Source organism: Musa acuminata, chromosome BXJ1-4 (genome assembly GCF_036884655.1).
Source record: "Musa acuminata AAA Group cultivar baxijiao chromosome BXJ1-4, Cavendish_Baxijiao_AAA, whole genome shotgun sequence".
Lineage (NCBI taxonomy): Eukaryota > Viridiplantae > Streptophyta > Magnoliopsida > Zingiberales > Musaceae > Musa > Musa acuminata.
This window is the reverse complement of record NC_088330.1, coordinates 27,277,755-27,530,000: the sequence shown is the minus strand read 5'-3', so window position 1 is coordinate 27,530,000 and position 252,246 is coordinate 27,277,755. Positions and strand designations below refer to the sequence as shown.

Below are 252,246 nucleotides of genomic sequence, written 5' to 3'. Positions count from 1 at the left end.
AAGTATGAGAGGTCATTTAATACTTAGGGTATGGGAAAAGTCGAGGGTTAAATAAATTTACGAAAAAAAATTATAAAGGATGTTGGGCTGCCATTGTTGATCTCCTTATGCTAGACCTTGATCATTTCCACTCGACTACCTTCTTGCCTCTCTTGTCGTCATCTACCCATTCAGTTTTTATCCTTAAATGTCTAGCTTTTTTCGGTAATAATGATTATTACCTTCTCTTTATAACATCATTTATAAAATTTTGACAAAGTTGATTGCTAATAAAATGAAACAACTGCTTCCTAATTTTATCTCCAAGGAGCAATCCATCTTTCTTTCCTTTCCGATCGAAGCATTTGAAATAAAATCCTGATTGCTCAAAAGATTAATCGTTCAACGCATAAGTCTAAAGAAAAGAACCCCTTCCTTATCATTAAGATAGATACGGAGAAAGCTTATGATAGATTGTCTGGAACTACTCTGATTAATACTTTAAAAACTTTCAATTTCTTAGATAAGTTTATTTTGTGGATCTATACATGCATCTCTTCTCCTCAGTTTTCTTGTGTTATCAATAGTGAGCCTTCCCCTCTATTTAAAGGATAAAATAGAGATATCTGTCAAGGAGAACTCCTTTCTCGTTACCATTATACCTATTAAATCAAGTTTTAGAAAATAATATGTTAGTTTGGCAAGTCTCATGGTCCTACATCAGAAAAATCAGGCTTGTTATCTCCTATTGGAACTATAAATAAGGGTTTGAGTTTTGAAGTCAGAGGCACCACAAGAAAAACCTAAGTGTTTGCTTTGGGTTTAAGTCCACACTCAATTAAATAATTTGGGCTTATAATTTGGGTTTTTCTTGTTTAATATATTCGGGTGTTTTATGGCCTAGGAACATCTTCCTAAGGCATTTGTAATAGTCTCATTTTATAGTAGTGATTTGCTCCTCTTTCATCTGTGGATGTAGGTCAAGGTTAATTGACCGAACCACGTAAATCTGGTGTTCTTGTTGCTTTTATTCTTTCTGCTTTATTATCTTTGTTGGGTTGCCAAAATTACCCTTTGGTAAATTTTCTAGGGCTAGCTCTAACAAACTGGTATCAGAGCTTGGTTTCGGGATCTTTTGGCAACAATAACAATAACAAAGATCGTTATCGAGAAATTCGATAGAAATGTCAACTTCGGCATATGGCAACTCAAGATAGAGGTCATTCTGGTTCAAGATGGAGTTGATTTGGCACTATAGGGAGCTGAGAACATTCCAAGTGGTACGTCAAAAGAAGATCTTACGGGTATGGATAAGAAGGCCCGATCCAGCATTATTCTAAATCTCTCTAATGAGATTTTACAGGAGATAGCTACGGAGACTACGGCTAAGAGCATGTGGGACAAGCTTAAAGTCTTGTATATTAAGAGGACAATAGAGAATCGTCTCTACAACAGTAGAGAATCGTCTTTACTTAAAGCAGAGTTTGTATATGCTTCGGATGACTGAAGGTACATCTATACTCTCACATCTTGATAAATTTGATTCCTTGGTTATGGATTTAGAGAATATAGATGCAAAAAATTGATGATGAGGATAAGGCCCTGTTACTTTTGTGTTCTCTTCCCCAATCTTTTAAGCATTTCCGTGATACTATGATTTATGGAAAAGAAACAATTTCATATCAGGAGATTAAATCTGCACTAAAATCTAAGGAGCGGATAGATAGAGATATCACTGGGGAAAGTAGAGAGAATCAGGCTGAAGGTCTGGTTGTTTAGGGGAGAACAAATAAAAGGGAATTTGACAATAGTAGATCTAAATCTATATTTAAATCCAGACATAGAAATTTGGAATGCAGATATTGTCATAAAATGGGGCACATTAAGGCTGATTGCTTTAAATTGAAAAATAAATTAAAGCAAAATAAAAAAATTGTTGAGAAAACTACTGAGTCTGCTGAAGTTAGTGTAGCAGCTGATGAGAATGATGGAAATATTTTCTTTGCTACTGATGACAGGACGAGGTCTAAAAATGAATGGATTTTAGATTCTGGTTGTTCTTATCACATGTGTCCTAATAGAGATTTGTTTTCCACATGAATCTTGTAATGGTGGAATTGTTTTGATAGGCAATAATGCAGCATGTGATGTTGTTGGTAGAGGAACAATCCGAATTAAAATGCATGATGGTATTGTGAGGACGCTTAATAATGTTAGATATGTTCTTGATTTAAAAAAGAATCTCATTTCTTTAGGCACCCTAGAGGCCCTTGGGTGTAAATACACAACTGAAGGTGGAGTTATGAAAGTTTCTAGAAGTGCTCGGTTGTAGGTCTGGTAGCTTATATATTCTGCAGGAAACTATTGTCACAGGCTCGGTTGCAGTCTCGTCATCATCATTGTCTGATTCTGACATCACCAAATTGTGGCATATGCGTTTGGGTCATATGAGTGAAAAAGGTTTGAGCATATTGAGCAAAATGGGTCTATTTTGCGGACAAAGTACTAGGCCACTGGATTTTTGTGAACACTGCATTTTTGGAAAGCAGAAAAGAGTCAGCTTTAATTCTCCGACAATTCACAAAACAAAAGGTACTCTTGACTATATTCATTCAGACCTTTGGGGTCTAACTCATGTTCAGTCTAAGGGTGGTGCTAGGTATATGTTGACTTTCATTGATGATTATTCCAGGAAAGTTTGGGTTTATTTTTTGAAGCATAAAAATGATGTTTTTCTAACCTTTAAACAATGGAAGGCTTTGATTAAGAAGCAAACATGTAAATAGATTAAGCGGCTTCGAACAGATAATGGCATAGAATTTTATGAAGGTGACTTTGATTAAATTCTGCAAAAATGAAGGAATCGTTTGGCATCACACTGTTAGGATGACGCCTCAACAAAATGGTGTGGCTGAACGTATGAACAGAACACTCTTTGAGAGAGCAAGGTGTATGATCTCAAATGTAGGGTTGACAAAGGACTTTTGGGTAGAGGCGATTAATATGGCATGTTACGTTGTCAACCACGCTCCTTCTGCAGCACTTAACTTTAAAACTCTGGAGGAAGTTTGGTCAGGTACTTATGCTGATTACTCTAATTTAAAAAATTTTGGGTGTCAGCATACATGTATATAAATGAAGAAAAATTAGAGCCTCGAGCTAAAAAATGTATTTTCCTTGGGTATGCTTCTGGGGTGAAAGGATACAGATTATGGTGTTCTGATCCCAAATCCCCAAAATTTGTAATCAGTAGAGATGTTACTTTTGATGAATTGTCTATGTTATCTTCCAAAGAGGAATCTACTAGTTGTACAAATGATAGTGCGCAGAAGCAGGTGGAGCTTGAGATTGGTAGTTCTAATTCTTTTCAGTCTAACTCTTCTATTCAAAGAATGCTGGTAGATGGTCCCGAGCCTACTAACGAAGATGATCTAAAGGAAGAGCAATATTCCATAGCCAAGGATAGACCACGGAGTGATATTCGACCACCACAAAATATGCAAATTTGGTTGCATATGCTTTGTCTGTTGCAGAAGAAACAAGTGAAGTTGGTGAGTCTACTACCTACTCAGATGCAGTTTCTTGTGATAATTCCGCAAAGTGGTTGATCGCGATGAATGAAGAAATTGAATATCTCCATCGGAATAGAACTTGGGATCTTGTAAAACCGCCTTCGGGTAAGAAAATTGTTGGATGCAAATGGGATACTATTGCTGAGGGAAAGGTCCTTGTTCAGAAAATTCATACGAAGGACAATCCAACTGATATGCTTACGAAGCCTCTTCCGGTTTACAAGTTCAAGCAGTGCTTGGACTTGGTTGGTGTTCATTGTTGGTGATTGCCCGTTGAGGCTTTTATGAAGAAGGTGGAGCAAGTTTGTTGGGACACGCCAAGGTGGAGATTTGTTAGTTTGGCAAGTCCCATAGTCTCACATCAGGAAAATCAGGCTTGTTATCTCCTATTGGAACTATAAATAAGGGTCTAGGCTTTGAAGTCAGAGGCACAACAAGAAAAACTTAAGTGTTTGCTTTGGGTTTAAGTCCACACTCAGTTAAATAGTTTGAGCTTATAGTTTGGGTTTTTCTTGTTTATTATATTCGGGTGTTTTATGGCCTAGGAACATCTTCCTAAGGCATTTGTAATAGTCTCATTTTATAGTAGTGATTTGCTGCTCTTTCATCCGTGGATGTAGGTCAAGGTTAATTGACCGAACCACGTAAATCTGGTATTCTTGTCACATTTATTCTTTCCGTTTTATTGTCTTTGTTGGGTTACCAAAATTACCCTTCGGTAAATTTTCTAGGGCTAACTCTAACATAATATACTTTTCATTTTAAATAAAATCTTAGTGTTTTCCATCGATGATATTCTATTATGTTTCTAGGCTAACAAAAACACTAGTGATATTATCATGGAGGTTTTTGATACTTATGAAAGGATGACCAATAAAAAAATTAATAGTTTTAAATTTTTTCTACATGGTGTTTCTAGTGGGAGGAAAAAGAAAAATTGTCAAGCTTTAAAAGTTAAAAGAATGTGCCTTTCCTTTCAAATACTTAGGTACCATTTCTTCTGAGAGATTGCCTGAATTTAAGTTACACTAAATCAAGCAAGCAGAAGCTTGATAGTTGGCACACCTTTTATCCTTATCAGTTTCTTGGACTCCTATTTCTATTCTTAACTATATTACACAAATGATTTTGAGGTATTCATGTACTCAGTTGAGATTGATGACTCATGATATCTATTTTTTTAAACTTATCTTTTAGATCAAGAGGAGTGTGGTAGAATGAAGTGTAAAAATAAAAGTACACCGTTTGATATCGTGTCTATTTATACATGTAGAAAGAGAGAATTTTCCTTAACTGAGTAGCAAGATTTGAGTGATTCACTAGTAGAGAGGAGAGTTATAACCTCTTTAGCATCCTACATGTTTGTCTTTGATAATAAGTCTTGAATATACTTTCTTTGTGACAGGAGAAGACCTAAAGATGTAAATGTTGCTTTCACTCCCAAAAAATAACTCAAGGGTCCTAGATCTTTGACGGATAATTGATCGGCCAATTGCTTTAGAAATGCTGAATCTCTAAGGGACCATTGCCAATGACAATAATATCGTCCACATATACTAGAAGATATTATGTTTTCATTTTGTTATCATAGGAATAACAAGGTATTAGACTTGGAGTTGATGAATCCAATTGATATCAGAAACGAGCCAAGTTCGGTATACCAAGCTCTTGGAGTTTGATAGTGTCCATAAATGACTTTTTGTAGTTTGCAGACATGTCTCGGATACTGATGATGAACGAAGCCAAGGGGTTGCTGCATAAAAACATCTTCAGTTAGAGTCCTCTATAAAAAGACATTGTTAACGTCCAATTATTATAAGTGTCAGCCTTTCGAAATGGCTAAACTTAGATAAGCTGAATTGTTATGGGTTTAACAACGGGACTGAAAGTCTATAAAGTCAACTCTAGGTCGTTGATGAAACCATTTGTCTACTAGACATGCTTTATATCTTGCAATAGACCCGTCTAGGTTTTGCTTAATTCGAAAGACTCATTTACACCCGATGATATTTTGTGTCTGATGAATAAGTATAAGGGTCTATGTAGAGTTATGGAGGAAGGCATCATATTCTTCACACATGACTTTACACTAGTGTGGAGATTTTTGGGCTTAAGTAATTGTAGTAGGTTCACTAGTCTAAGGAGAGGATTTTGTGATACTATGTAGGTTGAGAACTTGATGTGGTTTAAAGATACCACTTTTGGAGCGTGTTGTCATTGGATGTCTAGGGGGCTGTAGGTTGTGTTATTGGTATGGGTGGTGGAGAGGCATTGACACGGGTCGGGATAAGCTGAGGTACATCAGTGTCACTAGGCCCAAAATAAGATAAAGAAGATGGATGTGTTTCCAAGGACATTACTTCAGTAGTAAGGAAAGCTTGTGAAGAAGGGAGAGGAGAAGCAATGGAGGGAGTGAGGAGCTGTTGAACCGAGAGAATAAGATAGTGTGAATCCTTAGGAAAAGGACTGGATGGTGTTGTGAGAGGCTCGTTTGAGGGGATCAACGATATACTCTAGTGATGTATATTTGTTGGAGTAGCTTGCATGACAAGAGACTCATGGTTTTAAAACGAAAAGGTGGATTCCACAAAAATAACATGATATGATATAAAGACTTTCTGAGTTTTGAGTTTATAATATTGAAAAGTATTATGTTCAAGAGAGTATCCTATAAAAATGCAAGACTTAGATCTTGGTATTATCTTGTGTGAGGCATAGGGACGTAGTTATGGATAACATAAACAACTAAATACTTTAAAATTTTGGATGTATGGAGATTTGTGAAATAGTTTTTCAAATGGTGACTAGTATTTTGAATCTCATATTTTGATGATGAAACCAATTGATAAGTGTTTTGATTTAATTTATGTTTTCAATGACGCAGGATGCTTCGATCAGGGAGAGACAATGAAAGCAGGATAAATCATATTGGGCCGGAGGAAAACATGTTAGAAGATTGGACGTCGGGCCGGAGGATCGGTCAACGTATCGACATAAGGCTTTGGGCCATGGATTCGAGCATCGGGCCAAGAAGAGCGGATATTACGCTAAAGATATCGGAGTTACGGAGGTCAACTGACCGATCGGGCAATAGGCTGCAAGAGAGGACGATGCGTCGAAGAATCGGACGAAGCGTCAATGGACCAATGACATGTTGGACAACATGATTCAAGTTTAGTAATAATTGTCTAGATCGAAATGTGTTTTTACATGTGCAGGATTAACTACGATAGCAAGACATAAAGCAAAATGAAGTCTCGGAGTCAAGAACACGATTTCGTTGGGAGTTCGAGAGTTCGTCGGAAGTCCGGATGTTCGTCGGAAGTTCTGCCGGAACCAACCGAGAAGTCCAAGAGCTTGCCAAAGAAGCTTGTTGGAACTTGCTAAGAAGATCATCGTGAAGTTCAGGAGCTTGCTGGGAGTCCGCTGGAATATTGCCGAGAGATCGTCGAAAGTTCGCTAGAAGATCGCCAGAAACTCGTCGGAAGAAACTAGACTTACGGACTTGTTTAGTTTAGGAAATATCTTAGAATTCGTAATTAACATGTAATTGGGATTGGAATTGGGCCAACCCAATTAGGGGTCAATTGGGCCCATGTAAGAACTGTGTTGGGCCCAATGAAAGGCCCAAACAATGACCCAAGAAGTGGCACCATCGTGGCGCAATCTCTGAGACTGTGTCAGGCGGTGGTACCACCTGTCTGGGCAGTGGAACCGCCCTTGGCAGGGTGCCAGGTGGTGGTACCACCTAGTGCAATGTCAGATTGACACTGGCGGTGGTACCGCCCGACACAAGCGGTGGTATCGCCCGAACCTAGGAAATCTATGATGAGATATTTTTAGGCTCTAAGTTTGAATTAACTTGAGGCCTATAAATACCCCTCTCATCCTTCGTTAAACAACACAAGCACAGAGAGTTTAAAAATGAAGAAATACTGTTGCAATCACTTAAGAAATCCCCTCCTCTAGTTTAAGTTTAGAATTATGTTTAGGAGGAGTGAGTGCTTGTAAAGGTTGTCTCCTAAACCTGTGAAAAGAAGAAGAGGGGTGTAAGAAGGAGGTTGATCTTCGCATATTAAAGAAAGATCGATAGTGGATGCCGATGGCCTCGACGGAAGAGGAATCAGTGGAGTGGATGTAGGTCACGACGACCGAACCACTATAAAATCGGTGTCTTCTTCAATGGTTTGTATTTCTATATTTGAGCAATTTACTTTATTGCAAACCTCCTAACTTACTTTACATTTACTATGCACTTTCGTATGCTTTCAAGCTATCTTTATGAAAACGCTTTCAAGTTAACCTCTCTCCGAAACGATTTTCGTCGGAAATAAATTTTATCGTACAAAAGTTTTCAGAACCGACATAATTTTTACCGCTGCACTAATTCACCCCCCCCCCCCCCCCCCCTCTTAGTGTCGATTCGTTCCTAATAGTTGGTATCAGAGCCTTGTTATTTCTCATTTGTTTTAACACCCAAGAGAAATGGCTCTTTTCGGCTTTCAAGAGGGTCACTCTCTTATTCGTCCTCCTTTGTTCAATGGGATGGACTACACATATTGCAAAACTCGAATGAGAGTTTTCTTGCTTTCGTTGGATTTAAATTTATGGAGTATTGTGGAAAATGGTTTTCGAATGTCTTCTCTTCCAATGAACCATTGGAATGATTTGGAAAAAAAGACTTTTTCTTTAAATGCAAAGGCTATGAATGCCTTATTTTGTGCCTTAGACAAAAACGAGTTTAATCGAATTTTTATGTGTAAAATGATTTTCGAAATTTGGTATACTCTTAAAATCACACATGAAGGCACTAGCAAAGTTAAAAATTCGAAAATTAACTTTTTAATGCATGATTTCGAGCTATTTCAAATGAAACCAAGCGAAACTATTGTTGACATGTACACCTGCTTTACGGATGTCGTCAATAGTTTAAAAGCTCTTGGTAAATGTTTTTTGAATCTTGAACTTGTGAATAAAGTTTTATGCTCACCTTGGATTCAAAAGTAACGGCTATTCAAGAATAAAAAAACTTGAACCATTTACCAATTGAAGAACTTATAGGGTCTTTGATGACCTATGAAATGACGTGCAATGCACGTGAAGAACTTGAGAACCACCTTCTAAATAACATGAAGGATTTCAGACTTAGAACAATTGAAGACCACTCGAGCATAACTTCAAGTGATGGTGAACTTGAACTCCTCATGAAATTTTTAAAACAAGAATCGAAAATTAAAAATAAACTTACAAAGAAGAAGAAGGCGACTTTGGGCGAATCAAGCTCATCCGAAGACAAGGAGAAAAACAAAGGTGAGGTGGCAAACTACGTCTTAACGGCTTTCTACAATGAGGTAAACAACTCAAACGAAACTCCCTTACTTTACTTTGAAATTACTTAATGTTCTTCGTGAGTTATTTTTAATTTAGTTTTTAAAAAATTATATAAATTTCTTTTTAAAAATTACATGGTTAATGATGTAATGAAAATGCAAAAATAAAATAGGATCATGCTAATCATGTTAGTAATTTTGAAAATGATAATGAAAATTACATGTTTTATGTTAAATGAATAAATTATTAGATTTAAATCTAATGATAATCATATGTATGTTTTTCAAGAAGAAATAATGTGTATCATGTTGATTTCCATATTATTTCTCGATTTTGATTGGAAATGCTTTATGATTTATGAAACCATGTTTGATGATAATGCTTAATAAGTTTATCTTTCGAAATTATGTATGATGATTCCTGCGATTTATAGATTATCAATTTTTACCATAATGAAAGTGGCTTTTTCGGCTTTAAATATTGATGTATATTTTTGTTTGACATAAAAAAGACAAAGCATGCTTGTATGAAATCAAATCACTTGGATTAAAACAAAAAGGGAGAATAAATATTTTTCTTGAAAATACCTCTAAAGATTTTCGATTTTTCGATAAGTGATTCTTAGTGATGAATTTATCTTATGTAATCTCTTGAAAATGATCTTGATTTGATGTTTTGAATTTAAATGAGCTTTATCTTGATTTTTCAAAATTTATAACTTGTGATTTCTTATGCACGAATTAAGATCTCCTATGTTTCTTTTATCCACATATAAAAGAAGAGATTTATTGAAATAAATCATGTCTTATGACATTCATGAAAAATTGAAACATTATGCATGAATCGAGTTCTCATGAGAATCTATTTACGTTGTCTTCATTGAATTTTTTTGAAAAGATTTTGATGATTTTGATTATTTAAATTTGAATAATTTTTTTCCAAATCATGATCTTGATTCCTTAATATTTATAAATCAAGATTTATTATGAATCGAGATCGTTTGTGTTCTCATGTAACTTTATTTGCTATAGGAAAATCTTTATCTATTTCATTGATCTTGACTTCTTAGAATCGAAACTTGATAATTTCTTTATATAAATCAATATCCCTCACTTTTATTCTTGAACGACTTCTTATATTTTATTAAAGAGAATACTTATAAAAAAGAATCATGTCTATCGATATTCATATGATATTTGATATTATCTTTCATGATATGATATGTAAATTCCTTTGTATTTGTGGTTGTAAACCTCATGTTATAAATAGAGCATTGATGTAAAAATTGTATTCTTCCACTCTACTTCTTCCTTGATTACAATAAAAGGGAGAAAGAAATTTACTAGTTTGAATGTTAAATTTAGCCAAATTGTAAAAAATGCATAAACTCTCCTTATACATTCTTTTTCGGATCATGATATTAATTTCTCGAATTTTGGACTTGAATCTTCTTTTTAAATCAAGATTATTTTTCCTATCATGCTTTCTTGTCAAAAATGATATATGATCTTTTGACATTCATTTTTGTTGTTTACCTTTGTCATGCTTTGAAAATTTTTATAAAGGGAAAAGAATTACAACATTGTATTCTTCCCTTCTTTTTGACATTGACAAAGGGGGAGAAATATCACTAGCTCATCTTGCAAAATTTAGAAACTTGCACTTTACAAAGGAAGCAAAATTGCTAGCTCAAACATTGCAAAGGAATCAAAATTTTACTAGCTTGCAAATTACATGGAGAAAGAAGTGCTATCTTGCTTATCTCAAGAAGCAAAACATGCTAACTTGCACATCTAGCAAAATTTACAAACTTGTATATTTCAAGAAGCAAGAGTTGCTTTCTTAAACATCTCAAAATTGCTAGCTTGCATGTTTTAAAATGTTATAAAATTATTGCTAGCTTGCATGATGATCTTGCGATGATAGTTGGAACTTCTCCTTTTTGTTGATGACAAAAGGGGAGAAGTATGATCATGTTATGCATGATGACGTGTTATAAATATTTATGATGAAATTTGCAATGACTTGAATTCAGCTTGAATTCAAGGTTCTATCAATAAGGCATATTGATAGGGGGAGTTAAGGTTAACTCCGTCATCAATTGATTGTCATCATTAAAAAGGGGAGATTATTGAATCTCATATTTTGATGATGAAACCAATTGATAAGTGTTTATGATTTGATCTACGTTTTTAGTGACGCAGGATGCTTCGATCAGGATGAGATAATTAAAGCATGAAGAATCATGTTGGGCCGATGGAACATGTCAGAAGATTGTACGTCGAGCTGGAGGATCGGTCGACGTATCGATAGAAGGCTTCGGGTCATGGATTCGGGCATCAGGCCAAGAAGAGCGGATATTACACCAAGGATATCAGAGTTACGGAGTCAACTAGCCGATTGAGCAATAAGCCGCAAGACAGGACGATGCGCCGAAGAAACGGACGAAACGTCAATGGACCAATGACATGCCAGACAACATGATTCAAGCTTAGTAATAATTATCTAAATCAAAGTGTGTTTTTACATGTGCAGGACTAACTATGATAGCAAGGCATAAAGCAAAATAAAGTCTCGGAGTCAAGAACGCGATTTTGTTGGGAGTTCGAGAGTTCGTTGGAAGTCCGGACGTTGACCGGAAGTTCTGCCGGAACCAACCGAGAAGTCCAGGAGCTTGCCAAATAAGCTTGTCGGAACTCGCCAAGAAGATCGTCGTGAAGTCCAGGAGCTTACCGGGAGTCCACTGGAACATTGCCGAGAGATCGTCGGAAGTTCGCTAGAAGATCACCAGAAGAAACTAGACTTACAGACTTGTTTAGATTAGGAAATGTCTTAGAATTCGTAGTTAGCACGTAATTGAGATTGAATTTGGGCCAACCCAATTAAGGGCTAGTTGGGCCCATGTACGGACTATGTTGGGCCCAATGAAAGGCCCAAACAATGACCCAAGAAGTAGCACCGTTGTGGCACAGTCTTCGAGATTGTGTCAGGCGGTGGTACCGCTAGTCTGGGCGGTGGTACCGCCCCTGATAGGGTGACAGGTGGTGGTACCGCCCAGTGGCCTAGTGCTAGGCAGTGGTACCACCCAGCGTAGTGTCATTGTCAGACTCACACTAGCTGTAGTATCGCCCGTACCTAGGAGACCCGGGATGAAATATTTTTAGGCTCCAAGTTTGAATCAACTTAAGACCTATAAATACCCTTCTCATCCTTGGTTAACTAATACAAGACTTGGAGTAAAAAAGGAAAGAAACGCTGTTGCAATATTGTGTGAACTCCTCTCCTTCTTCTAAGTGTTAGAATAGTTTAAGAGAGGAGTAAGTGGGGGTGTAAGGGTTATCTCCTAAACCCGATAAAAGGAGAAAGAGTTATAAAAGGTGATTGGTCTTCGCCTATTGAAGGAAGACCGATAGTGGATACCGGTGGCCTCGACAGAGGAGGAATAGGGAGTGGATGTAGGTTGCGACGACTGAACCACTATAAACTTGGTTTGCATTTACTTTGAGCAATTTACATTTACTGTAAACTGCCCTTCCTTACTCGTACTTGTATTACATCCACTACACGTTTTTATACGCTTTCAATTTCAAACTATCTTTCCGAACTCAATTTTAATCATACGAAGATTTTTAGAACCGACGTAATTTTTACCACTGCACTAATTCACCCCCCCCTCTTAGTGTTGATTCGTTCTTAACATAGTATTGGAGGACTGTAGTGAGTATATGATTAATAAGATAGACGACAATTTGAAAGACTACAAACAAAAAGGTTGATGGCATGGAGGCTTGATGTCGATGTGTGAGGTCAGTTTCAACTATATATCGATTTTTGCGTTCAGCAGAGCCAACTAGTTGAGTATATGGGGGGTATGTGGAGGTGACTTAAGGTGTTGTATACCACAAGCTGAGAAGTAAGATGTGAGGGCTTGATATTCACCTCCGCCATCAGAGTAAACTATTTTAATTATAGACTAAAAGAAGTTATCAACCAACTTTTTAAAGTTAGTGAAGATTGTTGAAACTTCATATTTATGATGGAGATAGTATATTCATGTGTACTTGGTGAAATAGTCAACAAAAATGATATAAAATTTAAACTTGTCAAAAGAAGTGATTGGGGCAGGGCCCCAAACACCAATATAAATAATTTTAAATGATTTAGAACAGGAAATGAAGGATATTCCAAAAGGGAGTGTATGACTTTTATTATTGAGATAAGCATTACAATGAGTTATAATGCTACTATTTTTAAGAGTATGAAGAGAATAACAAGAAAGTAGTTTATGCTGGATAGAGGACGAGAGATGACCAAGACGACGATGCCACACATCAATTGAAGTTGCAACTAAAGAGTAGACAGTGGGCTGGGATATTTGTGGAACTGATGGTCATTCATAAACATTATCCGTACTCTGGCCTCGGTCCAAGGATGCCCCCATGCTCAAATCTTTGATAAGAAAAGAGTTGGGAAAGAATTCAATTGAAGTATTATTTTGTTTGGAGAATTGAGAAATGAAAATAAGATTTCTTTTAATGTGAGGTATACATAGAACATCATTGAGTGTAAAAGGTGTGGAACCAGTACTAGTAATAAGGATTCCTTTACTGTCATCGATGATGATGTTATCATTTCCACTATAGTTGTTGTGGATGGACAAGTTCTGTAGATTAGAGGTGATGTGGTGAGATGCACTAGAGTCCACAATCTAATTATGATGACTAGTATTCGGAGTAGTCGTGAGATTTTCTTGAGGCCAATATGATTAAGAAGAAAGTTTGGGTCAAGATCGATAAACCTTTGTAGAGTGGCCGATTTTATCACACAGTTGACAAACAACTCTTTGTTGGTTTTTGTGGTCAAGCCGCTAGGACTGATGATGATTAAAGTAGCCACCTTGGTAGTTATGATTGAAATGTTGATGATATGGAGGGGGGATGGTTTGTTTGGAGCTCATAAGTTTAAGAGGCATCTTGGTCAAACCTTTGTTGATAGTCTTATTATACTGGTTGCTCCTCCTCTTGAATTTTTGACCGACTTGAGCTATGATTGATGGTCCTGGCAATTTGTCCAAATGACATTGGTGAGTCACTTGCCCGTATTGTTGTTGTCAGTTCCTTGTACTCGTCCCCTATACCGTTAAAGGTATAGACAATGACTTCTTTAGGGAATGACCTATCAAGACCAAGTTATCGATGTTAATTTTTTTATTTTGTAGATAATTGACAATAGTACTTACCTCTTATTTTGTTTTCATGAGACTGGATAGGAGATTGAGCCTGTGAGTACATAAATGATTTGCCAAGATGGTTTACAACTTGCACTAGGAGGTTGACGAGGAGGTTGGGGTGGCGCTGGAAGTAGCTATTGCCTATCTTCTCACGCTGATGATGGTGTATTTGATGTCTAGGGCGAAGAGTTTTCGGATGAGCTACTCTACCTTTTTTATGATGCTATTGTTGAAGCCGCCATAGAGGCGGCGATCGCTTGGAAGTCGTTTGGGCGAGCAGATTTGTTCAGCTGAATGTGCAACCTCTTTGTCAAGCAGTCAGGAAGAGGAAAAACGAGTTGATCGTTGAAGTAATGGAAGAGGTTACCGGCATATCCGCCAGTGATGGTTGGAGCATCGTGGTTGACGGTGCATGGAGGGGCCTTACTGCCTGCTTCGACCGCGAGTTCTCTAACACCTTTGAAGCAAGCCTCGTCCCCCTTGCTACGATAAGGATGAATTTGTCACAATTATTTCTACTCAATTTTCGATGCCCGCATAAGTATAATAGATGAGGCGTTCTGGGTATGGCTAAGTTTCACTTCACAGATTTCTCGTCGAGTAGCAGCAGAGTTAGTGAAGGTTTTGGAAACCACGCTGCTAGTACTAGGCCTAGCAATGATGTGGTCTGAAGACCACTTTGGAGAGAGCTACAGCAGTGCGATGTTGTTTGCAGTGTTGGAGAGAGCTACTGTACTGTTTGCAGAACTAGAGAGAGCTATAGTAGTGTAGCGTTATTTGTAATGCGGTAGAGAAGCTACAACACTGCGACGCTGTTTGCAGTGCGATAGAGAAGCTGCAACACTATTGGAGAGAAGGTGCAATGGATTGTAGCCGCCAGAGAAAGGTGCATATATGCTAGAGAGCGACTTTTCGTCGATGAAGAAGAAGGGCAAACTCTTGTGCGGATCAGATGACGATGAGAAGAGAGCGTCGTCCGCAGCACTCGCACTTGGACTCTCATAGGGAGTGGTTGCGTCACTACTCAGGTTTTGCATGAGCGGTGGTAGATTGCGAGTGGTGGCAGAGTGCAGTCCTGGCAGCAAAGAACACAGCGATGAGACAAGTGTTGCTCTAAGACAAAGGCTATGATACTATGATAGAATGAATTGTAAAAGCAAAAGCACACTACAATTAGTTTGATATAGTATTACATGGGAAAATCTCATCTACTATCAGGTTGATCATTATTTGTCCAGGTCAAATACCTCGCTACCCACCCTTGAAATATTTCAAGGGTCACTGATGCTTCTTGGGCTTGGCATCTCTTTCTTACTGCTAAGGATCATCTTAAGATGGGTTTTTGCCAGCTAATTGGGGATGCTAGAGTTGTTAATTTTTTTCATGGCAATTAGATTTTTGAATTCCTAATTCTCCCCAAACCTACTTTTGCTTACTTTGACTTGATAAATTTGGATGCTCTTGTTAGTTCCTTGATTTTCAATGGGTATTGGAATTTGGATGGATCGAATACTTTATTTTGCAATGATATTATCTCTTTGGTTTCTATGATGAATTTGATGATCCTCGACGATGATGTTTGGATTTGGAAACTTGACCCGAAAGGAAAATCGACCACGGGTTTTGCATATAAGTTTCTCATTTCTCAATTTCTACTCTCGGTTTTTTATGATCTGTCAATTAAATAAGATTTATCATGGACAGTGAAGGTTTCACATCGAGTTTTATATTTCTATTGCAAAATTATTTCATGCGAGAATTCCTACACCTGTTATGCTGATCGTTTTATTGGCCCTTCGATTTGCTGCTTATGTCGAAATAGTGAAGATTCTCATTAACATCTGCTTTTCCAAATGCACATTTATGCTGCAAGCTATATAATTGTTGGAAAACAAGTTATGTATTAAAATTTAATTTTTAAATAAGTGAAATATTGAAAAATGGCTCAAGGAAAGGGATGATTGTGCTTTTCTGATCATTGAGAGCTCTTATTGCATATATCTTTTGGATGATATGAAAAGTCTGGAATAATAAAATATTTAATGGTAACAAGATTACCCTTATGATGGAGATTTGGGTTTTCTCTTAAGAACTCATATTGAGCTGTTTGCAACCAAAGATGGGCTCGTCCAGATCAGAATGAAAGGCCTTCTAACAGTACGGTGGAGATGGATATGAAAACAACTATCAAGATTCTAGACAAGCAAATCTCTCCTCATTGGCAAGCTGCCACTCTTATTAAGGATATTATTTATGTTTTGATTAATTTCAATTAGATTAGGATCTCCCATGTAGATAGAGAGGATAATAATTATGTAAATTATTTGGTAAGTTATACCAGAACCAATACATCATCTTTCGTATGGCATGATGACTATCACTCTTTTTTTTATAGATTTTTTATGTACTTATATCATTAGCGTAGGTTGTAATCGTTTCTTGAGTTAATAGAATTAGTTTTTTTTTTTTTTAACACAGAAAATATTTAATTAATTTTGCCATTGAGTAACTGGCAATCCGACATCACGGGCGTGCACACCTCCTAAGCCAACCTTTTGCCTTATTGTAAATGAACCGAGAGAGACAATTCCACAAACACAAGCGCGACAACGCATCCTTGAGCCGACCTTCCCACTCGCTCGTTCGCTCGCTGCGTCCGCTCTCTTCCTTCCCCAATCCTCAACAAACCCTTTCGTCGCTACTCCCATCGGCTGCCGGAGAAGGGAAGAAGAGGTAGCGTGTGTGGAAGGAGGAAGGCTTCAACGGGACACAAGAAGAAGTAGAAGAAAGAGGAAGAGAAAGAGAGGGGAGAGGGCATGATGGCGTCGTCGGGTGCCGAGGTGGTGGCGGCGGGAGATGGGCCGGTGCTGAGCCTGATGAGCAAGCGCCTCCGAGCCCTGCGGAAGAAATACAACCGCATCCTCCAGATGGAGGAGAGCCTCGCCCAGGGCAAGCCCCTCAACAAGGAGCAGGAGGAGGTACTCCGCTCCAAGCCTGCCATCGCCGTCCTCATCGACGAGTATGAGAAGCTCCGCCAGCCCCTCGCCGTCGCCCTTCAGGAGGAGCTTGCCCGCACCGCCGCCTCCCCTCCTCCTTCCTTTCCTCCCCCCGCTGTCCAAGAAGAAACCCATGTCCCCGCTGCTGCCTCGGCCGTCAAGGAGGAGCCCGATCTGGCTGTTAGGGACATCTTGACGTTGCTATATTTCGGGTGCCTATTTGATGTCAAGCCGCAGAGCGAGTTCGCGGCCACGATGTTGACGAGGACCCATGAGCGTGGCTGCTGCTTGACCTACGACTACGTGACGGACGACGCCATTGAGCTGCTGGGGGAAAGGGACCTCGACGCGATCTCGGCGCTCGGCTCGCTTGTCACCTCCCGGCCGGTCTATTCGGGGGTCTCGCACAAGAACGCGCTTGAGGCCTGCCTCCAGCATGCGAAGCATTGGTTGTCAAGTGCTGATCAGCCTCTCCTTACGGGGACCTCTATCACTTGTTAGTGCTTATTTCTTAACGGATGCTGCGCTCTGCTTGTGGTTTTGACTTTTATGTGTATATTGCAGATGCTGAGTTGAGGGAGAAGCTGAACAAGATTTTGGCTTCGGATTATTTCACCACTACACCGGAGATGAAGGCTCCTGGGGATGTGGCTGCGGCAGTGGGAAAGTATGGTGTTGCTTGTCAAGTTCCGATCAGTGAATCTATGGTGGCGCCATCACCAGTGGTTCAAACAGAAGGCGCCCCCACTCCAGCTCCAGTCAGTTGTCAACATAAGGTCAAACATTCTGCTGCCTGATATGGGAGTAATTTTTCTTTAGCTACTCGCATTGTTTCCTGTGATCCTCTTGTCGTTTATACATATCTTTAGCTCTTTAATTTTCTGGTTCATATGACAGTCGTTTGGATATAAAGTTGCTACTGATTTACCTTCATTGTAGACATTATCATATGCCAACCCAACAGAAAAATGATCTGTTGTAGATTCACAAACATGCCAACTTGGTTTGTTTGAAATTATGGTTACTTTAGAGTTTTTATAAAGCTAGTGATTAGGAAAAGAAAAGAAATAAATCCTCAGGTTCGTTTCTACTTAAATTTTGAACCCAAATATCATTATACCAACTCTATTTACCAGTCTGACCAAGGATCAGTACCTGGATCATGTTGTCTGATGTTGAGTGGTATTACTTTTTCATTAATTTTTGGGGTGGTATCTGATGGTATGGGTCAGTATACCATCTGGTATACCAGTAGACTATGGAAACCTGTATTGGACAAACATTTAGATCCTTGACTTAAACTGGGTGGCTACTGAACTTTAGGACAGAAAAATATGTCAAAGTAGGTTCTACATCGATGTCTATTTAGAAATTTCCATAAGATAGATTTTTCAGCTTGTATCAGTCATGTTTTTTTATATGGGTCTAACAGCTAGATATAATGGCTCCTGCTGGAAGAAAGAGAGGACATCATCGTACTTCTAACAAAGAGAATGAAAAGTGAAATATCTTACTTCTAAGGTGATTAGACAAGAATCTTTTGTTCTTGGTTTAGAGGAAATATAGAGCAAATGTTTGCCCAAGCATATTATAGCTGATTCCTTCTTCAGAAAAAACACTCACAACCGAAGGCTCATTTCAAATTATCAGTTCTATGTTTTTAGTCAAACATAGGTTAATTTTAAAGCTGGAGCATCTATGCAAATTATTCTTCCATTTTGTGTTGTCCACGTGTCTCAGTGTTAATATTACATTTTTCTCGACATTCAAGAACCATGGCCACAAGTTTGTGTAAAAAAAAAGTAAGTTGAGTCAGTTGACTAAGTGATAGCTCAAGCAACACTTTAAGAGTGAAGTTCAGTAGTCTTAGTAGGGTCCTTAAATCTTTTTTATCCTAGAGCTTGTGTGAGTGAGCATAGCCCTATTTTAGCAAGTTATCTATGCCGGATTATATTAGAAAAAATGGGTGGGTAGACAAATCCAACAAGAATGAGCTAAGATGATTATGCTATTATTGTTTGATTAAACAAATTGATTCCTGGTAATTAAACCTGCAAACATCAGATAGTCCTCTGCCATCTGTATCCTCTTTTTTAACTTGCTGATATCTCTTAATTATTAGATTCAAAACATATTCATAAGTACAAAACTCTCTTTTTAATTCATAAGTTTTCATGCATTTGTCTACTACATGTGCTTGCTTCTAGTGGATGACTAATTCCTTAAGGGTATATCTAAAATGCTGTAATATATTAAATATGGAAGACACCCATGGTACTGGAAGCATAAACCAATAAAAGAAAGTTAACGTGGTCAGGCCAGGTGAGGTCATTGATCTGGTAATCCTAGGGCTTTGAGAAAATTAAGACATCCTAGCACCTGATTTATCCTAGCACTGGAGTTGACACCTTGAATTATTCAGTGTCAATTTTCTCTCGTCTCTGTTCTCTGCGCTCTCCTGTAGTACCTGATATTTAAATGATAAGATTCTGAGGCTTCCATTTGGAACCTAGTCAACTTCTCTTTATTTGCAAAATGTACTAATTAAACTTCCAGATCTTTCAATATCAGTTATATCTTTGTCGATGCAATTTGCAATTGAAACTAAGACCATGATGGCCTAGTCATATTTCTTCAAATTATTTATTCTTTATTCAATTATAATAAGAGCTCTTTGATATTCTTATCCAATTTATTATTTCTGAAATTTATCAGCTACCATCCTCATGGAATATTGGCTATCCTGTCTAATTAGATACCCTCTTTATCCCTAAAACTTAGTATCTGTAAGCTAGTTGTGGTTGCATTTTCTTTGTTGATAGGCTTTTGATAGGTCAAGGTTTAGAGAAGGTGAATTGAATTATCTCAACTTGCTTTGTAATTGGCCATTTGCCCTATGCTTGTTTCCGGATTTGAGGATGGTAGGTTGGGGAAGGAACACAGAACTAAAAGCACAGTCTTCTGTGGGCTTAGTATGGCACCTGTATGGTGTGCACTGTCTCTTGCTTGAAATACTGTCTGCCTGACTGTAATGGCCTTGGTCCAATTTTTGCCTAACCAAACAACTTGGTCTAGTTGAGTTTAACTCGGTCAGGTTTGCAAAAGTATCTAGTTGGGTTGCTCCAGGATTGATGATTGGGGCTGCTTGGTTGGCCTAATCTAGTTGGGCTATATTTGCTATGTTAAAATTGGTTAGTCATGGGATTAGCCTAACCTAAATCATTTTCTTCTAACTGACTTGCACAGTGACACCATTTTACATAATTACTTTAATCTGGTTAAAAGAAGAAACATAGCAATCCTAAGCAGAATAGATTTTGACAATCTTTTTTACTGTCTTACAATCCTAAAACATAGGATCTGTCTTACCTTAATTTACTGTTTTACAATCTTTTTTCATGCAAATTGTGTATATACCATCAGTATGTGTAATATTTATCTTATGCTGTTTCAACACTTGGGTTTTATAGCAGTGCATTAATCACATGGAAAATATCCCATTGCTTTACAAAGTTATAGCTTAAGTTTCATTCTTTACATAAAAGAAAATCTTAGGAACTGTAAATTTCCTTTAATTTGAAATTCAAAGGGGATAGAAAATGACAATGGAGCATTGGTTCAGTAAAAGGATTAGGGAATTTAGGTTGGCAATGCCCCTAAAAGATGGAAATTATAGAGAAGCAGGACTAAAGGCTTGGATTTTAACCATCCTTAATCTACTCTTGTGATTTTCTAGCTTGTGACTTCTCTAACACCCTTAAAAACTTCAATTGGCGTATTATGAAATCCTGTATGTTACTAAAAATAGAAGGATGAAAACAAGAGTAGTGATGCTTCAACTACTTGTAGTAGTTAATGTTTAAGATCTTTTAGATATAGATGGGCCCTAGGATTTTGAAGCCTTAGGCTATGAATATGATGTAATCTATTCAGATGTGGTGCTAATTTCAAGGAGATTTTAAAAATGTTAAAGAAAAACCCTGCTTGCTGTAAAAATGGAAGATGGACATGCTTGTTGTAGTTGTGTCTGACGATTTGTGGAGCACTCTTTGCTGGTATGCACCCAGGGCTAATGATGAAGTTTTTCCTTATAATTGCAATATTTAGATGTCTTTGGTCATGTAGTGTAGATCAAAGGCTTCTTGTAGTGCACAAGGCTAGTGATAAGCTTGCTCATGGTTACTTGGATTTTGAGTTATTTTGCGTCAAAAAATGTAGATCAAAGGCTAGAGATTTTTTGTTTTCTTTTACAAATAAGAATCTAAAGTTGATGATGCGGTTCGTTGATTTCTGACAAGGATCAAAGTTCTCAAGCATCATATGACAGTTCTCTTCTTTTGCTAAGATTAGCCAATTCATTCTCTAGTTTGCTAATTTGGAAAATTAGCATTTGTCAATATCCCTATTGCAAACTCGAAAATTTTAAATGCAGTGCTGAGTGAAATTACCTCCACTTTCATGATAATCACTTACATGGAAATTGTTATGAATTCAGTGGACTGTTATTATTAGGCAAATCATGTTAAGTAACATAAAATGATGATGTTTTATGATTGTGTTTTGACTTTTATACTTTGCATGTTCAAGTTTGTTGGTTGATAATTTTTATAGTTGTTTTTGAGAAAAGGAATATTTTCAGTTGAAGTTTTACCGAATAAGATTGTTGTTTTACCTACTCGGTCATTGACTTTGTGCTTTTTTTGTGACTAGTTTCTTTACAAAATTCATCTTATGCTTAATGCTGTTCTTGTTTTGCATTGTGCTAGAGTTTCACTAGAAGTATAATCTTGTTTTTGAATTTTGTATGCCAAAGACATTATATTCCCTTTCAAAGTGGTCGATAGCAAGTGAGATGGTGTAAATATCAAACCTATTTTTTTTTTGTAAATACCAAGTCCTACTGAATAACCATGGTAAATTACTATGAAAATGTTTATTTTTGGATAAAAATTGCATCCAAATGCCAAGAGTGAGCATAGGTGCCACAGCAAGCTTGCTTCTTCATGAACAATGTGCAAACGGAGCTCTGGTCATAGAAATAGTTTCCCTGTTCATAAAGGTAAGATTGTAAACATTGGTTAACCCTTTCCGAATTTAGTATTGGTAAATGCCTTCTGTGCCCTGTCGGAGTTTTGGTTATAAACGCTTATGATATATCAATAATACCTTATAGCTGATGGGTTGATACATGTCAACTGGTACTATATCCATGATGATTTTGGATTCTTTGTAAATGTTTTGCTAATAATATAAGCCATATGTTAAAATGTGTGAAATTTCATCTAATTTTTTTGTTTTTATTGTTGCAAGCATCCCATTTATTGTTCTCTGTATTAGTAAATGGGATACTTTTGTTTGTTATATTTTCTTATTTTAGATGGTCAAACCCTTCGACCAGAGTTATCTTTTGGAGAAATCATCCATATTTGAGTTCATATTTGGTGTTTGTACAACAAGCATAAGTCTGAGATTTATTTTCATTGCAGGTGGATGAGCAGCAAAACCAAATGGAGGAAGTTCATCCTGATCGTCTTGTTATTGATGAACCTCTGAAGATGGTAAACACTAAATAAATTAGATGCCCTCTTGCCTTTAATAAGATTATGCTCCATTGTTAGTTATATATATATATACATATATATATATTTGTCCTTGCAGGATGAACCAGACAAGGTAAGCTCCCTGGACGCCGCCTTTGATCAACAGGAGCAGCAAAAACAAGAAGCAGATGTGGAGGACCAAAACCAGAGGGACACAGAGCAAAAGGAACAACAATATATTTCCCAATCCTACCGCAATCAGAGAGGCGACATCCATGGTGGTGACAGAGGCAGCGGTGGCCGGAGGGGTTATTCAAACGGTAGTGGCGGCAGAGGTGATTACCAGAATGGACAGGGTCAGGGTCAGTACTATGACTCTGGCTTTTATCCTAAAAACTATTATACCACAAATGCCTAAATTATAGACCCATCTTTTTTGGCGAGTCTTTTGAAGTAGTAACTATTTTGCTCGAAGGGCACTGTTATATTTGATAACTAGCATCATGACACGTTCTTTACTTTAAACTACTCTATTATATCTGTGTTTTTAAAATCTTATGTGCTTTGCTTGGAGCTATCGATGATAACATGCATCTATAGTCTTGAAACAAATCATTATATCTTGTCTTGTGTGCATGGAAAAGTGGTTGAGTAAATAAATCTGTGGCTAGTTTGAGTTATTGTCCCAAAAAGAAATTTGGAGGTAGAAGTTGAGGTTGAGATCAAGTCTTAAATTTGAGGTTTGTAGTCAAAAGATCAAGTTAATTAATTCTTCTAGTTGATCATTAAGAAGTAAAGAGATACATGTAACTCCATTGATTACATGCCACGAATGCCACATTGGATTAGAGTGTTGAAATATGAGGAAATGGCATAAGGTGATGATATAGAAATAAATGTTTAGGTTCAACAAAAACGATTAGATGAAAACAACTGCTTGAATCTAATGAGAATACCAACGTGTTCTAATTTACTATTTACAATTATCCAAAATTGTTTTAAATTTTTATCCGAAAAGTGCTTGCTTTATTATATAATTTATATATATATTTGGGAGATATTCCTATAGTAAGTATAAACATATAAACCTGAAACATACCACATGCTCATGTCGCACATGAAGAGTTTTCTGCTTGCTCATAATTCACATGGGAGCGGCTGACCGTATTCCACGTGAGCTCTAATAAGAGAAAAGGTTATATATATATATCCCTTCAGCAATTTGTTGGAAAGGTATTTATTCTCCTCTTTGTTTGTATGAACTTTTATGACTTAATATAGTTTTACTTATGTAAGAAAAACATAAACAATAATATTGACTACAGCTTTTTGGATATAAATTAGATTCAAATACCTTTAATCACATTTTTGGAATCACTCGGATAAAAAAGATTTTTAAATCATTTAAAGAGTCGCTTTTATTTCTTTCCACGTGGAGTCCTTTATTGTAGCTCTCTTTGCGACACAATGATGCGTTTCACGTGATCAAGGTGCACATCAGTTTTCCTTTTACTCTTCTCCAACCTGCACACACGCACAATGATCACTCCAACCAGGACGTTCTTCTATCGCTAGTGGGACCCACGGGACTTGTGTTTGGGGTGAGGGCGTATCGTGTACCCTGCGCTTGAGGTTGCAGGGAATCCACCATCTTCTAAAGAATCCTTGTGAATCCTACTGGCCGCTCAACGCCTCCCGTTCCACGATTCACACTTCCTCCTTATCCGTATGTCCCAAGGAACCGACTTCTGGCACTTCCCATCTCTCTCAAGAAGCCTGTTGGGCCCGCACGATTTGACCAATCATAACCAAGGTGAAAAAGACGGGCGCAAAGAATACTGCGCGGTCGATGTCAAATCGTCTCTCCATCGGTCTGCTACGCGTCTTCGACGAGTCGCCAGAAGAAATTAAAACAAACCCCGGAAAAAATAAACTATAATTTCCGGTCAAAATTGGTTACCGCTGCCTCCTTCCTTCTTTAAAAGAGGACCCCTCGGTGTGCTTATTATGTCTAATTCTTTATGCGTTGTTTTCCTTTTATTCACCTCGATTCACACCAATCGCTTTCTGTTGCTGCCCTCTTCGGTTTCATGATAGTAAGGGCGACTATTTCCGAGCCGTCTCCTCTCGGAGGCGAATCGCCGTGAGCGAACCCGGAGTTCCAAGTTGGACCACCGGTGCGGGATATCACGTTCGAAGAGGAGGAAAGTGAGAGGTGGTGGGCAAGATCAAGATTGGCGTCCGCGTCAAGGTCCAATGCCATCAAGATTTGTTTCCTGCGTCTTGTTTATTTCGCCTTTTTATCCTATCTTTAGTGTCATGCTTTCTTTCGATGAGGAGGTTTAGTGGTGTTTTCTTAAAGTAATACTTTTGTGCGCTGATCTTGTGATCGTTTATGGGGTTGATGGCGACTCTAATGCAAATTGCAGTGAACGTCTGATTCATTTGTGGGAAATAAAGCGGTAAAAATCGTTCGTTCTTTGAGATACATACGAGATATCACGTCCAAGAAGAAGAAATCGAAAGATAGCGAACAAGAACCGGGAGAGCGAACATGATGGCGGGCAAGATCAAGATTGGCGTCTGCGTCATGGAAAAGAAGGTGAAATGCCGCCAAGATTTCTTTTCTCCCTCGTTTTTGTTATTTTCGCGTATTTTATCCAATCATTGTGGTATTCTCTTCCGTAGAGAACGTGATGTTGCTAGCCGAGCTTTTTTTGTGTGTTCTTTTATTCTGCTCGAAAGGTACTGTTTAGTTGTGATTCTTTCGAAGTGATCTTTTCTTTTATTCCGCTCGGTTATCTCTTTTTATCTTTTGGCTTGTCCGTTCCGTGTTTGTTTGATGGCGGGGATGGCGACTGTGGGGGAATAGTCAGCCCTCGGATTCAAATCCAAGCAAAGAGCAGGTCACGGAGTTAAAGCATTGGTCTCGATTATTTTTGGGGGAAACAAAGGGGTAGCAGGTCATTCCTTGGGATATTGTACAAGATATAACGTCCAAGAAGGAGAAGGTTGCAAGGCAGTGAACAAGAACCGCGAAGAGCCAACAGGAGCAAGAGTGATGATGGCGGACAAGATCAAGATTGGCGTCTGCGCTAGGGAAAAGAAAGTGAATTCCTCTCTTTTTTTGTTCGTCTCGCCTTTTTATCCTATCGTTTTTGCCGTGGCTTCTTTTGACGAGATGGTGATACAACACACGTTTGCTTTTCGTGTTTTCTTGGTTAAGAATTCTCTCTATTTCGATCTTTTTATTCATGTGGCCTTGTTATCTAATATTTCCTTGTAGCTTGGCTTCTTTCAATGATGTGCGATGACATACTGCTTCTTTTTCTTTCTACTTGGTTTTTTTGAAGTGACATCTTTTGTGGTTCTTTACTTGCTTGAAATTTTGACAAAAAAACCATCTGATACATCATTGCTGTTTGGTGCTATCTTGTTCTTGAGGCGATTATGATTGAGGTCCTTTTTTTAAAATGAAAATCTTGGTTGTAGTTCTCAATATGTTGGTTGCTGGTTCATAGGTGTCCTCTGCTCCTATGGGCCAAATCCTGGAGAGGCTGCAGGCATTTGGAGAATTTGAGGTGTGGTTTTTAGTTCTTGATTTGCAGTTTGGTACAGTTATACTAGGCTAATGTGTCCTCGTTAAAACAAGCAGAGGTTGTTGATTAAAGATGTTAGCAAATTTAAATTTCATCCTCCATGCTCTGTTTCCATCTGTATTAAGTTCGTTGTGATCAACTGCTTTTGAGCTGCCTTGCAAGATAACATTTCTATGTTCATGTAAGGGGCTGCCATGTGCTAAGAGATGTCAGTTCATCTGCTTGCTTGTGTGTCATCTCCAGGATGAATGCTCATTTCTAGATTAGAGAATGTTGCATATGGGCTTTACACATCACTTCTACTTTAAAAGGTTCTTTACTTTTAAAATTGGTGCATCCACTGATGTTAGTTATTTGTTGGCTGGAATATTGGAGTTACATTATCTATGATTAATGTGCTGAAAATGTTGTTTCATTATCTGCAAGCTTGTATGTAACATGCAGGATGATTGATTAATAACAGATTAGAGGATGATGCATGTTGCTTTTACCGAGTTCTTTTCCTTTAAAAGGTTCCCTGCATTTTAAATTTGTGCATCCATCCACATTGGTAATTTGTTGGTTGGCACATTGGACTAAACATTGTATATGCTCTAAATTCTTACCAAATAGTCATTATTTTTCAGTAGCATATTGGAATAATTGGTAAAGATGACATGATTATTAGTTATATTGATGTAAAGAACTAGTATGCTGTGGAAACTATTGATTGTAACTTGATGTTGAATATTTGAAGAAGCATACCAATTCTAATGTTCACAAAGTTCTGATTGGTGAGTTTGGGTTTTGCAGTAGTACATTATCTTTCCTTTTCATTTCATTTATTGAAACTGATTTGGTAGTATAAGTAGCTTTTTTGGGTAATGTTCATAATATGTGGAGAGGGATGTGATATTGATATTCCCTCCCATATGTTGCAGTCCATTATGGCCATGCCAAATTCATGCGCATGGGAGCTCTCAATCTAGTATATGCTTGTTTATATTTTATATTTTCAATAAAACCTAAAGTTGTTTTGGATCACAACTTTTCTAGGACTAACTAAAGCATGAATCAAATTTGATGTGTTGCAACAACAATCATTTTGGTGATATTGTTGTTTCCTTGTATCATTTCTTTCACAGCTTGCTCATCTTTTGCATAAACTGGTTTTTTTATACTTTTATTCCTTTAGAGGCCTTAAACTTTGCAACTGATTTAATAGTTTAATTCATTCTCATATCCCAAGCATATTATATGAACTATGTGCATTACTTCTTTTGTCTCTTACATATTTTTTGCATTTTGTTTCTTGTGGTCTCCTCATATGATTCTTGAGCAAACTTCAATTATATCAACCAATATTCTTCTGTTTCCTCCACTAGTTATACCCTTGTGTTTCTTCTCACATGCTTCTCAGTCAACCTACCCTATTGTTTTACCACATAAATGCTTGCGACCTACTATGCACATTTACGTTGAGAATGTGAATTCTGAATGCTGAATTATCAATTCCCATCTCTCATATTATCATTTATTTTTTTTTCAGAACAACCTTGACTCAATCTGACCCTAACTTTGTAGGACGATTTAACCTTTTCCTCATCCTATGCTGTAGTAAAATGTTAATAATCATAAGTTAACACATTAACAACTATATTGCTTAACAATCCAACTTGTGTGAGGCCTAAATTACATTTTCCTGACCGCTTGATTCCTATGTTAGCCCTTACCAACAGGTAATTTCTTTCAATTGTCATAATCTGCATCAGCAACTGGTAATATGTTTTCATTTTCTTCACAAACTTCAGTAATATTCACAAATTTTCTGGTTCTGCATATTTATGAAATCCTCCTTAGTTCATTTTCTTTGTTCCTGTTCCAACCAGCAAAAAAAAATTATCTACGTAAAAAAACCTAATGTTTTAGTATTCTTAGTATTATATATAATGAGTTCCTTTTGCTTTGGATGCAGATTATAATCTTTGGGGACAAGGTTATTCTTGAAGATCCGGTAGAGAGGCATGTCACGGTTTTCGGAATATTGAATTGTTAATGCTGTTATTTGGGGTCTTTTATATTTATTGACTTGTTACAAGGAATTTAATTGGTTACTTAATATGCTGAGAAATTTGTACTAACTACTACCTAGATCTATTCATCTTGTTGCATATATTTGACATTGTCAAACTTGTCTACATGTGTTTGTTGGTTGGAACAGGAACAAAGTGTAAAAATGACAGATCATAGTTGTATTAGAATCCTGTTTAACAATGCCAAGGGAACCAAAAAAGAAAACAATGTTATCTGTTGCACATTTTGTGTAGCCATGGGTTAAAGTTCCCTTAGTCTCCCGTAGGCGGTGCTGGTCACTGGCTGGTATAGAGGTGCCTTGTGCTGTCATGTGCCATTCATGCGTTAAGGGCTGTCAGGTGAACTAAGTAGGTTGCAAATCAGTTCTTATTCCAGTGCAGCAAGGACTGGCATTCTTTGTGCAGACACTTTTAGAAATGGTTAGAACTTCTTCTTTGGGAAGTTCCCTTATTTGGTTTTATTTTCAAGCCATAATAGATAGATCTGTTTTAGGATGTTTTGCACATTTTGTTTTTCTAAAGCTTATATGTATTTTCCTAATGTCAAATTACTCCTATGATGATGCCTATTTTGTGCCAGCCTTTTGAATGCACTGGTCTCTAGTTATTTTTTACTGATACTTTCTTTTTTGTTGCCCTTAAACATATCTTTCTTGACTAACCATGAGTTATCACATTTGTTAACATTTCAGCTGGCCAATTTGTGATTGCTTGATTGCATTTTATTCATCTGGTTATCCACTTCAAAAAGCTGAGATGTATGCGGTTTTGCGGAAGTGAGATTCTTTCTCTTTTGTATTCATGGATGCTATTTAGCTGATGTAAAGCAGAAAAGCTAACGTGTATGATCTTCCAATGCATCAGAATCCTGTTGGTGCGACTTTAATATGTGCTCATCTTTTCTGTAATCATTTTCTATTTTACCTGCTATTATTGAACATCATCATTTTCTGACAATAGTTCTTGTTCATAAACTGTATTTTCTACAGATTTTGTTGAAGTAAAAGAATCTTGTTAGTTTGTTGTTTGTCAAAATCTAGAATTTAACAATGTATTTGGAATAGGATCTAATAAGAATCACTAAAGCTTGAGAACATAAGACGATGGAATTTTAAACAACTAAGCTGCTAACTGTCACAGGATATCTAATTTATCATACCATATATACAACAACCTAAACTAATGATTCATCTTAGCAGTCATATATACTTGTATTGATCTTTGCTGGTTTTTTAGTGCTGTCTTCCTTCTTGCTTTACTACATAATTAGGGTTTTTTTTATCATAGATAATTATGATTTTATGTTGTAGATGCTTATTTAGGATTCATCATCCATCAATTTTGGATAATCTTTACATCTAGGTGGAGATGATTTTTCTCATTATTGAGATTACTTTATGTAATTTAGAGCATTTTGCTATTGATAAGATAAATGATTTGGGTCAAGGAACCAATTTTGGGCACCAGATCGGTATTACCGGTCTGGCAATGATAATTGGTTTCGATCAAGGAATTCAATTTTGGGAGCCTAACCCATGCCATTCCATGGTTGGACGAGTGTCTGGTTTGATTCGACATATATTAGCATACAATCAAGGATTGAAATACCGTACCGTATCGATATTTCGAGCTTGGCTCGGTATGGTACGGTATCGTGTATCGAGCGACACGTCAGGGCGTATCGAGCTGTACACCTAATTTAGGTGTAAAATCCTTCGAAAATACCTAAAAATAAAAAGGTTAGGGTAGGGTTTTTAAGTTAGAAATAAATATAGTAATTGTATAAGTTTGGCAAAATCAATGTAAATTAGGTAGAAATAGTATCACATATCTTTTTCGGGCTTTGAGGAATAGTCTTGTGCAAGGTTCGTATTTCAGACCGTTATGGATTGTCCTTCTGTAAATATTAAAATATTTATAGAAAAATCATTTGAATTGTTAGACTATTTTATTACCTTGTAAACTCTAAAATTCAAATGAATTAAATAATCACATATATAGATATATCTTATTGTTGATTCTACCACCAAAACGAACCATCGGCCTTCACTGGTGGTGGATCAGGATCCTTGATCCTATACATCTGCATATCAATATGATATGTTTGTGGACCAAATCATGAAATTGATCCTACGACATAGTGTATTGATACATCGTATGCCATTCATCATAAATCACATTTGTCCGAGGCAGCTCTTGAGACATGTATTAGTGAATGTCAGAGCTTCTACTTTCATTACTGATCGGCTGCTCTGTATCATACTGTTGCTCAGAGAAGGATGACCAACTATCACCGTACTGTTGTTGCCCGTATGATTCTCCATAATACGACGACTGTGAATTCGATGAGCTTCTTTCTGTGTCTACATCATGTTGGCTATATTGCATATGCTCAAATTCATCCATTGCCTTCCCAAATTAGCCTTAATTCAATACATAAATCGTTGTTTTGTAGAGTTTAAGAGAGCACAAATGTGAGAAAAAAAGAGTTTGAGATAGTTTAAGAGAGTATGAGAATGAAATGGAGTGAAATAGGGGAAAAGAAGAGTTTAAAAACCTATGGGAAAGGGCTCCAATAGTCAATTTGACCGTTGGATCACTATTACCGAGCAGTAATAGTCGATTTTGAGCGTTATCGAGATGTGTCGGGCGGTAACGGTCGAAATTTCGATCGTTACCACCCGATATAACCCCGTATCGTCCGATACAGGGTGCTTTTAAGCGTTCTGCCCTGTAGTGGGCGGTCCGCGTACGCTGTCGGACTGGTATGTACCGCCCGTACCGGGTGGTATCAGTCAAAACTGTATACCTTGCATACAATACTTTCGTACATATGACATACTAATTTGTGGAGGGAGGGAGAGGTGGGAGGAAGAAGAGGGGGGAGGAAAGAGGAAGCAGAGGGAGAGAAAGTTGTGTATTGAAGATGAGGGCGGCAACCGGTTGATATGTGGGCAGTGGAGAGGAGACAATTGTGATGGGTTGTAACTCATGAGCCCTAGTGTTGCAACATTTAAAAAGAACAAGAAAGAAAACCTAAGTTAATAAACCAGACCGGACTGCTCGAATTTAAGTGATCTGCATCTCGGTGACTGATTGATAAATACCATCCGAAGCATGCTGACCCAGGCGAGATTAGAAACCCTTATTTGAATTAGTTTCTTTTCTTGACAATATCTTCATTCAAACATATTTTTAATTATCTTCTGCATTAGCTTAGCTTCTTTCTCATTTTCTTAGATGGTCTTGGTAGGTGGAATAGAGTTCATAAGGCTATCATGTGGCAACTTATTAAATTTACAAAGAATCTAAAATATTAAAATTAATTCCAAAGATAAATCAAACAAAATACCTCCTTCTTCAATAGTGGATTCTTATTTTGTTCTTCCTAAGAGTATGAAGTCTAAAATCTATATTTGTTTGGAAGAAAGCAAAATGTGAATCCTAACTTGTGTTGAGGCATGGTATGGAATTTTACTAGAACTTAAAATGTGGCGATGTACATCGTTATATTATTAGTTTAAAAGAAGATTGGCAGTTAAAAAAAGTGGCATTTCTGGCAGTGATTTGAATCATTCCAGAGTGGCTATGATTGGTGGCACATGGAAGATGCATGCTTAATGGATTACCTTAGTAATCTATCCATAAAATATCGGAATCCTTCGCTTTAGAAGACTTCATGGATGGACAATCTTACATGTCACGTCTGGTTTCACCGTTGCACTGCATCTACATCACCTTGAAGCCTAAAAAAGAATATTAGCTTGGGATATTATATTGTCTTGAAGCAATCCATCGAATCACATTTGATTGTAATGGTAAATGGATGAGGATTCGTACACAATCTTGGATGTTGCAGGTGAAAAGATTGGTCCAATAACATATTATTGTATATAGGTATACTTCAGGAAATATTTGGAGTTAAACATGATGACCAGAAAAATCTATATTTCTTGCTTAAATGAATTAAACTGTGGTGGGGAAATTAAACCAGATATAAACTTTGTTACATAAGAGGAAAAACGTGGATATTCAAGGACCAGAAGTAAGATGATTGTCAAATTTTAGCATCTAAGCCGATGATATGTGCAACGTGTTCATTGAATTTCATCTTTATTTTTGTAATTTCTTTTGATGTTTGTCCACAGGTAACAGCTGATTCTTTTAGTATGTGAAACTTAAATGATCGTTATATGCAACCCATATTTTGCTAAATACCAAGTTATGATCAAGTAAAATTTGAGAGGTTTTCTTTTTGAAGTACTAGAATTAGAGAGTATATTATGTGACCAGTTGTCTCTAACCACTTACTGCATATTTTATTTGACTACCACTGGGACCATCGACCATCTCATGCAATTCTACAAGTTTGCCTATGCGATCTGAGTCTTTGTCTAATCTATATGGGTATTATTATCTACTTAGGCCTCTTTCATTCGGTAGTAATAGAATTATCACATCACTTTTTATCTTTATGTTATTGTATGCTGTTGCTTAATGCTGGACATCTGTTGATACATTGCGAAGAAAAAATAAAAGAAATTTCCAGCTCATAGGACTTATTTTTTATTTAAGGCATGTTTAGGCCTCTTTCATTAGGTAGTAATAGAATTATCACATCACTTTTTATCTTTTTTCTAATGTATGCCATCTGTTGATACATTGCGAAGAAAAAACAAAAAAAATTTCCAGCCCATAGGACTTATTTTTGATTTAAGGCATGTCTTGGCTGATTAAATCCAACATATTGGGAAGAGAAAAAAGTGTATGCTGTTGCTTAATGTTTGACATCTCTTGATACATTGTGAGGAAAAAAAGCAAAGGAAATTTCCAGCCTATAGGACTCATTAAATTCAACATATTGGGAAGAGAAAAATCCTACTGCTAGTTGAAGTTTCACTAGTAGAGGAAACAGATACATAAATGTTTGATGGGGGTGTCCATTCTCACTCTAAACAAAAGAGTGGGTGTGGTGAGTAGGGGATGCATAGCAAGTTTGTATCGTGATTGTTAAATGTCACTTCTCTCTAAAAGTGATCAGTAAAGATAGTCAATATTTATTCAAGAAGTTTCTTTTTTAAGTATTGTTTTCTCTCATTAGATATCGACCTAAGTAGATGTTCAAGATCCTGACTCATAGTAATCTTTGTTGTTTTTAGGCCATTTTTAGTCAATGAGTTGGAGCCGCAGCATCTTCTTCATGACAGGAGGAAGGTTTATGAGGTTGGACGTTCAAACTGGTTCCTGTTTCAAATTTGCTTTTGCAAAACTCTCTAATTTGATGCTATATCAATCAGACTAAGTAGATAGTGCTGATTTGCTATATGTGCTCTGTGTGACAACCGCTTCATATTTGTGCTAATTATCAATTAGACTAAGTAAATAGTTAACTGCTGTTTGCTTTAGAATGATTGTGGTGCATTCTCAGAAACAGTTTCCTTATTAGTTATTGCATTCTCATTTTCTGGTGATTTTACTATCTTTTTCTGGAATTTTCAATGGAAGTTTTCAAATGTTATAGTGAATCAAATTTCGAACAGTTAATGGAATGTATTTTATGACTCATAATATGAGAACATGAATTGATTTGACATATTGTTGGTTGTTTATAATTAACTATACCAGATTAGAAGTCATTTTAATTGTTATCTAGAGTTGGTATAGTGGTATTATTTGAATGGGAAAAACTATTAAAATTTGGATCTTGGACATTGTTGTCATTGATTTTTTCCTATTCTTTTTATGGTTTTGGTGACCTATCCTTCTTGTTGGTGTTGCTTAATTTTGGAACTAATCATTGTTGGTCATTATTTGTGAAGAGAAAACTACTCAAGTATGTTGTTGAACTTGATGAAATGGAAGAAATGTTTGGGGAGGTTTGATGCATGGTTTGATGTATGTTGGTCAATATTGTTTATTTTTATTTTTTATTATTTTATTTAATGATAGTGGGTGTTGTAGGTTGGTATACCGGTAGTGTATTGGTTCAGTAGGTTAAATCTTTATGAGATAAGTTGGTTGGTTATGCTGTTATGGTAGAAAAAGGTAGAGTTTTTTTTTTTTTCAGCTTGAAATTAAAATATGTAAGGATATATTGGGGATATAATTTCTTAATAATGCATTATTTGTGTTGGACTTGTCAATATGCTGATTGTAACGCATATTGGTAGTTGCCATGTACTATTTGGTTTTATATTTTTTTCTAGCACAAAACAAAGTAGAAAAAATAGTGAAAAAGGAAGTAGAAACTGTAGGGGTGAGAAATGGAGGCATAAGGAGTTCCTGCTTTTAGCCATGTCTTCTACCTTTCCTCTTCTCGTTTAATCAAGGTCCAAAACATTATGATTTGATAAGGATTAATCATGTGGAAAAAATAGGACCAGATCATACTTTAAGAAACCATTATGGAAAGAAAAGTTAAGAAAGGGAAACAAATAACAGACAAGACTTTTAGAAAAACAGGGTCCCTTACCATACTAATCAAGGTATCATGTTACTAATTTTTCCATTGGATCTGTCATAAAAAATTTACCAATTATCTAATTTTTCTTCTTCATTTCAATACAAAAGATTTATGATTGAAATAATTGTTTGGGATGCTGGACATACTTTTATTGACCTCTAGCTCTTGAGATTCAAAAGATATTTTTTTAAGAATTTAAAGTAATTTTTCACTTTTAAATGTATACCTTATATTTTAATGTTTGACTTGTATTATTTGAAACTATCTGTTTATATTTTTCAATTGCTATTTTAATGATGCTAGTTATAATTTATAAACTGTGTTTTTTATGTATATTGGTATTTTATTTTTTAATTTCATTAGAATTAGCTTTTTTTGGATTATTTTTTGATGAATTATTCTTCTCTATATCTACTGTATTATTTTGCACATTTTATTATATTGCTCACATGATATCTTTATTAAGTTCTGTTTACAAATTATTATCTATTACATATATGAACCTTTTGATTTTCTATTTTCTTTTTTTACTTATCCTTCATTACTATTTTTTTTTCCTTGACGGTGTGATTGCTGTACATGATTTTTGACCTCACTTTCATGATATATTGTTATTTTTATTTTTTATGTAAATTTTTTTATTGTATTGATTATTGTCATTTTTTTCGTGATACTCATTATTTTGTTCTATGTGCACGGTAGGATCCAATTAAAAAAAAAGATGAGTTTTAGAAAATCTAGGTTCCCTCACCATATTAATTAAGATCGTATGTTTCTAATTTTAACATTGGTTATATTATAATTTTAAAGACTTATGGTTTATCTGATTTATCTCCAAATTTTAATATATAAGATTAATGATTTGAAATAATGGTTTAGGATGATAGACACACTTTACTTGAATTTTATCTCTTCAAACTAAAAAATGTCTGTTTTAAGTTTTAAAATATAATATTTCACTTTTAAATGTATAAATAATATTTTTAACTTTTGACTTGTGATATTAAAGCTAACTAATTGCTGTTATGATGATATGATTAGATGTGCTTTATATAATATCATATATATATGTATATATATTTATAAAGCTATTTCTTGCTTTTATTAGAATAATAATTTTCTCTTTTCTAGTCAAAAGATGCTTGTTTTGAAATTTATAATTTGTTTTTTATATGAAATATATAACTAGTATTTTTAACTTTTGACTTGTAATATTTGAAGGTAACCATTTGTATTTTTTAGTTCTGATTTTGATGATATGCTTAGATGTGCTTTATAAAATGTTATTTCTTGATTTTATTAGAATTATAAGATTTTGGATTATTTTGTCATATTATTCTAATAAATTCATTTCGCTGTTGTTATTAGTTATTATTAATTTTTTGTTGTACTCAATATTTTGCTGATATGATTAGACCAGTATTTTTTTTTATTTTATTAAAATAATATTTCTTTGATTGTCTTCTTGTATCTTTATCCTTTATATATGCTATATTCTTTTAGATATTTTATTATCTATATATTTATATCATTAATAAGTTTTATTTGTACATTATTATTTATCACATATATGGATTTTTTTAATTTTCTAATCGTTTTTACTTCTTCATTACTATTGTTCTCTTATAATTATTGTTAAAAAATGACCTTATATTCAGGGTTGTACATTATGCTATTTATTTATTTATTTTTATGTTATTTATTTTCCATTGAGATTTTTATTAAGTTATACTCGCACATTATTATTTATGTCATTTATTAATATTTTGATTTTCTATTTTTTTACTTCTCCTTGGTTACTGTTTTCTTTTATTATAATTACCGGACAAAAAACTTGATCTCATATTCATGATTTTACATTATGCTATTATATATTCATTTTTTATGTTTGTTATGTTTCTTTGTTGTTATTGTTTATTGTGATTTTTTACAACACTTGTTATTGTTATGTTTGCTATATTATTTTACATATTTTATTATTTTAATATATACATAATATCTTTATTATTAGGTTTTGATTTTTCATTATTATATATCGCATATATGAATTTTTTGATTTTTATATTTGTTTACTTCATCATTATTTTCTTTTTGTTATTGCTGCACAAGATTTTGACCTTATATTCTTGATTTTACATTATACTACTATTTATTTATTTCTATTAAATTATGTATGGTTGTTATTATTTGTCATTGTTGACTTTTGTATTACCAATTATTTTTTTGTGCAAATTCATGAGGATCCATTTCCAAGAAGAATGAGTTTTAGAAAATATATGTTCGTTCACCATTTTAATTAGGACCGTGTTACTAATTTTTTCGCTAAACCTATTATAATTTTTTAAAAGATTTTGTCAATTATCTATTTTTCTTGTTAATTTCAATATATAATACTTATGATTTGAAACAATGGTTTACGATGTTAGGCATACGTATCTTAAACTTTTTTTGACTCCAATATATTTATTTTAAGATTTAAGATTTATGTATTTTCACTTTTAAGTGTATAACTAATGTAACTTTTGACTTGTAATATTTAAACTAATAATTTGTATTATGTAATTGATATTTTGATGATATGATTAGATGTGCTTTATAAAATGTTATATATATAAATTTATTTCTTGAATTTCTTTGAATTAATATTTTTTTTGGGAGTATTTTTGTTGTATTATTCTACATTATATATCTGATATTGTTTTTCGTATTCCCTTATACATCCACATGATATCTTTATTAAGTTTTGTTTATCCATTATTATCTGTCATATGCATAAAATTATTGGATGGTGTGATTACTCTACAAAATTCTTTAGTTCTGAATATGGTTTAACTATAATATACTTTGATCTATTCTTGGTGTTGCTGGTCATGAAAACATTGCTATTTTTGGATCGATGCGATTTAATGGTTCCATAAGTTAGTGGTTATATTTTTTAGTGTTTATTCATATGGATGCTTTAGGATATCAATAGTTAAACTTCATTATTAAGAAGATTAGTTGTTTTTCATAATCCTGAAGCCTTTTCTTATACATAATTTATTGTTCAAGCGTCTTGAAATGTTTGGAGTCCCAATTCCAAGTTATGCTCTGGTGAATAGAGAATATCCATATCAAGAGCTAGATTATTTCGTCGAGCAAGAAGATTTTGTCGAGGTTCATGGGAAGCGCTTTTGGAAGCCTTTTGTTGAGAAACCTATTGATGGTAAGCATGTTGCATATTTAGCTTATTAAAATTTGGTAATTTCACAAAACCTATTGATGGTGAGCATGTTGTTTTTTTAGCTGATGAAAGTTGGTAATGCCGTAGAACTGATTGCTTTGACTAATGAATCATAGAGCTTTAAGGACATCATGTGTTTGCTAGTGATTTAAAAAGCGCTAGGCGCTCGCCCAAACACTCGCCCGAGTGAAGCGAGGCGCTAAAATATAAAAATATATAATATAATTAATAAATATAATTATTTAAATAAAAAATAGGTTATTAGATTAAGAAAATCGGGTACAAAATCACAATGTCACATTAATAAAAAGTCTCAAAAATCAAAACAATAAAATTTTATTTCAAATTTATTGAGTTGCTCTGTATACTTGCTATTTATTCTGAAACCTAACAATAATTTTAAATAAATAAAAATTAATAATATTAAAATCAAAATAATATATTATTAATCTAATAAATAAAATTACTATTATTAGTGTACAATTAGCAGTATACTGTTAATAGTATAGTGAGAAGAGTGTGAGAAGACCGAGGCTGTTGAGGCAACGACAGCGGTAGCAGGCGACAGCGATAGTTGGAGCGGCGATCGACAGCGGGAGTGGGAGGGGGAGTTGCGAGCGGCGACAGTAGCGGCGAGTGACGACAACAGCGGCGAGCAACGATTGTGGCAGCGGCGAGTAGCGACAGTAGCGGCAAGCAGCGACAATGGAGAAGAAATCTCGGTGGCAAAATTGTGAGTGTTAGGGTTGGGGAAGTCGGGGAAATCGCGAGAGGAAGCCTGATATCGGTGATTTAGTTGGTTCGATTGAACCAATTAAAGCACCGGAGACCAACCAGACCTAAAAATCTGGTTCGGTCGCCTGGTTTAACCTAGGCGCTCGCCTGAAGCGCCCAGCGCTTGGGCTCGAGCGAGCACTCAGGCGGTGCCTCTTTGAAGCGTGCCGCTTGGAAATGAAGCGAGGCGCTCGGGTTAGGTGAGCGCCCTTACGCCTATTGTAATCACTGGTGCTTGCATCTGTCCAAGTCAATATTTTTCTCAAGGTTTGCAATTTCATATTGGTTCCCTTACTAGTCAATGGTTGGACAAGTATTAAGGTACTGTTTTGCTGGGGTCGGGAGGAGGAAGTAGGAAGGGGAAGAAGGGAGGAGGAAGGAAGAAGGGAGACGAAAGAAGAAGAAAAGGAGAAACAAAATATCGTAGATGAGGCAGCGGTGGATGGTAGGAGGCGAGCTGTAGGAGGTGGGTTGCAGGTGGCGGGTAGTGGGTGATGACCACACGATAGCATGGAGAGGGACAGTGAGAACTCGATGTTTAGGGCTTGCAACTCCTTGAGAGCCCTAAAAGGGCCTCGTCGGGTCCTTTTCTAGTTTGGTTCAGTTCTTTTAAAAGAAAGAAACCCAAGACCTCACATTAAAAATGAAAGGGACCGAATATCTTGGAATGGGGGCAGACCACATCTCAGTTTGGGGATTGGTAGATACCGATCAACACGAACTGAGCGCAAAATTAAATTTCTTGATTTTATTTTAGCCTTTTCATTACATTGAATTGGCTCACCCATCCTAATTTTTCAGTTGGTATAAACCTAATCGAGCGAACTTTAATTACTTGATTTTACTCCTATATTTTTTATTACATTGAATTGGTTCATCTTTCGACACTACACTTGACGTCTTATTTATGATTTGTGAATCATTAGGAGCAATCTTTAGTGTACTCAGCTTGAACCTTAAAAATGGGTGGCTTAGCGAACAAGTCTCCCCGTCAAAATGAGTCTTGGGATGGCTAATGTGCACAGCCATTTTCCTGCAGGTTGAGAATAGGTTTCTATGACTTATTATGGATACTCAGTTCACAATGGATCAACCTTCACATTATACCAATGCTTGGCTTCCATTGTACCTCTAATTATGAAACAAACTATTCCTAATTATTTTTGGTCACACCACAACTTCCTCTCATATTTCATCAAGTAAAATCTATACTTTCTACATGTTTCTAATGGTTAACACTTGTATGTGAAACATGGGTAGTTTTTATTGCCAAACAATTTTGCTATTGAAAAACACAACTAATGCAGTTGTGTTAATTGACATGTGTTGGCACTTTCCAAATGTGTTATGCCGAACGGGTATGAGCATGCACTATGCTAGGCTATGATGTATGTGTCAGCTTGACTAAGTTTTGGCTCATATTGGTCAACGCAAGTGCATGTCATCACATTGCAACTCAATATTTCGTTATTGTAGCAAGGAAGCATCTCTCTTATTATTTTACAAATGACAATCCTTTCAAATAGTATCCTTCAGTTTTAGTTGTGTTGGTCGCATCCCATGTTTGTTTTTATGTTCCTTTCAAGACCTTTGCTTTTGGTACATCTTAGTGTTGAATCTCATATTTCGATGATGAAACCACTTGATATATGTATATGATTTAATCTGCGTTTTGAGTGACGCAGGATGCTTCGATCAGGATGAGACAATTAAAAGCAGGAAAAATCATGTTGTGCCGGAGGAATATGTCAGAAGATTGGACGTCAGGCTGGTGGATCGGTCGACGTATCGAAAGAAGGCTTCGGGTCGTGGACTCGGGCATCGGGCCAAGAAGAGCGGGTATTGTGCCAAGGATATCGGAGTTGCGGAGTCAACTGGCCGATTAGGCAATAGGCCGCAGGAGAGGACGATGCGCCGAAGAATCGGACGAAGCGTCGAGGGACCAATGACATGCCGGACAACTTTGTTAATTGCTTAGGATTAATTGTCTCGATCGAAGTTTTGTTTTACATGTGCAGGATTAACTACGATGGAAGTAAGACATGCAACAGGAGTTGCATCGGAGTCAAGACTATGATCATGTTGGGAGTTCGAGAGTTCGACGGAAGTCCGGACGGTCGTCGGAGGTTCTGCGGGAACAAATCCGAGAAGTCCAGTAGCTTGCCAAAAGAAGCTCGTCGGAACTCGCCAAGTGGATCGTCGCAAGTCCAGGAGTTTGCCGGAAGTCCGCAGGAGCATTATCGAGGGTTCATCTGATGATCGACGGAAGCTTGTCGGAAGCTCGCCGGAAGAAGCGATTGACGCATCGGAGCAAGTTGTAGTAAATGTCTTAAGAAAAATCGTAGTTAGCACGATTATTAAGTTAGAAATGGGAGGTGATCCCATTAACTTAATCTTGGGACAATTGGGCCCTTGACATACCCAAATTGGGTCGAATGGATCAACCCATTCGGACTAGAATTCCTGTTAGGCGGTGGCACCGCCCAGGAGAGGGTCTCCCAGGAAAGCTGGGCGGTGCAACCGCCCCAGTCAGGCGGTGGCACCGCCAGGGCTCAGTCTCCGAGCAAGACTGGGCGGTGCAACCGCCCTTGTCAAGCGGTGGCACCGCCCAGAAGCTCAGTCTCCGTGCTGCCAAGCGGTTGTACCGCCCCAGTCAGGAGGTGGTACCGCTAGGACCCCGGAAATCCGGGAAAAGACATTTTTGAACTCCAAATTCAAACTAGTTTGGGGCCTATATATACCCCACCCTTTCCTGCATGAAAGAGCATCGAAAATCCAATCTTACTCTGTGATTTTTAGAGCTCAAAAGTGTTGTAAAGGCTAGAAGATCTCCTCCCTCTTTTTCCAAGTTTTGATCTTTCAAGAGAGGAGAGAAAAGTTTGTAAGGGTTGTCTCCTAAGCCCGTCAAAAGGAGTGAAACTGTAAAAGGGTGGTTGGCCTTCGCCTATTGAAGGAAGGCTTCTAGTGGACGTCGGTGACATCGTTGGTGGAGGAAGCCAAAAGTGGATGTAGGTCAAGATTGATCGAACCACTCTAAATCTCGGTTTGCATATACTTTGAGCATCTTATCTTTACTGCAAACCTCCTCAATAGCTTACTGCCTTCTGTTCATTTACGAACGTGTTTCATAGTTAAGTATTTTCCGAATCGGTGTTAAGACGAAAATCGGTTTTATTGTACGAACATCATATTTCAGTTTCCGCTTATATTCTAATTTCTATCTTAATTGCAAACTGCCTTCCTTACTTTACTTCAAATACGTTTCCGTAAGCTTTCAAAGTAATTATCTGCACGAAACGACTTTTACGTCGGAATCGGATTTCAACGTACGATGCAGTTTTAATCGTTGAAAGTTTTCCACTGCACTAATTCACCCCTCCCCTCTTAGTGCTCTTGATCCTAACACTTAGCCCTCTATATAGAGGTATTTTCATTTCTTGATTTTATTTTACTAGTCTTTTTTTTTCTTGATAACGTAGATACCATTGCTCTTTATAGTTATATATCAGAATCTCTATAACATGTCGAAAGTTGACAGCCATATAATGTTTTTGGCATGGATTTAGAAGGCATTATGGTTACCTCTTTAGCATTTATGGTTTTAATCTACACCAACATGTGCTGATAACACATGTTGATGTATATCATGCTAGAAATGCACTAGTACATATGACCAGCGCCAAGGTTGTCACTATATGGTTGCCAATTTCTATCTCATGTTGACCATCATAATTTCATGAATCTTGGAATTTATTAATACTTGCCCATGCCAATGTGTTATATAGTGCTCTTATTCCTACCTAAGAAGCATAGAAATAGGTCACAGATACGATGCGACAACATGCCATTTTAAAAAAAATTAGGACACAGACATAACGTGGACACATGTATTTTTTAATATATGTAAAATTCAATTAACATGAGTTTTATAGTATTTATACGTAAATTTTATGGACTCAACAATATGGACAAATAAATATCGTCATATAAGTCTAAATAATTAAAATTATCTAAATGTTAGTATTCAAACTAATGTTTCAGCATATTAAATAATATTTAATAACCACTAGGCTTATTCTCATCATCATTATCACCTTGATCCAGTGATTCATTGATATCATCAGTAAAAATGATTTTTCCAACTTGGTTCATCTAAAGATAAATTTGTAATTTCAAGGTCTCCAACGTCTTCAAATGAATCAAATGTCTCTAATAATATCCTACATCTTAGTCTCTCCTTACTATTTTGGAGTTCTCTTGGAGAGAAGAGAAGATAGAGATTACGATGAATGAATACCAAAACTTTTGCATGTTGAGGAGTCATTTTGTTCCTTTTAAGAGAGTGCATGAAAGAATATGTACTCAAGTGTTTTTCGTAATGTGATGTAGTGGAAGACTACATAAGTCACTTCAAAGCTAATGCTTGAAGCATAAGAGCAGATGAACAGTATGCGACCTATAACTTTTAGGATCCATATTGTCACGGACAAAGTTCTAAACAGGATGTTTGTTGTAATATTTATGTATGTCCGTGTTTTTCTGTTTGTTCATGCTTTGCACAGCATGTAGAGGAACGGTCGAAGGCTTAACAGCCCCATTTTAGTTGGGTTTGGTGGCTTTTTTATGCTTGTAAATAAATGTTGTGTCATGTGAACACTTGTGAGAGATATTCGGTCTGTAGTGGACCATTTTGACCTTTTGTTGTGCAATCGTTCAGAGCTTGTAAAGTCTGTTGGTAATTTGCATTGTCTATGAAGCGTTTCCTGAAAGGTTTGCTTGTGGATCCCGAGTGAGACGTTTTCTCTTTTATAGGTCCTAAGGGACCATGGGAGGTTTCGGGGAGGTTGATATTTGCGGACGAACACGCATAGGTACCGCACGACTTAGGCAAAACCAGCTAAGTTCGTGACGGATGATATCAGAGCGGGACAAGCACTCATAGAAACACTTGGCATGCAAATGTGGGGGACCTAGTGGTGCTGCGTTGAGGCCAGTCAGCACACGTGCGACCGTTTAGAGGAAAACGAGCATAGAGATGTAGGGAAAAGGAGTCGCTCGGAGGAGCGGGCATCTGAGATTGACATTTAGAGGGATGGCCAACCTTTCGCGCAAGAGGCACCACGAGAACAAGCAAGCTTGAAAGAATGTGTAGCGCACAAAGGTTGGGATGCCTGAGTTTGAGCTACGACTCGATGTTGATAACTATACTTGATGGTGCTCAAGGCAAGCGAGGCGCTTGGTAAAGGATATGACTATGCAAGGTAGAATGAGTTGCTCAACGATCGAAAGAGTTGTGCGAAGCTCACAGAGGTGAGGGGAATTGCTAACTTGAAGAATTCGGTACTCATGCAAGGGTTTGTATGCGGATGATGGAATGTTCATGGCCATCCCAAGGCGACCAAAATTCGGTGCCATGGAGCATTGAAAGTTTCTCTTCGATATGAGAAAGATTCGTCCGTAGGAGGCTGAAGTGTGCAGGGAGTTTAGCATGTTACTAGGCCTTGAGTGGTACAACGGGGACTGTATTGACGTGGAGTCGCAATCTAGCAAGTCCGTTTGTAGGAGATAGAACAATGCATAGTTTGTTCAACAAATCAGAGTAGTCCAAGTGGATGGTGGTCTCCGAAACTTTCAGAGAGAAGAAAACGAAGAGAGATGTTGCTCTAACGGGATAGATATCCAGAAGGGATAAGTCCCGGCTCTGTAGAGGGAGAATCATGTGTAACAGATCGTACATGTTGAGGAGTACCTCAAAAACAACAACTCCACGAAGCTCAATGGACTGAGTGAGCGGCGAGGAGTCGTCGCATGATCTCGCTTGAGAGAATGCATTGGTGGATGCATTACGAGATCAAGTGGGGGAGCGACCGAAAGCAACACAAATGAATGCACACTTGGAATCGATATAGAGATCGGACTCAATGGAGGGTTGACCCGTGGAATGGTGGGCGCGAAGGCCACCATCAACTCAATGCAAAACGAGGAGCGGAGTAACTTTGGTATAACTTGGCGAAGTACCCAAGCCGTATGAAGGGAGCCAGCATAGAAGATGGAACATGGAGCAGAGGCATAGAGCTTTCCTTGGACAGAGGTCAAGGGCATGAACTCTTGCAGAGGCAAGAGCGGGATTATGTCGTTCCATGGATCCTTCATTCTAATGGAGTGAACTCATCTTGCATGATGCCAAAGACGAAGGGAGCTTCTGGGCATATGCACCTTATCTTGGAGAAGCATTTAATGGAAGAACCAAGGAGACTCAACTTGCGGAGGCTAAGTTGGGTTCAGAAGGCCTTGGCACGGGGCAAGAGGACTCGGAGGCGGGTACTCTTGAAGAATATGCCACAGTGTTGCCATTCAAGTTGCCATGAATGAAGCGGTGCGCAACGGAGATTGTGCTGGTAGGGTAGAGGCACAGGATTCAGACAATGGTGCATTAATTTCAACGAAGTCGGTGGACTTCGAGAGCTACTAGGCGACGGGCTGTCCTAGAGCGGTGCTTTGTCCAAGTGTGTCCCGAGAGCGAGGGGACGAAGGTTGATTGCCAAAGGAGCGAATACAATTGAAGGTGAAAAAAGCCCTGTGATGTGTTGGCAAAGGCCACACATGAAGGGATCACAAACCGAGTTCATCCCACAAGGATCAGAATGCAATGGAGATGTCACCAGGAGGCGACATGGTGTAGCGGATCGTAGTGGAACAGTTCGTGGCAATACGATACACGCGACATTGCCCTGTGAGGGATTATATCATACGGAGGTATGATCGGGAGCTACTAGGAGCTCCACTTCGGTGAATAACACGACGACAAGAAGGGCTATGGATTCAAGGAGTGAAGGCCATGGTACCGCGGAGGTGGGTCTTCCGTGCGTGCATCGAATTTTGCATCGGATAAAAGCTTTGGTCATTAGCATATGGGGGCTGTGTACCATCGAGGGAAAAGTTCGAATGTAAGTACCAGTGAGTCCCATGGGAGAGACTTGATCATGCAGAGGTATGATCGAAGCAGCTGGAGAGTTGGACTGCTCAAGAGCCTATATTCGCTTAAGGGAGCCCAACAAGTCAGAGGACAAGGTCGAGTAAGCGAACGTTGCTACCAAGGAAACTAAGGAGAACAGAATCAGTGCAAACCCAACAACGTGAAGGCAGAGGCCATGCATGGGAGTTGCAATCTGTCTTTCCATCGACCAAAGGGAGCTACTTGGAGAACACAGAGGTGTTGAAGCAGGGGGTCGAAAGGGGCGAGGAAGCGACGACGAGTCCAGAGGGACTTAGCTACCCAAAATTAAGCATTAGTTAGAATGGAGGTGGACTCGAAGGAGTGCCACAGAGATATATCTACTGATCGTGAAGAAAAGGGATGCAGATGCAAGGCGACGGATAATAGGGCCATGGGCATGACAGCGCCATGGTACCGCAGAGGCGGGACTTCCGTGAAAGTCATTGATCCCTTGCTCTCATGGAGGGAGAGCGCTTGGTCGTGAAAGGGGCCGAGGAGGTGGAGCATACAGAGGCAAACTCCAAGTACCGAGACAAGGCTGAAGGGCAGAGGCCAAGGAACTTCGTAAGACCGGTGTCAACGAGTTTCTCATCAAGATAGCCGAAAGTGAAGGACTTCGGGTCATGCAAGAGTGCACGACCAAGGAACGAAGTAGGCAGTACGCGGTGCTATACCTTTGCTACTCAGTGGAGTAGGCGGCTGGGTTAATGGAGAAGACGGTACAATCCCAGAGGCGACCAAATAGGGAGTAGGCGGCCGGGTTGATGGAGAAGACTAGCGCATAGTAAGGATGGTCTTTTCTTTCATCTGGAGCATCCGCAGGAACCAACAGGGATCAACACAACTCAGCCAACGCCACATTACAGTTAGAGTCATTGGCGAGTTGAAGCAGCATGGTGGATCAAAGGTTCGAATACTCAAAAACAGCAGCGGAGAGCAGTTGGGAGCCAAGAGGCACATTGCAGTTGGAGTAGAAGATTGATGACTCAGCAAAGGCGAGGAGTTGCAGTGTTGGCAAAGGCTTCGACGAGGACGTCGAAGGAATAAGTGAGGGAGAATGTCACGTACAAAGTTCTAAACAGGATGTTTGATGTAATACTTATGTATGTCCGTGTCTTTCTTTTTGTTCATGCTTTGCACAACATGTAGAGGAACGGTCGAAGACTTAACAACCCCATTTTAGTTGGGTTGGTGGCCTTCTTAGTCTTGTAAATAAATGTTGTGTTATGTGGACACTTGTAAGAGATATTCGATCTGAAGTGGATCATTTTGACCCTTTGTTGTGCAATCGTTCAGAGCTTGTAAAGTCTGTTTGTAATTTGCATTGTCTATAAAACGTTTCCTGAAAGGTTTGCTTGTGGATCCCGAGTGAGGCGCTTTCTCTAACCCGTTTTCTCTTTTGTAGATCCTAAGGGACCATGGGAGGTTTTGGGGAGGCTGACCTTTGCGGACGAACACGCATAGGTACCGCACGACTTAGGCAAAACCAGCTAAGTCCGTGACAATATGACAATAATCATGTAAAGAATCATAATCAACAAATTATCCAACTTTACTAGAGAAATTAGCATATTCTTCATTGACATATGTTCTCTCCCTAGTAGTTGTATAATATCTTCTTAGGCATTTTTAGTCTGTCTCTAGACCTTTGAATCTTTATGAGGGGGTACCTGATTGGGAGCCTCTTAAAGTCATTCTTCACTATAATATTTGAAATAAAAAATTTTGAATAAATAATTTCATAAATATACTTAATTATATAATAAATATCATTAGAAACCAAAATTGATAAATACCTAGGAAGCATGGACGCGATGGTTTTGGTGCTGTGCTCGTGTCGGACATAGATTCATCACCGACTCGATCAAACATGTGTCCTTTTTTATTTTTTAAATCGTTGGATATGGCGTTTGCGTGTTGGATTGGGTGCTCACGTGCGAAGGCATCGTGGAACCCTTCTTCCTCACTTGCATGGCTTCCTTTCTTTCTCACTAATGAAACCTTTTCCCCCGCCCCACTTGTGGAAGAGGTAGGCTCTGCCCCTACGTCGAGCGCCTCACTAGACCACCACCACTCGCCGACCACCTATACTTCGACTATTGAGTGAATTGAAGGTTTTAACCCTTCTTCCTCGATGACCCGCCTACGAGTGACCCGACCATTGATGCGTGCTCTCGAGCCCTTCACCTTGAGTGCCTCTTTATCGTCGCGAGTTGTCTTCGCCCCAAGTGCCCTATGTGCTTCTTTGCCATTTGCTTGATGTTGTTGGTCCTTCCACCTTGAGCGCCCCACACCTACGAGTGACCTGGCGGCCATTGCACGCCTTCAGGCCTTCGGTGACTTCACTAGCACCCGACGAAGCTTCTTCCTCACTTGTCGTTGCTTCTTCCTTAGTTGCGCTGCGTCGCAAGGTATACTACCTATTTTATTATTTTATTCTTATTTTTAATATAGAGTTTTTTATTACTTTTGATTAATTGTTAACCTATTATTAACTTATTTTATTTTTAAATCTTAATTTTTTTATTGCTTCTTGTTAAATTGTTATAATAATTTGAATAAACTATAAAATATAATAATTTGAAAAATATATCAAGATTTTGTTTCTTCTTAGGTAGCTACTTGGGATTTAAAGAATGCACCAATCAATGAAGTGGAGTATTATTTTTTGTTGAATGATCAATAAGAATTTCTAAATTACATTATAAAAAGATCTGATTTCTTTCCTTAATGTTGATATATATTTTTTCTTTTATTTTCTTAATCATATTGCCCCGCATGTCATATACTACATGAATACATGGTTTATCCTTGCCATATAATCTAAGCATATCATAAGTAGATTCAATGAAATCAATAATATAATTAATATTATTCAACCAAATATCATCAAACAATTTTTTGTTCACAAATCTTGTTTTACCCAAGGATTTTAATTTCGAATGATACCGCCCGTACCAAGCGGTACGTATCAGTTCGCTAGCAAATTGGTTCATGGACCACCCGCTACCGAGCAGTACTATTGATCTAGCCTCGTATCGGACGATACAGGGCTGTATTGGGCGGTAATAGTTGATATTTCGATCGTTACCGCCCGAAACAGGTCTTTAACGGTTGACTTCGATCGTTGTTGCCCACTACGGAGCGGTATCAGCCTAGCAGCGGCCTGGCTACGACCTGGCTGCGGTAAGAGAAGAAGCGTCGAGGGAGAGGAAGAGGGAGAATCTGGAAAACCTCGACTCTTCTCGATCTATCATCGCCCTCCCTCAACGATCCCGATCCAGGGTAACGGAGAGGCGGTTGCTCGGCTTCTTCTTCGCCGCGTTCTTCGCCGAAGGTTGGAGTCACGTGCGGCCTTTGATGTCTTCATTGAACGTCGTAGATGAGGAGAAGAAAAGGAGACAACGTCGTCGAGGCAGCATATGCCTCCTTTTTCTTTTTATTTTTTATATTATTTTTATATTTTTATATATTGATTTTTATATTATATATATACTGAGCGGTACACCCTGGCATATCGCTCGGTACACTCATATCGTACCGTACCTAGCAAAGCTCAACATGTCGGTACGATACGTAATTACGAATCTTAGTTTTACCAATATTATTATTTGTCTAAAATGACCATTTGTCGCTAATAACCATTGTTTGAAACAATATTTTGAATATCGTACCATACCGCCCGGTACGTACTGGTCTGCCAATAGATCGGCATGCGAACCACCCGCTATCGAGCGATAGTAAGTATTTGGCCCCATATCAGGTGATACGTGGCTGTATCGAGTGGTAACGTTTGAAATTTCGATTGTTACTGATCTGTACCGGCCAGTACCGGTCGATTTCGATCGTTATCGAATGGTAACAGTGTTGTAATGGTCAATTTGATCGTTGAAGGCCTCCTTAAGGGTTTTTAAACCCTTTCCTCTCGCCCATTTCAATCCATTTCACTTGCACTTTTTTAAACTCTCTGAAACTCATTTTTTCTCACATTCTCTCTCTTTTTCTCATATTTTCACTCTCCTAAACTCAACAAAGCTATGAATTATGGATTAAATCAAATTGTGGAACTCGACGAGGTACTAGTCAAGTTTATTCACGGAAGGGGAAGGGAAAGCCAATGGATGATTTTGAATAGATGCGACAGAGCCTACACGACGTAGACACAGAATGAAGCTCATCGTATTCATAGCCATAGTATGATGGAGAATCCTATGACCAACAATAGTACGGTGATAGTTGGTTATACTTCTCCGAGCAATAGTATGATACATGATAACAAATCAGTAGCGAAATTAAAAGTTCTGACATTCACCAATACATGCCTCAAGAGCCGCCTCGGACACGTGATTGATGATGATCAACCTAGGACCATCACTACATTGATGCATTAATGATATACGGTGTATCAATACACTATGTCGTGGGATCAATTTTAGGATTGGATCCGACAAACATATTATATTGATATACAGATACATAGGATCGGGGATCTCGATCTCGATCTACCACCCGTAAATGCTCGTCGTTTCTTTTGGTGGTAGAATCAGCTATATCTACACGTGATTACTTAATTTATTTGAATCTTAAAGTTTAAGTTGTATATAAAATAATCTATCAATTCAAATAATTTTTTGTAGATAATTCAATATTAACGGAAGGACGATCCGGAATGGATCGAAATTGCGAACCTTGCACAAGGCTACTCCTCAAAGCCCGAAATGGATTTGTGGCACTATTCTTACCTAATTTACATTAGTTTTGCTAAAACTATACTAAATATATATTTATTTTTAACTTAAAAAGCCTATCTTAACTTTTTTTTAAATATTTTTCAATTATTTTTGGAAGGTTTTATGCGTATTTTAGGCATACCGCTCGGTATGCTGTACCATACCATACCGAGCAAAGCTCGATACACTAATATGGTATGGTATTTAGAACCTTAGGTTGAAGTCCATTGTTGATAAGTTAAAACCTTTTAAGCATAATAATTGTTGAGGCAAACTTTTTCTCAGCTACAGAAAGTAACTTTAATGACCCAAACCATAAATTCTTTCGTAAATTTGATAACTTCTTTCATCAAATTTGAAATAACTTCTGGTCACTACAGAAAGTCACTTCTGCAACCTCATTTATAAAGTTCATTCATTAAATTTGAAATAAAATATTTATCTTGCAATTGACTGCATGGCTCTACCATCAGTCATAATCATAAAGTTAATTAAGGGCCTCTTTTATGAATCACTCAATTCATCACTTACAATACAAACTCCTTTTTCATTCTATGTGCCATTAATCGACCGTAAGAACCTCTCAATATTTTTTCTTACTTTTCGAAGGAGAGTTGTTCCTAATAAATTATTACCAGCTGGTAAATAACCAGATCAAGATAAAGGATTGTTCACAGTAAAAATAAAAACACTAATATAATACAGATTTCTTTCTAGGTGAAATTAAAACCAGCAGAATAAAATATTCTAGCTATTTCATAATGTAATTGATCACGTGCTATTCAATACATTTCACTTTGTTACTATCACTTTATTTTCATTAGAATACCTACTGACAAAAATAGTAGAAGGGGGTAATACTTTTTCCAGAGCTCTTTGTTGTTTTGTCTTTAAATTTTTGCATATCATAGATATCCTTCATTGTTAATTTTTGCATACTATAATTTGTTGATCGGTCATCTTTAATAGATGTGCTCTATCTCTTGTATAAACACTTTTCTTGACTTAATGACAAAAATTACAGTGCCATATAATATTCTCACCACCTCCGCTTAATTTGTCCATTTTAGTGACATGTCTCTATAACGGTTTGTAATGTTCCTTATCATTAGATATAGTAAGAACATAAATTCTATCAAAGTTATACTGATAGTACTCGATGAACTCATTCCGAAGGTTCTGGTGGATGACTCTCTTTTCCATCAAAAACCATGAAAAGAACAATATTCATCAAGTAACATAAAAAATAAACATAAAAGTGATTATTAATAAAATGGAGAAGGAAATGTAATAAAATTGTAGAATTAGATCGTTATCTCTAATGTGCAAGAAAGAAACCAAGGAAATGCAATAAAATAGAGAATCCATGTAATTATGATAATTGAAATTTGAAAACCATGATTGTGCCTAAATTATAATTCAACATTTTATAGAGGGCACATAAGATGGAGTACTTCAAATAATGGTTTTATATTAAAATTTCTAATTATAATCGTAACACTGGTGGAAATTTCATGTCAATATAGTCTTATATGTGTTTCTGTAAAAGCAAAAATAAAATGAAAACCATATTGCTATAATTATGATATAATAATAATGTAACGTATATTATGGCTAAAAAACAATAATAAATAATATCTAACCTGCACTGTTTGATTCTAATAAATGTACTTAGATAGTACAGATATATTACAATTAAATTTATTAGAAAGCAACAAGGATTCATATGAAAAGAAAAAGATTCTGCACTGTTTGATTTCTGTAGTATATAAAATTATTTATTAAATACAAGTAATTTTTGCAGTATATAAAATTATCATTCATACAAGTCTTTGCAATTACTTTACCAAACAATGGTTAACAAAAAAAAAATATTTCCACGTAATAACTCTAAGCTTTGCACCAAATTATAGCTTATGGTGCAAGTAGTTTAGTTCCACAGAGTACACTTGATATTCTTTTAATAAATTCCTTACATATGTTCATATAGCTTACTTTACTCTTGTTATACTCTAACTTATTACTCATATATTTAACAATACAAGTTAATCATAATAAGATGCAGTAACAAAACCTACCATGAATATAGTTATATGTTCTCTTTGAGCTTGGGAAATTATAATTTAGGGACATCAAAACACAAAAATGTGGTAATAAATTTCTAAAAAAAATTTAAAAAGAAACAAAAGCTAAAAGGCTTATTACTGCGATCGAGCTCGTGGGTTTGTATGAGCGAGGCCGCGGGTGATAGGGGACAGGACAACGGGACATCAAGGGTTTGCACGAACGAGGTCGCTGGTGATAAGTGACGTCCCGATGAGTCCTTGAGGGCGAGAGGGACATTGTGGGCGCATAGTGATAGGCGATGGGTCGTGATGCATGTTGCGAGTCACCAAGGGCCTCACGTGATCAGGCAATGGGTGCTAGTGAGGTTGCGGGTTACCGAGGGCACACATTGTCCGATGTGGGTGAAGTCGGGGTTTTTCGAGGCGGGTTGTGGTCGTCGAGGTCATGCTATAGTGGCTTCAGCCTTTAACTAGATGTAGGTGGGCTCGAGGTGCAGGTTGTGGTGTTGTGTTGAATATGCTCCCATTGTCGTTGGAAGCCTAGGTTGGAACCCCCTTGTTATCGCCGCACTCTACTTGTGCTGCATCACACCTTGCATTCCGCTAGAGAACCATGATTTAACATCAATGATCCTCCAGGTTTGATAAGAAATCCCCAAATGTGAGGGTCACGCGAACTTAGTGCCGCACACGAGTGTCACCCGAGGAAGGGTGCTGGAGCAGTGGGGAGGGGCTTGAGAGAGGTATTCTGACATTGATACGTCATTTCCAAAAATAAAAAAATAAATAAAAATAGACACAGGTCAGCCACGTGTCCGATTGTGTCAGTGACATATCTATGTTCGACACTTGTTTGTCATGAATACACCCACCAAATTGACGTGTCCGTGCTTCTTCATAGATTTCTACTTTTGGGTGCAAGTAGTCATGTTTTGAATGTAAGTCTTGCCACATTATATTGTTCTATATGTCTTCGGTAGGGTTTAACATACGTATACTGACCATGGTTTCCAATAGTGCTAGGATGGTTCTGTATGGGTAGTGTTTATCGGTCCGATAGGTTATCAATATTCAATACACGAACTGGTGCAAACCATACAGTCTGCTTGATAGCAGAACTGTAGTGGGTAGTAGAGGCTTTGCACTGGAAACTGGACGGTTCACTCGGTGCTAGACCTGTACCAAGTAGTAAAGGCTTTGTGTTTTTTCGATATAGGGTGGTACAGGCTCTGTACCAAGTTCTTAAATTTGCTCTAGTATTGTTTCATACAACCTAAGTTACCTAAAAAGAGAGGAGCCATTACACGACTCTTTCAATGATGGGTCTAGGAGGGTCAATGTTGGCAGCCTCCTATGAGTGATTTTGTGGCTTGAATCTTGAGCAACTTTACCATTGCCAAGGCTTGCCCCTTACCAATGCTTTAATTTGTATGGAACAAAATGGGGAGATTACAAGGCTTAATGTATGTGTGCATAATGTATGTGTCATGTGGACACAAAATTTGTCAACTTTCTCCACCTCAAAACCCTAAACCCTAAATCCTAAACCCTAACTAGAACTAGAATAAGTGAGATGATAATTGTGGAAATTAGATGTTCCACCCATGAGGAAATAGATGGAATTTACCCAGGCTTAGAAGGCATGCTTTCAAATTGCAGTATCGTCCATAGTCACCATACCATGCCATTGTACACTCGTATGAGGATATCATTGTACTGACCATCTAATACCATCTAATACGAGGATATCATGGAATTTTTAGATCATACGGCTTTATAGTAGTCAATAAATATTGGTTCTTACTTCTTACCAGGTACCATACATGTTTCTAAAAGCTCGATAGTAGGATTGATCGTGTTCGAGAGGGGTTTATTGGCATAATTTATTTTGAAACAGCTGGTATTCAATTGATAGTCGATAATTGGAGGTACAACTAGGATTGGTCAAGGATCATGCTTGTCCCGGTGATCCTTCGAAGATGAGTGGTTTCAGTTTCATACTTAATTGATATTGGTTAAATATAATTAAATTAGATCATTAGTGGCCAATCCCACTGTCTTGTTTTATGAACTATTCTGATTATTTTATTGGTTAATTGTGATTTTTGACCTGTCACGGTTACCCGAGCCATGAGGAAATTAGAAAAGTTGGCCTGTCGTAGGTAGGGATTTCACATGTGAGAAGGAGTTTGTTTTTTCACATGTTGATCAAATCTCGACTTAGTTTGTCTGATTTCTTACACTTTTGGCAAAATTGTATATACATATTCTCATTTATGTTTTTTTCTTAAGTTTTCTTTTTGTTGGACTACTGTGCAAACATTACTGATTTATAATATTGCTCATTCAAAAGGGGATGATCACAGTATAATGATATACTATCCTAGCTCTGCTGGTGGTGGAATGAAAGAGTTATTTCGGAAGGTTTGCTTTGTAATTAAATCATTGACTAGCTTTTTATTTTCTTTCTGCTATCCATATGAATTATATGCTATTTGTGGATTGATTTTTGTACTTTGATGTAAATCACATGGTTTTTTATGGTAATCATATCTGATCTTTTATGGTCAGATGCAAGTGATGCCCTTCTGTGGTTGTTAGATATATTCGGTAAGAGGCTTTGAGTATTAAAAGAACAGTAATACTCTTGGCTGCTAGCTTCTGATATTATTTCATAACTATTTCTAACTATAACAAAGAATTCTTTATATTAGTTAAAGTTATCTGCCATTAATATGATTAAATTAAGTCTCAATTTACAAAAAAATATTTCAAATGTTTGAGGAAACGATGTATTCTCTTGGTCTCTCGTATGTATAGTATAATATGCAAAATAATGCATAAATTTACCCCATTTTGATATATACAGTTTTAGAGGAAAAATGGCATTTTGGCATACGGCAGATCATTTGTTTCTCAGTTATGTTAATTTTCCATTTCTGATTGTTGGGATTTCTAACTGTCAGCTTCAAGTGACTAATGGATCTATCATGGGACTTGTCATCTAGATGAGGATATTTAGTCCACTGACTTATTAGGCATCTCTGTTTATGAAGATGTGAAAATACTTAACATAGTCCTGATAGGTAATTATGTAAATTCTACAATGAATTTAAAGCTTAGTTCTTGAGGATCAACACTCCTACCCCTGATTCACAATTTGAATTCGTTATTTCTACATGGATGTAAGTTGTAAGGAGCTTAAGATTCGGGCCAATATTTTTCTCTGTAGTCTAAGACCATGGTTGTTATTCCTTAAGGTGTTACTTTGTGATTGATGGAAGTTGTGTTTTGATGAATAGGATGATCTTGAAGAAATAAGAATTTAATGTCAAATTTATCCCTAAGTGCTACCAAATAAGCACCTTATCTTTTGCTAGCTTGTTGATTTGGCCCATCTATATATGCATTTCTAGGTGCTGATTGAATAGGCAATTAGAATTGAACTTCACACTTTATTACTTGCATTTATCTTTGGTTTCATATGGTGCAGTTCTGAGTCTGCTTAATTTATTGGAGTGGTTCCTCTCCAAGGCAGATTACAACCCGTTCCCTACAGTTGATCCTAGGATTGAACATACTATGTTAACATGGGGAAGTTATTGGTTTAGAGATGTCTTGCCTTAGTCATTTGAATGGTCCTTGAGCATAAAATGGGGTTTTTCTAAGAGTGATAAATGAAATATATGTTCTTTTTGAGTTTTCTCTACCCATCTCATTTTTGAATGGTTCTTTTTAAATTATTTTCAAATAAAATGCTCTGTCAATCTGGGTTCGTTATTTTTAACAGGAACTGTGTGATGATCTTTTTTTCCCTATCTTGGTTTTTTAAAAAAAATGTAATATACATGCTAAATCTTTCGACAGTTGCAGTTCATGTACCATTCCTAGATGTGAATGATATGAGGAAACAGGAAATAAAAGAAAAGATGGGCGCAACAGGATTATTGACAATTTATGTGATACATTTCATTTCTTTTTTCTTATTATTATTTTCAAAAATTCTAGGCGATACAGGTAAATATACTGCCTAGTTTATTGGTATATGCCTATCCAATTGGTTACGGGAACAGTTATTGAACTTGTATTTAAAATATTGCAGGGCCAAAAGTGATTATTGACAATTGGGGAAGAAGGGATTATTGACAATTTATGTGATACATTTCATTTCTTATTTCCTATTATTATTTTCAAATATTCTAGATGATACAGGTCAATATACTACCTAGTTTATAGGTACATACCTATCCTGTTGGTTATGGGAACAGTTATTGAACTGGTATTTGATTTCACTGTTGTGACTCAACCTATAATTATTGAGGTTAAAACTTTTGCCGAATCTATATTGACAAACTATGATATGCTTTATGCAAATAAATATAAATGAATTCTATATGTCTCTTGGCTTGTCTCTAAAATGCTATTTAAGTGCTTTAACTAATAAAAGCAGAAAAACTGCATGGGGCATTGCTGTCATTTGTAGTCAAGCTTTGGAATTGCAGCACCAAGAAACTTACTATGCTGATCTATAGGTTGGAAATCGGTCAAGCGAATTTCATCCAGAGGTAAGGAGGGTGAGGCGTGAGGGCTCTTACATCTATGAGGAGTTCATGCCTACTGGTGGAACAGACGTGAAGGTTTTCCTGATTATTATTTTTTTTAATGTTATTGTCTTGCTAGTATTGTTGTCATCTTGGTAAATATTCCTTGGTACTTGTTGCCAGTCATACTTTTGAAACAAAGAGTTTTTCATATTTTTAAGAAACATGTAACTGGATTTAGGCGTGCATATCCTTATATTGATCTAGATGGAAGTACACAGGAATATATATACAATGGCTTCAGGTTTTATTGAAGATGATATTAACCTAAACGTAGATATCTAGTTGTGTTTGCTTTGTCTGAGCCACAAGTTTAATTAAATATCACATTCATTATCCACATTGAGATTTATTAATCATCACTCGAGCATATCACAATATCCTTGTAAAACTTTATCTTGCCAGAAGATCCTGCTGTCAAATATTTATATTTGACTGTTTTTGTGAAAATTGGCATAGTAAGAGAGCTATTTCCTTTTGTAATATCCTACAGTTTTGTATTTATGTCATAACCTTATAGACAATAAAACAACATGGGATATTTCATGATGCTAGTGATAATTATTTCTTGATTTAGTTAAGATGGATTTAAAATGTAATTGAATGTTCGTTGAACTCTGACGAATACTAGGTTTTCAATCAATAGAAACTTTTGGAGAACTCAGTCACAATTACTAGTTGTCCTAAAAGAAATATTTATTACTAGGTACAATAACATTTTTTGTCCCATTATTTGACCTGAAATTGTCATACTTTGATTTAATCTTGAAATGACCTTTGGAACTCGATGAATCTTCTCTATTTCTATGACTTCATTGGAATTTGTCAACAATAAGAAGTAATGGCCTTCTTGTGATCACTTGTTCATCTGAGTGTAAGTACCATACTAGTTGTTGCGAGAGATGACTTGTACGTCTTAATGCAAGTACCATACTAGTTGTTTTGAGATTTTTCATCTTTTGATTGAGTCCTTTCTTATCTTTTGATTGAGTGCTTTCTTACTTTTTGAGGCAAAAGATAGGCCAAGAGCTTTTGATGTGTAATTCTGGTCAGCTAAGCTAAGAAAATTTCTAATATTGTAAGCTCTTTCCGATTGCATTCTTCATTTGATATAACTAACCTTAATCACTTATATCATAGATGATCCCTTGAATATAACAAAATTTGATCTCTCATGGAATAAGTTGACTAGGGACATTCTTAACACTCCTCAACCAGCTTGGCTAATCCTTATCCAAGGTTCTTTTGAAGCCTAAGATCTCTATTTGACCAAGGAAAACTCGTCACAGCAGCCCACTTACCTTAATCCATGTCCTAATAGGTTCGGATTAGGGTAGTTCTCACCCAAATAGCAGTAGCCACCAAGGGAAGCATGCTCCTACTTGGAGTAGGAGAAGGCTCTATGCTAGCCCTGTAAGGAAAGTCTTGAAACTCGGACTCTTGCCCTACCTCAGTTATAAAAGTGAGAGAGCCCCATCTAAGGCATCCTCAAGGCAGTTCAATCTCAATCCTAGTAGGATTAGGATTAATGCAACCTCCAACGGAAGACTCCTACGGCTTGATTGTAAGGAACTGAGAAGTCCTAATTATGTTAGGATTTTGGATGCCTTTAATCCTATAAATTGAGTTGTAGTCCCCTTATGGCACCCAAGTTGTGCTCCTTCTTGAGTGCCCAATTGGCCCTAAGTTAAGAAGAGAGGAGAGAACAGAAAGAGAAGAACTTGCGGACAGAATTTCTGCACTCGTAGGACAGTAACAGCTCCCTTCTTACTTCTATCTAGCCTTCTGGCTGGCCTGAGACAACTTTCTAGCCAAGAGGTAGTAGTAGAAGAAGAGAGGAGGAAGAAAGCCTTGAGTGCCCTTCTTCAGCAATAGCCGAGATCAAGGAGTCCTCTTCTTATAGCCTGCAGTAGAATTTTACAAAAGAGAATTGTCACAGAACTAGTAGCTTCGTCTTCACCCTCGACAACCATAGATACGACAACTACAATAGAATCAACCCCTTCCTCAGTTCCTAACAGAGGTGGTGTTGTCTGATTGGTGAAAGTAGGGATAAAAGAGAGAACCAGCAGCAAGCGTTCTGCCACTATTTGTCCATGCTTATCACACGAGAACTTCCAAGTGATTGTTGCTTGAGAACACTTTGCTGTATAGTTCCCTATTTTAGGCACTTTAAACTTACGACAAGAGTAGATTAATTTCCCCATTCTATGTTATGTTTTTATTGCAAAAACATAACTCCTTCACCAAAACATCCATCTGAGAGGTGGTATCGGATCGACAGATCATCGCACCCGAACCCCATACGGATAATGTGGTATTAGAGAAATGATCTTATGGATGGTGACCACGGGACAAGGATATAAAGAGTTGGGCGAAGAATTACACGAGTTGGAGATCATGCCATGCTCACTTGGAGGAAGATTCATCAACGGGATGACAACCAACAACCTAACAACTTTGCTCGGCCTTATGGCCTAGTAATAGTATTAGCCTAGCAGATGGATATTGTGATTGGTTGGATGCAAGCCTAAGCCAACCCAACTATGAAGGACGATTGAGTAAAGAACATCACAAGATAGGAGAGATAGTCGTCTCCATCCAAGATGTGCTGCCACGAAGAAGATGCTTTCGAGCATAACATCGCAGTAAGAATTCGATTGTTTCGAGTCGAGGCTCGCATCAATATATCCTCCTACTACGGCTCGATCAATACTGAGATATTAGACTCATGGATGGATCAACTTGAAACTTACTTTGATCTATATGGTTACAACAATGACGATAGGGTGATGTTTTTGTGACTCATGTTGATTAAATACACACTCGTATGGTGGAAAGCATATCTTTATATCAACGATGTTGAAGTCGTGTCATGAACACAATTCAAAAGGCTCACCTGAGAGGAATTCTGCCCTATGAGGTATCTTAAAGAAAGATGAAGTGACATTACTTTTGTCAAGGAAGGGATCAATCCATACAATAATACACCATCGAGTTTTGACAACAAGCGTTGGCACTCTGAATCTCCCTCAACGATCACTCGACGGTGACGAAATACACCAAGGTTTATTGAACCGCCCAAGTCTGTATGGTATGGGGTGGTATGCACCGATTTGACTCGTTATCGAGATCTGGCTCACTCGAGTTCTCGTTGGCACGTCCTGTATATTGTGTGTATACATTGGTACAAATTGGTACGTACCGTACCAACAAATTTTCGAGACGGGTGTGGTACCCGAAATGGTGAACCCTGAAATACTCTACTGACCTCTATGCCTAGATCGATACAAAACTAAGCCTCTTCAGAACTCATGACATCACGATAGTAAGTTTGATTGCAATGACGATTGAGAATAAGAATCAAACACGCATTGAGAAGAATGCAAAGAAGGCCAAAAGGAAGGCACCCAAATGCCAAGAAAAACAATGGGAGTGGTAAAACCTCATCTTATTTCAAAACAAAATGATTTATTGAATAAATTTTATTCTGTAATTATTGTAAAATTGTAGGTCACACTAGAGAAATTTTGGAAGGTTCATCTCGAATTCTTCCTAAAGAAGTGGTTGAAGAACGATCAAGGTCGGTGAACTGCGACCATGATCGTGGACGATGACTCCATCGAACTTTCATTGGTTCCTTGCGTGGATCCGAGTCTATTACTGGTCGCCAAACTGAAGATTATATACTCGAATTTGACTCTCGGTCAAAAGGTTTGCTAGGAGCTTATCACTATAACGATTCAAGTGAAGCAAGAAGTCGTTGACAGATTTTCGTCATCAGGTGCCAAAAGAACCATATCTCGGGTAGCTTGCTCAAGAAGCTCGGCCGAGAGACGACATTGCATTTGTGCCTATATCCTCTTGGATGGCTTCATGATGATGTGGAGACAAAGATTGACTCACAACATAAGATACGCTTCGCCAATACAAAGGAATTCATCGATGAGGTGACATGCGATGTGGTTCTGCTTAACATATGCCAAATAATCCTTGAGAGCCCCTACTTATTTGATCAAGATGTTGTGTGCTTTCGCTGAGCCCAAAAGTATCAACTCCAAAAGGATGGAATGCAGTTTCTCGTCACCTGAGATCCAATTAGTTCGATGAAAGATTTGAAATTCGCCAGCCAAGCAAAGAGGATGGTGATCATGTCCATCTAAATCATCCCCAAGCTAATTCAATCCCAATCCTAGTAGGACTAGGATTAGGGTAGCCCATAGCTAGCTAGGGTAGCACCAAAAGGAAGACTTCTGCAACTGCAAGGAATTGAGAAGTCTCAATCATATTAGGAATTTTGGTTGCCCTTAATCCTATAAATCTAAATGGTTGCAGCCCCCTTTAAGCACCCTGGTTGTGCCACCTCTTAAGTGCCCAATTGATCCTAAGCTTAGAAGAGAGAAGAGAAAGAGACGAGAAGAGGGAGAAAAACTTGCAGACAGAACTTCCACAGCCGTAGGACAGTAGCAACACCCTTCTTACTTCTCTCTAGCCTTCCAGCCAGCCTAGGACAGCTTCCTAGGCGAGAGCAATGGTAGAAGAAGAGAAGAGGAAGAAAGCCTCGGCAACCCTTCTTTAGCAGCAACCGAATCGGCAAGCAAGGAGTCCTTAAAGCCTGCGACATAATTTTGCGACAGAGAACCATCGCAGATCCAACAGCTTTGTCTTCATCCTTGACAACTAAAGATGCAGCAGCAACTACAACAAGATCAACCCCTTCCGCAGTCCCTAACAGAGGTGCTATCATATTGGTGAAAGGAGGGAAGAAAGGGAGAACCGGCAGCAGGCGTTCTGCTGCTATCTATCCATGCTTGTCGTGCGAGAACTTCCAAGCGATTGTCACTCAAGAACTCTTTGGCTTAGTTCCCTGTTTGAGGCACTTTAGTGTGAAATTTGTCAAATATCATGTTCGCTTGCCTGAACTTTTACCTTCCTACACTTTACATCGGGAAGAATGCTAAATCTATCCTCTAATTGTATCTTATGTGTTGTGGGATGTATTTCTTGTCTTCTTGATTGTTTCATTTGGGAGAGGCATCACAACTCAGATTGGTATTCCTGTAGGTATATACTGTTGGTGCAGAATATGCACATGCTGAGGCGCGAAAATCTCCTGTTGTTGATGGTGTTGTCATGAGGAATCCTGACGGAAAAGAAGTAACATCTTTTAGCTTTGCTGTTGTTTAATCAATCAATAGCTTATCCAATTTTGTATCTGATTTTCATTGTAGTCATATTGCATTATGTTGATGCACTTTCTCTTTCACAAATCTGTATTTTACATGTTTTGATGCTTGAAAGTAGGGATGTTGCTGGTTCAGTCTGACATAATTAAGAATTACTAGTTCATTTTGTCAATCAGAATGCTGCCATCACCACTTTTGTCTAATATATATTAATTCATCATTTATTTCCAAATGTAGAAGTAGTGCTATATTAGGAAGTTGTCTCCAACTTTAAATCAAAAAATAATCAATGACCTTTTATGTTGTGCTTTCTATCCCTTTCATTTACTTCATTATCATGCACCTTCCTTTTGTCTCCACTATCCGGCACTACTCTATTAAAACATACCACTTTATATCACCTGATACTTTCCAATCCCATGTCTCTTGTCATTAGCCCAAAAGCTTTGGATCTCCAAAAATCCTTGCCTTTTTTGATCTATGCTTCTCCTGTGTTTCATCTCCTGTTATTTTTAAATTGTCCTCTTTATCCCTTGCACTTCTTTGTCCTGATTATCCCTTGCACTCCTTTGTACGATACGATGCATATCCAATTTGTGGCAGTCCATGGTGTTATCCTTAGAATGTTACAGAAATTTCATTAATGTTTAGGCTGATAAATACTTTGTTTGCGGGCCCTTGCCATTTAGCTGCAAAAATGTAGGATTAAATAGACATGCTTTAATGTAATAATTTAGGCTATAAAGGTTTTCTATGCACTCATTGTTTTTGCTAGTTTTATCTCTATAGCTAGCAAGGACCTTGGCAATCTTGGTATCGAGGTCCCTTTTAGAAACTTTTAGCATCCTTTTTGGTTGGAGAGTGTTATCTCAATTGGTCCTTGTGGTCAACTTTTCTGTAAGATATGTGGTCAACTTTTCTGTAAGATATGTGGTCATTGCTATTGTTTTAAGAAGCCCATTTTGTATTGACATGTGCCATCTGTATCCGGTGTTCATAGTTGGTCCTTCACACATGTTGGAAGTTGTAACCATGGATTCATGTGTTGTTACATAGCCAAAGAATTGGTTTTTGTGTTCATTTTGTGACCTGAAATTGTTGTGAATGAGGTCTAACGGCTAAATATCTTTCCTTACCCTTGAATTATTTAGATATTCTAACGTCAGACCAGTACAACACTAACCCATACAACAGGGCTTATAGTTTGGACTTTGGAACCAAATTAGGCTTTGATTCAAACCTTAAGGGAGTCATACAATTGAGAGAGAATGGTGATTCCATGCCCTTGAATTTGATAGACTTTCTGCTTGACCATTGTTGGAGGGGGTTTTTCATGGATTGCCAATGATTATGTCATGTTGGATGGTTGGGGGTGCCATTCCATTGTGCGGTCAGCATAGTGAGGAGGTTGTTCCCACAAATGTTACTTTCTTGATGCCAATTGATGTTCCATATCTTTACAATGGAGAGAGTAACTTGTTTAGGGTGACGTTTCAAAAACTTGTTAGAGCGGTACATGCCCATCAATATATTTTCATCCAACCAGCCAATGGGATGGAGATTGAGCAATATCTTCTGGTCTGTTCTCGAACACGGATTAGAGGGTGGTAACCTTAGTGGATCGAACGGTAAGTTTAAAACTGGGAGCTGATCTACTCATTGCACACAATAAAACAAAGACTTGTAGGCCTTCTAAAACCCCTTGCCTTTCCTTCTTTCACCTCTCTTCACTTCCTCTCTCAATCACAATATATTTTTCCCCAACTTCTCTCCCAAACTCTTTAAACTCTAGCTCTCTCAAATTTAAGTTAATGTCAACCAGTTAAAGCTTCATTCTCCATAACTCAATTTGGTTTTTCTCGAAGACAAGGTAAATCAAAAGCTTAATATCCAAATTATTCACATGTAGTTAGTAGCAAGAAGTTTAGTTCTTATATTTTGTTGTCTGAAAACATAATTATTTCTTTAATTTAGGTTAGTTTTAGGCATTTTATTAAGAAAGTTGGGGCTAGATCTTATTTTTTTGTCTACAAAATAGATGTATTGATTTGACCGGCATTTGAGACAATCATTATATTTATTTAAAGGAGAACATGACTTATGTCACTATGTTCTGAAATATGCTTTGAACTAACCTTCACCAAGTAATAGAGACAATGTGCTTTTTTAACCTTGTATGGCACATATGTTAATTGTACTTAAATTAAATGACTAAGATTTATTGCACTAAGAAAATAATTAATTTGTATCAATATGTAGATGTGGAACTTCTGGTCAAGTCACTAAGGCCCATAATAACCTTTGAGTACTAGTGCAAGATTAAATCTAGAAAGCAACCTCTCACGGGGTTTTCACTTATATTCTTATTTTCTTTGCATGTGGTTGAGGGTAATCGGATTTGACACTTGAAATGTTTGGTGCTTGGGGATGCTAGCCTAGTTAGCCAAATATCCCTAGGTTGAGTTCCTAGTCTTGACCATAAAGGTTGTTCTCATTTTGGCACCATTATACATGATACCAAGGTATGCAGTACCGAATGGTACCGCCCGGTATGGGCAGTACGTACCAGTCTGATGGCATACCGGTACGCGGACCGCCTGGTACTGTTACAGTGCTACAGTAGTACACTGTAGCACTGCTACAGTATAAAAATTATAAAATAGTTTGGTACATCAGGGTGTACCTCTCGGTACACCGGTACCGTACCATACCGAGCCAACCTCGAAACACCGGTACGGTATTGCATACCTTGCATGATACCACTAAGATAATCACTTTTTATATGTTTTTAAATTTTAATTATATTGTCGTACCATCTATTTACTAAACTATTTGTCATTTGTTGTACAGGTTAGGTATCCGGTTCTATTAACTCCAGGAGAGAAGCAAATGTCAAGGGATGTTTGTCTTGCTTTTCGCCAATTGGTAATAACTCTAAAATTTGAGCCCATGTCTTTACGATTTCATTTTCTATAGAAAAAATGCTTATTTTGATTTTAACTAATATTTACTAAGATATGTTGACGGGACCTATCAAGTTTTTACATTGATTTTTTATGCTAAATAATTTAGTAAGCTTACAATATGGTGGACATCGTGTTTAATATTTTTAAATGTAAAATATATAATGGAACTAGAATGTTGTAATGTTTTATTATTTGTATTATTCAAGTAATTTCACATATAAATTGGCGTGGAAAATCATGATGAGCATTAAAGAAATTTAAGATCAAATTGATTGATCAGACTGCATAAGAGGCATTTGATGTTCAAGTTTCAACAATATAACAAACTGAAATTATCCTAATGCATAAATAATGAAGTAAAATAATAAAATAAAATTTTTATAATAATAAAAAATCTACAACATTAAGATACTGATCAAAATTTTAAACTATTAATTTTGTAGAAATAGTTTATCTCTCAATTTTCCTTCGGTTTTTAATATAATGTTTAGCTTATAATTTAAAATTTTAAAGTTATATTATGTTAATATTTGCTTATTAATATTATATTGATTTTTTTCATGGTTTTAGTCAAGGTTTGCCTTACCAATCCGAACTAGTGTCTTGATCGACTAGCGGCATGGTACGTGCCACCGTGTATTGGTGTACTAAGTGTTGGCATGGTGGGGCATGTCGACAGCCTAGATTAATGCCAAAAATTGCTTCAATTTTTTTTGAAAAATAGAAAAACTTATACAAGGGTTTTAGGTTGTAAATAAATATAAAATTAGTATAATTTCAGTAAAAACATTCTAAATAAGGAAATAATAGTTGCATATATCTTTTTTGAACATGTTTCGGATTGTTCTTCCATTGGTTTGAATTGTTAAATTTTGAGTTAAGCTTTAAGATTCAAATGAATGAAATAATAAATTGATTGATCGATAGATACACTTGGTTTTACCATAAAAAATAACAACGGGACCCCATGGTCGATGGATCAGGGTCCACGATCATGTATCTGTATATGAATATAATATGTTTGATATACCCAATCCTGAAATTGATCCTAGATATAGTATACTGATACATCGTATGTCCTTGGTGCATCAATGTGGTGATGGTCGTAGTCTAATCATCATTCACGACACATGTCTGAGGTGCTCTTGAAGTAAGTACGATTGTGGTATCTATTACTTTCGTTGCTGATTTGTAGCTTCGTATTATAAGATTGGTCATCGTACTATTGTCTGGAGAAGAATAACAAATTATCACTATACTGCTATTGGATATAAGACTCTACATAATACGATGATTGGGAATGTGATGAGCTTCGCTCTGTGTCTATGTCGTGTACATTTTGTCGCGTCTTTTCAAAATCATCCATTGCCTTCTTCTCCTTTTGTGTATCAAGTTGACTAGTACCTCGTTGAGATCCATGATCTGAATCTTGGGTGGCATATATAGAATATTGCTTCTCAGCCCATGCACCACTATTAAACTGTGTATACAGGACCATTGACTTCTTGTCATCGTTGATATCGTCAATCGAGGCACTATTGTCCTTGTCGTCGTCATGTTTACGGACCGAGCGAGTTGCTGAATGCGATTGAGAAGTCTCGTCGTTTGACTTGATTCTTTCAATGGTATCATTGATGTTATTGTCTTCCCTTTTTCTTTTGCCTTTGTACGCTAGGTGGACGATTATGATGGTTAGGTGACGCTGGTTTCTTAAGTAATCTGAGTTGACGTTGCTTGGCTCCATCCATCGCGTTTTGATCGAGGGGGATCTTCCTCCTGTTGGGGGTGTGTTTCCTCTTCTTTTATTGCCTCGATGATAAAACATGATCTTCGAGGGGGATCTCTTGCCTCATCAAATAAAGGATCCTTTTGATTCATTATTGCTTCGACTCCATTTTAACATTGGCTGTGAATCTTTGGTGTAATATTGGAGGTTGATGGGATGACTCTTCACCTCCTCTGACTCATTCTCTAGCTCGACATAATACATCAGAAACATTAACCGATATATGAAAAACCACTTGTTTGTTGCAATACACAAGAAAATTGATAATACTCATTATTGTTGTCCTTGTCCAACTATCATACATAAGTGTTACCCTATACTCGTCCTACTGCCTACTGAAAGGATTGATCTAATCCTTCAGTTCAACTACTTCCTCATTTAAATAAACATTGTGGGTATCCTTTAGTGTTGGAGGTTGGATCCCCATGTTAGCCTTTTGGATCGAAGACACAATGCTATGATAATATAAACCTTGGGCTGTGTTTGTTGGAATCCTGTGGAAGTTGAACCACTTAGCTATTGCCTTGCAAATATCCCTCTTCTTTTCTTTTGTATAAGCATCGTTTATTTGTGTTTGCTTCGCTATTAGTGGAGGATAGGCTTGTGGATCAATATTAGCAATATCTAGTGTTGACCTCTTATCAAGTCCTTGTATAAACTCATGGATTCCACCTTATTTCATGCTATTAATCCGGCTCAACTAACGAGGAGGGGCAGTTGGCTACCTTATGCTTGCCGATCTCTGGAATCCTTGTGGCGCAGACCCATTTCCACCACCATACTCCTATTATGAGTTAGGTCGTCAATGCCTTATTGCCTTCTTGTACATGTATCGATGCTCCATTGATGCATGAATACCTCCTCTAAGATCCAAGCCGATATTAGCGATGCAACCCTCATATTCATCATAAATCGATTTCTATGTAGTCTTGTAGTATTCTTTATGTTCCTTGGTCTTCTTTTTAATTGTATCTTTCCTCTTGTTTGTTGTAGTTTATTTTGAAATAATTGACGGACCTCTGTCGGAATCTTTTTGCATTTTGCATTATCGGGAAGCCCGTCGGCCAAATGTATCTTCAACCGAGTTATTCCTCTAACTCAACCGATGTAGTCACTAATCACAATGAATGTACTGCTAATGATAACAGTTTCCGTTTATCTTTCGGGCATGATCCCAAGCGTCATCATGTGCTTATTTCTTTGGTGTCATGTCCTTGCCAAGATTGAATCAAATAAATAAGCTACGATTAACCCGAATTTTAAATACCAAGCTATGATTAGATGTAATGAATCATATTTTATCACTTTAAACATGTCAATTAACCTAATAAACATTAAATACATAGAATTGACCCAATATAGGTCAAATTACAATAAATTTATAATTAATTACTTCCTAATTAGTCTTCTTTTACCACTATAAATATGTCAAACACCATAATAATTGTTAAATACATAGAATTGACCCAATTTAAGAGCAAATAATGGTGAATTCATCTTAAAAGACACTAATTACAATATTAAAAACTTAATTAATCCCTATTAGTTTTATTTTACTACTATAAATATGTAAAACACCCTAAGAGGCATTAAATACATAAATTTGATCTAATATAAGTCAAATTACAGTGAAATCATAATTAAATACATTAATCACAACATTAACATAGTTAATTACTTCCTAATTGTTCCTTTTTCATCACAATAAATATGTACATTTTAATAGGCATTAAAGATATTGAATTGCCCTAATATGAGTCAAATTTTGATTAATTCATCATTAAATAAACTAGTCACAATATTAACATAGTTAATTACTCCCTAATTAATCTTCTATGACTATTATACACATGTCAGACACCCTGATAGGCATTAAAGACATTGAATTAGCTCATTATAAGTCAAATTTTGATTATATCATCATTAAAATCACTAATTACTATATTAAAAAAATAATTAAAACCTAATTAAATCTATTCTTCTATCTCAAACATACAAATCATCATAATATGCATGAAATGCAAAGATTTCACCCAATATATGTCTAATTTCGATAAAGAGTATAATGAGTATTTAGGATTTATTAGTAAATTGAACTAGTGGTAGATATGTATAATAAACTTCCACCCAAGGCATGATGGATGCTTTCGGTCAAGCTCCTTTGAGCTTGTATGTGTAAGAGAGAGAGAGAGAGAGAGAGAGAGAGAGATTGCTGCTGTAGATCCAACATAGAAAATAAAGAAGGAATAAGTGTCTGCCTTGATCAATTTCCCCTATTTTTATTCTAATTAGTTTTCAGAATCTGAAACCTCTATTTACTTGGTTTCAGTTTCTCCTGAATTAAAGAATTTTTATTTTTTATTTTTAATGAAACATGAAATTTGTTTTTAATAAATTTTGGGACTTCTTTTAATTATAGAACCTAAAGAATTAAATTTCACCATTTTCATGAACTAGGTATGATTAATTTTTCTATTTTTTGAATATACACAGCAACTTCCTTTATTGTCTATTTCTACCTAAACATTGAACTTTATGTTCCCATTGTAACTTTTAGCCAACTGTGTAATTCTCAATGTTTGTCATCTCTTATCATGTAGTCATATCGGTCCTTGGCCGAATCGGTACGTACTAGTCAATATCGTGTATTGGTACATCGAAACTTGTGGTAAATAAAAAATTCGGATGAGAAATCTGCTAAAATTAAAATCCTATTTCAGGATTTTTTCCTAATTTCTTGGTATATCAATTAAATTTAAAAAAGAATAAAATATATCTAAGCCATAAAGTGGATATAAATTCTAGGCTATATATTCCTTAATTAATTAAATTTAAATAAGAAACATGGTGTAATGTGCTTAAATTCCTTAATTATCACTCATTAGGTCTTAATCATGCTTGATCTACATATTAATGAGCCTCTAATTGCCCATTAAACATGGGAGGATAAGCTTGTAAATCATGCAGGAAGTGAATGCATGATTGATCTATGCTAATCTTTCTTAAATACCTCTAATTAAGTCTTTATTAATCATTAGTCCCTAAAATCATGAGGTACCAATATTCTTTACACTAATTGAATGAACTGATAAAAAACATATAGAGAAGTTAAATACCTTCAATTGAAGGCAAATTCCAATGGATTTCGAGTTTGAATCCCACTTTATCCAAATCAACCTCCACTAATCGTCAATTAAGGAGATTAAATATGTTTAATGAGATTGTAAGAGTGAGATTGATTTCTTTTAATCATGTATATTTTCAATATTTAATTGCTTCTTTTAATACCTCTCTCAGTTACTCTTTTGTTCCTTTTCAATTTTGTAAATCTAGGTGTGATTTCTAAGATGGTCACTAGTTTCTACAAGAGGAGTCTATCACAGAGATCGTATTTCAATGTGAATTCAATTGTTTGTATTGAAAGTTGCAACTTTAACTGGAGAGTGTTAACAATCCTACTCCTTTTTCTAACAGAAACGAGGTTGAGATCCTCTCTAACATTGTACCCACAAACATTGCAATTGGAAGTTCAGAACTGAAGGTGCAGTTGCATGAGATTTACAATATTTTAGCATTAGTGCTATTGATATGGCTAAAGAAACTGGAAAAGTTCTACCAAAATATTTTCCTTTTCCATTCCACCATCATCCCATGGCTATTGTCGACCATCCACAAACCCCAGCAGCAGTAGTCCAGAGCTACCAATAAGAGAAGAGGAGAGAACAAAAAAAATAAAGAAATTCATGCTCTCTACTACAATAAGAGAAGAAAAGTTTGCGCAGCCATCTTGGTGTGGCAACTCTTTTTGGGATAAGAATCCTTTATAAGAGAGTTATCTAAATGCAGAAGTAATAGGCCCATGTGATCCATGCATCTCCCTTAAAAATCCTCTTCTTTCCTTTCATGTGGATTAGTAAAAAGAAATAACAATTGGAACCTAGCTTATTGCATAATTTTGGTGTCATGCATTTTATTTGTATAGAGTCCTGACTAAGTGGTTTCTTTGCTTCATGCTCACTTTTTGTATCTGTGGTGTTCTGACAGGTTTGTGGCTTTGATCTCTTAAGGTGCGAAGGAAGGTCTTATGTATGTGATGTAAATGGATGGAGTTTTGTGAAGAACTCTTACAAGTAATCCTGTGTCTTTGTGGTCTATACTCCGTTGGTTGAATTTTAAATATGGATGGTTATACTTTTCATAGTTTCACAAATCTAGTATGTATATTTTAAGAATCACCTTTACTGTTTAGGTATTATGATGATGCTGCATGCGTTTTAAGGAAAATGTTTCTTGATGCCAAAGCTCCCCATCTTTCAACTACAATTCCTCCTAACCTTCCATGGAAAGTTAACGAATTGACCCAATCTTCTGAGGGACTAACACACCAAGGAAGTGGACTTATTGGAACATTTGGGCAGTCAGAGGAGCTTCGTTGTGTTATAGCTGTTATCCGTCAGTAAGGACAGGTTTTACTGCTTTAGGATGTATGTTCTTTTATGGCCTCATTTTCTAAATTTTATTATCACAATTTCATCCTAGTGGTGATCGGACTCCAAAGCAGAAGGTAAAATTAAAGGTGACAGAAGAGAAGCTACTAAATTTAATGTTGAAGTACAATGGTGGAAGGGCAAGAGCTGAGGTGTTCTTTGACATTGAGTTACAATTTTCACATTTATTGGAACATCTACCTTTATATAGTACTTATTTGTCAATAATCTTATTGCAGACAAAGCTCAAAAGTGCTGTACAACTGCAAGATCTGTTGGATGCTACACGACTCCTTGTTCCACCCACAAGGTATAGAATCAAAATCAATTGCTTATGTTGATCTCTACAATTTTCAATGCTAATAATCAGCATCTCTGCACCTGGTGCAAAAGATATCCTGTGCTGAAAATTGTTCTTGGAATGCAAATTATGTCACTGAAACCATTAACCCTGGGAAAGGCGACTTTCATGTTTAACAACTGATTAGATTTTACTGGGTTGAGTATCATGAACTTGCTAGTACTTTGCAGCAAAAGGATATTCTTCCACTAGTAAGTTGATGCATAGATCTAATTCATGATGTGTGGTACATTTATGTAAGACTGGAGAGTAGTTTACTGTACAAATAATTACTGATGGTAGTGCTAACTTTAAGTGGGCTAGTGTATAGTTAATGAATAGCGAAGGATATTTTTTTGCACATTATGTCTGGCTTATTGTATTGGCTTAATAGATATTGGGTATATTGCACTCGTGAAGAGGCCTATAGCAAAGGCATAGAGTATAATTCATTTCGTTTATAATCATCATTGATGTAAAGATTCATAGGGGAGCTCCTTTAGCTAGGTGTCACTTGATTTGCCATGAACTTAATATCCTTGAAATTGCTCCGGTAAACTAGAGAAAGACTGGTCTCAAGGTGGTGTTTGTATTTATTAATGTTATGCTATTTCATTAGAGGAGAAAATTGTGGAGACACATATTATCATATGGATTTTTTGTTGCAATGGTTTAATCATTTTTGTAGTGAAGCGAATGCACGTTGTTTTTCATTGGATTGGTTTGTAGAAAACATGGTTTGTTATATCGGTCCGTACTGGTGTATTGACCAACATGTCACAGACTTAGCTGGATTTGCCTAAATCGTGAGGCACCATTACGGCCAAGACGCGAACTTAGCTGGAGTTGCCTAAGCCGCGAAGCACCCTTGCGCCAACTTCTCGGACTTAGCTGGGATTGTCTAAGTCATGAGGCGCCCTTGCGACATATGCGTCCACAAAGGGTCAGCCTAGTTGCAACCTCGTATAGGTCCCAAAGGACCTGTAAAATAGAAAGTTGATTAGATTGAAAACGGGCGACAGACACGTCCCAACGTCTCGTAAAGAGGGAAGCTTTACAAGCAATTCAGCAAGCACCTTGTGTGCATAGGAGGAAAACAAAGACTTTAGAAGGTAGAACGAACAGTAAGTCCACAAACAACTGCTCATCGGGTGCCGAGCGCGAAAGCAAGTTCCTGTCAAGTTAACGTGCGAATTTGTGAAGAGTTTTTCAACGCCCGGCAATGTACCAAAGTCCCATGCAGCCTGTGCCACTCGGGGGGTTCCAGGGTGCTGAGATGGTTGATGTTTCACGAGCAGCTTTGGCTTGCAGAAAACAAGTCGTGGCACATAAAAACAGAGCTGTTTTGGGCAGTTCGGCCTGGCACGACGAGCAATCGCACTGCAGCGCTGCAACCTGTTTGAACATGCATTTTTACAAGAAAAAACACACAAAACTAAGAAAAAACATGCTGCTATGTTTTGGTACAAGCATGCAAAAGCGACGAACAGTTCGTTGAACGAAGTTGTTGCGGGTGCGCGATGACCCTTCATGACAAGCTGTTGGTATGGTATGGTGTGTACCAAGCTGTACCGAGCATACTGACACATGGTACATGGGGGTGTATCGATGTATTGCCCATACTGGTCCCTTGTCGGATTGGTATGTATTGCTCGTATCGAGCGGTACATCATGGTACGATGAACCTTGGTAGAAAAGACTTTAGGTAGGGGAATAGGAAGGCACTCCCTGATGTCGAGAGATTTGGGCCCTACTTTGTAGCATTTCTTGGTGGTGGGATACTCAAATCTCCAAACATATTTTTATGACAAGCAAGAATATACTTTAAAGTTATTGTTTATAAACTTTCTACAGTTGGATTACACTGAATTAGATTTACTATTGAAATCTCATGTACTAGCTGTGGCACATCCTTGCCACTGATCATGACCTCTTACTGGTTCTTCATAATATCATTATAAGATTTGGCACCAAATGCCTCAAACTCAACCGATGAGGTAAGTTATGAATTGATTATGTTATTATTCTTAATAAGATATGCAGAGTTATTCATTGAGGGTTGTTAGTTTAGGAAAATTTATTTCAAGAGACTTATGACACATTAAACAAGAAAACTATCGTTTTGTGTTGATGACATGGATCCTGAGCATAATTCACAAATACAGTGTATTGTTTTATCACCCAAATCATATGTACAATCTGAAGTGATTGTTTTTTTGGGATTTTATCATCACTTGATGCTAGGACAAGTCGGGGCCGTCATGTTGCATCCATAGGCCGTGGCATAACTCATCAGTTTAGTTGCCTGATTACCAAGGTAAGAGGAAAGGTCACTCATTTTAGTCAACAAACCATTGAATGCCATTGATGTGCAACAAGTTGGTTAAGAGTTAAGACAATGAGATATCTTCATCAAATCTTGCACTTTGTCAAGTCTGCAGAGATGACAGTGAGGTGGATTGTAGTTTGTCTACTGATGATGGTGGTTAGGCACTAGGGTCTTAATGTCCCACTTTGCAGACTTGAAAAAGTAAAGCACAAAACTAGGAACAGATCCACCCAATTGGTTTAGGACCAGAAAGACAAGCACAAAGGGATGGGGAGTTGAAAGAGCTCCTACAGAATATTTGAGTCAGACGAGAGTTCCTTGTGGTCATAACCTTTCGACTAGCACTGATCTCATGGGTAATACTGTAGTATTATCATGATGATAGGTTTTCTCAAATTCTTATATTCATATCGCTCACGACATTAGTATAGTGATAGCAATTGTAGTGCTACTGCACCACAGTCTGAGCAGCCATACTTGTACAATCATACTTGCTCTAGCATCCTACTATCACATAAGTGATTAATGATGATGAGAGCACAACTGTTACTACGTTATTTCATTCGTTCTGCAGTATATATTGGTATCAGATTTCATGAGATCATTTTCAGGCTATTTTAAATTTAAGCTTGATCTGTATCTCAATCACATTAAGGACATAACTTCTCGTCTTATTGGGACATGACAATCATTTTGGTGGTAGTAGGCCAATTATACGGTATGGAATTACATAATGCATGCCTTGTGTATGTATTCATTTACAATTATTTTGGTCATGTGTTTCTAATATATACCTAGCGTGGTATGCTTAGGACACAATTCATTAAGGTGTGTACTTTGTAGCATGGTATACAATTTTGAATGGTACCGCCCGATACGGGCGGTACGTACCGGTCCAATGGTATACCGGTACGCGGATCGCCCGCTACCGGACGGACCGTGCTATAGTATACATTGTAGCAGTGCTACAATGCTATAGTAAAGGAAAGAAATATTTAAAATCACTCGGTAAACCCTAGTGTACCGCTCGGTACGTTGGTACCGTACCGTACCGAGCCAACCTCGAAATACCGATACGGTACGGTATTGCATACCTTGCTTTGTAGTACATGAAAAAACATGTTTCAATTAATTATTGTCTATCCTTAGCCAAAATTTAGGTTTTTTTAGGTATTTAGTTAAATTTTAGGGTTTTTTATTAATTTTTGAATGGGACTAACCAATGAAGATTGGTCCCATCAGTGACAGTTATAGATTGGTCCCATCTGTACCGCCTAATACTATGAGTGCGTATTGGTACCACATTATCCATTTAAGGATCGATATCGGTATTGGACTATGATTTTAATTGATGGTAAGGATCATAACTCTTTTGCTCTCCCTTAACTAATCATTCATCATAGATTGTTGTTTCGCCTAGACTGATACAAAATGGACGGTATGTACCGGTTCGAGCATGAAGTGGTACATGGACCACCCTCATTTCTGGTTATCTGATCTGACCCGTTAAAAAAGGAAAAAAAAACTATTTCACGAAATGTAAACCCTCTTTGTTGCACATCCCACGAGCTTCGTTTGCTAATGTCGGTGCACATCTGGCGCTCGTTGCGCATCCTTGATTTTGGATAGGCCTCCTCCTATTACTCCTCTTCCTCCACCGTTTCCTCTTCCCTTCCCTTCCCTTCCTCCACCACCTCCTTTCTTCCTTCCTCTTTCTCTACCAACTCCTCTTCTTCCTTGTTCCTCCTCTTTCTCCATCAACTCCACTTCTTAGTCTTCCTTCTTCCTTCTCCTCTTCCTCCACCGACAATTGTTCCTTCCACTTTGAGTCTTTGAGATGTACCAATGTAATGTGTGTTGGTACACTGATATTGATGGTTATGTATCTTTGTGACCGATGTGCATGGTTGGTGCGAGACAACAAACTTTTTTATATTGTTAGTTGTCAATCCTAGGTAGAGGTGAAGTAGTTTATGTACACCTGACATCTTTTGCCTGCATCTTGAATTGATTGGCTAGCTAGTGATGCCCACAGTAGGGATATGGGTGTGGATGGTGATTTAAAAAGTCTGGGTCCATTGGATACTTTGTCTTAAATCTTTCATTTGATTCGGCTTGGATGAAGTTGGCTAAAAGAAAATGGTTCATTCCATCGAAGGAACCCATTGGCTCATTTTTTTAATATTTTAAGGGTTTGCTTGGCTTCTGTTGATCATTATCTCTTGTGGAGATACTTTCATCAATTTCTTTTGAAGCAACATGGAGAAACACCCAAATAAGAGTTCAGATTCAGGTATGTCATTCTACCCAAGGTCTGCCATACCGAAGCGTACCGCCCGTACCGGGCGATACGTACCGATCCGCCAGATTACCGGTACGTGGATCGTCCGGTACCGCTACAGTGCTATAGTATTATACTGTAGCACTACTACAGTGCTATAGTTATACTGTATCACTGCTACAGTATGAAAAAGTATAAAATTGTTCGGTACACCAGGGTGTACCGCTCTGTCACGACCTTAGCTGGAATTGCCTAAGGCGTGCGGCACCCTTGCGTGTCCGTCCGCAAAGGTCAGCCTCCCCGAAGCCTCCCATTGTCCCTTAGGACCACCAAGAGAGAGAACGGGTTAGAGAGAACGCCTCAAACGGGATCCACAAGCAAACATGTCCGAAAAACACTTCATAGACAATGCAAATTACAAACAGACTTTACAAGCTCTGAACAGTGGCACAACAAAGGGTAAAATGGTCCATTACAGACCGACAAGCTCTCGCACGTGTCTACATGACACAACCTTTATTTACAAGCCTAAAGAGGCCACCAACCCAACTAAAATGGGACTTATAAGCCTTCGGCTGCCCCTCTACATTCTGTACAAGGCATGAACATGCCAAAAGACACGGACATATATAAGCATTACATCAAACACCCTGTTTCAAAGTTTGTCCGTGACATTCTCCCCCACTTATCCTTCCGACGTCCTCGTCGAAGCCTTTGTGAACACTGCAACTCTTCGCCTTTGCTGAGTCTTCAATCTTCTGCTCCAGCTGCAATGCGCCTCCTGGCTCCCAGCTGCTCTCCGCTGCTGTTTTTGAGTAGTCGAACCTTTGATCCGCCATGCTGCTTCAACTCGCCAATGACTCTGACTCTAGTGTGGGGTTGGCTGAGTTGTGTTGATCCTTGTTGATTCCTGCGGATCTCCCAGATGAAGGAAAAGACCATCCTTACTGCGCCAGTCTCTCAGAAATTCCACATGCTGCTTGAACTGGGTGGATGCTTGTTGGAGCTTTAACGAGCATCGTCTCGCAAACTTCTGAAGTTTTGGGTCCTTCCTCCACAAAATCTGCTCATTGACTCTTCTTTCAGTTAGTTGTCACATCCAAGTAGGTTCGCATCACTTCCGCTTTCGATTGGCATTTCGTTGGGAAATGAAGCGGACAATCTACTCTCAGTAGCACTGATCACCGTTGGTGAGGATTTGACAACTATTGTCTTCCATTATCTTCGAAGGGTCTTTGAACTTGTGCAGAGCTCCTCTGCTGGATAGATAAGAGAATTGGGGTACTCGGTTTCGCCCATTCTCTTAAGAGTTGAGAAGGCAAAGGTTACTTGACTTCGCCCGCCTCCTCGAGGTTGTACTTCATGCATCGAGCTGGTTACTGTTCTTCGCCTGCTCTTTGCTCACACTATTGAAGCACTTGAAGTGTTTGCACTCCTTGCATTGAGTTAGCTACTGTGATTCACCTTCTCAATGCCATCGAACTTCTGGAATGCGGGAAGTTTTCACCCCAACTTGGAGTAATTCTCTGATAGATGAGGTCGCCTCTGGGATTGTACCGTCTTCTCCATCAACCCTGCCGCCTACTCCACTGAGTAGCAAAGGTACAGCACCGCGTACTGCCTGCTTCGTTCCTTGGTCGTGCACTCTTGCATGACCCGAAGTCCTTCACTTACGGCTGTCTTGATGAGAAGCACACTGACATCGGTCTTACGAAGTTCCTCGGCCTCTGCCCTTCAGCCTTGTCTCGGTACTTGGAGATTGCCTCTGCATGCTCCACCTCCTCGGCCCCTTTCACGACCAAGCGCTCTCCCTCCATGAGAGCAAGGGATCAATGACTTGCACGGAAGTCCCGCCTCTGCGGTACCATGGCGCTGCAAAGCCCATGGCCCTACTATCCGTCGCCTCGCATCTGCATCCCTTTTCTTCACGATCAGTAGACATGTCTCCGTGGCACTCCTCTGAGTCCACCTCCATTCTAACTGATGCTTGATTTTGGGTAGCTAAGTCCCTCTGGACTCGTCGTCGCTTCCTCGCCCCTTTCGACCCCCTGCTTCAACACCTCTGTGTTCTCCAAGCAGCTCCTTCTGGTCGATGGAAAGACAGACTGCACTCCCATGCATGGCCTCTGCCATCGCATTGTAGGGTTTGCACCGATTCTGTTTTCCATAGCTTCCTTGGTAGCAACGTTCGCTTACTCGGCCTTGTCCTCTGACTTGCCGGGCTCCCTTAAGCGAATATGAGCTCTGGAGCAGTCCAACTCTCCAGCTGCTTCGATCATACCTCTGCATGATCAAGTCCCTCCCATGGAACTCACTGGTACTTGCATTCAAACTTTTCCCTTGGTGGAACCCAGCCCCCATATGCTGATGACCAAGGTTTTCATCCGATGCAAAATTCGGTGCACGCCCGGAAGACCCGCCTCTGCGGTACCATGGCCTTCACTCCTTGAATCCATAGCCCTTCTTGCCGTCGTGTTGTTCACCAAAGCGGAGCTCCCAGTAGCTCCCGATCATACCTCCATATGATCACATCCCTCACGGGACACACTGTCGTGTGTATCGCATTGCCACGAACTGTTCCACCACGATCCGCTGCACCATGTCGCCTCCTGGTGACATCTCCATTGCATTCTGATCCTTGTGGAATAAACTCGAATTGTGAACCCTCCATGTGTGGCCTCTGCCAATACATCGCCAGGTCTCTTCCACCTTCGAGTTTGTTCGCTCCTTTGGCAATCGACCTTCATCCACCCACTCCTGGGTCACACCTAGATGAAGCACCGCTCTAGGACAGTCCGTCGCCTAGTAGCTCCCGAAGTCCCCCGACTTCACTGCAATTGGTGCACCATTGCCTGGATCCTGGGCCTCTGCCCCTACCAGCACAAACTCCGCTGCGCACCGCTTCCTTCATAGCAACTCGAATGGCAACACTGTGGCATATTCTTCAAGAGTACCCGCCTCTGCGTCCTCTTGCCCCGTGCTAAGGCCTTCTGAACCCAACTTCGCCTCCGCAAATTGAGTCGCCTTAGTTCCTCCCTCAAATGCTTCTCCGAGATAAGGTGCATGTGCCCCGAAGCCCCCTTCGTCTTTGGCACCATGCAAGATGAGTCCGCTCCAACAGAATGAATGGCCCATGGAACAACATGATCCTACTCTTGCCTCTGCAAGAGTCCATGTCCTTGACCTCTGTCTAAGGAAAGCACTGTGCCTCTGCTCCATGTTCCACCTTCTATGCTGGCTCCCTTCATGCGGCTTGGGTACTTCGCCAAGTTACACCCAAGTTGCCCCGCTCCTCGCTTCTACATTGAGTCGATGGTGGCCCTCGTGCCCACCATTCCACGGGTCAGCCCTCCCTTGAGTCCGATTTCATATCGACTCCAAGTGTGCCTTCATTTGTGTTGCTCCCCCACTTGATCTCGCAATGCATCCACCAATGCATTCTCTCAAGCGAGATCATGCGACGACTCCTCGCCGCTTGCTCAGTCCATCGAGCTTCGTGGAGTTGTTGTTTATTGAGGTACTCCTCCTCAACATGTGAAGTCCGTCTCACATGATTCTCCCTCTGGAGAGCCGGGACTTATCCCTCCTGGATAACTGTCCCATTGGAGCAACATCTCTCTTCATTTCGGAGACCACCATCCCCTTGGACTACTCCGATCTGCTGAACAAACTGTGCATTGTTCTGCCTCCTGCAAATGCACTTGCTAGATTGCGACTCCCCGTCAATACAGCCCCCACTGCACCCCTCAAGGCCTAGCAACATGCTGAACTCGTTGCACAATTCAGCCTCCTACGGACGTATCCTTCACAAGCCGAAGAGAAAGTTTCAATGCTCCATGGTACCGAGTCTCGGCCGCCTTGGGATGGCCACGAACATTCCGTCGTCCACATACAAGCCCATGCATGAGTACCAAATTCTTCGAGTTAGCAATTCCCCTCACCTCTGTGAGCTTTGCATAACTCTTTTGGTCGTTGAGCAACTCATTCCACCTTGGATGGTCTCATTCTTGCCAAGCGCCTCGCTTGCCTAGAGCACCATCAAGTATAGTTGTCAACGTTGAGCCGTAGCTCAAACTCAGCCATCCCAACCTTTGTGCGCTCCAAATTCTTCCAAGCTTGCCTGTTCTCGTGGTGCCTCTTGCGCGAAGGGTTGGCCATTCCTGTGAATGCCAATCTCAGATGCCCGCTCCTCTGAGCGACTCCTTTCCCTACATCTCCATGCCCGTTTTCCCTCAAACGGTCGCGCGTGTGTTGACTGCCCTCAACGCAGCCCCGCTTGGTCCCCCACGTTTGCATGTCAAGTGTTTCTATGAGTGCTTGTCCCGCTCTGATACCAAATGTCACGACCTTAGCTGGAATTGCCTAAGGCGTGCGGCACCCTTGCGTGTCCGTCCGCAAAGGTCAGCCTCCCCGAAGCCTCCCATTGTCCCTTAGGACCACCAAGAGAGAGAACGGGTTAGAGAAAACGCCTCAAACGGGATCCACAAGCAAACATGTCCGAAAAACACTTCATAGACAATGCAAATTACAAACAGACTTTACAAGCTCTGAACAGTGGCACAACAAAGGGTAAAATGGTCCATTACAGACCGACAAGCTCTCGCACGTGTCTACATGACACAACCTTTATTTACAAGCCTAAAGAGGCCACCAACCCAACTAAAATGGGACTTATAAGCCTTCGGCTGCCCCTCTACATTCTGTACAAGGCATGAACATGCCAAAAGACACGGACATATATAAGCATTACATCAAACACCCTGTTTCAAAGTTTGTCCGTGACAGCTCGGTCTGATATTTCTTACATAGACATGACAAATCAATATGAGTATCATTAAGATCCACATATACTGCAAGAGGAAGGGTACCTCGATGCATTTCTTGGATGCCTACTGTACATGTACAAGGTTCACTAGTGATAGGGCAAACTCAGAGAAGGCTGATGAGCTTTGGATACTTAACCAAATTTTGGAAATTTGCTTCATCACCAGTCATGATTGGAAATTTGCTTTTAGTCTTTGGGCTTAAGATTGAGATGCATTCTGGTCAACTGTGATGGTCTTACATTAAACTTGTTTATTTAATCAGTATTGTCATACATACTGATTCGCCATGTGCTTCCACTAATTAGTTGGAATATATCTTGAATTATCTAGTTAAGTAAGACTTTCTATCTTACTAGAAGTCAATTAAAGTTAAAAGTTGTTACAAATTTTCAATGTGCTAAGTATCTTTGTTGCTTCTCAAAAGCTTTTGGAGTCAGTGATCTCTTTGTTATGGTTTATATGTAAATAATAAGTTCTTTATGCACTAGGTCTGGCCGTGAAAGTGATAGTGAAACTGAAGACACTGAACATTCTGAAAAACTTCGTCAAGTGAAAGCAGTACTTGAGGAGGTATTATTCTTATTTGTTGTAGCATATATTGCTTTGCATCATGTCCTTGCTAATGTAGAAAATCATCAGTGTTTTATATGCAATATGCCAATATGTAATGAAATTTAGACTATTCTGCCTACCATGAAAGTGAAAATTATCTCATTTGGTTAAAGGTATATGCCAGTTGACTTGCATTGAATTAACTAAAGTGTATCCCCTTCTAATGTAGTATATAGGTGGAACATTGTCTTAAGGATATTCATATTAAACGTGAACAATATCTGCTTTACTTGATATGATGTATATCAATCTTGATTCTTGTGGTAGCAAAATTTCTTTGTGGGAGGTTATTGTAAGACAAACAATGTTTGACATTTATTTTTCAGTTGCAAATGGCTTAAATGACCACAAGATTTTTCAGCCCAGAGTAAAAGAACTCTTCTGGGTTAATTTTCAAGTGGGCAACTCTGTTTTATTAAAACAAGTCATAAAGTCTTACTTAAGAATCTTTTTGGCTGCATTTGGGAGTACGTTTGCATCTCAAATATGCATTTGGTGAAAGAGATTTGAGTGGATGTGCAGTTGTAGAATGTTTTGAGTATTTGGTAAACAAATGATGAAAATAGCATTTAAATGTGCATTAAAATAAAATCTTATAAAAAAATTTATATGGTCCAGATATATAATAAATAAATAATTTAATTCTTAATAAATGAATTAAAATAATATTTGGAAATAAAGAAATAAAATTTCATTATATAATAGTCAAATCATATTGGTTTCTCATTAAATCATGTCGCTACATTAAGAGAAATTGCTTGTTAAGCTGGCGGCTATTTGATCATGAAAATTAGCTATGTCATAAGATACATTGCTATTAGAGTTCGTACCACCCTCATTTATGTCATTACAATCATCAATTTACAATACCATAATTAGGTTCTAAATTTGCTTTAGCAAAATGAGTATTATTAATGGCAAGGTTTGTCATGCCATGGAGTACTGCTCGGTGTGGGCAGTATGGGCCGGTCTGATAGGGGACTAGTGTGGGTAGTACATCAGCATGTCTCCATGTATCATGTGTCGGTACGCTCTGTATGACTTGGTATGAAATATACCGACAACTAATCAGTACACCGATACGGGATTGGTAAGGTGAACTATGATTAATGGCATCATCTTCTGTAGATGTGTAAAGTCATCGTCGCAAGTTCGAACCACAATTTGCACTTCCTTGTCTTATAGATAGCTTGACATATTCTTCAATATTTTTCATTTCCTTTTCAGTACACTGAATGCTTACTCAATTTCTGAACATAGTGAGGAATGAGCATGATTGAACACTTCTTTATAACTTGTAGGTCTAAGGCCCAGATAACCTGTTGGATTAGGATATCCAGCATCTAGCAAATAATATTTACCTACAAGAATAATATAAATTTAATCAATGTATAAAATACATTTAACATTATTGTGCCAAACTATTAGTAACAAACCTGGAGGAGGATGAGGAAAACACAAATCATGTCTTCCAAAAGCTTCATATACAATGTGAGTATCATGAGCAGTGCCCTCCAAACTAACCCAAATTTGATCATGCACAGGAACTGTAGCAAGAATGTGAGTACCGTCTATTGCACCAATGTAATCAAAAAACAAAAAGAAGCATTTATTAAGGACTTTATTTTTGGTATTTTTATTTATATAATGCAATCATATATTACCTTGAAGTATGGATAATATCTTCGATCATTCTTTATCTTTTGTGGAACTACTTTAAATTGTTGATCGGATGGTTGGATCAAATTCTTTCACATGTCACACACTATTTGTAGAATCATTCCAAAGTACCTGCTTATGGTCTCCCCAGAATATTGAAATTGCTCTTGTGCTAACCTATTACTTATTACATTTCCTAAAATATAGAGAAATATAGCAATCATTTTGGTAACACCAAAACTCGTAGATCCTTTAAGACCAAATTGCATTTCCAAATTTTATTAATCTGTCATGACATATAAATTAAAGATCAATTTAGTTGTATCAATATTTAAAAAAAATAAAATTAGTTGAAACTAAAATATTCTTATATACTTACATTCTTGAGGTCACTCTAATTTTGCTTAGAACCTGTGACACTAAAGTCAAACTCAAAATTTTTATATTTAATTATTGTAAGTTCAGTGAAGAATTTCCAAATAAGCCCCATTAACTAATATATTTTAAAATTTTACTTGATATGAATTGTATGAAGTTCATATACCTGAGACTTAGTTCTCGATCGAATTGCTATAGGTATTTCAAAAAGATCATCAATATTCTGATATAAAGATAATTCATTTGTGATCTTGTTTTGAACTTCAATGCTTGGAAGCAAACTCTGTATCAAACTTAATGGAAGAGTTCTTATAAAAGAATTATGGATTTAAATAGTGTCCCGTTATAAATAGTGCTGCTAATCAAGGTAGGCAATATCGAATGATATCGCTCGGTACGGACGATACATACTGTTCCGACGGCATATCGGTACGCGGATTGCCCGCTACTGGGCGGAACAAAAAATAATAATAAAATAAAATTATATATATATATATATATATATATATATAGTTTCGTATCGTACCAAGCGAACGTCGAAACTTCGGTACGGTACGAAATTGCAGACCTTGTTGCTAATAATGTTCTGCTGCATATAGTGGATGGTGAAGTTGGTATTCTCATCTTTTATCGATGATTGCAAAAATATGTTGATACTTTTTTTATTTCCATCAAAAGATTTTTGAATTATTTTTTTGGCTCTATCAATAGTCTTATAAATATATTTCATTGTTGGTTTTTTCTCGGTATCTATGAACTAAAGAACTCGAACAACAGAGCCTTTTACTTTTAATGCGTAGATTATATGTTTCCAAAATTATAGCATCGGGATAATATCACTTGCCCTCTTGCCTTTTACCTTTTTTGCTCATTTACATGTCACTTATTTATATATGGTAAACATATTTCTATGGTTGTGTTTTTGCATGTGAGCTCTTTTGCAATGATAGGAATGAGTAGCAAATCAATGGTATTGTATCTCACCAAATCCGTGTTGCTTGTAAATTCTCTCATTATGCTCAAAGCCCCAATATGATTATATATAAATCCAATATTAAAGATCGTCTTTTCTAAGATCTTCATGTCTATAATCTTTCCAATATCCTTTAATATTATATCAATACAATGTGTATATCGAGTCGAATACAAGTATAGTCTTTTTGCTTACAGTAATTTACCTAAAAAAGAGAAAAATAAAATTGATAATTGTTTGAAATTATAAAATTAACATAATTAAAACATTCAAAGGAAAAATCATTAGTTTCTTCCATTGTCTGTTATCACTTGAATCACATTTTGCTCTCGAAGTTCGCCAATAAACATGTCAGGTAATTTAAATATTTTTTTCTCCATATTTTATATAGGAGATTTATCAATTGACTTGACAAACATAGTTTCTAATGAATAATTGATCAAAAAATTAATTATACTTATTTGTCTTCTATCGGTCCATGCATCAAACATAATGGAACAAATCATATTTTGCTCGTGCATCCTTATGGCCCTTCATTAATTTGTTTGTGTAATCAAACTCATTTCTCAAATTTAGAACTCTTAACTCATGGTGACTTAGAGGCTTCAATTTAGGACCATATTTACTGATTGCTTCAATCATATGCTTAAAGCACGCCCCTTATTTATTTCATCTGGTTTAATCAAACTAGAATCAAATATTGAACTTGACCCAAGTTTGATCCAACCTTATTTGTGTCAGGTATGTGCCTTGTCTGTTGAGCACCTAGGTTGTGCTCGGTTAAAGGCACTTGCCTAGGCCAATTACCTAACGCTCAAGCCTTGCCTCGCCTAGGCGAGCGCTTGGTGACTTCAATACTTTATCTTCCGCTCACCCCACTCTCTCTCTCTCTCTTTCCCTCTCTTCAATGGTGTAATTTCTCCCCCTTCTCGCTCTTATTGCCCTCTCCCACCGCTACTCGATCATTTTCTTTTTTTTGGCCCTTCTCCCTTCTTTATCATAGCAACCCCCTCCCTAGGAGGTGAGCGACCCTCACTTGCACCCCTGCACCAAGAACGACTTATGGGGTATCTTGAAGAAAGAGAAAATTGTACTATTTATGGCAAGGAACCAAACTGTGTAAGAGTACACTGTGTTCCAGTGACAAGTGATGGCACTCATAATCTCTCTCGATGATTACTTGACGATAATGATATTTCGATCGTGAGCAACATGGTGATGACAATCGAGAGAGAATCGCACCCACAATGAGAAACTAGTAGAAAGGTTAAAGGGAGCAACCTGAAGATTTAAGAGAATTTTGAGGATGGTAAAACTTCTTCCTTGTAACAAAGGGATCATTTTTGTGAACATTGTAAAATTATAGGTCACTCAAACGAAAAGTGTTGCAAGATTCACCCAAAACTCTTCTCAAAGAAGTGGTCGAAGAATAATTAATATTGGCAAATCATAGCCATGACCACGAGTGACTACTCCATTGAACTTTCATCGGTCTCACACTCAGATACATGTTTATCGTTGATGGCTACATCAAAGGTTATAGACTCGAGTCCGACCCTCGGTTTAAAGGTTCAAGAAAAGCTCTTCACCATAAAGATTTAAGTGAAGCAAGAAGTCGGAGTGATTTTTGACATCGAGTGCTAAGAGAACCTCATCTCTGTCAGCTTGGTCAAAAAGCTTGGCCTAGTGATGATGCTACATCCATTCTCATATCCTCTTGGATAGTTTCATGATGATGTGGAGATGATGATCGATAACAATGCAAGATACACCTTGTCATCACAACGGAATTCATCGACGAGGTGACGTATGAGGTGGTTCCGCTTGACATATGCCAAGTCATCCTAGGGAGCCCCTACTTATGGGATCGAGATGTCATGTACGTTTGTTGAGTCCAAAAGTCTCAACTCTAAAGGATGAAAGAAAGTTCCTCATCACTCAAGAATCGATTGGTTTGACAAAAGACTTGACTTCCATCAACCAAGAAAAAAGGATAGTGAGTGCTTATCGGAAGCTTGTGGCTATAAATTCGGCATGCAAAGAACAGGGTCTATCTTTAACATGAGAAAAGAGGAGGAGAAATCAAAAGGGGCATTAGCAACCTTGAAGCCCTGAGAAGAGAAAGAAAGCCCTCGAGTTGACGGCGATCAACAACAAGGAGAACCCCATCAAAACGACGCATGTAGTCGATACAGTCGGGTATGATGACGCCAACGACATCGACAGACCAAAGCAAAACCTCCAACCTAAAATGGAGAAAGAGGAAGCCTCCAAGAAAGATTCATCGGTAGTTGAATCATCTAATTAGGGGAAGTCATGATCAAGGACGATCTAGAAGAGTTATAGTTAAACTCCAATTCGGCCCAACTAGAGTTCCAATTGGACTTCAATTTGATCCTGATGAAACTAAACTAAGATCAAGCTAGAGTTTGAGCTTAAAGATCATATTTAAGTCAGTTTAAGCCTCACTCAAAGTCGGCTTAAATCGAGTTCCGGTCGAAGTCCAATTTAGCCCTACCTTACTTTGACTCAAACTTCGATTCAAGTCCAATGTGGCTGGACTTAACTTGAGGTCCATCAAATCCAAAGAGGTTAGGTCCAGCCAGATTAAGTCAAGCTCCAAGTCCTAATTGCATTAGGAATCTCCAAGTCCTAAATGTATTATGACTTTCCAAGTTCTAAAAGAATTAGGACTCCTACTCTACCTTAGCTACAAAAGGAGGAGAGCTCCTTGAAGAGTAGCCAAGAATTAACCCTAGCCTTCCAGCTTTTGCCAAGAGAGATGAGAGAGCCAAAGAGAGAGGAGGAATTCTATAAGGTGATGCCTAAATCTTCAACCACTTCCTGAGTTCCAACACTGGAAGTCCTTCATCAATGCTTCTTCCAATTGCTATGAGAAGCCCCGTTGCTCATTGTCTAAACCTTAGGAGGATGTTCCAACAACAAGAAAGGTAGAGACCAAAACTGATAGTAAGACCTTTTTATTAAGAGCACCCAAGTGCTATCCAAAGACAACCTCCATTTTAATGCTTTCGTTCAAGTCTTTTATTACGCTTTATTCCATTGCTTAGCCTTATAGTTAACACTTTAATTTTATGAGAAATAGAGATTTTCTTTCGGTTTTGTGTTTGCTCCTTAGTGATATCACTCTCCTCCGTTAAAACTTCCATCTGTGAGGTGGTATTGGATTGATGGATTGTTGAACTTGAACCCCATACAGATTAGGTAGTAGGCAATAATCAAGGAGGGAGGGGGAGGGGGGCTATCAATGACGGAGGAGGATGGAGAGGGGGGCTATCGGGGTTCGAGGAGTTGGAGGATAGAGAGGGTTGTTAGTAGAGTCAACGAGGGGTGTAATAGAGGAGGCCAAGGCAAGGATAGCACCTAGGGAGAAGGCAGCATAAGGGAGAGAGGAGCTTCCAGGGAGAAGGCAAGAGGTGACATCGCCAGAGGTTTGCCTTATGCACGTAAGCTGCTCGTCAATTGTTGGAGGCCACCTTTGCATGTGCCATATCGTCATTTGTGCCATGCATAGCAGGCATGAAGATGTTCTCGTTCATTTAAATTAAGTTTTAGTTTTCCAGGTAAGAAGCAAGTCTTGCACGGGGCCTTGGGGTGAGCAAGGTGGAATTAGGCTCAAGCTGATTTGTTTCAATCGAACTAGGATTAAACCCAATGTTATATGGCTTAAGCTTGCACATTTGATAGAATTAAACTGGATACAATTAAACCTAATGTTCGATTAGACCATCAATAAACATTCCACTGAATTAAACCAGATTTAGAGAAGTTCCAAGATAGAGAGTTCCTAAAGATTTATGATATTGATGTTATAAAGAATATGTATGATAATGTAGTCACTTGTGTTAGAAATATAGAAAGTTTATTTAATGAGTTCTTTATTATTATAAATTTATAAGACTACACCAAGCACCCACATTAAGTCTTTATCATTTCATATTGATAATGGACAAACTTAGTAGTCATTTACAAGATAGTATGGTATTTGTTGATGGTATTGTATTAGTTGATAAAAGTTTAAATGGAATTAATTCTAAAGTTGTAAGGCAATCTTTAGAAACATGCTGATATAGTAATTTTAGAAATAAGAGTAATAAACACGTTGATATAGTAAAGTTGGATGGGTTAAAAGTTTCATTAAGTAAAAGTAATTTTAGTAATTTAAGTAAAAGTTTTAAGTATTTTAGATTAATTACTCAACAATATAGAGAGACTAATGGAAATATTATTTATAAAGTAAAAATAGGATAATTAAAATGACGAGGGGCATTAATAGTGTTTGGCAAGTAGGTAACAATATATAAAAAATGTTTGTGTTGTTGAGATGAGAATGTTGAGTTGCATATGTGGAGCTATTGAGATAGCTAAAGAAATGTTTTCATTTATGAATAATTAGGTATCACATTATTAGAGGATAAACTAAGGGAGAATCGTTTTAGATGGTATGAATATAGGGTTAGAAGATGCAGTAGTTAGAAGATGTGAAATAATTACTATTAGTGGTATGAGGGTCTAAGGTGATCTTTATAAGGTTCAGGTTCGACGATCCATCGATCCGATACCACGTCTTGGATGGAAGTTCTAATGGAGGAGAGAAATATCATTAGAAAATAAGTGTAAAACTAAAAGAAAACAAGTTAATGTGCCAATTGCAAAGGCTAAAGCAACAAAAACATGAATAGAGACTGATAGGTGCCTAAGAATGCAGGTTGTCTTTAGACAACACCTGGGTGCTCTCGACATATTAAGGATCACTGCCATTTTCGGTCTCCTTTTCTTGCTACTAGAACCTCCTCCTGAGGTTTGGATAGGCAGTAGGGTTTTGAGACTTCTCATAGTAGCTAGACGAAGTTTGGATGAAGGACTTTGGCTGTTGGAAATCGAGAAAGAAGGGGTTGTAGCTAGAGGGCATATCCCTTTTCTGAACTCCCCTTCCATTAGCTCTCAATGCAAGCTGGAACTAGGGCCATCTGGAGTGGCTTTTTGGTTGTTTTTTCGTTCTTCTTCTTGCTACTGCCAAAGGACTCTTTGGAAGCTATTGAGCTTGGTAGCAAGTTGGAAAAAGATCTTTGCAGTAAGGTGGCTGCAAGCAGGAAGAAAAGCTGTTGAACTTGCAAAGTCCCTCTCTTTTGTCCTCTCTTCACAGCCTAGGGTTGGTTGGGCACTCAAAAGGGGATACGACTTGGGATGCTTCGAAGGGGTTGCATCCCCTTAGCTTTATAGGATTAGAGGGCACCTTAAGTCTTAACTGAGTAGGACTTCTCCTCAATTCCTTGTAGCCGCAGGAGTCTTTTGTTGGAGGCTGGCCTAGTTGGGTAGGGGCTGCCTTGAATCTAGTTCTACTAGTACTAGGATTGAGCTGACTTGAATCTAGTCTTTGAGCTCGAGATTGGGGTTTGTCTTGGTTTGGTTTGATCAGCATCTGATTGGAGATCATGGCGAAAGATAGAGGGAGAGCTAAAAAGACTTTAATAAAAATTATAAATAAAGACGTAAATACTCTTAACCAAAGATATGACTCTTTACATATCTCAATGGCAACAAAAGATGCATGTAGTCAACCCCAAATAATTGGAACTTTATAGCTTTGTTGTTAATGTTGTTGTTGCTTCTGCTGCTGCTGCTTGCCTCTTGTGTGCTTGATCATTTTCCTATGAGATAATATTTACTGGTTACATTTAAAAAAGATTGATGCACTTTTATTGACAGTGTAATTATGAGCTTCATTTCTCTTTCCTATCATCTGAAAAATATGTTTCATACTTTGATATTACTGTTATGGTGTCAGGGTGGCCATTTTTCAGGTATTTACCGGAAAGTGCAACTAAAGCCATCAAAATGGGTTAAACTTTCAAAATCTGATGGTGTTGGTGAAGATGAACATCCTGTTGAAGCTCTCATGGTTCTCAAGTATGGTGGTGTTCTTACACATGCTGGAAGAAAGCAGGTTACTTGTGTCTCATTCTTTTCCCCGAAATTTCCTATTGTTTTTTAAGTCGCCTCATCAGTTAGCCTGTTTGGAATTGTTCAAATGAATGATCTGCAGTCTTACTGGCTGCAGTACGTAAAGGTTGATGAGTGGTGTTGCTGCGATCTTAGTGCTTTTAATTGTCTTTGCAAGAACACTTGAAAGCTAACAAAACATTCTTTCCATTTCAGTGATATTCATTATTGCTTAATACAGTTATCACTTTCATGCTGATTATTACTATTTTCTTTTCCCAGGCAGAAGAGCTAGGAAGGTACTTCCGGAACAATATATATCCAGGTTATATTCTAACTGAAAATTTATTGTGATTACTGACATTTTATTCCTTGTTTGAACTGAAAGAATGTCAAATACTTTTAATCAAAGGTTTGTGATGCTGAATGGACATTTTTGTTGGTTTAAAATGGTTTGATGTTTCGGGTACTAGACCCAAGTCGATCCTCGACCAGATCAATATGGGGCTAGCATCTTTCGGCATAATGTGTCGTCACAGATTTGGTTGATTTTGCCAAAGTCGGGCACCACTCTTGTGATATTTGTTTGCAAAGTGTTTTCTTGAAGCCTCTGGTTCCTATGATGAGCTGTAGACGTAATATCTTGTCATCTGCTGTTTGTTATATGGTGAGCCCTACTTTCACACTGACATTCTTGGGCCCACCTTGTTAACTTTGGCCCCCTACCCTTCCTTTTTCCCTTTTCTTAACCATTCTTCAGTGCTTTTGATTTTTGTTTCATCTTCTTAGTTTTGATATCCCCATGAGGAACTTGAAAATTACTTATATAATTAGTTAATAGCTTCAAGGAGTCATGATATGTTACCATTGCTAGGAATAGAATTACTGGATATTTAAAATATGAGATCGTATGTAAAAAAGAAAAAGAGACCCATATGTAGGTCATATTATGGTTCGCCTTATTGGTCCATACCAGTGTACCAATCGGCCATCGGTATAGTACGTACCGAACCATATCGATATACTGACACATGAGTACGGTGGGCGTACTGACAAATCGATATGCATCGCCTATATCAGTCTCCTATCGGACCGACACATACTAACATTACCGGGCAGTATGCCAAGGTATGACGAACCTTCGATCATATGATTATTTTAATTATTTAATATAATGGTAATCAGCATGGGATTATTTTGATTTCTTAACTTTCTCTATGTATATCAATTAGCATATTATATCATTCATCTATCTCTCTTGAATGTCATATCCCCTTTTTCCTTATTTGTGCATTTTATACTATTAATACTCTACTGTCTTTTGCTATTAAGTGCAATGGCCTCTGATATGGTGTCCTCCCATATAAGTGCAATGGATCAGTTTCTATTGATCATTGGATGGACCGATACGTATCACCCGTATTATACCGTCTTGGAAGAAATCACATTCCTTTCTGCCAGTGTTAAGTTTTGCTAATTATCTGTAGTCATCACATCAAATTATTATTCCTTGGATTCTCATTTTTCCTTGTGCATGAAGCTCTTATTCACATGTAATGCACATCTGCAAGGCATAAGCATTATTTTTTTGCTTCTATTGGTTCCATTTTCCTTTCCTTCCCTGGATGAATACATCTATTTTCCCATGCTATACAATCATTGTTGATTGTGCATTACGAACATGGTTGGTTTATATGACATATATTTATAAAAGAGCTTTTCTTTATAAACATTAACCTACAACTGATGAATGACTCATATTTTCCCATATTTCTTGGTCATTTTAGTGTTATTTGTAGAGCATTCAACAATGGCCCATTGATTTTGATGGTAATACTTCTCATAGTTCTAACTTCATTTGGAATGTGGTATATGCTTTGATCATTTTATTGTGCAAAAGCTTGCTTTCTTTTGAATGATATGGGAATTCCCATATACTTGTGTAATTAATCTTTGCTTTCTGCCGACAGATTTAGTGGAATTACTTTGTCCACATATAAATCTGCTATCATATTATTTACTGATATATGTTTCCTTAACTGTTTGACTCTTGCCATGAATTCTTGTATCAGCTAATCCATGTTATGTTGTCTGTTCTCTTGTCCCTTGTTTATGTTATAAAGGTGCAGTTAAATCTCTAATAAAATCAATCTTTCTATGCCTTGACAAGACTGAGCAGAAAGTTCTCAAATCCTAGTTTGGTATTTTTATGTAAGAAATTAAAATTCGAAAACGGGACCTGTACAAACTCTAAGCTAGGATTCTTTCTCGATTTTTCTTGACAAATACAAATTGAAATATATATTCAGATAATAATCACAAGAAAATACATGTACATATAAAGAAGTTCTATTATTATTAGATGTAAAATTAACGCATACACCTTCTCCTATCACCAAAATGATTGATGTGAATCCACAGTCGATTGGGATCCTCCATATAATGTATCTGTTGATAGATAAAAAATGCCTACAGGACCCATGTATAAAACTACTCTCGTGGCATCTGATATTGGTTAAGAGTGTGACACTGATGCAATAATGTGATCGCAATGGTTGCCTAGGTCCAAATGGATCTAGCTTAGATATACAAGAATGAAGGTTTGATCTTTGTAAATCAAGCCCTAAATGAGGTCTAAATGAAAGAGATTTAGATTAGGATCAGATCAGATTTGGGATTTATATCTTCTACTTAAACAACTAGTCCCTTAGATCTGGGACTTAAATCTTCTTTGCAATTAGTACTATCTATGAGTCATGATTTTTTCATGTGGCAGTAGACTTTTATAGGACCATGATTAACTTAATGACAAAGTGTCACGGACTTAGCTAGAATTGCCTAAGTTGTGAGGCACCCTTGCGGCCAAGACACGAACTTAGCTTGAGTTGCCTAAGTCGCGAAGCACCCTTGCGCCAACTCTTCGGACTTAGCTGTGATTGCCTAAATAGTGACGCACCCTTGCGATATGCGTCTGCAAAGGGTCAGCCAATTTGTAACCTCACTTAGGTCCCGAAGGACTTGTAAAAGAGAAAGTTGATTAGTTCGAAGAACGAGTGACGGACAAGTCCCGACGTCTCGCAAAAGGGGAAGCTTTACAAGCAATTCAGCAAGCACCTTGTGTGCACAGGAGAAAAGAGAGGAAGGAGCAAAACAAAGACTTTAGAAGGTCGAACGAACAGTTGCAAGTCCATAAACAATTGCTCACCGGGTGTCGGGTGCAAAGGCAAGTTCCCGTCAAGTTAACGTGCGAACTTGTCGAGATTTTTCAACGCCCGACAATATACCGAAGCCCCATCCAGCCCTGTGCCACTCGGGGGGTTCTAGGGTGCTGAGATGGCTGACGTTTTGCTTGCAGCTGCGGCTTGTAGAAAACAAGTCGTGGCACGCAAAAACGAAGTTGTTTTGGGTAGTTCGGCCCGGCGCGGCGAGCGGATGCACTACAGCGCTGCAACCTGTTCAAACATGCATTTTTACAAGCAAAACACATAAAAACTAAGTCCAAACATGCTGTCATGTCTCGGTACAAGCATGCAAAAGCGATGAATGGTTCGTTGAATGAAGTTGTCGCCTAGGTCCAAATGGATCTAACTTAGATATACAAGAATCAAGGTTTGATCTTTGTAAATCAAGCCCTAAATGAGGTCTAAATGAAAGAGATTTAGATTAGGATAAGATCAGATTTGGGATTTATATCTTCTACTTAAACAACTAGTCCCTTAGATCTGGGACTTAAATCTTCTTTACAGTTAGTACTATCTATGAGTCATGATTTTTTCATGTGGCAGCAGACTTTTATAGGGCCATGATTAACTTAATGACAAAGTGCCACGGACTTAGCTAGAATTGCCTAAGTCGTAAGGCACCCTTGCGGCCAAGACGCGAACTTAGCTTGAGTTGCCTAAGTCGCGAAGCACCCTTGCGCAAACTCTTCGGACTTAGCTGATATTGCCTAAGTCGTGACGCACCCTTGCGATATGCGTCTGCAAAGGGTCAGCCAATTTGTAACCTCACTTAGGTCCCGAAGGACCTATAAAAGAGAAAGTTGATTAGTTCGAAGAACGAGCGACGGACAAGTCCCGACGTCTCGCAAAAGGGGAAGCTTTACAAGCAATTCAACAAGCACATTGTGTGCATAGGAGACAAGAGAGGAAGGAGGAAAACAAGGACTTTAGAAGGTAGAACGAATAGTTGCAAGTCCACAAACAACTGCTCACCGGGTGTCGGGCGCAAAGGCAAGTTCTCGTCAAGTTAACGTGCGAACTTGTGGAGATTTTTCAACGTCTGACAATATACCGAAGCCCCATCCAGCCCTGTGCCACTCAGGGGGTTCCAAGGTCCTGAGATGATTGACGTTTTGCTTGAGCTGCGGCTTGCAGAAAACAAGCCATGACACGCAAAAACGGAGTTGTTTTGGGTAGTTCGGCCCGGCGCAGCTAGCGGTCGCATTGCAGCGTTGCAACCTGTTCGAACATACATTTTTACAAGCAAAACACACAAAAACTAAGGCAAAACATGCTGTCATGTCTCGGTACAAGCATGCAAAAGCGATGAACAGTTCGTTGAACGAAGTTGTTGCCTAGGTCCAAATGGATCTAGCTTAGATATACAAGAATCAAGGTTTGATCTTTGTAAATCAAGCCCTAAATGAGGTCTAAATGAAAGAGATTTAGATTAGGATCAGATCAGATTTGGGATTTATATCTTCTACTTAAACAACTAGTCCCTTAGATCTAGGACTTAAATCTTCTTTGCAATTAGTACTGTCTATGAGTCATGATTTTTTCATGTGGCAGCAGACTTTTATAGGACCATGATTAACTTAATGACAAAGGTTGGATCTATCTTATTCCTGTAAACAAGAGAGACTTTCTCATTGTTTGCTTTCATATAGCTTCACACTCTGGCGTGCTTCTTATTTCCTTGTGGAAAGAAAGCAAGTAATCATGAAAGCATGGGCTTCAGTTTCAGTCCTTGCTAAAGGTGTATGATATTGGGATTGTGTAAGCATAGTAATTCATGCCATAAGCATGAGACAAAATTTTGTTGTCTCGGGAAGAACCTATTCTAGCCATTACGGATGCCATGTTAAAGTATACCATTTGGCCAAAGCATATTAACAATCATTGGTATGCACCTTGGTCATTAAATTTAAAATCCTGCATGAGAGAGCTTTTATGTACTGGATTAAATCCAAGAACATAGAGCTTTAAGATGGTGCTTATAGGGTAGAAGACATCTGATTTATTTCTAGTCCATGACTGTATACTGCCTTTGGTTATACTATTCAAGCATCTTAAGTTCAAAAATTCAAGATGCAGTTTTTCAGGTTAGCATGTGAATATAACCTACTTTTGTGAAAATCATGTTATATTATTCAGGTTCCACCAAGGCTCACAATACCAGCTTCAGTGATATGGTCAGAATTAGTGGGGCTCTTTTAAATCAGATATTCAAGGTTGGGATTTAAAAAAAATCATGGTTCGCCTTACTGGTCTGTACCGATGTACCAACCAATTGTTGATATGGTACGGATCAAACTGTACCGAGCCATATCGAGCATGTTTACACATAGTACATGAGCGGTGTATCGATGTACCACCTATATCAGTCCCCTATCGGACCAACACATACCATCTGTACCGAGCGACACACCACAGTACAGTGAGCCTTTCAAATCTCTATTATAGAATAATAATTTCACAGGTGTATTGTCTTTCCTTCTCTGCTTTCTCCTCTTCTCTTCCTGTGCCTATTGTTGTCACTTATGGCAACTATCTACCTCATCTCTCATTCCTCCTTCCTCCTTCCTTTTTGTTTTCTTTTTTAGAGATTGATAAATCCTTGAGGAACAACCAAAATTGAAGACTTTGCATCATTTCCTATTCATTTCTTGTATTAATGTTAAAAGCAAACAAAACCAAGTCGGCCTTGGACTGTACTGATATGGGTTGTGTATAATGTGTATCATATCAGATCAGTTGATATTGTATACTGTGGAGTCACAGTATGATTCTGAAGAAGTGTACAATTTCTCTGAATGTTATCTTGAACAGAAATAAATTATTGTGTGCAATTCCTATCGGATAGATTTCCTTCGGTAAAAGTTCTTCATAGTCAATATTCTTAAATTAACATGTGACATAGTTTTGTTGAGTTATGTGCTAAAATCGTCGATGAATGACACCTCAATCTCTGTTTGCCTGTAACATTTAGGTGAAGGCACTGGCTTACTTCGCCTGCATAGCACTTACCGGCATGATCTAAAGATATACAGTTCAGATGAGGGCCGTGTTCAGGTACTTTTTATGTGGCTGAATGCCTTTGCTATTCTTCTTAACTTTGTCAATATTTGTGTAACTCTTCTATATAGTTTTATACTTTCCTTGTACTTGATATTTCTTTATGATTGTTGCATTCTTAAGAAAGTGATTAGTGGCTTTCTACTAATCATATATATACCACATTATGATTAGAATTTACACCAAATTTGTTGCAGATGTCAGCAGCTGCATTTGCAAAAGGCCTTCTTGATCTGGAGGGGCAGCTAACACCAATTTTGGTTAGTATCCAGCATTTCTGTTTATTGTCTGCCATTATATATTTGTCCTATTTTACATTAAGACTGTCTTTTGTTCTTAGGTTTCGCTTGTTAGTAAAGACTCTTCCATGTTGGATGGACTAGAAGATGCTAGTGTTGAGATGGACGAAGCTAAGGTTGGTTTTGTTATGTCTAACAATGTTTATTTTTGTCAGATTATATTACACTTTTATGATAAGTTAATGATAAAGAAGAGAACTTATCGGTATTGGCTTTTAGTTATTATAGAACCACGAAACTAGGAAATCTGTGCTTAATAGTATTGGCCTGATTATTTTGGCCATTCCTTGAGATTTAACATTAGCAATGTTCATTATTCTTCTCTAAAGTACTTTTAGTTACCATGATTGAATTCATAACTATTCACATGATATGTATGGGTTGTACCAACAGAGCTAATGTGTTGCATCTGGCTATAAACATTCAACAGAAAACATTCTAGTGGTGATTGCCACAGAAGTTCAACCTTATTACATGCACTTGTCAAAGAATGCTTCTAACGTTATTTAACATGAAGATCATTAAAAGGATATAAAAGAACAAGTCCATGAAGATGAAAACTTATAAGCTACAACACCTAGCCATATAGGTTAACTGATGTGTGATATCTTAATTGCCCAAGAATGGCTTTCATTCCCTGGTGTCTTTGAATTAAACTAATTTATTATTCCACCACCGCATAAATTAGTGTTAGCACTTATTTTAGAAGTTGGATTAAAGAATAGATTACAATACAATATTTCTAGTTTTGGTCTAAGTGAGCTGTCAAAAGGAGAGTCTACAGTTCATCTGGTCATTTGGTAATATAGAAAATAAAAGAAAAAAACAGTAAGCATACCCTAGTAGGTATAAGTTATGTGTTACGTATGTATATTCATGGTTTGCAGTACCGGTCCGTACCGCCCGGTACGGGCGGTACGTACCGGTCCGCCAGACTTCCGGTACGCGGATCATATGTTACCGTTCCGACACTGTAGTAGTACTGTAGCAGTACTGTAGCTCGGTACGCCTGAATATACCGCTCGGTACACCTGGGTGTACCGAGCGGTATACCGTACCATACCGGTACCGAGCCCAGGTCGAAACTCCGGTATGGTACGGTATTGCGAACCTTGTGTATATTAATGTGATATGATTGTTGATGAAATGACCCTGTTTATTGCTGGAAATGATCAAATCATGGATTATTTTCAGTGTTGTGGTTCCTTTATAAGCTAAAACTTTCTTCTATGCTTCCTGTGAGGAATTGAACACATGACAATGCAAGTCTCGGAATCAACTCTCCTCTTCAAATCCTCACAATTTCTTGGCAATAGAAAGGTTGAAAATCCTTGATCAACCCCTTTCATTGAGCCCACAAGCAATACAATTGGTCAATTGATAAGCCCCACCACACATCAGGAATGATCCATGATCAATCCCGGAGGGTCTATGTTTTCCACGTTTCCTAATCATTCATGGATGCTGAACAGGCATAATCCTGGTTGGAGGCATTTATAAATTGGTTCTAGATTATAAATTTGTTTCCTTACTCCACTGAAACTAGTTCAAGATTATAAATTGCTGGACAGGCATACCATTGTTCTGTTCTAAAATTTGATATAGTATATAACTATATATGACCAAAAATTAACTCTTCTGCATATCTTTTAAATTTCAACCATGCAATATAGATCACTATGTTTCATAAGAAAGTTATCATAAGCTTTTGAGGCTTGTTTTTCCTTTTTTCTTCCCTTTGAACCGTGCAGGCCCGATTACATGAAATTATAACTTCTGAAGGGAAAGCTATAGACAAAAATGGTGGTTCAGAATTTCCATGGATGTTTGATGGTGCTGGTCTGCCTGATAAGGCTTCTCAACTTCTTCGGCCTTTGGTACCTTGTTTTGACTCAATATTGTGCTTTTAATTTTTTTCTCAACTATATTGTAGGCTTTTCTCTATGGAATCTCCAATTTTGGTTGTGCCTACATTTTTTATCATTCTTTTTATGGGCATGCCCATAAAAGATGCCTTAGTTTCTCCTCGTCTTGTCGCCTGTTGTGTTGATACACTGGTACCAATGGGTCTGTACCGACAAAGATCAATATGGATCTGGTATGTGAAATGGCACTCCTCGGTGGGAACCTGTTTTGCGTTGGAGCATTCTTGCTTGTTGGGCAGGATTTATTGGAAATTGGAAATTTCAGTCCATCGAGGTGAATCCTGTCCTAGGGACAGTTTTGACCATAATGGTGTCTACTAGATCGCCTCATAATACTTAGAATCCTACGTTACTTGCATGAATAGCAGGGATTCAGTTTGTTTTCCTACATATGGAGATGAGTGGTTAATATGAACAACTTGTGCTTTCCATTTTGGACTATATTTTAACCCGCTTCACATAGTTAACTAGGCAAGTAGGTTGCTAGGTTGTTACATTCTTTATTCAGGCATGTGGACCAAAAAGTGACATATGGTGCATTCCATGCAACCCCAGTCAATTAGGAATAGACATTAAAGACAGTGGCTGTGGCATAGTGAACAAATTAAGCTCGCTGCATCTGTATCACTTGCAGATGACCTCGATGGTGTCAGTGGGCTTTTGCATTTACATATTTGAGCAACCAATTTCTAATATGTGAACATAAGCATTATGGGCCATTAGGACTTCTAGTCTGCATAAATTACTTGGTTAGAAAGTTGGTTGGTTCATCAGTGATAATACTGTAAAGTGTAAACTATTGGTCTGTTCAGCTAACCACATGGACTTGGACAGTTAAAATGGAATAACAAATGGATCTTCTCGTATGAACAAACCCAAGTTTCACTTCTTTCAATCTGATGTTTAGAAAACCTGTCAGTCTAATGTGACCCTCTAGGTTCTTGACCTTTCCTTTCTCTGTTCATGTGAAGCAGCCTTGCATGGTTTTCATGTATGTGGAATGGTGCACTTGCTGATTTCGTGAACTTAAATTAACATGCATGTAACTTTATGCATGTTGCTGACTTCTCTTTGTTAACCATGGTGCCCCTCTTCACTTTAAGGCATACTTCTACACCATAACAAACTCGATGAGAATATCTTTTTAATGAGCCTAATTTAGAGATTTCTTTTGTGTTTGCAAGTAATCTGATGTTTGTTCCATACCACAAATCATGATCCAAAGAGATAGTGTTACCATGTTCGCGAGCAATGCATGACTATAGTCATATCATCATGCAGAGAATAGAATCCGTTTGTATTGCCATCTGCTTTTCATAAGCAACTATTGTATCCTCCTGCATCAAGACCTTTCCAAGAGCATAGTCTGAAGCATCAACCTGAACTTTGAGTGATAAAGTGTATAACCAGATGACGTAACATGATTTCCTCAATCCTGTTGCCTGGTACTTCCCAGACCACTTCGAAGGCCAGCCTTTTCCATCAGCAGGATGGCTTACTGTAACCCACTATTATGTGCCAATTTCCCGTAACTCCATAACCTTCGTCAGAAATTTCTGTTCCATAATGTTTTGGACTTTGGCTTCATTCAATACAAATTGTACAGCCACTAGCACAATGCTCTAAGAGCAAGATATCTTTGGCAAGATAGCACTTTTCAGACAAGGAATTCTCATATATGAACAGTGATGAACAGTGATGAACAGTGATGAACAGTGATGACGTATTTTGCTCTAAGAGCAAAATTCTGTTCCACTTGTTTTGTTTATTTATTAATCTACAATTGTAATGACTTATAATTGTACGTGGGAAACAATGTATGACTCTGTTAAACCCATTGAATAGACATGTTTATTCAGTCTAAGTTGGATGCTCCTCAAGTGGATATTGCATTTTCCCAATTATGGGCAAGATGGAAAGTCCACTTTCTGTCCTCTTTTTCTTAAAAAACTGAATTAGAGGTGACAGAAAAATCTCTGTAAGCAGGATTATCAAAATTGAAAAATAAGATGGAATAAAAGTGCTGGTGGAAAGAAAGGAAGAAGATGTTATTTTTGAGGAACAAGTTGATGAAAAGTAGGATACTCTTTTGTAGAGGCACTCTGCAGGTGAGGTTGCATGATTTAGGAGATTGCATATAAGATAACAATCATTATTCTAATTGGCTTCCCTCTAACCTAAATTCAACAAGGGATTGTACAAGCTGGACTTGCAGGCCTGCAGTGATTGTTTTCCTGTGCTGGCAAGAGTACCAACACATTTGGAGTGGCAGTGGATAGTATGTCCGCACATCATTGTGTTACTCATGCCCTTGCTGGTGTCAGTAGTATGGAAATGTACACAAAAATAGATTCCTTGCCTTTAAGTATTTATTTGTCTTTTCCTGTGGAGCCTTGGAATTTATAATACTAATTTTTGATATTGCAAGCTTTTAGGTTAGGAAAACTTTAGATTGTTTTAATATGAGTCATGTTTAACTGTTATGGTAAAATGGTATGAACTAATCTGTTTTTCATTGTTTAATATTTTTTATGTTGTTACAGAATGTGCTTCCTGAATAGGAAAATTTATAAAGATTTATATGAGTTTCTTAATAGGTTAACTTGACAAAGAAGATAACCACACAAGTGAAGCTACTAGCTGAGGATGAAGATGAGAAGCTTGTGACAAGTTCATACACTGTGCTCCCTCACTATGACCAAGCAAAGGCCCTTGGTAAAACAACAATTGATGTAACTCGAATAGCTGCTGGATTTCCTTGTGGTAGTGAAAGCTTCCTCTTGATGTTTGCACGTTGGAAGAAGCTTGAGAGAGACTTATATAATGAAAGAAAAAAGTACGTAGATTTTTAAAATGAGTAGCAACCTGTACATGATCAAGCAGAAATGTATTTTGCTATGTATTTTTCTTACTTTGGCAAAATCATGAATATAAATTCTGAGATTGACTAAACTTAGAAGGAACTAAATATATTTCTATTTATTTTGCAGCCGGTATGATGTCACACAAATTCCGGATGTCTATGACTCTTGCAAGTAAGTCTTCAAATTCATTCAAATTATAAGTGAGGAATCTTTCAGTCACAGGGATGATGTCCTAATAAGCTTCTTGGTTATGTCCTTAGGTAGTGCTTATAATTATACATCTTATAATCAACATTTATTAGGAAAATTGAATTTGAGGTTCACTTTTTTCTTGGCATTATTGATGTGTGAGTTCTATACCATGACAGATATGATCTCCTTCATAATGCACATCTTAATCTTGAAGGTTTGGCTGAGCTCTTCAAAGTCGCTCAGGTGACATATATGTTCTTCTGCATCAAATACTTTGATTAAATAAATTTATGTTGCACATAATGCCATTGTGCATACGTATACATTCATATTCTACATGAGCCATGGTGGAGTTAATGTCAAATTAGATGTGTTCATGGGGATATACCTAAAAGAAAAGCTAATGTTCCACATAGCGTTTGTCATAAACTTATTACAATTTTCTTTTGTTTTGGCGATACACATGTTAGGCTATAAATGAATCTGACCCGGATCAGATCAGCACTGGTCTGCCCTTGATCTGAATAATCCGACTGCCAATTGAACTGTCAAATCAGATTGTTCGGATTAAAATACCAATCCATATATTATCCAGTTGAAATTTGGAGTTCTAATCTAATCCAAGTGGGAGTGAAACAGTAGGTGGTTGTTGTCCAGTAGCTGGTGATGCAACCAATTACAGAGGATTGTGCAATGAAGGGAGAGTATAAGGAAATAATGGCTTTATCAAAGAAATTGGTGCATGAGGTGGCTGGGAATCTCACGTCGCCAAGCTCAATGTATGGAGACAGGGTGCTCAGCATCCTAAGGATGTTGCAACCTATCATTGAGGTCCAATAATGTAGGAAGGAGGAATTCTGATGGACATGATTCCTAAAAATGCCACCTTCTGTGAGTGTAAGCCTTTGAGGCATGTAGGGACCCTGCCACCTCTGATTCAGACATCCATAGATGTGAGCCTTTTGAGGCAGGCAGGAAGTATGAGCCTAATAGCGATTGATAACCAAATGAATGAAATGGGAGATTAGGTTTAGGAATTAATGAAGTTTTATATATGCTGCAAATGAACATTGATATAGGACAAATGCCTTGATATTAGATATGATGTAGAACAGAAGGATGGGTGGCTAAAAAATTGTCGTTTTATAGTATTTGATTGTGAAATAGAGAACTAAAAATTTAGATAGAATAATATTATAAAAAGATAACTATTTCACTCATTTTGACTCAAGATTAAATTCATAGGAATGAAGGCTTCACACCTTTGTGTGTTGTATGTGAACAATGGAATCATAGCAGATTAAATTGTGGCATCATGCAATTCAAACCGTGATTATGGGAGCTTGTTCATTCATTTAATCATTCTATGATCCTCCAGGTTGCAATCCCTTGTTATAGAGCCCCAAGTTAAAGAAGTAAAGAAAAAAACTTTCTTTAACTTTCTTTATTGCTGAAAGTAAAATTCAATTTAAACTAAAGAAGTCTAATACAAAAGGACACCTGGATGTTCGACCAGATAAGCAAGAAACAGTAAGAGGATTTGAGAATCCTAGCATGATTGACCAACTAGTTGGCCACCCAGTTGCGCTCCCTATATACATGTTCATCATATACCAAATGTCAGAAAAATGAAAACTACTATAATAAGAAAAGAATTTCCTTTTAGGGGAGGATCTATGATGAAATACATGTATATACATGAGGTTTATCTCCATTTTTCCTTGGAATCTCCAATCAGGACTAAGGTTTTCCTCCTTTCCTTTCCTCATTTGGTTTTCATTTTTCTTCTCTTTGGGCAATTTGGATAACTAATGTAGGATTATAAAATATGTTACCACATGACAACTTGTGACATTTGCAAAAGACCCCCAAAATATTTTTTAAAAATGAGAAATAAATTGAAATGGTCCACATTATTCAACATATTGGTCAATAAGCAATAGCTGAGTGCCAATTAGGCTTAATACAATTGTCAACATCCTGGTACCATCCAATGACCGGTCATTGTGACAGCAGATACTATGTTATGTTTCATGCAAAGTCTTAGAATAGCATGAAATGTCAAAAGCACTCGCAAACAAACAAAACCTGATTTTGTGCCAGGAGAGAGGGAAAAGCTTACATGCATTCCACTTTTCTCTCCTCTTAAATTATATATGATTTTCTTGTCCTGCCTCCTTTGGCAGCAAGTGCAATTGAATATGGAGTGCTATAAAGCTCAAAATTAATATTAACCCCTTGTCTGCTTCACTTTCCATGACAACTCAATTGGATGAAATGAACCCTCATGCTCCCTTTAATTAAAATTGAACAAATCATTCCATTTGAGACCAACTATCATGTCAAGACAAACCAAATAGTTTAGTTTGTCATTTCCACTGTTAATATTAGGTTTCATAATAAGTTTCACCTTATTTTGGCAAAAGTTTTCAAGGAAAACAAAATACGAAGTTGAAGGATTAAGTTTAGAATCATGAAATGCAAATATGTCAAGCCTTAAAAAGGAAAGAGTACTTAGTTTTTCATCATTTCTTAGATGAAAAGGAGTGAATGGTTTGCCCTCAAGGATTCTTCCCCGTTTTGGTTCTTTAAATCAGGGAAGTTTGGACTGAATCAATAAACTCAATTAGATGGGTTATAATAGAAGGCTAAGAACATTTCCTAGACTGCACTGAATAGCTCGTTATTTTGTTTAAAAACAAGCACTAATACCAAGCTGTATGGTATGGTCCACTTGTTGCTCATGGGTCAGATTGACACTAGAATCATTGGCCACGAAGGCTTCATTACGGGAGGGGAGGGAACATATATGAAATGGTTATGAACTGTCATGAATAACAAGGGAGAACTATTAGAATGGCCATAATAAAAGTAGGGACAAAAAGATGTGCTGCTTCCTGGGTTATTTTATCTTATGCATACTGATGTAATTTCAGTCAAAATAAGAGGAAGTGGGTGAATCACCTGAGTTGTCCATTTAGCAACATCTGGTCCAAGCTCATCAAATGCTAAACGAATGAGAACTATTAGAATATCTATAAAAAAAATCAAGACGAAAAGATGCCCTGCTTTCTGAGTTATTTGTCTTATGCATATTGATGATATATCAGTCAATGTAAGCGTAAGTGGGTGAATCACCTAAGCTGTCCATTTAGCAACCTCTGGTCCATGTTAGCACTAGCATCGACTATGACAATGCATCTTGCTAAAATGGCAATATAACATCACCAAGGAAGCAATTAAGAACAGGCATTAATGAGTGGAAGCAAGGCAGGAGCTTGATGCATTGAAAGCCAAGAATGAGATGTAATGGTGTCCCTTACCAAGATCAAAGTGGAGAAAATTGAAGCTTAAAATATAAAAGATCGATTAAGGGAAGGTCAAGGAATCAAGTAAAAGAGGTTTAGATGATACTGTTTAATATAGGTAGCAAAGTAACAATTGATATGGCTGTTAACAATGGGTCATCTTGGTTTTGAGAGTGCTCGACTATATTGATTAGATTAGCTTCTGATTAATATAACTTTGAACCTAGGATGGGGTGACATGGTAAAGGTTAGAACAAAGGAATGTAATTTCAACTGAATTGGTGCAGTAAGACCAGTATTTACTTGTCCTACTGCTTCCTGGTTCATGGACCTGGTCATTTTGGCTGAAATCAACCCAATATAAAGCGTACTGGGTGGTACTGGTTGGTAGCGGTCGAAATTTGACTGTTACAAGCTTCCAATTGACGTTGGCTGCCTATTTGGGCTTATTTAAGTGCCTCTTGGTTGCCTCCTCTCTCCCACTGTGACTCTCACTCACTCTCTTTCAACCCTCCCCTGCTACTGTAGAACCATTCTACAAGTTCAATTCTGAGAATTGAGTTGAGCCTCAAAAGATGTGGATCAAGAGGTATGTTATTGTTTATGATATCGGTAAATCATATAGACAAACAAAAAGAGTTGCTAGTTGACTCTCAAATCTGATGATGCATTTTCGACGTAAGTGTTGCTAGCATCATCCACGTCTACCTTCAGAACAGAATGGTTTGCATGTCATGCCATTTTGGCATAAGCGACACTATGGTGTACATGAAATATCCATAAAGCTTGTTTATATAATGTTTAAATGCATTTGATATTCATTTTAAAAAAGAATGCAACATTTATTAGTTGCTTTGATGACCATTCTTGCTATATGCCTTGCTATATCCTACAATGTACAAAGTTGTCGTTTAAATATTTTCTTTACAGTTGCTTGCAGATGGTGTTATCCCTAATGAGTATGGGATAAATCCAAGTCAAAAATTGAAAATTGGCTCAAAGGTATATTCCTCTCATTTTTTCAGTAAAGACATTCTTGTGTTAATGTTGCTTCTTAAGTTTTACATAATTCTATTGGTATTCAACAACTCTATTTGAAAGAAATACCAGAACTGTGAAAGCATGATTTTGAAGCTTCTTTTTTAGATTAGTTTATCCTATGATAAACTGAACCTTTTTGGATGTTTTCCAATATGATATTCTTTGAATACCAATAGAGGTAATGCAAAGAATATCATATTGGAAAAACATCACTAATGAAGTCCATGAGATGTCAATTAATCATGATGTAGAAAGTGCTTCACATACTAGAGCACAGTGTGCTCTTGGCTATTTTAAATTATAATGGACAATTTACTCGTACGAGTAATGTTTCTGCAAGGAACTATTTTGTGCTTAATCTTCATAGCCATGGAACTACTGATCCTTTAGTTTTTTCTCAATGACTATAATTTTGTAAAGAATGAAATAACAAAATAATAAAGTAGGTATATCATAACAGAAATTTGTTTCATATTCATGGTTTGGATGATCAGTGTCCAGAAACTGGTATTAGTACCCTTTGTGGACAAGGGTTTTAATATTGGTCTGATACAATTCTGACAATTTGTTGGATCAGTAATTTACTAGTATATCGTGCAGAGTCTGCAGACTATACCACAAGTATCACTAAAAAGATGATAAAACTAATATTGAATGGTACCAAACTGTGTGCCAGTATTGGTTCTTAGTTGAACTGATAAATATGAAAGGATACATATCGGTCCATTTGGTTTTTATAACTATGCCTATTAGAATTTTAGTGGACTAGTACATATGATGTGGAACCATTCTTTATCTATTTTTCTTTTGGATCATTGTAATTAGGTTAGGGTGATTTTTTGTAAATTTCATAAGTTGTCATATGGCAAAATCTACTACAATTCCTATATTGGTTATCAAGATTGTGGAAAAGAACAAGAAAGTCACATAAAAGGAAGGAGATAATCATATATTTGATTGAAGATTCTAAAAAAGGAAGGAGATAAACCTTGAAATTGATTAAAGATTTCATCTGTAAGAAAGTTTCTTCTTGATGGAAATATCACTTGATCATTATAATAATAAATGATTTGGAATCATTACACACAAGGTCAAGCAAGTCAAATTTCTTTCTAGATGTGCAAAATTTCATCTGGTTAAAAAAATAGTTGGATTATCATTCTACGAGATTCATCCTAAATGGGCCAAAGTTGTGTACCTCCCTGTTAGGACTCTAGCTAGGAGAGTCCTAATTGAGAGGGACATTCTGTTAGGACTCTAGCTAGGAGAGTCCTAATTGAGAGGGACATTCATGTAGGAGTTTTTTTTTCTTAGAGAAGAATTAGGAGTTGTAAGGGAATAGGAGTCTTGAGTAGGAGTCCTATTAGGAGTTGGTTAGAAGTAAGAGTCTTAAGTAGGAGTCCTATTAGGAGTTAGGGTTTAAAAGCCCTATAAATAGCCATGTATTCCTTCTCTTTTCTTAAGCAATAGATGAATCTTTTCTGCAGCCTTTGAGCAGCAACTTGGAGGGAGGAACCCCTATAGAGTTCCAAGGAGGCCGATCCCCTAATGCGATTAACCCCAAGTTTAGAATCCGCAAGGGTTCTAACACCTGGTATCAGAGCAGCGTTCTTGGCATCTCGCTGCCCTTCCATAGCCATCCATCAACCCTCCACAACCGCCCAAAGCAATTCCCACAATTGCTTAAAAGATCGTCGCCAAATTCCACCATCATCTCCACCACCGCAGATCATCCTTTGATCTCCCCGTGAATTGCAACAGGTTCTGGTTTTCTACCTTACTACTGTTGCAATTTAGTTATCCCTATTCGAAAATCCAAAAAAAAAAAAATTTCGTTCCTATATTGCTGCAAATTTTCATCGTAAGTTGCTGAAATTTTTCGACGAGAATTCTGCTATCGCAACTTACACCAATTCTCTTGCTGTTACTGTCGAAATTTTCTTGATTAAATTAGACATCCTTGCTGTCATATAAACTGAGATATTGCTGTCAATTCCCTCCTCAAATCTCTCAAATTTTTTGTGGAGATTTCATCGAGAAACCGTTGTTTCTTCGACGATAATTCTGCTCTTACAAGACAACACAAATCTGCAGTAAATTTTCACTGATTTCTATCAAACTTATACATGCCTTTAACCCATCAACAAAAGAGAGATCTTAACATCACAGATTTGGAGTCATATACTATGGCATATGAGGAGGCAATCAATGCTAAATTAGAAGCCTTTGAGGCACGAATGGAGGATAAGATTCGGACTCTCCTTACCGAATTTAGTTTGGGCCAACCACCAAGCCCGAAGAAATCACATCAAGGAGAGAGCTCTAACCAATCACATCATGCCCAAAGAGATGACTTCCAAGAGAGGGGAGGCTCTATGACCGACCCCAACTATTCGCGCATGAGAGTGGACTTCCCTAGATGGGAAGGAGACCCAATTGGTTGGATCTCGAGCGCGCAGCGATATTTTCGGTACCATAAAACTGCGGATGCATCTATGGTGGAAATTGTAGCTATACATCTTGAAGGGGATGCCATACAATGGTTTGACTGGTTTGAACACACTTATGGAGTCCTTTCATGGCGACAATTCAAAGGACTACTGATCCGCTTCGGACCAACTTATTATGAGAACATTGACAGACAACTAGCAAAGATCCGACAAACCTCCACCAGGAGTACCAAACCAGGTTTGAAAGGTTATCTAATCAAACTCGTGATTGGTCTGAAAAACAACTATTGGGGACCTTTATTGAGGGCTTAAAGCCGGAGATCCGAGGAGAAGTTAAGGCGCGACAACCATACACGCTTATGGCAGCCATCTCTTTCGCACGACTTCAAGAGGAGCGATTGAACCATGAAGCCCGAAGGACTAGGATCACTCCACGACCTACAATACTAAAGCCCTCAACCCCCCCTACTATCAACCGAGTCCCTGCACCGAAAAGGTTAACAAGAGAAGAACTTCGGGAGCGATCTGCGAAGGGGTTATGTTGGCATTGCGACGAGCTGTGGAGCCGCGAGCATCGCTGTAAAAAAGGTAGACTTCTTATGATTGAACCAGTAGAAGAAGAGGTCATTGAACATCTAGAAGAGAGCCTTGAACATGAAGAAGAAGATATGGAAGAAGAGCCACAGCCGACCGACATTACGGTACACGCACTAACCGGCTACTCAAATCCGCAAACGATGAAAGTTGGAGGCATTCTCAAACAATAGTCGATCACTGTTCTCATCGACACGGGTAGCACTAATAACTTTCTGAATAGTAAGGTTGCTGCTCGGATGACACTGCATATTGAAGGTTGCAGCAAGTTCGATGTAAAGGTTGCCAACGGCAGAATCCTAAAGTGCGACCAAAGATGCCCGCAGGTGAAACTATTACTGCAAGACCAAGAAATTATCACCGATTTCTTCCTCCTACCAATCGATGACTATGAGGCAGTGCTTGGCATAGAATGGCTGACTATACTAGGTGATGTCTCTTGGAATTTTTCTAAATTAATTATGAAATTCTACTGTAAGGGCAAACAGATCATCCTACGCGGGAAGCGCGGAAGCAACGTTACCACTGTTTCGACCCAACGAATGGAGAAAGTTTTGCACAAGGTAAATGGTGGCTTTTTGATGTATCTCCAGCCACAACCAGAAGAGAAGAAAATAGAAATTGAAGATCAAAATCTTGCCCAATTGCTTACTGAATTTGCCGACATATTTGCTGAACCGCGCGGTCTTCCTCCTTCTCGGCAACATGACCATCGAATTCCAATCCTTCTGGGCAAGCCACCAGCGAACACTCGACCGTACCGATATCCTCACCTCCAGAAAGATGAAATTGAAAAGATCGTAAAGGAGATGCTTGAAACAGGGGTGATTCGGTCAAGTTGCAGCCCCTATTCCTCACCGGTGCTACTTGTACGCAAGAAGGACGGAACTTGGCGGATGTGCATCGACTACCGAGCTTTAAATGGCATCACCGTCAAGGACAAGTACCCAATACCAATGGTGGATGAACTTCTTGATGAATTGAAAGGAGCTCGAGTCTTCACGAAGTTGGACCTCCGATCCGGTTACCACCAAATTCGAGTATGTGACAATAACATTCCAAAAATTGCATTTCGCACACATGATGGCCATTATGAATTCTTGGTAATGCCTTTTGGACTCACTAATGCTCCTTCAACCTTTCAAAGTCTCATGAATGATATATTTCGGAGCTTTCTTCGTAAATTTGTTCTGGTATTTTTCGATGATATTCTCGTTTACAGCCCTTCTCTTGAAACTCACTTTCAGCATTTACGGATTGTTTTGACGATCCTTCGGGAGAATACTCTTTTTGTTAAGCAACCAAAGTGCAGCTTTCTCCAGCAAAAAGTAGAGTACCTTGGGCATATAATATCAGAAGGAGTGGCGGTAGACCCAACAAAAATTGAGTCAATGCAAGGTTGGCCGAAACCTACAAACGTGAAATTACTGCGGGGGTTCCTTGGACTAACGGGCTACTACCGAAAATTTGTTAAGGACTATGGGAAGATCAGTGCACCACTCACTTCTTTACTGAAAAAAGATGCTTTCCAATGGTCGGACAAAGCCTCTGCTGCCTTCGACAAACTTAAAGCAGCCATGACAACGATGCCGGTGCTTGCGCTACCAGATTTCAATAGACCCTTCATCATTGAGGCCGACGCATCTGGAGTCGGAATTAGAGCCGTTCTCATGCAAAATGGTCGATCACTCGCATACACTAGCAAGGCATTATCTCCCTCCTATCAAAACATGTCAGTATATGATAAGGAGATGCTCACCATTGTACACGCAGTAACGAGGTGGAGACCCTACCTGATTGGCCGGCGATTTCAAATTAAAACTGACCATAAAAGTCTCAAGTACTTTTTGGAGCAAAAGATATCATCCCCTGAGCAGCAAAAATGGGTAACCAAACTTCTTGGATTTGATTATGAAATTATTTACAAAAAGGGGAAATAAAACGTTGTTGCAGATGCACTCTCACGGCTACCTGAACAAGCTGGGATTCGAGGGATCTACGCTACAAAGGTCACATTGTGCTTATACCTGACTCCCCTTGCATCACAATCATCTTGCATGAAATGCACTCCATACCTTCAGCAGGGCACTCTGGATTCCTAAGAACCTACAAAAGAGTGAAGCAAAATTTTTATTGGAGAGGGATGAAAAAAATTATTGCTGAATATGTGGCACAATGTGATGTATGTCAACAGCATAAGGGTGAAACTGTGACAAATCCAGGGAAGCTACAACCACTACCCATACCAAACTCAGTGTGGACTGACATCTCCATGGACTTTATTGAAGGGCTGCCATCTTCCAAAGGTAAAAGCACGATTCTCGTGGTGGTTGATCGACTTACGAAATATGCTCATTTTTGTGCTGTGAGAAATTCCTACACTGCTGCTAGTATTGCCCAAATTTTCATAGAAAATATTGTTAAACTGCATGGGATGCCAAGGTCCATCGTAAGTGATCGTGACAGGATCTTCACTAGTAAATTTTGGACCGAGTTATTTCAGTTACAAGGCACCAAACTCAAGATGAGCACAGTGTATCATCCATAAACTGACGGCCAAATAGAGGTGGTAAATAGGTGCTTAGAGACGTACCTCCGGTGTTTTGCTAACGACCGACCAAAAGAGTGGGCGAAATGGCTTCCCTAGGCCGAATGGTGGTATAATACTACATATTATTCCTCTACAAAATGTGCCCCTTATGAAGCATTGTATGGTCGACCAGCCCCTGTGATTCCAAAGTATGTAATTGGCTCGGCCAAGGTAGATCAGGTTGACCAAGAATTGATTGATAGGGACAAACTCTTACAACTGTTAAAAGATAATCTCTCTACCGCTCAAGCCAGAATAAAGCAGCAAGCCGACACACGACGACGTGAAAGAGAATTTTCAGTGGGAGATTGGGTTTATCTTCACCTACAACCATACAAGCAACTCTCTATCAACACTCGAGCCTCCATGAAGCTATCCCCACGTTTTTATGGGCCCTATCAGATCACAGAGCGTATTGGAGCCGTGGCGTACAGACTTAAATTACCTGAGGATGCCAAAATTCACCCTATCTTCCACGTATCATGCCTAAAGCCCAAGTTGGGAGAACATGAGTCACCCCAGATCCAACTGCCCAACACAACTGAGGATGGAGTTATTCAAGCCCAACCACAAGCCATCCTCGATCGCAGGATCGTGATGCGTCGCCGACATCCCTCTACTGAAGTACTAGTGCATTGGAATAATCTACCACTTGAAGACGCCACATAGGAACCATATGAGGAGCTGAAGACCCGGTTCCCTGAGTTCATGGAATCTCAGCCTTGAGGACAAGGCTGATTTGAAGAGGGCGGGTCTGTTAGGACTCTAGCTAGGAGAGTCCTAATTGAGAGGGACATTCTGTTAGGACTCTAGCTAGGAGAGTCCTAATTGACAGGGACATTCATGTAGGAGTTTTTTTTCTTAGAGAAGAATTAGGAGTTGTAAGGGAATAAGAGTCTTGAGTAGGAGTCCTATTAGGAGTTGGTTAGAAGTAAGAGTCTTAAGTAGGAGTCCTATTAGGAGTTGGGGTTTAGAAGCCCTATAAATAGTCATATATTCCTTCTCTTTTCTTAAGCAATAGATGAATCTTTTCTGCAGCCTTTGAGCAGCAACTTGAAGGGAGGAACCCCTATAGAGTTCCAAGGAGGCCGATCCCCTAAAGAGATCAACCCCAAGTTTAGAATATGCAAGGGTTCTAACACTCCCTCGGCTTCTGTCTACCAACCCTACATTAGAAGCTGATTAGAAATTGATATGAATGATAATGCCACAAATTCCATCCTATCTGTACTTTAACCTAAGTATCAATTATAACTATTTTCCTACCAGTATAAATTATAAACGTGATTAACGACAACAGTAATCTAGCTTAAGCTGTTGGAATACTATTAAATCTTAGATATAGAGTTGATTTTGAGAGGTTTAAATTCTATCCAATGTATCATTAGAAAGGAACATTCTTCTTCAAACTGAATGTGAAAGCTAATCTTTTTTGGAGAAGGAAAGAGTAGCTGATTGATTTGCTTTAATATAACTGTAATCTTTCTCTAATTTTGTAGTTTTCAATTTTTTGTACTTGGTATCTATAAAATGAGAGAAAGGAGTTGTCCTTAAGATCATAGATGAAGGTTTCACAGATGGGGAGATAGAGCTGAAGGAAAGAAGTTACCGTTGTTCCCAGTCAATTGAACCATATGAAGTCAGAAGTGGAGCGACGAACTTCCCGTGGCTCATGAATGAGTCCTTTTCTCACATTATGTGTGAATAGTATGAGCCCACATTTATTCTTTTGATGGTATCAATCCATTGTCCACGTGCGCATACAAAGGTGCAATACCTTCATTCCTAGGAGTTACTCCTTGTGTCAAAGCAATTCTGCTAAGTCTGCTAGTTACTTTTCGAAAGTCCTTTTTTGCTCTTTTTCTATTTCTCTATTCACCAAAAAAAGCCTGCTGATGAAAGTAGCTTCACATGTTGGAAACAATCAACAATTAGATGGTAAGAAAAATAAAGGACATTATATTCCTGTACATGCAAATCGGTAATAACTTGTAGCAAACATTAAAATGAAGACTAGAAAGATATCGAGTTTTGATAGAAAGAGTAACTTTGTTGAAGCAATGTATAATCTGCTAGGAAATCTATGTGAACAATATTCCTGGCCACGTGCCAAGGCACACTTTTATTGAGGGAAAGAAAGGGAAAATAAGTGCTTATCCTTATCAAAGTGGATTTGCAAGAGTGGCATTGATAATTCACCGGCACAATTCATGGTGGTATTGCTTTGGGTCTAATTGTTGCTGGTCAACTTACATGGATCAGCATGATTTTTCTTTTTATTTTGAGGTGACAGCGAGCTATCTGGCCTGGTGATTCGAGAACAAAATAAATACAAAAATCAAAACTTTTAAAAAGATACATCGCAGAGGAAGCAATCACTGTTTAGCAAAATCCTGACCAGCATATGCATGTTATAGATGAATTCTGCTAGTTTGAAAAATCTGGTTTGCTGTGCCATTTCCTTCAAATGCTACAAATTCTTATATGTGTGATTACCTAATATTTTCTTAGTTCAGATTGCTCGTCGTTTGTTGGGTAAAATCTTAATTGATCTGCGTAATACTCGAGAAGAAGCAATTAGTGTTGCGGAACTAAAAGGCAGTCAGGAGCCACCAACATCAACGTTTGCCAAGACAAGGAAGGAGGAGACAGAATACCAAGTTAGGTCTCTGAACAAGAATGAAGATCCAAGAAGATCAAGCACAACAAGTGAAAAGTCACTAGACCAAGATGATGATGATGATAGAGAGACCAAATATCGCTTAGATCCAAAGTTTCTATCATAAACTCTTTTCAGTATCATAGAATCTTTTGAATTATTTTAGCATTCTCAATTTTCCATTCCATTTCAGGTATGCCAATGTGAAAACACCTGAACGACATGTTCGTACAAGACTTTATTTCACATCGGTGGGTACATGCCTTTTTCCAATTTACTTCAGTTATATATGCTAATATTTTCTTGGACTGTGTCAAGTTAATATTAGCTTGTGCATCATCCATTTTAATTTGTTCAATATCTAATTTAGTTTATGGTAGTTAAGAGTCATTGCCAACACAGGTTTCACCAAGGTGAGGTCTCTATTGACTGCTAGCTTCAGACTGATTAATTCTTCTCGTTCTGTGGTGCTAATAAAGGGTGAGCTACTATTGTAAGACTGCTCCTTTGCAACCTGGATGACTAGAGGATTGAGTCACAAAAACCTCATGCACCTCATAATGGCAACGGTTTAAGTCACAACTTACAATGGTAAAGTTGTGTGCATTGACCTTTCTCATGCACTAGCTGCACCTCTTTTTCCTCTTTTTCTCTTTTTTGGCTCTAGAGACTCAAGTTCGCTCTTCTCAGTGTATAAATATTTTAATATCATAAGAACTAGGGTATTACTTCACTTTGGACAAAGAAATTTTAGTTAGCTTGGATCTAGGGTTCTGAGGGTGGGCTTTGGTACAATGATAAGGTTGCTTCCTTGCCACTTGGGAGACGATGGCAATCATGGAAATAGTTTCTTTAAATATTTAAAGGTAAGGCTGCATATATTGATCCTCCTTAGACTTGGCAAGAACCTTGTGCACTAGGTATGCCCTTGTATTGGATCTAGGGTTCTACTACAGTGCTAGGAGTAGAGGGTTAGTGCTACCATGATGATAGACATTTTCTAAACTCATCAAAGGACATAGGCAGTTAGGTCTAGGTAATGTTATTTTGCATTATATTATATGGTATTGGGCAATACAAGTTGGTAATTGGTATGTCACCTTTGTATTATTATACTGATTGGATCACATTTATTCCCACGTTGGTTGGGGAAAGGAGTTACCTTTGTGTACTGCCTTTGGATAACAGTTTGGGAGGAGTCAACTTTGGCTTTTTATTAGGCCTTGGCTCTCCAACTTTCTAACCAATGTTAAATCATTGATATCAATCCTGATGCTGAGGAGCTTCCTAGGACTACCTAGTGGTAGTTCTCCAGGTGGATCAACAATCCCAAGAAGCAAATGAATTTTTTTTTCTTGATCTTATTTCTTTTTAATGGGCTCTATTCCCAAGAAGCAAACTAAAGTTTTACTTTGTTTACTATTTTTTACTTCTCTTTTTTTTTGTGCATTCTCATTATCTTAATAAAATGAGTTACAAAGGTTTTTGTTTATTCTTTATGTTAAATAATGGATTAGAATACTGAGTTGAAATCTTTTTATCATTCTGCAGTAAAGATGATGATCTACCATGTACAGATTTTTTTTTTTTAGTTGATGATATATGGAACACACTAACGTAAAAGAAATGAATATGGGAAGTCAAACACTTCACCATTTTTTAATATTTTTTTTGTTTTCCAATTCATCAAAATCTCATTCCTGTCCATTGGATGTTTCTGGCTAATTTCTGGCAAATCCACCAATAAGGTCTAGAATGGACTGAAATTGGATTGAACTTTTGGAAATAAATCTGGATTAAAAAGGCATAAAAAACTTCATGTAACTGACTCCAAATAGTTGTGACCTAGTTTTGCAATATCATGTTGGCAGGCCCTTGTATATGCGCCTGTTGTCATGGGTTAGCACCTTGGCAACTGTGATCTTTTTTTCCCCCTTTTCTATCTCAAGTTTTAACCTAACCTTGTCAGATTTAATTGTACTGTACTACTGATGTCATATACCAGTCATTGCACCTTTTAGCTTCTTGACCTAGTTGTACCATACAAGGACTTGCTTATATTCGAGTTCTGTATCAGTATTGTAATATCAAAAACAAATCGGTACTGCAATGTTGCCATGAGATTACCATTTTGCTTTTTGATATTTATAATGTTTAAGAAATCTCAATATCAGTGAAGTGGTAGACATTAGACAACTTAGTTCAGGTATTCCTGGTGTGTGCTCTGTTTTTATTCATGGTCATCCATTGTCACCTTTGATGTCATATATGTCATCTAACTATTACATTAATTTTATGACAGGAATCTCATATACATTCTCTAATGAATGTACTTCGCTATTGCAATCTGGATGAGACCCTTCAAGGAGAGGATAGCCTTGTTTGCACTAGCGCGCTAGAGCGTGTATTCAAAACTAAGGAACTTGACTACATGAGTTACATAGTCCTGAGAATGTTTGAGAATACTGAGGTATATAAGTTCTTTGTCAAAATTGATATGCTTTTGTGTACCTACTTGATTTAATGGAATAGGATAGCCTTTCCATGAAGATTAACGCATTGGGATTTCTTGTGTCCTTTTTTTCTCATGTTGGGTTCTTCTAGTTTGAGATGTCATAGGTCCTTCAGAATCTGTTGATAAGGCTTAAAAATTAAAGATTAGCAAAAATGATGACCTTTGTTATTTGGTGGAGTACAAAACAAGTACTTGAATCCTTTTTTTGTTTTATTCTTCGAATAAATCACCTGTAGACCTTGGAAACATTAGTAAAGGTATAGGATGAAATCCTATTTGATTTAATTTTATTGACAGGAATCAATAGATGCTACCAAAGTAATGACTTTAGCACATGCTACATTTTACTTTCTGGAATTTTCTACATAATAAACTTTTATATAGGCAAAACTAAAAGCTCAATATTTATGCAGTAGGAACTTTCATTCTGATGTCTGTTACTCCTTGTGTTGAGTTCAACAGTAGGTATTTTGAGTGTATTAAGACTTTTCTTGGAACTCCTGGCAGATAACAGACATGGCAACATGTCTCTTGGTTCTACTTCCGTGTCTGGCATCCATAGCAATTGGAACAAGATAATGGATATCCCATGAAATATCAGCATTTGTTTAAACTCTTTATCACACAGAGCTGTTAGAAAGTCTAATATTGATTAGAATCTGTTACTATTAGGATTATGTATTTGTTCTTAGGATGATTTTATGAAAAAGGTTTTCTAGCAAAATGCCGCATACAAAGAATATATAGGGCGAAAGTCCAAAATTTTAACTAATGCAGTGTTTGAGCCAAGTCATGCCTGTGATGGCCAAAAATTGCCAGTCAGCCAACTGGTTAACCTCCCTGTAAAAATATATGAAACTTATACAATTCTCAGGTATTTATAGAAGGATCTATATTCACCCAGGTGGACTCCAGTCATCACTTTTCAATATGTCAGTCGGGATGGCAGAATAACTTTACAGAAGTGTGTGTATATTCATTCATCCTTAATGCCCATGACATGCTTCATTGAATCTCAGAGCGTGTGTACGATTATCAATGTGATATTTTTGCATTAATTATGATCATTCAATCTCAGGTGGCATTAGAAGATCCAAAACGGTTTCGGATGGAGATGACATTCAGTCGAGGTGCAGATCTAAGTCCTCTAGAGGTAATCTGCTAATCTCCTTTGGTGTATCCAGGAAGCAATACTAATTATTCAAGGATGTAGTTGAGCTTCTCATGTATGAAAAAATTGCTAACTCATTGAAGTTCCCCTCTTCTATAATGCAGAGTCATGATGGGGATGCCGCGTTGCTTCATCAAGAGCACACTCTCCCCATAATGGGACCTGAGAGGCTGCAGGAAGCAGGGTCCTACTTGACACTCGACCAGTTTGAGAAAATGATCCACCCATTTGCAATGCCCGCAGAGGACTTCCCACCCCCCGCAACTCCCCAGGCCTTTTCAGGTTATTTCTCCAAGAGTGCAGGAGTCTTTGAACGCTTGGTTAATCTGTGGCCTTTCCATAAGGGCGCCAACAATAATGTAAAACAATAATCCTTCCATATATTGTAGGGCATCAACATAGCATTATTTCTATTTTTTTTTTTAATATGCCTTCCCAACGGATCTGGAAAGGAAGCTTTTAAGTTTTCATCAGCGTATTTTTTTTGTCTCTCGGTAGTAGATGTAAACTGTTTGTACCCAGCTGTGTAGATGTGTACTGTTTATACGATTATTTTTCTTAATTGTAGATGTGTACTGTTTGTCCCAACTGTTTGTACGGTTCTTTTTCTTAGGCGCAATTATTACTCTGTACTTCATTATGCTTAGGTCAATCCTATTGTTTTACTTTGCTTGCTTGCAGCAATGAATTTATTAGTCCACTTATCTTTTTTTTTTCTCTTTTTTCCAACACCTATTGTTCATACAGATGTTACATGAAACAGAAAGTTTGATACCCCACGAGATACTGCAAAACTATGATATGTGGCTCCAACAAGTGATACCAACTGCCCGGACACGATAGAAATGGTCCACATAAAGATTTCTGTGGCACCAAGAGAGGATAGTTATTCCTGTTAAGAGTGCTACGAGTGAGGTGCAACAAATCCAGGATGCCAAAATTGGAGTGGGAGGGGTAACCTATGTCAAGTCGAGGGTGCACACTGCCATAGTGACTGAACCATAGTGTGCAGAGTGTCGAGTCAGTCACTATGACCGTCAAGATAAATCCAAGCTTCACCATGGCCTCGGGTAATGCGGTCACGATCAAAACAACGTTAGCAGCAACAATCTACATAATGGGCAATGACATAAACATAAAAAAAGAATAAAATTAATTATGTTTTTATTATTTAGATATTATAGGGTAAAATATATGATATTTATGTCATTACAATGGTGTATGAATATCATTACTTAAACTTGAGACATTCTTGTATCAGTACTCTACTCATTGATATCAAACTTATAGGTATGGAGGTTCCAAATCTAGTACAGTCGGTCATCGGGAGTGGTAGTCAACCATACCAGATTTTATTTTGTAAAATCTGTATGTTATTTATTTTCATCTTTATTTTCAGAAAATATCGTTTTCAAATCCCTTGCGTGGCATACTTGATGTCAATTGCCTCACTAGTCTGAATTATATAGATTACCTCCGTAACTTGAGAATTATTTTCACGGTAGAGAAAATCATGTATATCCTTGATACAGTGATGAAACGCTTGAGGAAGGGGCAAGCGAGGATGAGATCGCTCGCTACGTGAAGTACATAAATGACTCCACTCTTGCTCAGTGTTATATGTTGGGTTTCATAACTCCTGAGTTACAAAAACAATATGAAAAAATGGATGTCAGATATATTCTCCTACATATTCGTAAATTGTTTGAGGAACAAGGAAGGACTCAGCGATATGAGATATCTAAGAGCCTCTTCCGCACTAGGATGAGTAAGGGGACACCGGTTCAAAATCATGTCCTAAAGATGATTGAGTAGATAGAGAAACTTACAAATCTAGGAATGGTCCTGGAGGATAGATAACTTGTGTGTGGATCTTGTGCTTCAGTCCCTATCAGATTCTTTTTCATAATTTATAATGAATTTTAATATGAACAAGCTTGATGTGACTCTCCCTGGGCTCCTCAATATGTTGAGGGAGGCAGAGAGCATTATTAAGAAAGAGAAGCCAATTCTCTATATTGGTGCGACCAGAAAGAAAAGGAAAACAGAAAAGTCCCTTAAGAAGTGCAAGGGCAAGGGCAGACCGGGTAAAGCAAAGGTTGCTAAAAAAGACCCAACAAAGGACAAAGGTCAATGCTTCCACTACGACAAAGATGGGCATTGGAAGAGAAACTACAAAGAGTACCTTACAGAGAGGGCAAAACAAAAGCTATTTTAACATTCATGATTAGTCTTCATTTGTTAGAATCTTATGATAACACATAGGTATTGGATACCGGTAGTGCTTATCACATCTGTAATTCATTGCAGGTTCTAGCAAGACCTAAGAGATTGGTGAGAGGTGAGATGGACTACAAAATAGGCAATGGAGCAAAAGTTATTATAGTGGTTGTTGTGGCGAGGTCACCCCACATCTGCCTGATGGACCTATTATTGCATTAGATGCATTCTATTTTATTCTTTCTATTATCAAAAATATTATTTCCATTTTATGTTTGATAGTTAGTGGATATAAATTAATTTTTTAGAACAATAGTTATTCAATATTATTAGATGATGAGAACATCATGAGAGGAACATTGCATAATGGTTTGTTTACGCTAGACACTACTCCACATATCATGAATGTAAATATGTCCAAGAGGAAACGAGATGAGGTGAACAGTGTATACTTGTGGCATTGTAGGCTAGGTCACATCCATGAGGGAATGATCCAAAAGTTGCTAAAGGTTAGATATCTAGATCCATTCGATTATGAATCATCTACAACTTGTGAGTCTTGCCTTCGTGGAAAACTAACCAACTCTCCTTTTAGTGGAACTGGAGAGAGAGCTACTGAGCTATTATAACACGTACATAGTGATGTATGTGGACCCATGTCAACTCATGTCATATGTGGTTACATTATTTTTACTGATGATTTCTCAAGGTATGGACATGTGTACTATGAAGTACAAGTTTGAGGTCTTTGAGAAATTCAGAGAGTATAAGAATGAAGTGGAGAACCAGACTAGAAAGAGTATCAAGACTCTTCGATCAGATTGAGAAGGTAAGTACTTAAGTACAGAGTTCACCCAGTTCCTCAAGGACCATGCGATTCTATCCCAATGGACACCTCCTTATACACTTCAGCTCAATCCTGTATCTAAAAGTAGGAATCGTACACTATTAGACATGGTGCGGCCCATGATGAGTTTCACTGACTTACCCATCTCATTTTGGGGATATGCCCTAGAGATCGCAGCTTACCTTCTGGCAGAGTTCCAACTAAATCGGTAGTGTCTACACCATATGAGATATAAAAAGGGAAGAAGCTTGATCTTTAGGTTTTTAAGATTTAGAGCTGCCCTACCCACGTTAAAAGATACAATCCTGATAAATTAGAATCGAGGATGGAGCGATGCAAGTTCGTGGGATACCCTATGGAAACTTATGGGTATTATTTATATCATCCCGAGGACCAAAAGGTCGTTATAGCTAAGAGAGCGATATTCCTTGAGAAGGAACACATTCTTGGCGAAGACAATGAGAGCTTGATAGAGTTGAGTGAGGTTGGAGAACCTAACTTAAACACCACTCCACAGACCGAGTCTGTTCAGGTACCTAACACACAAGTTTTGACTTTACGTAAATCTGGTAGAGTATCTCATCCTCCTAAGAGATATGTGGAACATATTAGAGGAGAAGATATTAAGGATATTGATCCTCAAACCTACGAGGACGTTATTACGAGTATAGACTTCGAGAAGTGATAAGAAGCCATGAATTCTGATATGGATTCCATGTACTCCAACAAGGTTTGGAACCTAGTTGATGCACCCAAGGGTATTGTATCCATCGGTTGCAAGTGGATCTTTAAGAAGAATATTAAAGTAGATAGAAACGTAGAGACCTATAAAGCAAGGCTAGTGGATAAAGGGTATCATCAAAGGCAATGTGTTGACTATGACGAAACTTTCTCACCCGTTGTCATGTTAAAATCCATCTGAATTCTATTGGCTATTGCAGCACACTATGATTATGAGATCTGGCAAATGGACGTGAAAACTGCGTTCCTCAATGGCAACCTCGAGGAAGAGGTGTATATGATATAGCTTGAGGGATTCGTGTCCAAGGACTACCCAGATAAGGTATGTAGGTTGCTTAGGTTCATTTATGGACTAAAGCAACTTTCCGAAGTTGGAACATAAGATTTGATGAGACAATTAGATCTTATGACTTCATTAAGAATGAAGATGTGCCTTGTGTGTACAAGAAGGTAAGTAGGAGCACTATCACCTTCTTGGTGTTATATGTAGATGACATCCTGATCATTGGGAATGATGTAGGAAATGCTATCTATAGTAAAGGCTTGGTTATTCAAACACTTCTCCATGAAGGACTTAGGGGAAGCATCCTATATCTTGGGGATTCGGATCTATAGAGATAGATCCAAGAGGATATTTGGCTTATCCCAGTCTAGGTACATAGACACCATTGTCAAAAGGTTTGCCATGGAAAATTCTAAGAGAGGTCTTATACCGATGAAACATGGGATATCACTTTCTAGGAGTATATCCCAAAGACTCCTAAAGAAAGCGCGAACATGGATAGGATACCCTATGCCTCAGCGATAGGGTCTATCATGCATGTCATGCTATGTATTAAGCTTGATATAGTGCATACTCTAAGTGTCACGAGCAGGTATCAGGCATATCTAGGCTTGGAGCACTAGAAAGCAGTAAAGTGTATCATTAAGTACTTACGAAAGACTAAGGATCTTTTATTGGCATATGAAGGTAGTAGCCTCAGGGTTGAAGGCTACATAGACTCGAGTTTCTAGTCTGATGTCGATGATAGCAACTCGAATTTAGGGTATGTGTACACCCTGAATGGAGGAGCAATGTGCTGGAAGAGTTCTAAGCAAGACACTACTATTGACTTGACCATAGAAGCGGAGTATATTGCTACAGTAGAGGCAGCAAAGGAGGGAGTTCGAATGAAGAAGTTCATCACAGATCTGAGAGTCGTGTTGGGCAACGAGGAGTCGATTCCCTTATATTGCGATAACAACGGGGCGATTGCTCAAATGAGAGAAAATGTGTCTCATCAGAAGTGTTCTGAGGAGGTTCCAGTTTATTAGAGAGATTGTGGCTTGAGGAGATGTAGTAGTGGAAAGAGTTCCATCTGAAGATAACATCGCAGATCCACTGACAAAGCCATTATCTCATATTATCTTTGAGCATCACTAGGGTTTGATGGGGATCAAACAAAGAGGTGATTGACTTTAGGTTAAGTGAGAGATTGTTAGTCATAGGTGCCCTGTAAGCCAATTACATGAGTGATGACACGTGTGACTTGACATGCAGTCCTTTTGCTTATTATTATTATTTGATATTTATTCACTTTATATTACTTATTTCTTGAATATATTGTGATATCCATAGATCTGTACAATGGGAATCGGATCATGATGAGATCACGATATTGAGACTGATTCGCCTTTAAACACAGATCCTAAATAATCTCAGTCATAAGTTACTCAAGAGGGACATCAAGATAACCGGACAAATTGGTGTGCTGTATACCCATCCATATGATGGATGTAGTTGGTCTCATAGTTTCTCGTGTGGGGACACTAGGGATACAATACAAATGCTCATTGGAGAATAAGTACACTGATTGATCCACTTACGGAATGCTGGATGGTTGATGATACCTTATTGTCAAACAATGATTCCATAGTCCTAGTAGTATATCTGGTCCTTAAACTTGAGACACTAAGGATGTCTTGTATGAGTACTTCACTCTTTGATATTGGACTTATAAGTCTGGAGGTTCTAGATCTAGCATAGCTAGTCATCGGGAGTGATAGTCAACCTTACGAGGACTATTGAGTATCGAAAGAGGATCGATCATCCACTCTCGATGTTATGAGAAAAATATCTCACATGTTTTGCTCAGACAAATCCATTGCTAGGGTCATTCAAATTGAGAGAGAAAGAGTTCTTTGGGAGAATCTGATTAGAGTGAGACTCGAGCAGAAACCGTATGAGTCTAATAGCACCATGTCCGGTATACAACCTTTAAGTTATTAGATGGATGAGGGACTATATGTTAGTCATAGGTGCCCTATAAGCCAATCACGTGAGTGATGACACGTATGACTTGACACGTAGTCCTTTTGTTTATTATTATATTTTGACATTTTTTACTTTATATTGACTATTGCTTGAATGTTTTGTGATGTTCATAGGTTTGTGCTGAGAATCAGATCATGATGAGATCACGATAATGAGACCGATTTGCCTTAAAACATAGATCATAAATAATCTCGGTCATAGGTTACTCGAGAGGGACATCCAGATAACCGAATAGACTGGTGTGTTGTATACATGTCCATATGATGGATGCAGCTGGTTTCATAGCTACTGGTGTAGGGACACTAAAGATATAATACAGGTGCTCATTAGAGATTGAGTTCACTGATTGATCCGCTTACGGAATGCTGGATGGTTGATGATGCCTTATTGTTAGACAGTGATTCTGTAGTCCCAGTGGTGTATCTGATCCTTAAACTTGAGACACCGAGGATGTTCTGTATGATTACTTCATTATTTGATACCGAACTTATAGGTCTAGAGGTTCTAGATCTAGCACAATCGGTCAGCGGAAGTGGTAGCTAACCTTACAAGGACTATTGAGTGTCGATAGAGGATTATCCACTCTTAGTGTCATGAGAGGAATATCTCATATGTTCTTGTTCAGATAAATCCCTAGCTAGGGTCAATCAGATTGAGAGAGAAAGATTTCTCCGAGAGAATCCGATTAGGGAGACTATAGGTATACGGTATACGGTCTCTAGTATATTAGATAAATGAGAGACTATAGGTACACGATAACTAAGGATAGATAAGTCCAATAGATTAAATTCTCTTGTATCGTATGGGGATTGCGGCGTAGTGGTCTAGTACGTCCAGTGAATTATTATGGAGATAATAATTCATTGAGCTAAAGGGAGTTCTGATAGGTATAACTCACGACCAACTCGATATTGGGCCTAAAGAGTCACACACATATGGTAGGTGTTGCGATGAGTAGATGTTCAGATATGAGATATCTACCGAAGCCCCTATTTTATTGGATATCCAATAAGCCCCTAAATTATTGGAACCTATGGATGAGATCAAATAAGAGCCAATGAGAGATTATCAGATAGAGATCCACTAATCTAAGAGGCTTGGGTAGTTCGATAGAGATCTAATACCTAATATAGTAGGATCCATTAGGGTTAAGTTGATAGGGGACCTTTATAAATAGGACGGAACCAATGGTTCATAAGCTAGAGCCTTTTTGGTTTGCCTCTCTCCACCTTAGATAGCAGGCCTGGAGTTTTGAGGAGCATTGTCGTAGCACTGCTGTGTGGATCACCGTTAGAGAGGAGGGCGCTTGACCTCCTACACCCTCTCCTAGAGATCGGTAGGGATTCAGGGATGTACGATCTCCCTATGAAACACAATCTTTCATTTACGTAGTTTTAAGTTTTATGGATTTTGCGCGCACCAATTTTCGTACAATGACGAACACATATTTGGGAATTAGGGATTTTGTTTTCTGTTCTTCTGCTACGTATGTGATGTCGCCTCCTAAGATTTTCCAACACTATAGGTATACAGTAACTGAGTCCAAATAGGTCCAATGGATTAGATTCCCCTGTATCGTTTGGAGACTGCGATGTAGTGGCCTAGTACGTTAGTAGTTGATATAATAATTCACTGAGCCAAAATGGGTTCTAATAGGTATGACTCACGGCCAGCTTGATATTGGACCTAAAGGGTCACACACATATGGTAGGCATTGCGATAAGTAGAGGTTCAGATATGAAATATATGTTAGGATCAAAATCGACACTAAGAGGGGGGGTGAATTAGTGTTTTCATAAAACTTATATTGATTCGAAAACTCCGTTCAATAAAGTCGTATCAGAAAGATGTTTAACTTAAAAACATACGAAAGCGTAACGAGTGTAGTGAGAGTAAGAAATCAGTTTGCAATATAAATGAAAAGCATAAAGTAAATGCAAATAAGATTTTATAGTGGTTCGGTCATCCCGATCTACGTCCACTCCCGATTCCTCTTCACTCGAGGCCACCAGTTTCACTACCGATCTTCTTTCAATAAGCAAAGATCAATTATTCTTACAACTTTTTCTCTTTTTCACAAGCTCAAAAGAGAACCTTTACACCTCTCTCTTTTAGACCTCACTCCTCCCTTAGAAACCTTCTAACTCTAGGAGGAAGAGACTCACTAACTTTAAAGAGATTATAACACTTTTTTTTCAAGTATATTTTCTTCGTTTTCTACTCAATTTTATGCTCTTCTAAGAAAAAATAACTAGGGTATTTATAGACCCTAAATGACTTCAAAAATGAAGCCAAAAAGGGTCTCATCCCGGGTCCTAGCAGTACCACCACCTAACATAGTCTGAGAGACTATGTCTGGGTGGTACCACCACCCAGTCTAGCGGTACCACCGCCTGATAGCTTGGAAAAGTATGCTCTTGACTTTTCTAGCTCATAAGTGGTTCCACCTAACCTTAGGTGATCGAATGGGTCTTCCACTTGGCCTAAAACAGTCATGGGCCTTCTACTTGGCCTAACTCAATTACAACCTAACTACGACCAATTAAGACAAATGATTATAAGACTAGAATTTTATGTTGTCCGACATGTCATTGGTCCATCCGGCACTTCGTTCGATCCTTCGGTGCATCATCATCTCCTTTGGCATACTGTCTAATCGGCATGTTGGCCTCCCACAACTTCCGATCTCTGTGGTGCAATGTCCAATCCTTTGGCCCGATATCTGAACTCATGACACAAAGTCCTTCTACCAGCACGTCGACCAATGTCCAATCTTCTGACATGTTCACTCTAGCCCAACGTTCGATTTTTTCTGCTTTAATCGATTTATCTTTTCTGATCGAAGTTTGTCCTATGTAGCTCAAAACATAGATTATATCGTAAACTCATCAATTGATTTTATCATCAAAATCTGAGATTTAACAATCTTCCCCTTTTTTATGATGACAACCAATTGATGACGGAGTTTAAACTAAACTCCCCCTATCAACATGCCATAATTTCAATCATAAATTATATATAATACATCATATCATTACCTACATCATAAGTTTAAGTATTGCATCTAAACCATCATACATAATAAAATTTCATTATACCATGCATGATCATCATCATACCTTTTCCCTCTTTGTCATCAATAAAAAGGAGAAGTACAACTAGTAAATTTTTGAAACAGAATGCAAGCTAGTAAATTAGCAAGTTTTACATCATTTTAGAACATGCAAGCTAACAAGTTTTCTGACATGTGCAAGTTAACAAAATTTTGCTTCTCTTGAGATGTGCAAGATAGCACTTCTTATTTCTCTTTTGAGATGAGCAAGTTAGTAAGTTTTGCCTCTCTTTGCGATGTGCAAGTTTATATTTTTTGCTTCTCTTTAGATGTACAAGCAAGCAAGTTTTCCTCTCTTTGAAATGTGCAAAATATCAATCTTTGCTTCTCTTTTGAGATGAGTAAGGTAGCAAGTTTTACTCCCCTTTTGTCATTGTCAAAAAGAAGGAAAGAATAAAATATTATAATTATTTTCCCTTTACATCAATTTTTAAATCATAACAAAGATAAATTTACATCAAAATTTTAATCATTAAAGATGAAAGATCAAGTCATGAATACCAAAAGACCATATGTCATTTTTAACAAATCTCTTCTTTTATAAATAGAAGGAATAATAGGAAATGATCTTGATTCAAAAGAAAAACTCAAGTCATAAAAATCGAGAAATCAAGATCATGATCCAAAAAATGTATAAGAAGAATTTATGCATTTGAGAGATTTAAAATGCTTATTCTTAAGTTTAACATTCAAGCTAGCAATTTTGGTTCTCTTGAAATACTAACAATTTTCTTTCTCCCCTTTGTCATTGTCAAAAAGAAGAAGGGAGGAATAATATAATGGTGCAATTCATTTCCCTTTACATCAATTCTCTAAGCATCACATAAAGTATATAACCATAAATATAAAAGAATTATACATAATGAAAATCATGTCAAAAAAAATATAATATCAAATATCATGTGAATACCACAAGACATTATTCATTTTTATCTTCTTTAAAAAATGAAAAAATCTTATGAGATCAAATAGAAAGGAAAATCTTAAGTCATAAATTCCGAAAAAGATATTCTCTTTAGTAAATAGCAAGAAGCAACATAGGAGAATAAAAGATCTTGATTCATATATAAAAAATCTCATGTTGTCAAGATCATGATTTATATATTAAAATTTTCAAGTTATAATTCCTAGAATTCAAAAGAAAAAATCATGATTCATTTAGATACTTCTCCTTTTGTAAATAATGAAAAGGAAACATAGGAGATAAAAGATATTGATTCATTTAGAATAAATCTCAAGTATCAAGTGAAAGATTTGGAAAAAAGTTATTCAAATTTAAATTATCAAAATCACTTTCATAGTTCAAGAGATTCATAAAATAACATAAATTCATCGATCTCTTATTGAAAAACTCAATAAGATAGAGATTAAGAAATTTTCAAGAAAAATGCTTTCCTCTTTTTAGTTGTTTCAATTCATGTGATTGATTTCATACAAGCGTGCCTAAGCTTTTTTTATGTTAAAACCATGCATCATGTTTAAAACCAAAAAATAAGATTCATCGCAAAAATCATCAACACTTCAAATCATCATGCAAAATTAAATCATTAAATCATTAAGCATGATTTCATTAAACATAAAGTATTTTCAATCAAAATTATTTTATTTCAGTTAGTGAGCTATGTAAAGTGTGTTGGATCTCCAGTCATAAGCCTTGAGCATCCACTATCAAAATTTTATTTCTGCTCTACGATTTCAATTGTAGATATGTCTACAAGAAATGTGGGTTTCCTTTAGCTACCTATTTGACTTTGGGTCCCTTATGGTTGGATCTATCTAGATTTTTAGTATAAGGTCATTTATGATTCATTTAGGAACCCAAACTAATTTGTGTGGGCCATACTTTTTGAATGGATATTTATATGTAAAATGATTATGTCTACTATAAAAATTATACTTAATCTTAGGGGTAATATGTAATGTAGGTCTTTTAACAAATGTGATTGGTTTTTTTGAGTGTTACTACTCATAAAGCCAATTTCTTCTTTTCTACGAATATGGCTCTTATTGGCAAGAATCATATTTAAATATTTGCCATTAATTTTAAAATTTTTTAATATTTTTTTTAATAACAAATTTTTTTTTTGGATGAAACTAATTCTTCACATTAAGTGCAAAAGGTTAACATGCAATTATCATGCTCAATTTTTAATTTTTAAAATTTATGAAAAAAAGAAGCATGGTTTTTTTAATAATTTATAATTTTTACTAACTAATTTAAATTTATTAAATAAATCATAGAAAGCATCAAGCAATTCATTGTAATGCAAAGGAGTTTTGGTTGAGTCATTTACCTTGTCATCGAAAGCCATTAAGGTATAGTTCGTCACTTTGTCTTTGTTGGTTTGCTCCTCATCTTCAATATACTTAATTTGTCCCAAATTTCCTTGAATACTTTCTTTTTCTTTGGTTGCTTCTTTTTTTTAAGTTTATTTTTATTTTTTAATTTTTTTTATGAATCTTTTAAATTTATTTGTGAGGAGTTTAAGGTCATCATCACTTAAGCTTTCGCTTTATTCGTCGTCTTTTGTTCTAAGTGTCAAATCCTTCATGTTCTTTGGAAGATTGTTCTCAAGTTCATCATGTGTCATACAAGTCATTTTATATGTCATTAATGAACCAATGAGTTCTTCCAGCGAAAAATTGTTTAAGTCTTTTGCCTTTTGTATTGTAGTTACTTTCAAATCCTAATTTTTAGAAAGAGATCATAAAACTTTATTAACAAGTTTAAGATTTGAAAAATATTTGTCAAGAGCTTTTAAACTATTGATGACATTTGTAAAACGGGTGCATATGTCAACAATAGTTACGCTTGGCTACATTCGAAATAATTCAAAATCATGCATCAAAAGATTTATTTTAGACTCATTAACTCTACTTCTGTTTTCATGTGTAATTTCAAGAGGGTGCCAAATGTCATATGTAGTTTTACAAATCAAAATATAATTAAACTCATTTTTATCTAAAGCGTAAAATAAAGCATTCATAGCTTTCGTAGTTAAAAAAAAAGTTTTCTTCTCTAAATCATTCCACTCATTCATTGGATTAGAATACTTTTGAAAATCATTTTTAATGATATTATATAAATCGAAGTTTATAGAAAGCAAGAAAATTTGCATTCAAGTTTTTTAATATATGTAGTTCGTCCCATTGAACATAGGAGAATGAGTGATAGAAAGACCCTCTTGATTGTCGGTTAAAGTCATTTCTCTTGGGTGTTAAACCAAACAAAAAAATATTAGCTCTGATACCAATTGGTAGGATCGAAATCAACAGTAAGAAGGGGGCTGAATTAGTACTTTCGTAAAACTTACATCGATTCGAAAACTTCGTTCAATAAAGCCGTATCGGAAAGATATTTAACTTAAAAACGTACGAAAGCACAATGAGCGTAGTGAGAGTAAGAAATCGGTTTGCATTGTAAATAAAAAGCATAAAGTAAATGCAAATCAGATTTTATAGTGGTTCAGTCATCCCGACCTATGTCTACTCCCGATTCCCCTTCACTCGAGGCCACCAGCTTTCACTACCAATCTTATTTCAACGGCGAATATCAACTACTCTTACAACTCTTTCTCCTTTTCATAGACTCAGGAGAGAACCTTTACACCTCTCTCTTTTAGACCTCACTCCTCCCTTAAAAACCTTCTAACTTTAAAAGGAAGAGACTTACTAACTTTAGAGATATTACAATACTTTTTTTTTAAGTATATTTTCTCCTTTTCTACTCAATTTCATGCTCTTCCAAGCCAAAATAATTTGGGTATTTATAGACCCCAAATGACTTCAAAATAAAGTCAAAAAAAGTATTATCCTGGGTTTTTTTGGGTCCTAACGATACCACCGCCTGCAACACTGATATTGGGCGGTACCACTGCTTGACACGGTCTGGGAGACTGTGTCTAGGCAGTACCACTACCTGATAACTTGGAAAAGTATTCTCTTGACTTTTCCAACTCATAGGTGGTTCCACCTAACCTTGGGTGACCGAATGGGCCTTCCACTTGGCCCAAAATAGTCCTAACTTAAGCCCAATGGCCCCTAATTGAGTTAGCATGGTTACACATGAAACTAACTCAATTATGACCTAACTACATCCAATTAAGACAACTGATTACAATACTAGAATTTTATATTGTTAGGCATGTCATTGGTTTATTCGGCGCTTTGTCCAATCCTTCGGCACATCGTCCTCATTTGATGTATTACCCAATCGATATGTTGACCTCCCGCAACTGCCGATGTCCTTCGCGTAACGTCTGATCCTTAGGCCCGATGCCCAAATTCATAACATGAAGTCCTTCTACCGGTACGTCGATCGATCCTCCAACCGATGTCTAATCTTCTAACATGTTCACTCCAACCCAACATCTGATTATTTCTACTTTAATCGATTAGCCTTTTCTGATCGAAGTTAGTCCTATGCCACTCAAAATATAGATTAGATCGTAAACTCATCAATTGATTTATCATCAAAATCTGAGATTCAATAATATCCGTTGGAGCCCCTATCTTATTATATATCCAATAACTCCTTGAATTATTGGATCCTATGGATGAGATCCAATAAGAGCCAATAAGAGATTATTATGTAGAGACCCACTAATCTAAGAGGCTTGGGTAGTTGGATAGAGATCCAGTACCAATAGGGCATGATCCATTTGGGTTAAGTTGATAGAGGGTCTCTATAAATAAGAGAGAACTAAATGGCCATAGGTTAGGCCTTTTTAGCTGTCATCTTCTATTCTCCTCTCTCCTTCTCCTTCTCAGCTAGTAGCCCCTATTTGGGGCATGTGAAGATTTGGGTAGCGATTTGAGGAGCATCTTCGCAACCCCTACCGTGTGGATCACCGCTAGAGAGAATGACAGTTGACCTCATTCATCATATCCTACTTATCTATAGGATTTTAGGGATATATGATCTCCTTAGGTAAAATACATCTTTCTTATATGTATGATTTTTTATTTTACGATTTTTGCGCATCAATCTTCGTACGACGATGAAACCTTTTTATGGAAATCTAGGATTTTTCTTTCTGTTCTTCCACTGCATATGTGATGTCGCCCCTGGATTTCCCTACAGCTCGAGCTCCTATCTTATTGGATATCTAATAAGCCCATGAATTATTATATCCTATAGATAAGATTCAAGAAAAGCTAGTGAGAGATTATTGGGTAGAAATCCACTAATCTAAGAGGCTTGGGTAGTTAGATGGAGATCCAGTACCCAATAGAGCATAATCTATTAGGGTTAAATTAATAGGAAACCTCTATAAATAGGAGAAAACCAAAGGGTCACAAACTAGACCCCTTTTGGCTATCACCTTTTATTCTCCTCCCCAACTAGCAGCCCTTACTTGGGGTGTGTGGGCAGTAAGAAGGGTCGGCCACTTCTTGATTGCATGGTGCATGCAACAAGAAGATTTGAACATCGATTTGAGCAGCATCTTCGTAACTCCTGTCATATGGATCACCACTAGAGAGGAGGACAGTTGACCTCTTTCATCCTCTCCCATAGATTTATAGGTTTTAGGAAATACGATCTTCCTTATATTCGCAGTTTTCAATTTCGCGGGTTTCTTCCTCTTTCATCCTCTCCCATCTATAGTCTCTTATCTATCCAATATCTAAGAGATCTTATACCGAGCATAGTGCTATCAATCTCATACGATTTCTACTCGAGTCTCGCTTTAATCGGATTCTCTCAAAGAACTCTTTCTCTCTCAATCTAAATGACGTTAGCTAGAGATTTACCTGAGCAAGAATACATGGGATATTCCTCTCATAACATCGAGAGTGGATGATCCTTTATTGATACTTAATAACCCTCGTGAGATTGGTTATCACTCCCGATAACCTGTTGTGCTAGATCTAGAACTTTCAAGCCTATAAGTCCAATATTAAAGAATGGAATACTCATACAGGACATCCTTGGTATCTCAAGTTTAAGAATCATATATACCACTAGGATGACAGAATCGTTATCTAGCAATGATATATCATCAACCATCTAGCATTCTGTGAGCGGATCAATTATTGAACTCATTCTCCAATGAGCACCTGCATTGTATCCCTAATGTCCCCACATAAGTAGCTATAAGATCAATCGCCTCCATCATATGGATGAATATACATCACACCAGTCTATCTAGTCATCTCGATGTCTCTCTCAAGTGACCTATGACCGAGATTATTTAGGATATATGTTTAAAGACGAATCAATTTTATTATCATGATCTCATCATGATCCAATTTTCATTGCAAATAAATAATAAGTAAAAAAAGTGCGTATTATGTCACACATGTCATCACTCACGTGATTGACTTGTAGGGCACCTATGACTAGCAATTTTAATGTAAGATAATTGTCCCATGGCATATCGCTCCAAGACATTTCAAAGATCTTAGAAGAATTATTTGATATATAACGAAGAATTACTTACGTTACATTAAGCAATCAAACATTGACATATATATCTCCTAAGGAATGAGATGATTATCTATACCAACTATTGACTATTTTAATACCTTCCAATGCAACCTAAATTGTAGCAATTTAACTTAGTAACTAAGTATAAAAAGAGAGTTTAAAATAAGCTACATGACATGTTATCCCCCCTAATTATGAGTCATTGTTTATTTGTGTAGGTTATAACTAGTTTTTAAGAAGATTATATAAATATGTACATGGGAGACCCATAATTCAAAGACATCATAGAGAAGGTCAAAGTAAGACTTGATTTGAAATTCATACTTTAAGAAGGATCGTTCTATAAAGGTATTTAACTTTGTGTACCGAAAGAAGGCGATCCCATGAATAGTCATAAGACACTTTGGTGTGAATAAGACTTTGATAAACCTACAACTACATGTTTATTGGCATTGAAGCAATAAGATATAGCTTGGTTTGTCTAGGGGCATGTCCTTTGTAGCACTTCAAATTTGATCGATTGAAAATTAAAATTGTACACTCTATTGCTCATATCTATGACAAGATAGGGACACAACTACCTCTTTATAGGGGTCAATAGGTTCTCAAATAAGTGATACTCATGCCTTGTGAAAAGATAATCATCGAAGGAGTAGCTTAATTGTTATTTTACATGTGTGGCCACACTTTGGACTTTTGAGTTCCATTGTCCGACCATGATGGGTGTTTCTTGAGCATCTTTCAAAGTTCTCTGTGACTATGATAGACACTAAATTGAAAAAGAGCACAACCTTCCATTTGTAAATTGATGACCAAATTGTAGCATTGAACCATACTATAGTTCATCTCTTTCGAAGATATAACTCTTAACATCTAAAGACATAGAATGGAAGTCTATCGTACCTTCAATTTACTTTCAATTGGGTAGTGTATAGTTTCACTAACAAATCACCGTTTAAGGTATGCTTAGGTTATGTAACCCAAAGATATTTTGATTTATAGTTTATGATCGATTTAGAGTCATCTCCCTATAATAAAAATAATGGAACACAATAAGCCTACAAATTTCTAGAGAATATCTACAAGGTGCATAAAGAAGTTGGGAGGTAACTTCAACAAAGCCAACAAAAATATAAAGAACAACATGATTGACTTTATGTCAAAGGATGATTCTATAAAGGAGACATTACTTAGCTACACCTTGGGAAAGCATAGCCGAAAGGAGGAAAGAAGCTATAGTTATTCCTATATGGATCATTTAATATCTTGAAGCAGATTGGAGATAATACATGCCAACTTGAGTTGCCACCTTACATGGAGATATACTCAATTATAAATATTGAGCCTTCGATGCTAGACAATGAGCCGAATGAGATGTTGCTATTAATTAAAGACTTTGTAACCTATCACGGACTTAGCTAAAATTGCTTAAGTCGTGAGGCACCTTTGCGGCAAAGTCACAAACTTAGCTGGAGTTACATAAGTTGTGATACACCATTGCACTAACTTTTTGAACTTATCTGGGATTGCCTAAGTCATGATGCACCATTGTAATATATATCCACAAAGGGTCAACTAATTTGCAACCTCGCTTAGGTCCTGTAGGATATGTAAAAGGAGAAAGTTGATTAGTTTAAAAATAAGCAACGGATAAGTCCCGACATCTCGCAAAGAGAAAAGCTTTACAGGAAATTCAATAAGCACTTTGAGTGTAAGAGAGAAAAGAGAGGAAAGAGAAAGCAAAGATTTAAAAAGACAAAAGAAATAATCGTAAGTCCACGAATGATTGCTCACCATGTGTCGATATGAACTTATGTTTACCGATCAACTCCCAATAGTACCACGAATCTCTATCCCCCCTAGTGCCACTCAAAGAGTTTCCGGGTATTGAGATGGTTGGCATTTTTCGTGTGATTGTGGTATATAGAAAACAGGCCATGACATACAAAAACAGAGCTATTTTGGGACAGTTTTACTTGGTAGGGAGGGTGAGCAATCGCACTACAGCACTGCAAACTATCATTGCTTATTTTTTTAAAGCAAAAATATATAAAACCAAGGTAAAACATATTGTCAATGTACAAGCATGCAAAAGTGATGAATGATTCATTGATCAAAGATGTTACGAGTATTCGATGACCATTTGTGATAAACCAGCCAAGAAAAGCTCCTTGAAGAAGACACTATCATTGAGAGGAAATCTACTACTACTTAACGAGGCATCAAAGTTGTTTTCTGAATCAGATGCAAAGGGCAAAGACTAAGTATGATAAGATAGTTCTCCGAAGAAGCTACTATAGCAGCATTTTTTCAACTTTGAAGTGAGATTCAATAGGATGCAAATTGCATAATTAGAGGAGCCATGATCACGATCAAGCTCATCAACCCTCTATTGAGCCTTGAAAGCCTCACAACTTGGCCGAACTCAAGCCAAGAACTTAAGACCAAGCCTAGATTCAAATCTACTCAACTCAACCTCAATCCTAGTAAAACTAGGATTAGGGTAGCCCTTAAGTTGATTAGGGTAATCACAAAGCTAAGGGCTACACAACTCTTACTTGATGGAGTAGGAAAAGGTTCATACGCTAACCCTAAAAGGAGAGCCTTAAATGCTTCATAATTGCTATCCTATCTTAGATATAAAAGGAGCCCTTAAAAGATAAAAGAAAAAGTTCCAACAACCAAAGCCAGAGTTCTAACCTTGCCGAGAGCCAAAGAGGAGTTACACAAGGTGTTGTCAAATTCTTCCTACCACAGCTCCTTTTACCTCGAGTAGGCGAAGTCCTTTGTTTAGTTGCTCAAAAAAAGCCCCAAAGTCTATTGCTCACTATCTAAACCCGAGGAAAATGTTCCAACAATAAGAGACATGAGAAGACCGAAATTGATAGTAACTTCCTTCTATAGAGAACACTAAGATGTTGACCAAAGACAATATGTATTTTAACATTTTTATTTGAGTCTTTTAATTCTCGTTATTGCTTACCTCCTTATTATAAGCACTTAATCACAAGCGATAGTGATTTTTTTTAAAAAAAATTATACTTTCTTTTTCGTGATATTATATCATTGAATTGTCAAACCCGAATCTCATACGATGAAACATATTCTTATTAAATAGATCTTCAATGTTGTTAATAGTGGATACTCCAAAAATATATCTCCAACGAGATTCACAGTTCAAACAGATCGTCCTCTATTATTAGTAAGATAGCTAAATAGTTTTTGCTAAAGGTTATATAAGACAAATGCTGTCATTGGAGAGTGCATTAATTATAGCAACTAGAGTGGGATCGTGGGTTGGATCAGGTCAAGGGTGGTGTGTGGGAAGGAAATGAAAGTAACGAGGGTGGCCATGGTAAAAGCATAGGCTACGGAATGTAAATATTTACTGATAACCTAGACTCGATAGGGGGAGTTTTGGTGAGTGTTGGGACGGGAGAAAAATAAATTAAAATAAAAAAATTATAGAGATCAATAACTAAAATAATATATAAAAAATCATCATAAAATATAATATATAAGATATAATATAATTCGATAACTATACAAAGAAAATCACATTCTTTGTCATATGAGATCAATTATATAACTATTGAGTTATCCCACTATACATAATCACTTTAGATATTCCTCACATAAATTCTTAAAAAATTAACCATATATAAAATTCTAAGGGTACCCAAAGTATTCATGTTTAGGTATTTATAAAAAAATCAAATCATAATTTTTTATGAAAACTTTTTTATTAGAATTCTTCGTCCTCTTTCGATATTGACTTTAAGAATCTTAAAATATTTATAAAAACTTAAAAAAAGATAGAAAGAAATTATCAAGTTTGGTACAAAACTCACTGTAGATCGATGGTGATAAACAATGGAGACAACCTATTAGCGATGTCAATGCACCTGAACAAAATTTATTGTATTACTTACTTTGCCATTCATTCACTTGTGAGTATGATATGTGATTTTAAAATTTAAAAAAATAAAAAAAAGTATTATATGTGACTTGAGTGTACAAAGATAATTCTATCTAAAACCGCGTCGAGTTAATTGTCGCGCTCTTATTATTTTGCAAGGGCTTAAATTGTGTATATATATATATATAATATATTTTTATTGATAAGCTTATCAATACCCATGCAAAGAAAGCATTGATGTAACGCAATAACTGTTTCTGAGGAGTATAGAACGTAATATCATATATCGGGACGGAATTAATGGAAAAAAAATAAACCATTTGTGCCGGACGGCACGGCAAAAAAAAAGAGGGTGCGATGTAAGAGCAGTCTTCAACTCAGTTCCACCGTCGGATCTCATCAACTGTACACGTGTCAAAGAATTGTTCTTCTGCGATCGCCGGACGCGGCTTCCAACGGACGGTCCAACCCACCGCTCGGCCGGTTTAAAGTGTTGTTGTCATCAGATCGAAATATTTGCGACCTGCGGGCGAAAAGAGGAGAGAGAGAGAGAGAGAGAGAGAGGGCGATCGTCGCAGCGGCGGAGAAATCGTCGGAGAGATCTGGGCGGCGCGACGACGATGGTGCCTGACGCGGCCGCGGCGGACGAGGAGAAGTGCCTGGCCGACGGCATGGGCCGCCTCCAGCACAACGCATTCTACATGCACCGTGCCTTGGTCTCGATCGCAAACCCTAACAGGCCCTAGCCGACGGGTCTTCTTGTTCGGATGCTGATGTGTGGATTCCTTTTGATGTTTTTCCTTCGTAGGATTCCAATAATCTGAAGGATGCGCTCAGGTACGCCGGGCAGATGCTCTCGGAGTTGCGGACTTCTAGTCTTTCGCCGCACAAGTACTACGAACTATGTATGTCAAGATTATTGTTTTCTTCCTCACAAGTACCTGAAAGTTTTTTAGTTTTATTCATTTTTTCTTAACGTGATTTGTGGGCTGGGGATGGGGAAGATATGAGGGCCTTTGATGAGTTGAGAAAGGTGGAGATGTTCTTCGTGGAGGAGACAAAGCGGGGCTCCTACTCAGTGACTGATCTGTACGAGCTCGTGCAGCATGCAGCTAATATCTTGCCCAGGCTGTAAGGGCTTATCACTCCATCTCTGTTTCATTCCTTCACAAAATTGAATGTTGAATTTAATGGTTTTCCGAGTCACTAGCTTATGATCTGTTTATAAATTGGAATTTTCTAGCTGAAAACGAAGGTGCATGCATTTGCTTTTATATTTGGACCTGAAAATTCTTGTTTCATTTGAGTCAATGTTGGAGCTGTTCTGCTCTGCATCGTCTGCCAAAAATGACTTTGTAGGAAAAATTCATTCTTTATAGTGCACATTATATTTGGGATGATTAATTACCATCTAGTTTGTTGAACAGATCTTTAATATTTAATACTTCGAAAGTGACCTCAACTATGAACAATTGTGTCACCTTGTTCATCTATAAAATATAACTGATAGGCATGATAAGCCATACCTACATTGCCATCACCTAATGATTCTGGAAATTGTTAGCTTGCTTTGCATTTTGAGAAATTGTTCACAGTCCAAACTTTGGTGTCAACCTGATATTGCAATTACACTCTTGACCTCTATGTGTTTTGGGTAATCTTCTCATGGATATTTCTATTGAATTCATGTAGGTAAAAGAAAAAGAAACTTTATTTGCTATTCAAAACCATTGGAGTTTCAGTTTATCTGCATATGTGACTGCAAAAGCATCAACAAGAGCAGCACCTTTGCTAATCTGAAGTCTTGCCTCTGGAAAAGTTATCCTACGATTAATTTGTATACATATACAAAATAGAGCTAGCAATCCCTTATCTCTCTACAGAGGGCTTCTAATGCCCACCTTCCTAGGTCATGTTGCAGTGACAACATTTCAACCACTTCATTGAATGGAACTAAGATTTTGAAAGGATGGATCATATGGCAATCCCCATAAAAGTATTGTCTGGAACTTGCGTCTCTTTTGCCTATACAAGTCACTTTAATTTAAAACTTAATTTCATTACATCATTCACTTCCAGAAATTACTACTTTTTAGTTACTTTATGGAGCATGTATTCTACAATCTAAGTTGAATTGACCATTTAAAATTGTTCCTTTGTCACTTATGTATTATGACCTATATGAGCCCGAAGCAGTCATTTTAGCACCAGTCTACATCTTTTCTGCCTCTCCCCAGAACATGCTTGTTTCCTTTTTCATTGTATTAGTTGATGTGTAATTTGCCATCCGCTTTTAGTTAGAATAAGATAAAGACAAAACTTTAACTGGTATTATTTTTTTTTCCAAAAAAGAAGTTAAAACATTTATTTTTCATGATTTATATGTCATGCCTAGAGATTTTTGAAAATTGAAACAATCTTGCTCCAATTCATTGGATATTTGCTCACAACATAACTTAGAACCTCTATGTCTATCAGCTGCCTGAACCAACTATAAAAATAAGTTGACTTAAACATCTAGGTTGATGGATGTAGCCTGTTATGGTTGGCCATTATTGCCTTGGCTGCTAGTCTTATCAGTGATGGTTTTTTGGCCTGAGGTTCTGTTATTGATTTCTATGATAATATAGTGACTTCACCTTTAAATATATCAATGATTTTAGTCGATCAATGTTAAAAAAAAAAATAAAATCTTGATATTCTACTTCTAGGAACAAAACTTGGCAAAGAACTGGATAATTATAGCAACTTCTACTTCTGTACCATTATACTTGATCAAGAAGTTGATAATGTTAGCAAGTAGAGCAGTCACATAACTTGGTTGAAGATTTGTACGTGACGTATTGTCACGGACAAAATTCTAAACAGGATGTTTGATGTAATACTTGTGTATGTCTGTATCTTTCTGTTTGTTCATGCTTTGCACAACATGTAGAGGAACGGTTGAAGGCTTAACAGCCCCATTTTAGTTGGGTTTGGTGGCCTTCTTAGGCTTGTAAATAAATGTTTTGTCATGTGGACACTTGTGAGAGATATTCGGTTTGTAGTGGATCATTTTGACCCTTTGTTGTGTAATCGTTCAGAGCTTGTAAAGTCTATTTGTAATTTGCATTGTCTATGAAGTGTTTCCTGGAATTTTTGCTTGTGGATCCCGAGTGAGGCGCTTTCTCTAACCCGTTTTCTCTTTTGTAGGTCCTAAGGGACTATGGGAGGTTTCGGGGAGGCTGACCTTTGCGGACGGACATGCAAGGGTGCTGCATGACTTAGGCAAAACTAGCTAAGTCCGTGACAGATGGTATCAGAGCGGGATAAGCACTCGTAGAAACATTTGGTATGCAAACGTGGGGGACCTAGCGGGGCTGCGTTGAGGGCAGCTAGCACGTGCGATCGTTTGGGGGAAAACAGGCTTGGAGATGTAGGGAAAATGAGTCGCTAAGAGGAGCAGGCATCTGAGAGTGGCATTCAGAGGAATTGCCAACCCTTCGTGCAAGAGGCACCACGAGGACAAGCAAGCTGGGAAGAATGCGGAGCGCACAAAGGTTGGGATGGCTGAGTTTGAGCTACAGCTCAATATTGACAACCATACTTGATGGTGCTCAAAGCAAGTGAGGCGCTTGGTAAAGGATGAGACTATGCAAGGTGGAAGGAGTTGCTTAGCGACCGAAAGAGTTGTGCAAAGCTCATAGAGGTGAGGGGAATTGCTAACTCGAAGAATTCAGTACTCATGCATGGGCTTGTATGTGGACGATGGAATGTTCGCGGCCATCCCAAGGCGACTGAAACTCGGCACCATGGAGCATTGAAACTTTCTCTTCGGCATGTGCAGGATACGTCCATAGGAGGCTGAAGTGTGCACCGAGTTCGGCATGTTGCTAGGCCTTGAGTGGTGCAGCAGGGGTTGTATTGACGTGGAGTCGTAATCTAGCAAGTGCGTTTGTAGGAGGTAGAACAATGCATAGTTTGTTCAACGAATCAGAGTAGTCCAAGGGGATGGTGGTCTCCGAAACTTTCAGAGAAAAAGAAGCGAAGAGAGATGTTGCTCCAACGGGACAGATATCCAGGAGGGATAGGACTCGGTTTTCTAGAGGGAGAATTATGTGCAACAGACCGCACATGTTGAGGAGTACCTCAAAAACAATAACTCCACGAAGCTCAATGGATCGAGCGAGCGGCGAGGAGTCATCGCATGATCTCGCTTGAGAGAATGCATTGGTGGATGCATTGCGAGATCAAATGGGGGAGCGACCCAAAGCAACACGAATGAAGGCACACTTGGAGTCGATATGGAGATCAGACTCAAGGGAGGGCTGACTCGTGGAATGGTGGGCGCGAGGGCCACCATCAACTCAATGTAAAACGAGGAGCGGAGCAACTTGGGTGAAACTTGGCGAAGTACCCAAGCCGCATGGAGGGAGCCAGCATAGAAGATGGAGCATGGAGCGGAGGCACAGAGCTTTCCCTGGACATATGTCAAGGACATAAACTCTTGCAGAGGTAAGAGCAGGATCATGTTGTTCCATGGGTCTTTCATTCTGACGGAGCGGACTCATCTTGCATGGTGCCAAAGACGAAGGGAGCTTTTAGGCACATGCATCTTATCTCGGAGAAGCATTTGACGGAGGAACTAAGGTGACTCAACTTGCGGAGGCGAAGTTGGGTTCAGAAGGTCTTGGCACGGGGCAAGAGGATGCGGAGGTGGGTACTCTTGAAGAATATGCCACAGTGTTGCCATTCAAGTTGCCATAAAGGAATCGATGCACAGCGGAAATTGTGCTAGTAGGGGCAGAGGCCCAAGATCCAGATAATGATGCACTAATTGCAACGAAGTCGGTGGACTTCGGGAGCTACTAGGCGACGGACTGTCCTAGAGCGGTGCTTCATCTAGGTGTGACCTAAGAGTGGGTGGATGAAGGTCGATTGCCAAAGGAGCGAACAAAATCGAAGGTGGAAGAGACTCTGCGATGTATTAGCAAAGACCACACATGGAGGGATCACAATTCGAGTTTTCCCACAAGGATCAGAATACAATAAAGATGTCACCAGGAGGCGACATGGTGCAGCCGATCGTGGTGGAACAATTCGTGGCAATGCGATACACAAAACATAGTTCCGTGAGGGACTATATCATACGGAGGTATGATCAGGAGCTACTGGAAGCTCCACTTCGGTGAACAATACGATGGCAAGAAGGGCTATGGATTTAAGGAGTGAAGGCCATAGTACCGCAGAGGCGGGTCTTCCGTGCGTGCATCGAATCTTGTATCAAATGAAAGCCTTGGTTATCAGCATATGGGGGCTGTGTTCCACCGAGGGCAAAGTTCGAATGCAAGTACCAGTGAGTCCTATGGGAGGGACTTGATCATGCAGAGGTATGATCAAAGCAGCTGGAGAGTTGGACTGCGCCAGAGCCCATATTCGCTTAAGGGAGCCCGGTAAGTCAGAGGACAAGGTCGAGTAAGCGAACGTTGCTATCAAGGAAGCTAAGGAGAGTAGAATCGATGCAAACCCTACAACGTGATGACAGAGACCATGCATGGGAGTTGCAGTCTGTCTTTCCATCGACTAAAGGGATCTGCTTGGAGAACACATATATGTTGAAGCAGGGGTTCGAAAGGGGCGAGGAAGCGACGACGAGTCCAGAGGGACTTAGCTACCCAAAATCAAGCATCAGTTAGAATGGAGGTGGGCTCGGAGGAGTGCCATAGAGACATCTATTGATCGTGAAGAAAAGGGATGTAGATGCAAGGCGACGGATAGTAGGGCCATGGGCATGGCAACGCCATGGTATCATAGAGGCGGGACTTCCGTGAAAGTTATTGATCCCTTGCTCTCATGGAGGGAGAGCGCTTGGTCGTGAAAGGGGCCGAGGAGGTGGAGCATGCAAAGGCAAACTTCAAGTACTGAGACAAGGTTGAAGGGTAGAGGCCAAGGAACTTCGTAAGACCGGTGTCAACGAGCTTCTCATCAAGATAGCCGAATGTGAAGGACTTCGGGTCATGCAAGAATGCACGACCAAGGAACGAAGCAGGCAGTACGCGGTGCTGTACCTTGGCTACTCAGTGGAGTAGGCGGCCGGGTTGATGGAGAAGATGATACAATCCCAGAGGCGATTAAAACTATTAGAGACTTCAAGTTGGGGTGAAAACTTCCTGTATTCCAGAAGTTCAATGACATTGAGAAGGTGAATCACAGTAGCCATCTCAATGCAAGGAGTGCAAACACTACGAATGCTTCAGAAGTGTGAGCAAAGAGCAGGCGAAGGCCAGTAACCAGCTCGATGTATGGAGTACAACCTTTGAGTAGGCGGGCGAAGTCAAGTAACCATTGCCATCTCAACCCTTAAGAGAATGGGCGAAACCGAGTGCCCCAATTCTCTTATCTATCCAGCAGAGGAGCTTTGCACAGGTTCAAAGACCCTTCGAAGATATTAGAAGACAATAATTGTCAGATCCTCACCAATGGTGATCAGTGCTACTGAGAGTAGATTATCCGTTTCATTTCCCAACAGAATACCAATCGAAAGCGGAAGTAATGTAAATCTACTTGGAAGTGACAACTAAGTGAAAGAAGAGTCGATGAGCAAATTTTGTGGAGGAAGGACCCAAAACCTCAGAAGTTTGCGAGGCGATGCTCGTTAAAGCTCCAACAAGCATCCACTCAGTTCAAGCAATATGAGGCATTTGAGAGACTGACGCATAGTAAGGATAGTCTTTTCCTTCATCTGGAGGATTCGCATGAACCAATAGTGATCAACACAACTCAGCCAACCACACACTAGAGTCAGAGTCATTGGCGAGTTGAAGCAGTATGGCGGATCAAAGGTTCGACTACTCAAAAACAGTAGCGGAGAGCAACTGGGAGCCAAGAGGCGTATTGCAGCTGGAGCAAAAGATTGAAGACACTGCACAGGCGAGGAGTTGCAGCAACATGAGGCATTTGAGAGACTGGCGCATAGTAAGGATAGTCTTTTCCTTCATCTGGAGGATCCGCAGGAACCAACAGTGATCAACACAACTCAGCCAACCCCACACTAGAGTCAGAGTCATTGGCGAGTTGAAGCAGCATGGCAGATCAAAGGTTCGACTACTCAAAAACAGCAGCGGAGAGCAACTGGGAGCCAAGAGGCGCATTGTAGCTGGAGCAGAAGATTGAAGACTCTGCAAAGGCGAGGAGTTGTAGTGTCGGCAAAGGCTTCGACGAGAACGTCGAAGGAATAAGTGGGGGAGAATGTCACGGACAAAGTTCTAAACAGGATGTTTGATGTAATATTTGTGTATGTCCGTGTCTTTCTGTTTGTTCATGCTTTGCACAACATGTAGAGGAACGGTTGAAGGCTTAACAACCCTATTTTAGTTGGGTTTGGTGGCCTTCTTAGGCTTGTAAATAAATATTGTGTCATGTGGACACTTGTGAGAGATATTCGGTCTGTAGTGGACCATTTTGACCCTTTGTTGTATAACCGTACAGAGCTTGTAAAGTCTGTTTGTAATTTGCATTGTCTATGAAGTGTTTCCTAGATTTTTTGCTTGTGGCTCCCGAGTAAGGCGCTTTCTCTAACCCGTTTTCTCTTTTGTGAGTCCTAAGGGACCATGGGAGGTTTCGGGGAGGTTGACCTTTGCGGACGGACACGTAAGGGTGCTGCACGACTTAGGCAAAACCAGCTAAGTCCGTGACAGTATGACACATGGCATATCAAGTATGAATATAAAGAACCTATTGATAAGCCCTATGGTATTCTTCTTGTCATGAGTCTTTGATGTAATTTTATCTAGAGCATAGACTGCCATGCTGGTTAGCACATTCACATGGGCTAGGATCAGTGATTTCAATAGGCGCTCGGGCGAGGCGAGGCAAGGCGAGGCCCGAGCGCCTCGCTTTCTTGTCCAGGCGCCTCACTTCAAAGAGGCATCGCTTAGGTGCTCGGCCGAGCCCAGGCGTCGGGCGCTTCGGGCAAGTGCTTAGGTTAAACCAGGCGACCGAACTAGATTTTTAGGTCTGGTTGGTCTCCGGTGCCTTAGTTGGTTCAATCGAACCAACTAAATCACCGATATCATGTTTCCTTTCGCGATTTCCCCGACTTCCCCAACCCTAACACTCGCGATTTTACCGTCGAGATTTCTTCTCCGCTGTCGCTGCTCTCTGCTGCCGTTGCCACTGTCGCTGCTCGTCGCTGCCACAATCGTTGCTCGCCGACTACTTGCCGCTGCCACAATCGCTGCTCGTCACTGCTGTCGTCGCTCGCCGTTGTTGTTGCTGCTGCCGCTGCAGCTCGCAGCTCCCGCTTCCGCTCCCACTCTCGTTGTCGTTCGCCGCTCCCGCTCTTGCTACGGCTATCGCTTGCTACCGTTGCCGTTAGCAACCTTGGTCTTCTCACACTCTTCTCACTATACTGTCAACAGTATATTAACAGTATACTATTAATTGTATACTAATAATAGTATTTTTATTTATTAGATTTACTTATATATTATTTTGATTTTAATACTATTAATTTTTATTTATTTAATAATATTTTTTTATTTAAAAAATAAAAAAATACTATTATAATTTATTTATTTATTGTGATTTTGTACCTAATTTTCTTAATTTAATAGCATATTTTTATTTAAATAATTATATTATTAATTATATTATATATTTTTATATTTTAGCGCCTCGCTTCGCTCGGGCGAGCACCTCGCTTCACTCGGGCGAGCGCCTAGCGCTTTTTAAATCATTGGCTAGGATGTTCTGTGATAGAAAGTCAACAACAAGCATTATGCCCACATGTATTGGAGGTGTTGATGTATGACTAGGCCAATCTTTGGTCTATGCCAACCGACGCAGGGATGTACCCATCAACACATATCATGTCATTATAGAAAGATATTGAAAATCCTTGGTCCAGGCATTTATCAAAAAGCAGGTTTTTGCATAATCTTGAGGCTGTCATAAGCAATAATATTAACTGATCATTTTGAATATTTAACATGTGTGTTCCAATCTATTTGAACCATCATCGATGGATGACTTAGGTCGATTGAAGTTCCATAGTTTCTCCACGTGGTTCGCTACTTGCTAATATAATAGTTGAACTAAAATATGTCTCATGCTTTTTCATTTTCCGTTTCTTAGCCATTAATTATAATCAGTATCTGTTGTTTCCTCTTTCCTCCATTTTATATGTAAATAAATATGTTTATCTTTGTGAGTTTCTCCCATCCATGTTCTTTTTGTATATAAAGTTTAAATTGTTTATTTATCAGGTATCTCCTCTGCACAGTAGGATCTGTTTACATCAAATCAAAGGAGGCTCCCACCAAGGATGTTCTTAAAGACCTTGTAGAAATGTGCCGTGGTATTCAGCATCCTGTTCGTGGGCTTTTTTTAAGAAGTTATCTTTCTCAAATCAGCAGAGATAAGTTGCCTGATATTGGTTCAGAATTTGAAGGGTATGAAGAATGTCTGATTGCATTTTATGGTTCCCATTGGGCTCTTTTGCCTCATCATGCCAATTCTTTTTTTCTGCTTTCATCTTTATTCATGTTGTCTTTGTATGGATATCTAACACAAAGACATGCAGATTTGATTATTTTTTTAACCAGTATGGTTGCCTTTATAAGTCATATTTCTTTTGTTGCCATAAATTAACTAACATTAGCTATGGATTTAGTCCATCAAATTTGTTTTGCTACGAGTTTTAATGGCAGCAAATGTATCCTGCAAACTCTGCAAACCCAATACATTTGGAAATACAAAATCACATGTAATAAGTTTATTTACTGCATTTTGATACCAGTTCTTGGCTTATTGATCTTTTCTTATATTTTATAATTGTAAATAATTAATATGATAAAAAGGCAGACATTGATCAACTTCTAAGTAGATGGATGTAATACGTTTCTCTTTGCATTGCATATGTTTACTAAATGTTGAGAAGACAATGTAATAAGTTAAAACATAGTAATGTAGTAGCATATAATATTTGCATGTGCGTATGCATATATTGGGAACATGTAAGTACTAGTGCTTTTAAAAGTGCTAGGTGCCAAAGTCCCAAACGCCCAAGGCGCTCTCCAGAATATTAAAATTTAAAAATATATATTACGATTGATAAATATGATCATAAAAATAAAAAATAACACAATTTGGTTTATGCTTAAGAGACCTATGCTAAACTATTTATAACTAGTGCTAAACAGTTCTAAAGAGTGGATTAATATGGTACTAAACTGTTCTAACCAATTGAAGAGTTCTAAATAGTGGATCAATATGGTTCTAAATAGTTCTAATCAATGTTAAACAATTCTAAAGAGGGTACTAAGGAGACGAGTAACTAGTGGTTGTGGAGGAAGGTGGGGGAAGGAGAGGGCAGTGGATGAAGTTGCAGGCAAAGCTGTAGATGAAGGTGACGCCGGACGAAGTTGCAGACAAAGGCGGCGGTGATGGTTGAAACTGCGGATGAAGGCGACGGTGACCAAGGATTGAAGTTGCAGGCAAAGCTGTAGATGAAGGTGACGCCGGACGAAGTTGCGGACAAAGGCGACGGTGATGGTTGAAACTGCGGATGAAGGCGACGGTGACCAAGGATTGAAATTTCATACCATATCGGTTTATCGAGCTTTGCTCAGTATGGTATGACGTACCAAATGGTACATCAGGACATACCGAGCGATACACCTAATTTAGGCTAAAATCCTTCGAAAATACTTGAAAAGTAGAAAAAAAAAAATTAGGATAGGGTTTTTAAGTTAGAAATAAATATATATTTAGGTCGTCGATGCCTTATTGCTTCATTGACCATATACTAATGCTTTAATGATGCACAAACCCTAATTGTGAGATTCGGGTTGACTTTATTGCCGTGACCCTCGTACTGATCATAAACTGGTTCCTGCGTAGCCCTATAGTATTCTTCCTCAACTCTTGTCTTCTTTTTTAATGTATCTTCCTTTGCTTGTTATAGCTTGCTTTGAAATAATTTACGGATTTTCATTGGAATCTTCTTGCATTTTGCAACATCGGGATACTCGTCGGCCAAATACATCTTCACCCGAGTTATTCTTTCACCCTTGCCAATGTAGCCACTATAAATACATTGCCAATGATGATAGTTTCCATCTATCTTTCGGGCATGAACCCATGCATCATCATGTGTCTGTTCCTTTGGTGCCATAATCTTATCAAATTTAAATCAAATAAGCTATAAACATATTGAATTGACCTAATATTGATAAAAAACCACTAATCACAGCTTTAAATAATTTTATTAAAGCATAATTAATCCTATTTTACCATTATAAATATATGAAACACATAAAAAAAAAAAACGTAATTTTGATCCAATATACATCAAATTATGATGAAATCATCATTAAATACACTAATCACACGATTAACATAGTTAATTATCCATTAATTACTTCTCTTTTAACACTATAAACATGTTAAACACCCTAATAGGTATTAAAGACATTGAATTGACCTAAAATAGATATTAAATCATCATTAAAATCATTAATCACAGCATTAAATAACTTTAATAAAACTTAATTAAACATATTTTATCATCATAAATATGTGAAACATATAAAAGAAACATTAAATACATAATTTTAATCCAATATACATCAAATTATGATGAATCATCATTAAATACACTAATCACACGATTAACATAGTTAATTACCTATTAATTACTTCTCTTTCACACTATAAACATGTCAAACACACTAATAGGTATTAAAGACATTGAATTGATCTAAAATCGATCAAATTTTGATTAAGTCATCATTAAAATCACTAATCATAGTATTAAATAACTTTAATAAAACTTAATTAAATCTATTTTACCATTATAAATATGTGAAACATATAAAAGAAACATTAAATACGTAAATTTGATCCAATATACATCATAATAATGATGAAATCATCATTAAATACACTAATCACACAATTAACATAATTAATTACCTATTAATTACTTCTCTTTAACACTATAAACATGTTAAATACCTTTGTAGGTATTAAAGACATTGAATTGATCTAAAATTGATCAAATTTTGATTAAATCATCGTTAAAATCACTAATCGTAGCATTAAATAACTTTAATAAAACCTAATTAAACATATTTTACCATCATAAATATCTTCTAATATTTAATATGTATGAAATATAAACATTTGACCTATCTAATTTCGAATTAATCAATATTAAACATACTAATCATATCTCTTGATTAAAAAGTTCTTCCACTTAATCCTCCTAAATTACCCTCAATTCAATTCACAAATCGTTGCTTTGTAGAGTTTTGGTGAGTGTAAGTGTGAGAATAAGAAAGAGAATATAAGAAAAAATGAGTTTGAGATAGTTTAATAGAGTGTGAGAGTGAAATAGAGTGAAATAGGAGGGATGATAGGTTTAAAAACCCATGAGAAAGGTTGGCCGTTAGAACACTTTTATAGGCCGTTAGAAATAGGAGCTATATCAAGCGTTCTGCCTGGTAGCAAGCAGTCTGCGTACCGTTGGTACCGGACCGGTATGTATCGCTTGGTACAGGTAGTATCATTCGAAATTTAGAACCTTAGCGGTGACAGATGAAGCTCTAGCGGTGAACGTAGGGTTTCATTTCAGGTTTGTCTCATTGGGTCGAGCACGGGGTGGGGGGGTGGGTTTAGGGTACATTAGTTAATTCGATTGAACCAACTTGCTCCTTTAATTGAACCAAGCTTGAACCCTAACCCCACTTCACTTGGGTGCTTGATCGAGGTGCCTGATGCCTAGCACAGGTGAGTGCCTGAGCAATGCTTCATCGAAACATCTCGCCTGGAGGTTTTGTGAGGCGCTCAGGTCTCATCTCGCTTCGCCTAAGTGCCTAGGTGAGCGCCTTATGAAAACAATGATAAGTGCACAAGAGAACATTAATCATTTTTGAAATATCGAGGGCTATATTGCAAATGTACATGTTTTGAGGGATATATAGTGAACATGCAAAATTCTATGAGAAAAAGTTGGGTAAAGGGAATTTATACACATATAGAATCTTTTGAGGGCATTAGCACTAAGATCAAGTTTAGATGAGTATGTGCACAAATACACTATTGGATTATATAGAAAATCAAGATTGTACTCATTGAGTGTAATTCAAGTATTTTGTCCTTGACTCACAGAAGGTTAAATGGGGGGGCCTATACGTGTGAATAAGATATAGTTTATAGCTCGGTTCGTCGTATCATGGTGTACCGCCTAGTACGGGCAAGACATTATCAATCTATTAGGCGATCAGTATGGGCAGTACATACTGGCCTGTCGGTACATGCCATCGTATCATGTGTCAGTATGTTGGTGCATATCGTACCGACAGTCAATTAGTACACTGGTATGGACTGGTAAAGCGAACCATGGTTTATAGGACATTGGTGTAAACATACCTACTATAAGGGATGTCTATGCATATAAGCCAAAAAGAATTATTGATTGATTCAAAAAATGGTGTATATATATACAGATAATTCCAATTCGAGTGGTAGACATAGGTTAAACTATTTAATTTTGGCTGTTCCAAGTAGTGACTGTGGTTTGCAGGTGGCAGCGCATCGGATAACACACGCATTATATGGACACTCACATCACTAAATTACAGTCCAGCAAACTGTGCAAAATATTATTAAGTGTATCTAAAATATACAATCAAATTTAGATTATTAATAGGAAAACATATGCTGAGGCCATATTAAAAATTTATGGGATGAAACTTGTACTCATTTTGAACCTGTATAAGTGATTAAGTTATATGGAATAAGTAAAGGTCAAAAGTGATGAATGGCACAATCTGATAAATTCGACCAAATTGTCTTACTAATAGGCTGCCCAGATAAGGAGGTTACATAAACTAAATATGTGACTGCCATATCACTTTTGCAGATTGCATATATAAATACACAAAAATGCCATATATGGAGGCTACATGCCTTATATGAGGTGGTTATATTTTTGCAACACATATGTGGCAACGTAAACCTCAGTTTGAAACACTATTCTTTTGTAATAAATGGTACTGGAAAAAAAGTTTTAGCGATGGGGGTTCATGCTGATGTAAACTGTATTGCAGAATGCAGAGTATTGATACAAATATCAACTGTAGGAAGGCATACACTTAATGAAAGATATATATGTAAAAATATTGGTCTATATATGCAATTTGGTGTTGTTCCTCAACTATATATTATGTAAGAATATGATAGCATATTGAAATGCATGTCAAATATCTATATTATGACTTGGAAAAGAAATTTGGTGTTGTTCCTCATATGGTTATCTGCTAAATAACAGAAGATACTGTGCTGCATGATCCATGTAGCTGACCCCAAATAATTGGGACTTTATGATTTTGTTGTTGTTGTACTGTGTTGCACGAACCTTTTAAGTTATTGCCTCAGCGCTTGCTTTAGAATGGAAGTCCAGGGATGTTGGTAGAACAAGCTACAATCTGTACATTTTTCATCTATATTCTGCATTTTTAACATATCTATTTTTTATGTCACAAACTAGTAAGTAGTGAAAATTTCTGAACGGTGATTCTTATTGCTCATGTTATCTCCTGGAGCTTATTTTTTTCTCTCTTTTATTACCATATTTTAGGGGTGCCAACACTGATAATGATGCTATTGAGTTTGTGCTCCAAAACTTTACGGAGATGAATAAACTCTGGGTCAGAATGCAGTATCAGGTTCGTTGCATTGAGGTTATATTGTGTTTTTGAGCATAAGGTACCTAGGCACATGTATGTCATTCCATACCACATTGGTAATCGTAGTCACACAGGTATTTTAGTGATTGTGAATTATTCATACTGTTAGGTGATCCTGAGTTGAGACTAGGAATCGCACTTTATGGTCTGCAGGGACCCACAGGGGAGAAAGCGAAGAGGGGAAAAGAAAGGAGCGAACTCCGTGATCTTGTAATATCATTATCAAGTTCTCTCAAAAACAATAGTAACTCTTCCGTTTGGTCATTTATGATACTCTTTCCCTTTGCTTTTTCTTTCTAGGTTGGAAAAAACCTTCATGTTCTTAGCCAGCTCGAGGGTGTTGATCTTGATATGTACAAAGAGACTGTTCTTCCCAGGATATTGGAACAGGTTAAAATTACTACTATATTGACAAGTTCTAATTATATTGAATAACTTCTCAAATTTTCTGATTAAAGAGTTGGTTTGGAAGGTTGTGAATTGTAAAGATGAGCTAGCTCAGCATTACTTGATGGATTGTATAATTCAAGTCTTTCCAGATGAGTACCATTTACAGACTCTTGAAACATTATTAAGTGCATTTCCCCAACTTCAGGTAGGTAAAATAATGTCCATAAAGCTTCCTTATTTTCTTTTGAAAGGTTCATCTCTTTTGTTATTTGGCTGACATGAAAATATTCCATATTTGATTTATTAAAGTATTCTCTTCCATCTAGAACATCTTGAATCAATGTGATTCATTTTTAGCAGCCAATTTTATATTTATGAGAAAGAAGTGGAGCTTCTGTGTTTTTCTGGTTCTATTTTATATACTAAATATTCTCAGGCTCAGCTGAATTTGGTAGCAGAGGGTATACCAATTGAACTTTGAGGAGAATTTCATAAATTTGTTTTATGACTCAAAATCTGCTCCTGGAAAATGCTCCAGTATGTCCTTTTTGTTGGACTTTTTTGGAACTTTAATATGTCTAGAATTTTAATTCTATTTGTTTGAAATGGTTTATAAAAGGTTTGAGCTCTTGGTGGTGTTGTAAAGTTTTTGGTTTTAGTTATTGAGATTTGAAGCCCGAAATATTATAACTGACCAGTTATTAACATCCATTTAACATTATTTCATAACTAAGTATAGATATACCAGATCAGGTGCTGTTTTGTTGTTGAATTCTGTGAATTGTTTACCAGAATGGAAATGCTTCCTAGGTGCATTGAACCTAATCCAATTGGGTGACAATTCTACTATCATCATTTATCTCTTTGGCATACTGTTGCTGAACTACCCGATTAACCTTCAGGGCATTTTCCTCTTCTATTTATATTTGGTGTATCATTGTTCATGATTAAAAGTTCTCAAGAAGTTTAGTCTTATGTTTATCTAGGCTTCTCCTAGTTTAAGATCCTTTAGAAACCCTGCATGAAGAAGCCCTGCTTCAGGCCATCTAAGTCTTCTTCTTGCATATTGGTCAGGTGACATTTCAGACGAACACTTTAAACCACACAAAAAGTGCAAAGATTTTCAAAATTTTTAGTTTTAAACTTAAGCGCTATTTATAAGCTGCATAGTGATAGGCCACATTACATATAGACATGTTCAATGCATTTGTATATGTAGGAAGAAGGACTTGAAAGCAACTTTTGGAATTATTGGATCAGAACTCTGTAAATGAATCCCCAACTATTAGTTCTTCTTGAATGGAACTTCATACTAAAGTTTATCGAGTATTGGAAGATTGATGTATGTGATAGCAATTCTTTTAGTCAATGAGGGCGTTTAGTTTGTCGCCCACTGTCCAAGCTGATGGGGTATTAGGATCCTCTGGACTGAAGATGAGAGAAAAAATGTGCTTTATGAATCAGGAGAATTTGGTATGATAGCATAACACAACTATATTTTTATGAAAAATGCAACTAGTCTTGTTAGTACTTTGTTGTACTAGATATTAAGGATAAGGGAGGTTGGACATTTGAATGTTTGAGAAGAGAGAAATTTCCAAATAAGAAAAGATTATAGAATATTTATGTAACAACTTGCTATAATTAATAATTTATGCTTTCCAATTGATAATATCACAAGTTGGCAGAGTCCTACTATGCCATCATCTTGAAATGTGAAAACTTGAAAACAGGAAATAAAACTAGGACGAAAGTTGATTAGCAACTAAAATGATAAGTCGTTTTAAGGAAAACCTAGATTTCAGCAAATAAAGATATTCATAATGAGATTAAATCAGCTAAGCAATTATTTTATGACAGTTGTAATAAGTGACTTTGCCAAAGTGGAAAGATTATGGGGCCTTATTTTTGTATAAATGAAGATCTCTACATGATGTGGTTTATGAACTTTTTTTGAGATTTCTGTTGGCATCATTTCTAGACAAATTAGATGATTTATGACCATTCTTTGTTTCCTCTTACAATTAATCTCTTTAAGACTTACTGGTCTGATGTCTCAAATTTTTATGCAGCCAACTGTTGATATTAAAACGGTGCTCTCCTTACTTATGGACAGACTATCCAATTATGCTGTGTCAAGTACAGAAGTGAGTTTTCAACTTACTGCTACTATTACAAACATTTGGTGTTATTTTTTCTCATTATGTAAGTTGTAGGTGCTACCTGAATTCTTGCAAGCTGAAGCTTTTGCCAAATTGAACAGTGCTGTTGGAGAGGTAAATTTTAATTAATATACGTGAATTCTTAAGCAATGTAATGCTGCCTTTGCTAGTACCTATAAGTTAAAGAGTACCTGTAAGTTATCACTGCTTTCTTTATGTAAATATCCATCAATTAGTTTTTGAATCTATACATTATTTGAACGTTATAAGTCTTTTATGAATGGTGTGGATGAACTTCTTATTGGCATCTGTTTCATTATATTATTTCTCATCTGTTTCATTGTATTATTTCGAACTGAGTTCAGTATGTCTGATGTAAATCTAAATATTAAAATTGTTCTTCTTTGGCAGCATGTCCATCAATATTTTACATGCACTTACCAGGCAGGTGGGGCATGCTTTAAGAAGTAAAATTGTCTCGTGATCATATAATGTATATACTGTACATACTGCTATTAGTTGTACTGTTATGTTAAATATATATTATCAAGACAGGGAGGTTTTTGAAGTCCTTGATTATTCTGTTCTAACACAAGTCTTACAGGTTATGCCCATTCTGTTTCAGAGTATGATATACATCCACCATGTTTGTCACTGAAAGATGTCTAAACTTGATGTACTCTTTTACTATTATTTTTATGCCATTGGACTTGATAATCTGTAGAGTTTGTTCCCAAACTTTGTGTTTTGTAAAGATTTTTTAGACTTTGATCCCTTTTTGTTATCTTCTCAGGTGATAGAAGCACAGGTTGATATGCCTATTTCTGGAGTAATTACTTTATATGTGTCACTTCTTACATTTACTCTCCGTATCCATCCTGATCGACTTGATTACACGGATCAAATACTGGTATGTCTTGTCTTATCGATTTCAGCTGAAGTTTTGATTTGAGGTCTTATGAGTGATTGATATCTTTAGAATATGAGAAATGAGTTTGCAATGTGTTGATCATATGTTCTTTTTTGTATGTAATTACCTCGTTACGTTCTGTCTTATTGATAATGTGAAGAATATAATGGTCCTTAAGTCCACAAAACTATTATTGAGCAGCTGAGTTTCTATATTGTTTTGTAAATTAATAAAGTTTGAAGCGACTTCTGCCGCATGTTAATTTGGCAAACAAGTGATAAAGTAATCTTTGAGTGGCTTCAGTTGCATGCTAGTTCTTGGAGTGACTTCAGTTTGCTTGTTACTTGGCAAACAAGTCATATATTAATTTTGGTGTGACTTTGCATGCTGTTTATATAAGACTGGTGATGCATTTCATGCTTATTTCACAGGGAGCATGTGTACAGAGACTCTCCGGGAAAACAAAACTTGAGGACAGCAAAGCAACTAAGCAGATTATTGCACTCTTAAGTGCTCCACTGGAGAAGTATAAGGATATTTCTACTGCATTAAATCTTCCTAACTATCCCCGGGTCATGGATCATCTAGATAATGCAACAAATAAAGTCATGTCAGCTATAATCATTCAGAACATAATGAAGAACAACACCTGCATCTCTACAGCTGATAAAGTAGGATTCTGTTCTCATGTTTATTCTACATTGAAATGATTTTTTGAAGTCATAATATCTATTTCTTTTCTAGGTTGACACTCTATTTGAATTAATAAAAGGGCTTGTAAAGGAGACAGATGAGGCTCAAGATGATGAGGTGAGATTTGGGTCTTTTTGGTTGACATCAGGAGTATAGCATGCAAGAAATTTCAAACACCCATTCCTCTTCTTCTTGTCCATGTAGCGTTTTATCTCAGATTACCTTGTTAAAGAGTGAAAATTGACAATCTTTTCTGCTAATAGCTTGATGAAGAGGATTTTAAGGAGGAACAGAACTCTGTCGCTCGTCTCATTCACATGCTGTGTACTGATGATGCTGAGGAGATGTTTAAGGTGGCTAAATTTAGTAAGAATTATTTGCAGATGCATATTCTTGCTTACTTATTACATCAAGATCTATGAACATGCCTTCATCTATGACCTGATGTAATCTTTTAAAAAATTTATATTCATTATTCTACCCTACCAACAGCTGGCCAACATAGACCATTAATTTCCATGTCCCTTACATGGTCTCTCTGATTTTTAAGAGAGAGGATTTTGTACATTTACCTGAAAAAAAGGGGCTTACGTGAGGGAACTGTTGCAGCACAATGCATGAGACTTCCTCCAGTTTAGGTTTCAAAGAGGGTCAACATATGCATCCCAACCTCTGAAAGGTGAAAAGGTTGCTTTTGTGACTTGAACCAACTGGATATCAAGCATAGTGGTGGTTTGAAGTTTATGAGGACCATTTAAGTGGGGAAAATTCTTTGAAGTTTTTTACTTGAAACAATTTTGTAATTTTCTGCTTCTCGTGTATGATGTGGAGCTTTTTTTTGCTTATAAAATTGCATATTCAGATGAAATTATTGGATATTAAGATTTAAGTTTTATACTTATATCTGATTTAGTTCTCATGTATGTGTGGAGCTATTTTTTAAATCAATTGATCTTATAGATTGTAAGATGGCCAGATCGATTAAATCATAATCATGCTAAGTCTGTTGAGAAACCTGATTGGTTAGTGCTTATTGCACCAGTGTTAGGTTTCAGGTCCGAGTCCATGTGTGAACATTATATACACTATTTAATGTAATAAAAATTTATTCTAATTTTTAAAACAAAAATCACAATCCTGAAACAAATTTTTTATTCTTCATAGATTAAATTTCTGCTCTTTTTGCCTGTGGTTTGTAGATAATCTCTGAGTAAAAGCTGTAATTGTTTGCCCATAATCTCATGTAGTGATAGGTTTGCTTTTGATGTCAGTATATGGAATATTTGCTTGGTAAAACCAAGTAATATGCACACTCATTGCTTTCTCCATGCAGAAGAAACTAATTCCTCTAGTAGGGAACTAGGTGGCAAGACAATATTTCATGGATGATCCAAGTTTATATGCTAAACAATAATGTATTTTTTTTTCATTCTTATCTTATTTAAATGCTGAAACAATTTATAATTTCATCAAGTGGAATAATAGATTTTTAGTGGCTGTGGTGGGAAATTCCAAATGGCTATTTGCTGAAAAAATGTTCAAGTAAACAATGTGGGACTTAGCATTGCACGTAGATAGGCTGCTTTTTTGGTTTCTAATTTTGATGCATCTCAAATTTATTTCTGTGCCTTCCAGTTGCTGATCTTATATAGCTTAATATATGTTTGACAGAAAAAAAAATTTAACAACAGAAATGTGCATGCTATGTGGCAGAGGTCATGCATATATAGTCCAAACAATATGTAACTTGCTGGTTAATCAGGTTAATAGCTTTCTAAGAGAAGTTGTACAAGTTAAGTTAATCATTGTCTGGCTATTAGTTTATTTTTTCCTTTTCTTGCGGTATCTCTCTTGGTACTCAATTTTCTATAGAAGTAACATAATGCATAAATGTCCAGATTTGAATTTTCTTTCCAGATTATATGTACTGTGAGGAAGCATATTCTTCTTGGAGGTCCTAAACGCCTAGCTTTCACCGTACCTCCCCTTGTCTTTTCTGCCCTTAAGGTTTGTCTTTTATACATCTCATTCTATGTTTGAAGTTTCATAGATCTTTGTATAGTGGAATAACATAATGTTCATAGAGGTGTGGTTGTTTGTCATAAAATCTTTATTTTTTGCACTATTGGCATGTTAATGGGCATGAATGCTGGTCTTCTAAATCACATTGGTACTGACCTGAGTCCTTGTTGTTGTACATAGTGGTAGCATCTTGATTTGTCATTTGCTCATGCAGAGAGTTACCTTCTAGCTAATGACATCTTCTCAGAATTGTTTCATATTATGTATAGTGGTGGAAATGGTTCATTCAGCAATGATGACCATTTGGCCATAACGAGGCATTCCAGCTGGTATAATTTTTCTTAATTGTGCTTGGCTTGTGCTAGTCGGCATGGACCAGTGCCATATCATGTTGGCTGGCATGTACCTCCTCAGCAGACTAAGCACATTAGTAGCATGGGGCTTTAGTGAAAGAGAATCATTGACCTTGCATTTGAGTGAATTTTGAGTTCCAATCCTTTATTTTCAGAGCTCTCTGTGCTGAACAAAATGTAGCAAGACAAATACAACCTTTATTAATATTGCAGTAAATGTTAAGGCAATCAATGTAAAAATTAGAAATTGTTTGGCTATATACATACACATGCTATGCAGGTTAGAAATTGGGAAGGAAATGTATCACACTCTTGTCGTCTATCTTCATGTGTAAAAAAAGGAAAGGTCATGTCCGGTGCACAAGGCTCATGCCAATGGAATCTGGGGAGAGTCAATGCACTCAACCTTACCTGTAAATATATTTGTGATTCAAACTCTCGTCTCCTTTTAAACCCTAGGTCACTAAGGAGCATTGTAACAATGCCTATTGTGGTCTCCCAGATCGCCTATCTTCATGTCTCTCATCCTAATTTTCAAGAGACCATATGGACAGCTTGGTTTTTCCTCTAAAGCATTTTAAAAGAAGATCAGTCCATTCTCTAACTGCTTTCAGGACTATGGGGTTATGACTACCCGGTATGAGATTAAATCAGATTATAAAAATTCACCTCTAGATGTTGTTCTCAGCTTTCTTGGAACACATACTTCAATAAATTATCTCATGTCTTGAATGTTCTGTATGCAAAAAATGGTTAAATCTGTTGGTGATATGCAGTTAGTTTGTGTATTTAGTCACATGTACTCTGTCAAATAAAAATTCTTCTAATATTGTAGAAATTTTGGTTCTTTAATTACTTGACAACTTAGTTATTTTTGGTCCATAATTTATAGTAAGCACAAAAGTTTCTTGAAAACAAGTGTTAGAGAAATTACACTTTTCCTGATATGTGTTTGCCAAATACCTTGGCCCCCCCAAGAGAGACTACCTGGGCCAAATACCTGTGACTACCTCAAGTACCTCTTCAAGAAGCTCGGAACAAACCAATGGGGACCCGATTGGTTCAGGCATGCATATCTGATAGTAAATTTTTCTGACATGTTTCTTTATTAGCCTATACCATCGAATGAAGAAGTTATCCTTACATGATTGTATCTGTGTCACCCAGAGAATATCATGGATGTTTCCTGTTAAAATTCATTATGCTGTTAGACCTACTAAAGCTCTTACCTTTTCTTTCTGGTCTGCAGTTGCTTAGACATTTACGAAATCAGGATGGAGATGTGAATGGACAAGAGGTGTCTGTAACACAAAAGAAAATATTTCAACTTCTGCATCAGGTTGTTTTTGCAGTGCATTCCACTGTTTGATTAATAAATTAAAAGTTGTTGATTAATTTTTAATATTAGTCCTGTAAGTATAAATTTTTTCTTCTGTGTGAACTATTTATGCTCACACTCAATATATTAAATTGAACAAATAATGAAATAATGGCACAAATTTATGTTTGTCCTTAATTTTGCAATTTTACATCTGTGGTATAAATAAGAGAAGTGTAACATAAGCAGTCATTAAAACATATTCATACATGTTCAGAGCTAGTAAATATGAAATACATGATATTTCCTAAACAGAGGTGCGAACAACAGTTTAAGATGAAAATGCTTTTTATTGTGGAGATTCACCCAAGATATGTTCGTACTTACATAACTAAGGTTTTTTAGTAAAAAAGCCAAATAAGATGAAATGACAGGTTAGATATATGGAGCTATAGTTATCTCTTGTGCATGACAAAGTTTGACAGGCCAGATAGAGGAAGCTAAATTCATCTCTAGTGCATGACAAAGTTTGCCAGGCTAGATATATGGAGCTAAATCCATCTCTAGTGCATATGTAGTCCAAAAAGCCAACTGAAATACAGTCAACTTTTTAGGATTATTATAATGTTGTTCTTGATCCTTGAAGTCTATTCATAGTGAGGTATCTTGTTATGCTGAATATAATCAACATGGATATGGTTGCTAGTGCTTCTTCGACAATTATCCTGTTTTTTGTATATATATTATTTTGATTTCCTAAGTACTATAATTTTTGGTTCATTCTCAATGCTTCTATTTCCAGACAATTGAGGCCTTGTCATCTGTTCCTTCACCAGAACTTGCTTTAAGATTATACTTGCAATGTGCTGAGGTTTGTCAATTCTCTTTCCTGCTAACTTCTTTCTTTTCCTTACAATTGCTTGTCTATAACTAGCTTTCTGCTTTAGGCTGCCAATGATTGTGGTCTCGAACCAGTTTCATATGAATTCCTGACACAAGCATTTATATTGTATGAAGAGGAGATGGCTGTAAGTGAACTTTCCTGCTGAAAGTAAAATTTTTGATTTAGTGAATTTATGCCATGTGCAGAGGGAAAATGGGAAATTTGACATACTAAATTTTTTTCTATGGCAATATATTGTTCATATTGTAATTTGAATCCTCTTATTTTCCTGCTAAATGATTTGGTGGTGGTGTTCCATTGAGCAGGACTCGAAAGTGCAGGTGACCGCAATACACTTGATTATTGGAACCCTCCAACGTATGAATGTATTTGGAATTGAGAACAGAGATACATTAACACATAAGGCCACAGGGGTAGGATACTTGAGATGTACAGATGTGCACACATACAGAATATATTTATTATTTTGCTAATATTTAATGAATTGTGCTATTATACTTACACTAATTTTTTTTGCTATTCTGCAGTATTCTGCAAAACTTCTAAAGAAGCCTGATCAGTGCAGAGCAGTTTATGCATGTTCACATCTATTCTGGGTCAACGAGCAGGATGGTGTTAAAGATGGAGAAAGGTGCATAGTAATATATACACTTCTGTATACAGTAGTTATCAATCAATCTTGTCTATGGGCTGCACAAGTGACGGTAACCTCTCTTAGTTGGATTGTGCCAAAACTCTTGGAAACACCACACTAGCTACACTCCTGATGAAGCCTTACTGATGCTGTTCTGCATGCCCAAATGTATCTTTTCATTGCCATGTTTAGTCTTTCCCAACTATAGCATGAAACTGTTGTGCATTTTAGAAGTGCCAATTGCTGGCCCCTTTTAATTCTTAGTTTTGTACAGGATGTGATACCCTTAAGATAGTTCACGTCATGTGTCGTTATGACGTTAGATAACAGTAGATGAGTTATTGCTAATGCTGATTTTTCTTTTTAGGCCAAATGGTCAATCTCCCTATGCCATTGACCCATGCTAACATCCAAATAGGTCATGTTCTACACCTTTGAGTTGCCAAAACCAGATTGTATCCAAATTGCAAAGTCATAATAAGAATATGGTTCATCTTAGAACCAGATTATACCTTAAATGCAAAGCCATTAGTTATCTCAAAATTTCTTGAATATGTTTTTTCTTGGTTTGGCAGCATCAAGCCAACCAAGGCTGAAACCTTTGCTTATTTGTGGTGCCTTACAACTTGTACTCTTAAGAGATGCACAAATTTGTTGCCTCTTAATAGATGACTTTGATTCTCAGCATGTCTACTCAAGAAAGTAGTGAATGTTGTGATAATAATCTGAGGGATCTTATTTCATGAGCTGTTTTTTGTTCCAGGGTCCTCCTTTGCTTAAAGCGTGCCTTGAGAATTGCAAATGCTGCCCAACAGATGAACGCAACAAGGGGTAGCAGTGGACATGTGACACTGTTCATTGAAATGTTGAACAAGTAAACAAATAAAATATCATACCAACTTTAATTCAGAAATTAACTTGGACATGATGTATGACATTCTGTTTTATCTTTTTAGGTATCTATACTTCTTGGAGAAAGGAAATCCTCAGATAACAAGTTCTGTGATTCATGATCTAATTGACCACATCAGGACTGAGATACAAAGCGACAATACAACATCAGATCCATCTGATAATGCTTTCTTTTCCAGTACAATGCGATATATTGAGTTTCATAAGCAGAAAGGTGGCAGCATCAGTGAAAGTTATGAACAAATCAAAGTATAATCAATCATGATGTGAACTTGGACAGAAAGCTGCTCTCCCAGGTCATATGAGTGAGGATTTGTATCATACCAGGATCAATAATTTCCCATATTTTTAGTTCCAAGATGGTAACACCTTGTACATGTGCAATAGATTGGAAATTCTTTGGCAGGCTCGTTCATGTATGCTGAGCTTTTTGTTGCACAAGTTTCCAACCGTCCATTTGCTTTGCTCCAAAGCACCTACTTGAAGCTTTGGATTTGTAGTGGAAGCAATCATTACTTCAAAGGTATACATGTAACAAAACCATCTATTGCTGTTCTGCTTTAACATCATACATAAATTGCATTTTAATTTCTTCTTTTAACTTGAGTTGGTTGGGTGGTGTTTGTTTATTTAACAAAGTGTCATTCTAGTAGTATGTAGCTGCTTGTAAAGCCACCTTCCAATTCTTAGTATAAGTAAGAGTTTTGGGTCATTTTACAACAAGATTAACCAGGGTTCAAGTCATGATAACTTCCCTACTTGACCGTCTCTTAAGATTAGGAGCCTCGTGTTGTTTGTTTGTTTTCGATCGTTCGCTTGTATGGTAGAAGAATTCAGTGATCAAGATGATGGTGTTTCTTTGGTTGTCTACCCAAAGATGAAAGAGGTCTCCATCTACTCTAATGTGTCTTCTGATTTCATCACTGTCATTAGAAATATATAAGATTAAATATATTAAGATAAGATCTTGATAGGGTGTATCCTTGCCTGTTAGATAGCATGCATCAACTGGTGAGGTGAATGAGTTTGTAAGAGATACTGAGGTGTTGGCAAAGAAATGATCCTTCATTTATTTATTAATAGAATTTGAAGCATATATTTGATTTTCATAGCCATAAGGTGGAAATAAACATGAGCACTTGTTTTCTTAAACTATTGGCATCCATTGCCAACATCCGTTTTCTATTCGGTGGATAATATTGATCAGCTGTAACTATGTCAAAAAGAAGGATAACTATCACATTGTCTATCCAAAAGACTCTCTCAAACATAAATTATATTTCCAGTCGATAATTGATTCAAACAACAGAACCATGGATTTGTTAGCTTCGTAATTTATTTGATCAAAACTTACAAATCTCAAACATCAATTATATTTCCATTTGGTAATTGAATCAAACAACCGAACCATGGATTTGTTAGCTTCTTAATTTATTTGATCGAAACTCACAAATGGACGTACTTGCTAGATTCTTTAAATGAAGAAATGCATATTAATAAAATAAGAACACCGGCCAAGAACTAATCTCCTTAAAAGACCCAACAGACAGATGTTTCCACCCCAGTTTTGATGCTGCTCTGTTCACGTCATCTTTAACCCAACAAGAATCCTCAGTCTTTAACTCGTGAAATCTGTATACACAACCATCGCGCTCCTCACGCTGTGCTTTCCGTCCAACCATACGATCGAAGCCGACGCTGTAGAATTCGTCGCCATCGGCCCTCCTGAAACACTCACCACGAATCCTTGTTTCTCGTCTGGTTTTGTGAACACCAACGTCTTGGGATTCACCACCACTTTCAGCCTCCCATCTGCTTTGATCTTTACTCTATATATGGAACACGCATCGCCGACGTTGGTCACCGATCTCGTGAAGTTCCCTGCGAAGGATTCATTCGATGCGACGTGCAAGGCCATGGAAGGATAGTTCAGATCCCTCGCGGTTCTGCGACCGAGAGAAGAACAGCATCTGTCGTCTCCGGTGATGATCCTAATCATGGACTTATTGTAACCCTCGTCGCACAGCATCTGCACGTAGTCGGTGTCGGCGGCATCGAATACGAGGCCGGGGTCGACCGCCTTCACCGGGTTGAGCTGCCCCGCCCCGTAGGCCAATTCCGCATCAGGGTGGAGCGAAGGATTCATCGGCTTCGCTGCAACACGTAGGCACCCAAATGCATCACCTCCTGCTTGCAATGGCTCACAGTACAACAAGCTCGCTGTCGGCATGCACGTTACCTGTCGTCATCAGCGCGGACATGATGGCCGCAGGAGACCAGCTCGGGTGGAACGACTTGACGTACGCGGCGGCACCGCTGGTGTGCGGGCAGGCCATGGAAGTCCCCGAGATGATGTTATACTCGACCGACCGTGTGTCGTTAGGGGAGCCTGACACTTTGCCGAGCTTTGACCAGGCGGCTAAAATGTCAATGCCTGGGGCACTTATATCGGGCTGCGGGCAATCAAATCAACCCTTGTATTGTCGATTCTGCCAATAATGATCGATCCCTCAAGAAAAAAGAAGTCAAGGAAGAAAGTAATCAATCACCTTTAAGATGTCAGCTGTGATTGTATTTGGACCTCTGGATGAGAAGGAGCCAACCACTGGAGCTTTAGGATCGAACACTGCTTCGCTTTTGTGTATGTTCGCCACGGGATTACTGACCAACATCGAATGTGGTATAGTGATTGTTTTATGCTCTATCATTCATCATGGGACTTTTGACATGAATACTTACTTGGTCTTGTTGATGTATTGCATAAGCTTCTCGCCGTTAGAGTAGCTAATTGCGATGGCTGGAAGAGGAAAAGAGAAGGAAGTGTCGAGGAAAGCATCGTTCAACATTACTGCTCCTTTAGCACCGGCAAGATAAGCTCCTGTCCCATCATCGATGTATCCACACAGAACTATCTTCCCCTTCACTAATTTCTCGTCCAGTTGAGTGCAATCTCTGCAACAGTAACGAGAGCAAGTTCTAAGTAGAGTTCCAAGTGAGATCATGAGGGTGAATAATTGGCTTACGCTGGGGGAAAGCTTCCATCTCCAAAATATACGAAAGGGTAAGACTCTTTCTCGGTGGCGAAGGTGTTGACCGAAGCCCCCTGAGAAAGATTACGAGAACTCGGTTAAGTGCTTGTGATGGAGCTCTGCACTAATGTATCCCGCATGAAGTAGCTCACCACCACGCATCTCTGATCTCCGGTTACTAGCTTGTCTATTATGTGCCTGTCGGTGCTGCTTGCTGCAGAGACCAGCATCCATGGAGCGACGTTGCCGACCGTGCCATGGTACGGCCCGCTGTTACCGCCGGACGCCGAGGTGAGGACTCCCTTCTTCATGGCATGGAACGAGCCGATGGCCATCGCGTCCAGGAAATAGTCGAAGGCGGAGGGGTAGCCGATGGAGATGGATATGATGTCGACCCCGTCGGCGATGGCGTCGTCGAAGGCTGCCAAGATGTCTTGCTCGGCGCAGCCGAACGACCAGCAGACCTTGTAAACGGCGAGCCTGGCCGACGGCACGCCGCCCCTGGCCGTGCCACCCGCGAGGCCGTAGAGGCTGGCGCCCTGTACGCTCTTCCCGGCGACGGTGGAGGCCGTGTGCGTTCCGTGGCCATTGAAATCTCGCGGAGACTCTTCTTGCGACGTGTCGTTCAAGCTGTTGTAGTATCTCGCCCCAATGATTTTGCTGGTGCATGCAACACAAACTCTTCTCAACATGCATCATACAAACTATACAGCAAAACTCTAATTCTGAAAGAGAGGACGAGAGATCCATACTTGTTGCACTTGAGGTTTATGCAGTCACCCTTCCATTTGCGCGGCGGAGGTCCGAGTCCTTGATCGTTGAAGGACTCGGATTCCGGCCAGATTCCGGTATCGATCATGCCGACGATAACATCGCTCTCCAGTGGAGGATTACGATTCACGGTCGCAGGAAAGCCCAAGAAATCCCATGACCTGGTTGTGCGGGGGTGCAGGATTTTGCTGGGGAACACAGAGACCACACCCTTCATTCCTACGACAATATATACCACTCTTTCAATCAGTTTCGTTGTCGTTGCAAGACCAATTAATGGCACCATCGAAAGAGATCTGAAGTATACCAGCTAGCTTTTCCATCTCTTTGGTCAGGAGTTTAGCTGCAAGTGCATTAAAGCTCTTCGTGTAGCTGTAGACCAAGGAATCGCAGGGGGCACTGCACCATTGTTTGATGTACGTTACTGCTGCTGAAACAGCTCTTCACATAATGAATATATGGAAGCATAGAAGGACAGAAAGATTACCAGCCCTCGAGTACTTGCTTAAGTAGATTTAGATGTTCGGCCTCGGTCGACGAACTGGATGAGGTTTGATGTCCCATGTACACAATGTATACCTGCATGATATGTAGCGAGCAGTTGATTCGACCAGATGTCAGTGTTCTATAGATGATTAGCTAGCGTATGTCTTTCTGAGTTGATCGTTTACCTTTCTTTCTTCATTGGCATCAGCAGTGGCTGTGAGAAGAAGGATTGGTATGAGGATGGCGAGGAGAAGGTGTGAGAACGGTGGAGAGCCGTAAGCAGCCATTGTAAGGGCTTTTGCACCTGTAGAACTCCTCATCAAATGCATGTGCTCATATAGGCCCGAAGATTTGGTGGTGTTCTTGAAGTCAGGTCTCTTTTTTTATGGAAGCAACTTGACCACCCATCTATCTTGGAGTGCAGATCTCTCTTACAAAGTCAAACCTCAAGGTAGATCCAACTTAACGTGCGTGAATTGGTTCAAGACATGATGATGTCAACGTGATTGTTCTTAAGGATCTCTCTCTCTCTCTCTCTCTCGCTCTCTCTCGCTCGCTCGCTCTCTCTCTTTCTCTTCCTATGAAGGAAAAAATAATCTCAACATGATTGATCAATCCAAAAATCAGTGCCAACTACAAAGTTACTACCAATCCCAGTCTTTCTGCAGGGAAAGGAAGCAAACCAAGAGAAGAAGCAAAGTTTGTATGACTTTGCTCACTGTACAGATCTTGAAATACACACACACATAGAAAGAGAGAAAGAGACAGAAAACAATGGAAAGCACGTAGTCCATTCTATGATGTCTGTTATAATATTTGCTTCTTTCTGATAATATAATGATTGCCAACTCACAGAGTGTTTAGCTTGTGAGGGTGGAGTTGCATGAAGAAGAACATGCAGCCTTGGTAATCAATAGAATAGTTTGCTAGCTGTGTATCCTCTCACAATGTGGAATACGATCCCAACATTGTAGTTGACTTCGACTATCAGCTACTTGAGTCAAGCAAACCGCATAGCATAGAAATCCTTCCATATATTAGCCTTGACAAAACACATTGTTAGCTAATTTGTTAGACAGCATTAGCTTCAACTATGCACTAAATTTTATAGCATTATTTCAACTCTTGAACCAGAACTTAATTTCCAAGTTGGAATTGTTAATATTAGTTTCCAAGTCAATTGAGATCAAATATTTAAAGTTCCTTTATGAACATCATGTGCACACATTGGTTCTGTAGTTAAATTGGAATTTAATGTGTTCAGACAGGACAATTATGTGACTAATTTAATGATGAAGACAGTCAAACTTTTTACTCATTATTAATAGGCATATTTCAGCATGACCAAACATCAACTGATTTTTGAAAGTAATCAAATGCAATATATTTCTTCAAAAGAAAAATCAAAATAATGGTGTGAGATTTCAGACCATATAAATCAAGCTAGATTAGCTGAAACATACATACCTAGATTTAGTGAGACTGAAATGAAACATTGGATTCCAACATAGTTAAATGTTTCATTGAATTTTCTTAATTTAAATGATCATCTTGGTGGAAGGAGGCAAACATCATTAAGCATGGTCAATCATAAAGCAAAATATATATGGATTAAATGCAACATCAAATCTGCATTTATAATAGTCTAATGACATTTGGTTACTGCTTAATCAGGTCATCCACTGTGACATTATCAAATAAAAATAGTTCTTAATGTTATAAAAAAATCATAAAAAGATATTCTCCAAAGGAAATGAAGATTTTTCTCAATTTTTCTCCAACTGTGTGTTTTGTGTATCTTTCTTTCTTACGTCTTTCACATCGATGTAGCAATCTCTTCGTCATCATCAAACAGTAATTTATATGATTAATAAAATACTAAAAACATTTAAACAAAGAATTAGATCTTGACATAATTATATATGATCAATTACATAAATTAATGTCAACCATATATAATTCAGAGAAGGGGGAAGGAGTGGGGGGAGGACACCATATATAATTTTGTGGGAAACCAACACGGTGGAACTTCTCTGGAGGACATGAAGTTGTCCGGATTAAAATCCTTGACACATACTTCTTTGGTGCCACAAGTGATTCATTGTCATTTAATATATATACCTAGCTGCACTGAAATCTTCAGCATCTTGTATTGACTCAGAATAATTTTGACTAGTCCGCATCCTTGAAATCTTTTTTATATGTACTTGCAAAGCTATTACACATGCATGGATCATCTTGGGGTTTGATGCTCTTCCACTGTTCAGTTACAATCTGCAAACCAATTTATGTTTCTTAGAAAAGAAGCCTTTCATACTAGAATAGCTAAGTAAATCATATCTTGTGGAGTTCCTTTCTTTCTTTCTAAGTTAAAGAGGCAATGTTTCCTCAAGAGGATCACATGTCAAAAGACACCATCACATGATGGCACCTTCAAGTTGAGTAGAAGATGAGAAAATCAAGAAATCAGGACTCTTTTTTTGCTCTTCAATACCTTTCTACCTATACTGGCACATGTTACAAGTCTACTAATCATCTTTAATTCTAATGAATTGATGAATTGATGATTATTTTTTGTATAATTTACCTGAAAATGTTTTTATTTTTTATTTTTTTCAGAAGGTATCTATATTTATTTTTTCATATGGTACTCCTATTTTTATAATCTCATAAATGTCATTTCCTATTTTTATAATCGATCACATGTCGCTTTCATCCTGTCAACATCGTTCATCCTTCCCCACTCTCACACCCACCTTCGTGCACCCTTCCACGGTGTGCAGCACCCCATTACCAACTTCAACACTTGCACTAGCCCCTCCATCGAGCTCCATATCCCTTTCACCACCTCCATATCAAACACTTCTATCATTGCTTCCTACAACACCATCAACTTCACTAGCGATAGTAGGCTTGCCCTTCTTATACTCCATGGGAAGAAGGTGACGAGTACAAAAAGTGGGCAAGGGGGCGTAGTTGGCCGGTGTAATAGGCAAGGAAGGTTGTTGCATAGAGGCTATGAGGCCTCATGGTGAGAGTAGGGGACAAATGCGGTGGAGGCAATAGACGAGAAAGGGTGAGTGATATCAGCATTGTTGGAAAATCTTGGGGGCGACATCAGATGCGCAGCGGAAGAACAAGAAAACAAAATCCCCGATTCCCAAAGAGATGTTCGTCGTCGTGCGAAGATTGGTGCGCAAAATTCGCGAAACTTAAAACTGCATATAGAGTAGATTGTGTTACCTAGGGAGATCATATATCCCTGTTTCCTTGCAGATCCTTAGGAGAGGGTGAAGGAGGTCAAGTGTCCTCCTCTCTAGCAGTGATCCACACAGTAGGGTTGCGACGACGCTCCTCAAAACTCCAGGCCTACTCTGAGGTGGAGAGGGGGAGGAGAATAGGAGAGGCAAGCAAAGGCTCTAACCTATGAGGCTCTGAATCCCTCATATTTATAGAGGTCCCCTATCAAACCCTAATGGGTCCTCCCCTAGTGGGTATTGGATCTGCATCCAATAAGACAAGGGCTCCATCGGATATCTCATATCCGAACCTCTACTCATCGCAATGCCTACCATATGTGTGTGACCCTCTAGGCCCAATATCGAGCTGGCCGTGAGTCATACCTGTCAGAACTCCTTCTAACTCAATGAATTATTATCTCTGTAATAATTCACTTGACTCATCGACTACGGACGTACTAGGCCACTATGTCGTAGTCCCCAAACGATACAGGAGAATCCAATCCATTGGACCTGTCTACTCGAGTCTCGCTCTAATCGGATTCTCCCGGAGAACTCTTTCTCTCTCAACCCGAATGACCCTGGTCAGGGATTTGTCTGAGCAAGAACACATGGGATATTCCTCTCATGACACCGAGAGTGGATGATCCTCTATCGACACTCAATAGCCCTCGTAAGGTCGACTACCACTCCCAATGACCAGCTGTACTAGATCTGGGATAGCCAAACCTATAAGTCTGGTATCAAAGAGTGGAGCACTTATACAGGACATCCTTGGTGTCTCAAGTCTAAGGACCAAATACACCATTAGGACTACGGAATCGCTGTCTGACAATAAGGCATCATCAACCATCCAGCATTCCGTAGGCGGATCAATCAGTAAACTCATTCTCCAATGAGCACCTGTACTATATCCCTAGTGTCCCTACACGGGCAGCTATGAGACCAGCTGCATCCATCATATGGACGGGTATATAGCACACTAGTCTGTCCAGTTATCACGATGTCCCTCTCGAGTAACCTATGACCGGTTATGATATGTGTTTAAAGGTGAATCGATCTCATTATCGTGATCTCATCACGATCCGATTCCCATTGCACAAATCCAAGGACATCACAATATATATACATATATATATATATACATACATATATATATATATATACATACATATATATATATATATATACATACATATATATATATATACATACATATATATATATATACATACATATATATATATATATACATACATATATATATATATACATACATATATATATATATACATACATATATATATATATACATACATATATATATATATACATATATATATATATATACATATATATATATATATATATACATACATATATATATATATATATACATATATATATATATACATATATATATATATACATATATATATATATATATATACATATATATATATATATATATATACAATAGTTATAAAGTGATATACGCCAAAATATAATAAGCAAAAAGATTTTGTATCAAGTCACACGTGCCATCACTCATGTGATTGGCTTACTGGGCACCTATGACTAGCAATCTCCCACTTGACCTAAAGCCAATCACCTATGTGTCTGATCCCTATCAGACTCCTGTGACGCTCAAAGATAATCTGAGACAACGGCTTTGTCAGTGGATCTACAATGTTATCTTCGGATGGAACTCTTTCCACTGCTACATCTCCTCGGGTTACGATCTCTCTAATAAGCTGGAACCTCCTCAGAACACTTCTAATGAGACCCAGGTTCCCTTATTTGAGTAATCGCCCCATAGTTGTCGCAATATAAGGAAATCGGCTCCTCGCTACCCGGCACGACTCCCAAATCTGTGATGAACTTCTTCACCCAGACTCCCTCTGCTGCATCTGATACAGCAATGTACTCCGCCTTTGTGGTCGAGTCAGCAGTGGTATCTTGCTTGGAACTCTTCCAGCACACTGCTCCTCCATTCAAGGTGTACACATACCCTGAATTCGACTTGCTATCATCGACATCAGACTGAAAACTTGAGTCTGTGTAGCCTTCAACCTTAAGGCTATTACCTCCATATACTAGTAAAAGATCCTTAGTCCTTCTCAAGTACTTAAGGATACACTTTACTGCTTTCCAGTGCTCCAAGCCTGGATTCGCTTGATACCTGCTCGTGACACTCAGAGTATGCGCTATATCAGGCCTAGTACATAGCATGGCATACATAATAGACCCTACTGTTGAGGCATAAGGTATCATATCCATGTTCGCCCTTTCTTTTGGAGTCTTTAGGGACATACTCGTAGAAAGCGATATCCCATGTCTCATCGGTATGAGACCTCTCTTGGAATTTTCCATGCCAAACCTTTTGACAATGGTTTCTATGTACTTGGACTAGGACAAGCCAAGCATCCTTTTGGATCTATCTCTATAGATTCTAATCCCCAAGATAGGATGCTTCCTCTAAGTCCTTCATAGAGAAGTGTCTAGATAACCAAGCCTTTACTGTGGATAGCATTCCTACGTCGTTCCCAATGATGAGGATGTCATCCACATATAACACCAAAAAGGTGATAGCGCTCCCACTTACCTTCCTGTACACACAAGGCTAATCTTCATTCTTAACGAAGTCATAAGATCTGATTGCCTCATCAAATCTTATGTTCCAACTTCAAGAAGCTTGCTTTAGTCCATAAATGGATCTAAGCAACCTACACACCTTATCTGGGCAGTTCTTGGACACGAATCTCTCAGGTTGCATCATATACACCTCCTCCTCGAGGTTCCCATTGAGGAATACGGTTTTCACTTCCATCTGCCAGATCTCATAATCATAGTGTGCTGCAATAGCCAATAGAATTCTGATGGATTTTAGTATTGCTACGGGTGAGAAGGTTTCGTCGTAGTCAACACCTTGCCTTTCACGATACCCCTTAGCCACTAGCCTTGCTTTATAGGTCTCTATCTTTCCATCTACTCCGATCTTTTTCTTAAAGATCTACCTGCAACCGATGGGTACAATACCTTTGGGCGCATCAACTAGGTTCCAAACCTTATTGGAGTACATAGAATCCATCTCAGAATTCATGGCTTCTTGTCACTTCCTGGAGTTTATACTCATAATAGCCTCCTCGTAGGTCTGAGGATCAATATCCTCAACATCCTCTCCTCTAATATGTCCCACATATCTCTTCGGAGGATGAGATACTCTATCAGACCTACGTAAAGTTGAAACTTGTGTATTAGGTACCTAAACAGACTCGGGCTGTAGAGTGGTGCTTGAGCTTGGTTCTCCAACCTCGCTCAACTCTATCATTCTCCCACTATCTCTACCAAGAATATGTTCCTTCTCAAGGAACACTACTCTCTTAGCTACAAAGATCTTTTGGTCCTCGAGATGATAGAAATAATACCCACAAGTTTCCTTGGGGTATCCCATAAATTTGCATCGCTCTGTCCTTGATTCTAACTTATTGGGGTTGTGTCTTTTAACGTGGGCAGGGCAGCCCCAAATCTTAACAACCTTAAGATCAGGCTTCTTCCCTTTCCATATCTCATATGGTGTAGACACTACCAACTTAGTTGGAACTCTGTTCAGAAGGTAAGCTGCGGTCTCTAGGGCATATCCCTAGAATAAGATGGGTAGGTCAGCGAAACTCATCATGGACCGTACCATGTCTAATAACGTACGATTTCTCCTTTCAGAGACACCATTGAGCTAAGGTGTATAAGGAGGTGTCCATTGGGATAATATCCCATGGTCCTTAAGGAACTAAGTAAACTCTGTACTTAAGTACTCACCTCCTCGATTTGATCGAAGAGTTTTGATATTCTTTCTTGTCTAGTTCTCCACCTCATTCTTATACTCTTTGAATTTCTCAAAAGCCTTGGACTTGTACTTCATTAAGTACATATATCCATACCTTGAGAAATCATCAGTAAATGTAATGAAGTAGGAGTAACCTCCAATGACATGAGTTGACATGGGTCCACATACATCACTATGTATGAGTTCCAACAGCTCAGTGGCTCTCTCTCCAGTTCCACTAAATGGAGAGTTGGTCAGTTTTCCACGAATGCAAGGCTCACAAGTTGCATATGACACATAGTCGAATGGATCTAGATATCCATCATTTAGCAACTTTTGAATCATTCCCTCATGGATATGACCTAGCCTACAATGTCATAGGTATGCACTGTTCACCTCATCTTGTTTCCTCTTAAACACTTACATTCATGATATGTGGAGTAGTGTCTTGCATAAACAAACCTTTATGCAATATTCCTCTCGTCAATCTCCCCTCGGCTTTGCTAGAATTTACAATAAATTGTAGATGTGATAAGCAATACTAGTATCCAATACCAATGCACTATCACAAAAATCTGACAATTGGAGATTGATCATGAATGTACCTGAAGCTTCTCCAAGCTTCTATTTCGCTCTTTCTGCAAGGTACTCTTTGCAGTTCCTCTTCCAGTGCCCATCTTTACCATAGTGGAAGCACTGACCTTTGTCCTTTGCTGGGTCTTTCTTAGCAACCTTTGCTTTACCTGGTCTGCCCTAACCCTTTCCCTTTTTAAAGGGTCTTTCTACTTTCCTTTTCTTTCTGGTCTCACCAGTGTAGAGAACTGGCTTCTCTTTCTTAATAGTACTCTCTGCCTCCCTCAACATATTGAGGAGCTCTAGGAGAGTCACCTCAAGCTTGTTCATATTAAAATTCATTATGAACTATGAAAAGGAATCTGGTAGGGACTGAAGCACAATGTCCACACACAAGTTATCCTCTAGGACCATTCCTAGACCTGTGAGTTTCTCTATCCACTCAATCATCTTTAGGACATGGTTCTGAACCGGTGTCCCCTTAGTCATCCTAGCACGGAAGAGGCTCTTGGATATCTCATATCGCTGAGTCCTTCCTTGTTCCTCAAATAATTTACGGACATGTAGGAGAATGGATTTGACATCCATCTTTTTATGTTGTCTCTGTAACTCAGAAGTCATAGAGCCCAACATATAGCACTGAGCAAGAGTGGAGTCATCAATGTACTTCACGTAGCGAGCGATCTCATCCTCGCTTGCCCCTTCTTCGGGCGTAAGCATCACTGTATCAAGGACGTACATGATTTTCTCCACTGTGAGAACAATTCTCAAGTAACGGAGCCAATCCGTATAATTTGGACCAGTGAGGCGGTTGACATCAAGTATGTCACATAAGGGATTTAAAAGCGACATTTTCCAAAAAATAAAGATGTAGCAGAAATGAATAACATGCAGATTTTGCAAGAAATAAACTATCAAGATATGGACTTCTATCTTAATATGCTCCCACTATTTTACTAACGAGTCACGCGACACCCTCAGAACATGAAACGGAAGTCTCCGGCAGACTTCTAGTGGGGATCAGGATCCAATCAGCGTCTTAGTGTAACCTCGAGGGACTCGACCAATCACACTAAGCCTAAAAGGTAGGCAACTCTTACCGATCACAACTCCTTGTGATTCCCGTCCTGTTCGGCCTCCGAATCACCATAGTCTCGAGGGACTCGACCAACCATGATGCTCGGTTAAGTCAACACCATCGTTACAAGATGAGTCTGATTTGATGATATACCCTCGAGGGACTCGACCAAGCATATCATGCCCTCAGGTCACCAGTGACATCTCTATGTCGTAAGCAAGATAGCGAATCGCGATATAGGTGATTCTCGAGGGACTCGACCAACTCAACCTACACCGGGAATCGGTTCCTACTTATAACGATGGAAGGCCACGTGGGTTAATCTAATTGCCTCACGTTTACCGACTTAATATTATCGAGATATGTTTCTATGATTTGGTCTCCTAATATGACATGTCACACATATACATATTTAATATATATCTACATCGCATGCAAATATATATACATATCTAGTATGTGTATAAGCAATCACACTAGATGATCATGGACCACAACCTAATATGATTAGGCCCGAGCCAGTAGGCCTAATCACTCACATCAAGATCTATGTGTGCAACGGTGCATCTTCATGCCCTATGTGATCGTCCATCTCGTCCTCGTCGGTTCCGTCGACATCTTGATGTATCTTCATGCATCACGATCGTCCGTCTCGTGGGTCCCGCTATCGCATCCACGCTCCTACTGCGCCTCCTCATGTGATTACAACTTAATCATAAGCACGCAGGCCCGACAATAAATGAGAAATATAATAGAGGCTCGTAGACCTCAATAATATTAATTACAAGTACACACATCACACGGTCCATGATCATCCGTCCACACATCATACATCACATGTATAAATAATCATCATCATGTAGGACTACTAGATAATAATAAAAATAATAATCAACTAAACTTTTTTAATTAATTAATATTTTCTAAAATCAGGGACATGTAGGGAATTTGTCAATTCCTAAGGGTATTTTCATAATTTGGACAAAAGACAGAAACTGGAATTTCTCAAATTCACAGGGCCAAAACTGTCTTTTTGCCCAAAACCCTAATTCCCTCTTACTGCTGCCGCCGTCGTCACCCTACTAGCGGCGGCCTATGCGGCGGGGCGCCCTCATACGCAGTTCAAAACTAATCATTCGCATGAACAACCTGGCTCTGATACCACTATTGGAAAATCTTGGGGGCGACATCAGATGCGCAGCGGAAGAACAAGAAAACAAAATCCCCGATTCCCAAATAGATGTTCATCGTCATGCGAAGATTGGTGCGCAAAATCCGCGAAAGTTAAAACTGCATATAGAGTAGATTGTGTTACCTAGGGAGATTGTATATCCCTGTTTATTTGCAGATCCTTAGGAGAGGGTGAATGAGGTCAAGCGTCCTCCTCTCTAGCGGTGATCCACACAGCAGGGTTACAATGACGCTCCTCAAAACTCTAGGCCTACTCTGAGATGGAGATGGGGAGGAGAATAGGAGAGGCAAGCAAAGGCTCTAGCCTATGAGGAGGCTCTGAATCCCTCCTATTTATAGAGGTCCCCTGTCAAACCCTAATGGGTCCTCTCCTAGTGGGTATTGGATCTGCATCCAATAAGACAAGGGCTCCATCGGATATCTCATATCTAAACCTCTACTCATTGCAATGCTTACCATATGTGTGTGACCCTCTAGACCCAATATCGAGCTGGCCGTGAGTCATACATGTCAGAACTCCTTCTAACTCAGTGAATTATTATCTCTGTAATAATTCACTTGACTCATCGACTACGGACGTACTAGGCCACTACGCCGTAGTCCCCAAACGATACAAGGGAATCAAATCCATTGGACCTGTCTGTCCTCAGTTACCATGTACCTATAGTCCCTCATCCATCTAATATCCCAGAGACCATATATCGAGCATGGTGTTGTCATACCTATACGGTTTCTACTCGAGTCTCGCTCTAATCGGATTCTCCCGGAGAACTCTTTCTCTCTCAACCCGAATGACCCTGGCTAGGGATTTGTCTGAGCAAGAACACATGAGATATTCCTCTCATGACGCTGAGAGTGGATGATCCTCTATCGACACTCAATAGCCCTCGTAAGGTCGACTACCACTCCCAATGACCAGCTATACTAGATCTGGGACAATCAAACCTATAAGTCTAGTATCAAAGAGTGGAGCACTCATACAAGACATCCTTGGTGTCTCAAGTCTAAGGACCAAATACACCACTAGGACTACGGAATCGCTGTCTGACAACAAGGCATCATCAACCATCCAGCATTCTGTAAGCGGATCAATCAGTGAACTCATTCTCCAATGAGCACCTGTAATGTATCCCTAGTGTCCATACACGAGCAGCTATAAGACTAGCTGCATCCATCATATGGACGGGTATACAGCACACCAGTCTGTCCGGTTATCACGATGTCCCTCTCGAGTAACCTATGACAGGGATTATTTAGGATATGTGTTTAAAAGTGAATCGATCTCATTATCGTGATCTCATCACGATCCGATTCCCATTACACAAATCCAAGGACATCACAATATATATATATATATATATATATATATATATATATATATATATATATATATATATATATATATATATATATATATATATATATATATATATATATGCATTTATGCAATAGTTATAAAGTAATATACGTCAAAATATAATAAGCAAAAAAATTCTATATCCAGTCACACGTGCTATTACTCACGTGATTGGCTTGCTGGGCACCTATGACTAACAAACGTGTCATATCCTTAGTTAGGATTGTTTAAGACAACAACACCCCAGCAATATTCATCTATAAGGATTAATCTAGATCTTAACCTTGTACAATCCATAAAAGACCTAAATAGTAAAAAAAAAAATTAAAAGATAGACGTTCGGGTAATATGTTATAGTCATAAACAAAAAGGATAAGATTACCAGGATTGCAAGCAACACAAAGTAATCAGCTTTTATTAAGAATAAAAAACTCTCAAACAAAGGATTTAATGAATGTACACAAAGGGGTTCTAAAGGCATATATAAGCTTAATAATCACCTAGCACTTTCATCGTATATAAAGTAGACACACTAAGATGTTGCATTACCCCTTAGATATATTGCCAAAGCCTCATTCATCCTAGAGCTAAGGGGTTCCAAGGTATTGAGATTATTGATGTTTCGCACTAGAAGACCATCAACTAGAAACAAGCCTATGGCACATAAGAATATGTTAGAAATGAGCCCATGGCTATGAGAACAGGTTTATTTTGAGCTATTTTCCTCTTTAGGCTGCACCATATAGCCAAAAATATTTTCAAAATTTATAAGCCCAACACAAAACAAAAACACTATCAATAAACAAAAATAACGCTAATAGTAGTAAATTCTATCTTGTAGACGTTGTCTACGAAAAATATTCAAAAACATTGAGAAATGTCATAAAACAAGAATTAAAAACCATTAGGGACATGCATCAAACATCTTGATTGCATTACTTTTTTATATTCTCCCTTATTTATTCCTTTAATATCCTCATCAAAGTCTTTTTATATGTTGAAAATTGTTCCTCCTCAGTTGCAACTTGTTTCTTAGCTTTTGTTGAGTCATCAACTTTGATTTGTCTACTTTATTTTAACTCATCCTTGAGCTGGTTTAGCTAGGAAAGTTGGCTGAGTTATAACACTTCTTTCTAAGTCCTTTGGATCTATTGATTAGTAAGAGAAGAGCCTTCATATTTATGTTCAAACTCCTTGATGGTGTCACTTTACAAAAGCTTGACTATTGCTGGATAGAGTTTTGCCACCATCAAGTTGTAGAACTTTTAGAGTAAGTGGCTTTCTCCTAAGAAGTTTGTACCTTGCATCTTCCATTTGAAGACTTTCAATTATTCTAGAGCTCTACTATATAAGTGAGGAGAATTGAGTTGCTTCAAATGAATTTATCCATATTCTTTGGTCAGTGCTCAAAAGGTATCATTTCTCATCCTCTAATGTTCATGACCTTTAGTTAATACTTTCTCGACTAAGTTTTTTAGGGTAGTCGAGTTCCTCTTGAACTCAAAGTTATTATAATGTATTACCTCTATTAATCAACTGCTTCTATATACTCGATGACTTTGGAAGCATTTCCCTTCTGACCTTCCACTAATCAGATTGTAACTTTTCGATGTGATCACCATCATTCACAACTTGTTGCACAGCTTTCATCAACTCTAATTCTTTGGCTATTTACTTGGCATTGATAATCTCCTACTCGATCTTACCCCTTGAGAACACTAGGATACCCATAAGCGAAGATAAGATTTAAAATAGTCCATCATCTAGTAACTTGTTTGATATATCCCAAAGATTATCCCACTTTAGAAATTATTCTCAACATGGATAGTTGATTAGTTCTTCAACTCCTTCACTAAGTTCGAACTTCCATTCCACCTTGCACCCTTATGGAAAAGGCTTTAGCAGCTAATTTGTTAGCACATCAATATATTCTTCAAGAGTATACATCTCAGTGGGTCTTTACCCCATGCTAAGGCTTTCTAACTCTAACTATATCTTTATAGAATGAGTCAAGTCTTCCTATCTTAATTCCTTCATCACTAGTATAGTTGAGCATATGTGTTTCCTTCAAAGCATTTTTCAAAAGTGTCATCATGCATATACTAGTCATAGGTACCCTATAAGCCAATCACGTGAGTAATGACATATGTGACATGTTGTATAGTCTATGTAATAGAAATCGAATCGTGATGATATCACAATAATGAGATCGATTCGCCTTTAAACATAGACTCTAAATAATCTCGGTCATAGGTTACTCGAGAAGAACATTAAGATAACCGCATACACTGGTGTATTGTATGCCCGTGTATATATTGGAGGTAGTTGGTCTTATAGTTGTTCATGTGGGGACACTAGAGATATAATGTAGGTGCTCATTAAAAAATGAGTTCATTGATTGATCCACTTATGAAATGTTGGATGGTTGATGATATCTCATTATCAGACAATGATTTCATTATTCTAGTTGTGTATTTAGGTCTTAGACTTGAGACACTAATGATGTCCTATATGGGTATTCCACTCTTTGATACTGGACTTATAGATTTAGAAGTTTCAGATCTAGTACAACCGGTCATCAAGAGTAGCAGCTAACCTTACGAGGGTAATTGAGTGTCAATAAAGGATTATTCGCTCTAGTATCATAAAAAAAGTATCTTATATGTTTTTGCTCAAGCAAATCCTTAGCTAGGGTCATTCGGGTTGAGAGAGAAAGAGTTTTCTAGGAGACTTGGATTAGAACAAGACTCGAGTATATTCCGTATGGGCTTAATAGCACCATACCCGATATACAGTTTCTAGAATATTAGATGGATGAAGGACTATAGATACATAGTAACTAAGGACAGACAAGTCCAATGGATTGGATCTCCGTTATCGTTTGGGGACTATGGTATAGTAGCCTAGTACGTCTATAGTCGATGAGTTGAATGAATTATTATGAAAATAATAATTCATTAAGTCAAAAGAAGTTCTGATAGGTATGACTCACGACTAGTTCGATATTGGGTCTAGAGGATCATACATATATGGTAGATATTGCAATGAGTAGAAGTTCAGATATGAGATATCCACTGAAGCCCCTATCTTATTGGATATCCAATAAGCCCATAAATTAATAGATCTTCTTGGTAAGACCCAATAAGAGCTAATAAGATATTATTAGATAGAGATCTATTAATTCAAGAGACTTAGGCAATTGGATGCAAATCCAATACGCAATAGGATATGATCCATTAGGATTAAGTGATAGAAACATCTATAAATAGGAGGGACCAAAGGGTGGCATAGGATAGCCTCCTCTTAGCGGCCCTTCTTATTCTCCCCTCTTTTCTCTCTCCCATAGTCAATAGTCCTAGTTTGGGATATGTGGATAACAAGAAGAGTCGATCTCTTCTTGATCACGGTACAACCTTATAATGTGTGTGGAGAGGAAGATTGTATAGCCATTTGAGGAGTGTTGTGGCCCCATCTACCATGTAAATCACTACTAAAGAAGAGTACAATTGACCTTTTTCATTCTCACCTATAGATCTAGGATTTTTTAGTGATATACGATCTCCCTAGGTAATAAATCTCACTTGATATGTATAGTTTTCAATTTTACAATTTTAGCGCACCAATCTTCGCACAACAACAAGATACTTTTTTTAGGAAATTTTTTATTTTTTGTTCTTCCACTATGCATGTGATACTCTGATCAGATTTTCTAATAATATATAGTCATTGCCCATAAAAAAAAGAGAGTTCAGGAATAATATGGGTATTGCTTTCATTTCCTATAGAAACTCAACCTCAAGAATGACTTAAAAATTGTCAAAGTAAAATGCTATAAAGTTAGTGCTCCCACTCTAATCTAGACGTTAGCTCTCTTTACCAATACAAAAATAGAATCTATCTTCGAATTGATTATTTTCAATAGCTTAGATTCTTTGCTTGCTTAGTCACATTATCACTAAGTCTGCTATGAAGTTGTCTGTATATCCTATATCCACCAATATGTGAGTCACCTTCCTATTCAATTTAATATACATGAACATCAATAGGTTGTCATGTGCCATTATTTCATTTAGTGTTGCCTTTTACTTCTCCCTCACTTAATCTTGTAATACATTCAGCAATCACATCACCCCAATATGAGATTATTATGGTGATTAATTATTACTACTCGACTCTAACAAACTCGAGCTTAAAGAGTTAGCTTTCATCTTTATCCTCTACTCAGACTTCTCTGCAATGCATTTAGCAAACACATAGCTCCCATGAGAGGTCTTGGTGACAAATTGTCACTATTCGAGCATGACTTGTTTAGCTAGAAGATTTTTCCTTCACTATGTCTTCTCCTTCATCTACAAAGGACAAGGCATTGAGTGCATATTTTTTCTTTCCATTACATAAAAAACATTTGTCAAGCTTTATAATTTTTCTTCTAGATCCAGATCCTATCATTGCATGTGTTTTCTTTAGTCCTTCCATCGAAAAGCTTTTGGAGATTTTTTTTTTATGAGCACTTTTTCTCTATCATCTCTTGAGAGAAATATGTGTGTCATTCTACCTTAAAAGATTAAACTTGCTAGTTCATAAACATATGGACAATGTAACTCCTGCTGAGCCCATAGGTTTAGACCATTAAGGAAGTAGAAAAGTTTTTCTTTCTCAAACATATCTTAGATGTCTAACATCAATGCAAAAAACTTCATAGAGTCCCAAATTATAGAGGTCTCACGAAGTTGTGATAAGTTCCATCACACTACAAACTTTATGTTATTTGGTGTCAATATTATAACTATTACTTATATGATCCTATCTAATTAAGTAAGATATATTATAGATATGATTAGATTCTGATTATAGCTATCGGTTAATAAAAAAGAAGTCCAATTATGATAAGATTCCTTAAGAGATGACTTTGATGAGAAAGACTCCTAGTTATTTATCCTAGATTTCTTCTATCGCCTATAAAAAGATAGAATCTCCTAGAAACTCAATGTGGATACTTGATATTATTGAGAGACTACAAATATTTTCTTATCTCTCCTTAGGTATGTGAACTAGACAATGAGAGATTACAGATCTTCTCTCATCTCTTCTTTGTCCCTAAACAATTGCTCATAATGGTCTTATGAAAGATAGAAAGAGAGCAGAAGAGTCTAGTTCTCCTTGTAAATTGACATCATTGTACGTTTTGGATTCAATGCTTTCTTAATAGCGTCGAAAAGTATGCATTATAAATTTAATCTATTACTATTTGATTTCAAATTTTAGCATTAAATTTTTCACATAATATTAGTATAAGGATGGTATTTATGCTTACAATTGGTATCAAAGTTATGTTTATGAAACTAAATACTTTAGATCTATTTTTTTAGCACCTTTTGCTCACGAAAAGGTATTATTTGATTTTTATTTATGATACATGAACGATTAATCTATATTGTTGATTTGTTTTTCTATCAAATCCATCCTATCACCTATTTGTGGGCAACATAAGATTCCTCGTACTTGATCGATGGGCCATTATCGATAGCTTGCTATCGACAATAGTATTGTTAAGAACATCAACCTTCGGTGGTTGCTACCCCAATTGCAGACAATGGCTACATACATAGTAGAAGCACCATAGGGTGTGGTAGCCTTACAATGGTTACACTATGCCACTGCTTGTGGTAGCTACAATGGCTACGTAGCACCGCTACGTGCGATGGTTGTAGTAGTGACATTGCTAATTATGATAGTAGTAATACCACTATGGAAGTGCTTGTTGGCCACATTCGACATCAATTAGATGTCGAAGGCCACGGTTCCCAATGGTTACATAACAAGATGCATGGGAATGATGACTATAGGGATCAGTGTGTGTGCACGGTTGCTTAGTGGGATGATTCATCAGTGGTGCTCGGTCAGTAGCGTACCGAAGTGGCATTCCACCGGTCAGCAATGTGATGGTAGGGCATGGTGACCAATGTGGTCTTCGGTCAACTATGTGAGGATAGCCACCCCACCATGGGCGACGGACAACCACTGCACCACCGACCTACGCACGTGGACGTAGTGGAACCAATGACGATTGTGACGAGAAAAGGTTATGGTTTATTTTTAAAATTATAATTTTATGATTATAAAGTCTTTTAATTCGAACTTGTGTCCTTTTGATAATTCTATCCTTCAAAAAATAGCTATTTTCTTTATATATCCCAACAAAATTATAGTTTTACCTTTCAAAAATTAAATTTTTTTACATATATCCTCAATCATAAAATTGATTAATATAATTTACTTTAATCAAATATTTTGATCGAACTTGATCATTAATATATTTTGATTATTTGACTAGATTTAGATTCGATCAATTAAATTATGATCAAATTCGAGAAAAGTTAATTTTTGATTATTTTTTATTTTGATCAACTTTGATTTTAAGAGACCTAATCAGGCGAATAATTAGCCCAATTCTAGGCCTACCCAATTAAATAGGGTTGACTAGTATAAAGGTTCTATATAAAATTTTAAAAATATATATATTATGATTTTCTTTTATAGTTTTCTTCTATAATGTATTGATAAAATTTTACATGTGTTAAACAAAAATCTAATTATTGTTTTTAGATATTTGTTTGGTTATTCACATATATATATTTGAAATAATATTTATTTGTCACGTAAAAGCATGATTTATGTTTCATCATGATTATAATTATCATATTTTTTATATTAATTAATATTCAATAATTATTATGGTTATTATTATTATTGAACTATTTGACATAAATTAAATTAAAAATATGGTGAATATCATTTATAGCCTATATTCCTAAGTTTTATCTAACCGACAACTATTAAAGTGGTCTAGAATGATAGGCTTATGGGATATAAATTATAATAAATATTTTTATTTTATAAAATATTTTAAAATATATTTTATATTATTATATTAGTCTTGTAGCTATTAAAGTTATCTAGACTAATAACTTATAAAACTATATTAACGAATTAATCCTAAATAATATTTAAAAAATAATATTCATAATGACACACATAATTAGGTAATTTAGATAATCTCAAAGGAGAATCTACTATGAATAATTATATGATAGGATAGGATAATATTGTTTTGGATATCCTTGTAGTTTAGGGTTATATATCCAAATATAACAATGCTATTCCACGAGGATGGTATCAGTCTTTCATATATATTTTGTATAAATACTTGATATATTTCACTAAAAGGTGAAATAGAGATGATATTAATAGTTTAATATTTATCAAAAAACTTAAAATTTTTAATATTATATTATAGTGGTACTATTTTTATTATATTCTTATCGATGTCCATATGGTTTCTAAATTAATTGATTATAAATATAAATGGCTTAAGCATATATAATTTACATTAAGTGTAGTAGACCTTAATTAGATTAGTTGAAAGGATCATAGACTTAATAACTAAAAGTTCTGTGAAGCAAATAATTGAGATAAATGATCTAAAAAAGTTTAAAAGACTCAATTTTATGATAATTACTAATAATATTTAGACTTCATTATAGTGTATAACTAGTATACTAGAATATTCAAAGATCAATTTAAATTTACTGACAAGTCATTGGCTGATATATTAGTGAAAGATATGACTGAAATTCAGTATGATAGTATTTAAGGAATTTAAGATTATATCCTCAATATGGTTGACAAAACTATAAGCTCAAGAACAATTTATTTGAGTCATTTCTCGTACAATTTATTCTTAATTTTTTTTCTTCATATCTTGGCTCATTTAAAATTTATTATAATAAATTAAAGATAGGTAAAACTTAAATAAGCTAATTAGTATAAGAATTAAGATTAAAGTAGAAAAGACTCATAATATTTTAAGTATTACTCAATGAGTAGGTAATAATAAAAGAAAGTTGAGGCACAAATCACCTAAGTTTATAAATACTATATAAACTCATAAAAGAAAAATCTTAAAAATATGAAAGACTCATAATATTTTGAGTACTACTTAATGAGTGGATAACAAGTAAAGAAAGTTGAAGTATAAATCACCTAAGTTTATAAATAATATATAAACTCATAAAAGTAAAATATTCAAAATAAAGTGTTAGTTCTATGGTAAGAAAGGTTATGTGAAGAAGAACTATAGAGTTTGATTTGAAAGAAAAAGGTATAACTCTAATTTTTATATATTTCGCATTAAATATTACAAAAGTCCTTTTATAATACTTGGTGGAATGATTCAAATACTTCAACATATCATTAATAGGGATTTATTTTAGTATGAAAACCAAAAGAGTATAAACATCATCATTATAGAGAATCATCTTAAAGTGAAAGTAATAGTAGTTAGTATTTATCGCTTATAACCTAGAAATGATTAATTTGAAAAATTTTAAGGATGTATATTATATTCTTATAATTCTAAAAATTTTAGTTCATTATCTAGAATTATCAGAATATTATTTTCCTTTTAGTAGTTATAAACTTATTATATTTATGGTTCAATAAAAATTTATTCTGAAAATCTATGTAATAGTTTATATAGAATAAATTTAAATATTAAGTTTACAAAGATGTTCATGACCCTATAATCAAATGTTAGACTAAAACATAGTTTCAATGATAAAAAATATTCTATACTATAGAATAAACATTTGAGGCATATCTCCAAGAAAAGAATTAAAAAATTAGTGAAGGATAACATTTTAGAAGTTTTAGACTTCGCTGATTTTAATTTTGTATAGATTGCATTAAGGGAGGGTAAACTAAGCACATAAAAAAATATACTAAAGTAAAGAACTCGTTGAGATTATTCATACTGATATCTACGAACTACTTCATATTCTATGTTTCAATTGATAGAGATATTTTATCATCTTTATAGATAACTTATTGAGATATGACTATGCATATCAAATTCATATAAAGTTTTAACCTATTGACACCTAACACCTTTAGGTGAACATAAATGAAGTCGAAAGATAATTAGATAGAAAGATTAATATTATCAAATCCAACAAGAGTGATAATTTTTTTATGATAAATATGATGAGCCTGATCATTTTTTATTCTTTTACTAGATTTTTAGAAAAATAAAATATTTATACTTAATATATCTTACCAGATGTGCTGTCATGACTTGAGCCCGATATCTACAAGTCACTTCATACTTATATCTACGAACCATTTTATATTATATGTTTCAATAGAGAGAGATATTTTATCACATTTATAGATAATCTATTGAGATATTACTATATATATCTAATTTATATAAAGTCTTAGGTTATTAATATCTTTATGTGTACATAAAAAAAGTCAAGAGATACTTAAATAGAAAGGTTAAAATTATCAAATCCAACAAGATATTTGGAATAAAAATTAGAATTTAAATTAGAATATCAGCAAAGATTGGTGCTAGGAATATCAGTAAAAGGCATATCTCTCCAATTTAAATTAGAATTACCTAAGAATAAAAATACTAAAGGACTACAAAGAAAGTAATAAGATATTTGGAAGAGATGAAGTATTATATGTCACGTATATGAAATAAAATCGCTTGAAATGATGATATTTTTAAGTGTTGACTCTCTAAATTGTCTTAGAATGTCCACTTTATGATTTATATCTATATCGGTTGGAGGGATAATTTATAGAATAAAATAAAAATAATATATTATTATATTATTAATAATAGAAGCTAATTTTGTAATATACTTTGAGACCATTAATCAAGTTTTATAACTATGAAATTTTATCTGAGGACTTGGTGTGGTCAAACTTATTTACTAATTCACTTAAAATATTTTATGAGATATCATTGTAGTTTTGTTCTCTAAGAATAACAAGTACTATTGTAGCTCTATACATTATGGTATAAAATACTTAATGGTCAGAGAAAAAAAGTCTAAAAATAATTAATATCAATTAAGAACTTAATTTTTAATATATTAATTATTGCTTCATTCACTTAGGACTTATAGCCTAGAGTGTTTGAAAGAATATATTATTATAATTGGGTTTGTGAATAACTTATAAAATATATGATAATACATGAGTGGACATTATAATTGACATTCTTATTTGCATAATCAAAATTATTTATTTTTGCTATCATGTTCATTTTTATGCATGTATATATTATGATTGAACGTGAATATTATTGACAAGATAAATTACATAGTTCATTTTGGACTGCATTAGAAAAGACTAATAATATTATACTATATAGAAAGAAGTATGACATTGATAGCATACAATCACTATAACTCGTATTGCTAATCACACTTAAAATACTATTATTATATTTATTAAACTTAGTAGCTTTTTTTTAATTCATCCACATATAAATGATTTTCAAAATTTTAAAATTCAATTGATTAAAATTATTTTTAAATAAATTTTATTTTATTTGTTTTTAATTTTGAACCTTTTTATATCTTTCTAAGTAATGGGTTAAGTGAGAAAAATATTAGATTATATGACTCTATTTAATTAGGTAAAATATATTATGGATATGATTGGATTACGATTACGATCATCGACTAATAGAAATGAAGTTCAATTATTATAGAATTCCTTAAGAGATATGATGAGAGGGGCTTTTCTAATTACTTATCCTAAATCCTTTGCACTTATTTGTAAAAAGACAAGGCCTCCTAGGAACTTATTGTGAATACATGGATACATAACATTATTGAGAGATTATAAATCTTCTCTCATCTCCTCTTGGTTACGTGAACTAGTCAATGAGAGATTAAAGTTCTTCTCTCATTTTTATTTTATCCCTAATTCATCGCTCGTAGCAGTTCTATGAAGAATAGGAAGAGAAGAGAATGTGAGTCTAATTCTCCTTACATATCGGTATTGTTATGGCTTTCAGATCCAACGATGATGTGGCTATAGATTAGATAAAAAAATTTTGAATGACATCGAAAGGTATGTATCATAAATTGAATATATTGTTATTTGATTTTATATTTTGACATTAAATTTTTTTGCATAACAATAGCATAAGGATGATTTTTATACTTGCAATAGTGACCTTTTTGTATTTCTTCATAATGTGTATGACATCATAATTTTGCATCACGGATGAAATATATCATTACTAATGATACTATGGAATCTTTTAGTTCGATCATTGTTCTATATCGAAGAAAATGTTTTCTAACTCCTTGGCATCTCAAGCACTCATGTGACTTTATAATTTGAGAGTCTTTACTCTCAATGAGAGATGGCCATGAAACATTTCTCCGCTCATATGCACTGCTTGCATGAGTAATGACACATGAGCAATCAATTCCCTTACTTACTTTTGTAAGTATTGCACAATGTCATTCGTCAACCTTTTGACTTGGATCTCCAATTGATCTAGTTGTGATTCCAAGCCTTCTTGCATGGACTCTACCACCTTGAAGTGTAACCTGCTTAGAGAGTTCTACCAACTGTTAGTTTATAATGTGAAGCTGTAGTTCTAACTTAGTTATTCTTTCTTTGGTACCTTTATGCCATTCAGGCTATCATTCAACTTGTGTCTCTTTTGCATGAGAGGACTTTTGTGTTGTGGAAACATCACTACAAATGCCATGCTTCTCTTGAGTCTATATGAGTGCTTATCTAATTCTCCGAAATGATCATGCATTGTCATTGTCCATCTTATACAACAATGCTAGTTTTGTCATGCTACTCTGCTACGGCAATTCGATATTTGCATAGCCTTCCTTAATAGCACTTTATCATGTCCTTAGTTGGGATTATCTAAGGCTTAGTACACCCAAGCAAAATTTGTTCATAAGGGATAACCCAAACCTTAACCTCATGTAGTTCATAAAGGATCTATACAATAAGAAAATGTTAGAAAACTGAATGTATAAGCAATATATGCATGAAAAGAGCAAGATAACTAAGATTATAAGTAACATAAAACAACCAGCTTTTATTAGCACAAAAGGCTTTCGAAAATGGGCTAAATGAATGCACACAAATGGGGTTCTAAAGGCAAATATAGGCTTAATATTCACTTAACACTTTTGTTGAATAAAAATAAGCACACCAAAGATATTGCATCACCCTAGGAGGTCTCAAGATGCTGAGACGATTAATGTTTTATATGGTAAGACCATCAACCAAAGATCAACCTGCGACATGCTAGAATAGGATTGTTTTGGACTATTTTCTCCTTTATGTGACACACCCAAAAATATTTTTGAGTTTTACAAGACAAACACACAAAATAAAAACATTGATGATAAATAAAAATAGGACTGATTGTGGTAAATTTTGCCTCATACATGCTACTTTACATAAAATACTCGAAAACACTAAGAAACGATAGAAAACAAATCATGATGATGATGTGTCGATCACCTTGACTGCATAGGCAAGGCGAAGGTGGTGAAGGCAACTGACAGAGAAAGAAAGGGAAGGAAAGGACATTTATGGGATTATAAAATATCTGGCACTATTTAGGAAAAACAAAAACAAAGGTACATTTTGAGAAAAAAAAAATGATATTTTCAAGAAAGTAACTCATAATGTTTTGTGCTAATATTTTATAAAATATAATTATCCTAGCTAATCACAATTTACCATCTTAATTTTTTCTTTAAAAATGATAGTAATTTGATAATTCTTGGTTAGAACATGTACCATGTTAATTGACAAAGTATTATCCTTGTCTTCACCATTCACTTCATATTAAAGTAACTATCCTAAATTCTCGAATATATTCGGACCTAATAATGTCAAACCCTTAATCAGAAAAAAAATTGTAATATCTCTAATTTAATCTCATATTTGAAATAAAAGTATAATTGAATTGGTTTATAAAAGTTTATGAATGTGTTACCATGAATTAATTTGGACTTAAGGACTTTATCATATGGTTTAGACTCAACAAACTAATGGGTCATAACATAATTATAATTCTTATCTGTTTATATCCTATAATGTCCATTACAAAGAAAATACAAGTTTTTTTTGGCTTATCGAGGGATGCAGTTGAATTTTCTTTTCTTTTTTGTGCTCAGAAAAGATATCTATTGTAATGCACATAAGAGAAGATTTGGTTTGGGTTATAAGGTTTAAATGGATCTACTTACTACTAATTTAAACTTAAATATTTTGAATAATGTGATTGTAACTTAAACTGAAATCATTTTATCTCAAAAGGATAAGATGCAATCGTATTTTCTTGTGAGCCTACAGCTAAAAACTAGTCTTCTCCTGTCCTACATGTCATAATTGTATTCCTTAGAATAGCTTGTTGATGGGGTCCTTTAAATGATGCCTTTATTCACCCAATGAAAAATAGCATACTTTGATAGAAATTAATATCCTTGAAGGTTGGCTCTCACAATATTGAAAAATCCAAAAATCATGATCATTGATATAATGGGTCCATTATCCCCCATTTACATAAATGACATATAAAATGTGTTTACTATAGACTTAAAGACAAGAAAGGAGTAGTCATATCAACAATGTTGTGAGGCTTAAATTAAAAGTGTTGGACAAATTAATTAACATCTGGACATCATACTTATTTAGGATTGTAAAGCTTTAGTTATTGGCTTACTGAGAGAAATATAAGTTACCATATTCACCTTTGGATTATAGTGTGGAACTTCAGACCTCATTTCCTTTTAGAATACTTCATGTTTAGCACATAATTTTTGTTTTTTTTTTATCATTTAATTCTTACATGGCTCATTTCTTGCTAATGCTTAGTAATGTGTGTGTGTGTGAGAGAGAGAGAGAGAGAGAGAGAGATATGTGAGTTCAATATGCAGCAGCCTGACGAACCTTGTTCAGTGGTACTGCCGATGCGTTCAGTAGACGTGAAAAGTATGCATATATATGGAGACAGTATGCTTCACATTGGACGTCGATGATTCACTGACAACGGCGCAGTGGTTTCGCGTGAGGCTGTGGAGGTCCGGTTGCAGTAGAGGAGGGCGTCCGGAGCCTATACTACATACCACAGGCTACGGGGGGCTCTTGACGACCACGATGTCCCACAGAAAAGGGTCCAAGTTGCTGATGTCCCAGAGATAAGATTCCATGATGTTGGCCGTGACGACGGTGGCTTCGCCCAGCATCGGACCGTGTGACGGCGACCGGTCCGCCGCCAGGAAATCGCCGAAGAAATCCCTGAGCATGAAGTGGAGGCCGACGGGAATGGGCGCCCAGTCATTGCGGGCGCCGAAGGGGTGGTGGGAGGACTCGGGTGAGGCGTCGCTGCAAATGAGGCGATTCAAGATACTGCTTCTGTTGTCTGCCATGGTGACCCAGCGGCCATGGCCAAGGTAGCGGTAGCCCATGAGGTGGTGGCTGAAACGGAGTCGGACATGGTTTCTGCTGTTGGTGATGACGTCCACGGTCCACTGGGCTTCGGACGGGACCCGACCTTCGTAGTCTCTGAGATATATCGATCTGCCGTCGGTCATGAGGGACCGTCTGCAGCTTATGTTCAGCAGGCTCACGACATTCTCTCCATCGAGGAAACCACATATCCCTGTGAATGGGAAACCAGTCAAGGATCCGTTTTCCTACCTTCCAATTATCACACGGAGAGATGGATATGTAGAGAGAGAGAGAGAGAGAGAACTACATGATGATGATGATGATGATGATGATGATGATGATGATGATGATGATACCAAGAAGAGCTAAAACAAGGCATGGCCATACATATGCAGCCATGAGGAGATGAAGAAGACGAAGGAACTCACCTCCCCAGTTGACATCGAACACCGCCAGATGATGAGTCAACTCGTACTTGGGTGGCAGCTGTAAGTTGAGCGGTGCAAAGCGATGGCTTAACCGGTTCCAGGCGCACACAAATATGTCATCAAGCTTTGTTGCCGCCTTCAACGCGTTCGTCAACTCGGCGGTGCTGGTTCTTGTGAATGCCAAGGTACCAACTCCGCGTTTCTCATTTACGTTCCCAGAATTGTCCGCCATAAGATAGCCAATGTTCCGCTGGCTCACCTGGTGCTTTCAGCAGAAAAAATAGATCCAGATTCATCTATGACGGAAAGCTTCAAATTAAAGCAGATGGGCTTCTGCTTGACAAGGAAAGAGAACAAGTTTCTTGATAGTCCCATTGCTTTAGAAATAACACAATCCAAGAACTATCAAGATTACCAAGTGCAAGAAGATCATAGTCATGCAGGGCCGCTTTGGGGTGAGACCAACGGACCTTGATCCCAGACGGGGATGCCTTCGCTGCTCGGGACGGGGGCGGGCATGGCAGCCGCTCGAGGATTTCGACGTGCCACAGATAGCATTCCATGCTGTCGCGCCCCCAAGGAATGCCAACCGCCACCGAGTCGTTCAGGCCGTCCTCATCGTAAACCCGGAGGTAGCGGAACAAGTAGCACCTGAACAGGAAGCCGAGGCCACCTTCGACCGGCTCCCACTCGACGTTCATGCTCAAGGGATCCGGGAGCTGCTTCAAGACCGGGTCGACGGCGGCGAGGTAGTGGCCGCACCAGCTCCGGAGGCGGAGTCGGCGCTTGTTCTTCACATTGGTGATCACCTCCACGGTCCACCGGGTGCCGACCAAGCTGCCATCTGCGTCCTGTGTCACGCTACTCTTATCTTGCGCCGCCAAAAGGTAATTGTTGCAGAAGCTTCGCAGGCGGACTACTTTCGCATCGGTGAAGAACTCCATGCGATCCGACTCCTGCAAACAAGACACTGGTCCTTGATATCCAAGAACCCAAGATATCTGTTGTATGACAAGAATCGGGAATCAAGCTACTTGGTTTCCTACCTCCTAAATGTCAAAGGGATGGAGATGAAAGGACACCTTGATTCTTATCCGTTTGTGCCCTTCATTAAGAGGGATTGTTATGAACCTACCTACGCGGTAAACAGAGGGCGGGCGTGCGTGCAACGAATAGTGGCGGCGCTGTGAAATGATCGAGTGGTTAAACTTTATTAATTTTACTTTAAATTTTATGTGAAGAATTCTTATAATAAGTTTTATAATTTTACTGATATATAGTTTATCCTCTCTAAAATACTTTTCTATTATATCTATTTTATAAAATTTAAAATTTTTTTTTTATAAAATTCATATGTGATGATGATGATATGTATTGAGTCAATATGTATGTTTTTGATGTTATTATGATTCTTTGATTATTCTGGAGAAGAATTATGAAAGTTTGAAGTGGACTACGGTCCGTGATATTTTAGTTTTCCACGTAAAAATTTTAGTATCTCATTTTATTATTGATTTATTATTCTACTGTTTATGATTGTTCTGATTAATATTTATTTTTTATAATAAATTAATATTTTGATTAAGAAACCATTTTGATATGGGGAAAAGAATTATTTAGCTAACTTTTCCCAATTGTAAACATCTTGACGTTGGAAATTTCCGCATCACAGTCACGAAGAACCCTAGGATCAATGAGACGTCTCCGAGACCTGATTCCACTGATCTCTTCCAACGTTTTTTGCAATAATATCCAGAGACATTGAGGAGGGCCCGGCGCTGGCGTCCTCGGAGGACGATGATCCTGATATGGCAAAAAATGGTAAACCCCACTCCCGGCAACGCCCCCCGCACGTGGACAGGCGCGGCCCCCCAGGGAGAGCATGAGGGCCACGGTCCGCGTCCGGACGTCAGCCTCACTAAGCCCACAGCCCCTCAGTTAACCCAGCACAGTAGGACGAGACAGAAGTAGGTAGCGGTTGAAGCTCGCCCATACCCTGCGATTCCCCGATCCCATACGCAACGCCCTCGACGGTGTCGGACGCCATCAGAAGTACGGTCCCGACCGACGGGATTGCACGCCCGATAATGCCGAGTTCCCCTATAAACGTCCTGGAGTGGGGAGGGAAGAGGTCAGTCTGGACTCCCCGAACAACGGCAATCTCATCTCTCTAACTTGATCGTCGGAGGGGTCGGGTCGAGCGGACCCGACCTTTGTGCAGGTATCAAGCCGAGGTCCCCCGTCCGGGATGCGCAGGCAAGGAGTCCCCGCCCGGAGGAAGTCGCTGCACCGCCCCGAGTCCGAGGCCGCACCCGACCACCTCGGTGGAGACGAGCTTCACCCCAGGGAGATCAGCGCCATTCGGACCCCCGAACGAGCCGAGACGACCCCCCGGGTCACGGCTAAGAAAAAAAAGGTGTTTACCCTAACATAATGGCGCTAGAAGGAGGGCCGGTCCGAATGACAAGCGATCAGCAGGCTCACTCCGACGAGCCCCCGGCCATCCGGTCGCACACGACCGACGCAACGGAAGAGCATCCCCAACAGCAAGGGGTTCGGGACGAGCGCCTCGCTGCGATCTCGGAGCGCTACTGGCGATTGTTCAACGATCCGGGTCTATCGCCACCCGTCGCCAATCCCGGTGGCCCGTCACCCGTGCCGCCCGAAGCCTTCCACGACCTCACGCACCAGGTCCGGGCTCTTATGGGGGTAATGCAGACTATCATCCCGCTGGTCTCTCCCCCGACGTCTTCACACTCAACCCTACCTCCACCACGGCAACGGTCCGCCGCCCAAAACCCCGCACCGCTCCCCGAGTCTCCCGCTTCGCCTCTGGGCCAATCGACCCAACCCGGGAGCCGAGGAGCGGAGGATCCAGCGACGCACCCGACGCCCGCGGCCCCACTTTCAGACTCGGCGGAGGGCCTGTGGGCCCAGCTACGCCTCGTAGGCCGCCGACTGGACGAGGTGCAGCGCGAGGTCCGCCGGGCCAGGGGAGACCCGGGGGCCGAACAACACCAGGGGTCCCCCTTCACCCCCGAGATTCAAGAGCAAGCAATCCCACCGCATTTTCGGCTCCCTTCATTGGACCCCTACGACGGTGCCACCGACCCAGCGGACCACGTAGCCGCTTTCCGCGCCCAAATGGCGCTGTACGGGACGTCTAATGCCCTGATGTGCAGGGCGTTCCCGACAACCTTGCGAGGCCCAGCCCGAGCGTGGTACAGCAATCTGAAAGCCGCGACCATCGCCTCTTTCGACCAGTTGGCCAGGGACTTCGAGCTTAACTTCCTGGCTCACGCCAAGCCGAAGCCATCGGTGGCGATGCTCCTCGGGCTCAACCAGAGGGAGGATGAGCCCCTTTCTCACTTTGTGAACCGCTTCACCACACAAATTCGCGGGCTGTCTGATGCTCACCCTACTTTGATGATGCAGGCATTCATGATGGGCCTGCGTCCTACCCGATTCTTTTGGTCTCTGGTGGAGCGACCCCCCACTTCGATACCCGAAATGTTGCAGCGTGCAAACCAGTACGTCGCCGCTGAAGCATGGATGGTCGGGAAGCGCGACGAACGCAAGAGGGTCAAGCCGGAGCAGTCCCAACAACAACAGCCCGCTACCTCCCGGCGTAGGGCCGGCGGCCTCAACGATGCGGTACCTAGGTCCCCTCCCCCGGGCCTGAACTCCTCTCGGACTGAAATATTTCTCCACATTAAGGAGAAAGGCCTTCTCAAAGATCCCTACCCGATGAGGAGCCCGCGCGAACTTGCGGACCGCTCTAAATATTGTCGTTTCCACCGACAGCCCGGTCACGACACCGAGGAGTGTCGAGAATTAAAAAGGCAAATTGAAGAGCTCATCCGCCGAGGGCACCTCGGCTCATACCTCCGACCAGATAAGGAGCTCTCGCCACGCCCGGAGGGCCCCATCGAGCGGCACATAGATGTCATAACCGGCGGGCCAGCGTCCGGAGGGAGTTCCATGGCGGGCGGAAAGGCATACGCCAGGGCCTCCCGGGCTGAAGCTTCCAAACATGAAAAAGGCCCCGAAGTCACCTTCCCGACTGGGGGACCTGAGCCAGCCGAACATGATGACGCGTTGGTAATATCAGCCAGAATCGCCAACGCGCAAGTGAGAAGGATCATGGTCGACACTGGAAGCTCGGCCGATATACTCTATTGGGATGCCTTCCAGAAGCTCGGCCTGGTAAAGGAGAACATGAAGCCGGTATGCTCAACACTCACGGGATTCACCGGCGCCTCGATCTCGTCCCTAGGGGTCATCACCCTGCCCCTAACTTTGGGGGTCTTCCCGAAGGCAAAAACAGTGATGACCTCCTTTCTGGTGGTCGACCTCCCCACGGCATACAACGCCATCCTCGGACGACCAACCCTCAACAAGACCCGAGCCGTCGTCTCTACTTACTACCAAACCATCAAGTTCCCGACCCACGATGGGGTCGGGGAAGTGGCGGGGAACTCCTGGGAGTCCAGGCGCTGCTACTTGACCGCTGTGTCACTAAACAAAAGAGCGAGGGTCCAATCCCCGTTGGAAGACCCCCGGGAGGGAAAAAAACCGACCCCCCACCCAGAGCCGAAGGAATCCACCATCGACCTGCCACTGATCGAAGGAAGGCCCGACCAAACAGTCAAAATCGGGTCGGGGCTGCCCGAACAAGAGCAACGGCAGCTCGTCGGCCTTCTGCAAGCCAACGCCGACATCTTCGCCTGGACGCCAACTGACCTGGTCGGGGTCCACCCGGAAGTCGCGCTGCACCACCTGAACATCTCGTCCGACGCCCGCCCGGTAAAACAGAAACCCAGGCGGCAGGCCCCGGATCGGCAACTGGCCATCCGAGAAGAAGTAAACCGGCTTCTGGCGGCCGGTTTCATAGAAGAGGCAAGGTACCCACAGTGGCTCTCCAATGTAGTCCTCGTCAAAAAACCTAATGGAAGCTGGCGGATGTGCGTTGACTACACCAGTCTCAACAATGCTTGCCCAAAAGATTGTTACCCCCTGCCGAAGATCGACCAGCTGGTCGACGCCACGGCAGGCCACGCCCGACTCTCGTTTATGGACGCCTTCTCCGGGTACAACCAAATCAGGATGGCACCCGAAGACCAAGAACACACCGCCTTCCTCACCGAGCAAGGGATATATTTTTACAAAGTTATGTCGTTCGGGTTAAAAAATGCCGGGGCAACCTACCAGAGGACGGTGAACAGGATGTTCGCCCACCAGATTGGACGAAACATGGAGGTGTATGTCGACGACATGATCGTTAAGAGCCGGACGGCGGAGGCTCATCCCGCCGATCTGGCTGAAACATTCGACACTCTGCGGAGGTTCGGCCTGCGCCTCAACCCCGCCAAGTGTGCCTTCGGCGTGACCTCGGGAAAATTCCTCGGATTCATCATACACGAGAGAGGGATTGACGCCAACCCGGAAAAAATACAGGCTATCATTGACATGCAGCCTCCTCGGACGATCAGAGACCTGCAGCGCCTTAACGGGAGGCTAGTCGCTTTATCGCGTTTCCTCTCCCGATCGGGAGATCGCTGCCACCTTTTCTTCCAGGCCCTGAAGGATCCAAAGAACTTCCGATGGACGGCGGAATGCGAGAGGGCCTTCGAGCAGATGAAGCTACACCTGGCCAGTCTCCCTCGACTCGCTTCGGTCTCCCTAGGGGAGAAGTTGAATCTCTACCTTGCCGTCTCCCGGCACGCGGTCAGTTCTGTTCTAGTCAAAGAAATTTCCGGCGATCAACTGCCGGTCTACTACGTCAGCCACATGCTGAGCGGGCCAGAAGAACGCTACCCGCCGATCGAAAAGCTGGCGCTGGCGCTCGTCCTGTCGGCGCAGAAGCTCCACCCTTACTTCCAGGCCCACCTGATAGAGGTAATAACTGATCAGCCGCTTCGGCTCGTTCTGTCCAAATTCGACGTTGCAGGGCGTCTCCTCAAGTGGGCAGTGGAGCTCGGCGAGCACGACATACAGTACATACCTCGGACCGCCATCAAAGCCCAGTCCGTGGCAGACTTCATTGCGGAGCTGACCCCGAATACAGGCGAAGAACTCGAGCCACCGCGTGACACGTGGACCCTCCACGTAGACGGCTCGGCCAACGCAAAAGGTGCCGGCGCGGGGCTGGTACTGGTAACACCTGACGGCCGCTCGATTGAGCGCTCCTTCCGCTTCGGGTTCAGGGCCACCAACAACGAGGCAGAATACGAGGCTCTCCTGGCGGGGCTCCAGTTGGCGCTGGAAATGCGGGTGACCGACATACGCGTCATCACCGACTCGCAGCTGGTGGCTAGGCAGCTCGACGGCGAATACGAGGCTCGGGACCCGACTATGGCGAAATACCTAGCACAGGTAAAAAGCCTTGCCGTCGTGTTCGCCCATTTTGAATTGTCGAATGTACCCAGGAGCGAGAACCAGCGAGCCGACACCCTGGCTAAACTGGCGTCCGGCCCGGCCCCCGGGGCTCGGCCCGAGACCGAAGAACTCCCCCGACGAGCCATAGAGGTCGTCGTCACCGTCGCCCACGGCGCGCCGGCCACTTGGGTACAGGAGATGTTACGCTTCAAGCAGGACGGGACCCTGCCCGACGATGAGACTACAGCTCGGCGCTTGCGTCGGACGTAGGCGTAGTACACCGAGGAAGGAGGACGGCTGTACAAGCGGTCTTTCTCGCGCCCCTTGTTGCGCTGCCTAGAGCCGAACGAAGCTCGGACGGTTCTGTCCGACATGCATGAAGGGGCCTGCGGGGAACACATAGGCGAACGGGCCCTGGCGCACAAGATACTCCGACAGGGGTACTATTGGCCGACCATGCGCCAGGACGCGAAAGCTTTCGTCCGGCGGTGCAGCTCGTGCCAGGAGCACGCCCGCACCGCCCGACGGCCGGCGGTCTTGTTCACCCCCGTCGACTGTGCTTGGCCGTTCGCGCAATGGAGACTGGACATACTCGGGCCTCTCCCACCCGCCTCCGGCCAGCGGAAGTACATCATCGTGGGAGTGGACTACTTTACCAGGTGGGTCGAAGCCGAGCCCCTAGCGACCATTACGGAGTCACAAGTGGAAATGTTCGTGTGGAGAAACCTCATAACTCGGTTCGGCCTACCCCAGTCCATCGTCACCGACAATGGACCTCAATTCGCCGACAGAAGATTCCAAGAGTTTTGCGCCAAGCACAAAATTCAGCTGAGGTTCAGCTCGGTAGCTTACCCCCAGGCGAATGGGCTAGCTGAAGTAACCAACCGGTCCATCGTCGACGGCCTCAAGAGAAGGGTATCCGCTGCCCGATCGGCCTGGATCGACGAGCTCCCGAGCATCCTGTGGGCGCTTCGCACTACCCCCAAAACCCCGACCGGGGAATCTCCCTATAGCCTCACGTTCGGAACCGAGGCCGTGTTACCACCCGAAGTAGCCATCCCGACTCCGCGGACGACGGACTACAGCAAAGAAGCCTCGGGCGAAGGGCTCCGATCCAACCTTGACCTGCTCGAGGAGAGACGGGCCAACGCACATCAGAAAGCTCTTTCTTACAAAAGAGTCGTAGCGAGGGTCTACAACCGAAGCGTGCGACCCCGATCGATAAAGCTACAGGACCTGGTCCTGCGCAAAATCGAGGTCAGCCACCCAACCCAAGTAAGGGGGAAACTAGCCCCGAAGTGGGAGGGACCCTATCGGGTCGTCGGAGTATCCCGACCGGGAACGTTCCGACTCGCAACAATGGATGGCAACCCCGTGCCCAGGACTTGGAACATACAGAACCTTAGGAAATACTTCGTCTAGAGATATGGGCACCACGAAAGCACAGAAATCGGAGGAAAAGATCATTTTATTTAAGAAAGGGGGTACAGAACAGTAACCATGAAACGGGAACCAAACTCAAAACCCTTCACACCCTTAACCCCGACCCCGACATAGAAAAACCAAACTCATCCCTCTCCTAGAGTCTTCGGGCGGTCGTCGAATGGCACGTCCTCCGGCATGTCCACCTCCTGATCCACGGGATGAGAGGCAAACGGATCTCTCTCCACCTCAGAGCCGGGAGGGCATGAGCCAAAGCGACCTAGGGCGATTCTGTATCCGTACTCGTAGGATACTCGCCCCATTCGGATCAGTCCGAGCTCGAAGTTCTCGGACTTCTTATAAGCTTCGATCGCCTCCATATCCTTCGACGGGCGAAGGCGAATCTCCTCGGCAAGCGCATCGGCAGCGGCGCGGGCCTCAGCCTCGGCCTTCTCCGCCCTCTCGGTAAGGCCGAGCACCTCCGACTTCAATAGGCGAAGCTCGGCCCGATCCACACGAAGAAACTCTTGCAGTTCCTTGACCGAGTCACCCGACTGTTCGAGCTCCGCCTTCAAACGCGCCACTTCCTCCTCGGACTCCGTTGCGCGCTTCTCCGCGGTCGCCACCGCCTCTGGGCCCGACCCGGCCCGAACTTCCTCTAGCTGACGGCACAACCCGGAGTTGCACTCGCTGAGGTTCCAGATTACCTGGCCAGCGTCGCGCACGCGGTCCATCAGCGTCGTCGAGTAGTGGAGGCCCTGCCGCAGAAAAAAGGGGGGTCAGCACACGGTCACGAGGACACCCGGAGTTGACAAAACACTTACCAGTTTCAGAAACCGCCCTGCCTTGCTAAGCATGGCCTCCGAGGGCAGGGTGTACAGGTCCCGAGCCAGGTCGGGGTGGAGCATTCCTCGGAGAAAGGCGGCCGAGGGATCTCCCCCGGCCCACACTTTGTCCCCTCGGGACAGCCCCTTCCAGCGGGCGACTAGCGGGTCGGAAGCCTCCCCCGGTGGAAGCTCGCCCATCACCAGCAACCATAGGGGCTCGTCGGCCCCCGTGCGTAGCCCGCACAGGTCATCCACCGTAGGCAAGCTCGACCTCTTCCCGGCCGCCCCTTGGCGAGGCACATCCTCTCGGCGTCCCGAACGGTCCGCTTCGCGCCAACGGTTGTCGAAGGGGTGGCCCCCGCCTTGGCTTTCCCGGTACCAGCTGTTTTCGCCCTTTTTGACGGGCGCCCCTCCGGAACCTCTAAGGGAGCATCCGCCGAGCCGGGCAACGGGTCGGCTGAGGGGCGCGAAGGGAATGCAGCGGGCGAACGTGGGGAAGAGGCCGACGATGAGCGACCACCGCGGAGTGACAGAAGCTTCATTCCTACAAAGGAAACGAACAAACCATCACAAACTGTGTAAACATACAAGACGCGAAGAACACCCGCTATAAACATACCCCCGAAAGCCGGACTGAGACCCGCCTCGGCCAGCCACTCCTCGGTCATAGCTCGGAGGGCCTGAGAACCAGGAAGGACTGCCCGAAGCTTCTTCAGGTCCCGACGCTCCTCGCCATTCAAGTCCGGGAGGGTGTTATCTATCGCCCTCACCGCCCACCGAACTCCGAAGCCCCAATCCTTCGACCAGCTAACATAGAAAAACCGCCCCTTCCACCCTTTGTTGCTCGAAGGGGCTCCCCCGACGCGAAAGCCGGCCCGGGCTGACACGAAATAGCCCCCCGGCCTCTTGAGAAGGCGAAAACAAGAGAGGAAGAGGTTTCGCGTAGGGGTGATGTTAGCATAGTAACATTCCCCTAAGAACGCTACTAGGTAGCGCCATGAGTTAGGCGCCACCTGGGAAGGCGAAATCCTCCACAAAGAAAGACAGGAAACAATAATAGGGTGAAGGGGAAGGCGCAGCCCGGCCTCTAGGGCATCTTGGGTCAGCGCGAAACCGCGAGGGATCGGGTCGTATGACCGCTGCCCCGGATCAGGGGCAACCAGGACAAAATCCTCCGGGATGTAATAACGCTCCCGGAGCTTTTCCAGCGACGACCCGCTCACCACCGAGTCGAGGTCGTGCGGCCACATTAGAGCCTCAAGGGCTCGCGCCGCCTCCTCGTCTGGGGAAGACGGAGGCATGCTCTCCCGGACTCTGTCGAGGGACGAAGGTGAAGAGACAGGTGAGAAGGACATCCTTACCGGCTTTTGGAACGAACAAGAGAGACGACGAGGGAGCGACTGTGGGATGGTGGCGTAGGAGAGGAGAAGGTGCGATGGCAGAAAGAAACGACGAGGTCCAAGACTCAGCAGCAAAAATCATAAAACGGGCAGAGTACGCCATTCATGTAAGAAAAATCCCGCCAAAAGAGACGTCCCTTCGTCTCCCCCTAGCGGCCGACAGCTCATCCGCACACCCACTCGCATCAGGGAAGACCAACGAACACCCCATCATAAATGCGGACCCAAAGCCGCTGCAGGAAACGACGTGGAGAACGGCCACTGCGACTTCTCAACGCCTAAAAAGAACGACGATCTTGCCGCATGTTTCCCGAGACCACCTCCTCGGCGCGGCCAGCCCGCCCGAGACGTGCTCCTCGGCCGCATGTTTCCCGAGACCACGTCCTCGGCGCGGCCAGCCCGCCCGAGACGTGCTCCTCGGCCGCATGTTTCCCGAGACCACCTCCTCGGCGCGGCCAGCCCGTCCGAGACGTGCTCCTCGGCCGCATGTTCCCCGAGACCACCTCCTCGGCGCGGCCAGCCCGCCCGAGACGTGCTCCTCGGCCGCATGTTTCCCGAGACCACCTCCTCGGCGCGGCCAGCCCGTCCGAGACGTGCTCCTCGGCCGCATGTTTCCCGAGACCACCTCCTCGGCGCGGCCAGCCCGCCCGAGACGTGCTCCTCGGCCGCATGTTTCCCGAGACCACCTCCTCGGCACGGCCAGCCCGCCCGAGACGTGCTCCTCGGCCGCATGTTTCCCGAGACCACCTCCTCGGCGCGGCCAGCCCGCCCGAGACGTGCTCCTCGGCCGCATGTTTCCCGAGACCACCTCCTCGGCGCGGCCAGCCCGCCCGAGACGTGCTCCTCGGCCGCATGTTTCCCGAGACCGCCTCCTCGGCGCGGCCAGCCTGCCCGAGACGTGCTCCTCGGCCGCACGTTTCCCGAGACCGCCCCCTCAGTGCGGCCATCCCGCCCGAGACGTGCTCCTCGGCCGTATGTCCCCGAGACCACCTCCTCGGCGCGGCCAGCCCGCCCGAGACGTGCTCCCCGACCAAAGCGCCTACGCAGCACGGCCTGCTTGCCCCAGACATGTGTCTCAGTCGTGACCCACGAAAAGAACCGCCGCTTACCGATCAAAAGCCACGCCTCGAATCCCCACCGTCCGATGCCGAGCCATGGCTTCCTTTGGGGGGGGGATATGATATGACAAAAAATGGTAAACCCCACTCCCGGCAACGCCCCCCGCACGTGGACAGGCGCGGCGCCCCAGGGAGAGCATGAGGGCCACGGTCCGCGTCCGGACGTCAGCCTCACTGAGCCCACAGCCCCTCAGTTAACCCAGCACAGTAGGACGAGACAGAAGTAGGTAGCGGTTGAAGCTCGCCCATACCCTGCGATTCCCCGATCCCATACGCAACGCCCTCGGCGGTGTCGGACGCCATCAGAAGTACGGTCCCGACCGACGGGATTACACGCCCGATAATGCCGAGTTCCCCTATAAACGTCCTGGAGTGGGGAGGGAAGAGGTCAGTCTGGACTCCCCGAACAATGGCAATCTCATCTCTCTAACTTGATCGTCGGAGGGGTCGGGTCGAGCAGACCCGACCTTTGTGCAGGTATCAAGCCGAGGTCCCCCGTCCGGGACGCGCAGGCAAGGAGTCCCCGCTCGGAGGAAGTCGCTGCACCGCCCCGAGTCCGAGGCCGCACCCGACCACCTCGGTGGAGACGAGCTTCGCCCCAGGGAGATCAGCGCCATTCGGACCCCCGAACGAGCCGAGACGACCCCCCGGGTCACGGCTAAGAAAAAAAAGGTGTTTACCCTAACAGATCCTGTGTTCGAGGAGGCGCTCTCGAGGATCTCGATGTGCCACAGAAACTGATCCAAGGTTTTGCACGAGGACGGGCGTCGGACCCCGGATAGAGGTCGAAGCTGCACCTGAGCATGACCCGGGATCCCACGCGGATCAGCGCCCACTCCTTGCGGGCATCGTGCACGTCGCTGACCTGCTGGAGGACCTCAGAGTGCCCCTTTGCCTTCGGAGAGGCGTTGCAAGGTGAAGTCGGTCAGGGGAGCGGCAAGGTGGACGCCGAAGCAGTTCCTGAAGCGGAATCGGAGCTGGTATCAGTGGAAAATGCGTTCGACGCACCACCAGGCACCCACCAAGGAACCGTCTTGCTGCTGATCCAACCGGAACATGTCGTCGGCCGCCAACGTGAGGCACTCGTCGCGGATGTTTTGCAGGCGGACGACTCTCGCCGCAGCGAGCCACTCCGATACCCCTATAAACAAGAAGCGGTAGTAGAGGAGTTGTAATGCTACCTTCCAAGTGCCAAAGGAGAAGGGGAAGAAAAGACCTCGGGGATTGGCATCGAACACCGCCAGGTGATATTTGGAATCGAACTTGGGTGGCACCTCCTTTTGGAGTGAGAGGAACAAGAACGGTGCCGGTTTCCCATCTCCGAACGCAGACATATCCGTCGTGGATCCCTGTTTGCACCTCCATATTGCTCATCAATTCAGAGGTGATCGTTCCGACGAATGTGAAGGAATAAAATCCACCTTCCTCATCTACGTGTCCATCGTCCTTCGCGACGAGAAAGCTGATGGGCTGATGGTCCAGCTAGCTCACTGAGCAGAAAAAGAAAGCGACGGAATGTTGCAAGAAGATTTCAGATTCCTGTGTGAGACAACATCCCAGAAGATTTCAGGTTCAGGAACTCCGAAAAGAACACGGTCCCAGAAGATTCAAGACTAGCGATATCAGAAAGAAGATTGATAGTATGACTCATGACGAGAGGATCAATGAATCGGGGTTTCTGGCGTGCGTGGCGAGGCAGGGGAGGAGGGAGCAGCTGAGATGCCGACGCCTAATGTGCAGAGGGAGAGGACTACGGTGGAAGAGGATGCTTCGGCTTCCATGGAGAAGGCGGAGAGAGAGAGAGAGAGGAACGACTGAGGGAGAAAAGAAACGGTTTATTTAATGAGGGCTTCTCACTATTGTGGCTTAATAAACCCACTTTGAAGGTGTAAGTAATCTCAAATTATGCGTCCCTTAGGTGCATAAATTACGTGTAATTTTGATTATAATCAATTGCAATTGGAACTTCTTGATCCTTTCGATTATAGAAAAATCATCACTAATCATAATAATAGCTTTTGTGATGAGAGGAAAAAAGAGAGATCATGTCTTAGTGACTGCTCCATTGATCCAAGTGTTCTTAGTGACATTGATGCACATACAGACTTCAATGGCTGATCAAAGCAAAGGAGTTCTCATTTCCTCTGTTACGTCAAAAACATGTTGCCGTAACATGAGACGGTGCAGATGCACTATGGTCGTGAGGAGGGCCCGGCTTCGGCGGCGGCCAGGGAGGAGGAGGGTCCGACAACCATGGACGAGGAGGCGCCGGCATCGCTCTCGAGGATTTCGACGTCCCACAGAAACGGGTCCAAGGTGTTGGACGAGGACGGGAGTTGGACACCCGCCGCGTCGCTCCCCGGCAAGGGGTCGGCCCACAGGAAGTAGTCCTCGAAGTTGCACCTGACCATGAACCGGGAGCCCACGCGGATCAGCGCCCACTCCTTCCGAGCGTCGTGCAGGCCGCGGATCTGCCGGAGGACCGCAGAGGCATCCTTGCCGCCGGCCAGACGCTGCAAGAAGAAGTCGGACAGGGGAGCGGCAAGGTCGACGCCGAAGCAGTTCTGGAAGCGGAGTCGGAGCTGGTTTCTGTTGTCGGTGATTCTCTCGACGCTCCACCAGGTGCGCACCAAGGAACCGTCGTGCTGCTGCCTCAGCCCAAGCATGTCGTCGTCCACCGTAAGGTACTTGTCGTGGATGGTCCGCAGGCGGACTACTCGCGCCCCAGCGAGCGACTCATATGCCCCTGTTTACGGGAAGCCAGTAAAGATCAGAGAGCTTAGGATCTTTGTGACGCATGTTGACTCACCTCTGGAGTTTGCATTGAACACAACCAGATGATGAGTGCACTCCAACATGGAAGGCACCTCCTCGTGGAGAGGAACAAACACATTCTGGTCTTGCCAACTCCGAGCGCAGACGTATACGTCGTCGAGCCCTGTTCTCTCCCGCAATTTGCTCGTCAATTCAGACGTGCTGGTTCCTAACAATCTCGAGGTAAGAACTTCCTGCGGATCATCTGCCTTTCCAGCGTCGTCGGCGATGACATAGATGAAAGCCCGGTCCTCCGCCTGGTGAATTGAGCAGAAAGAGAAGATCACTGAGGGTCGCAAGAAGACATCGGATTCATCTCCTAAATCATTCGTTCGGAACAAGAAAAATGGAAGCTCTCAAATCAAGGTGACGATTAATTTCAAGAACATCCGGGATACCTATCTAATAGAAAAGATTAAAGATCGATTAACAACTCCGGAAAGAATACGATCCAAGAAGTATCAAGATCACAAAGAACGGAAAGAAGATTAACAACATGACCCATTTGATCGTTGACAGACGTACCCGGAATCCAGACGGGGGTGATACGGTAGAGGAGGAGGGACCGGCTGCCATGGCGGAGGTGAATGCTTCACCTGCCATGGAAACTGCTGCAGGTACAATCTCCGATGAGGAAGGGATGGCTGCCATGGAGGAGGAAGCACCGGATGGTTCTGCTGCTTGGGACAGGGGTCGGCGAGGAGGGGGCTCGTCCAACCGGATGAGATGTACCTCCCACAGATAGGAGAGTCCCATGTGTTCACCTGATGGCCTGTCGACCATCACCGAATTGGGGAATATCAGGTGGCCAACTCTCCCTCGGAGGTAGTCCCCGAATGAGCATCTGAGCTGGACGAAGAGGCCCTCTCGGACGGGATGCCACTCCGCCAAGATACTGCGGCCGTCACGGTGCTCCTGGAACACGTTCTGATCTTTGAAAATGCCGTGGAAGCAGCGGCGCTTCGAAGCGTCGGGGGCGAGGTAGCAGTTCACGTAGCTCCTCAACCGGACACGGGGATAGTTTCGGTCTCTGTTGACGATTTCGACGTTCCACAAGGCGTTGTCAGAGGCGTCCGGCTTGCTTAGCCTCACGTGCTTCTCGTCCTCGTTCGCCATGAGGTACATGCCATAGAAGCTCACCAGGCGGACCACGCTCGCTCCGGTAAAGAACTCCATGGACGATTCCTGCAAGCAAGAAACCCACCGGATCTCCGAGTCCAAAAATCGAAGAATTTGTTGTGTGACAATCAATACTGGGGATCAGAGCATCGTATTCCTACCTCTTCGTGCCAAAAGAACAGAGAGAAGGAGATGGGAGACTGGCTGAGGAAGACAACAGACGATGCAGTGAAGGAAAGAAATGGCTCAAGGAAGACGAGAGAGGAGGAAGAGATAGGAACGAGAAAAGGTTCCTCAGAAGATGGATTCAGTCTTGGTTTCCCGCCATCTCTAACTAATTAGTTACTATCTACTTAATTCCTCCATCTATCTAAATTTGAAATTTCACAAGGACATATACGTAACATTATTGCGGCATAGGACATTAATCGACATCACAGACAATAACAGGGGAATACTTGGATTAAATGAAATATAACACACAATAAACTCGGCGTTACATCATACATGATTTGCTGCAAGTAGATGGATACGATTAGGTCACCCTTGATTGCTTATATAAATAGTCAACCTTGATTTGGCTCATTCTTAATGACAAGTCAACCTCTCTCTCTCTCTCTCTCTCTCTCTCTCTCTCTCTCTCTCTCATACGAGTAAAATCTTTGATTCTTGGAATCAAAGACTTGGTTTCTTTGTAGTCCATGGAGTTCTTCGCCGGAGCGAGAGTAGTCCGCCTGCGGAGCTTCAACAACAAGTACCTCATGGCGGAGCACGACATGAAGCGCGTGAGCCTGCACCAGCGTGATGCCTGGCTCGGTGGCCGGTGGACCGTCGATGTCATCACCAATCACCTAAACATGCCTGCGCTCCGTTTCCAGAGCTGGTGCGGCCATTACCTCGCCGTGGACAGGAAGGTCTTGCGGCAGATCCCCGATGGTTTCAGTGAACATGTAGGGTGGCAGCCGCTCCAAGAGGGCTCCCGTGTCCTTCTCAGGTGCAACTTAGTGGACTACCTCCGGGCGCATGACAGCCACATGCCGTGGGAACCCTCTGTGACGGTCGGCACCCCGTCATGGCGACAGTACCGGAACTGGTATCAGTGGCACGTTGAAGTCGTCGAGACGCAAGAGCAGCCGCCAATCCCACCGCCGCTCCAACCAGTAGAAGCAACCTTCGGCACTGCCATTGCCTCCACATCCACGGAAGCCCGACCCTCTTCCTCCCGAGGAGCGGAACCATCCCACCGTCCCAATGTTCCTACCCGAATTCTCAGCCGCGCTGGTGCTCCCTCCTCATCCATGGTTGTCATCCCCTCCTCATCGGCCAATGCGCCCGCTCCGGCGACCGGAGGAGCTGCTGCCTCCTCGTCCATGGCTGCCATCCCCTCCTCATCGGCCAATGCGCCCGCTCCGGCGACCGGAGGAGCTGTTGCCTCCTCGTCCGTGGCTGCCATCCCCTCCTCATCGGCCAATGAGCCCGCTCCAGTAACCGGAGGAGCTGCTGCCTCCTCGTCCATGGTACCCGTCCCCTCCTTGTTGACCACTGACGCTGCAGCCTTCTCCTTGACGGCCAGGGCTGCTGCTCCCTTACCCCTTACTGCATTCCAGCAGTTACAGGTCTGTTGGTTTCGCAGCAAACTGGCCATGTTCTTGGACTGTATTCTTTCTGAATCTTGAAGATATTCTCTGCCCGATGATGTTCTTTAACTTACTTTCGTCTTTCATTTTTCTTGCTCTAAACGTGCTTTTCTTCTGCTCGATGCACCAGACGGAGGATCGGACTATCAGCTATTTGATCGCGACTGATTATGGAAACGTATATGAGGGACGAGGAGTTGGCAGCTTCATCTTCACTGGATCCAGTACCTCTGAGTTGACGCGAAGGTTGCAGGAAGAAACAGGTCTCAACGACATCTACGTGTGCGCTTGGAGCCGGCTAAACCATCACTACATTCCTCTCGGCAAGCAGCTGCTACCCAAGTACGAGTTCACTCATCACATGACGGTGTTCAATGCCAGTTCCAGGGGTGAGTTTTCTTCTTTCCATGGCTGTGAGTTGTGTCTTCTTCTTTTCGGGACTGGTTTACTTCTTGGTTGCAGCTGTGTACGGTTCGTTCGCCGGGAAGGATATCCGCCTGCGCAGCGTCCAGGAAGAAAAGTACGTCGTGACGAACAGGTGCCGGAACCCGGATAATCACGATGGCCTGGTGGACCGTGGCCGATGGACGGCGGAGGTCATCACCAACAGCAGAAACCAGCTCCGTCTCCGGTTTCGGAACTGTTGCGGCAGGCACCTTGCTGCTCGCCTAGAGTTGTTCATCTTGGATGGGCTCCGCGACGACGAAGCAGCGCAAGTTCGCCGCGCCCGCTATGAGTGGTCGCTGGTCCCCGTGGGGTACCGGTTTCTCCTGAGGTGCTTCTCCGACGACTTTCTGAAGGCGGTTCCGGAGCCGCAGTATGTGGTGGTTCACGAGACAGCCCTAAGGTTGTACAAACTATCGAACTGTCACATGCAGGGCATCCACACGTTGGACCAGTTTCTGTGGGAAATCGAACTCGACTTTGCCGATGCATCTTCTTCGTCCCCACCCTCTTCCTTCCAGCCAGCATCCATGCCGAATAATATCGAACCACGTTAGTCGATGGGACCACCCTCCGCCGCTTGTTGTCTCTCAATTCCGTATGAATGTTGTACTGATGCAAATCTGTGGATTCTCGATTGGTCTGTGTTGCAAACTGGCATCCTTGCTCGTTGTTTGAGCTCAAGTTCGATATGTCATCAATTTTAGTAGTGCTGAGATAAACTGAACCGAAATTGTTCGGTTCAACCAAAATAAATTTGTTTCGCGGAGGATAAGTCTTTCTTGAAGCTTTTCACCGATGGTTACAGTGCACATATAAGATATGCTCCACCAGGTCAAAGATGTGCGATCATCAGATACAGCTCCACAAGTGAATGAACTCAAACAGTGATAAAACACAAAGGTTCAACTAAGACATAACTATTATACTCGTCTAAAGTATTTTGTTCCTTGCATATATATATATACTTGAATCAATCTCTAAAGATTAGGTGGAAACTTAACGAGGGGTAGAAGTAACTTCTCCTCACATGTACCATGGTGAGTGAGGAAGTCAGAAGGCTAGTTCGCTTCAGATGGGTGAAAGAGAATACTACTTGTTCAAACCTCTATCGAATCAAACTCAATTTGCTCAAGAATAATTCAACAACTCAATATATTCAAGATATTCATTGTAACTTTAGAATCGGACCACAGGTGGAAGGAGTCATATTCTTAGAGCTAGCTTTCAAAAGAACAAGTAAGATAGTGTGTAACTCGTGAAAAAGGATGAGACTTCTTTGGCTATTTTTGTCGCCACTATAACTATTGACATACCCATATGATCTCTGAGTACTCCACCTAACTCGGTTATGAAATCAGATAACAAGGCATTTGCATGCAGAATAACAACTAAATAAGTGATCGAGGCCAATGATGCAAAGTGTACTCGAGAATCTTAAACATGGGGCGCAAATTTCAATTTTCAGTGATGGCTTGATTTGATGCATTGTTCTTCAACATAATTGAGACATCTCTATAATATTTTTGTAACATCATCAATTATTACAGAGAAGATAAGGTCTAGAGATCTCTAAGTATTTTTTTAAAATCTATTATTTCTCTTAGCTTATACATAATAAAACTATTATTTCTCATCCAACTAAAAAAACTATCGTTTGTCACTTTGGCTACTTTTATCACTTTGGCGAGACAAAGTATATCCCTCATTTAAATAATCTATTTATAGTATTCAGCCTATTTAAACAAGCTAACTAAGAGATAAAAGAAAATTGAGGAAATTTACGGCCTCCAATGTTTGATAAGTTGATTTCAAAATGAATTCACTAGAATTTGAAAGCTTCCAAACCACACAATCTTTATGGGTTATCAAAAAAGTGTTAGTCATACGGAGACTATCCCAAATGGGAATGAGGGCCGAGGAACGGGGGTGGTTGACCTTCAAAGCTCGTTCCTTTTGAATATGAACAATATGATATCTCATATTATATAAAATCTCCGATGACAAACTTTAAAACTTCTCTCCGATGTTAATAGTCAAGTTAGATATAAATATATTCCCCATCATCAATAATATTAATAATGTTGTATAATTCATTACTTTGAACCTATAATATGCTTGTAAAGCTCTAGGAGCAAACACTAGGGATAGAAATAGATCAAAAGTTACGGTTCATATACCTTCTTGTAATCTATCAAACCCAAAGTGAGTCCTTTTTTAAAGCAACTATCCAAATAAACCATTACAAGGATGCTTGGTTGAGGGATTTGGTGTTTTGAAGACCAATCCCACATGTATGCAGTGATTTACAGACAGCTTACCTAGTGACCTTATGAAGTCCCTTAGATTCCTCTCCTTATTATAGGAATAGATCATCATTTGCTCTAACCGATGGATAATTTTCTAACGGAGAAAAAATATGCTACCTAATATATTATTTTTTTAATAATATTTTTTGGATAGTTGAATATAGCCAACATAAGAGATAGTGGCTCTTTCAATATTAGATTATATTCATAATAGACTGCACGAGGGATATGCAATCTAAGAAGGATAATATCTTGCTAATCAAAGGTATGTCAAAGAAAGTGGTAGGAAGAGAACCAATAGGTATGTGTAATAAGTTTGATACATCTTGCTGAGTATCTCGTAAACATCTTGCAAAGAATAGAAGAGACTTTTCTGCATTGTTTTACAGTCCAAAATCATTACCAGGGTTTATGACAATGATAATATAGTTGAAATTTTTCTTAGATATTTGTATTATATAAGTGATTGGTTAGATTCTATATAATAATTAAAAAGAGATAAGGGCCATATGACAATCTTGTTTGAGACCCCTAGTCCCCTTTAATAATCTCACATTAATACTATTTAAGTTAATAGTGAAAGAAGTGATTTTGATAGTTGATGAACTATGTTAAGAATTTATGTATTTTTAGTAAATATAGAAAAAAAAAATCTCATCTAACAGAATCATAGACCTTGTGGAGATCAATTTTCAGACCCATTCTTGGAGGAGCTTTATGAAGATTAATTTTTTCTAACACAAGACTATATTTTCACAAGTTGACCAACCCTTGAATAAAGCATGTTGGTTTATGATAATATCATCACACACCTTAACAAGCCTATTAGATATAATTTTTAAAATAAATCTATAAAGTACTCTACAAATGAAAAAGGTCTAAAGTCAACAAAAGATTAAAATTTTTTCTTAGGAACAAGGGTAAGAGAAAGAAGTCCTTATGGTAGAAACGACATCATTCTTAATAATATGCCAATAGGAAATATAGAAGTGAGCATTAAAATAAGGCCTTGTTCGAATTAACATTGAGGACAAGATATTCAAATTTTTTTCAATTTTTTTTTAAATATATCACTCAAGGGCATACTTTGAATCAAGAGAAAACTTTCTGATATCTAGAATTATAGTTCCCATAAGTACAAAGAGATTGAAAGAAATGAGGGGTATTAGCATCCTCATGAATTTAATCGAAGGTCCCTAGATTTCCATATAAGGTTGGATTTTTTTGACATCAAGGAGTTTGCACAGCTCCATAGAGAGAGTTTGTTCATGGTTTTAAAGACTTTCTATCTGAGGAAGAATCAATATTTGTTTGAATAAAAATTAATTGATCTCGAATAAATTGGAGAGAGCTATTTGATAAGTAGATGAGATTAGATGAGATTTCCCTAAATCTCTCTACTCAACAGAAATCCTTAACAATTAACTTCTTCTATAACTTGTTTATCTATTTATTTTCTAACATGGTATCAGAGCAGTTCCTCCTTGGCGACAACAGTATCGCCATGTGTTAGCCAAGCGGCCACAGTAATACGCTGCCTCAAGCGGAGTCATTGAAGAATTTAGAGCCAGTGCTAACGAGCACCGTCTTGCTCTGCTCATCTACTCCTTCTCTTCATTTATTGCCGGTCTTGCTTTTCTTCGCCGGCCTTGCTCCCTCTCCTATTTGCTGCCTACAGTAGACACTCTCCGTCGCCGTCACGCAAGGAGGAAAATATTCTCTCAATGCCTCCTCAATAGCGGTGAACGGCGAGACAGCGGTGTCTTCCTTGCTTCCCGGCCAGCACCAGTCGCAACTGCTGCATCTTCCTCTACCGCAGCAGCTTTCGCCGTCGCTTCCCTCTACACAACGGCGCCTCCTTAACGGCGGTGTCCTCCTCCTCAATAGCGATGAACGGCGAACAGCGGTGTTTTCCTCACTCTGTCTTCCTTGCTTAACGACGGCTGTCGCGTCTTCCTCCTTCGCTGTCGCAGCTGCTTCCCGGCCAACAGCAGCCGCAACCGTTGCATCTTCCTTCCTTACCGCAGCAGCTTTCACTGCCACTTTCCTCTATACATCTAATTGATGTAGATTTCTTTCACTGTAGTTTCCTTGAGTACCGTTGCAGATTTTCGCGGCCATTTCTCGGCGAACCGCAGCCTTGAGTACCGCTGCAGTTTTTGCGGCCATCTTCCGACGAACTGCAGCCTCTACAATCTGCTGCAGCAAGCAGCAATCCACAGCAGCGAACTGCAGTCTTGAGTACTGCTGCAGTTTTCGCGGCCATCTTCCGACGAACTGCAGCCTCTACAATCTGCTGCAACAAGCAGCAATCCACAGCAACTGCCGGCATCTTTAGGCACTGTTGTAGATTGCTCAATCTGCTGCAGCAATCTATAGCAGCAGCCCCTTCCCTCATTCTTCATCTTGTGTGACTTGCGTATCACACAAGGTTCGCTGCACTTCTTCTAAAAAAAAAAAAAATAGAGAAAAAAAAATGTCTTCGTTCACTTCTTTTGATGTTTCAATTCCTGTAGGGACTCCCACTTCTTGTTCTTCTACAGGGCTTATCTCCATCAATGCTGCCACGCTGATCCCCTTTAAGTTATCAAAGGGTGGCAACTATGCGTCCTAGCGAGCTCAATTTTCTAATCTTTTATTTGGATACGACTTGTTAGGTTACATTGACGGCTCTTTCAGTTGTCCTCCGGCCATGCTCAACATCCCGGCGATCCCAGTCCAGTACCCAATCCAGCTCACAAATTGTGGCTACGTCAAGATCGTCTCATCCTCCAAGCTATTCAAGTTTCAGTTGCTGGATCCGTTGCTCCCTTGATATCTTCATGTGTGACAGCTGCCGATGCATGGTCTACACTGCAAACCACCCTGGCAAATTATTCGTGTACTCGCAAGCTCAGTCTTCTATCCAAGCTTATGGTGACAAAACAAGAGGGAAGTACTATCTCTGATTATCTACAACATATCAAGGTTATCATTGATGACTTGGCCTTGATAGGTTATTCCCTATGTGATGAAGAGGTTGTCATTTATACCCTCAATGGTCTTGACACCGACTACAAGGAATTGGCTGCTGCAATTCGGGCACGCGACTCGCCAGTCTCTTTTGAAGATCTCTATGATAAGCTGATTGACTACGAGATGTACTTGAAGCGTGCGGACAACCTGCCTGGATCAACTGTCACAGCTCAAGTCAGTCAAAGTCTAAATGGAAGAGCACTCGGTACTCGCCGAACATCACCCAAGGTTTGGCTAATGCGCCTCTTGATTCTGTGAGTTCCATGCAACACCCCTCCTATCCTCCTAGTCATCACTTCTTGCAAAGTGGCAACTCCAGCCATCATCCGTCTTGGCGTCCTGCCCTACCGAGCTATCAAAGACGGGTCGTTTGCCAACCGTGTGACAAAGTCGGCCACTCCGCTAAAGTTTGCCGGTCTCGTCCCCGCCTCCCTGCTCCGTCACACTAGCCTCAGGCAAATCTCCTAACTTCTCCGACACCTAGCCAGTCCAACTGGATTGTCGACTCTGGTGCCTCTCATCACATCACCGCTGATCTTCAGAATTTGTCTCTTCACAATCCCTATGGCGGCGATGAAGATATCATCATCGGTGATGGTAAAGGACTTCTTATAACTCATACTGGTTCCACAACGCTTAATTCTGGCTCTAATACATTTACCCTCGATGATGTTTTATGCGCCCCTCATATTAAACGCAATCTCATTTCTGTTTCTCAATTTTGCAAACATAATAATACTTCCATTGAATTCTTTCCTGATTTATTTCTTGTTAAGGACTTGAGCACTGGAGCATCATTGGTCCAAGGCCCGAATAAATATAACATTTACGAATGGCCGTCAGCCTCTCGAATAACCCAGTCCACTGTTCACTATTATGATATAAATATATAGAACTAGACCGAGCTTAGTTTTAAGTACTGTCAGTTTTTAAATCAAAATAAACATTTGAGTGGGAGAAATATAGTTACTATGAATTATGAAAACACCATGTTACTAAGTCCAAAAGTTGAAGAAGTGAAAACTCCTATTCTCTCTTCTAAGTTGACTAAATCAATTAATTGTTATTAAGTAATTAGAAATATCTTGGGGTACAAATCAAGATTCAAAAACAACAATTCTAGATATCTAATTTTGGTTCACCAACATTATATCTAACTTATGGTTCGTTGTGCTCCAATTGCTTTATTAGACCGTATTAAATATTGTCCTTTTATTTTTGAGGAAAAATTTATAAGACATTTCTAATATCAAAACATATTGTTTAGTATAGAATTTACCTTAGTTTTCTAAATATAAAAAAAAATATTTGATATGATTTTTGACAATAAAATCTCTAACAACCTTTTGTTTAATAAGGGCATTGAGGCTCCTAATATTTTAAATTCTAAATTTGATTATAAGGAAAATTAAAGATCATATAGGTACTCAAGGGATCCAGGATAATGGGGGTGACTATTTGCTTTACTACACATAATTATATTTGAGAACCTTATTTTTAAAATAGGAGTTTCATCATTGATCTTGTCATCCTCGTTTGAAGGAGAGAAGAACTATCTCATTAAGTTCATAGAATCTGATTTGGAGGTCTTGCCTTTACTATGATCTCTAGTGGACTTTATCTCACCAGTTTTGGAGTAAGAAATGCTAATAAAATTAGTCATATTCGTATTCTCAAAAGAGAAGGAAGATCCAAGTATACAAATTACTATAAAATCTTTAAGGGGGCACATTCCCCTTAGAATTCTCCTCAATAATAATAGTCTCAACTATCTTATATAGGAAACTAGATGTAAATGAAAAATCATTAGGAGCTTCAAGCACAATTGGAACATCTTTTTGTCATTGTTTCGTTTGAAAAATCATTTGGACCTAGTATTATTAATAGGACAATTCTATATAGCATAACTAAAGATGTTGCAATAGGAGCACCTCACTGGCTTCTAGTCATAATCAATCATGATAGTATAATTGTGCTTGTTATTTAGAAAGATCCGAAGATAATCGAGTAGTTCTCTTAAAAGAAGGGATATTGATATACACATTTACAAATTCAATTTATTCCCTTTTGCTTGTAAGATGATCTATAAATAGGAGCCACCTATACTATCTTCAGCTATTGAAGTCTATTTTTTTCAATTGAACTTAACGGTCCTTAAGAGTAAATAATAACAAGTCTATTGTGTATGTACCAAGGATGATTTTATGACTTTAATAAGATAATCCTGATTACTAAATTTAAAGATAAAGAAGCTCGTTTCTATAGAAAATACATCAATAGGACAAATAAAATTTCAAAGAGACATATTATGACTTTTAATAACTTAAATTAGTGATCGAGATTCAACAAAGCATTGATTTGTAGAATACTTTTCTTTGAGACAATAAATTTTCAATGGAACAAAGAATTGGTCTCAAAGTAATTTATTATTATAAATAAGTAGCTCTAAGTCCAGTTCTAAGAAATCTTTCTAGCATTTTAAGAAGGGGAGGAAGGGGTAGCCTCCTCTACTCTAGCACAATTCATTGAAGCAACCTTTGGAGAGACATTCACAATAATGGTAACTTATACTTTTAAGTGAAGAGAATCTTTACCCATATTTACTTAGCCCCGTTTACTAACTAGATGAGGAATAGGGTTAACGCTGCTTCTAGATAGAGCTATCTATAATCAACATACAAACTAATTTGGATTTGATTTATATTTTGAAATCTTGATGTTGAGATTATTATAATTTTATAATATGATGTTTTAATTTCAAATTTTTATGATTAGTAAATAATGATAATTATTTTATAATGTTAGAATGATTATTTGATTTATATTGATCTTTGAAGCTTAAGTAAATTTTAATATTGATTTAATTATTAAATTCTTATTTTTGAATTAGTATAATAGTTTTAATTTATTTAATTAGATATATCTATGTTTTTAAGAAGTATGTGTGAATTTCTATAATGTAATTAGTTTTAAATTTAAAATCATGAATTTAAAGTTTTAATTAATGTGTTTGAGTCATTCTTTAGTTATTTTAAGAGGAGTTCAATTGGGGTTTGACTTGAGTTAGGTTGATCTATAAGACCAAATCAACTCAACCCTAATGAAAATAATAGAAGATAAGAACAATTATTGAAGAAGCTTTATTAAAGAAGTAAAAAAGCTTTATTGAAGTAACTTTAGCTTGAATATATTAACACGTCCCTCTCCTATTTATTTCTCAACAGAATAGAGGATTTCCCTCAACAAAATAGAGAGATTTTCTCATATAGTTAGGAAAATCTTATCTACTATTATGCCCCCGCAAGATGGTGCTCCTGTCAAGGATACCAATCTTGGATTGATGCAAAGCAAATAGTTTATGAGCCAGAGGCTTCGTGAGTAGGGCAAGAGCATATCGCTGCTACTGTTGTTGCTGTTCCTGCGACTGCGACGGTTGAGAAAGCTACAGTAATGGAAAAAGCTATAGCAATGCTGTAGTAGAGGAAGAAGTTGCAGCAGAGAAGTTGCAGCGATGTTGCAGCTATGCTATAGCAGAAGAGGAAGCTACAGCAGAGGTGCAGTAGAGGAGAAAGCTACAATAGAGGTGTAGTAGAAGAGGAAGCTGCAACAAAGGAGGAAGCTGCAGCGATGCTACAACATTGCTATAGTTGGAAAAATCTTATCTGTTATCAAACTCATATGATCATATATGACATAGCTCATGTGGTCAAGTACAACCTAGCCATTGTGTCTAGGCATGACCCAGCACATGTGATTAAGTAGAAACCTGCCCATGTGATAAGGTACGACCCAATCCATATGGTCAGGCATGACCCAACTTATGTGGCCAGGTATGATCTAGTCCATGTGGTTATATATGTCCCAACTCATGTGACTAGGTGCGACCCAGTCCATGTGGTTAGATACGACCCCAACTCATGTGTCTATGTACGACCAACTCACGAACCAAGCATAGCCTAGTTCAATGGTAATGCTCAGCTCAACTTATGAATAAGGCTTAGCTTAGTCCATGAAGTTAAGCCTGCCCAACTATGTGATTAGCATTAGACACATCGTTGCTCCTCTATCTAGCCCGTTGTACCTCAATTCAACCTATTACTTGGAACGAACATATGTAGCGTATGTGACCCATCTAAGACTTAGGTGGGTTGGTTCGATTTAGGCTAGCACTATACGACATAGTCCAATTTCCTCTCTTTCTATTGGTTTGAGCTCATTAATTGACTAAATCAGATAGGTTTGAACGGTTAAAATCAGTTTAGGATAGTTCTAGACTAACTTGACTAGTTCAAACCTACTTGATCTAATCGAGATCAATCAAATCTAGATTAGACTAGTATAGGATGATTCCAAATCGGTTCTATAAGGATTTGAGATTGTTTCTATTAGATCATAATCGAATTGAGTTTGGTTTAAGTCAATTGAGCTATTCGAATTAGGGTTTTGGTTAATTGAGGACTATCGAGAGATTGATATTTCATGCCTTTATGATTTGATTAATTTAAAGGTTTTATATGAAGATGTCATTTGACAATGATTATTGATTATATATTTTCTTAAGTTTATGATATTGATATGATTATGTAGTAGATGTGACTATGTTAATAGTTCACATTCGAAGTGCAACATGTGAAAGGAGCTACGGGCCCATCACAGAGCTACCAATGAACATAGTCTAGCAAATTTACATCAAGTATGGTCTCTCATATTATTTAATTATATTAATTTCTTGATGCATGCGTGAGTGAATGAATGAGTGTAAATGAATGATCATGAATATTTATGTATCCCTGTAGAGGGCAGGTATGATGATTCCCTTCGGGGATTAACGGGTCATCAGACATGATGGTTAGATAGTTCCTCCATCCGCTGTTGGGAGGAACATGTCCCCACTTGTGCGGGTGAGAGATACCACTCCATCCGCTATTGGGAGTGCGATATGAATTATCTCCATCCGCTGTTGGGAGGAATCTATCCCGTGGAATATGCCTCTCCATCTACTGTTGGAAGAGTGCACCATCGGGTGTGATGTATGTCTTTGTTAACTAACTATTATGTATGTGGTATATGTGGCTAATGTATGATTTTATTTATTATGTAAAAAATTATCATCATTTTTTTAAACATAAGTTTTATAATGAATCAATATATTATCATTTCTTATTAAATTATTGATATTTATTTATATTTCATGAATATAGAAGATTATTTTTATAATTTTTCTGAAGTTTATACATAATTACTGATATGTTTTATTTTATATTTATTTTCAGAATAATAGATTTGAATCTTTGGTAGAATAGACTTGTGACCTTACCAAGAACATGTGATCATTTTTTTTCTAATAAAATATTACATAAATTATAGATAATAAAATATTAATTTATTATTTTTTTTATAAATCTGAGATGTGACAAATATCCCTACGTTGATTAAAAAATATATAACAACACATGCGTGCAGAGATATTAATCAGACGTGCACATAACCCAACAAAAGATATTTAATATAAAACTTAAATTTAATATACGAAGACAATATTCATAGATGATAAGTGATTTTAAGTCTGAAAAAAAAATATATAAAGAAAAGTCTAAAAATTAATTAATATTTATATTAGTTGTTATATAAACATGTATATGTTGGTGGTAGAGGATGTGAGAAAAAAATAATTAATGATAAGCGCCGTCTAGAAATGAATGTAGGCGGCTCTGATCCGACCTGTCTACATAGATAATTTTCACTTGTGGGTTTGGAAGACCATCACTTTAGACCGGGTGGCATTGTAAACCCCTCAATTTGAACCGAACCAACGTGGAGTCATTGGCTTATCAAACACAAACAGTACCTTCACCACCGTCTCAACTTTTATCCATTACCCTTCACAAGCTTGCAGGGTTCTTGGGATCAAGAATTCAAGATATCTGTGTTCGCAGGAGTCGTCCATGGAGTTCTTCACCGAGGTGAGAGTGGTCCGCCTGCAGAGCAACCACAAGAAGTACCTGGTGGCGGAGGAGGACGGGAGGCGCGTGAGGCAGCACCCAGATGGCTCCTCCGACGGTGCCCGGTGGGCCGTCGAACTCGTCCACAACGACAGCGACTGCGAAGAAGAGGCCCGGATCCGGCTCAGGAGCTGCCTTGGCCACTACCTTGCTGTTCCCTTCGCGAGCCATCCCCGCCTCGACCACTTCACCGACAAGGTTGTCCTCCAACTCGTCACCGGCAATCACGACGTGGACTGCGTGGAATGGCAGCCGCTCCCCGTCGGCTCCGGCTTCTTCTTCCGTTGCTGCTTTGGAGACTTTCTCTTTGCCGACGCGGGGTGGCGCAACACGGTGATGGTTAGCAACTCGAAGCGCGTCACCGGCGACAGCTCCGACTGGTTTCTTTGGGACGTCGAAGTCCTCGAGGGTAATGTCAGGAGGCCGCTTCCGCCGCCTTCCTTCAAGTTTCGCGGCAAATCTCGAGCCCGCGACGGCGCCTCCTCCTCTGCCCCGACCAATGTAGTCGGCGACTCCGCACCTTCTCCCAGATCATCACCCTGTCGTCGCAAGATTCACCAACAATCTCGAACCAGCGACGTCGTTTCCTCCTCTTTCGCGACCATTCCAGCTGCTGTCTTTCCCGTAGCAGCCGACGACTCGTCTCCTTCTCCCAGCCCTCCACCCCGTCGTTTCAAGATTCGCCTCAAATCTCGAAGCAGCGATGGCGCTTCCTCCCTTTCCGCGACCAATCCAACTTCTGCCTTCCCCGTCGCAGCCGACGACTCGTCTCCTTCTCCCAGTCCACCCCGTCGTTTCAAGATTCGCCTCAAATCTCGAAGCAGCGATGGCGCTTCCTCCCTTTCCGCGACCAATCCAACTTCTGCCTTCCCCGTCGCAGCCGACGACTCCTCTTCGTTGGATGATCCCACACCTCCACCCCGTCGTTCCATGACCCGCCTCCAAGCTCCAACAAGCGACGGCGCTTCCCCCTCCAACGACGGTGCTTCCTTCTCCTGGGTAGTTGTCCCCTCCTCTGCCACTACCGTATCTGCTGCTTCCTCCTCATCCACCGTGGCCATAGGCTCCTCATCGACTGACACAACTGCTGCCTTCTCCAAGGCGATCGACGAATTCGTTTCTGCCTATGATCCCTCCGTGCTTCTCACAGGTCGCCATGCCTCCTCCTCCATGGCAGTCGTCCCCTCCTCTGCGACCAGCGACGCCTCCTCCTCTTCCTCCACAGTGGCCATTGGCTTCTCAGCAACCGACACAACTGCTGCCTTCTCCAAGGCTGACGATGAATCCTTTTGTCGCTATGTTCCCTCCTGGCTTCTCACAGGTGGCAATGCCTCCTCCTCCTCCTCCACGGTGGCCATCGGCTCCTCAGCGACCGACACAAATACTGTCTTCTCCAAGGCGACCGACGAATCCTTTTCGTGCTATCTTCCCTCCTGGCTTCTCACGGGGGGTCATGCCTCCTCCTCTGCGGCCAACGACGCCGCTGCTTCCTCCTCCTCCACGGCAGTTGTCCCCTCCTCTGCGGCGAACGATGACGCTGCTTCCTCCTCCACGGTGGCGATCCTCTTCTCCCCAACAAACGCAGCTCCAGTCTTCTCCAAGGCAGCCGACAAATCCTTTTGTTCCCATCCTCCCTCCTGGATTCTCACAAGCAGCCATGCCTCCTCCTCCAGGACAGTTGTCCCCTCCATTGCGACCAACGACGCTGCTACCTCCCGGATTCTCACAGGTGGCGACGCTTCCTCCTCCAGTGCAATTATCCCCTCTGCGACCATCGATGCTGCTGCCTCCTCCAAGGTAGATTTTCCCTCCTCATCTTCATTGCACCGACTCGATCTTGAGGATTTTGTTCGACGAGCTTCTCTTGTACCCTATACGTATCGTCACATCGTACTCGTTTCTCTCATCATCAAGCAGAAGACCATCAGCTTCATGTCAACGCATTTACTTTCCCCTGAATGCACAGGTCGAGGGCCAGAGCGCGACTTTGCAGTGGAGAAATAAGAACTTCATGGACCTCCATGCAGCTTAAATTACTCCCTTCTCTTTTCAGACATTGCAAATAGATTTGAAGAACAAAATCTAAAATGGGAGTAGCAATGGAAGATTGATTCGGGTCCCTTCTCTTTTCTCATTAATTATTACTTTTACATATTTATTCCTAAAAAATTTCAAAATAATGTGAACGTCCCTATAAAATTTAATGTAACATATGTATATTAATTGAAGTTTCATGATTCTCCACCCCTCCCATTTAACAACCATCCAAAACTTACACTAAGAAGCTATTAATCATATTTACTAATTTTAAATTTATGTAAAATTTCTAAAACATCCTTAACTCTGATTGTCCATAAGACAAATATGTAAGATTTTAAGTATTACATGAATATATATATATATAGAATTTGGGATCTAATCATCTAACTCATCCCACCCGTTAAAAGAAAAGATCATCCTCATGGCACTAATCTTAAAGCTTACAAAGAAGCCGTACCTTTGCAATCGCCATAACCTAATTTGAACTGTTGAGATTTCCAAACCGCCCGCCGAAACTTCAAACACATCTCTTCATCGGGAGAAGTGAAATGAGAGATCAACGCATCAGTTGTCTCCACAATCCGCTTGCGGTCCGCTTCGCTTCATTTATGTCCGACATCTCCTCGGCCGCAGCATCTGCCGGAGTTTGAGGCCCGTCAGCACGGCCGTCTCTTCTCCTCTTTCCGTTTCCAGGTCCTCCTCCTCCTCCTCCTCACCCAACACCAGGCCTTCCTTTTTTTTTTTCTTCTCTTTTTTGATTCTCAAACACGACATTGAAAAGATTCTTTGCTCTTTAAGACGAAAATTTTCACGATCTGCGTGCAATGTCGAACGTGTTGGATCTGTTTATCATCCTAATCTCTAGATCCGCGTTTTACTTTCGAGTTTGTTTCTTTGGATTTCATCTATTTATTTGTTGTGACCTTCCTTTCTGATTTCTTTGTGCAAAATGGGATTCTTTTGAACCCTTTCGCGTTGTTTTGATGAATACGTTGTGGTTACTATCTCTATTTAATGAAAGAATTAATGCTGCTGCAATGTGTTTCGTTTTGGATGTTCTCACTGCTTTGCCCTTAATTTGGTTGACGCATTGTTCACGCTGTGTTTTCTGGAGTTTCATCCGTTCACCTTTCGCGACCGCTTCTGACGATTTCCAAAATGAGAAACTTTCTCGTTGCTTTGGTGATCCGGAACTTTGTTCCGGTGAATTAATTTGTAATTTCCGTTTAGCAGCGGCAGAGCCAAAATTACTGTGATGTGTTGCCTTGTAGTATGTGTGTTGCTTTTTTCCTTATTTGTCTGATGCAATTTGAGGAAAATTTCTTTCTATAAGTTCAATGGATTCCTCCTGTGACTAAAGAACTGTGACAAATTATTTTAGGTCGGAGATCAAGAATCATAGCTAAACTGGAGATGGAAGAAGTGTGCAGAAAATTGGAGGACTTGAGGTCTGAAATGGAGACCCTCAGAGAAGAATACCGGGCCAAGTCTGAGTTGTCCGAGAACTTGAGGCGAGCCCATGAAGCGCAACTTGCTCGGCTCCAAGAGGCGAAGGCACAGATTGAGAAGCAGTCTGCAGAGATTGATGGAAGGGTGGAGGAGATTTCCTTGTCCAAGAAAATGTACGAGGATCTTGAATCTCGGTTAATGGAGAAGGAGTCTGCTCTGAAGCAGCTAGCTCTCCTGAACGAGAGCCTCAGGGTCAGTACTAGGGAGAAGCTGATGGATTTGGAAGGGAGAAATAGAGAGCTTGCCTCGGCTTTGGATGAAGCGAACACAAAATTGGAAGAACAGGAGAGAGAAATATGTTCCTACAAGGAAGAGATTAAAGGGCTCAATGGTCTTCTGATCAAGTCTCAGAAGCAGTGCTCTGATGCAGAGCTTAGAGCTCAGGCTTCTAAAGAAGTGAGACGAAGAGGAGAAATGCTGCAGAAATTAGAGGAGGAGAAAATGGATGTTGAGAATCAACTAAAATGGAAAATGGAACAATTTATGCATCTCGAAGAAGCACATGGTAAACTTCAAGATGAGTTTCGGGTGGCCAAGAAGTTGTGGGGATTGGAGAGATCTACTTTGGTCGACAAGATTCAAACTTTGCAATTGAACTTTGATTCTCAAGCTGTAGTCATTGAAGATCTGAGTTCCAAGCTGAAGATGTGCAACCAAGCATTGGCCCATGAGGAGAGTCGAAGGAAGCTGCTTGAAGTTCAGATTTCTGAATCGAAAGCATTGTATGACAACATTTTCTCAGAATACGAAGAAGCTAGATCAACAATTGAGGCATTGACAGAAAAAAGAGATGAGGAGATCGTCTCCTTAAGGATTTCTTTGGCTACTAAGAGTACACTCATTAAAGAGATAGAATTCAAGAGTGCGCACCTCGAACAAGAAAATCAGGAGCTGCAAACATCTTTGAGAGAATACCAAGATGCTCAAGCAATTGAAGCTGATACTGCTTCTTCCTTGAAGACTCTAAGAAACAAATTTCGAGCTCTGGAGCATGCCCACAGGAGATGTTCTGAGAAGCTGAAAGCCAAAGAAATTGAATGGAGGACCCACGTAGTGAAGCTAGAAAAAGATTTGGATGATTGTCATTGCCAATTAAATTCGAAAGATAAGCGGCTTTTGGATTTGCAGCTTGAGTTGGAAGACTGCCAGTCTTTATTAATGCAACAGAAGTTGGATATTGAAGAGATAGCAACCGTTCTTTTGTTGGTTGAATCGAAGTTTTCCAAGTCTTGCTCAGTTATTGAGAACTTAAAACTTGAGATGTCACAGCATAATGCAATATATGCAGGGAAATTTGATGTTTTGATGGGACAATCGGATAAGAACACTGCTCTTATTCAAGCACAAGCTGAGACACAAAAAGAACATGATGCATTTGAGTCATTGCAGAGAAGGGCTAACTATCTAGAAACTGTCGCTCAAAAGAATGGTGTGCTGGAGAAAGAGCTGGAGGAATGCAGAGGGATGCTTGAAGAATCATACAGGAATCTTGGTTACATAAAAGAACAGGCTTCTAAGAAGGAAATCCACATCTTAGATGACCTTCGAAGTGCATCAGATGAGCTGGATAGAGCAAACTATGCTCTTGCTGAGAAAACGACTGAACTGAGTAAAATGCAATGTGAACTGCAACAGAAAACTTCCATTTTGGAGAAAATCAAGCTTGATTTAGAAACTGAATTGAATAACTACAGAGATGAAAACAAAGCAACTAGAAAAAATTTGGATTTTGCAATTGTTGCCAAGATGGAAGCTGAAAATAAACTCAGGCAAGTAAAGGAGGATCTTCTTGAACTGACAAAAGAGAAAGACAAGATAATAGAAGAGCTCAAGCAACATGTGGTCTTAGTTGAGGAAGATAATGGAAGAATAGAGTCTAAGTTTGCCTCTCTGTTTAAATCAGAAGTTAAGAAATTCTCTGAAACAGAGAAGAAGTTTCTTGAATTTGCAAAATACAGTCATAGGAGACTGAAAGAAACCCAGGGGCTAATTAATAAGCTGGAAGAAAAGTTCATATCAAGCGAAACTACAATTTTGATGACGTTCGAGCAAGAAATATTTAAGTATTTACAAGTCATGGAAGATTATGACAAGAGTATCACTGGACTTCTGCATGATGTTCTTTCGCTTGAAGAAGATGTTACATGTTCTGTGGAAGCGACCACTGATTCTCAACTCAAAGACAAGCAACTTGAGATCCACTCACTTCTTGATGATTTGGAGTATATGGCTGCGACTTATGTGTTAATGGAGCAAGAGTCCAAGTTCCAAAGCATCTTTGCTGTTGAACTGGAAAAGGAGATTAACATGCTGCTGTTGAACTTGAAGTCTGAAGAAATTTCATCATTAAATTCAAAGAATTGCATAGAACAACTTAAAGTTCAACTGTCCATGCAAAGTTTGGAAAATGAGAAGAAGCATGTTCAAGTACTGGATGAACTAAATTTCTTGCAGATTGAGAAAAGAACTTTGGTGGACCAATTAGGAAAACTCAAGGACAACATAGAGGCCCTTCATAACAGAAATGCAAAGCTCTTATCAGAAAAGGAAGAGTTGATTCAACAGATGATGGGGTTCAACAATATGATAGGCATGATGTATCATGCAGATGAAGAGCTGATGAGAAACTGGGATGAGGTCTTGCAGAAAGCTGAAGATGAGAATTCTGTCACAAAATTTGATAAGAAATATCCGTTCAACTCTGACATAATTGATGATAGGAAGTATATTTCTTTAAAGAACAGCATACAACTGGTTTCTGGTAAAAGATCACCTCTAAATGAGCATAACTGGTAGATGTTGGAAGGATCAGAAGGTTGCAAATTTTACTTAGACATAGGTCTTGTTGTATCTCTAGTGAGCATTTACATGTGCTGCTTTAGTCACGGACAGTTGTTTACATAAATTTTTAATCACTGACCACTTTATTTAAATACATCAATATTACTCAGTGATGTAAACTTCTTGCTTTTTTTTGTTTAAGCAAGTTTAAGTTAGCTTCTTATGTCTGAAGTTTTTATCTTTACTTAAGTACTTTGGATCATGGTATGCAATTTTGAATGATATTCTCGGTACGGGCGGTACGTACCGGTCCGATGACATACCGGTATGCGGATCGCCTGCTATCGGACGGACCGTGCTACAGTGCTACAGTAATATACTGTAACATTGCTACAGTAAGAGGAAATCGCTCGGTAAGCCCTGATGTACCGTTCGGTATGCCTTGGTGTACCGCTCGGTATGCTGGTACCGTACCGTACCGAGCCAACCTTGAAATATCGGTACGATACGGTATTATATACCTTACTTTGGACAAATTTGAAACCTCATCTTTTATCAACTACTGTGTTATTTGCCAAGCTAAACTTGCACAGCTTGTTTGATTGATCGATGGCAATATTTTGCATTATGCTGGATTGTCATTTAAATATGCCTTTTCTGGTCTATCTTCTAAGGTTTCTGATAATTTGAAAAGGCAAAAAGGATGGAGTCATGGTATTAAAATTTTAATGTCTCTTTCTGAACAAGTGTCTTACCTGTTTTAATCAATTTTAATGGTATTAATTAAGAAGATATTTATCAATGTCTCTTCGGAACATGTATTGTTGGTTTCACAAATAGAAAGAAGAAAATAACACTATGAACAAAATAACAACCAAGAATTACTGCCCTCACAGTACCATATGTAGCCAAAGTATCTGATGTGTCCTAGATCTATTGACATGTGAGGACAGTGATTCTCCTGAGTTGGATAATATAAAATTCTCATCTTATAAGTCTATATTCTTTATGTTTACAGTATGAACATTGCCTTCTTTGGTATAAATTTATTGAATATGGTTGATATGTTAAGTTTAGTTTCAGAAAATGTCTAACTAGTTATTCGAATCTATGTTGTTGAAGTACCCTTGCTGCAGTTATCTTGACTTCAGTGAATTTGCTCTTTGTAGAAGAGATCTTCCCGTATGTTGTTAGATAAAGTGCTTAGATTACTGTATGCTTATAGACCTTTTATTTGTGGCAGCAAATTTTGATGTTATAAATCTTACAAACTGTTTTTATTCTAAATGTTTTTATACTTATTTATAGGTTCTATCTAGTGAATAGCTATTCTGATCAAAACAACCATGCATATACATTGAGTTGAGTCCATGCAGTTATTTTCTTTCCTCCCTTGCCAGTTATATGTCTTCATAGCTATGCCAGAACCAAGTGCATGTTCTTTCTAGTTTTTTTTCTCTGTTAGACAATAAAATGTGATCTTCTGCATGTCTCTGGCTAGACAGAACATATTCATGGCCTCAATTTTATTTAGGCATCATTTAGTGTGATTGCATTCTGGAAATTTGCATGCTAGATCATCCATTTTTTATCTTCTTTGTTTTCTCTCCTTCCATTAGTCCTCAGAGTACCCTATTCTGAAATCTATTTCTTAGTATCAAATCTCTCCAAATTGATAAGATATTGCAGACCAAGATGCATCTAATTGGGAACTAAATACATAGTGCCATCCTTTTCTGAAATCTATTTCTTAGATCTTATCAAGGCTCTTCAAATTGGTAAGATATTGCAGACCAAGATCCATCTAATTGGGAACTAAGTAAATAGTGCAACTAATTGAAAAGATGTACTAAACTCTAAAGCTTATGAGAACCAGCTGTTGGGAGTTGATGCAAACTTCGTTGAATGGAGGACTATGTTTTGCTTTACATCTTTCAATTTAGCATATATGCACTATCATCTTGTACGAGTTTCACAAAATTATGGTTCATTTGTTCTAGCTATTGTTATCATCCTACATCTCTGCACCTTCAGTTTCAAAGAATAAATGTTCCATTTTATCAATTCAGCACCTCTGTGATTTAAGAAAACTTTTTTCTATGTATGTAGGGTTTCCTGGGACTAAGTGGGACGATGCTCAATTGCAACCTAAGCTCTTTCATACTGGATGCTTGCGTTGCTGTTGCTGCCAACTCTTTTCACATCATTGTTGGTGCCTTTGCCAAGTTCACAGCAGAGCTGGAGGGTCCAAGAAAATATTTCTTGATGCTTCTCCACTCATTGCTATAACAGCTGCAGGTAATAATCTCATGAAGCATGACCCTGTTGCACCTGACAAAGTACTGAACTTCAACCTGACACTGTCCATGGCCTCAAGTAGTTGTGATTGCTGTTCTTGACCAAGTAGGAGGTTCTGTTGAATTCAGCAGTTTTGGGCACAAATAGTTTGGTTTCTCTTTAAAACATATGGAACATCTCTGATTACTTCCTTGAACAGCTCTCCTAACACTTGCAGACATGAGTGCAGGTCACGAAGTCATGTCTACTGGCCTTCACTTGTTCTTCAGTGAGCACTCAGTCTCCAGCATCACATTTGAACTGTTTGGGCTAAGGCATTTTGGTGCCATCTCCAGCACAGTACCACTGCGGTTGCAAACTTGGATCTTATTTGACTCTGGTAACTTTTAAATTTTTTATCAATGTCATTGCATCTAACAGTATAAACCTGGAGTTAGATCATATGAGTGACAGGTTGACTCATCTGGATCCATACATGCTTATATAGATACACAATTTTTTGTACATTATTCATGTTCTTATCATCTCGATCTAATTGGCTCTATTGATTCCCATTCCATTTGTCTCTTCTTATATAGCCCATATCAACCATTGTTTTCCACCATCATTTCTCACCCCTCCTTTATTGATATCATCCCTAATAATGATGAATAAGTACTATAAATATATGTTTGAGACGAGAAACGAGGTTGGGAGGGAATAATTACATGATGGAGTTTTTTTTTTTCTTCATAGTTATCATAACCGAAAATCGACCTTACCAAGTCTTGGATTGTAAAATTACTAATTAAGTTGGTGAATCAATTGATTAGATCAATAGATTTTTAATGAAAAACATTCAAATTATGATTATAATTCTTTTACTTCATATAAATGTTATGATATAGTAGATGTATTAACACATATAATATATAATATATTTGAGGAAAGAGAAAAATTTATCATTGTTCTCCCTACTTTGCTTTATATTTGTTTTCCTATTTCCTCTATTTATTTCTTTCTTTCTTTTTCATTGTCTCTTGATGCCTTTTCTTTTTCCCTTCCATCTATCAATCCATACTGAAGAGAATTTTCTTTTCTTGTTTTGTGCATTCATATGGGCATTAAATAATAATAACAATAATGATGATGATGTTATTATTTGAACAATATCATCACACAGTTGGATGGTGGGTTTTTAATCAACATTCAAATAATAGTGCTACTATTTATTTCATTATTTATTACTAATGTTATGTCATATTAATTGTAGAACATATTTTACAAAATAAATAAATTTTATATTATTTCTACTTGTCCTTTTTCTCTTATATTTTATTTTTTCTTCTTTTGTCAAACGGAAGTAGGATTCTAGAGCTGTATGAACAGGAGTCTCAGACATTGAAACACCACCCCCTTAAACCAAACCAAACCAAATTATGTAGATACAAACGATGATTGCTAAAACTTGCAATTGCAAACCCAATTTTATTTTTTGAACCATTTTGATACACTAAAATCCAATGAGTTCTTCACTATTTTTAGTACTATCTTGTTCAGTAAATGATACAAGTAGATGCTGATGTTATAGCATACTACTGCCATGTTTTCTTATTGTGGTTGAGTTACGTGGTGTGCCGTTCCTTCTTGCTGAGCTCTTTAGTCATCTGCAGAGTCTTCGACGGAATACGCTTCGTTTGCCGTGTACACACGAGCACTGCCAACTTTGACTTGGCTTCCACAGGCAGAGGAATCTTGGAGGTTGACATAAGAAACGGAAACAAAGAGACAAGGAGCGTCCTATCGAAGATGGAAAGAAGAAGAAAAGAAACGAAGAGACAAAGTGGATCACGCTAACAGGTATCACCGACTCATCATGTTTACTTGCCCTTGTTTGACCAAAAATTACGATAGTATTTTTTTTTGCCGTTGTTATCAAAGATGACAACGTGATGATAACATGTTCTTTTTGCCTTCAACAAGAAGTTTGATGCATTGCTACAGTAAGTATAAATTGCTGATAGATCTGAGACATTTTTCATCCTATCTTTTGTCGTCTTGAATATGACTCCGGTGCTTATTTTTTATTTATGTTCTTCTTAGTTATCGATAATACTTTAATCTAACTTAAATAAATAGGATATATATATATATATATATAATTCTTGAGAAATCCAATTAATCTTATTTCTAAATATACAATAAAATTTTCTATGATGCGAGTTTTGATCTTTAAGATGATAAAAAAATATCTTGGGATTGCACAAGATCAACCCTGATAGAAATATAATCTATTAATATCCTTGATCATGCAATTTGACGTAATGAACCTAATGTCACTAATTTGGATGATATTCAAATTTAGATAGATCCCAGAGTTGGAACTCTTTAATCATATACAAATGTCAACTTCATTAAATTACCATTTCATTAATCAACTATATATATATATATATATATATATATATGACTTGGTCAACGTAACCCCAATATTATTCAAATATAATTGAATTGACGAGTTGGAATCCTATTGTTCCTTTGTCATAGTAAAAGATGCCGGATCGGATCGGAGTCCAACCCGGATCCGAAAGGAACGACCACAAACGACAAGACAAAGTATCGATGCGATCTACTCGCTCTCCACGGTCTCGTCCACGCCACTGCCTTCGTCTGCCTTGGCCGCCGCTCCCCGGGCCATTTCCAGTGCCTGAATCAAGCCCTCGAGGCGCGAACCGGCATCGTCCTTCACGGACTTGGTCATCAGGTTCTCCGCCACGTCCGCCGGCGTCATCTTCACCTCCTCCATCAGCCCCTTGATGGTGTCGAACAGCGGGTGCGAGTCGATGTCCAGGTAGTTTTTGGCCAGCACCATGAACGCCTCGAAATGGCAGTAGGACAGCTCGATGTGCTTGTCCATCCTCCCCCTCCGTATCAGCGCCGGGTCCAGCTTCTCCACGTGGTTGGTGGTGAAGATTATGAGCCGCTCCCCGCCGCAGGCCGACCACAGGCCGTCGATGAAGTTGAGCAGCCCGGAGAGCGTCACCTTGCTCTCCTCCTTGTCCTCCTTCTCCCCCGGCACCTTCGGCTTGTCGTCGCCTCCCTCGTCCTCTTTCTTGCTCTTGGTGCGCTTCCGCTTGCCGGTGAGATCGAGCGAGCAGTCGATGTCCTCGATGACGATGATGGACTTGCTGGTCGTCTCGATGAACAGCTTCCTCAGCTCGGTGTTGTTCTTGACGGAGGTCAGCTCCAGGTCGTAGACGTCGTAGTCCAGGAAGTTGGCGATGGCGGCGATCATGGTGGACTTTCCGGTTCCGGGCGGGCCGTAGAGAAGGTAGCCCCTCTTCCACGCCTTGCCGATCTTGGTGTAGTAGTCCTTGCCGTTGCGGAAGGCGATCAGGTCGTCCATCAGCTCCCGCTTCTTCCGGGGATCCATGGCGAGCGTGTCGAAGGTGGACGGGTGCTCGAACACGACGTGGCTCCACACCGTTCTCTTGTACCCATACCAATCGTTGCTGGGGTTGTTGGTGTACAGCTTGCGCTGTCGTTTCCGGAGCCCCACCTCGCGCCCCTCACGCAGCACGTGGGCGAGGTACTGCCCGACTATGGGATCGCGGTGGCGGCGATGGAAGGTCAGCCTATAGTACCGCCGGGAATCGGGCGGCGGGTACCAGGAGATGGACTGCGAGGGAGGAGAGCGAGACACGGAGGCCCACCAGAGCTTGGCGCCCTCAAATTCGTCGGTGACCTCCTCGTGCTCGTCCATGCTGAGCGTGAGGCTGCCGCTGTCCTTGCCGAGCTCGGCCTTGAGCCTGCTGGCGTTCTGCGAGCAAGAGTTGCTGAGGTAGGCCTCGATGTAGGTGTAGGCCTCGCTGCGCTTCATGCGTTCGCCGGAGAACTCGGGGATGGTGACCTGGACGTAGGGGTAGACGAAGGCGAAGAGGCGGCGGGAGTGCTTGGTGATGGAGTGCTCGAGGTGGTGGAGGGGGACGTAGCGGCCGACGACGGCCCACAGGAACATGATGCTGGCCGCGAGGGAGCCCAGGCTCGCCCACTGATCGCTCAGCGTCGCCATAGCGGAAGTAGGCAATTGTTCCGTGGGTTATCAAACGGGCAGCACGGACCGTCCTTTATAGAGATGGGATCAGTGTAGTCATGGTGTGAAGTAGAGCCACTGATGGAGACGGCCGTGTGACCTTTGAACGTTCGTCATGGTGTGTTTGTTGAGTTGATTGTTCTTCGTCACGCAGACCAAACGCTACGCTGGGCGGTGGATACTTGGAGACGAAGTCATCGGCCTATCTTGCGCTGCCTCGATCAGGGTTTGCCGAATTACCCTTCACGTTGGTGGTGGGACCACGACCCCGTCCCACAATCTCAGTCTGTGTTGTTTCGAGAAACGCTGTACGCTGGCGCAAGAATCCCAGCCTTCCTCGTCTTCTTCTTCTTCCGCGAGAGGGAGGGTGCGTCAGATGATGACGTAATGTCTTGCGCTCGGTTCCTTTATCTGCTTGTATTAACGTAGGAAGACGTAATGAATGTGGTGATTTACATATAATTAAAGAAGCACGTCACGTTCGATTGAAGAGTAGATGTGAAGGGAACGTGTATGTACCAAAAATGAATAGTATCTAATATACGAGTAATCAATCCTAATATTACGGTAGAATAATCAAAATAAATGGTAGGTAAGTTCTTATTTCTTCATCAATAGTCACCACTTGTGACGCGCGATGAGTTAGCTTTCCTATACAAAGTTGACCATGTCTTTAGAATAAAATTTTCCACTGGGATATGAGATCATGTGAACCATTTTTTTACTTTTTTATTTTTTGATTCCTTATATATTTCTTGATCTTCTAAAAATACCAGCAAACTATATATTACATACATCATTTCCATATTTCAAAATTTTATTATTATTATTATTATTATTATTATAATTATTATTATTATTATTTTTGACGTACTTCTTGTTGATCTTGATAAGAAGAAGAAATAGAGTTATCAAATAGAGGAAGAGTAGGACAAACTTCAATCTTCTATATTTCTCTCAAGAAAATTCTTTATAATTTCAAAAACTCTATCCCTTCTTCTTATCAAGATTAACATTTGGTATCAGAGCATAGGTTAAGCTATGACCTCCTCTTCTTCAAGTACCATTCAACTCCAGATTTCCAGATTAACAAAAGAAAATTATGATATATGGTGTATCCAAATGAAGGTTCTTCTAGGCTCCCAAGATATATGAGAGTTTGTAGAAGATGGATTTATTGAATCAAGTCTAGTAGAAGAAAGAACAATGAATGCAGAAAAAAGAAAACAACTCAAAGAAAAAAGAAAGAAGGAGAAAAAGGATTTGTTCACGATCTACCAAGGGCTTGATGATACAATGTTCAAGATCATTGCTCCAGCAAATACTTCAAAGGAGGCTTGGGAAATGCTTCAAAAAGCATTCGGTGGTGTTAATAAGGTAAAGAAACTTCGTCTACAAGTTTTATGTGTGAAAATATACTAAGATTGAAGACGAGTTTGAAAAAAACTTCTGAAACTATTTCTGATTACTTCTCAAAAATCATTTCTATTGTTCATCAAATAAGATGAAATGGTGGACAAATAAATGATTAGAGAGTAATAGAAAAAATACTAAGATTTCTAAATCTAAAATTTGATTTTATTGCCATTATGATTGAAGAATCTAAAGATTTGTAAAAAATATCTTTAGAAGAACTTATGGGTTCCCTTCAAGTTCATGAATAAAGGATTACAAAAAGAGGAGAAAACGTAACTATGGAGCAAGCACTACAAACTAAGCTTGCTTTTGAAAAGAAAGGTAAATCAAATTCTCAAAGAGGAAGAGGATAAGGACAAAGAGGAAAAGGAGGTAGAAATCAGACCAATCAAGAATCTCCAAACAATGAAGATGTTGGAGAAAATTCTAGCCAAAGAGGCCGAGGTTATAGTCGAGGACGTGGCCAAGACCGTGGACGTAGCAGAAATTCTAAAATGCCTAAAATACAATGCTATATTTGCAAAAGGTATGGACATTACTCTTATGAATATTATTATAATCCTAACAATCAAGGTGATAAGGTAAATTTTATTGAGGAAGAAAAGAATGAAAATCAAGTTTTGTTAATGAGTTATGATAATTTGAAAGAGGATCAGTCTATGACATGGTATCTAGATACAGGAGCCTCAAATCACATATATGGCATCAAAGAGCTATTTTCAGAAATGGATACAAGTTATTTCAGGAATATTACATTTGATGATTTGTCTCAAATACCAGTAAAAGACAAAGGTAAAATTCTCCTTAAACTTAATAATGGCAAAGAATTATACATTTCAAATGTTTATTATGTTCCTGATATGAAAAATAATATTATAAGCTTGGGATAATACTTGAAAAAGATTATGATACTGAGATGAAAGATATAGCTCTCTTAATTCATGATAAAAATAAAACAATGATATCACATGTGAAAATAACAAAGAATAGAATGTTTCCTCTGCATTTAAGTATTTTTTATTAATCAAATTATTTTAAAGCTTATATTGAGGATATTTCTACACTTTGGCATCTTAGATATGCTCACTGAAATTTGGAGGCTTTGAAACTTCTAGAGAAATATAATATGTTGATAGGAATGTCAAAAATTGATCACCTATCAAAATTATGTGAAGTATATGCTATGAGTAAGCAAGAAAGAAACCATTCAAAGTCAGAAGAACAAAAAGAGCATGTCATCGACTTAATCTAGTGCACTCAAATGTTTGTGACCCTATCAATCCAGTATCATTTGGAGAAAGCAGGTATTTTCTTACCTTCATTAATGATCATAGTGGTAAAACTTGGGTTTACATGTTAAAAGAAAAGAAATTTTTTTAAAGAAAACTTAAAAAATTTAAGAATTTGGTTGAAAGACAAAGTTGTTGTAAGATTAAATGTTTAAGAATATATATCAAATGAATTTGAAAGTTTTTGTAGAAATAATAAAATTCTACATCAATTCACCATGCCATACACACCTCAACAAAATGGTGTCTCAGAAAGAAAAAATAGGACTATCCTTAATATGGTCTAATGCATGTTAAATAAAAGAAAATTTTCTAAATAATTTTAGGGAGATACTGTTACTTGTGCAGTTTATTTTCTTAATAGGTTTCCCACAAAACGAATTAGTAATGTTACACCAGAAGAAGCATGAAGCTTACAAAAACCAAGAGTTGATCATTTGAGAATTTTTGGAAGTATTGCATTTGGCAAGATATCAGAAGTAAAGAGAACAAAATTGGAGGATAAAGGTTAGAAATATATTTTGCTAGGTTATCCAGAGAATTTCAGTGGTTACAAACTCTACAATCCTATCACAAATAAAGTTATGATGTTAAGAGTGTTGAATCTCGGATTTTGATGATGAAGTCAATTGTCATTTGTTATCTAATCTATATGTTGAGATAAGTGTGCAGGATTAACTATGATGAAAGTAAGATATGCAGCAGGAGTTGCGCCGGAATCAAGACAATGATCACGTTGGGAGTTCGAGAGTTCGACGGAAGTTCGGACAGTCGTCGGAGGTTCTGTGGGAACAAATCCGAGAAGTCCATGAGCTTGCCAAAGAAGCTCATCGGAACTCACCAAGTGGATCGTCGCAAGTCCAGGAGTTTGTCGGAAGTCCGCAGGAGCCTCACTGAGGGTTCATCGGATGATCGACGAAAGTTCGCCGGAAGAAGCGATTGACGCACCGGAGCAAGTTGTAGTAAATGTCTTAGGAAATATTGTAGTTAGCATAATTATTAAGTTGGAAATGGGAGGTGATCCCATTAACTTAATCTTGGGGCAATTGGGCCCCTGAAAAACCCAAATTAGGCCGAATGGATCAACCCATTCGGACCATGATTTCTGCCAGGCGGTTGAACCGCCCCAGCCAGGCGGTGGCACCGCCTGGGCTCAGTCTCTGAGCGAGACTGGGCGGTGCAACCGCCCCTGACAGGAGGTGGCACCGCCTGAGCTCGGTCTCCGAGCTCTAGCTGAGCGGTGCAACCGCCTCAGTCAAGCGGTGGCACTGCCTGAGCTCGGTCTTCGAGCTCTGGCAGGAGGTGCAATCGCCCCTGACAGGAGGTGGCACTGCCCAGAGGCTCAGTCTTCGAGCTCTGCCAAGCGGTGCAACCGCCTCAGTCAGGCGGTGCAACCGCCAGATCCAAGAATTTCGGGAATTGACAGTTTTGAGCTCGGAATTCAAACTGGGTTGGGGCCTATAAATACCCCACCCTTTCAGCACTGAAAGGGCACTCAAAACACACCGAAATCCTGATCTTATTCTGTGATTTTTAGAGCTTAAAATTATTGTAAAGGCCAAAAGTTCTTCTCCCTCTTTTCTTCCAAGTTCTGATCTTTAAAGAGAGGAGAGAAAATTTTGTAAGGGTTATCTCCTAAGCCCATCGAAAGGAGTGAAACTGTAAAAGGGTGGTTGGCCTTCGCCTATTAAAGGAAGGCCTCTAGTGGACGTCGGTGACCTCGTCGGTGGAGGAAGCCAAAAGTGGATGTAGGTCAAGATTGACCGAACCACTCTAAATCTCGGTTTGCATTTACTTTGAGCATATTATCTTTACTGCAAACCTCCTCAAAAGCTTACTACTTTCTGCGCATATACGATCGGGTTTCAAGCTTTGCACTTTCCGAATCGGCGTTTAGACGTAAATCAGTTTTATCGTACGATCATCATATTTCAGTTTGCATTTACGTTTTGATTTCTATCATAACTGCAAACTGCCTTTATATCCTTGCTTTAACTGCATCTCACTTAATCAAGTGATTTACGAATCAGCATTTAGACGTAAATCAGTTTTTTCGTACGAATATCATATTTCAATTTGCGCCTACTATCTGATTTGAACCATAACTGCAAACTGCATTTATATCTTTGCTACATCTCGCTTAATCAAAAGTTAAAGTGATTTACGAATCGGCTTTCTTACCGTAATCACTTTTATCGAACGAACGTAGTTTTTTTTTAATCGTAGAAGGTTTTCCGCTGCACTAATTCACCCCCCCCCCCCCCTCTTAGTGCTCTTGATCCTAACAATTGGTATCAGAGTGGGGTTAACTCTCAAACGGATTAAAACCCAAGAGAGATGGTATATGCTGGAAACCAAGAGGGCCATTCTATTACACGTCCACCCATGTTCAATGGGACGGACTACACCTATTGGAAGACCCGAATGAGGATCTTTCTTATTTCTATGGATTTTAAACTTTGGAATCTTGTCGAAAATGGATTTTCGAAGTCTTCTCTTCCAATGATCGATTGGAATGAATTGGAGAAGAAGGCTTTCGCTCTTAATGCAAAGGCTATGAATGCCTTATTTTGTGCACTTGATAAAAACGAGTTCAACCGTGTTTCGGTTTGTGAAACCGCATTTGATATTTGGCATACACTCGAAGTGACTCACGAAGGCACAAGTAGAGTGAAAGAGTCAAAAATCAATCCTTTGATACATTCTTTCGAACTTTTCCGGATGAAATTGAGTGAGACTATTGGCGACATGTTTACCCGTTTCACGGATGTCGTCAACGGTCTATAGAAGATTAGGTCATGCTAGCATGAAACTAATCACTCAAATATCATCTAAAGAACTTGTAAGAGGAATTCCTCATATCAAGTTCATCAAAGATAATGTATGTAATGCTTGCCAATTAGGTAAACAAATTAAGGGTAGTTTCAAATATAAGAATCAAATAAGCACCTCTAGGCCCTTACAATTGATCCATATGGACTTGTTCGGACCAATCTCTACATCAAGCCTAGGAGGTAGCAAATACGCCTTCGTTATTGTGGATGACTATAGCAGATACACATGGACTTACTTCTTAAAACAGAAAAATGAATGCTTTAGATATTTTACCAAGTTTTGTAAACTTGTTCAAAATGAGAAGGGTTATATGATTTCGTCAATTAGAAGTGATCACGGTGGTGAATTTCAAAACCATGATTTCCAAGAATTTTGTGAACTCAATGGATACAACCATAATTTCTCTACTCCAAGAAATCCTCAACAAAATGGAGTAGTAGAAAGAAAAAATTAAAATTTACAAGAAATGGCAAGAACCATGTTGAATGAACATAGCCTACCCAAATATTTTTGGGCCGAAGCCATAAACACTACATGCTATATTTTGAATAGAGTTATAGTAAGACCCTTACTCACCAAAACTCCTTATGAGTTATGGAACAACAAAAAACCCAATGTTTCATATTTTAAAGTCTTTGGGTGTAAGTGTTTTATCTTGAATGAAAAAGATAACTTAGGAAAATTTGATGCTAAATCCGATGAAGGAATCTTTCTTTGTTATTCTTTGGTTTCTAAAGCTTTTCGTATCTTCAATAAAAGAACTTTAATTATTGAAGAATCCATTCATGTTGTTTTCAATGAGATTTTCGAAATCAGGAAAAACGATTTTGATGATGATGTTAATTTTGATTCCTTGAATTTAAATGAAACCCCGTCTCCAACTAGCAACTTGGATGCATCCACTTCTGAAACATCCTTACCCAAGAATTGGAAGTATGTAGATGCTCATCCTAAGGAGCTAATCTTAGGAGACACATCAAAGGGGGTTCAAACATATTATTCTCTTAAAAATTTTTGTGCCAACGCCGCTTTTCTCTCCCAAATTGAACCCAAATGTGTTGACGAAGCCATGAAAGATGATTTATGGATTATCGCAATGCAAGATAAATTAAATCAATTTGAGAGAAATGAGGTGTGGAAGCTTGTTCCTAGGCCAAATGACCATTTAGTTATTGGTACTAAATGGGTTTTTAGAAACAAGCAAGATGAATATGGTATCGTGGTTAGAAACAAGGCTAGATTAGTGGCCAAAGGTTTCAACCAAGAAGAAGGTATCGATTATGAAGAAACCTTCGCTCCTGTGGCTCGATTAGAAGCCATAAGGATGCTCCTTGCCTACGCTAGTAGTAATAATTTTAAGTTGTTTCAAATGGATGTTAAAAGCCCTTTTCTTAATGGCTTTATTTCCGAAGAAGTCTATGTTGAACAACCTCCTGGATTTGAAAATAATAGCCTCCCTAATCATGTGTTTAGATTAACTAAAGCTCTCTATGGTTTAAGACAAGCTCTGAGAGCTTGTTATGAGAGACTTAGTTCTTTTCTTATTGAAAATAATTTCACAAAAGGCAAGGTTGATACTACATTGTTCATCAAGAATTTTGAAAATAATTTTCTCATTGTTCAGATTTATGTTGATGATATTATCTTTGGTTCTACGAATGAATCTCTTTGTGAATCTTTTGCTAAAACTATGAGTCTTGAATTCGAAATGAGTTTAATGGGAGAATTAATATTCTTCTTAGACTTACAAATCAAACAACTAAGCAATGTTATCTTTATTAGTCAAACTAAATATGCTATGAATTTACTAAAAAAGTTTAATATGAATAGCTCAAAAGCTATTAACACTCTTATGAGCACCTCCACTAAGTTAGAAATTGATGAAAGTGGAGAAAGCTTCGATCAAAAAACTTATAGGGGCATGATAGGAAGTTTACTTTACCTCACTACAACTAGACCAGATATCATGTTCAGTGTAGGACTTTGTGCTAGATTTCAATCAAACCCTAAAATATCTCATCTCAAAGCAGTTAAAAGAATACTTAGATATCTTAATGTTACCACAAATCTAGGATTATGGTACCCAAAATCAGAGAATCTTGAGTTAATTGCTTATGCTGATATGGACTTTGCTGGCTGTAGACTAGATAGAAAAAGCACATCAGGAACATGTCAATTTTTAGGACATGCCCTTGTTTCCTGGTCATCTAAGAAATAAAACACGGTTGCACTATCAACAACCGAAGCTAAATATATTGCAGCAAGTGCATGTTGTGCACAAGTTGTATGAATGAAAAATACCTTAGAAGATTATAAAGTTCATCTTAAAAATATTCCCATTAAATGTGATAACACAAGTGCAATATGCTTAACAAAAAATCCTATACAACACTCAAGAACAAAACATATTGATATTAGACATCACTTTATACGAGATCATGTTACTAATCATGATGTAATCATAGAGTTCATTGATACTAAACATCAACTAGCTGATATTTTTACAAAACCTCTAAGTGAAGAACAATTTAATTTCATAAGAAGAGAATTAGGAATGTTGATGTGTCCGAATACATAAACTAGTTAAAATTATTTTTCGGACTTTATTGAATGATCAAATCATTTGATTGCCATTACATGCCTAAATAACATGTTGGAAATTGTGTTGAATACAAAAATTTCCATAACAATAAGCATGTTTTGTCTTCATGATTGTATTTGAAAATCTATAGCATAGTCTTGTCCGAATGCATGAAAGTGTTAATTTCATTTTCGGATTCGCTTAACAATTGGTATCCTAACAATCGAATTTTCTCATACACTTATTATATGAAAAATATTTTTCTGAAATGGATTTGATGAAATGATTCCTGCTTATAAATTCCATCTTGAAATATGGATGATAGTGTTTTTACTTGCAAAGATTTATTTCACATACATATCTTGATCCTTGTAAAAATGAAGCATGATTTAATCTCTCATCGATTTTAACTTCACTCAAAGTAAACTCACAAATAGCTGGTATCACAAATAGCCTTCCTCCTTCATGCAAAAAGATTATAACAAATAAAAAGGAAGAAGTATTCAAAGCGATCTACATATCATGCTTTCCTTTATATGCTTGTATAATTGATTTCCTATCACTCACTATTGGAAAATAACATGAACCTAATAAAGGCATGAACAATTATCACACTTATGCTCAAAATTTGCTTATATTATTCTCCTGATATCACAATTACCATACTTTTTGTTGATGACAAAGGGGGAGAAATATATGAGTATTAATGCTATGCTTGCATCACCAAGAGATATATGAATAGATGCTATGATTGCTATAATTTGCATTATGCCTTGTTTGTATCGTGTCAAGATATCAAACAAAAACTTACATCGTAATTTTACGTATTGGTATCTTACCATGTGATGAAATGCAATAATTGCTAAAACATTTGAAATGTGTGCATCATGTAATGATATCAAAATCTTACTTCGCAGTTTTACATGTTGATATCTTACAATATGATGAATTGTTACTATTACCATCATTCAAACTTGTAATGTAAAATTTAAAAATGAATGTCAAGCCTTGACATCATCTTCAGAGAGAAACATCATGATGGGAATCAAGATGGGAGTATTGATAAATTTAAATGATTTTAACTTATCAATATGTCTCTTGAATTCAAAGGTTTTGAATTCAAGAATGACTTATCTTAAGTATGGCATATAGACAGGGGGAGTTAAGGTTAACTCCATTATCAATTGATTGTCATCATCAAAAAGGGGGAGATTGTTGAATCTCGGATTTTGATGATGAAGTCAATTGTCATTTGTTATCTAATCTATATATTGAGATAAGTTTGCAGGATTAACTACGATGTAAGTAAGATATGCAGCAGGAGTTGCGCCGGAATCAAGACAATGATCACGTTGGGAGTTTGAGAGTTCGACGGAAGTTCGGACAGTCGTCGGAGGTTCTGCGGGAACAAATCCGAGAAGTCCATGAGCTTGCCAAAGAAGCTCGTTAGAACTTGCCAAGTGGATCGTCGCAAGTCTAGGAGTTTGCCGGAAGTCCGTAGGAGCATCACCGAGGGTTCATCGGATGATCGACAAAAGTTCGCCGGAAGCTCGCCGGAAGAAGCGATTGATGCACCGGAGCAAGTTGCAGTAAATGTCTTAGGAAATATCATAGTTAGCACAATGATTAAGTTGGAAATGGGAGGTGATCCCATTAACTTAATCTTGGGGCAATTGGGCCCCTGAAAAACCCAAATTAGGCCGAATGGATCAACCCATTTGGACCCTGATTTCTGCCAAGCGGTTGAACCGCCCCAACCAGGCGGTGGCACCGCCTGGGCTCAGTCTCTGAGTGAGACTAGGCGGTGCAACCGCCCCTGACAGGAGGTGGCACCGCCTGAGCTCGGTCTCCGAGCTCTAGTTGAGCGGTGTAACCGCCTCAGTTAGGCGGTGGCACCGCCTGAGCTCGGTCTTCGAGCTCTGGCAGGAGGTGCAATCGCCTCTGACAGGAGGTGGCACCGCCTAGAGGCTCAGTCTTCGAGCTCTGCCAGGCGGTGCAACTGCCTTAGTCAGGCGGTGCAACCGCCAGATCCCGAAATTTCGGGAATTGACAGTTTTGAGCTCGGAATTCAAACTGGGTTAGGGCCTATAAATACCCCACCCTTTCAGCACTGAAAAGGCACTCAAAACACACCGAAATCCTGATCTTATTCTGTGATTTTTAGAGCTCAAAATTGTTGTAAAGGACAAAAGTTCTTCTCCCTCTTTTCTTCCAAGTTCTGATCTTTAAAGAGAGGAGAGAAAATTCTGTAAGGGTTGTCTCCTAAGCTCGTCAAAAGGAGTGAAACTGTAAAAGGGTGGTTGGCCTTCGCCTATTGAAGGAAGGCCTCTAGTGGACGTCGGTGACCTCGTCGGTGGAGGAAGCCAAAAGTGGATGTAGGTCAAGATTGACCGAACCACTCTAAATCTCGGTTTGCATTTACTTTGAGCATATTATCTTTACTGCAAACCTCCTCAAAAGCTTACTACTTTCTGCGCATATACGATCGGGTTTCAAGCTTTGCACTTTCCGTATCGGCGTTTAGACGTAAATCAATTTTATCGTACGATCATCATATTTCAGTTTGCGTTTACGTTTTGATTTCTATCATAACTGCAAACTGCCTTTATATCTTTGCTTTAACTGCATCTCGCTTAATCAAGTGATTTACGAATCAGCATTTAGACGTAAATTAGTTTTTTCATATGAATATCATATTTCAGTTTGCGCCTACTATTTGATTTGAACCATAACTGTAAACTGCATTTATATCTTTGCTGCATCTCACTTAATCAAAAGTTAAAGTGATTTACAAATCGGCTTTCTTACCGAAATCACTTTTATCAAACGAACGCAGTTTTTTTTTAATCGTAGAAGGTTTTCCGTTGCACTAATTCAACCCCCCCCCCCCCCCCCCCCTCTTAGTGCTCTTGATCCTAACAAAGAGATGTTGAGTTTGATGAACAACATATTTGGAATTGGAAAAGTGATGAGCAGCATAAGAAAGCTATAGCTTCAGAAGAAGATGATATAATACAAGCAAGCACTGAAGTGGCTTTGCCAGAATTGTCACCTAGATCAGCTAGGTCACATGATTCAAGAAGTCCAATTATAAGAAAGACAAGACCGATTCAGAAGCTATATGATGTGACTCGAAAAATTTATACTAATAATGATAAACTTTCTTTATTTTATCTTTATGCAGGATATTATCCATTAACCTTCGAAGAAGCTTATAGAGATGAAAAATAGTGATAAGCTATGAATAAAGAGATTCATGCCATTAACAAAAATAATACATAGGAGCTTACTACAATTCCAGAAGACTACTAAGCTATCGATGTTAAGTAGATCTTCAAAACAAAAAGAAATATAAAAGGAGAGGTGGAGAAATACAAGACCCGATTAGTTGCAAAGGGTTATAAACAACAATTTGAGATTGACTATGAAGAAGTATTTGCACTAGTTACTCGACTAGAGACAGTAAGATTATTTATCTCTCTAGTAGCTCAAATGAAATGAAAAATTTTACAAATGGATATTAAATCAGCATTTCTTAATGGAGTTCTTAAAGAAGAGGTATATATTCAATAATCTCCTGGTTTTATTATTCATGAACAAGAAGACAAAGTATATAAGGTAAAAAAACTCTTTATGGGCTTAAACAAGCCCCACGAGCATGGAATTCTTGAATATATACTTATTTTATTCAAAATAATTTTTCTAAATGTTCATATGAACATACTCTCGATACGAAATCTAATTCTAATAGAGATGTCTTATTTGTATGCCTGTATGTAGATGATTTAATATTTACAAGCAATAGTAGCTCCATGATTAAAGACATTAAGCACTATATGAAAAAGGAGTTTGAGATGACCGACTTGGGCTTAATAACTTATTTCCTCGGTATCAAAGTTATACAAGATAATGGAAGAATTTTTATCTCACAAGAAAATTATACAAAGGAAGTTTTAAAGAAGTTTTGATTGTCATCATACACTTGTTGAATATGGCACCAAGTTGACTAAAGAAGGTGAAGGTAAATATATTAATCTAATTTATTATAAAAGTCTAATTGGATGTTTAAGGTATTTGACATGCACTCGACCTGATATATTTTTTGGAGTTGGTTTAATAAGTAGATATATAGAAATTCCTAAGACATTTCATTTAAATATTGCTAAAAGAATTTTACGATATATTAAAGGAACAATTGAGTATAGAATATTCTATTCATCAACTAAAATGTTAGAGCTTATTGGATATAGTGATAGTGATTGGGCTAAAAGCTACGGTGATCGGTAGAGTACAATTGGATTTGTATTTTATTTTGGTGAAGCTACATTCGCTTGGTCTTAAAAAAAAAGCAACAGATCGTTCCTCTATCAAGTTGTGAAACAGAATATATAGCAACTTCTTCTAGTGTTTGTTATGCAATCTGACTAAGAAAATTACTCCAAGAACTTCATATGCCACATGAGAAGTCAACTAAGATTTATGTTGATAATAAATCAGCTATTGCTTTAGTCAAGAATCTAGTCTACCATGAAAGATCAAAGCATATAGACACAAGATTTCATTTCATAAGAGATCATATCAAAAATAAAGAAGCGAAGCTATATCATATCAAGACAAGTAAACAAGTAACTGATATACTTACAAAATCTCTTAAATTTGAAATATTTCAACAACTTCGAAAGAAACTTGACATGTTAGATGGAACAAGTTTAAGAGGAAAAAATATTGGAATTAAACTTGTTCAAGTATCATAAAAAGATTCATTTCATCAAAAGAAATGTTCATCACATTAAGAGGAAGATTCATTACATCAAGAAGAAAAAATGGATTAAAAGTCTATGGAAGTATAAGTCAAATTGGTTATTGGTTCTTGAAATGATTTATTGAAAGGGAATGATTCATCTTGAATATAATTAATGTAATGTATCTTTAGGGACTATATAAACCCAGTCATGAAAGTACATAGAGTTTTTGAAATTATAAAAAAATTTCTTAAAAGAAATATAGAAGATTGAAGATTGAAGCTTGTCCTACTCTACTCAACTTCCTCCTTCCCCATCCTTCATCTCTCCCCTCCGCATCACTGCCTCCATCTTCCTCCTCTTTTAAACATTCACTCTTCTTCTTCGAGACCATCCCCCTCTTTGGAACTTGCTTCATTCTTGAAATCCTCTTCCAGTCTAAAGTCTTCCTCTCCTTTGAGGTCACCTTCTGCGGTGACAGCTCCTCTTTCTGGGCAAGGCACCGTTGACTGAGGCGAGATCCCGAACCTCTCTTCATGTGGAGGAGGCTGTCGCTGCTACTTCATTGCAGAGGGGTTACAAGGGAAGCATTCGTGTTGTAGCAGAAGCTCCTGACCCATCTTCTACCGTGAAAGATGGTACTGATTGGGGCACTTAGGGCTCCCATTTCCCTTCTTCAAGCTGAGGCACTGTATCTTGGGAAAAGGTTCCTGGTTCTTGCTTTTTGTCTTCCAGGATTTTTCGATGGGATTAAACAGTCTTCTAATACTCTGTTGAGAGTATTCTTGAGTGGTGCAAACTCTCTTTATTAGTTGTGTTAGATCAGAGTGAGGAAATGGTGGAGGATGCCTCTCCATCTTCTCTGGACCCATACAAGGTGGATGAATACCTTTAGATAGAGTTGCTAACATTAGAAACTAAGCATGTATCACGCTCCTCTTCGGCACATGAAACTTTAGAAACTAATAACAGATGAGATTTTCTCTACTACGTAGTAGATGAGATTTCCCTAACTGCATAATAGATGAGAAACATATATAAATAGACACCGTATCAAACTAATTAATGTGTGATTTTACTTTTACACTTCATTTTATCTTGGTATCAGAGCCGTGAGCAAGATTCCTGCTCCTCCTCTTGACGATCTTTCATGCTTCTTCCTTTCCCTCGGGAACCAGCCATCTAATCTCCTGTCTTCCTCGGAAGAGCATTAGTGACACTGTTGTGCTTCGCCAAGACTTCTGTGTGGTCGTTCTCACCAACATTGAAGTCAGCCACCGGACGTATCCTATTGCACCTTACTGCTACCTTTCCGGTCGCCGAACTCAGTCGAACGTTGCGATATGCACCGATTGCAGCCAACACTCCTCACTAGCAATGAGCGAGCAGTTGCATCCCTCTACCATTGCTCTCTGAACTGTACCGACTGCAGTTCTTCTTCAATGACCCTCCTCCTCTTGTGTGATATCGTTGCACTCTCCAGCAGCCACACGATTGGGCAGTTGCGGTGCACCAATTTCTGGCATAAGCTGTATAACTAGACTAGGAACGGACTCCCCGACTTCACCCTTAATCCAGCATACGCAGCTCGTTTGAGGAGCCGCTGCCCACACTCCGATGGTGAACAGAACCTCTTCTCCACGCTCTCTTTTTCTTGCTTGTTATTGTAGGTTCCCCATCACTACACGTTGCCAGGGACAGCCATCCTTGCTAAGCATTTGCTGGGTCCAATCTGCACCACAACAGTGCCTGAGGCGTGGCCTTTGGCGAAGTTGCACCGAGGTGAGTGCAACTTCGCCGTGTCCTGCTCCACCTCGCACAACACACTTTGGAAGAGCATGACACCGCAGGGGAGCTTGAGCGGCCCAATGACGGTGTACCCGAACTCCTTCTCCGCCTCGACGAGCAGCATCCAGAACAATGGGTGGGTGACGCACTTGGTGTGGACCACTCCCACTCCCACTCCCTTGTTGCTCATCACTGTGTTGCTGCTAAGCAAAGTACAACAATGATCTTCACCGACAAAGCACCCGTGCTATCGGAGTTCCATGCAGCAATACTCTTCATGTCCTTCACCGCCCATATCCCCAGCCGCAAGAACTGCTACACAAAGATACGCAGCTTTACTTAATATTGCATAGAGCTAAACGCCTCCTTCAACAAAGAACTCATTTGCCAGCAACCCACCTCAAGCGACACAGATCTACACCAACACTTCTTCCTCCTTGATCACTATCTCGTTGCAGTAACAATCCCAAGGAAGAAGTATGACCTACCACATACAAGCCTTATCTCCATTATATTGGTACATATCTTCCACATGTCCTCATAATCTACCTCTAACGCTCCGGTTACTGTTCTCGTAGGGAACTATAGTACTTTTCCATATACTAGCCTTATCTCCATCAATGTAGCAACTCTCATCCCCTTCAAATTATCTAAAAGTGGCAACTACGCATCCTAGCATGCACAATTTTCTAATCTCTTATTTGGGTATGATCTACTAGGCTATGTCGATGGTCTCTCCGTTATCCACCAGCATTGCTCAATATCCTAGGAGCACCCAGTCTAGTACTAAATCCGGACCACAAACTATGATTATGCCAAGATCATCTCGTCCTCCAAGCAATTCAAGCTTCGGTCGCTGGATCCCTCGCCCCACTCATATCTTCGTGTGACACTACTGTCGAAGCCTAGTGCAAGTTGCAAACCACCTTGGCAAATCGTTCACATACTCGTATGCTAAGTCTCATATCTAGTCTCATGAAAACAAAACAATAGAGAAGTACTATTACCGATTATCTACAAAATATAAAAATTATCATCGATAACTTAGCCTTGATAGGTCATTCCCTTAATGATGAAGAAGTCACTATCCATACCCTTAATGGCCTAGGGGACAAGTACAATGAATTGGCAACAGCAATATGAGCATGAGACTCACCGATGTCATTCGAAGAACTCTACAACAAATTGGTTGACTTTGAGATATATCTCAAGGACAAATTGTCAGAACCATCCATTACAGCTCAAGTCAGTCAAAAATCTACGAGGAGGGCAATCAGTATAACAAGACTATCGATAAAGGTTTGACCAAGATACCTCCTGAACTTATTAGCTCCAAACAAACCATCCTTCCTCCACATCATCAATATTTCAATCACAACTACCAAGGTGGCTACTTCAATCATCAGAATTCCTAGTGCCCTAACTGTTAGCGCAAACTGAAAAGCGACGTTCGTATGATAAAACCAGTTTACGTCTAAATGTCGATTCTGAAGATACTGAACTTTGAGATATGTTTTATAAATGCGCAGAAGGCAGTTTGCAGTTATGATTGAAGTCTAAACGTAAACGTAAACTGAAATATGATGATCGTACGAAAAAGTCGATTTACGTCTAAAGCTCTGAACTTAGAAACTCGTTCGTTAAAAGCGCAGAGGGCAGTAAGCTATTAAGGAGGTTTGCAGTAAAGATAAAATACTCAAAGTAAATGCAAACCAAGATTTAGAGTGGTTCGGTCAATCTTGACCTACTCCACTTTTGGCTTCCTCCACCGACGAGGTCACCGACGTCAACTAGAGGCCTTCCTTCAATAGGCGAAGGCCAACCACCCTTTTACAGTTTCACTCCTTTTGACGGGCTTAGGAGACAACCCTTACAGAAATTTCTCTCCTCTCTTTACAACTCAGAACTTGGAAGAAAAGAGGAAGGAGAACTTTTGGCCTTTACAACAATTTTGAGCTCTAAAAATCACTGAAAAATATCAAGATTTCGAGTAAGTTCTTGCTCTTTCAGTGCTGAATGGGTGGGGTATTTATAGGCCCCAACCCAGTTCAAATTTTGAGCTCAAAATTGTCAATTCTCGGAATTCCGGGATCAGACGGTTGCACCTCCTGACTAGGGCGGTTGCACCGCTTGGCAGAGCTCGAAGACTGAGCCTCTGGGAGGTGCCACCTCTGTTAGGGGCAGTTGCACCTCTCTGCCAGAGCTCGAAGACCGAGCTCAGGTGGTTGCACCTCTTGACTGGGGTGGTTGCACCGCTTGACAGAGCTCGAAGACTGAGCTCAGACGGTGCCACCTCCTGTCAGGGGCGGTTGCACCTCTTGCCAGAGCTCGAAGACTGAGCTCAGGCGGTGCAACCTCCTGACTAGGGCGGTTGCACTGCCCAGTCTCGCTCGGAGACTGCCTCCTGGGCGGTGCTACCTCCTACCCTGGCGGTGCTACCTCCTAGCACTATTTCAGGTCCGAATGGGTTGATCCATTCGGCCTAATTTGGGTCTTTCAAGGGCCCGATTGCCCCAAGATTAAGTTAATGGGATCACCTCCCATTTCTAACTTAATCATTGTGCTAACTACGATTATTTCCTAAGACATTTACTGCAACTTGCTCCGGTATATCAATCGCTTCTTCCGGCGAACTTCCGGCGAACTTCCGTCGA

At 39.1% G+C, this 252,246-nt stretch overlaps 7 protein-coding genes across 11 annotated transcripts; 4 read left to right on the top strand and 3 right to left on the bottom strand.

Annotated features, from left to right (window-relative positions):
• The first annotated feature begins 16,671 nt into the window (after positions 1 to 16,671).
• Positions 16,672 to 23,201, top strand: LOC135651445 (uncharacterized). The gene is made up of 4 exons (XM_065171521.1): positions 16,672 to 17,604; positions 17,673 to 17,884; positions 22,595 to 22,666; positions 22,767 to 23,201. Exons 1-4 carry the CDS (start codon positions 16,929 to 16,931, stop codon positions 23,064 to 23,066), a joined length of 1,260 nt encoding a protein of 419 aa, XP_065027593.1. The 5' UTR covers positions 16,672 to 16,928; the 3' UTR covers positions 23,067 to 23,201.
• Positions 23,202 to 24,702: 1,501 nt separating this feature from the next.
• Positions 24,703 to 119,455, top strand: LOC135584213 (inositol hexakisphosphate and diphosphoinositol-pentakisphosphate kinase VIP2-like). Of its 5 annotated transcripts, XM_065171481.1 has the most exons (31): positions 24,703 to 24,899; positions 25,078 to 25,250; positions 26,170 to 26,229; positions 28,202 to 28,248; positions 29,012 to 29,095; positions 33,479 to 33,542; positions 37,834 to 37,987; positions 54,926 to 54,996; positions 57,105 to 57,209; positions 62,238 to 62,330; positions 65,210 to 65,284; positions 71,156 to 71,241; positions 71,361 to 71,567; positions 71,651 to 71,750; positions 71,838 to 71,908; positions 81,863 to 81,944; positions 90,806 to 90,964; positions 91,243 to 91,285; positions 97,174 to 97,256; positions 97,457 to 97,519; positions 97,600 to 97,674; positions 99,310 to 99,435; positions 102,081 to 102,319; positions 102,474 to 102,518; positions 102,716 to 102,782; positions 106,778 to 106,849; positions 115,039 to 115,295; positions 115,375 to 115,432; positions 117,484 to 117,651; positions 118,775 to 118,849; positions 118,972 to 119,455. In XM_065171481.1, exons 2-31 carry the CDS (start codon positions 25,203 to 25,205, stop codon positions 119,236 to 119,238), a joined length of 3,144 nt encoding a protein of 1,047 aa, XP_065027553.1. In that variant the 5' UTR covers positions 24,703 to 24,899; positions 25,078 to 25,202; the 3' UTR covers positions 119,239 to 119,455. The 5 variants fall into 5 exon arrangements, with proteins under 5 accessions (XP_065027553.1, XP_065027559.1, XP_065027566.1 ...); XM_065171487.1 differs by lacking the exons at positions 24,703 to 24,899; positions 25,078 to 25,250 and adding an exon at positions 25,500 to 25,757; XM_065171494.1 differs by lacking the exons at positions 24,703 to 24,899; positions 25,078 to 25,250 and adding an exon at positions 25,503 to 25,757 and having other exon boundaries at positions 37,884 to 37,987.
• A 19,512-nt stretch (positions 119,456 to 138,967) lies between these two features.
• LOC103981914 (vacuolar protein sorting-associated protein 35B) lies at positions 138,968 to 164,081 on the top strand. The gene is made up of 22 exons (XM_009398673.3): positions 138,968 to 139,166; positions 139,259 to 139,355; positions 139,455 to 139,581; positions 147,696 to 147,881; positions 153,074 to 153,161; positions 153,336 to 153,392; positions 153,483 to 153,572; positions 153,655 to 153,777; positions 155,645 to 155,719; positions 155,789 to 155,848; positions 156,528 to 156,644; positions 157,076 to 157,315; positions 157,389 to 157,454; positions 157,601 to 157,690; positions 159,255 to 159,344; positions 160,962 to 161,051; positions 161,833 to 161,901; positions 161,978 to 162,058; positions 162,240 to 162,347; positions 162,462 to 162,565; positions 163,332 to 163,442; positions 163,525 to 164,081. Exons 1-22 carry the CDS (start codon positions 139,071 to 139,073, stop codon positions 163,733 to 163,735), a joined length of 2,376 nt encoding a protein of 791 aa, XP_009396948.1. The 5' UTR covers positions 138,968 to 139,070; the 3' UTR covers positions 163,736 to 164,081.
• Positions 164,082 to 164,888: 807 nt separating this feature from the next.
• On the bottom strand, positions 164,889 to 168,107 carry LOC103981912 (subtilisin-like protease SBT4.3). Its single transcript, XM_009398671.3, has 10 exons — positions 167,952 to 168,107; positions 167,768 to 167,859; positions 167,588 to 167,679; positions 167,262 to 167,499; positions 166,662 to 167,169; positions 166,504 to 166,583; positions 166,220 to 166,432; positions 166,030 to 166,141; positions 165,720 to 165,933; positions 164,889 to 165,634 (listed from the first exon to the last, which is right to left on the bottom strand). The coding sequence occupies exons 1-10, from the start codon at positions 168,093 to 168,095 to the stop codon at positions 165,099 to 165,101; spliced, it is 2,229 nt and encodes a 742-aa protein (XP_009396946.2). The 5' UTR covers positions 168,096 to 168,107; the 3' UTR covers positions 164,889 to 165,098.
• A 38,986-nt stretch (positions 168,108 to 207,093) lies between these two features.
• On the bottom strand, positions 207,094 to 208,891 carry LOC135672122 (uncharacterized). The gene is made up of 3 exons (XM_065180574.1): positions 208,241 to 208,891; positions 207,711 to 207,972; positions 207,094 to 207,647 (listed from the first exon to the last, which is right to left on the bottom strand). The coding sequence occupies exons 1-3, from the start codon at positions 208,889 to 208,891 to the stop codon at positions 207,094 to 207,096; spliced, it is 1,467 nt and encodes a 488-aa protein (XP_065036646.1).
• A 15,908-nt stretch (positions 208,892 to 224,799) lies between these two features.
• Positions 224,800 to 228,706, top strand: LOC135651382 (uncharacterized protein At4g38062-like). The gene is made up of 2 exons (XM_065171450.1): positions 224,800 to 224,974; positions 225,663 to 228,706. Exon 2 carries the CDS (start codon positions 225,695 to 225,697, stop codon positions 228,584 to 228,586), a length of 2,892 nt encoding a protein of 963 aa, XP_065027522.1. The 5' UTR covers positions 224,800 to 224,974; positions 225,663 to 225,694; the 3' UTR covers positions 228,587 to 228,706.
• Positions 228,707 to 233,315: 4,609 nt separating this feature from the next.
• On the bottom strand, positions 233,316 to 234,969 carry LOC103981910 (AAA-ATPase ASD, mitochondrial-like). The gene has a single exon (XM_009398669.3). It carries the CDS (start codon positions 234,918 to 234,920, stop codon positions 233,478 to 233,480), a length of 1,443 nt encoding a protein of 480 aa, XP_009396944.1. The 5' UTR covers positions 234,921 to 234,969; the 3' UTR covers positions 233,316 to 233,477.
• Between the last annotated feature and the right edge of the window lie 17,277 nt (positions 234,970 to 252,246).

Bases quoted from the DNA above. Each gene is read 5' to 3' on its own strand.
- LOC135584213 (XM_065171481.1), top strand. From the start codon at position 25,203: ATGATGGCGGGCAAGATCAAGATTGGCGTCTGCGTCATGGAAAAGAAG. The intron at 28,249-29,011 runs GCATGTCACGGT...TTAACATTTCAG, and splicing joins CTTGAAGATCCGGTAGAGAG to CTGGCCAATTTGTGATTGCT. The intron at 97,520-97,599 runs GTTAGTATCCAG...TTTTGTTCTTAG, and splicing joins GGCAGCTAACACCAATTTTG to GTTTCGCTTGTTAGTAAAGA.
- LOC103981914 (XM_009398673.3), top strand. From the start codon at position 139,071: ATGGTGCCTGACGCGGCCGCGGCGGACGAGGAGAAGTGCCTGGCCGAC. The intron at 147,882-153,073 runs GTATGAAGAATG...ACCATATTTTAG, and splicing joins ATTGGTTCAGAATTTGAAGG to GGGTGCCAACACTGATAATG. The intron at 157,455-157,600 runs GTGAGATTTGGG...TTCTGCTAATAG, and splicing joins ATGAGGCTCAAGATGATGAG to CTTGATGAAGAGGATTTTAA.
- LOC103981912 (XM_009398671.3), bottom strand. From the start codon at position 168,095: ATGCATTTGATGAGGAGTTCTACAGGTGCAAAAGCCCTTACAATGGCT. The intron at 167,170-167,261 runs GTATGGATCTCT...TGCATGCACCAG, and splicing joins ATAAACCTCAAGTGCAACAA to CAAAATCATTGGGGCGAGAT. The intron at 166,142-166,219 runs GTAAGTATTCAT...GATGTTGGTCAG, and splicing joins CAATACATCAACAAGACCAA to TAATCCCGTGGCGAACATAC.
- LOC103981910 (XM_009398669.3), bottom strand. From the start codon at position 234,920: ATGGCGACGCTGAGCGATCAGTGGGCGAGCCTGGGCTCCCTCGCGGCC.
- LOC135651445 (XM_065171521.1), top strand. From the start codon at position 16,929: ATGATGGCGTCGTCGGGTGCCGAGGTGGTGGCGGCGGGAGATGGGCCG. The intron at 17,605-17,672 runs GTTAGTGCTTAT...TGTATATTGCAG, and splicing joins TACGGGGACCTCTATCACTT to ATGCTGAGTTGAGGGAGAAG. The intron at 22,667-22,766 runs GTAAACACTAAA...TTGTCCTTGCAG, and splicing joins TTGATGAACCTCTGAAGATG to GATGAACCAGACAAGGTAAG.
- LOC135651382 (XM_065171450.1), top strand. From the start codon at position 225,695: ATGGAAGAAGTGTGCAGAAAATTGGAGGACTTGAGGTCTGAAATGGAG.
- LOC135672122 (XM_065180574.1), bottom strand. From the start codon at position 208,891: ATGGAGTTCTTTACCGGAGCGAGCGTGGTCCGCCTGGTGAGCTTCTAT. The intron at 207,973-208,240 runs GTACGTCTGTCA...TCAATTCACCAG, and splicing joins CACCCCCGTCTGGATTCCGG to GCGGAGGACCGGGCTTTCAT. The intron at 207,648-207,710 runs GTGAGTCAACAT...TCCCGTAAACAG, and splicing joins GTTCAATGCAAACTCCAGAG to GGGCATATGAGTCGCTCGCT.